General features: G+C 41.3%; 3 protein-coding genes and 1 long non-coding RNA gene across 6 annotated transcripts in view; all 4 read left to right on the forward strand.

Annotated features, from left to right (window-relative positions):
* Positions 1-15,911, forward strand: part of KIAA1551 (KIAA1551 ortholog) — a 22,361-nt gene extending 6,450 nt beyond the window's left edge. The window contains exons 2-6 of one of the 3 annotated variants that reach the window (XM_026040332.1): positions 5,724-5,808; positions 7,032-11,706; positions 11,878-12,556; positions 13,460-13,534; positions 14,681-15,911. In XM_026040332.1, coding sequence (XP_025896117.1) covers positions 7,072-11,706; positions 11,878-12,556; positions 13,460-13,534; positions 14,681-14,841 — 5,550 coding nt within the window. In that variant the 5' untranslated portion in view covers positions 5,724-5,808; positions 7,032-7,071 and the 3' untranslated portion in view covers positions 14,842-15,911. Of the gene's footprint in view, positions 1-5,723; positions 5,809-7,031; positions 12,557-13,459; positions 13,535-14,680 lie in introns of all 3 variants that reach the window. The other 2 variants (XM_026040330.1, XM_026040331.1) reach the window with 2 other exon arrangements.
* Positions 15,912-40,737: 24,826 nt separating this feature from the next.
* On the forward strand, positions 40,738-207,785 carry BICD1 (BICD cargo adaptor 1). Its single transcript, XM_026040336.1, has 10 exons — positions 40,738-40,950; positions 126,935-127,147; positions 159,800-159,952; positions 163,389-163,826; positions 169,026-170,120; positions 176,981-177,132; positions 183,757-184,074; positions 185,058-185,255; positions 197,731-197,808; positions 203,740-207,785. Exons 1-10 carry the CDS (start codon positions 40,738-40,740, stop codon positions 203,825-203,827), a joined length of 2,946 nt encoding a protein of 981 aa, XP_025896121.1. The 3' UTR covers positions 203,828-207,785.
* Positions 207,786-218,628: 10,843 nt separating this feature from the next.
* Positions 218,629-220,066, forward strand: LOC112948135. Its single transcript, XR_003249546.1, has 2 exons — positions 218,629-218,659; positions 219,938-220,066. It is a non-coding gene; the product is annotated as an uncharacterized LOC112948135 (long non-coding RNA).
* A 67,627-nt stretch (positions 220,067-287,693) lies between these two features.
* FGD4 (FYVE, RhoGEF and PH domain containing 4) overlaps positions 287,694-288,358 on the forward strand; it is a 34,543-nt gene continuing 33,878 nt past the window's right edge. The window contains exon 1 of the mRNA XM_026040334.1: positions 287,694-287,839. The gene's annotated coding sequence lies outside the window, so the exon portion shown is untranslated. The remainder of the gene's footprint in view (positions 287,840-288,358) is intronic.

The raw sequence follows: 288,358 nt of genomic DNA on the forward strand, positions 1-288,358 counted from the left end.
GTCGGTGGTTGTGCTGCCCTGGCTGGAATTACCTTTCCCTTCCTTTCCTCCCACTTGTTTCCAATGTTTAGAGCTGGTTCCTCAAGGTTTGCTGATATGGCAGATGTTCCCTTCTTGGATGTTCCTGTTTGTAACAGATAATTCCTGTTTCAAGGTCCCTTGTGACCATTTTGACGGTCTAGTTTACATTCCTCCTGACTTCCTGGCATTTGGTTTCAGTAACGTTCAGGGTCTCGAGACAGCAGCCCAGYAGGAAGGCAGACCCTAAGTCACCTTAGCCCCATCTGCACTGAGCTAGTGCTCCTCCTCCTGAAGGTTTTGCACAGCTCCCACCTTGCTGGAAGGGCCACACAACAGATGAAACAAGGTGGCCCCTGCAATCAGACATGGGCCATTTGCCCTCTTGCGTCCTAGCTGTGTCCCCTGGTAGGTARCCAGCAAGGCCAAACTGTGGAGGGGTGACTCAGCACTGGGGTTTAACACTGGTCTGCTCTGGTACGAATCTCAGCTGGAAATGCTCCTGTCTACCTGGTTTGCCTGGAAGATGGGGATAATTCACCTGCTTCCACTTCTGTGGAACAACTGCCTTGTGCAGAAGACAGCCCGGAGGAGCAGCAGGAACGTCTGTTTACCGTAAGGGCCATGATGAGGGAAGAATGTTTATTCCTGGCAAACAGTAAAAGTCCAATTTGGTGTGTGCTTGAATGTGGGCAGCATTAACTTGGTTGGCCTTTAAAGTCGTAATGACCTACGTTTTAGAATGGAGAAGTGAGGACCTATCGGAAAAACATTGCAGCGATATTTTTTAGGGAGCAACAGTTGAGTTTGTTTGCTTTTTAAATTCATGCTTCACTTWGCACTTAGATGCATCTGTTATCCTTACTGTGTATACTTGCTAGAAGATCTTTAAATAAACTGTTGTAGTGTGTTGAGAGGATYGAGGGTAATTGGAAAAATATGGCCATGGTTGTTAATTCTGAAGATCCTGTTTGGATTAGTTTGGATGTTTCTACAAGACATTTTAATAGGATATGTGTCGGCGATGGTTACTGCATCAACAATTTACTGTTACACTTGTCTGTTAAAGACATGTGGTTTAGAGCTTTAAGGAAATGTGGACYTTTCTTTCACTGGCAAAATAAATGGAATTGATGATGAACAGTTTCTGCCACGCACTGTTCTGTATCTGTAAAATGAGATTATGTGGAGTYCTGAAGAGGACAGGTAAAAAAAGTCTGTAGTTTCTACTTGCTCAAGTAGCAGACATCAACTGTTAATGATCTTTCTTTGTGGTTATTATTTGCTATTGTCATATTTGAAGGCACAACTGCTAACTTAATTTTGTCTGGGAATTTGTGATGAGCCTCAAAATACAGCCTGTATTTTTCCAGTAAATAAATGATGTGGCACTTAAGTATTTCTTTTATTAGACAACTTTTTCTGAAGGTGAGAGGGTTCATGTCYGTTTCTTGGTAGTGCTTCATGAAAGGTTAGGTTTTTTGTGCCTTTCGAATCTTTTTTTTCTTTGATATGTTATTATTCTGTTCTATTCAGAAACTGAGGCTTCAAATGACTGAAACAGAAAGACCAAAGGCTTGGAATGAGTGTTTATAGGGCTAGCTGGATGTTCCCCCGAGATTTAAATTTCTCTCCTGATTCTGCTACAGAGTTACTATGGTCTGATAAGAAAATAATCATAGATGATCGTTCTGTGTGTTTTGTGTATACGCATCTAGGACTTCTTTAGCTGAAGCCCTCGCAGGCACTGCTTTGAGTAGATGTATTGCTAGCAAATCTGAAAATCCCGTCCCGTTTCTCTCCCTATCATGGCACTTAAGGAGCATCTGTTGTAGGTCCTTGCGGTCTGGTGAGAAAGTCTCCCTACAGCTTCAGACAAGTTTGCATGTGTCCAATAGTTTTTTTTCTACCTGACCKAATAAAACCTAATGATGCTGAACTAAGTATGACTCACTTCTGATATACAAATACTTTGTAATGCATTTCTTGTTTCTTGCCTCTACCTACGTGCTCAGGAAATCAAAACTTTGTTCAACTGTTAGTTTGTTATATGGTCAAGAAAGACATCGTGCTTTGTACAGGTATCTTACAAATAATACTTCATCACGCTGCACAAATTGTATTAAGTGTGCAGCTTTATCAGTCTTAATTATTAGGCTAGCTTTTGTCATTTCCACTGTTGAGGCCGCTTAACACCCAATATCTGTAACTGGTATAATGCCTTAGTCATATCTCCACTTTCCTAAACACAACTTCTTGTTTTCATCAGGTTTTGAGCCTTAAATCACTGTTGTCAACAGACAGCTTCACATCAGGGTACAACTCCTAGTACTTCATTCAAGTTTGCTGATAAGGCCCAAGCTTCAGTGCTCAGTCAGTGAGCAGCAGTCAGTCTCCTGATGGCTGTTCTTCCTGGGATATTGATGGCAACTCCCCAAAGCTGTGTGCCCTGGCATTCTTACCTTATCAGGTGTAGATATTCGGGCCATTTGTCAGTGGTGGACTATAAAAGCTCCCAAAGAATAAGGAAGCTAAGAATCAGTTAAGGTCTGCAGTGCCCCTCTCTTGACACTTAAATCAACCTTCACAGCATGGAGGTGGGTCCAAAAGTTGTCCCATCTTGCATATTGAGGTAGCCTGGAGAAGGACGGTTGCCTCCATGGCAGTTTTAAGATGGTGGATTCTTCACTGTTGTTCCTCTACTGCTGGTCCCATTTCATAATTTGTGGGCTTTTTATCCCCTTTACCTACTGTGACCTGCTATCAGTGCTTGCTCCCTTCAGCGTGGTTGTCCATGTTCCCTGGKGAATTATGGCAAGTGGCTGGGGGTTGGCCAGTTTTCTTAATGTTCCCTTCCTTATCACACAGCTCTCAACTGTTATGTTGTTGTATTTACCATAAGGACAAAATGCCAAATACGCTGCTTTCTAAATCAACAGTTTGTTTACTTCCCAGTCTTGCTACAGAAATGGTAAATATTTGTCTGGGGTTGGAATTTCACCTACAGTCCTAGCTTAATGCAACCATTCCCACACTATAGGTCTGTGGCCTCCTGCTCTCCTTGCTTTACCTTCCTCCTACAGCAACACATAGGATGAAGGACATTATTTCCTGAGCTTCCACTACGTGTCCTAATATCCTGGTGATTGACTGATGGCAACAAACTGGCTTTGGAAATGTGTGTATGTGTGTGTGTTTAGTACCTGCTACGAGTCTGTAGGTACTGTGATCTCTTGTTTCTCTCCTCATAGCCTTAGGCCACGTTTCTGAGTCACCTACTACCCTTTGATTTTTACTGTATTTAGGTAACATTTGATTCCAATCCTCTTCTGCTYCTTTAAAAAAGAAATTATATTGTATTTGTTGCATTAAACCCAGAACTAATTTAACACCTACACACCTGCAACAGTTTGGTGTGRTCAGCAGGATGACAACCTACTCACGGAGGCAGGAGCTGAGCACCAAATGGGATCACAGTCATTGATAGGATTGGAGGAACTTGGAAAGGCAACCGGTTTGAGTTGAGATAAAAGTAAGGAAGGGTGGCTGAAATAAAGGTGTAGTTATTAAAAATGCTGGGAGCCTGTTTGGAGGTAGCTTATGCTTATASGGCACAGCAAGATAAAGAACTAGCTGCCCTGCAGGTCCTGTAGCAGCACTGACTGCTACTGCAGATAGGAAGTGAACACACCAAAGAACAGTTGGAGATTGAACCTCTAAAGGAGGGCAGTAGAAGAGAAGATGGAAGTTATGCTGATGAGACAGTCTAAAACATCTGACCTTATCAAAATACACCAGCTTGGGTGTATTCTGGGTGAATCCCAGAAACTTGGGATGTGGCCTCTGGTTTGATAGAGATAATGCTCAATGCCTCCCCCGTCCCCCAGTGGAGAATGGAGAGGGAGATATGGAAAATGATTTGTTGATTAAAAAGGACAACCGCCACAGTAAAACATGAAATCACTTCGAGACCCCCCAGGGAGGCAACCAGCAGGAGGCTACTTGGACCACGCCATTTGCACCCTTGCAGCTAGTAGATCTTCAGGAAAAATTCTTTTGGAAGCCTGGAGAAATGGAAACAGAATGGGTAATAAAAATAAACAAACTGGGAGAAGATGGAATAAAACAGAGGCCAAAGGATGCYGGGGACCACAAGGTTTCCTCACACAAGGCTCTCCTGTCAACCCTGCTTTGCCAGGGTGTCACCTTTACTTTCTGACTTTGCAGCTGTCCTCTGAGCAGGAGAAATCAATCCCTGTGCACACAGGGAGCTGTTAGTGATCCATGTCCACAGTCAGGTAAAAGGGATGACTAGGCCACTTGCCTATGTTGTACCCAGTGGACTTGGCATTCCTGAAGCCATTGATAGAAGATCACATMATTCCTTGAAGGAATTCCTTATTCCACACTATAATAGGGCAATCCACAGTAGATATATTGTAAAGAAATTGTAATGTGCAGATTGCATTGGCCTTTTGGCCATCAGAAAGGCCTTCATAAACAACTRCAAGTATTAATACAAAGATGTAATGAAAAGTAAAGGAAGTAGTGTGCAAGAATAGGTCAATGTAGTAGTTGTGATGGTTTTTGAGACTGCAGTGCCCAAGCAGAGAAAACAGCAGGTGAAGGACGAATGACACAGGCATGTAGGAATGTATTTAGAAGAGAGTGGCCATTACGAGTGGGCACACTGAACCAGCCATATAYGAAACAGCCAGGCACATGGATCTGTAAAAAAGGCTGTCGGGAGCTGCGGCGAGTCCGTGGGTGCCTTGTCCTTCACTGACTGTATCAACCTTGACCTGCTCAGAGCCTGTCCCTGAGATAAGGAAGGTGGATGAAGAAGTTTCGAACTAGAAGTGCCAGGAAGACAAAGGGAGCAGAAGCTACGTGGGAGTTGGCGCAGGCCAGTGGCCAGCCAATGGCATCAATGTTGCTAGGCAGGTCAGCGTTAGCCAGCCAATGGCATCCATGTTGCTAGCTGGGTCAGTGTTAATCAGCCAATGGCATCCATGTTGCTAGCTGGGTCAGTGTTAATTAGCCAGTGGCATCCATGTTGCTAGCCGGGTCAGCAACCTTGTGATGAGCGAAGTGTCAATAGAATAASGATATGATGTACARGGTGGGGGGGTGTTAAATATGGGAGTTTGGGTAATAAAGGGGTTTCAGCTTGATTCACATMGAATCCKGTGGAGTTCATGGGTTCTTCTCCTCACAGGCATTTATCAAGTATAGCGCTTTTGCCTTCTAGAGGCTCATTCGGATAGTCATCTTAAACGTTCTTCCAGGAGAAGTGCTTTCTGCTGAACATCACTTYATTTGTACTTTGCTGTATTACAGTTATATATAGTATTTTTTAGGTTGCGAACGCAATTGCAAAATAAACAATGTCTTAATCAAACTAATAATGATAAACTAAGCTTGTGTTCCTCATCTATAAATTTTGATAGTGACAAGAATTTAATTTCACTCTTAACTGATTTATTTAGACCTTATAGACTAAATTGTCTTAGCATGTGCTTGAAGTGAGTTTTTTGAGTGTATGTGTGTTTAATGAGGATTTTATAATTACTATTAGCTGATATTTTGTCTGTTTTGGTTTATACATTCCAGAAACATAATTTAGATGTTTTGAGTATTTTAAATTGCCTCAACAACTACCTAAATCAGTGAGGTGTTTATTATGTACTCTGATTATTTTTCAGAAAATATCCAGTGTAATATTGGCAGTCTGAAGTCTCAGGCTTGGATACAAAAGACAGTCTTCTCGTCTAAGATTCATATGTCAYTGTAAGTATTGCTTCAGTGTTGTTGAAATTGGATGATTTGTGCTGTTGCATGAGGAGTGTTGTTGGGCTTTCTGTTGTTATTGTTTGTTTTCTCGTTTTTTTACAGTTTCATTTGTAACTTCAGTTCTCTATTTTGTTTTTTTACTGATGTAATTTTAGAGTAGAGAAAGTAAAGGAGAGAATGAAAGGCAACACAGCTCTCCCTGAAGGAATCTCTATGCCTCTTGGAGTAGCCCCTAAGTGTCTGGGGTTGGCTGCTAATGTTGAGTTTAAAATCAGGAGGCACTTAAAATCTATCTTAGAATGGATCTATGTTAAAATCTATTGGGTTCAATTGTACTGAGAGGAACTTACGGAGGTATAAATGATATTACTGCTTCTAGGTAAAGCTRTGTTTGTTTGTTGTAATGATTTCTGATTTGCAATCCTGAAATAATGATTGGCCTGAAGAAGCTGGCTCAARTAATTTTCAAAGATCATTTGGAGGTATCATGCTCATCCAGCTGGGCTTGCTAGTAATCAATATCCTAGGTCTGAATTCATGAGTTATGGAGTATAACTCCTCAAGAGATATGCCTTTGGCCTGCTGAATGACTAAATATATAATGCAGTGTTCCCAAAGTAGGGAAGGTTTGTTGTAGTTAACYGTAGAGTCTGACTTGGGAGTCTCAAATTAGCCAAGAGCTGAGCTCAAAAAACTGCTTAAATATCAGGGAGGAGAAAGTGACATGTAAAATAAAAATGAGCAGCATTAAGTATTATGAAAGATGTTTACTAAGCCCACATTCATTTTCGCCATTCTTTTGTTATATTTTGTTGTATTTCGAGGCATACTTGTGTTACATTATCTTAATGCTTTTGCTCAGAGTTTAAGCATTGCTTCTTGTATCATCTCATATAGGAATGCATTGTTTTTCCCTCATTTTGTGATGAGAAGGTTAACATAGCACTGTTAAATGAAGAAGCTGAATGGCARTAGGATGAGGGGAATAACTGGAGGGATTGTCTGGTTATTTACCAGACAATCAACTGCATGCTTGTTGCCATTCTGCTTTGTTGTGTTCCAGTTTACTCAACTTTACATCCCTGATAGCCGTGGGATGGGCCAACGAGGTTGCTGTTACATCTAGCAGTTTCAGTTGAACACTTCTGCTCATAATGCACAATAAATTACCTGTCACTAAGTGAAATAGAAATAGATCTAAGTTTCACTTTATTTTTTAGAGCTTTGGTTTCGGCCTGAAGAAAAAGAAACCTAGGAAAGATGGACTGGAATGTGGGAGCACTCCAGAATGCTGATGCGCAGAATAACTTGCAAAGTCAAGAAGCGTGTTACACTCAGGTGCTTTCCAATGCACATGTTACCGGATGCAATTATACTGGAAATAACCAAATGATGTTTCTGCCAACTAGCAATATGAATGTTGCCTTCACTCCTGTAAACGCCGAAGGATACAAAAATCCAGAGCAGACCTTTTCAGGAGCATCTGTAGCCGGCAGTAGCTTTGCTACCTCAGAATATTCAGTTGATCAGTGTCCCCCTTCCCATGTACCATTAGCAACAAGACCTCCTAGCCACGCACCCCGCGTGCAGGCACAGATAGTTCAGAATCCGTGGCAGAGCTCTAAGGCACAGGTTTATTCCCGGAGGAAGTTAGCCCCATTTCCGCGGATGAACTCTGGAAATAACGTACAGACCATTCCTCGGGAGCCCCAGAGTCAGTATGTTGCCACGAATGGTTATGCTACACGGCCACCAGTCCCACAGCTGAACCCTGTGAGAACCACAATGTTGTATCAAAGCGGTCGCGAATACCCTAATGCTCCCAAGCCGGGGAGGSCCCTGTCCTATAACATGAATGGCCCTGCTGCTTCTCAAGACATTTCAGGACCCATCAATCAGTCATCCGCTCAGTACGTGCGTTCCCAGAGTAATTCTTTGCCCCATAGTACACCTGGACAACATGTCCAAAACCAAAAATATCATCCAAGTCATCACTTCCAAGTTCCGCACTCGCAGAGTCAAAATAATACTGTAAATGCAGCACTGCAGCAACATGTACCAAGCCAGATGGCGTCAGAAACTCGTGGTGGATGTTCTGCACCACCTTTGCTGCCTGCCAGCTGTGATTCGAGAGTTGCAGCACAGCCCTTGCTAGGCATTCAACAGGCAATACAAAATGTGCCCGCTGGATATACCCATAACCAGCAGACGCACCYATCAGACCAAACCAGTGCTGCTTGTTTTAACAGTGGTCAGCAATACTGGCAGAAACAGCAGTCTGGAGAAGTTAGCCAATCGGGTAGAAATGTCTGTAATTTGAGTGGAAATGTGACAGCAAACCAACCTTTTAATGAAATGTCCGCATCATCTCCTGGCATTTCCGAAATATTCTATAATATTGTGCAAGAAGCAGCAAATCCACCAAATAATACTGCTTCAGTTCAGGAAAGCCAGCCTCCTAATTTAATGAATGCACCTATTAATACTCAAATGCCTTCACTGACAAACAGTGGAACAAAAGTTACAAAGGAGAGACTGGTTTGGGAAGCGCAAAAACTGCTTTCTATTAARAAGAAGTGTCTCCTGCTCGAAAGGTTGTTTCAGTACAAAAAAAACCTGCTAGCAGCTTCAGAATCTGACAAGAGTACTTCCACACTTGCTCCATGTTTTCAAAATACTGTTACGAATTTTCTTTCCCAAGTGCCCAATCAAAATGTAGCACCGTCCCTGTCTGAAATGGTGACGACAGGGAATCAGAAACACCCCATTCTAAACTCTCCTCCTGGAGAAAGAAGTGACAGAAGCATGACCAATGTTGACAACGTAGGATTAGAGATGACTCCAAGTAATCATCCAGTGGACCAGGGAAGCTTTTCATCAAACTTCCTTCCCCTTCCTGCTCAGAATGAACTCCCCACTCAGTTAAATAATCCCGAGAGAGCTCCCATCTCGGAACCAAAGGATGTGCCATCCTTGACCTCTTCTCAGAAGACACCGACATCCTCTGACGGCACTTCACGCTGTGGTCAAGCTGATAACCCTTTCAAAATGGTAGGAAAGAACATACCGCTTAAAGCTGGGAGCTCATCATTCCTTCAGTTTGTGTTGAGCAGCACAAATATTTTGAAAGAGAAGAAAGCTGGAGCTACTGCAGATAAAATACTGACAAGTCTCCTTTGCAATGAGAAGCCTCCGCTAGGTGTAATGGGCTCGGATGGAAGCTTATTACAAGACACTACTGAGAGGAACGTAGAAAATTTGAGAGATGAGCAGGCATTTTTAGTTCATACAAACTCTCCTGTTGCAATGGGGTCTGATGAAACTAATTTCCAGAAAGAGGTAGCCCAGAAAAAAGCACTGTTTGTTGAAAATTCACCTTCTGAACAAAACAACTGCACGTACTCTGTGGAAGAGCTAACTGCGTGCCTTGGCTTGTGGAGAAAACACGCTTCAGAACCTGCGAATGCTCAAAATGGTCCAGCAAACGAAAGCCCCGTGGCAAATCCAACGTTACTGTTACCTTGCACTCAAAACACAACAAATAATAGAGAACAAATTAATGTTTCTGCTAGTACAAACGAGGCAGTTCTGCCTTCAACACCTGTTCCTGTAGGGCAAAAACATGAAATGTTGTGTTCCAATTTGATAAAAAGTTTTGAGCTCCAAGTTGCAGTTGTCTCTCCTTTGGTGCTTTCTAATCAGAGAACACAGAGTGAAGAGGCAGACGTATTTCCAACGTCAACAGGTGTAACCTACCCAGTGATTGAAGCGGGAAGCATATGTAGCTTGCTAAAAGAAGGGGAAAATGTTTTAACTCTGGTAAATACTGAAAAAGAAACGATAGAAACTGTTCCTTCATCACCTGATGACTGTGTTCTGGTAGAGAAAGTGAACTTGGATTTGCAACAGATCAAATCAGCTGATGGAAATGAAGTCATTGAAAAGAGTGTCAGTGCAAGGGATGCATGTGATACAAAGCAAAGGCAAGTCAGCAGATCCGTGCAAGAGGTCAGGGAGAGTCTGCGGCTTGGATTGCCAGGCGAGTCTTCACTTCCAGAATTGGGTATGGATCCTTCTAGTCAAATCTTTCAGGAGAATATAAGTGACAATAAAGATAAGCAAGCTGTGTTAGAGCAAGGAAATGCTTCCACGGCAGTGTTGAAAGACGTGATTCATATTTCTAGTGTCTGCTCTCTTGTTGAAGGTGATATATTCTATAATCCGCAAATAGCAAGTATCTTCAACTCGGCTCCTGTGACAAATACATTAAATAGCAGTAGCTCATTAGAAGATAATGCAGGTGACACAAAGCAAAAGGAGCAACAGCTGCACTTGAATAAAGATGATGTAGGCCTGAAAGAAAATGTTCTCCTAGGGGAGGGCTTTCTGCAGATGACATGGGAAGAGTTGCCAGGCTGTATGAGCAAAGCAGATAAGATTTTGGATGGTAGTACAATTAGCAGTGCAGAGAAAGCAAGCAGCGGGGATTCTCCTGAAACACTTTCTACCTCAGAGCAGAACATGTCCATAGATGCATCTTGCAAGTATCCCAAAAATGATCTTGAAAATCTTGCTAGTACAAACCTGGAGCTAACTCAAAACTCACAAGATCCATCACTTGGTGTAAGTGCTGAAACAGCCGTGCTCACTGTTACAGGAGACAGCAGCAAGCAAGATTACGCATCTGGTAAAACCAGTGTAGATGAGGATTTTGAGGATTCAAATCTTTTTGGAGGAGAACCTTTCAAATGTCTAAATGATCAGCTGGCTGAACTTGTGAAAGAGTTTCCATATGGCATTGAAGGTGCTGATACGCAAACAAAAGAGCGAGTACAAAGTGATTCTGTGGTTGAGTGCACCACGAATCAGCCTCAAAAAGAAACTCGGACTTGTAACAAAAGTTTTGATGCAGTAAATCAGGTACAGACTACACTCTTAAGGTCTGAACAGAAGCAAGAACTGCTTCCTGAACCCAACCAGCATTCCTCCAGTGAAAGCCATAAAGCAACAAGCCAAGAGGCAGAAAAAGATTCAAGAGAGAAAGAGAACCTTGAAAGCAATATTCAGTCTGGTCAGAGCCTATGCAAAGAGAGAGAAAAAMCAGACAAAACCTCAAACCCTGAAAGGGAAAAAAAAACTTATTGTTGTCTAATGAGTTGGCTATCTGCAGAGTATGCAATGCCAAAGTGCTCCTGTACATGTAACATATCTGCTTCGGAGAAAAATCAGAGTGATCATCAAATTTCAGAAGCTGGAAGTGCTATTTCTAAAGAGATAGAGGAAAGCAATAATAAATCTGATTCCAAAACAACGATGATCAGTGCAATGGGGAACCAGCCGACTGCAACATGTCAAAACGATGTTGGCAAAAATAAGAAAGGTGTGAGCAAGTTCACCTCTGTAATGAACAAAGAAGCGAGGACGAAGGTGAATAATGAGTTCACACCCCTTGCAGCACAACAGGACAATATTAAACCACTTAATTCTTCTGAAAAACAAGACTCTGATAAATTGAGCAGAAGCAACAGCAAGGAAGAGCTGCAGATCAATAGAAAAAGCCCCTCATTAGGGAAGGAGTCTCATTCTGCCAAAAAAGATTATCAGAATGTGTCTAAGGAGGAACAGTCATCAGGAAAAGGTGGTTGTACAGACGCAGATACTACAGTGTTGCTCCAAAAGAAAGAGAGAGTTGGCAAGATTGAGGCTCTTTCAAACGATAAAACTGAAATAGGTGCAGCTGTGAAACGCAAGAYGGACATTCAGAAATCTAAAACCTCAGAAACTGTAGAAAGTCAGCATTCTGAGGTCTGTCAGGAACATAAGAATAAAATCTGTGAAGAGAACACCGGCAAAGAAGAGAACTGCAGGAAACAAAAGGACAAACTTGGAAAAGAGGTAGGAGTTGGCATCAGAGGGAAGGTAAAATTACCAGTGGAAATAAAACATAGAAAGCTGAATAGCTATCGTTCTGATGCTGTTAAGTTCCCAAATTTTAGCAATGTAGATTTAAAGTCAAGAAATCATATATATTCTCAGCATAAGTCTATAAAAATTCTTCCTTCACAGGAGAGTTCATACAAACGGAAGTGGAAAGAAAATATTGTTGGAAAAAAAGACCCTAAGAGAACAAAGTTGGATGATGAAAAACTAAAACAGTCTGAAGCAAAGAATTCTGAGCAACTTTTGCATAATCAAATAGTAAATCCTGACAAGACTGAAAAATCCATTGGAGAAAATGTCAGGAAACGTAAGAGCTCCTTAACAGATCACTCTGTCCTTAAACTACAGAAGAAAATGGGACAATCTTCAACCATCTCTAAAAACTACTTTTGCAACAAAGAGAGACACCTTGATGGTCAGAATAAAGACAAGTCTTCGGAGAAAATGTTTTCTGATAAAAACCTGCTATATTTAAATAGAAGAAATAACAGATTAAAAATGTACCTTCAAAAGGAACCAAAAAAGCACTATCTGAACAGAGTTGCATTTAAACGTACTGCTCAGGAAAGCATTTATCTGACCAAATTGGAGACATCACCTGTCAGACCTGTCTGGCACATGAAGCCCAAAGCATCACAGAAAACCCCAGATCGAAAAAGAGAGGCTTCTCTCTCAGAAAGTGAAAAATCACACAAAGTACTTGAATTTAAACTCTGTCCAGAGATCCTGTTCAGAAATCCAGCTCCTGATGAAGAAAGCTCAGCTACAAAGAATACCCTGGAGAGGGATAAACCTCTCGTGGCAGGTATGATGTGTATATGATTTTCCTCCCACTTTCCAAACAGTGTAGGCACTGAATAGTTAAGAGTAGGCTGAGTCCTGGATAGTGATAGGTAAAGTGTCATTTGTTAGTGTTTTTATCTATCTTGATTATTAATTTGTTTCCCTACATCATTAAGAGACCAATGCAAGCAAAAAAGGAAATATTTCTTTCTGGGTTGATGTTACACAAATCTACAGATAATGCAAATGTGGGGTTGTAGAAGCTGAAGGTTGACCTTGTTTAGGTACCTTTCCTTCTCCAGCTGTTTGTTAAGMTGGTAAAGAATTCAAAATCCTTCTCCTTTTGTATTATTCCTTTTCCTTAAATTTTACAGAATAAAGTTAGGGAAGTTTAGGACACCGTAGTCTCAAATAACTTCACAGAAGGCTCCCTAGTCTACTTGTAGAAGATATCCAGGCTTGTTTGCATTGGACACTTTCCCTTGGCCTGTCGCAGGAGGTGATCTGGTCCGTATTCAATATAAGCCTGGCTATGGGTAGGTCTGCCTGGGTAGACAGACGAGGAGATACTGAGGTATTGAGGAGAGGAGAGGGCTGCTTTCTAACTGTTGTAGCGCTTTCTTGACCTGTTGTGACATTTGCCATCTTTGCTTAAAGCCTTCCCCTTCCTCCTCTTCCTCCCTCTGTCTTTAAAAGTTTTAACAAGTGCTTTGGTGCTTTGTGAGGCATAAAGATGCCCCATGCTCTTTGATTAAAAACAAAAAAAAATCTTAGGCTGAACATACAAACTTTTGCAGTCACTTTCACACCCAGAGATGACTTGCTGTGTGCTAACGTATACATGATTTTTTTATACTAAGTAGAGACTAATACTTTTCCTATAGGAACCTCCAAAAAAAACCAAACTTTAAAATTCTATTTTTAGGTGTCAAGAGTAAAAAAGAAGATTGGTTAAAATATGATCCAGTGAAGCAAAGAAAGCTGGAAGGGACCTCTGCAGGTGAAATGACTCATGATTATCCATTTCAAAATAAAAGTTAAATGTTCTTTACCTAAGTGTTCCTTTATACCAGCAAGTATTAATGAAATATTTCAATTTGTTCTTTGCTGGTTCTGTTGCCCAAAAGGACAACATCAGCTAGTTGTGTATGGATTTCAAAGATCTGTGGAGAGTTTTATTTCCATAAGCGTGTGTTAATATGTTCTCCCACCTACACGTGTGCAGTTGAATCCAAGGTTGTACTAGTGGTACTATTTGACTGCAGCTTAAAGATGTAGATAAAGCCCAAGCTTCTTACTTCCTACCTTAAAATATAGGAAGTCCTATAATAAAGCTGAGACTTTAAAGACAAAATGATTTTTGTTTTATTTGGCCCTGTCAATAAGTGGACACTGTCTGCTCATGCACCCGTGCTGGAACATGTGCCTGGACAGAATTATTTCTATGTGATGAAGGAAAAGGAGTGCCAGCTGCTCCATCCTCTGGGTTCCTCTTGGTTGGCAATGGCAAATTCTCTGTGGATGGGTCTTTTTTATATCCTGCATCCTGTCCTGCCAACAGTCACGATGGTGTCACCTCAGCCTTCTTCCTTTGCAAATTCAGGGCAGGATGGCTGCTCACTCTCTTTGCTTCTTTGCTTTAAGTGCCTTCCTAATCTTTCATAGTCTGTTTTCTTGTTGGTTTARCAGTAAGAGATGGTGTTTTCAGTGCTCTGACCTTCTTGCCATTCTCATTACCAGTTGTCAGCAGTTGCCAACAAGTCTATACCGTGACCTTGATGCAAGCAGCATTTCTYGGTGTTTACCACTCTTCTGTTGCTGTTACTTGTGTCCTTGGCTATCAGCGTTTGCWTTTTTTTTATCTGTTCCTCTTTTGTTTCATCTCTCAACTCGTCAAATGTGTGTTTCCATTTGTCTCCTCCTCAGTGTTCTTTGGAAATCTCTCATACAAAGACAGCTGGCATTACTGGTTAGCGTTGTAAAGATGCGTTGGAGATGCAGTTAAATTTGACGAGACTGCTGCTTTACTGAGTTTGTGGCATCCTTTCTGATAGCAGGGAGAAGGCTTAAATACCACAAACGTAAGCACTGAGCGTTGTAAGGAACTACCAGACTTTTGGATTAACCAGCTTTATCTGTCTTTCAGTTGAGGACAGTATTCCACTTGATACAGCTATACAAATCCTGGAAGGAGATGATGAGGCACTTCACTTCCCAGTCAAAGACTCAAAAGGCATGTTTCAGACCTACAGGAAAATGTATCTGGAAAAAAAATGCAAAAGCCTGGATAGCGTTCCTGTCTCATAGGTCTGTCTAGAAATCCTTGGGAAAAAAACTGCCAATACCGAAATATATTTTCCCTATTTGCTTCATGTTTGTGAATGACTTTACATTTTATATATTCTTGATGTTGGCAGTTTTTTTTTTTTTTAAATCAGCCTCATATTTTGAATGACTGAGATTTCACTTACACGTTCTGTATTTGTTGCACAAATAGAGTTTGGTGCTGGAGATGTCACTCTCAATTGTATTAGCCTTTTTTTGGCATATTTGCATCCTTTTTTTTGGTTCTAAGTCTAGGAGTTAGCTCACTTTATTAAAAAAAAAAAAAAAAAAAAAGGCACGTTAACAAACCTCAAGTTCATGTCAATTGTCGTAAACTGTTTCTTTCCTGCTTCTGGAAAACTACTTGTGATGCTTTCCATTGCTGGCAGTGGAAAAATATTCCTCGTGGAAAGGGATTGCAGTGGATCCTCAAGCATTATACCTTTGTTTTCTCCTTGGAGTCTGATTGTCGTAATTCTACCAAGGCTATTTTTTCTTTTTTTTAAACATCTTAAGAGTACAAAATTAAAACACACAGAGCAGGGGATACCGTGAAGTATTTATGCTGCTACCAAGTTTTGTTGTGTTTGTTTTCATAAAGCCTGCAGAAACTGAGCTCTGAATTCTTCATTTAAATAGCAGGCTGTTTACTGATGTTTACCCAAAGTGTTTTTTCCCTCAATTTTTGTCTCTCTCTCAGCTGTCTTTGCACTGAAAGAAAAGCGCAATTGTTGAGGTCGAGGGAGTTTGAACTTAGTTTTGTCTAAACTGTGTTGCTCACTTTAACCAGGCTGTAATTAATTTCTTTGTTTATAAACAATGTTAAATAATATTTTACTACACTTTGACTGTGACATAAGAGTTATATTTGTTGCTCRATTTTCTTTAAAGTGCCTTTTCATTATTGTTCAGAATTTTAAATTGAATAGTATTTTTTTCAGAATTGTGGTATTTGATTCTTTTTGTCTGTTTAAACCTTTATACTGAAAGTAAAAACTGTAGATACTTTACTGACTGATTTTTATACCTGGAATAAAATTTTGAGGGCTTGCCTTGCCTTTTTTAATATAAATAATAACTAATTGTTTATTGCAGTTAGTTAAATGGAGATTGAAGATATTCCTAGAAATGAAAAGCAATTTTAAAATAGTTCAATGACATATCTTCTTCTCTGAAAGGTTTTRTAGTAAAACGGAGGACACCACTTCAGTTCAAGCGTTTGTCAAAGAGTAGTTATTATGTAGTTATTACTTTCGAAATTGCATCAGGAATGTTTTTCTCTTCAGCATCTTTTGTTACTGCTTTGAATTGGTGAATTAGGATCAGAGCTCAAAAAGCCTTCGCTATTACTSCATTCCTGAGGAAAAATGCTTGCAGGAATCTGTCACAGCTTATGGGGATTTACTGGAAGAAGAGAACTGTAACTATATAGAAAACTGGATAACTYGAGGATCGCTGGGCCTTACCATGAGCGGGATCTGTGCAGCATGTTGTGCTCCCAACAGAGGTCTGTCAGGTGCTCGTAAGATCTTGGGGTTTCAGGCACCTGAATGAACGTGAGCAGAATCTTCTGCTTTCACCTACGGAAAGAGGACGACCACACTCTGCTAGGATGTTCTGGCAGCAAAGAAGGGTGAAWCTTGGAAATACTGGTTTGCTTTCCGAAGTCTGAAGAGGAAAGCAGTAGATTCAAGTCTTTCTGATAATTTCCTCCATACAGGCACTTCTGTAAGAAGCTGATTCATGGCCTTGGCATAAATTACATGCATTTTGTCTCCTATCGTAAGAAAACTCATGCATATYTCTTAGCATGTACTTGAAAGTGATGTGCAAGCAGGTCAGTAGAGTGGGAGTCCATGTTAACAGCAGGGTAACAACTTGGACCTGCTTAACCCCAACACTGGTACTTCCTTTGACCACATATGAACAAACATGCTCTAATTTCCACAGCCACTTGCTTAACACAAATGTCATGATCATGTCACGTCGTACACTTGTATTGCCATGTGTCCAGACATGTTGTGACCCAATTTCGAGAACCTGGAGCAGAACAAGGATCAAGAGCAACACGTGCAGGAAAGGACGCTGCCAGGTGCTGGGCTTGGGAGCTTGGAAGAGTTTTGCCAAATTAAGAAATTTGGAGTGGACTGTACTTTCCTTCCCAGCTATTTTAAGTACCTTTTTTTTCCTTAGTGTCACCTCATTACCTGAATGCTGCTGGGCAGCCTGCACAGAGGTATATGTGCCGAYGTATGCCCCTGCATCTAGTTATTTAATAGTTTAACTGCAGTGAGTAAAGAAAATGCATGTTTCTTTTGCTTGAAAAGTACAGAGAAGTGWGTCCTGACTCCTTGCAGAAGCAAGATTCACTGTTGACAGAAGCAATAGAAATAGTCGAGGAGATTTTGTTGCACGAATCACCTTTAAACTGCATCAGAATTAGTTTGGCACAGAGAGCTGCTTGTTCATGCTAAAAAAAATAAGGTAAGGCTTACTGCCTAAGCTAGGCAGTACCAGCACAAACCCGAGAGGCTGGTTATATTTAAGTGCATAGTGTGTTCTCAGGAGGACTTCAAGCAACAGACAATAATGTAGCTTAAAAATGACAGGCTATACATGCAGAAGGACTAGCATAAAAGCTCTACCTCGTGTAAAATTATTCTGCAGGTAACGAGAAATAGGAGGCTGTTCTTAGGCCCCAGTGGCCAATAGACTGTGGCCTACCCTGGAAACACATCTTGTAGGACAGTCAAAGAAGAGTCAAAAATATGTGACAAGTACAGGGGCCTTAACTCGCTAACTGGATGCCAGTTTTCATGTGACACGACCACCACAATAGTGGAATAGATATTTACTCCCACAGACCTATCTGSAAGATTAGAACTGGATCAGGGAGCACAGGTATAGGTAACTTCTATGAAAATGTCAATAAATGTTACGGGTAAGAGATTCATGTTCCTTTGCCACCCTTAATGCAGGAGGAAAAGACGAATGGAACCCTAGTACCAGTATGGAGCTTGTCTTTCTCATGAATACAGACAAGATTGGCTGCTTTCAAATATGAGCAAATATCAAAGCACTAAAACAAAAGACAATAGCTGGGCAGATCACAGAGGCAGGAAAATGCAGGCTTTTTTGGTTAACTGGGATCCCTTTGCCAAGGGATATTGACAGAAAGAAAATGATCTGGTCTTACTGATGTGGAATCATTCGTGTAGTGGTAGATATCCTCAGGTTATGTCAGAGGCTGTAAGACATTGTTAATTTGTCAAGATCTATAAACAAATGTCCCTTAATGAAGTTTGCCATTTGTGTTCAGTGGTGCCCCATCCAGCACMGTTACCGTTAAAGTGCTCTGTGCAGTCTCCAGTGTATTAACTGCGTAGCATTTTTGCCAATATTGGAATTGCTTTGATAAATTGCAGTAACTGATAAATTGGCCACTGTCCATTCCGACAGCTGCTGGGAGGAAAAGACAAGCAAGGAGCAGCGTTGTGGCTGCAAGGAGTAGCTACAGGGAGCAGAATAGAAAGCCTGAAGACCATCTGCTCTGTAGAAGCAGCCTTGATATACACATAAATGTCACAAGTTAATATCAGATCTCTTGCTGTGGTCAGTCTGGCTTGACACTGCCCTGCATGACAGAGGGCTGACCACACTCCAGCGCTGTCTGCTTCACCTGGGGGCATCTTCAGTGGCTACAGTATAAAAAGCAGCTTCACCAACAAGAAAAACTTTCCATTGAGAAACCTGATGTTGCCCCTCTGCGTTTCTGTTCTGCATCCCATGCATGTAACTGTGTTGGAACAACTTCTGAGCTGCAGGCACATCTAAAGTGRAATTCCTCTCTGGTATGAGCTTAGATCTCTTCCTTCAAGATTTAGGCATGCATATGAGTCCCCTCTATTTTAAATTTTGAAGTGATATTGCGAAAAAAAAAAATTTTCCTTACAGAAATAAGGAATTGCATGAATAAAACACAAAATTCCGATGGGCTTTAATATACGGAGGTAACTTAGGAGTATGCATTTCAATATATAACTACAGGTCAGTACTGAGGATTTAATGGTTTTCTAAATGCTTTTGATTTCCTGGTGTTAATGTCAAATGACATTTATCTGTGTGTATTCTGGGTAAAGCACTGTCATCTGCTGCCTAAATGAACTGAGAAAAAGCTTGATCTGTTGTAACGAGCAGGRCAATAAGAAAGAGATATTTAGTAAATGACTGTATCTTGCAGATACTTGAACTAGATTTACTTGTGAGCGCTAGTCCTAAAATGCTTTTAAGTAGCATTATTTTGGCATTGGGATAACGGATTTGCACACACAATGTAAAGGAAGCCTCTCGGGGGAAAAACAGGGAGTAAAGTGATGAGTSCTACTGCCATGTGGCAGGGATGCACCTTTTCCTGGGTGAATACACATGGCTTTAAGCTTTACTGGGCTTCTGGGATACTTTACTCCATCTGAGCTATGAAACTCCAGGGATTTTTCTATTCTCAATGTTTATTCTCAATTCTGGTTTGAATGCAGTTTGTTGAAAGGAAAATGTGCACTGAAAATGTGCTGCTTTACTGCTGCTTGAAAAATCAGCATGAGTCCTTGACTTAATCAGGCTGAGATGTCCCTTTAGTTCTGACTATATTCAGCATTTTAATGGGATAGAGTCTGGTAAAATATCCTGAGGGCAGAACATGCTAACAGCCAGCTAATGCTTTCTTATTTATTTAATAACCTGGAAGTATGAATTTTGTTCTGGTAGCATAGATAATTGGAAGTGGAAAATCACTTCACCCCGAGGGAGCAGAAAGCCTTTCTGCATGAGCAGCGCAGGAGGAGGTGAGGAACATGCCAAATCCCTGCTAGCCCGGGGCCAGGATGTTACATTGCCACGTAGTCCGTGTCCTCACAACAGGCACGCTTTATCTCCTCGGAAGTCCGCAGGAATATGTGATGTCAGTAACATATCTAAACCCCAGGAAAGACTCTCTTTTTTTCTTTCCCAAGACATAGAAATGACAGAAGTACAGTAAGAAAACTCATCATGTGACAGTATTTATTTGCTCAAGGGTTGCTGAGACTGTTTCACGAGCAGAGCACAGGAGGCTCCCAGTAACCCCTGACTGTAGTTCCCGCACCGTGAGCTCATGTGTGGTTTTCATGCTCTTGAAGGTTATTTTTTTTATCATTAAACAACAGAACAGCCTCTAGCGGGAGAACGCAAAGGCAGTTTCTAGCCCTACAGTCCGTTCTTCCAACAAATAATGTGTCCAAAAGAAACTTTAGGTTTGGTTTCCTCACAGAGATGGTTTTACCACTTCTTGTGTTTCTCGCTGATTTTCTTGCTCATATTTTCTATTGACTTTCAGGGTTGGCTATGCCAGACTCCATCCACTCGGTCCCATGGCTCCTGCTTTGTAACTAGTGTTAAGAAAACCCATCACCCTGACTAGATTAGCCCATATCATGTCAATAGGAAATAGCACAGCAGAACCCAGCTCCAAAAGGGACCATAGCAGAAGTGAAGAGTGTGTGAATGCTGCTCAATAAAATGTGCTTACCTATGAACAGCTAAGTATTTCCAGATGCCTACTTGGGATACATGGATTATATATTCATGTTAAGACATGAATTAGAAGACATTGAGAAGTAATTTTCCTCCTGTGCTGAATTCTGTTCCTCCATGGGTCCCTTCAACATGTAACAGGGTTTCTATTAAGAGCTCTATGATAGATTGAGTAATAGTCATCTCTGTGAGATTCACCACCAAATGGCAAATCAGTAACACAGACAACCTCCAGCTGTCATTTGTATGTCCTAAGTTGTATGTCCTAAGTTGTATCTAGCATTTGTACGTCCAGTTGTATGTCCTAAGTTGTATCTAGCACATCCAAAGGGCCTCCAAAGGGGAGAGCAGCAGCCGTGTCCATCGTGTTGGGGAGGACAGACCCCCCAAATCTCCAGGTTGGGCTCCTGTGGCTGGGCAGGAGGGATCCCTGTGTCCTAGAGGCCACTAGAGGCAGCAGTCTTTGTGATGTCCCTTATCATATGCACATTCCTGTGTATCATATATTATTTATGTGCTGTAACTCAAGTCARTTAAAATTCTGGAAGATTAAGGGCTGCAAACACCAGGTTTCTGTAGTGTGGTCTGACTGAACTCTGCACTCCCAGCTTGTGTGTCGGAGTCAACCACGAATGTGGCAGCTGTTCTCTTTTCCAGCTAGGTGAATGCTGTAGCCTGTGGAACTGTCTTTTTTCCTCTGAATTTCTGCAGAGGGTCATTCAATTGGTTATTAAAGTGGAGATTTCTGTTAGAAGCCACCTTGCAATGCAATCTTACAAAAGCTTCTTGATAGAGCCTTTGATGTGAAAGCAGAAGCATGGATAGTGAAGAAAAGGTGGCCTGCAGAGCCCACTGGTTATTTGCAACCTAAACAATCTTTAAGGCCTCACTCACCCTTTTGTTTGTTTATCAAGGGGCTCATATTCTTTCTTTATGTGCAGTGGTAAGTCATTTTTCCTTCTTACTCAGTTTTTGCAACAGAAAATCTGAAGGTAGTGGGAGCTCAAAAACCTGTGGTAGGGAAAGGGGGCCACTGAGCCAAGGTGGACCAGTAACCAAATTGCCAACCTAATACAAACATGTTTAGCATTTCTTGTCATGAGACATAAGTTAATCAGATCACTGAGGCAGTATTATTATAACTGCAAAGCAGTTACCTAATTACTGGTCTAACATTAATATAGTTAGTGAATCGCTGATTGAACAACTTGTAGGCCGCAGGGAAGACACTGTGATAACGCTGTGGTTAAAACAGCTGTGGAGCAAGGATGACGTGACCAGTTATCCCTGGGTCACTCTCGGGAGCTGATACCTGGGAAAGCAGCTGTGGGATGCAGGTGGAGCGACCGTTTGTCTTTCAGGCAGGATTTGGAGCTTAGTCGCCAGGGATCATAACCGATATGGCTGCAAAAATAAGGAAGTACAGGAGATCATGGGTCACAGAAACAGAGGCGATAAAAAAGAAAATCAAAAGCTAAAAGATAGGCCCAGCAGACTAGGGTTGAAGACTCCACTGGCTGGGAATCAACGGATGTGGAAGCAAACATTTCCAGACCACCTCCACACCTGAGGTGGGACATCCCTGGGCCTGCTGAGCCACGGGCATGGGCCCTAAGGACCCACAAATGCATCTTGCAGACCTTAATGGACAGGGAGAATTCAGGATTTTGAGATTTCCGTTTCTCATGATTTTAACMTCATTCTGCCACTATTCTTTACACTCATATGCTGCTAAGTTTATTATTGTTACGTACTGTTAAGATTAGGTGAGCATAACTGATACAATTGCATGTCATAATTTCCTTAATCTTGTAGTGCTTGAGTTTATGGGACAATTTCTCAGCGTAGGAAGCCCCAAACAATTTGGGGCCTGAGCTGAAGGGGCAGAGATGTTATGTGGAATGTGAGTTATCAGCCAGGCTGCTTAGCCTGTTAGGTCTGTCTTTAAAAACTGGAGGAGTGTCAGAGGGCACCTGCATCCCATAGAGCAGACCCTTAAGGATATTCATTCTGCACCTGCCATAGACAAGGAACTTACCTCTTTTTTAAAAAAAGTAAAATAGAAGCGTTTCCCCAAAAGACAGGGCAGGAGGCATCCTGCTGTCACTGGCTGACTGAACTAGCCTTGTTGGGAGTCCCACTAGCCTGACAAAAAAAAGGGATTATTGGACTGGAGGTTTAAAATGAAGAAAATGGTGCTATTAAAAAATATGAAGGAGCCCAAAAGGAGCAATCTCAAGAGAACTGATGGAAAAGGCAGAAAGTGTCCTGAAAGAAATGCTTTAGCTGTGTTATGTTCACAGCATTAGGCCGAGTGCTGGATATCACTGTCAACTCCACTAGATGACAGTGTGGAGGCTGCCTGCTGCGCTGCAGCTCCATCCCTCCYGTCTTTCACCAGCCCTTGTCTGGCTACACTGCCTTAAAATTGAAGCTTGAAATGTGGCCCTGCTCATTCCTGGGTTTGTAGCATCTTCCATGGAGAAGAGAGGAACCTGGTCGGTGATGATAACAAATATATGGAGCATCGGAGAAAGGACTGCTGCTTCTCCAGCAGCAGCAGCTGCTTTTCCTTTGCCTAGGGATTTGGGAGTTTGGATTACAATGATGCTGGCAAGTAAGTGAAGGGACAGCACCACCTCCCTGTGGTGCCTTGGAGCTTTGGGGCCCATCCTAGCCTGCCCTTGCCATCAAACTACGAGCTCTGCCCCTCGCTCCCTTAGCGCACCAGGCTGACAGRGACCCCTGACAGATGCAGCAAAGAAGAAGCTGGAAGAAGGAAGGCTCTAGAAGGCAGTCAGGCCACAAGGACTACGGTTTAGGCTTCAATTCTGCAGGAGGTGATGAGAAAAACAGCTGAGAGCACCCAGGGAACAGCAGGTTTCCTTTCCCAGGCCTCACGGCATCTTTCTACTGGTAACCTTGTGCGCAGATACTGCAGTGTGAGAGACCACTAAAAGTTACTGATAAATATTTAATAGCCAACCAAGATTTACAAGAAAAAGARAATAGAAACAAAGACCGTATGTAGATTGAAATCAGTACAAGGTAGGTTAATGTAAATAACTATATATATATATACACACACACATACATACATATATATATATGTATATATATACGTAAAATGTAACTACTATGGGTTGTGTGCCCCTTGAGAAATGTGAAAGGAGTGAAGAGATTTCAAAAGAAGCTGCTGAAATCCAATGGGGACCAGAGGTTAGTTGTCCCCTTCCTCTTCCCTTCCCTTCCCTTCCCTTCCCTTCCCTTCCCTTCCCTTCCCTTCCCTTCCCTTCCCTTCCCTTCCCTTCCCCATGAAAAAATGGGTTCACCTGAGAGACATGAAATATTAATCTGTTTATGCCGTTTATTGTAGCACAGCTTATCATCCTCTGGAATCCCAAAGTGCCCTCAATTCTCCCTCAGCCACAGCAGTGCCGGGTATGTATGTCTCGCAATTGGCATTTGGCGCTTGTCCCAGTGATTTTATAACACCCAGGATCTCACGATTTCTTTTTCATGTGCTGGAGAAGCAAGGCCTTATACGGGATAATGTGAAATTCCACAAGTRAGAACAAACGGACTTTCTTTTGCTCTGCGTTTTCTTACCATTTAGGGAAGATTTGTCAGACTAATTTTCCTTACCACACTTTCTGTGAGGAGATGGAGGAAAAGAAAAACAGTGAGTGACCTCACTTAATAATCACCAGTCTGAGTCTTTCATGGCCTCTGGATCCAGCAGCTGTGTGAAGAAAAAATTAAAGTCAGGACCTTTGTGATCGTCTTTTACCTCCAAATTAGCCTTATATTGCAATTTCATGAACAATTATCTCAGCCCTTACTCCGCAGCTCAGCATTATTTATCATTAAAGGTTGCTTTGAATGTAAAACTATTAGGATGCCCTTTATTAGGCTGGCTTACTGCAGCTCTCTTTCTAATGAATTTTTTTGCTTTATGACTTGTTCATTGAGTTTGGCTCTTACTTTAAATCACACAATTGATTCAGTGTTCAAAGCCAGTTTATCAGACCGTATCTTCACGAAATTGCCTGCCAGCAGAGAGGCCTAAGCAATGAAAAATTAGGATGGAAAACAAAGTAACCTTGTTATTTCTGAAACTGTCAAGTATTTGGGGACTGCTCCTGCAACCTCTGCCCTGCGGGAGGGAACTGAGCAAGGTTTTTCTGATGGGTCATGTCTTAGGCTGGTCCCTCAGTGGACCAGCACTGTCTCCACAGCAGTGCAATTTGGGGACTTGGCTGCACTTATTGCTGGGCCAGCATGGGGCACATCCACCTTGCAGCTGGTACAGAGCTGCCTGGGAGAACCCTGATCCATCCAGACACCCACGTGGTGCAAAGCAGAGCAGTGTGGAGGGGGGAGCCAGGCGCCCGAAAGTGCAGCCCTCAAACACAGCGGATCTGCCATCAGTCCTCCCAGCCACTCATCCTGTGGAGACAGTCTATTTCCTACTGGGAATATGTCAACAGGACCTCCTCTTCCATAGTCTCAGGACATCCCTTCATCCCGTGCCTTCCAGAAGGAGGAAAGGAGCCAAGGGGCCGTTGTGGGAATGGCCTGGAGCTGTGCAGCGTTCCTGCACAGTTCATGATGTGTCAATCTCCTCCTCATTTTTGCGGTGTGATATCTGTAAATGCCGGCACTGCATATTTGTTTTGTTGGTGGAGTGCACGGGGAGTGTTCTGGAATTCGTCCCACGGAGCTCGAGATATCACCGTCTGTCAACTCAAAGAATTTATTACACATAGGGCAGACGCTGGATAACACTAAACAATTAACACCAGACAGTCTACARGTGCAACAGAGCTAGGTAGTACAGTAAAGGTAGAAACACAATGTGTGTTTATATATATATTTATATACAAATGTAATATTATATACATATATACATACATATGTGTGTATATATATAGAGACGTATGCATATACATATATACATATTCAAAGATCTGTCTATCATGGATGGATGGCATAATGACCATGGTCCTTATGGACCACCCCTTTGATATAGTTTTCCCCAGATACCCCATTTCCCCTTGCTCAAGCTGCACTGCGATGATCCCTGTTCTTCCTGGCATCGGAGACAGCCCCAGTGAGAGGTGGATTGTCAGGTCCACAGGCCARCTGAAGGTGAGAGTGAGTCCACCCAGAGGTATGTGACTTACTTTATCTTTCCTGACCTTACTTCATTATCCATTTGAACAATGCTAGGCCACGATTACACACCATTTTTTTTTCCAGTATTGTGCATTGCATCTTGGATATTGGATATTGGATATTTGAGGAACCTCATATTTGCCATTGGCAGAGTTTTCTCATCAGATAAATTCCCCACAGCACACTGAGAGTCTACACTAAATTATGTAGCATACACTGTGGCATAGGAACCAAACCATTAAGAAAGAATGGAGACTTACACTACTTTTTTTTTTTATGATATAAATACTCTACAGTCAGCATTGGAAACTTATGGTACAGTGCTGCAGAATGAAACATTTTGGACTATTTGGAAGAATATTGAAGTTTACTTCAACTTAAGTATATTCCATCTTGAGTGCAACCTACGAAGCTTTTAATTTCAGTGATTCCAACTATAAAATGATTTTTTTCTCTTAGAGAGGAATTTTAATTCTACAAAAGTTGGAAATGAACAAGCTATTCAATGCACAAAAGACTTTTCAATTGACTGCTTCTCTCATGTTGCAGGAGAAAATCACAGAATCACAGGGTCTTGAAGATTGGAAGGGACCTCTAGAGATCATCTAGTCCAACCTTCAAAATATGACCCTTTGGGTTAGATCTTATTTGGGTTTCATAAGAAAGAAGGAATCATATGACCAAGTCTACTCTAAACTGCAAACAAACTCTGTCCTCCCATTAACCCAGTTATCAATAGGTACTTTTCCATGTGAACTGAAAAAAAATCAATCAAGCTGGTGTGACAAGTCATGTAGACAAGTTGAGGAGCTAGCATGTAGTAGCTATACTATTCTAATAGACTAAAAAATCAGAGGTATATTACTTGCAAATTGGTCTGCTTGGTGAATAATGTATACCAACAAAACAGAGGGCAACATAATACAGCTTATTTCTCAGTAGACTCRTAGATCCTTAAGTCTTAGGACTTTCTTAAAAGGAAATAAGCAACAGCTACATCAAGTAATCAGAAAAATTCTGGCTCCTAGGTGAGGAACCTATTCAATTATTTGATCTGACACAAGCATTGAGTCATCTGGCAAGGGGTGGAAGTCCCTGAGGAAAGATATCTGCTATGAGCTGAGAGGAAATATCTAAAGGAGAATTCTTTGATGATTTCTAGAGAATGGAAGAGGTCTCACCTGCATGGAAGAGGTCTCATCTGCAATCAGTGAATGTGAAGGAGAAAAAGGCTGTTTGGAAAGGCAAAGAGTGGGTGAGTGGAATGTTAGGGTAAACTGAGGAAATAAATTATGTGCAGGGTTTGTTGAGAGCAGAGTTTGTTGTGCGGAGTGCAGGGGTTTTATATGCAGGGTTTGTTGTGCAGAGGTAGATAATCCTCTGTACACTCTACCAGTTGTTGCTCTATCACATTGTCCATGGACAGGGAATCCAGGCAGGTCACATCAAGTTGTGGATAGGTGTGTCAGGTAAAGATTATTTATTGGAATGGGAATAAATGGGTCCTGGATGTGAAGCAAACCACGCAGAGGAAGGACTAGCCCCCATTGCACAAGAGGCACAAAAATCAAAATTTGGGATCAGCATTGCAGCTTATGCAGCTGAAGCTTATCTAGGCTTCTGACAGTTGGGTTAAAGTTTATTTAATCTAGTACGAAGCTGTGGGAGTAGATGACATATGGAAGAGCAGACAGGAGATGACAAACTATTAAAATCTGCAAATCATGCCATGTTTGCCTGTTCTGGGTTCAAATGCGTTAATATAAATTAATTATGAACTTGCCATCAAAATGTAAAGATGGAGTATTTATGGAAAGGATACAAAATGGCATAATGTTAAGTAACTTCTCAGAATTCTAAAAATAAAGCAGTTTGGGCTGAATAAAAGGAAAAGTGGGGACAAAACATGCAGTATTCTATATCCAGCTTCCATGTTTTGAAGATAACTTGACAGAGTTTGTTCTGCAGTGCTGCAAAATATTATGGGATGAGAAAGGTTGACCCATATGGAAATTTCTGTTGAAAATCAAAGTTGATCACACTGTGTTTCTGACAGCAATGAGGTTTGGAAACAATGCAAATCACAGAAGCATAGAAAAATACAGCTGAAAAGAACTCTCTGCGGTGATGCTCTTCCTTTCCCAGCTCTCTTCTGAGCTTAGCTACCCTGGCTCTGGGCAGGCACTGCACTAGAGCTGCAGGTCTGTGAGGGAAGGAGAATCTCATGAAAAGGTGCTCGTAGCTTCTATTAGAATTACCTCTAAAGAAACTTCTAAACAGTCCCACTCCCAAGAAAATATACAGAAATTTTTGGTCTTGTTTATAAGCCCAATTAAAATTACTCTTGCCTGATCCTAAGTTTTAGGCTCTGAAAGAAACTAAGGAAATATAGAAAAAGGAAGGAAGGAAGGAAGGAAGGAAGGAAGGAAGGAAGGAAGGAAGGAAGGAAGGAAGGAAGGAAGGNGAAGGAAGGAAGGAAGGAAGGAAGGAAGGAAGGAAGGAAGGAAGGAAGGAAGGAAGGAAGGAAGGAAGGAAGGAAGGAAGGAAGGAAGGAAGGAGTAAAACTTTCCTCTGAATCGAGACTAATTAAGCTGACTTGGCAGTGTATCAAGAAGCTGCTTAGATCTTCATACATAGTAATTTGATTTAAGCTTCAAAAATAAGAAGAAAAATGATAAAGACACTCTCTCCAAACTACGGAATAAATTGCAAAACCTGGTGGGAGTATAAGGAATCACAATTATGTACCTGAATAATTAAAAAAAAATAGATTGAAATAATTAATCCTAGGTGTCCTGTGAAGGGATATGAATATTAACATCTTTCCTAGGCATTTATTATTTGAAGATGCTAGGGAGTCAATGATGTAGAACAGTTTATTATTTGAGCTGAGGAAATGTATTTCTCTTCTGGTAATACTAATTTCTTACAGTACCAATATGTCAAGATAGTTCTAATAATTCTCTTATTAGAATGCAACTTCTATTCTGAAAGATTGATTTCCTAATATTTCTTTGGGGCTGGCTGATATGTGACCTAGGAAGTTAGTTAAATAATGATGCTTATAGCTGTACTTTGGTTTAGGTATCCCTTGGCATGGCATTAACAAATGATGTGAAAGAAGAATTTTTAAGCACAGGAGCTCCAGATTTTAACTACCTTTATCCTTTCAATTTCTTTCCACAGAGGATACTCCTTCTGTGCTCATTTTCTTGGTTACAGCTTTCTGACATCCTTCCTCCAACCCTCCAACTTTAATATTTTCATTCTTTTGTTATTTGAGAGATGTAGGTTTTCTTTAAGGGAAATATAGTTCGTTTCTGTATGTTTGATGGACTATGTGAAACATTAGACATAATGTATTTTAATATGATTGCTCATTTCTAACTATTTAGAATCAAAAACAGTCATGCTGACTAAATAGCAGATAAAATATCAGATCAAACTTCTATATGTCCTGTCTGATAATTACATCTCTATTGCATCTGGTAGTAGATAGTGAAGAAAAAGGGATAAAACAAGGGAATTTTTTTCCCAACACATTTTCCTCGTTTACACCAATTTCTGATTTAGTGACTTTCCCATCTACAAATTGCCTCTCCATCATCTTGTCTAGCTGCCCTTTGCAGACCTTTCTTCTATGAACTCTTCTTTCTCTTTTTTTTTTTTGTACTTTGAGCATCCCAACAAAACAAGATGATGTGTCCTGCCGTAAATGTAGATACTGTAAGAAGTGCTTTCTTTTGTCTTTTACCTGCTGCCTGATAATTTCATTTAGTAACCCCTAGCTCTAACATTTTTTTCACATGAGTAATAAAGTAATAAATAATCATTTGCTCTTTGCCAGCACCATGTGGTTTATGATTTTATAGACCCCTATTACATCTTCAGTCATCTCTTTACTGCCTCAGCTAGGAGAAATACTTCTAAGCATTCTGATCATCCTTCCTTGTGTATTTTCTGATTGTAAAAAATCCTTTCAGAAGTAATCACAGCTTCACACAAGATTGGGAAGATTGGGTACAGCATAGCTTTATGAAATACCAGATTTTTTTTTCCCTATTCCTTTTCTGTTTTTTTTTTTTTTTTTTTTTTGATGGTCAAGGAGCAGGAAGCTTCAACTTCTCACTACTACTCACAATTATATACAACAACTCTTCCCTTGGTGATAAAAGCTAACATGAGAGCTTGTTACTGTGAACATATAGTTACTGTCAGTCTTCCTGTAGTTAGTGGCACTTTTCCTCACATACACAGCTTTGTGCTTATCACTGCTGAGTATCTCCTACCTCTTTGTTAGCCCCTCAGTATGGGAACATCCTTCTGTAATTCCTGGTTGGCAATTGCATCTCTGTCTCTCTAAAGCACTGTCTCAAAAATTATAGTTTGCTGTCAAATTGTAAAAAAAAGTCATGTCTTGTACTTGTTCCCAGTTGTTCAAACATTGGGATAAAAAAGGTAAAAAAACCTACTTTTTTCCCAACTTTTTTTTTTTTTTTTTTCTCACAAATTATCAGGCAAGTCATTTCCTCCACTTACAAGCTTAAGGCAAGGACTATAAACAGGTTTCCTTTTTGTGTAATCTTCATCAGTGGAATATTCAAGAAAGGGCCAGGCAAAGAGCTGTAAAGAATGGCAGAACAACTGCTGTCCTGGGCAAATGAACTTGACGTCTGCATGAGATCTCCTCTAAAGTGATGACTCTAGAAGAGCCGTAGACTTGGGATCAATACACTCACAATGAGACCTTGCTGGGTTTGGCACATTTCATTAAACTGAGTGAAAAATAATCGGTCTCGTTGGCTTATTGTTCTTTTATATGTGCTTTTAAGGACGGAGTATATATCACAATTATGTGATGTATGTACCAGTGTCACATCAGCATATAACAGCCGAGTTCAGCAGTGATGACAGTATTATTTAGATTGCTTATATATAGAAATGCATTGAAATCTCACTTTATTAAGCTCAGATGCCCTTAATCGAGCAGATGCTCTCACACGGCACATACCATTACAGCCTGAGGAAAGCTTGGAGTGTGAAGGGAACAGAGAAAGGACAAAAAGAGGAGGCATGAACAGAGGAGTGCTACACAGCATTGAAGGGGAATTTAAGAAAAATGAAACTGCTCAAAGACCAAATAAACAGATTTTTCTTTTGTCTGTCAGGGAACAAACTGAAGTGTTCAGGAATGGTTGACGTATAAACCCACAAGGAGGGAGAAAGAGCAGAAATGTAAAGAACTAGTGCCTATGGCAAATAATTCTTTTAATGGCTGTGAGGTGTCCCTGCCTGTTTCTTGTTGCTGTTAAGAAAAGTATGCAGAAATGAAGCAGTGGGAAGCAAAGAAACATGTCTGGAATTTCCCATTATAAGTTCACCAGAAGCCTCCCTTCTTCATTTGAAGGAATAAGCACTGACAGGAGGTGTTTTGCAGTTCTACTGTCCCTCTGCACGGGCATGGAGTGAGTTTAAAGGCTTTAGATGATGGGATGTCATGCTGGCTTGTAGGACAAGTAAATGTGACTTTCATGTATATAAGCAGGACTGCAAAATTCAGCAGTAAGTACTGTTTAGAGAAGTGCTGTTTTATTTCAGACGCAATTCTTAAGGACTGGAGGGCATCAATACAGAGTCATTCAACATCATCAGGTTTGTGTGATGCAGGAGACACAGAAGAAAAGAGACCTTTAGGGGCTTTTTCTGTGTTCGTGCTGCCAGGCAGTGCTTCACATTCCTAAGATATTTAGCGGTGCAGAGACTCATTCCGGTGAGGGCGAGCAGGTTTAATGGTGCTGAAATACTCCAGAATTGCAGCCGCCTGTCGGGTTGGAGTGGGTGCTSTTTGGTGCCCAGGGTCTCAGCTCCGTCTGCTCCTCCTTGCTGGGCTGCTCCCTGCGCCAGCTGGGCGACGTGCGATGCTCTGCACCAGGCCAGCAGCCCCCTGGGCCATTCGGGCCACCTGTAATATTTTGGGCTTTTCTCCTTATGCAGATCTCTGCTTAAAGAAGAAATTGAGAGTCTCAGAGCAGCTAATGTGCTCTCTGCCTACATTTATAACACCCAGTCAKTGCAACCACAGCTGATTAATAGCAGCAGTTTACGAGAAACTGTGCTTAATAGTGGGGTTGCTTTTCCCCTTAGGGTGCAAATAACTTTGCAGTATATAATGTCATTTTTCAACAACAGGTTTCATCTACCAGGCTGGCTGTAATATGCCTCTCTTTCCAACTTTTTTAACCTTTAGACACCTAAGAAACTTTTTGCTTGACATTTTTATACAATTCTCTCTATCAAGACAGCAGAGACTGGAGTGACAGCAACATAGTGGAGAAGGCTGCAGGATGGAGCTGTCAAGCTGTTTGTCTCCTGTGAGAATGGCAGCAGCAATGTCCTTCTGGCCACATTTCCTCAAAGGCCATTTCCCTGCCTTGGTCACAAYCCAAGACACAGGTGACAAGGATCAGAATGGCAGGTTGCCCTCTCTGAAGATTACCGCAGACAGGCTAATCCCTTCTGCATTCAGTTCTGCCTCTGCTCCCCAAGTACCTGACCTTTACTCCCTTCTCTGCTAGGGATATTTCACTTTCTTTTCCCCATACATTTTTTTTTTCCTTCTTCTCCTCATATGACCAATTGCCAAAGTCCAACACTCATTTAYTCCTTTTTTTTTCCAGGTTCCTGTTTGTCAAGGGTGGAAAGAGAACACGAGATAAAGTGACACTGCCCGGCTCAACTTACAAAACAAGCCTATTTGTCAGCCAAGTCAGGTGTTGTTCTCCTCTCCTTGTCCATGCACAGCCCGTCCCACAACTCACTATAGCTACTGAGCCCTTCATAAAGGCAAGATCATGGGGCACCAATGACATCATTATAAAAAATAAACAGATCTGTGTTTGAGTCTTGTTTCCTATTTGCTTAGCAACAAACCCCAACAGCTTGGTGTATGAAAAACACGGTAAAAGAGAATGGAGGAAAAAAAAAATCCATTTGCCCTCTTCTCCGGGTAACCCTGCAGCATGTGTGTGAGCTTGYGACCTCTCCAGCTGTCCATGGCTTGGAGTCAAAGATGTCAGATAACTGTCATGCCAGGCCAGCCAAGTGATACATCTCCTCTGACCATTCCTGCTAGGAGCCCCCTGTTCAAAACAAGCCTTTCGTCCTGCTAATTCATTTTCAAAACATGTTTCTGCTCTGACAGATCCCTTGCAGAGAGAATCTGTGAMAAGTTTGCAAATCAACCTTCCCTTCTGCATCTAACATCAGGGAAGTGCCAAATCTTTTAAAATGTAGCAGCTGTCATTTTCTCACTGTATTACGGAGAGGTAATTCACTTACAGGAAAATTGAGAGCAGAGGGGCTTAATATTTGGGCTTCTCCTGTTATCTGGGTTGTGCTGTTTGTATCATGCTTCTACTTTTTCTCCATTGTAGCCAATTTCTTCCTTGAAGGATGTTTCCTACTTTTTCAGCTGCTTGTGAAGCACAGCCTGAATGCCTGGCAGCAGGCAGCAGAGCAGCTGGACGTTGGGCAGAAGGAAGGGCACGATCAGGTGCCCTCATCTCTTTCCCCGTGGTTATATTTTACACTCCAGAACATCATCTCTCTTTGAGAGATGGTTGTCTAGCTTTGAGTTTGCAGAGATGCTCCCTCCATGTCATGTAAATGAATGAGGAGAGGATAGCTTTTTTTCAGAYAGCCTGAAAGAACAGAGAGATTCATGAACTATCCTTATTCATCATAAAAGGAATAATAAACTGTAATCATTAAGCATTAAATTTAAATAATATCAAGCTCTGTTTCTCTTTGCTCCTCAAGCCAGACCAAAATAGAGATCAGATAGTATGCTGATGGAACTTAGATGTTCTGCAGGACTGTGTAGTCTGCTATCACAGCCATGGTATGGTATTTGTGTGGACTTTGGAATATATTATCACTCAAAATAGTTATATGTATGCTCTCCTATATAGGATTAGTTATTTCTGATCTGACAAACCTGTCTAGGGACTTGCAAAGAACTGAGCTAGGCGTAGCTCAGGGTATAGCAACCCTTCCTGTTGGGCCTCTTCCAAGAGCTGAATTACACTCTTTCCGCCATTTTCTGCTAAGCACCTCACATTTACATTTGCCATTSACAAGATGTCTCTGAAGCTTTACCATGCAGCAGCTCATGGGGGATGTGGTAGCAGACAGATGGGTAACTTGCATCAAAGGAATTACCATCTGTTATTTCAGCTCCCGATTCTGTGCAAGGCTGGCATGAACGGGATTGCTTCCCCTAGTTTCCTTGAGCCTTTGCTGCCCTGTTGGGCAAAAAAAAAAAAAAAAAGAAAAAACTGGGAGGCAAATATAGTATCTCTTACCTTTTCCCCTACTTACAATGGGAACTCCCATAAGGAGCTGTAACATTTGGCACATAAAGGTCCACGGCCTCCCCACACCAAGCTTCGTCCGCTGTCCTTTTGGAGACTCCTCATCATCCAAGATGTAAAAATCTCAGCAGACAACCTCATAGAAACAACACATTGACTTCAGCCCCCTCCAACAAGGTGTTACATGTCAGGAGGGGTTCAGGCACTGGGGTATCGTTTCACTGTACTCTGACACCATATGATTGTTCCCCAGCTGCAAGCATATAGATAGCTCCTGTTAAACTATAACACAGTACTTCCTACATCTGCTTGTTGATGGYACTTGCTCTAGATACAAAAATGTTATACCTCAAATCCTTACTGCCTCTCCTACCAGGATGGTACTAAAAAATCAGGCATGTTTTGTGTTCTGTAAGGTTARGATTGTTAATGTGTCTGGCTAATTTGCACGTTTTGTTACTCTCGGTTGTAAGGAAAAGCTGGAATCAAATGCCAGTTTGTTTTGACCTGGCTCAGAAAGCTAACAGCAAAAGAAGAAAATATTGCACTGCCTTCCCCAAACAAACCAAACCAGAAGAAAAATCCTTACTATTTTAAATGAGTTTCATAATTTTCAAATGGTCAGATTTGACCATACAGAACACTTGTGAAATAGCATTCTGTAAAATGCATGAYAGCCATTCCAGTCCTTTTCTGTGTGTTAAATAACAAAATGATTAAGGGAGAAAAAGAGTTTTATAATATAATTACAGTTATAATGGGGGAAAACATTCTAAAGATGTTTTAAAGTAGTTGTGCATGTGATATCCTGATATGTGGCAGATCTATCTGATGTATAATCAATGGTCTATCATTTATTTGATCCAAGACCTGCAAAGTATGACTGGGATTATTCACACTGAAGTCATGTCCAGTCCACATCTAGGTCTTAATTTCTTAAGTTCTTAACTGTGCTTGACTTCTTTGTTGCCCAAGGAAACTAAATTCAGAATCAGACTTCGTTTTTGTGTTTTAAATATATCCACATGTTCTCTATCAGATGTTTTGACAAGTATCTATAAATGCCAAGTTTACAGGATGGTGTCATAAATCTGGCACCTTTCCCAAAAACTACACTCAATTAATGTAAACTTAATGTCATTTTCTTGGTGCTGTGCATTCTTCATCCATTGTAATGCGTGTTTAGCAGCTGCTATTGTTATCTCACCAGAGAGATGGTTGAGCCACTGTCAACCCTTTCTTGAGAGCTCAAATACTAACCTACACCCCTCTGCAAAATAAGTTGTGTGCCTTATTTAGTATCTAATCATGTTTTCCTAATATCATCAACAGATCACTCTAATCAAATTCTTCATAAAAATTTCCAGTTCTCTCTCAGCTGACATTGTCTATGAACATTGTCAGCAAACATGTTGCATGCCAGTCTGGTCCCCTTCCCACACTAATCACTCATGAGGGTAAAAATCAATTAAAAGGGGATCACAAGCTGTACTTTGCTTCTTTTTTTTCAGGGTCAACTCCCATGGGAAATGTGGGGCCTGACTTAGCCTGCCACTTTCGCCTATTGCAGAACAAGTCAAGTATAAGCWGGAGGGGAACAGTCTTCACACTTTAGAAAGACTTAAGACACTCTTCAGGGCCTGCAGTTTACCAGAAGATTAAAATAGAGGATGCCAATGTGTAGCGGAAAAGTTAAAAGTTAGAAAGGTTTCCATTTGTGATGCTGGTGAAATACYGCAGTGGGGTTCATAGGGCTGCTGTAGGAGCTCTGTCCTGGGAGTTTTAAGAAGATATTAGATAAATCTCTGAAACAAATGGTCCACATAGGTTTCATCCCCTCCTACATGTGGGATTGGACCAGATGACCCTTTAAGGCACCTTCTGCCCCTCCATTTCCCTGATTAAGGAGTTTCAGGATATGGTTATTTTGCTCTTGCCTGCCTTGCATCTTGCCTGAGCTGTTAAGTGCAGCGGTTCTCCGAGCAATGGGTGCTCCATCTGTCACAGACTGCAYGCTCCCTTCTCCTCCTGGTTTGAAACCTGTCCACTAAAAAGCAGTACCATGACACTAACTTGTCTAGATTGAATTGCTTAGATTTATCTAGATTAAATTGTTTAGACAACGTCTTCACGTGGACAGGTTCTTCTGCTGTCACAGGGTAGTACTAGTGGTTTAAACATAAATAATAATCCTTTCTGTGCTTCTTTAGGGCATTTTTTGTGCTATAAAACTCTCCATAGAATGGAAGAGTTGTGTCCCAGGTCCTGAGTCTAAGGAGCAGGCTGTTTACTAAAAGAATAAGGTGAATGCAGACCCATGTACAATGCTGGCTGAAAGCAATATCCTGAGTTGCTATTATTTGGTTTAAGGGAACAATATCACATTCTTTACTATGGACTATAGTTCTTCTATACGGCAGGAATTGCTTTGTTGTTTAGCTGTGTTCTGCCATGATGCTTTATTTTTTTTGGCATTATTTGATAAAAATCTTCTTTGTTGTCAGACTCCTTCCTCGTTRTATACAAAACTTCCTGACAACCATGTTTGTCTGCTCCTTTGTTGTTGTTTCCTTGCTGAAGTGTTTTGTTTTATTCTCTTCTCCTTGTTGGCTACTGTGTATTTTATATAGACTGTTTTCAACATTTTTCTGGTTTGCAGCAACCAGAATTGTTCTGGTTCTTCTGTTCCAGAACTGGAAATATAGGTTCCTGAATTCTGGCTTACTTGAATACAGCCTTGTCTTTCTATTTACCTTTGCAGATCTTTTAGCGGTAGCTTATGCAGAACTCAGAAGAGGACAACAGTGTTCAAAAACCTTTCTTCTGAATACTGACACTCATGTCAATCAGTAAAATAACATTACTTTTATTGCTTATTAACTTTTGTGTTTTCTTAAGTTTCTCTTCATGTTCTCTATAAACTAATTGTCTTAAAACCTATTACCATTTCTAGTGCACTGTGAGCTTTAAATTTCTTCTCAAATTGCGTTTTCTTCTGAGTGCCTCCCTTTTATCTCTAGGCTGATCATTTGCTACAAATGTGTTGTGTATRTGCAGAGCTCAAGAAAGATGAAGATTTGGCAACGTGACAGCTACTTGTTTATTTCCCAAACCGATGCAGCACAGTCCCTGCACTCGCTTCCCTCTTCTGCTTTCTCTCTCTCTTTTGCTTTCAGGAAATCAATCCCATTGCTACTAGCAGGGACAGATTGGTCCTCATGCCCCTCATCCTCACAGACACTACTAATGAGCAGTTGTTGGATTTGGGCTCYGGACCTGTGTGAGATGCTCCATATAAAGGGACTCAAAGTGATTTCTGTGTCCCCTGTGGGTGCAGTGATTCAGCGACCCAGTGATGGATGGGTTTACAGATGCATTTTCTATGAGAATAGAAATATCTGTGATATCTACATCTACATATCTATATCTGTACATATCTGTGATATGTAGAACCAGCAGTTTGTTTCATATAGACCATTAAATACCTCTTAAATGTTTGAGAATGTTGATAGCATCATCCTGAGCAAGATAGGAACTACAGCTTCTTGCMTGTTGTTGAATATCTGCTTGTATCAAAAAAATGTGTAATTGGAACAGCATTTTTTGGTACTGGAACCTGGTATTCTCAGTTTAGAGTCTAGGTGGGTCACACACCAGGAATTCAAATGGCAATTTCTGTTCATAAAATGGATGCAATTGTAACAAGGTTTGCTTTACAGGGGTGTTTTAAATGTCGCTAARTGATGATAAACTGTTTTGAAATATTCATGTGCAAGAAAAACAACAAGGAAAAAAGAAGGAGGAATAGCAATGCAGTATGATATACTAACTTTTAATAAGATGGAAACATGGGTTTTGAGCTCGGAAAGGCATAAAACCAAAGAGCACTGCAGGGCTTCAACCAGATGATGGATATTTGTAGAATGAAATTATTTAAAATAGCCATGTCATTGGTTTGGATTATATGCACTAATAAGTATGGTCCTAGAGACATTCGCTAGGGAAAGGCTACTTTTGGGTTATGCTACAATACTCCCTTCTTTAATAATGTCGTTTTCTATGACTAATATGTTACAGCATTCGTAGGCTCATCCAACCTTTCTCATATTCCCAGAGTCAGCMACGAGGTGAATCAGAGATCCCTATACTTGTGAAAGGGGCTTGAATACTCTTGAGCTTTATCGGAGACCTTAGAAGTCCATTAAAATACAGTTAGTTTGGGGAAAATAGAGTATGGGATTCAGTTTCAAGCTCAGAGAAATGGTATAWAGGTACAATAGGTGGGGTTCATTTCATTAAACAGAGAAGTCTGGACCTAGACATCCATGACTGAGCTGGTTCCCCTAACTCCAGGTCACTGCAAAGGCATGATTTGCTTCACTGTAAGGTAGGCGTCTAAAATAGTAGACTTCTAAAATGAGTTATTGAAAGGTAGTCAGGATGAATCTCAGCAAAAGAGCCAGATTTTATACTGGATGTGTATATAAGGCATAGGGGAAAAAAAAGTGGTAATGATGGCAAATCACAAGCACATTCAGTGTGACATAGCTACAGGACTTCCAGTTTAGGATAACTTTCCCATAGTTACTGTGAACTTCTGCACAGTCTGCAGAGCTGGAGTTCATTCCTCCTCCCCCGTTTAAAAAGGGAGATTCTTCTAAGTGTCTGTGTGAAGTATTGCAGGAAAAGGCTGCATTTTAATGAGCTGGATTTCYTCACTAAGGCACAGATGTTCAGACATGTGGTGAGGCTGCCCTTGGGTTAGGAGTGAGATTATCAACCAAAGGATGAAGTGGAGTTACACCCAGGCTAGATCACGTATAAGAAACCAGTTGCTTTAGAGACTTTCCACATCGTCCTTGAAACACCTGCTCATTTTCAATACTGGTCTTAAACTGTTTTCCAATCCGTTCTTGAATGGCTGTTCACAGAAGACTKGCTTTCACAGTGGTCTGGGTGGAAAGCTGAAGAAGACAGAGCACTTCCTAGAAGCTGCAAAAACTCTTCTGCTAACAGAACATCTAACAGAGCGCTTGGCTGCGTGCTCATCCTCTTTCTATCTTCCAGCAACAAGAAGTAATGTTTGTGTGGAGTCTAGATTACAATGATGTGTTAGAGCTATACGTGCATRTATATTTGGAGTGTGTGTTATAGGCATATATTGCATGATTCGTGTCTATGCTTTTACTTGCAGATCTCAGAACACCTTATTGAGCTCTCTAAATGTTATTACCTCTTAAAAGATGGGGCGGGTGAGGTAGAAAAATCATGGGACTTGCCTGAAACTGCCTAACAAATCAGCAAAAAGAGGAGATCATGTCTTTGATTTCCAATGTGGTGCACAGCGATATCCATTCTCTGCATGTAGCACCTTCTTTTTTTAAAGTCTTCTTTTTCCTGAAAATGATATCCCAATTGTTAAACATTATAGTGCAAAGACCCAGTTTGGTTAGTATTCTTAAAAAGATGCTTGCCAAGAGTGAAAACTTAATTCTATTAGTATTTATGGCAAAACTCAGTCAGTATTGCWTTGATTAGGGCTTTGTTTCCAAGCCGCGTTGGAAGAAAGAGGCAATTTGGGGTCCAGGTGCCTAGTACCAAACCTGTGACACCGGCACGTTAAGACCTTGCTCCAGCACGGCCTCSCGCCTCCAGCTCAGTGCACACAGCCCCTAGTTTGATGCCTCAGCTTTCAGACCCTGCACAAGATGAGTTACTGCCCGTCTGCACCACTCCAGTTCTATGCTGGACAAGAATCACCTGCCTTCCTGCAGCCAGCACGAAAGGGACACAGTCTATGCACCAGGTTCACTGCTTAACACGACACAAAACAACGCTGTGACCGCGCCTGACGGGCATCGCCTTCACACTGCAGCCTCATCAGCGCAGAGCTCTTGCATTAACAGTCACGGGAATGCGGCCTTGGCTTAATGCACAGCTCCGGGGGCTGTCCCACACGCGGGTTCCCTGCCCGCGGGCATTCCCTGGGGCCCGAGCCCGTGGGTATTCCCTGGGGACAGGGAGAGGGGCAGCCGCTTGTTCCTTTGCAGCTTGCTGGGCTGGCAGGTGAGCGCTCCAGGCCGCGCGCCCGCCCCTGCAGCTCGCTCGCTGCGTCTCCGCTGCTATTTTTAACGGCAGCGCCAGCGCCGCGGGCCTCGCTGCAACACGCTCGGAAAACCCGGCGGTGCCCAGGCTGCGCCACGGCTGCCCCGCTGCCAAGGAGCGCGCTGCACCGCGCACGGGGAAGGCACAGGGCAAGGCACAGGGATCAGGCTGCTGCGCGGCGAGTGTGCAGCAGCGTGGGTCGCGAGCTGCGGCGCGCGGGGGAGCATCTCGCGGGGCGCCCCCATCGCGTGGGGAGCCTCCATCATGCGGGGCACGTGTGCGCTTTAGTATTTCCCCTCGTGCCCCCCACCCCGCTGTCAATTAGCGGAGCCCTCAGGACCCCGTCAGAGGGAAGGAGGCAGGGARGGAGGGAGGGAGGGAGGGGGGGGAGGAGGGAGGGCCCGGCGGCGCGCCGGGGGGCGGAGGTGCCCGGCAGAGGCAGCATCGCCCGCTCCGCGCCGCTGCGCTCCGCTCCGCGCCCGCCGCAGCCGCAGCCTGCGGGGCCGGCGCCGCGGCGGGGCCGCGCAGCGCCCATTGCGGCGGGCTGCGCTGCGCGGCGCTGCGCTGCGCTGCGCGGGGCGGCGCCGCCCCCGGTCCGCCCCGGTGCGCGCGGCGCTGCGCGGCTCGGCTCGGCGCGGCGCGGCTCGGCGCGGCGATGGCTGCGGAGGAGGTGCTGCCGGGCGCCGAGCACTACAAGAGCGAGATCGAGCGCCTCACCCGCGAGCTCTCCGAGACGACGCACGAGAAGATCCAGGCGGCCGAGTACGGGCTCGTGGTGCTGGAGGAGAAGCTCACGCTCAAGCAGCAGTACGACGAGCTCGAGGCGGAGTATGACGGCCTCAAGCAGGAGCTCGAGCAGCTCAAGGAGGTGAGCGGCCGCTTTGGGGTGGGCCCGGGGGGCGCGCGGGGCTCCCCTGCAGCCCCCGGGCGCTGCTGCGGGTGCCCGGGGCGCTGCGCGGGGGATGGAGCAGCGCGGCCGCGGGAGCGCGGCGAGCCCGGCGCGCGAGCGTGCGCGCGGGTGGGATGTGCCCGGGAATGCGGGCTGCGCACGGGATCCTTGGGCACGCATGGAAGGAGAGGCAGCTCCTCCGGGAGTTATTTATAGAGCTGTTTTGTTGTGCTAGTCAGGCAGCGGAACAGCCGCCCGTGGCGTAGTCCTGAGGTCACCCCAGCGGCTGGAAATGCAACTTCTGCGTCATGCTGAAACGTTAAAAAGGGGGGAAAAAAATAAAAATCGATCTTAGAGGTGTTTGGGAATTAGCTTTTAAACGAGCTTTYCTAACACAAAAAGAGCAAACCCAACCTTTTGGCTAAAACGTGACCCTGGAATATCATCACTGAGCCTATGCTCATCATGAAGGGAAGTAACTTGCAATGGATACAGTGCAYGTATGCACGACCTATGGAAGGCATGTGTGTACACATAGGTGCAGTACTCTTCCTGTCTCCCCATTTTATAGTATTTTTTCTACACTACATCACAGTGTAAACTGCTACATATTTGGCAAAGAGATGGTAAAGGATGAAAACAGATGTTTTCCAAAAATTTAAAGATGTCTTCTTGTTTTGACTACAACATTATATTGCTGTGTATAATCTGCAGAAATTCTATGGAGTCAGAAATCATGCGCATGTTCTAGACTGAAGGAAGTCACTTAATACTTAAACTTAAATTATATATAAATCTATTCTTTAGAATACTAGCATTGAGGGACTTTTAAAAATATTTATTGTAAAGATAAAGATTTAATTTAGCTGCAGGTAAATGTGTTTTGCCATAGACTTGGTTCAGTGACCAGATGACGTTTATTTTATTTTTTGAATGAGRAAGAGAGCTAATTTTCATTTAAAAAAAGCCCTATTGATCAACTTGATATCTGCCTCCCCACTCCCTGTTTAGACTGTGCAGTAGGCTCCAGGTTTCTGACACCCCTAATCACAGGTGCAGGGCTGGGGACATTCAGCTTGCACTGGCATGAGGGCAGTGCGGTTTGAAATGAGCCAGCAGTAATAGAGGGCAAGAATCAAGAGAGAATTGTGCCGTGCAATTTCCATTAAAAAAAAAAACAAAAGGCAGAGAGGGCTTATCACATCATAATGTGCAAAAGAGGACTGGTCTGTAAGTAGGGAGAACATATGCATGTGCATGCCCCTACAATGGATAGCATGAGGAATTGAGTTCAAATTATTAAACTAGAGGGATTAGGCAGCATAATTAACGGGAATCAAAGATGGGCACAAATTTTCTTCCTGTCTGTGTCCCTTGAAGTCAATGGGACTGCATGCTTCACAGCCCAGATTGAGTCCCGTGAGGCCATCCCTTCCCGCTGTGCCAGCCACAGCCATGGGGAGAGGAAGAGGAAAATCYTGTGGCTTGTCCAACTCCAGGCAACAGTGCAGCCACTCTGGTTTCCAGTTCAGGCCCAGGGCTCTCAATTCCAGAATGCTCCATAGTTATGGCTGGGATGTCTCCATCCCTGTGTAGTCTGTGAGGAGATTTTTTTTTCTCTTTTCCCATCTTTACTGGGAAAGCTGCACTGATTTTCATGGCCCGTGCGGCTCTTCGAGGGAGAATTTGATCATATCCTTTCTTGTAACTGTGATCTATTTTATGATTTTTATCCATGAACACTTCCATTCCTTACACATAAAGCAGATGCATAATKGTGAAAAGTGAGCAAATGGTGCCTCTCACGACACTATCTAGGTAGAATTTAGTCCSAGGTGGCTGGGGCAAGCTGCATGGTGGTAATTTGGGGGTTAAGGCTTTGGAGTGGGGAAAGCTTTCAGAAAAAGTGGCAGTGTAAGCCCAGAGCAGCTGTTTCATTGAGGGTCCCTCCAGCAGGTCTGTGTCTCCAGCATGGTCTCTGTGTGTCCTCTCCAGCAGGCACTGCAGGGCATGTTCTGGGCTGTGGGCTATGTGCTTCTCGGGTGGACTGCAAACCTGGATAGCAAAACACCATGGCTAAAAASCTAGGATTTGGGAAAACCCCTAGTTTGTCAGTGAACATCTGTGCTGCTCTCTGTACCCATTCGGAAGTCATGATGGAGTAAAATTTAGGCCTTAGGTTTGTAGTGGCATGAGTAGTTTATCCATTCATAAGGAGCAGCAGGCGAGAGTGTGTGGGTGGGATTATGCTCAGGATTATTACCTCTCCGCATGCACCTTCTTTGCACAGATTAATTGCTAGGAGTTGAATCTCACCTGTGTTTGTATTAAGACTAGCCTTCATTTCTGAGCTAGTTCACTGTTACATTCTGATGCTTTGCTGTTAGGAACTCACTGTGCTCATTGCTCAGCAGATGGCTTAGTGATCTAGCATCTGATACCTTATCCTGTGCACCGTGGCAATTCAAAACCCCCGTGAACATCAAATCTGGATTGCAATGCAGAGGCTCAGCTGTACTGTAGCTGACCCTTGTTGGTCAGTGAGATGGGCAGGTAAGCCTATTATGTAGAAGGAATAGCAAGTTGCAGTACATTGCATTAAATATTAGTGCTTGTGCATAGAATATGTGCCATCTGCCATGCAATACGAATTGTTTTAGTAACCTATGGTGTTTCTTGTGCTTTAAATTAAATTTTCTCTACTTTAAACTGAGACTTTGATGTTTTGGATATGAGATTGATCTACATTACAAAAACCTTGACATTTTAACCAGTGACCTAGTATGGGCTTCTGTCTTCCAAACAGAACAGTAATTACACGTAGTAGCTGTCCAGGAAAGACTTGAGGCACCTGTCAACTTCAACCTTATGTTTTCAAAAACTGGACTGACTAGTAGGAATGTGAGATTGTCTATTCTGTGGGGTTAATTTTTTAAGCAAAATTTTTTTGCTTTTGGTGCTGCAAAAGGGAGTAGCGATAGTCCTCATGGTAGATAGGACTGTAGGAATAGAGTTACAAACAGAACATTATTGCTTTAAAACTGTTATTTTTCATTATATATATAAAAAAAAATTTGATTCTGTAAATAATGTGTCTGTGCCTCATGCAATTACATCTCAAACCAGAGGAATTTTACCCCGTGGGACCTCTGTTCAGAAAGTTGCCTTAGCTCATGTACCTTTTGGTCTGCAGTGAATAGGAAGGCAGTCAATAAGACTCATCGCTATTAGCATTACATGTAGGGGTAGCCTGTTTCCATTGTCTTACTGAGATGGGAATTTAATTACCAGCACTTTTATAGAAACCATTTTCCAGTGGTCTTAGTATTGTGGTCTGACATTGCATTTTCTGTAAGGATAATATTTGTTCTAGATTTCCTTCTTCTAATGAAGTATAAAAATAGCCTCATGTTGACGAGTTCCTGTGGAGGGGTAGCATGTCATGGTTTTAGAGGGGAGAAATATCATTCACCTCCAGTCATAAAAATATGTGAAGAAGGCTGAGGCAGCTTTGGTGACAAGCTCCTGCCAGACATTATGGGTTGGCAATCCCAGGTAGGCAGATTTATCTTTATTTTTGAGAATCAGATCATGAACATAGCGGCTGATGATGAAGTGATCTCCTTGGCTCCTTCTCCAACTGACTAATTCAAGCAATTTCTCACTTGGCTTCTCGGCTTTTGTGTAGTACATTCTATGGGGACAGATTCTTCTGGATTGCACGTAGACCTGGAGACCTGATTTTCAGATTGAAGATTTCCTTTATATTTCTTTTATTTTAAATCCAATTGTACTTGGAATCCAATTGTTGGAAATATTGATGAACAACCCTATCCTTGCCAGGTGGAAAATTAATGTTTCTTTTGCTTGTGGAGATGTTGTATCAATGAAGTGCTTAGTTTAGTAAAGGGACTCTCACAAATACTTCTTGGTTTCTGACAAAAAAAAAAAGTTATTTTGAGGAATAAAGCTCAAGTGAAGTTCTGTGCAGTAGCTTCTTTTCTGTTCTGCTCTTCCCTGTGTTGCTTTGATCTAGGTCACTCAAAATCCAGCTCCCCACCCTTCTGACCTATTGTCAGCCCCTCTGGCTCCCCACAGCTCTCTGAAGTTGTACATTTGTAGTTTCCTCCTCTTGCATACATGCCTGCTGCTGGAATCACTGCAGCAGTGTCCTGCCTCTTCCATCTTTGAAGTGTATGCTTGGTGGGACCTGCCTGGGTCCAAAAAGAGCGTGGAAGGCTGGAGACACCCTATCCCAAATACAGGCTTGCTAAATGGGAAGTTGCTTTACACAACTGTCTGCAGCACAGAATGCTCAGGAAAGTGTGAAGTGGCACATGCATTCTCAAAGAGATTTTTTGAATATTCCCCAGAGAGGAATGTGTCCCAAATACATAATTCTTGAGAGCTGTGAACTGCTGCCATATCAGTATGTGTTTTCACCTCCTTTTGGTGACAGGATTTGTGAGCTTGGGCCAGATGAGGCTGAACATTTTCAGCACCTCATCCTGGCCCCAGCACTTGGCTCTTGGTGGATATTCATGTTGTGTCACTCAGAGAAGCAGCATTGCCTACCATCCAGCTCAGAGATGAGGACCGAGAAAGGGTGATGAGGCTGTGGGCCTGCTGGAGCAGGAGTCAGGCACGCCCTGCAGGGCTGTCTCCCCAGCAGCCCAGCCAGTCTTGGTCTCTAAGACACGTGCTGCTCATGGAAGGCATTTTACCCTGTTCCCTTTCAGTGTGCCTGGTTAAGCCCAGGCACAGGCCCAGGGCAATATAGGAACTGATTACCTGTGAAAAGAAGAGCGTGGAAGACAGTATTTAAGGACTGAAAAACGTCAGTGATAAAGCCATAATCTAGAGGCAGATGGATCCAGAATAGCCTTAATTGTGAAAGAGTGACCAACCCTCCAGTTCTTCATTTCTCTGTGCTTTCCTTCATAAGCAGAGGTTTGCAACAATAAAATCTGAAGATGCTCTGAGCAGTTTGTTTTAGGAGCTGTGCTTATAAGGACTGCCTTAACAAAATTAAGGAGCAGCTTAGAAWACTTATGGGCTGGGGGCTGACTGGCTGCGGAGCAACTTTGTGGAAAAGGATTTGGGGATCCTGGTGGGCAGCAGGCTGATCAGCAGTGAGCTCCGGCAGCAAAGGGTTAACAGCATACTGGTAGGTATTGACAGGAGCAGAGCCAGTAGGTTGAGAGAAGTGATTATGCCCTAAAACCGGCACTTCTTAAACCATGGCTAGATTACTGCATCCAGTTCTAGGCTCCCAGTACAAGAAAGACATGGACAGACTGGCCTGTTTTTGGCCGAGGGCCACCAAGACGGTCTGCAGGTGAAGAACTTGCCCTGTGAGGAGCGATTGAGAGAACTGAGCTTGTTTGGTCTGTAGGAGAGGAYGCATTGGGAGGACCTAGCAGCTGCTTGCCTGCACCTACAAGGAAGTTATTGAGAAGGGAGAGCTGGGCTGGTCCCAGCAGTGCATGGTGGGAGGACAAGGGGCCTAATTTGACACAGGCTAGGTTTGTGGCTTTAAGGAAGACCTGTTTCACCATGAGTTCAGCGTGACAGTGGAAGAGCTTGACCAGAGGGGTGCTGCAGTCTCCTTTTAGGGAGGATTTCAAGCTGCAGGTGGATAAAACCCTGAGCAACCAGGTCTGAGCTCAGAGCTGCCACTGCTTTGAGCAGGAGTTGGACAGCAAGGGACACSGACTGGTACCGGCAGGGTCCCTAGAGCACTCGCTGAACCGTGTAGCTGAATTCTGGTAGCACCGGAGCTACCGGTGCTGCCAGTAGCTSAACTCTGGTAGCACCTTGCTGAGAGTTACCCATCTCAGAGCTGCACGTGGCCTAGAAACAGCCTTCGGTAGCAGGGCCATGGCCTCACTTCATGCTGCAGYTTCACTTTCTTCTGCAGATCATTGAGCTTGCATGGACCTAGAGACACACAGGGTGTAGGCTGATGTGCTTCTCTCCCTGCAAGACCAGCCTGCAGCTCCCTTTGCCATTCCTGTTGTTCTTCCTGCTGTGCCAGGGTAGAGAGCTGACCTCGGATAAAAATAACCGAGGCGGGAGCGTACTATCCATAACCCGGTCTGGCATGCGATCTGGTTCGCAGTGTGCTTCCCACAGGCTGCATTGCTGAAAGGTCAGCGTGAGGAGAGGAAGGAGAGCCCGGGAAGGGCATGAACTGCTTAAACAGATACCTTTGGTACAGGAGACACTCATCACGTTATGGCAAGACGTCTTTCCCTAAAGGGAAATGGATGCTGTGCATTAGCCTACAGAAAACCTAGCCACCTGAGAGTATCTTGAGCATCTTGGGGGAAATATGGGCTGTAGGTAGAGCCTAGAGTTGGCCATCCTTTAGCAACTGGGGTTCACATCCTCCTAAACTAAATCTAAATAGAGATCAGTTTCTTTTCACTCCTTAGTTAAATTATTTCCTTTCACTCTTCCTCCTAAGAAATCTTCTATGAAATCCCTCTTTAATCTGAGGGGTTCTGGTTGAACCGATCACCTGTGTTGGACTCCTCTGAGATAACTAGGAGCTGCAACTGGATTTAATATAGGGAAAAGATAATTTTCCATAGACTTGCTATAAATTTTGGATTAGGATCAAATCTAAAATGACCAATTGAAGTGTTAATGGGTGACCAAACATTATTATTGTGAAGTACTTCCTGTTTAAGATAYGAGAATGTAAAAGGGAATGGTTCACTGAACAGATTTTAATCTAAAGGTCTGCATCTGTTTGGAATTAGGCCTTTTGAATTGGATTAAAAAATTAATTAGCTACCCTCTTTTCATCTTCCTTTATATGAAATATATTTCCTTCCCTTTGGTACTGTGTTGTTGCATTTTGTCTTCTAGGATGTGGTGCATGCTGCAGGTAGTATGTACAATAGCAGTAAAACCAACCCCCCAGGCTTTGTTGAAAGTGCACCTGGGTGCAAAACTCTGGTGGAGGAAAATAAGATTTAGCATAATTTATGAACATTCATCAAGGTAAAATAAGAAGGATTCTCAAAGTCAGAAGCATAGACCGAATCTTGCATTTTATGCAAGCTTTTGCTCATGATCCTGTTTTATGCAAATGGCTCTGGGAGAAAAAAACATGCAATATCATTATACATTTATTTTCTTCTGTATTGAGGGCCTCTAGGAAAAAAAAAAGTGCTTTTCTTCTTGAACAACYTCTCATTTTTTTGGAACAAACTCAAACATGGTCCTTTTGCAGGACCTCATCTTCTGGCATGTTTGTACACTGGTTTCTTTTATGGACAATGGGAATAAAATCTGACTTGCCACTTGTTTTTGATTTTTGATGCATCCCTCGCAGCTCTGTTGCATTGTAGGTCTCTATTTCAAAGTTGTTTTTTGCTCAGTATTTTCCTTCCATACGTGTCTGATAGTTGATGTAATGCTGTTTAACTCATTATAGCCCTGCATGATACCTTTCTTCTTTTAGATGGCTTTAGATGGCAGAGCATAAAAAGCAAACATTCATTTTTATTGTGCTGTCATATTTGTGTCATAATTTCCATTTTCCTCTTTCTTCTTTTCCACGTGAAGCCAAGAACACTATGCTTCATGGAGAAGGAGAAGGTATATTCCTAATTTAAAGGAACTGGTATGTTATGTAAAGACATTAATGTCTGTTTGTCCCCTTGTCCAGGAGTGCTTGCATCACTTGCAGCAGATGACTATGCATCAAATAGAGCAATTCCTTCATACTGTACTGTGAAAATGGTTTGTGAGCACAGAGCAGCCAGAGATGGAAATAGTTAGAACTATTCACAAGGTGAAAAATGCACCTCAGCAAGGGGAGGTGTCTCAGACTGAAGGGAAAAGTTAGAAATTAAGCTGGACTGTGGATTAGTGCTTTAATAGGAACCTAGCCTCCCTGTGGAGGGTAAGATTAAAAATCATCTCAGGATTCTAATATTTGGGTTTCCGAATTTCTTTCACTATCAGAGCTAATAAAACATAATAGCTAAAAAGAAAAGCAAAGAACTTTGTCCTAAATCTATGGTTTTGGGACAGGCCTGTGAAGTCTATTTAAATATCGAAAGGCTTTCACAAGACTGAATTTGGCCCATTCCCGTTTTCTGCCTGTCTCTTGTGGTTCCTTCCTCTCTGTCTGCAGCATCTCATTCTCTGCATCTCATTCTTGTACAGCACTCCTCTCCTATCCATGAGGATGTATGCACTCTTTTATCTTCCTTTTTGCCAGTTTCTGCCCTACATCTCAATTAGTGTTGGCTTGCCACTTCATAAGCTGAATATCTTATATTAGAGATCCTCTTTGTCATTGTCTGCAAGTTTAAAAAAAAAAAAAAAATCTGGCCATTTAGGACAGACTAGACCTTCTATGCAGTGCCTGGATAGTGCAGTGACGGGGGATCACGGAAATTCTTCGTAATGCGGTTTTAACAAGGGCTGCAAAGGGAACAGCAGAGGATTTGTCAGCTGTGCTTTGCAGCAGCCACACCATTCTGATCCGCCTTAGAAAGATCATCTTTTAAGGGAGTTTTAAAATTGGATTGGCTCAGCCCTGCACAAGGAGATACCTTTTCATGAAGTTTTGCAAAAAAAATAATGTTTTCTGTGAACAGGAGGATTTTATCGCTCTGTTTCAGGGGCTGTTTACCTGTTTGACCTCCCCCAGTAGGGAAACATGCGTAATGCGGTTAAATGGTGCAGTCAAGTCCTTGTGATCTGAGCCAGGCCTGGAGTCCCTCAGCCGCACGGTCATGCCATGCACTTCCCTTTTCCTGTGAATCACACTCAGTTTGCCTCTGTGCTCTGGATCTGTGTTAAGCCCATGTATATGCAGCAAGTAGTGCTAGCAGCAGTATGCACAACACTATCATCCTGCAGAATTAAAGACATCCCAGATACCACAGGGTGGTCCCCTCTTACTTCAGTCAGTCAATTGTGGGGATATTTCAGCTAAATTTTTAAACCGCGTTTTTCCTTCTTATTCTTTTTGGTCTCTGCTTATTTTTTGTACACCTCGATTGCAGGTGACACACAGTTATCAGGATAATGACATGCATTTATGCATGCTGGGAAGTTTATCAGTGCAAAAAAACCTTGCATTGGCTTCCCTAGTTACTCTGTATAGATTTAAATGCCAGTGTGATGAGAACAAGCTGTGAAATGCTGCTYGTCATCCCCGACTGCTGGGCACATCCATGGAGGGAAGCTGGAACTTGTTAACAGTTGCCACTGTAACTTCTATTTTGAATASTGAGAGGAGAAAAAGGCAGTTCTTATTAAAGCTCAGCGAGGAGTATCTRAAAACTGGCAAACCTCTAGGAATGAAGGTAGGGATTTGGGTCAGTTATGAGGTCAGGCAAAGGGAATAGGTGGCTTAGTGAAATAATTCATTTGTAAAAGTTTGGCTATTGGCCAGGCGTGAGCACAGCATTTATTCGAATTTAGTTTTACTCACTGGCCTGGAGTACTGTCTACTTCCCACATCCGCATGGCAAGATGCAGGATGCCAAACCTGCAGAGTCCTGGCCCTGTATTTTCCAACCTTTGGCACTCACAGCCTAAGAGAGCTAGAGAATTACGTCTGAGGATGCATGCAGAGTTCACCATTGGGTTAAACTGTGTGATTTCTAATTTTATGCGTAATCCAGGATACTTTACAATTATTGCCCATTTGAATCTATGATTCACATGTTATTAAAAGGTATTTTCTATAGCTTGTAGTTTTATAGTTTCTTGTTTTAATAAAGACTTTTATATGTATATATATTTATCTTTTAATTGRGTGGGAAAAGCTTTTCTCATATACAAAATACATCATAGATTTTATACAGTGCATTAAGAGTTTGCACATGTGCACTAGGCATGTGCCCAGGAATCACAAGTATGTTAGTCTAAGTCCAGGTAATGGGCATATTTGTGTTCATACTTTATTTGACAGCTTAATGTAATTTTCACCTATGGATGGAGAGGAAAGCTTTTATTTAAGCATTTTGTGTGAATAAAGCTGTCTCTAACAATTTATCCTAGATGTAGGAGTGTGCCTCAAGGTTGTTTATAGTAGGTAGGATTTGAAGATTTTCATTTAAGTCCCAGCTGCGTGGGTAAGTCAAGGGTAAAATTACCAATGGTGAAAAAATTATCAATTGATATGGAAAATGTCAGTTAWCAGTGGTTTAATTGTTGAGTTTGTGCCCATCACCTGCTGAAAAACAGCACTGTCATCAAGATGCAAATGATAAAATGTTATAAGCTTGAGGATTCAGCCTTCTTCTCTTCAATGGAAGATGAACTAAAATAAGCATAATTTCCAAGTCTCAAACATGTCGTATGATTATTGCAGCTAAATGGATTAAATGAGTAACTCGCRTGAACTTCAATAACTGACCGTGTGTATACACTTGGCATGCTGCAAATGGGGACAAGTAAGGTAAATAAAAAAAAATAAAAGCAGAAACTTTAAGGAAAGAGCTTTCAGCCAACACATTTATTCTGATATCTGCAGTGAGCTGAAATATACAGAAGATCAATTACTTATAATCTGTAAACCTTAGTTATAAATCTAGGTCCTTACAGACTATTTTTAAAGTCAGATTTAAGGAGATGGTCACCAAGACTCCTTTGTGATGTTAAAGTGTGATTATATTACTGTGTGTAAGAGGAACCTMCTTATACTAATATGGAAGTTGGAAGCAAATGGCAACTGTTAGGAGTTCAGTACTTTGTCATTAGGTAATTCCATTTCTCGGGCATTAGGTAATTTTTTTTTTTTTTTTCCTGACAGCTAGGGACTGATGGTTGCGATATGATAATAACAAAACCTTCATTTAACATGAGCTCAGCTGTGTAAAAATAGGAGCATATCTGGAGTAATGCAATGGAGAAATAGCATTTTTCCCAATTTGTAGAAATTGAAGTTATAATGATGCTTTAAATTAGATCCTAAAATAAGGTTCCTGTTGAAGTTATACAATTGAATTATCAGATTCTGACACTTGAAAGTTCATGTCCTAAATCTTTATAATCTTTATTTTAGTTGTCTCATGAAAAGCTTTTTGTTTGGTTTTTTTTTTTTTTTTTTTTTTTTTTTTTGTTTTGTTTTGTTTTAATAAGCAGTCTTGAGTAACCTCATTTGGGGACTTACATGACTTCCTTTTGCTCACATACTTTAAAATTGCACATATTTAGTTGAGTGACTATTTGTAGATTTCAGGGTACAGATTTAGGCTGACATCTATAAACTTTTTTTGTTGTAATCAATATTGCTTCATGATTTGTGATCTTAAGCATTTTCTATATTTTTAGTTCTAGAAGTGTGGAACAATATACCCACGATGAGRAAATGAAACGACACCTTGACAGCTTGAGTATAGGTTTGGCACTTGGTGTTYGAAAAGTACTTCATGTTCCATTCATTGGGCTAAGATTACATACATTCAGAGTCATTCCTATGTTTTATTGTTGCTGAATTTGCTTTTCTAGCAGTTTGATGCAAAGAATCTAAATTGACTATTCAAGCCTTGTTTGAGTATAAACAATCCTTTCTTTGTGTATAACAAGAAGATTTAGTAGTTAAATAACAAGAAGATTTAGTAGTTAAATAACTGGTTTTATATGCTTTTGTTCTGTAAAGTTTCCTGTTTTCAAGATTCTTCTCAAAAGGGGGCCTCTGGCTTCTCATCTGCTAAGAACATCTGTTAGAGACCCATAACTCATGAGGAGTTCCTACTCTGCATGTAGACATTTGTGACTGTCTTCCCATTACTCAAGGATCAGCTTATTGTGAGAAACTAATATATTAATTATTCCACTCTGCAGAAGTAGGTTTGGAAAAGGGGAACCCAATTTCTCCCCCCCAAACCTGTGGCAGAGATTCTTCTCCTATTTGCTGCTGCAACTCAGCTCTTTCTTTARGATTATTGTCTGGTGTAGAGCAAGAAGCCTCTATTTCAAGTGTTTTATTTGTTCTTTAGGTAGAAAGTAATCAGCTGACTGAAAAGGAGTCAGAAATCTGATAAGCGAAATTTTTAGGAGCCTGCAATTCAATGCTTTGTGCTGTCTGTAGAGAAGGGAATTGCAGCTTTGCAAGTGACAGCGCTAAGAACAGTCAAGCACTTACCGGAGCACTGGCGATGGAGGCAGGGGAAAAGCCAAGGAGAGTGAGTCAGCACGACCTTGGCTGCCACCAGCGAKGGGCAGTGCATCTAGCCGAAGCAGTGCTTGATGTTGGTTGGGGTCTTGAGTAGGAAGAGCCTATTGTGCAATGAAAACCAGGAGATTAACCACTGATGGGACACATCTGACGGGGGAAAGGGACAAAATGCATATAATGGTAAGGAGAATATACATCAAGGCAAAGGAATCTATACTTTAAAAGAAGTAGCTTTATTGCTAAACATGTGGAATTGTTTTATACACTGTGAAAGAACACAGACCGCTCTCTGTAAAGCTGAAACATTGTGAAAAATCAGAATCCTGCTCATTTCATGAGCTTCTCTTTTGCCAACTGGTTCTCAGCAGGATAGCATAAATTGTTCCCAACTGCGTGAGAATAGTACCTGGGGATTCCCAGATGCCAAGCCCAATGACTTTCAAGCATATAAATAATACAAACTCAGAGATTTTACAATGGAAACAGACAGCATTGTCAGGGATTTGGCCGTAAGGAATAATAAGGGGAATTTGCAGATGAGGACTGAGAGTCCAGAAGGAGAGATAAGTTGCTCAACTATAATTTCATTGGAAATCTCTTGTTAAATCATGAAGGAAGTGTAGATTTTCTCCGCTCTGGTCCATCAATATATCTTTGAAAGATCTCGCTGTATTAAAAAGCCAATCTACCAAAAAGATRAAACAATCAGTTGGCCTCTGCTCACCAGATGTGAAGTTCCTCAGTGTTCACTGACCAGCATGTACTTTGGCAAYAGCACTCTCTGATAATGGTGAGACCAGTGAGGCTAGTTAGGAATGGTTTYAATCATTGTTTTGCTACCATAACACAATCAAAACTTGATGAAAAATGACAATGAAAAAATTATGGAAGCCTCTTTGGTTTCTAAATTCATTATTTGGCCATGTTTCAGGGGTGAAGTCCTTTCCATTAAAGACTTTCTATAACTTCCSACCTGTATCTCTACCTCCTGTAGAATTGCCCTCTTCACCTTGCCAGCCTTTTATGGTCCTTCTGCCATGTACTCCAGTGATCTCATCCCCTCTCTCACTTTCCTAGTTGCCATTTCTCTTCTGCCACCTCTAGCTTCTGCTTTGCCCTTGCTGCCTCTGGCAGTTGACCATTTTCTGGCTGCCATTCCAGTATTTGTAACAGTCTTCCCACTCCTTCCCACTGCTTCCTTTACAAGACATGACTCTTCCCTGCTATGACTTAAGATTTTCACATCAGCATTTGCTAATCTCTAGAATCTCTAGAAGATTTCATTTTTTCCCCCTTTCTTAAAAGCTTAAATGTTCACTGCAAATCCAGCCCCCTCTCCCTCTAAAGAGTGCCTCATGCCTCTCCTCATGCACGAGCACCATGTGGCCTCCTCTAGCTCCACCACAACGTGTCCAGTATTCGTTCTGCTGTGTGTGAAAAAGTGAAATGACGCTGTTCACTGCGTTGGGTCTCGAGCGTGGCATGCCCTCTGCAACAGCAGCACGGRACAAGTGTCCATTTAACCCTGCAAGGCAAGACTTTTGCCGTTTCCTTTGGAGCTCACGCTGGCCCAAACCTCAGAGGGTCCTTTGAGCACCAGTTCAGGCTCCTGGCAGAGCTGGCAAGAGTTAATGGGGAACTTGGATGGAGAATCTGCAGGCAGCGAGGTCTGTGGGGCAAGGCCTGTGCTTGCCCATCTGTCTGGGTTGAATGTAATAATACAGTGMGGCTCTATTCTTGGTTGGGGCAATTAAGTTCCGTGGCAATATGAGTAATTAATAATAATAACGGTCCCTTCTGTGGAGAGACTGTTAGAAATAATTTCCTTCTGCCAGTTGCATCGCTAGAATGTGCTTTTGAACTTGGAGAAATCAAAGCGGTAATGAAAACACCAGCAGCTGTCACGAATCTTTAGCGTTGTTTATGTTGGCAGTGATGGAAATTCTTTAAACTACATTACCTAATGGCTCACTGGTTTGTGTTTGTTTTGCTACGGCATTGAGCTGTTATACAATGCACCCTCCTTTGATTAAAGCCCACTCTCAGTAAGAGTGGGCTTCAGCGATCACCATTCCTTCCAAGGGCAGAAGCAGTAAAATGAGGCAAAGCAAACCACAGATCCTCTATTGCTCTGCATCTGTTTCACTCCCAGGAGCAGCCGGTATCACCCTGTGGATTTAGCTGTGTTAAGTACTGACTTTGCACCACTCGGGGTGATCCATCTGCTGGAGCTGCAGGAGTTGGCTCTTCTTTCCAGATTTACGGTAGTGGTGACCCTGAATCCCTCTGTCCACCCGTGCAGCAGCTTGGGCCTGAAGGCAGGCTGAAGCATTTGGTTGCTTTGGCAGGTCACAGGCCTTCAACAGCCATTCCTCATCCCCTTCACAGCGGWGTCGGAGCCATCTGTCCCACGGGCTGCTGTCTAGATGAGCTGCTGAATGATGCTACAACAAGAAGTAGTCTAACATCAGTCTTCCTGTCCTCAGGGCCCATCAACAGTCTGAGGGCTCCTCTGTCTGTCATCTTCCCCGTTTCTGAGGGGAACTGGGACACACAGGCCTTGAGGAGGCTCTTCCACAGCCTCCTTTGTAGCCTTTGTCAGGACATTTCCCGGAAAGGTATTAGTGGCCCCTCCCTTGAAAGTTAAGTATCCAAACTGYATTCCAAAATCCTACAAATTATTAATGCTTTTTAAAAAATTTTTTTTTTTAAGTCCTCCAGTGAGTATAAGCCTGGCTTTTTCTCAGGAAGCTGACAGCTGGTAACATGTCAGTGAAGATGAGCATGACTGAGAATGTCRTGTTGTGATTCAGAGTTTTATATTGGTTTCTCAGCAAGCAATGTAAGCACAACTTGAGCGAACTAATGAAGAAGTGAGTTGCTAATGAAGAAGTTAGTCATTTCTAAAATGTGGTCATTTATTCTAACCTTTTTCCCTCCCATCCCATTTCCACTCAGGTAAGCACAGTAATTATACAACGATTTTGTTGTCCTAATCCTTCCATGACCAGAATCACTCTGGTGACCAGATCTSGCCTCCAGTCAAAGACATTAGTACCAATATAGAATATATATGATTTCACTACTCTATAAGCTACATATAGTCAAGTACAGTAGGTATTTTGTTCATTTATTTTTTATAAAAATAGTGGACTTGATGACAACACTGTGTGAATTATGATCTGAATTCTCTGCTGCTGCACCTTTCCTGAAATCAAGAGAATTATTACTAGTAAAGATTTTGGTTCTTTGTAGTGTTAAATCACACAACTGTCATGACAATATTCCCAGAACTGTAGGGTATTTTGATGGGAGGATTTCGGTGGCAGGACCCAAGCATTGGTGGGCAATGTGCTGACTTCTGAGTTAATAATGAACCAGTGCTCTGGCAGTGCAGTCTGTAGTTTGGTTTTTGTTTCCTTCTTTTGTTCTAGAAATGTTGCATATTGCRTTTGTAAGAGGAGCATTACTCTTCTTGGTGCTTATTTATTTTTTATTTGTAAGTTGCTATTGAGAAAGCTACTTTTATGGAGGAGTTTGCTCTTTGTAATATTAAACYGCATGAGTTATTCTTCATCAATTTCCACCTTCGGAAAAATAAACAAATCTAAAATATAGGAGTGAATTAATTTGTGAAAATAACCACCCTTTTTCCATTCAATATTGTCTGCATTTTGCTGGGGCWAAGTGGTTTCTGTTTTGAAGGAAGTGATTTTCATAGACAACTGCAGGCCCCTGTAAGTTAGTGGGTGCAACAGATACAGGACAGCAACAGATACTGGACATGTTTCAAAATCAAACTTGTAATCACTCTGGAAGCCTTTGGGAAGAATGAAAATTTTTCTGTGCCTAGTTCCCTACTGTTTGTGTTACTTGGTTGAGAGCCCTGAATTTTCTACTTTCACCTTTAAAATTTCTTCCCTGTGCTTTTTCTGAGAGGATGTCAAATGTRACATCCAATATTATGCATTTGATTATAAAAATAAAAGAGTAAATGTGTGATTTCAAACCCATAAACTCCGTCTCTTCTATGCCCTAGATGTCTATTTTAAAGGTGTGGTATAAAATGAATCATTTTTAGACTACTTTTTCCAATGGCAAGTTTGGTTGCAATTAGCCAATGGATTCAAAAATCGTTGGAGAAGTTGAAACTTTCAAAGCCCATAGGGAAAGGTCTGGGAAATGCTGTCTGTTGCTAGCTAGAGTTGGATAGTGTGGTCTAAACTTGCACTACTGAACTTGGCCTGGGCACCTTCCTGGGCTGACATCCATCCTAACAAGGATCAAAGCCAAGTTCTTTTCTCAGCTACACTGCTGCAGGTCCTCAGATATCCCATTGACATAACAATTGTGCGTGTACAAGAATCCATTTTTTTTTTTTAAAGGATTTTTCCACATTTAGAGCTTGTCTTTGGAAAGGAGGTTTTCTTTTATGCTAGTTACAGCACAAATGAGTTAGAAGGCCTTCGCAGTGATGTGGCGTGGAAGAAAAAGGGCAGCAGTACAGCATTGGCTTTTATAACTGAGGCAGCCTCTTTCACTGGAATAAGTAAGAGCACAATCTGTTCCTTTTGGGTAGTGTAGAAGTTGTTCCTCTTTGCAAATATTTGTGAAGAACTTCCATAAAAACAAAGCAAACCAAATAGACTATAACTAAAGAAAGAGATCAGAATTCCAGAAGGAGCATCTCACCAGGGCMGGCTTCACATTAGATTGTCCCTTAACAGAATTAGCTTTGTAATCCTGTAGAAGACTTCCTGAACTAGCTAGACCTGTCAGGTACCTGACCTTGGCCTGTAATTTTTCTTTTAGCATTATCTAATAGCAAGTACACTCTATGTAGGAAACTTTTACATTTGCAGCCCACTTATCTCACAAGGTCAGACAATATTAAGGGGTTAGATACTTATGAAACAGCAGTTCCCCTGAAATGGGTTGGAAATTAGGACTTATCCTTTCCACCAAGTTGCAAAGAGTTGCATGCACCATGTCTGCAAACTGAGATCTTCTGCAGCATATTGAACTAAGATCACTCTAGCTAACAACAGAAGGAGGGAAAATTGGGAAAGTTAGTGCTTGTAATACCAGGAGACCCATCAAAGAGGTCATGCCTCCAAACCACCCACTAATTGGCCAATGGATAATAGGACTCGCAAAAACAAAAAAAAATGAAGTATGTTTTTTACCCATTTATAGTTGCAGAATTTAAGCWTATGTTATCAACCCCTTCTCTCTCAACCCCTCTTCTTCCTCTCACCCCCAATGAGCAGCAACTCTCCTTGTCCAGGGACAAATGTATGTGGGTGCATGTGTGTAGATATATCTTTATGCCTCTATGCTTATCCRTCTATTCATACATGTAAATATATATAATTCTTTAGCACTTGTGAACATATTTATATAAACCATTATATAAATCATTAAAGATGAGAATAGATGACTTCATGTACAATCATTCATGTACAAATCTTACTAATTATGATCACAGTAATTTTGTTGTGATGTAGAAATTAAACTCACATCTGTAACTGGCTGAAATGAAACATGTTCTAAATTTAGCTTAAAACAATAAAAATAACTCAAGATATTTCCTTTCAGTTCCAACTGGAAGTCTATTTTATTTCCCAGACATTCTCTCAATCTTATCTTCATTTGTGCATCATTTGGAGAAGGCAGCTTGCTACCGTCTTTGTACCACTGATACAAACTAGTTGGACAGTCTGCAGAGAGACATCTTATGTCTCCATAAGATGTGCAGATAATTCTGCTTTGTGATGCATGCAACAGGGGACTAGTTAGTAGCATAACAAGAAGTATCATTTACATTTGACCGCCTCACCATGGTTGTGTGCCACAGCTGCTGACGTTCTCGTCCAAAGTCATGTAATMAGTTTTTGTAGACTCTACTATTGACATTTTCGTAAGGAATTTCTATGCAAATATTGCATTTCTGCGTAGTGCTATATACCTATAGTAATTACAATAGTTTAAGGAAGTCTTGTGCATGATTTATGAGTCACACTCCTATTCCTACAAGTTCTGAATACAAGAGCAGTTTAGTACAGGTATACCCAGGCAGTCATGAGGAAGCTCATTTTTAATTCATATGAGTTCGTGTGAATCCATAGCCAGTACTGCCTGAAGTGACAACTTTTAAGTGCCAAACATAAAACGCGATCATCTGGGGGTTATGCCCCCATGCTGTATATGAAATAGGGTAGTGGCTGTGAAATTGCAGCACTGCTGTGCGCCTCACGGGAAGGCAAGTCATTCGCGTGCTGCTAGGACTGGATCACCCATCCTACCGATGGAGGAATGTCTAGGGAGCYGTTGAATTTTGATGACTTCTTTTTTTTTTTCCTAGAGAGAGAGCGCCTCAGATAAGAGCCTAGTCTGATGAATTTTAAGAACACCAGGCTGACCCAGTTTTTCTGCATGATTGGGGTTTGCGGGAATGAATTTATAGCAGTGCGGAGAGACCAGGGACTCGCACTGTCCCTGAAATCCCACTGTGCGAGCACAGGGAAGATGAAGCTTGCAGTCACATCAGCTGGGCTGCTTGTTGCTTTGCCAGAGTGAAGGATTGCTGCCTTAAGGGGCACATCCCCTCTCCTTCCTCAGTGCTCCCTGCTCCCTAGGGGAGCTCTGGAAGATGCCCGTGAAAAGGAAGGTGGTCTTTCGTATGGCTTACAAATTTTTAGGAATATTCTGTGGAAAAGAGAAATGAAAGGAATTTCTTTTTATGGYAGGATCAGTGGGGAATTGAAGAAATAGGCTGAAAAGGAGAAAGCAAAAAGTGAGACTCGAGGGCTAGGAACATCCTGTCTCCTGAAGGCATGGATGAAGGCCTGTGGATCCTGAATTGATTTAGAAGCTTCACATTGAGCCTAAGCAATGTTCAAGAAGCTATTTTCCCATCCCTGTTTTCACACCAGAGTTGATAACTACTCCTTTGCCTGGATCTGTATGTCTCTGATGCGATGCAATATTAATAAATAAATAAATAAGACTGTTTTTGAAACCTTCACATGACCCATCTGCTTCACCTGTGTGTCCCTTAACGTAGACCAGCTGAGAGGGGAGGTGCTGAAATGAGAGGGTGTGCTTTGGCTCTGTGTCTTTTGATGTTTATTCAGGAGGTGTTTGCTGCCCATAAGGACATGTTCAGCTGGGGAGGGAGTTTTGCCATTTCATCAGTGTGCAGAGGGTTTTCTGGACACGTGGCCCTTCCAGGGGAGTTAGAAGCAGTCCATGGGCAAACTGCAGGAGCATGGCAACTGCCTTGCTGTATGGAGCCCTTCACTTTGTTCTGTACTCGTGTGAACTCTGCTGCTAAGTCCTGAAATACATCAGAATCTTCTTAGTCRTGTTTGGGTAAGTCATGTTTTATAAAGTGCTTTCCCCACTCCCTGCCTCTTCCCAACCTCCACMCATTCCCCCCCACCCCCTTTGTTTTTTTCTCTTTTTTAGGGTTTAGCTGTAGAAATGTGACTGAGTCTGTAATTGAGCTTGTGGAGTCCCTTCTCCTGAAGGTATATAGGAAAGTGTGAACTCAGCATGCCTTTCCTGTTCAACAGGGAGTATTTCAAAGAGACATTTAGGAAAGTCTTAGGCTTTTTTTTTTCTTTTATTCCTAACTTGAGGATATTTGTTGTGGCTCTACCATAAAACTAMTAAGCATGGAGTGCTAAAATTTACCTTTTTCCTATTCTCCTTTCAGAGGAAAGGAGAGGARGAGGGGAACGGTTGAAAAGAATAGAAAGACTTGATGCTTCATCACAAAATAGGACCTTTATTTGTCAGCTGCAGTGCTGATGGATTGCACTGGCTAGCAAAGTGTCAAATGTTATAGAGCTGAGACTTCCTTACTTGGTAGCTCATAATTTAATGGGTGATACTTGCTGTCAGAGAGTGCATTGATTTGAACATTCATGGCCTTTTTCAGGAGGCTAAACATATGCAGCCAGATATTTTGATGGATGCATGTTTTCTGTTCACTTTCTTTCTGCATGGTGTGTCAATTTTTTTGTCTTGATCCCATAGATGACTCTTGTATTCCATCAGGTGCTTAATGAACTGATCAAAGAGACTCTGTAATAGGTTTAATTTCATGCCCCTGTTGGTGAAAATGCATACTTTGGGATGAAAATCCTCCAAAATCATAAAATAGTTTTGTTGTTTGTAATGTTTTAATTTTTTTTTTCATAATTTTATTACACTTTTCCCTCCTCACTGCATTTAATGGATCTGTGGGGCTTGCTTCAAGAGCAGTGTAGGCTGTTGGGGTTGTGGTGGTTCCTGCAGAGAGAGAAAGGGATGGGTGCTCACAAACGCTTTGTGAGTGCCCAGCTGTGGAACTGGTGGCTGCCATTAAGGGGAGAACTTGGTTAACAGGCTTTCGTACAGACATCTCAACACAAAAATTAATTGTCGATAAAACAGGGTGTTTTTCACAGGAGTGATACTACGAGGCTGTGCCTGGGTTTCAATGAAAGCTATGGTTTGGACCAGTTTATAGCTTAGCTGGAAAGCTGGCTCCTGCTCTTACTACTGCTCTTTTTTGTGTGTTTTTTCTTGCTTTTTTATTTTCTTTTTTTGTTATTGTTGCATAAGTTATTTAGCTTGTCCTCTTTCAAACTTGCAATGCCTCATGTCTGACAAGAAAGTTCTCTAAAGCCCGTGTTTTTCATGTTTAGATTTAAACGACAGATAATTGCTGGTGTGTATGTGCTGTCTGTCCTTATTTCCTGCTGTGTTGCTTTTCTCCATTTCTTGTTCATCAGTGGCTCCATCTTCTTTTGTGGTTGCTTAGCTCTTCTCTCTTAAGTATACAGGGTTTACTTCTGGAAAACTGCATCATGCACTGCTGTCTAGACTGTAAAATTATTTTGGCTTACATGCAGAGACTATTTTTTTCTTTTGGCAGATAGGTTTGTGGGATTACTTGAGAAAACACTTATTCACTAGCTATTTCTATGAAGATAAAGAAAAAAAATTAGGATTGTTTTAATTTTTTTAAGGTCTTATGCCAATGAGTTAGTTCAGTAAGGAGAGGGGGAATGAAAATTATCAGCATTTCCTGTAGTTCTATCTTGTTGTTTTCCTTGGTTGCTTTAAGGGATGTGGGGGGAAAAGCCCTGTCTGGTAGTGAAGCTAGAAATGTAAACTACAGAAATCTAAACATATAAGAAGATGGGCTGTCACACTGCAATATTATTATAGATTACTGCTATGATATTTTTCTCATAAGAAAGCACTTCCTTTTCATTCTACCCTGCTACACATGTTAATTATTTAAATCTGTCATTGCAAAAGAGTCAAGAGTATGACAGTGAAGTAATTTTTTTTTTGCTTTAAAGAGTAAGATGAATTCACCTTGCACATTTGAGAGACATTTTGTGAACCTCAGTGAAGAACCGCATTGCCTTTCTTCTCGCTCTTTTCAAGGAACGTTTTTTGACTTAAAGAGACTACGATGCTGTTTGAACAGTGTGTCTAAGATGTTCTAAGATGTCCATCAGTTCTTGGACCAAGGGACTGTCCTTCCCTTCTGAACAACACCCAGTCCAGGGGGATCTTGCTCATTGACTAAAAGGCTTATAAGGACTACTACCGTACAAGCAATTAATAACGGGGAGGAGAGACCAAGGTTCACTAAAGTCAAAGGCCAAGATCCAATTGGCTTAAATTGGACTAGGGTTTTGCTCTCAGCCTCTGAGAGAAACTGAGTATTGATTCTTATTTTTGCATGTAGAAGCCTTATATACTGCAATGAAAGTTGGGATTACCTTGCTGACCTCCTGCCACCTGAGTGTTGAGCAGCCAGGTTCGCTCTGTGCTTTGTGGAGGCAGCAGGACGGACGGGCTGACAGCAGAATAGTGGATAGTTGAGATTTGACACCAAAGTGTTAGCTAGATTAATGCTTGGGAGGGCTTATCGCATCCAAAATGCTTACTGCTGTGCTCTTCAGATTTGCTTTAGGCTKGGAGAATAAATTCAGTTTAGTGATTTTTCAGCCTTAAAGCTTTCTCTCATCTTGACCTCGGAAGTACAAACTGGCTTCTGACCATCCATCCCACTAGCTCTGCACTGGACACTACAGTCGGTGTTTAGCTTATGGGCATCCTCTGAAAAAGGTATTTAGTTTGGGTGTAAAGATGTGAAGAGATGGACTCTGCTATTTCCTTGGCAATAGGCTTTAGTGGTAATTTTTCAGGTACCTAAATTAAATGATTTTAAATCCCATYTGAGGATGGGGTGGGGAGTGGCATTTTTTTTTTCCCCTCTCAGCCTGTGGTGAGGGGAATAGTCCTGAAAGTCTGGAAACTTGATTAGGATACCTAAAAGTATCACCTGGCACCTAAAAGTGCCAGGTGATTTGATTAGGATACCTAAAAATCAAATAAAACAGAAATCACCTGGCACTTGCCTGTCATGTGCTGAACTAAGTGAGATCGACACTTTCAGCTTTATTTCAGAGTGAAATGCAAACTCCATGTGGTAATTCTCTGCATCCTATTTTTCACTTTCCTCTAAAAGAAACTGTCCATTGGAACTCTTGAGTTGAGTATCTGTAGAGCTAATGCCTTACTCTGAAAGAAAAAATGTTTCTTTGCCCCTTGACTCCTTTTAGTGCATTTGAGGATTGCATTTGCTCTTTTCTGACATAGAATCATTCTGGGAATTGTATCGAATTACTCATCCTCTGTGATGCCTGTTTTTTTCTGAGGGTTCCTGTAGTTGTCAACATTATTGATTGAAAATACTGAATAGCATCAGACCTGGACTTCACCAAATTTAAAAAAAAAAAAAAAAAAAAAAAAGCTTTTGAGTTACATTTCCTCAGTCCCTGGTCTTTTACAGAATTTAATTTGGTGGCAGAAGTTTAACTAAAATACAGATTTCACTCTATGTTTTGTCATCTCTTGTATTTCATAATGTCTACCTTCAGATACACAACTTTATCTTTCCTTAATTTTACASTTTTATCCAGATAAAGACTCTAAGAAATTGTTTGTATTTTAAATTGTTCTTTCAAAGAGGTAGGAAAAAAAATAAATGCAAAATAATTTGAACTATTACCTTATCTGTTGAGAATGAAGTTAAGAAAACATGGTACTTACATGTGCAATTTAAGCATTTCTGTATAATAWAAAATGGCTCTTTTGCACATTAGGGAAGCAGAGGAGAAGTATATGACAGTAAGACTTGCATTATATTTGCATTGATTTACTTCACCGTGAGGCTTTGACATTTGACTGCTCATGTCTTAGGAGATGCAGTGCAGCTTTCACTCTTCGTTAACCTCATCTGAACAGCCTAGAGTGGCCAGCTTCAAATAGAAATTAAACTTAAGATACCTATGGTCAGCAACAGGATATTATGAGAGTCTTGAGAGAAGAGCATTTATGAATGTTACTGCTAGATAATAACCCATCATTATGCCTTTTGTCATCTCTGAGAAAAGCCTGAGAACCTCTTCTGCAGATAGATATCATGATGTGCTRACAGAAAAAGCAAGCTAACTGATGGGGAAAATGGACCCTTCTGCTCATGACAACCAAGCCTGCGTGGTGGCATCTTTCTTGGCCACACGTGTTTAYGGACCCCTGCTCCCCAAGTGATTGTGGCTCAGATGCTGTGCTGTGTCCTGCTGGACTAACATCACTTCCATGGCATGTGTCAGCTGCTGAGTGATGTGAWCTGCAATTACATCCCCTCAGATAAATATATTTGACAAGACCACGGTGGTGAGGATGATGCAGCTGCTCTGGCCACTGCATTAGCTAAGTGATTGGAAGCTCAGTGTGGCCAATAATGCAGCTTTTCTGAGACCAGGCACATTACTGATATAATGTTGTGTAATCATCTTGTGGAGGAGATGCGCTTGCTGCTCTGCACTTCACCTAGAGTATGTGAGCAGGAATTCAGCAGCATGACACGGCTCTTTGACTGCTTTCTGCCTAGAGATTATCTGTCATGGTTTGTAWGATAGGGAGCTCACCCATCTCTGCCACAGTTCATCACATTTCCTTTTCTTCCCCACATACCAGTTTCTCCTTGAAGGGGTTTATGTGGTCACCACTGTCATTTGCTCTCTGCATTACTGTGGACCTTGTGAGTCTCAGTAGCAGAGTAGGACCTCATGATCTAGACGTTGTGCAGGTCTGGAACCACATGGCATCTGAGCACTTCTCAGGGAATGAGCTGAGTGAAAACTGTTTAGGTAATTGGACTCTTGTTTTTCTCTTTTTTTTTAATGAAAACAATTATTTTGTTGAAATGGAGTTCTTATTTCAGTCTCATGATATTACAAAACTTATGGTTTTAAAGATAAGTGATATTTATTTGGGAACAAATTCAAATATACATTTGACTTCAGTAGCAGAATAAATATGCTTGTATAGCACACAGATTCTGTATCTGTAAACAGACACTAGATTTGGATTTTTTTGAAAAAGCCTTTTCACTTATTCAAAATGACATTTTCATTAAAATTTTGCCACTTTCTCCTGCCACTGTCTAGTTCTAGCTGTGCTGTTTGCTCCCAAGATATACAAAAAGGTTTCTAAAGGTATTGCACTTCATTGCAAGTTATGAGAAGGAAGCTTTTAATGTTGTTTTAAGGACTTCCATTGAAGTGTGCTTCCTGTTTAAGGAAGTTTGGATGGTGAACGATGTGTTGAATTTGTGATCTCTGCCTATACCAGAGCTGATAAAAGGCTCACAAACAAAACCCCTCAATACCATACTTGCTGAAGTATGTCCCTAAGTGCCTCATCTACCCATTTCTTGAACACTGCCAGGGATGGCAATTCCACCACTTCCCTGGGCAGCCTGTTCCAGTGATTGACTACTCTTTCCATGTAGAAATTCTTCCTGGTGCAACGTGAGGCCATTTCATCTGCAGTTATTTTGGAGAAGAGATCAAACCCCGCCTCACTACAGCCTCCTGTCAGGTAGTTGTAGAGAGTGCTAAGGTCTCCCCTGAGCCTCCTCTTCTCCCGATGCAATAACTCCAGCTCCCTCAGCTGCTCCTCATAAGGTCTGTGCTCCAGCCCCTTCACCAGCTTCACTGCCCTTCTTTGGACATGCTCCAGCACCTCCATGTCTTTCTTGGAGCGAGGGTCCAAAACTGAACATGGTGTCAGGGACATGATCACATCCCTGTTCCTGGTGGCTACACTGTTCCTGATACAAGCCAGGATACTCTTGGCCACCTGGGCACACTGCTGGCTCATGTTCAGCTGGCTGTTGACAACACTCCCAGATCCTTTTCTGCCGTGCAGCTGTCCAGCCACTCTGCCCTAAGCCTGTAGCACTGCGTGGGGTTGTTGTGACCAAAGTGCAGGACCCAGMACTTGGCCTTGTTGAACCTCATATGGCTGATCCAGCCTGTCTGGATCCCTCTGCAGCGCCTTCCTACCCTCAAGCAGATCAACTCTTCCAGTGTCCGATACCTATCTTGGTGTCGTCGGCGAAGTTCCTGAGGGTACRTTCAATCCCCTCATCCAGGTCATGGATAAAGATATTAAAGAGGACCAGCCCCAACACTGCCCTCTGGGGAACACCACTCGTGACCGGTCTCCAGCTGGGTTTAACTCCATTCACCACCACTCTGGGCCTGGCCATCTAGACAGTTCTTCACCCAGTGAAGAGTACATTTGTCGAAGCCATGAGCCGCCAGCTTCTTCAGGGGAAGGCAGTGAGAGACTCTGTCAAAAGCCTTACTGAAGTCTAAGTAGACCATGCTCACAGCCTCATCCACTAGGCGAGTCATCTGGTTGTAGGAAGGGATGAGGTTGGTGAGGCAGGACCATCCTTTCATGAACCCATGTTGGCTGGGCTTGATCCCCTGGTTGTCGCACACATGCTGTATGATCACCCTCCAGATGATCTGCTCCATAACGTTTCCTGATGTCAAGGTTGGGCTGACAGGCCTGCAGTTCCTCGGATCCTCTATCTGACTCTTTTTGTAGATGGATGTTACATTGACAAGTCTCTGGTCGTCTGGGACCTCCCCTGTTCACCAGAMATGCTGATAGATGATGGAGAGCAGCTTGTTGAGCACTCCTGCCAGCTCCYTCAGAACCCTCGGTTGGATCCCATCTGGCCCCATAGACCTTGTCCAAGTGGAGTAACTGACAGTTACTGTCACTGACGGTTTCCTCCTGGATTATGGGGGGTTTATTCTGCCCTCTATCCGTGTCTTCCAGCTCAGGGAGACAAGTGCGTTGAGGATAATTGATCTGAGTGTTGAAGACAGATAAAGAAGGAATTAAGTACCTCTGTCTTATCCTCATCCTTGGTGACAATATTCCCAATTGCTTCCAATAAAGGGTGGAGATTCTCCTTGGCCCTCCTCTTCTTATTAATGTGTTTGTAGAAGCACTTTTTTGTTGTCTTCTACAGCAGTGGCCAGATTGAGTTCTGCCCGAGTTTTCATCTTTCTAATTTCCTCTTACGTATCCTAGTGACCTCCTTGTATCCCTCCTGAGTTACCTGTTCCTTCTTCCAAAGGTGGCAAAATCTCCTTTTTTTCCTGGAGCCTCACCAATAAGGCTCCAGGTGCTCTTTTCCCCTCCAGATCACCTTTCAGCACATGGAGACAGCCTGCTCCTGTGTCTTTAACATTTCTTTCTTGAGAAAAGTCCAGCCTTCCTGGACCCCTCTTCAGGCCTGTCTCCCAAGGGACTCTTCAAAGTCTGCCTTCCTTAGGTTCAACGTATGGAACTTTGTCCAGTCATCACTGGGTGAAGTGCAGGTGCACCTAGACAAGTGGACAATAAATTTGTTTTTTTGCTTTAGGAAATTCCCTTTCAGCAKTATTGAAGGTGTAACAGCACTGTTGTGCTCTCCAGGAGACTGGCATAGGAAGCAAGAAATAATAAAGCTAAGGTCTGTAGTTTGGCTCCAGGGGTTTTGTTGGGGGCAGAACAATTAATTGGAAAGTATTAAGAGCCCTTTGGGAAGATTTCTCCAAGTAACTGTTTGTACGTGAGCAAACACTACACTACCTGAATTGCAAAAAGGAGTGGAAGCAGAGCTATATCTGTWTAACTCCTAGCCTTTCACTGCTTTATTTATTGCTGTGCATACTGGTGGTTGTAGGCTCAGCCTAGGGAAGGAGTTTAGCTGGCAGCTTGTTGTCTCACTACACTAAATCTTTTCTTCCTTTCTTGCTCATCCTTACTCCCACCCCTTCAAGGAAAGATACTGGAACTAGCAGTCTGTTATGTCCTACCAATGCCATGGAATTCATAATCCACTGAAAGCAGGTGCCACYGGTGCGCCTGTATGCCACTGCGCATCACTCAGCGCTGATGTGAGCAGGGAGACCAACAATCAATCTCCCCAAGAAGTAACCTGCTTTTATTAAGTACATCTGACATAGCTCTGCAGTGCCCAACCTTGCCAGTTTTAACAGCACAGTAAATTCACACAGCAATGTTGTTTGAATGTTATTCCCTGAACAAGGGTAGTGTTTAGTCCGTGGGTTTAAGATGATACCTGCCTAATTTGATAACATACGGTGTGGAAATCCTGCAGCGCTGTGATCTGTGAAGCTAATGAGCTTTGCAGTCAGGCTAGGGCAGTTTAAATCGCACAAACAGGATGTTTTGTATTTTTTTAATCTCAAATCTGTCATGGAATTAAACTTGCAGTGTAACTATAATGTCTCTTATTGCTTGGTGATGGTTATTTCTGCCAAAACAAGATAAAAAACAACTGTTTTGCTTCAGAAAGGATGTAAGGAGCTTAATTGAAAGCTAATTAGTTATTAGTTTCTGGGGTCATGCGCTGTTCATTGGTTAGAAACCTAATCGCTATTGTTTCCTTGCATTCCGGTCCCTTACTTCCCGGAGGTTGACTGTAGGTCATGCAGAAAGGAAACGTTTTAGTACTAGTAATTCCAAATCTCTTCCCCAGAATACTGCATTGTTTTCTGGGGAAACTGTTTGTTTATTTATCTTTTTACAAGTGGTCATCGCTTGTATTTAGTTAAAATTTTAAAAATATTAATGCTTTTAAATGCACTTTGAGTATGGGTTTTCACGAAGCAGTTTGCCTAACAAAGCATCAAAATTTTTCTCTGATAACATAAGCATCTTGATGGAAATCCATCTGTTTTGTTGCGACATAAAGGTGGCATCTTGAATGGATAAGCCAAGTTTATTGCCAGTGGAAGTACTGCCTTTCCAGTTTGGTTCAGCACACTTTTAAGTTCTTTTCACCTCTCTGTTGAAGTTCTACAAAACTTGAAWAATCTGGTTTGATTTTCTGTTGTGCAGATGTAACTGTTCTCCAATACTAATAAGCAATTTCCTGTAATGTTCTTCAAATAATATAGTTATTTCAGTGGCTGACAGCACTGCACAATATATATTAGAGCAATTGCAGTGTATTTTTTTCTTTTTTCAGCTTCAGTATTTTTTTGGAAGAAAAGAGATAGTCTGGGAGCAACACTTCACTTCTGCAGAATATGAATTTTTCTTTTTTTTTTTTAAATTCTTTCATAAAAGCCCTACAAGTGCCCTAAATACAGCAGTAATCAGACTRTGATCTGCATAAATACCCACTGTGTTTTACTGATAGCATGAAGTAATTCATTGGATTGATGAGGTGCACGTCCTTCTAGACTCCTGCAGAAACCAACCTGTCCTAAGTTGAGTAAATTTAGGAAATATAGCACAGACATTGCCTGTGGTCCAGAACATTGATAGGCTGCTCTGAGGGGTTAAGGTCTAACCTCAGCTGAGGGTGAGGAAGCCAAAAACATTGGCTTCATGTGCCTTCTCTTCCCATTCCCACTCCCTGAGTCCAGTTCCCAAATGTTCTTAGGCATTTRTCTCGTGGGCTGACCACAAACAAAAGCGAAATAAACCTCTGAAATCATAGTTGCAGGTATTTATGTAGTAAAGAAATGATTTTCTCTGAATCTTTTTTTGATGATGATAAAGGACCTGTTTCACAGTTAGTATTATTATCATTAATATTATTTAAGCTAATACCTCAGAAATGGCTATTCAGCAGTCAGTATTGTAATAGATAGTTGATGATTTGGGAAGAGCAGTTGATTGAATCTCTATTACCTGAATTTCTAGATCATTAGCTCAGGTCAAGTAAGAGGACATCTAGAACATACTGCTTCCACAAGCAGTAATTAATTCCTTTCCAGCAGCTCTTGGGTATTTGTTTATTCTGTATGATGTGCAGACATTGATTTTTACATTTACTGTCCCATCAATTTAAATGCAGAAGTCAAGCAGAAAGTGGCAATGGAACATGTTTCATTACTACTTTATAAAGTAAACTTGGTGGTTATTTTGGGGCAAGGAGAGTATGGAAAAAAATGTTACTTATCCAATATCATATTAAGTAATGAATTTAATTATTAGCCAGACTTTCTCGTTTGTGRCTAATGTTACTATTACTAGTTGCTAAACACAATTGCAATGAGCTTAATGTTACTACTGTGCTGTGAGAAAGTGCATTCAATGGTATTTCCAAAATGTCCATGGAGTTTTGTAATCTGTTTTAGTAAGTTCTGTTGGGATTACATATTTGCTTAAAGGTTTACTTTGATTTAAATAAATGTTAAATTTCCTGGAGGCAGAATAAAAACAAATAGGGAAATAAAGTATTACAGCAACTGCATGTGAAAAAAGCATACTATAAATTATTCAAAACATTCTGTGGAGCAGTTGACTCAAAAACGGATCAAGCACAGATATTTGGGAATGAGGGCTACCAAGTATGCCTAGAACTCAAGGCCCAACCATCCTTCGTTCAGGCTTCAATCAAAATCAACCTTATTATTATTATAATATTAACCCGTGAGGACTGGACACTTGTGATCATGCTGGTTGAAGCATGATCACGACATACTCTGTCAATATTAGAAATAGTGTGTTTGGGGACTCTAGGCACTGGTTCCATTTTGAGTGGTGGCTCGAATCAAGTCGAATGGAAGACAACAAGGCTGAATGAGGAATGCTTAGACTGGTTTATAGGCTTTTCCTTAATCAGAACAGGTCATAAAGATGAGACTCTCTGTTAGTCTTGTTGTATTACTGCTAGCCTGAAAGTCCACACACATCTATGTGAAGGAGAATTGTAATAATGGTGTTAAGAAGACATGAAGGGAATCTGAATGCTTGAGACTCCAGTTCAGATTTGTTACGGGGAGGCCAGAATCTGTAACACCTGTTCTTGAAATGCAGTTTCTTCTACCAGGATATGGAAAAGATGAGAAAAAAGATAATATAGMGCTGCAACCCCCTTTAGTTTAGGTCTCACTTCTCTGACGGTTTATCCTGTGTTTGGCACCTATGGAAGTGTGGATGCTTCATTTCTGTAGCTAAAGAAAACAGGACAGAACTACTTTTTGACTACTCAGCATGGTTTCTTAATTAACCGGCATGCTGATGATAATTGCTTTGCATGAGGAAACCCCTCTCCTGAGGCAAAGAAAATAATGCCCTCAGCAGTTCTGCTTCTGTCTGTGTAGGATGCTCATCTACCTTTGAGGTGCGTGACTTGCTGTGCTTCAGCTAAGGGCTGCATGCCCCTTAGTTCTGACTAGGGTTTACAGACACTTCCCAGGGAAGGTGTTTTCTCTAGGACAGGCTAGGACACAGCCATCCGAATGGTCGAAGTGGAGCAATGCTGGCAGCAGTAGGAGCTGCAGAGGGCACAGCTGCAGGTGGTGGCAGAGGCTTGTCCTGTCGGTGATAGAAGCACAGAGATGTGGAGATACAACCTTGTATTCTGTCCACCTGGGACAATAACCTCACTCTTTTCCCCCCTTTTCACTTCTTCCCTATGATACCGTTGCTCTGATGTCAGCTGGAATAATATATCCTGCGTGATCCAGCTCCCGTAGACTTCATCACCTCTGTGACAAGCGCACTCACATATATGCTTGCCTGCATAAATGGGATAAGAGGGATAAAATAGGAAGGAAATGGCAGCCTGAAATCATAGGATGGGTAAATCTGCTTACTGCTCTTCTTATGAAGCAGTGGATGTTTGTCCTGATATCAGTGGTTTTGTGCATCCATATGAGACCATCATATGGGTGAAGGACCGTCTCTTTCCTTAATGCAGATCACAGGCTGCAGTCCRTGGCTGTAGTCCAGCTAAGCAGGTGGAGAGTGGCAGGGGCAGGATTACATGCACAAGGAACTCAGCCTCTGTTTCGTAGCAACAGCTTCTTCCACGAAGCATGCGCCTCCCTCTTCCTTACACACCGGCCTTGTGTGCAGAGGAGGAGGAGGATGCGTGGATTACCCTGTGGCTGCTATTGCCAACACAAAGTATTTCGTGAGCCTGGCACTTAAGCTCCTTAGGAACAATGTGTTAAGTGCATTGTTTAAAGGAGGGTGCTTAATTTATGCTGGTCACGTTGTCCAGCTGAAACTTGTTTACCACTCTAAAATGTCAATATTATTATCTGCTATTATCCTGAAACATTCAGTATATCCGTCTCCCAACAAAAGAGCATTTTGGAATACCAACAAGGCAGAGGACTGATAAAACACACAGYGAAGTCTTATGTAAACCTCTGCAACACTTTTAAAATATATATATATTTACACCCATTATTTTGATTAAAAAAATGAATGAGGTTCTGATGCATGCTTCACAAAGTATGGATGTTTTTCTTTTCATCATTTAAAAAGTCTCTATATCACTTGAGCAGGAATCAAAAACCTGTGGAAGTTGAAAATGCAACAGATACTGTGATGTGATTTACAATCACCATGTAGGAGATAAAACAGTTTGTTAAACTTACTGAAAGTACTTCCAGTATATAGGGGGTTGAAGTACGTGGGTGTTTTGTTTAATTTGGTCCTTGCTCTAGTTTTAGTGACAAAGTGTTGCTTCCTTTTTCTATGCCTAAGCACTGAATATATCTTAGAAAAAAGGTTGTGCAAATGTTTGTGCTCACGCATTGGGTAGCTGGATATCTGGATACTTGGTACTTTAAGGGCAAATTATTTAAAGCTAATCACTTGTCTACCTTGACAGCACTTCCATACTTTTAAAACAATAGCCTAGCAAAAATTAACCATTTTGACAGAAGACGCAGCTGAAGGCAGAAAATCACCTTTAGGCACTGAGCCTTTTGAAAACATGTAGAGTCTCTGTATATTGCTGTGTTTCATCCTCATATGCCAATTCAGCTACCTGATTTTTGCTGGGGCTATGGAACAAACTGTGGGAACAGATTTGGGTAAGCTGCTCCACGTGAGCTGCAGATAGGGTCTTTTTAGTAAGAGATGATTTTGCTGTAATGGAAGTGGCTGTCAAAAATGAGCTGAAGCCTTAGTTATAGCTGTTGTGATTTTTAACTTGCTGTCAGAATCTGAATATTTGCAACATTTGGGAATATTTGAATCTAAAGTCCAGCCCAAGATTTTAAACTAAATCATGAAAGGAAAAAAAAAAAAAAAAAAAAAAAAAAAAAGGAAATAGAGGGAAATCTAATTGTGGGTTCAATCTGAAGCATGGCAGTGTGACTAATCTATCCAAGGTCTACATGATTGGATTATTTCCCAGTGACCTTTATTATCTTTAGGTCAGTTTAAGAGCAGTAAGTATTTGAAAACAAAAAAGTAATCTTTTATGTCCTAGGCTGATACAGCTAATACGCTTTCGCTTGGACATTGATTATTCTGAATGAGCCGCCTTTTGTGTTATAAGCAAAAACACCACCTGCTGTAAAATTTCCATTGTACTTCATCTTCCATTTCTTTCATTTCTGACCTTTTCTGAATTAGACAGGTAATTCTGAGTCAGTAGCAAATGGCTTGGTCCAAAGAAATTAAGGGCTGTTGGTTTTTATTCAGCCAAATTATGTGTGTGTCAAACCAGATGTTTGGCTTAATGAATATTTGCTGCTTTTTCTGATCCATTTGTCTGCATATTCAGTTATTTATTAGAAATTGTAATAAACCGGATGAAATTCTCTTGAATTGGGCTGGTTTTCAGGAAGCATTGCTGGAGAATTCTTCAAGAGAGCCACAAAAAGCATTGCTTGTGTTTCCTGGATTGCACAGCTATGCACTCAACAGCGCAGCCGCCCCCATATAATTGTGTTTGGAAGCTGCTTTGTAGCAGGAAAGGACTTGGGACTTTCAGTAAGGTTGCAGAGGAGGTCAGCGCCATTACAGTAATATTAATAAAGCTCTCCTAAGAGAGGCTTGGAAGGAAGTGTGATAGCTTTTGTTTAGACTGAATGAACAACCAGAACCTAAGCCTTTCCTTCAGTCGGAAACAGCAACCAAGTTGGGGCAAACTCCCAGCTGAGAACAGTTGCCTTCTGTTTAATTAAAGCATCATCTCTCAGCATCCCGTCGTGTTGCAGTAGGAGCTAACAGCGTGTGCTTCCTACCTACAAGAAGGGAATCAGTGTGTAACATCTGGCCATAATTCGTGCTGGCCTGGCAAAACAGGCTGCACACTACGTTGTGGAGTGCCTTCGTGTGGCATCAAGTTTGTTGACAACAGCAGCTGAATACCCACCCAGCAATTTTTATTTTTTTACTAAGAACATGTAGACTTAACAAAATTGAAGCATTTCATGGGTACGTTGTCATGATTTTCCTGGGAAGCTGTTGGTAGAGGTTGTTTTGATTTGTCATGTTTTTGTCACTGAGCAGGGTAATCTGTCATCTCTAGGCCTGTAACAAAATGGCGATCCCCAAGATTGCTCTGCACTGGTGTTTTTTAAGTGTAATTTTGGCACTGAGCACAAAAGATTTCTCATTTACAAGTGTGATAAATCATGGATAGAGAGCAGGCTATAATTTCTATGAAAAAATCAAGCCACAAGTGACTTCTAGTATTTCTAGGTGTTAGTGGTTTAACAACTCTGGCAGAAGTAAATGTTATTTATGAAAATGAAAAATTGCCAACGAGACCATTCCTGGGTTATTAGTTAGTCATGTAACACAAATCTTNAAAAAAAAAAAAAAAAAAAAAAACTTTAGAAGAAATAGATTTTGACTAACACTGAAGTATCTCACCAAGACATTCTGGCAGTTTAATGAAGAAAAAAAAACCCTGTCTGGTACAGTGTCTGAAAAAGTGTGTAGTTACAGTTTTCTTCTTTTGCAGGTGCAGACCAATCTCTCTCTTTTCTAAGGAAATGAGAGAGAAAGAGGTTGTGCAGAACCCCCGTGGAAAATGTGGTTTATTCCCTTTATAACCTCCATGTTTGACACATTATGTTAAGTGTATTTGTTACTGTCCATATGGTAGTGATAAATGGTTTACAGGATCAAAGGTCTGGGATAAATCAATAAAGAAACTTCTGCTCCAGTATACTTGTATCTTTTTGATAGCAGGGGGGATATTAAATACTGGAGATGAAAGGAACAACTGTCTAAACTGTCAAACTATGCTACATTTATTGCATAGGCAGGCAGAGTCTTGGAGGAACTCAAAAAATTAATTCTAAGCAATTTAGATGTAAAGTAGATCAGTAAGCACTTCACTGAATGTAACACATATCAGAGAAACCTTTTGCAGATTTTTAAAAGCATGAATTCAGTGCAGGTAGCTGAAGACCGGGAAATTCCTCATCCAAACAGTTCCAACGTCAGCACCTTTTTCCGCGCTCGGTGATATGAATAATTTAGTTCCTTGGTAATGTCAGAAGTATTTTCAAAGCTTGCTTTACTTTAACTTTCTAGCCTTCATATGGGCTTGTCTTTATCTCTCTCTTCCTCCAAATAGCATTATGAGCTGCTCTTACATTATTTTTGCAGGAGCATACATAGCTAGCTGAAGTCCTTCCTCTGTGATAGCAACATTGCATTGCACAGGGTTGCAAAGAAGGAAATGTAGTGGTGGTGAAATGTAGTACAGCTCCCATGTTTGTTTTCTGAAGTGTTTATGCCATTTTGGACACTGCGATTTCTCTCAGCAGCTCAACTCTTTAGTATATTGCTGCTCTGAATTACATGTACAATATATATGTTTTCTTATATATTTTTGAGGTGGCTTTCTTTCATTCCCATGATGGAATAGGACTATAATTTTTGTGGAAGATTCAGCATGGAGAGTTAAGAATTTCAGTGTATCAGTTTCCAGACAGAAGTAGGGCTCTCTTTCTTGTTTGTACTTTCCAACTTCTCTTGAAACAGCAAGAAATCTTCCATGAGCTAATAACTTGTCTGGGTAAAATATGCAATGCCTGTCTTGGTGCAGAAAATAAAGGAGAGAGAGGGATCAGCTACACGTTAAAGGAGGAAAATCTTGCTCGAAATTAAGTAAGTGAATCTTGCTCAAGGGAGCCAACATAGTGACAATGAATCTTTCTGTGGTCCTACTGCTGTGCATCTTTGTTGCAGTCCCTGAACTGCAGGATACATGTGACATGTTTCTAACAGTGACCATATTATTGTATGTGACCATAACTGTAGGAAACCTGGGGGGATGTTACCATTTTTCCACCTAGAAAACGTGTGGAATCTGATTATATAGCATGAGCCAGTAAGTATTCCCTCCCTAGCATTGTCAATGAATCACAAAAGAAAACTTAAAAGGACTATCTGGATGTAGATGCAACAATAGAATAGCAATGAAGCCTTAAAATAAATGTAAGAAGTTGTTCAGCAAGGGAGAAGCAGATTCTCAAGTTACTGCTCTTAGTATCCTAGATATGCTTTTTTTGAACCTGGTATTGGAACAGCTCAGCGTTCTCAGAACTTTGAAGCCTTCTTGCTGAACTTGCTCACCTCTGGTGGAACCACTCTGGTACTGTTGAGAAAGAGGCAATGAGGTGGAGAAAAAGCACTGAAGAGCATGACAGGGACTAAGACAGTCTTATCTCAAAATGAGCAGCCCTACTTGCAGGACAGGAGAGCTTGCTATGTGTCCCTTGCACTGAAAATGTATTTTGGCTTCTGAAAGAGTAGGGCAAGTTATTGAATTATGAGGGATATCTAAAAACTGGTTCTGTTGGTCAAAGGACAGCCCGGTGCCTTGCCTCTTGGCTGTAGAGGTGGTGCTCATCACCAAATGTTTGGGTAGGTTCGTAGGGAATGGGACAGACGACCCGGTGGTCAAGGCCTCTTGCCTCTATCCTTCTTACAGTGAATCCTGATGTTCCAGAAACAAAGCTCAAGCTAACTCCTTGGCTGTGTCCCCGTAAGTGACAAAAGAGGTCTCATCTGTACCTACGTGGGGTATGGAAAAGAAAAATGGGAATAAATGGACTGTCACTGAAATATGCACAGAGGAACAAAAACCAGAACATGATATACTTCTTTCTGCACTAATGCTAAAAATACCTGAGAAACAGGAACTGAATGCTTATCTTTAAAAGAGATTATTGACGGAATATATATCTTAAACTTGGTAGGAGAAAGACAATTGGTGGGTTAATGTAATACTAAAATACGGAGAAAGACGGAACAGGCTGGAGCTGACAGAGAAGTTGTGCTGTATGTTAAAACTTAAAGTCAGATTAGCAGCCTGTCATGGGTAATGTGAAATCCCTGTGGGTTCAGATTTTAGGTACAAGAAAGAAAAATATTGGTGGTAGGACTGTACTATAATGACCAGCATTGTTATAAGAACAGTAGCCCACTGAGGAAGATGGGAAAGACCAGAGAGGGATGAGGTCAGTAGTAACGGGTGATGTCTTCTGTCTCTACTTAGCTTTGGTACCTGTGGTTTTAGGGTTGTGGTGTTGTGAGGAGGCGCAGTCTTGTGGACCTGCTAGCAAGGGGGATTCACAAAAGGAAAGGCAATATTTAGTTCCAGAGCTGTGCGTGCAGGACCAGTTTAAGAATGCTGCCTTGTAAAATCAGCTGCCGCGTGTTTAAATTTGATGTCTCTGCAGGAGCAACAAAAGTCTGAAAACTCCCTTTTGGGAGATAAGTAAAACACCATTCAAACAAGAGAAAAGCAAATACTTCATGTTTGTTTATCAAACAAACATTAAAACTAAAGCCTCCTTTGAAAAGCTGAGGTTACATCCAAATGAGTGGCATAGGAAGTATCAGAAACCTAGCAAGTTAAGCAGAAAAACATTGGCAAAAAATAGTTAGAGAAAGGACTGGTAAAAAGTGTAAAAACAAACAAAAGAACTCCACAGAAAGCTGTCTAAAAACAAACAAACAAAAAATCCAAAACTTTGTTTTTCCAGAGAGAAAGGCCTGGGGAGGCTCATGCCCCCAAAGCCTTCTTTATGTGAGGGGGAGCAGGGAGGGAGGTAATCAAAGGACTTGTCTCTCTGTCAATGCAAGAGATGAATAGAGGAACAACTGAACAGAATGGCAAAGAGCAAGTGATCGTAATAATACGCTGCGCATCCGAGAGCTGAACAGTTAATTGCGGTAACCTCTCGCTTCAGTGTCATTAAGAAACAGAATATTGAAAGAATGAAAGGGGGAGGGAGGAAGAGAGGGTGGATGTTTCAAAATCTTACAGGGAAGAAGACCAGAATCCCACTGTGTGTATGTGGGGGATTAATTAACACAACTTTCAAGAACGTAATTAAACTATGGATAAGTGTGGCAGAGAGGAATAGTCAGTATGGCTTTTGCACCAAGAAGTTATGTTTAAGTAAATTGTGGGCATTCTTTGATGCATACAATGAACATGTGAACAAAGATAATCCAGGTCATGTGATGTGCTCAGATATTTTGCAAAGGTAAATTTGACGAAATTCCTCATCAGTCTTAATACAGAGAGGAGGAGGGAATCCAATGATCTTCTGTGCTGAAAGAAATGGAAAAAATACATTTTGATACGGTTTAATAATGGTTGAAAAGTTGTGACCTGCAGATGTGAGTAAAATGGACCAGGCTCATGGTTGTGGGAAATCACCATGAAAAGTCTGCAATAATCTCTGCCGGAGCATATGGTGCTTAATATATTGACAAAAAGCTTGGAAAAGGGGGTAAGCAGTCTGATGGAGCCTGTGCTGCTCGATATATTGATGAATACCTTGGAAATGGGGGTTAGATACTGAGGTGATCAAGCTGCAGATGATACTTGGGTATTCAGAGTAGTCAGCTGAAATCTAGCAAAAAATTGCAGTCAGGCTTTGTAAAATTGAGCAACTGGGAAATAGAAGGGCAAATAAAATCTGTGAGGTAAGTGTAAGATAATAAATATAAGTAAAATGCCCTAATGGGGTATACACATGGCAGGATTTGAGCTGCCTGCTCCGTTTCAGGAGTCATGACTGAAAGTTATGAAAAAGGAGGGAATAAAGATCCAGCAGAAAAGTTCATAAGGCTCCTGTTTAGGTTGATGCCCCACCTGCCTCTTGAATGCAGCGTCAAATTCTGGCTTCCTCTTTCTACCTGCCATTTCAAAAATGTTTTAGTCAAACTGGGATAGATCCAAGAATGACCAGGATGATCAAAGGCATGGAGTGACTCCTGAATAAGGAATAATTTGACTACGGCGAGATTATATATGCACGTACACATACACACGTGCGCGCACACACACACACACACACATATATATATATAAAGATATATAGATAGATAGAGAGAAAGAGAGTGTTAATTCCTAGGGAACTATTGTGTCTTCCACTACCAGAACTAGGGGTCTTGGGCTGTAGGATTGAAGCTAATAGGAGGAGTCCTTCTCTGTATGGTGTAGTTAAAGAACCGAAGGTGTCACGGTGTATTTTGTTGCATTGTTTCACAAAACATGTGAACATGTTTTAGAAAAGTCTGTTGAGGATATATAAAATACAAGGATGCCAGTTCTGTCTCAGCAAGTCCCAAATGTGCAGGCTTGTGCATATTCTGCACTTGGCCCCATCCTCAGGAGCTTCTCTAGAACTCCAGGATGAAACTGGTGGGCCTTGACTTGACTGGTACAGTTTATCCTACGTCACTGAAAATATAAAGATTTATAGATTTCTATATAAATATGTATCTATAGATTTATTTAAAAAAAATAACCTGGGACCTGGACAGACTGGAGGACTGGGCGGHGAGAAACCTCATGAGGTTCAACAGGGGCAAGTGCAGGGTCCTGCACTTGGGGAGGAATAACCCTGGACACCAGTACAGATTAGGGGTGGGCCTGCTGGGGAGCAGTCCCGCAGAGAGGGACCTGGGTGTCATGGTGGACGACAAGTTGACCATGAGGCAGCAGTGTGCCCTGGTGGCCAAGAAGGCCAACGGGATCCTGGGGTGCATTAAGAARAGCRTCTCCAGCAGGTCGAGGGAAGTGATCATCCCCCTCTACTCAGCCCTGGTGAGGCCACATCTGGAGACTGCGTCCAGTTCTGGGCTCCCCAGKACAAGAGTGATGTGGAGCTGCTGGAGAGAGTCCAGCGCAGGGCTACCAGGATGATCAGGGGCCTGGAACATCTGCCCTGTGAGCAAAGGCTGAGGGAGCTGGGCCTGTTCAGCCTGGAGAAGAGGAGGCTGAGGGGGGACCTGATCAGCGTGTATAAATACCTCAAGGGAGGCAGTCAGGAGGAGGGGGCGGCCTCTTTTCAGTGGTGGACAGCGATAGGACTAGAGGAAATGGCTTCAAACTGAAGCATCGGAAGTTCCACAGGAACTTACAGAAGCATTTCTTCACTGTGAGGGTGCCAGAGCCCTGGAACAGGCTGCCCAGAGAGGTTGTGGAGTCTCCTTCTTTGGAGATCTTTAAAACCCGCTTGGACGCAGCCCTGTGCCACGTGCTCTAGGTGACCCTGCGTGAGCAGGGGGGTTGGACTCGATGACCTCTGAGGTCCCTTCCAACCTTCGGCATTCTATAATTCTATGATCCCTTGCATTTCCATGACCATGTATTCCCATACTGCAGTGAAAGGAGCAAGGGAGAATTCTGCTTTATGTGCTTATGGACCTAGAGGGTGCTCACTGTGGGGAGCATCACCGGGGAGCATGACCAGGCAGCATCACTGGCAAGTGAAAAGCAAAGTAAGTGTCATTTGGGTTCTCTCTAGAGTTGTTTAATGGTTGACTTTGAACATGTTGTCTCCCTGCTTTGGGTGCCAATGCAGTTGCACAGATACAGGAGTGTGCAAGTGGGCATGCACGGTCAGGAGTCAGAGGAACAGGCAGGGGAAGGAGCTCTGTCTGTGGAAACAGCCCATGCAGGGTTCAGACTGTCAAGCTGGGCACCCTGGTCTGCTCGTGTAAGTGTAGCATGGCTAGTCTTGGTGCAGTCGTTGCGTTGGGTTAATTAAAATTGCTTGTCAAATAAATACTTAAAACTAGTATCAAGTCCTATATAGAGTCCTGCTGATTAGTAAATTAACCTGCATTATCAAAAAATGATAATCATTTAAATTTTAAATTACATTATCGCTAGCTAGATTGTAACTATTGAAAATGTTTTTTATGACAGTTTCATAATAGCAGTTTTTTTTTTCTTTTTTTTTTTAAAAAAAGGTAAGCTGCAGTTTTTTTACTGTATTACAGCTGCACTCAGAAATATCAGGAAGTCTGTAGAAATCTTTCTTTTTTTTTTTTCCTACTGGTAATGTGACCCAGAAGGCACCAAAGTTAGATGGATGCTTTAAATGGCTTCTGTACTGGATAGTTTTAGAGTATAGCAGAAGGATAAGGCAGGCACCATAAAATACATGAAGCGACAGGCATTTCATGCAAGTAGGTCAGTGTTCCCCACAGCCAGGTGTTCCTCGTGGCACTGCAGCTTTCACATCAGCTACAGATGGGATGTAGAGTGTGAACTCGACATGTCCCTCTTGGCTGGGGATGACTGGGAAATAGGAGATCCATCTGAGGATGAAGAGTGGATGTTGGAGGTTGGTCAGCTAAAAGAGATTATTCTAGGAAGAAGTATGATGTGCTGAACCCTATAGCAGCTTTAAAAAAGTGAAGTTTGCTCAGTCAACATTCACATAAGCAGTGTGAGAAGCAACTTTGAATCAGGCAGTTTTGGCAGTAACTAACTGGATATGTTGAATTCTGAATTTGGGTTGTTATAGCAAAACTTTTTCCAGTTTGGCCTAGAAAATCCTCCTGTCTTCCTTCACACTTCAAATGTCTTAAAATCAATTCATGTTGTTTTCTCTCTTTTTTTTGACCCTTGACAATACCTTTGCTTCCTCCTGTTCTCTTACTGTGGCACATGGGAGCTGGAGCTTTGTGGTCCCTCGTGCTATAGGGCACTGGAAAGTGGATGGTGAGAGATGTATATATTTAAAATATGTGACTTAAAATCCTATTGTTAAGCACATCTAAACTAGCACAACATCTTTTAAAATAAATAAAGCAATTCAAAATAGTACTTCTTTCTTCAAAGGGCCTTGTTTTTGTTTTACTATAAAAAGTGAAAATGCTGGCAACTTATCTATGAAGGTGATAACTAATAACTAACACCTACAGACCAAAATAAATGATAAATTGTCCAGGTTTAAAATACTCATTAAAGTATTTCATGAAAGTAACATTCTTAGTTAATGCATGACAAAAATCAGCTCTATAGCTTTCCTATAGCTTTTCCTATAGCTTTGTGTATGTTTAATTCAGCAAACATAGGTAGCTTAGTTTATCAAATATACTCATGGTAAAGATTGATGAAGTGCTTTACATTTTTGAGCTTCAATATGAGAGAGCTCATTCCCTTTTCATAAGGGAAGGTTGCAAGGTGCCCTGGAATCTGTTTGAAACGCAAAGTACATCTTGACTGAATAACATTACTTACAGTTCTGTCTATGCAAGAATTTTATTTTCCTTTTTAATTGTCCTGTAAGGTTACTAGAAATGTTTTCAGCTTTTGTTGTTTTATAATTAGATTTTTTTTTTTAATATCCCTGTGATCTCTGGTAGAAGGGAAAAATGTAAGGGCTGTGGAAGGGAAAAATGTAATGGCAGGAGCTACCCGATTCCTGCATATCATGTTCATCGTGCATGGAAGGATGGAAGTCTCCTGTATTAACTCTCTGCATGACAACAGTTGGATAGTCCTAGCTTGAACTATTACCATCATGTAGCAAGTTGAGGGGATACTGCCATATGAGGGATGCGGTAGCAGAATTGTGGATGATACTGTAGGATGTTGTGAGCCAAAAAGGCTAGAGAAACTTTCCATCTTGCAACTGTATGTTGGCATTAAAATCCTGGTTTCCTGGGTTGTATTCTTGGGGCTTTAGGAATGACAACTTTCCCCTTGTTTGCTTAGTTTCTGTAGCATCACGAATGGTTATAGCAGAGGGGAGTTTACTTATTTTACACATAATGTAAGCCTGGAAGATGACGGAAAGATTGTAAAGAGTCAAATCTCCAAGGAATTAAAGAGCAAGAGTGAAGGCGATGATGCTGCCCTACTCAAATTCCTCGTCATTACCTTTTGTGAAGCAATAAGCTTCATTTACCATCGATGTGCTTTGACCTAGCATTGTGAATCCAAAGACAAACAACTTACGGTATTTTCTTGAGCTAAGATTCTTATTTTATGGTGCATAAATTCATCTTCCTAGCTGTGTTTGGGTTCTGTGATGACCCAGGCAAAGTTCTGTGCAAAAGATTTTGTTTTCTCATCTCTTGCTATATTCTCTTCAGTGAAAAAGGAATGAGAAATCTAACTGTGACTTCTGTGCTTATATGTCCTGCTCTGTTTTTGGGGCTACTGGGGTCGGGACCTCCTAAACAAGCCCTAATTCACTTTAAGATCACCTCGTATTTCAAGTACTTGGCAGAAGTGATGTTGTTCTGCAAATTTTACTGAAAAAAATTAATTGCTCCGTGAAACAGCTCCGTAAAATAAGTTATTCTGACTGAACATCTTGAGAAAATTCTTGAACTTCTTACCTAGGATGGCTTTCTTATGCTTACAATTCATCATTTTTTTCATATGAATCTTCCCTAAAATATGTTCACGTTGATTATGTAGTTATTCATATAGTGTTTAGACAGCAAAAATATGGTTTGATTTCTTTAACAGCATGGACATCACTTTGACATTGAGTGCCTTGTAAGCTCTCAGTAAAAAATCCTGATATCTGTGAAGATCTCATGTCTACAAGTTCTTCTTTAATTGAAAATATTTGCCATATTAAAAAATGTTCCCCTATGATACTAGAGCTTGACTGTGTTTGACTAGTCATAATAGAAATGAATTTTCTGCATGAGTTTATCTTTAGAAAATATGAACATGAATGATTTTTTTTAATGGATATATAATTTCCTCTAAATCTCCCCAGGTTTACTGTGCACACTTAACTTTCATCAGAGATGAAATATGTTTAACCTAAAACATTCTTCCTTTTAACTATCTGGCAGAGATTCTTATATTGAAAAATCATGATTTTTTTTTTTCCCCAGCGTTTTTACTGTTTGCATCTGGCCACTGCAACTTGCTGCATCCATCCTCATGTGTAGTGTATCATCCAAACTTTCCAAAAATGGAACATTCTCAGCATGAGAACAAGGTAGACTACTATTAGAAAGGATGCAGTCTTGGCAGGAAGATTGTCTCTGAAAGTAAGTTGTCTGGTTTCTATATAAAGTTCCTGGCTTTGCAATTCTGACAGATGGGGGTGTAGTTTTTCAGGAATATGATTCATCTCAGATATTCTAACTATAGTTATAACATTTAGAAAGGCTATCCATAATTTATTCACTGACACAAGCTCTCCCAGCTGTCTGAATTTGCAAATTGCAGGATGAACACTATTGCAACTAGTTCTTCAAGCAGCATCCTGCTCGGAAACAACCCTGGATGGATAAAAGGAGTAGATAGACCAAAGATGGGTTTTTCATCATGTTACTTTGCTAAACTTGCTGAGTTTAGCTGCTGTTTGCATAGAAATCTTCCATGTTAGCATATAGGGGAGGAAAAGTGCTATCCTCAAATGTATCATGCTGTGATACATGCTAGAACATTGCTAGGCTGAAGCAGCATCTAAAAGCATGTCCTTGCATTGCCTAATTCTGCTGCTTCTGTCAGAATAAGAGGCATTATTTTAACATATGATAAAATCTTATTTTTTATTATCAATTAAAATGATGGTGGGTTAAATTCAAAAGTAGTTACATTCTCCATATTTGTTATCCTCCATGGAGTGTAATGTGGTTATCCCATTGTAAGATACATCTGGGTAGGTTCTTAAATGTTCATACATGATTGATCCCTTTATTTTCAATTTTTTTAGCCCTTGTGCCTTCAGTTTTGGTATAGACCAGGCAAAAGATGGTGAATAAGCATCTAGGAATATTATGGTTTTCAAAGCCTGGACAAAACTTAATTTTTTAGACACCTGGTAGGGATGCACCCAAAAAAATAAAGACATCTGGTGTTTCTTGTTCCATTGTCAGAAATGTGGTTCCATTATTCATTCATGGCAATACAAGATAGTGTGACACAGTGGATTGGAGCTGTTTGTGATTTTTAGGAGGGAAGGAATCTGGGCTTCTCAGTGTCTTACAGGAGATGAGAGAGAATAAAAGACCAAAAAAGAAAAGTCAAGATTCACCAGAGAAGTCCAGTAGCAAAGGCTTTTGTTGGAGGAGATCCTTACCATTCCAGTAAGTGCTGAGCATCTATAGCTGAGTAATAGAGACAGTATAGCTTCAGTATAGCTCTACTGGAGTCGGTGCGAGTGGATGCCTCTTCAGCATTTGATTTTAAAATGGTCAATCTTGGCACTTAAACAGAATGTGCTGTTAGAAAGCTATTTTGGAAAAAAAAATATGTGTGGCTTGTCCAGTAAGAGTAGAAGGAGGTCAGGGAGGGAATACTAACCACAAAAGCCTTCCCACTAAGCATTAAAAAGTTGTGTGAGTGCAGTAGCTCTTAGTTTGGTAAGTGTCCCAGAAGTGCCAGCCATGACTGTTTTTGCTCAAGACGTTCCTGCTACCTTCAGATGTATTCTTCACAGAAGATGCAAAGCATAATGTCTAGAATTAGGTATGGCTTGCTTTCCTCTTAGTGCAAATAATGTTAGCGAGTGCCTTTTGAATACAAAACTTTAAAGACATCTTGTTGGTTTAAAAGAAGGGTGGAGGGGAAGCCGACAGCTTCATAATGATGTTGGCTGTTGTCCTATGTGAACTTGAGTATAGTTTGCTGTAGAGCAAATAGATATTTTTCCTCTAGATGCCAACATGGAAGAGCATTAGCAGAATCAATATTGCCTTAAATGATTCAGGCTCCATTAAGTTGATAGGAGAGATTATTTTCGGTGAATGCTGATGTCATTCCCGGGTTGCGTGCGCTCCTGGATCCTCACGAGGGAGCGCTGCTGCTTGCTCAGCATGACTGAGACCACCTGCCTCTCCGGAGACCTTTGCTCGCGCTGGTGCGGCGCCATCCCTCCGGAGTGGTCTCCGGTAACTGTGGTGGAGGCTGCAGCCCGCCTTGCGGCCGGCGGGATGTCCTAGCGCTGCCGTCGGTCTCTGGGCTTCGTACGGGCTGGGATGCTTGAGGTGGTCCGTATGGGCCTGTCCGTGGGGACGCGTTATCCAAGAGGTGAAGCAGGTAGGTTGGTGGTGGTCATCAGAAAGCCTCCAAAGGAGTGGTGGTGGTGGGGAAGTCAACAGGAGAGTGAGTTCCTTCACTGAAGTTTTTTTGGGTTTGTTTTGCATGGTAATAGATGGTGTGATAGCAGGATACTGGAGTGGGGCAAAAAAGCTCTACTTCTCCGTCACTTATATCCTTATCTTAATTCATGGCCTTGAGCATTTTTCCTTCCATTTTCTCTGTGTAGATCTGGATAATAACGTTTATTTATATTTTTATAGCGCTTAGAGATGCCCAATGGAAAGGTGGTACGTATTATTATTCATGGAGTTATTACTTGGCTTGTTTTTCATTTTCCTTAGTAATTTTTATATGTTGAAATTAAATATTTACAGATCTTATTCTGGGAAGATTAATTTCTCACTTAAAGCAGATGTTATTTCATGCTTGCCACATTATCGCCTTAATGATAATTATACCAATGCTCTGCTGGGGAGGATGCATCAAAGAAAACTGACAAAATGGTCTTAATTTCCAAGCCATCATCTTTAGTGTAGTGGGTGCAGTGGTTGGTAGTGAGCGACTTCCTTTATTGAGTACTCAGCTGTAATTTTAAGAAACTGTTGATCTCCATTAACATAATTCCCTCAAAGCCCAGGAGTAAAAACTTGTAGAGCTGTATGTTCAGTTTAAGACTTTTGTAATTACAGTAGCAGCTCCTGTAAAGCTTTATCATCAAACAGTGTGTGATAGTTAAGTAGTGAAGATACTAGAAGATAGTGAAGTAATGTGGTAGTTTGTAAACGCAGGTATGTAACTTCTTCATCTACAAATAAGATCAGCGGTTTAAGCCTAGCTATTGATTTAGATTATTTAACTCTGTCATACTTGGCTCTAATTCTGGACACATCCTTTTAAAATTTCATTTTCAAATGTGATTTTGAAAATGTCTAACCAGCTACTCCTTGTTTAATCTCATTCTCCATGAATGCAGAATTTCATCTTCCCCTCAGTAATGAAGTAAATAAATCAATAGAAATGGCTTGCAGTCACAAAATTTACTGAGTTATAAGCTTACGCAACACTACTGAGTCTGTAGACATGTTATTTCATTGCTCCAGTTCTGACTTATGAAGCAGCAAGTTTGCTAAGGAAATTATCAAGGCTGGAGTCAAATTCACTGCTGTTAAAGTCAACTTTGAGCAACATTCCAGCAGGATCAGAGCGGCAGGAGGAGCAGAAGGCTGAGACTTGCAGCAAGCAGCTGGCTGCAAGGAAGCCACGTGCTGAGGAGGCACCAAAAGCAGCCCCCAGCCCATAGGGATCTTGCACGGGTGGAAAAAGAGCCTTTTCCTTCTGGAGTGGTCCACTCTGAACTTCTTGTGTTCTCCGAGAAAGCATTCCCTGGGTGTCCCACCCAGGCCAGTCCTCAGTATGGAGGTGCAAGTGCTGCAGTTTTTAATGGTAGTAGCATTTTCCGTGCTGGTGCATCCTAGGAACATCCCATAGGGTGTTCTGCTTCAGGCCTCCTCTCCCTCTTTCCAACAGCTAATGCTATTGGAAAGCGGAATCAGCATTGCTGTTTCCTTTCTGTTCTTCAGGGCTTTCTCCTGACCTAGTTCTGCTACCTTCTATCTTGGAAAGCGATTGCTGCTTTACAAAGGGATGGCTTTGACAGTCAGAAAGCAAGCAGGTGACAGGTCAAAATTGCCCCTGCATCTCTGCAAAGAACCCAGCACTCATTTATCTTCATGTTCCTCCTGTTTAGCATGGGATATATGGGCCAAGTATGTGTGTATATGTAGGTATTTCATTTGCAACTATATAGATAGTTTTAATTCTCTCATGAAAAAGGTTAAAAAAATCCTCTGATGAAGACACATTATGAATCTGATATAACTTTTTGTTAATATTGATGGGTTTATTTTTCAGTGGAACCTGGAGACACTGTATTTAAAAAAAAATCTCTTTGACAAGACCTGAATAAAAATAAATAAGGTAAACTGAAGGTAAAGGGGAAACAGGTATGAAAAAGCTGGCAGCTTTCCCTGATTCTGCTGGATTTTACTTTTAGCTATGTTATAACTTGATTTTTTGCAACCAAAAATGCATAAATACAAATAACTCTATATTGTTATGCTGCAAGTTAACAGCCACACCAAGGTGCAACGTTTTATCAAACTTCAGGTGATCTTCAGTTGATTCTTGCGGTGAAGTTTAGCAAATCATCTGTTGTACCAAAAATGATGATTGGAAATTAATATTTTGGTTTGCTAGTACTTCTGATTTTTGAAGATAAACCAATGGGAATTATACTATGCTTTTGCAAACTTACAGGTGATTGTAAGCTCTGTGTCCAGAAAAAGTTGTGCACTTGCATTAGAAATGGGGCCAGTGCTGGCATTGGAATCCATTGGTGTGATTGTGGGAATATATAGTTGTATTGGGAATTTATAGTTGCATTGTGGACTAGTGGTGGCCTGGCTGAGCTTAGATTTATTTCAAACTATATCGAAATTATATTGGGGCAGAGTTGGGGAGGAATTTGAAATTGCGGTGTCATTCACTTCATAAATTTCAACTTGACTCATCCTAGAAATTCACATAACTAATAGCAGGGAGCTCAGTTTTCCTCCAGGTGCTGTGGCTTGAAAAACTATTTAATTGCCTCAAGGCAATTTTTCATTGTATTTTAATACCATGTGTGCCCAACTGAGTCTGCTTTGACCTTTGAGCAGCAGCTACCCTGCTCAGTCTTACCCTGTAAGCAGTTAACTTCTCTAATTTAAACTGCAGATATTGCTTCCTTGAGCTTGCTCCCTATTTTCCTGTGGCATGGCTCTGTTTTTTGAGGGAATTAAGAGACAATCATGTTCTCCTGCCCTTTGAGGTTTTTCCTCAGCGCAGTGCACTGATGCAGAGAAAGGCTTCCACTGCTTTCTGTATCCCCAGCAGAAACAAAATAGTGGTTTTGCAAATAAACAATAAACCCCATCTCTTTTCCATCAAATCTAAACACGATATAGAGACTGAATCGAAGGGCCATGAGGATGTACAGATTTCGAGAATGCTGATAAGGTTGATGATCATGACACTGAATCATATAATCATTAAGGCTACAGTTCAGTCATATCTGTGATTGGCAGATGATGACTGTCCCAAAAATCTCTGTACTGGTTTCTGACCGCTTCTGTTGATATTTGTTTCAGATTTTCTTGTAAATGCACTGCACTTGAGATGAGGTTCAACAAGGACAAGTGCAGCGTCCTGCACCTGAGGAGGAATAACCCCTGGCACCAATGCAGATTAGGGGTTGACCTGCTGGAGAGCAGCTCTGTGGAGAGGAACCTGGGAGTCCTGGTTGACACTAAGTTAACCATGAGTGAGCAGTGTGCCCTCGTGGCCAAGAAGGCCCATGGGATCCTGGCCTGCATCAGGAGGAGTGTTGCCAGCAGGTCAAGGGAGGTGATTCTGCCCCTCTGCTCAGCTCTGGTGGGGCCGCACCTGGAGTACTGGGTGCAGTTCTGGGCTCCTCAGAACTTGTGCAGGGGGGTTGGACTAGATGATCTCCAGAGAACCCTTCAGCCTCAAGCATTTGGTGATTCTGTGTCTCACAGGTTATCATTTTCTCAAGACTGCCGAAGTTCTACATGTGGCAATTTTCATCAATTTTCTTAGATACTGTCTGAGGACGTAGTTTGTCAATTTCTTGTCTCAGAAATGGATATTTTCTACGATTTTAGTCTAGAATGTTACAAGAGTTAAATTGACTTTTCTGCTTCTACTCAATCCGACACTGAGGTAATGGATGGCATGTTGTGAAATGGATTTTAAATGGTAGTCCTAAATTTATTTATAACCTCAGCATTTGGATGCCAGCTTTTGCTTTTCAAGCAATGACTGGAATTCATCTGGTCCTTTGTCTTCAGTGAAGCATAATTGGCTTTATGGTACTGGGCAGTGCCAGACTGGACCCAGTACTTGGATACAGCCACACCAGTACTGACTAGAGGGGCACTCTCTTCTGGTCAGTAACAACATACGAACTTTTTTTTTTGGCCACAGTCTGACATTGGGTTGCCTATGATTTCCTGCTTTCCATGATGGAATTACTTGGAAGATACAGACTGCGTCAGCTAATATTTAAAAGCTAATAATTATTTGAAGGGAACTTCTAGCATAATCCAATTAAAATCAAATTCTTCTTTTTTTTTTTTTTTTTAACATAATTATGGGCAGTAGGCGGAAATTAAATTGTTTGCTATCTGGAAGAGTTAGTACAGACAACATAAAAAGCAATAGAGAGACATAAAGATTCCTTTTGGGAAAAGTGAACTTAAACTTTTAATTTGCCAAGCACGAAACTTTCATAGCAGAAATACTTTTCTCTTATTACTGTCTTAAGTGCTCTTTTAATGACAGGTTGTTCATTATGAGAACAAAAATATCCGTATGCAGCACATGTAACAGGGATAAATTTGGTGCTTTATAAATTAGTATGTAAAACGTCAGAGGAAGGAGCCCTGTGACAGTTCCTGTAGCACCAAATTCATAATCAGTATGTGAGTTTTAACTTCTTCAGTGAAGAAGTCACACTGCTGTGGTTTTGGCCTGTTTCACTGAGTAGCCATTTAAGAAGAAAACTGCAGTTTGATGCAAAAGGGAGTGCTGTTTTCAGGAGCAGTTTGGAGAACTGAAGATAATCTTTTCTAAAAGAGGCTGTTATCTTTTTCTCCTTTTTTTTGTCCTTGCTTCCAGTGCAGTTGGGAAAGGGAGTCTGCCAAGGATTTCAAAGACATAACTTAGTTCAGAATTTATGAAGTGAGAGGTAATTCATAAGGTAGAACTACTCTCTTTTGCAAACCTTGCTTTTGATCTGTCCTCCTTAGCTGATTTTAAATTTGCCACCACTATGTCAAAGGAAACTGTCCATGCTATCAGCATCTCTGACTGCTAATGTGTGTGTTTGTGTGTGTATATATTTCTGTTTAGCCATGTCCTTTCAAGCTGCACCAAGCAGCCTGGGTAGTTTTATTTGTCAGCAACTGATTTAAGCTCTTGAAGAGAAGGCTGTTACCTGGGAACCAGCTGAAGGGGAGGAAGTTATATGGAGACCCAGATACCTTTCCCTGGGATTCACTGCCTTGCCTTGTTGGAGGTGCAGAGCATGTTGACACTTTGGGTGCTAGGACCTGCTTTCCACATCTGTTCCAGCTCTGCCTAATCCTTCTTTCTATAACTCCCCTTATATGGTTTTCTAGCTAGGTGATGGGAGGACTTCCTAGCACTCCATCCCGATATACATTCTGGAAGAAGAGTGGTATCAGCTGGATATTTGTTGCTATATCCTGAGTCCTTTACCTAGTACTTGAGCCACAGTGGAACACAGGGAGGCATGTTCACGTGTTTCCTGGGAAAGATAACATGAGAAAGTGAGCCCATTTAGTTATCTGTATAGGGCTTACTAGGGAGCTGCTCATTTTTGTTTATTTACCATGATGTCCTTATTGCATTTTAACCCTGTGGTCAGTGGAGGCTGCCTCTTGTTATTTATTCCATCTCTACTTCAAACTCAGTATCGTTGATGAAACACGAGCTGTTCTTCCTGCACTTATAAGCTTTTAAAATGTTCATCTTTTGCATTTTCCCCTTCTTTCCTCTATGGGCAAGTTCATCAACATCATTCTTGGCAATTAACTGTTTTACTAGCATGCCTTCCTAAGAAGCAGAGTTCCCTGACTTAAAGAGGCACTGGCAAATAATAGACTCAATGGGAAGTCATCTGTCTAAACAAACATGTATGGTAGGTTTGCTTGAATTGACATGCAGCGTGGCATCACTTATCTTTTGGTACAGCCAGCAATACTGCTGAGGGCTTCAAGTGAGTTTGAAGCTGTCGAGTAAGGAAACATCTAGAACAATCCCGCCTGCCTTCCTCTGATGCTGTGGGGATATTGGGCTAGGCTTGAATAACGCCCCACTGATGTAGCTCTGAGGACAGTTTCAGAAGATGTGGACGAGGTCAAGCCAGGCTTCCTGACTTCAGTCACTTCTCAGTTATTTTAGGTTGCAAATGCAAATTGTTTTTTTTTTTTTTTTTTTTTTTTTTTGCTTGCATATGTCACAATATTGTCATGCTGAAAGATTTAATCAAGCCAGCCTTTGATCTCAGAAACTGTTAAAGCAGATGGAAATGATTTCTTCAGCGAACATAGAAGAGAAAATGAAGGGAAAGCTGGAAATTACTGGAGACTGTAATTGAAGGTGAATCTATGTTTTTTCAGGTTCTTAGTATTTATTATGCTTAAAGCATATATAGCATCAGTCTTCAGTATATCCTGAATGGATACAAAAGCAAACAGAAAACAAAATGCACACTCTGCCATTTGATATGCAGAATTCTCCATTATGTGCTGACCTGCTGGCTGGAGCCACAAGACGTGGACATTTATAAGGGACAGTTATACTGTTCCTTATAAATGGACAGTTTATGTGGACAGTTATGGTCCATAACTGACATGGACAGTTATGCTGTCAGCCCAGGTAAAGAGCCACTGAAGTCAATCAAGGGTCTCCAACTGGCATCTGCCCTCAAGGGGTGCACAAGTGCTGGTGATGTTGGATGTGCCCCAGATTTAAGCAGAATCAGCATTTGACTTCAGAGGCTGTTTGATCTATGCCTTATTCCATATGGCTGAAGAGTTTTTGTTGGTTGGTTTTCCTTGTTTGTGTGTATATTACTGTATGTTTAAACAGGTACTGCTGTAGGTGTAAATATCTCTGAACTGAACCATCTTCAAGTGATTAAAAATGTTTTTATATTGAGTAAGTAGGTCCTTGGGCCCTGATACCCTGCTCTATTTCAGATTTCAGCACTGGTTTCTTGATAGTTAAAAGAAAGAAGAACACTCATTACCCTGACCTTGAAGGACACAAGTGAACTTGTAAATCTAGAAAAAAGGCAAAGTGATTTTCATCAGAGTCCCTGTATCAGGCTGAAGCACGTTTGAGCAAGCACAAATTGCAGATACCATCTCTCCTGCCCTTTCTAATCAAAGTTATTTTTCACTCTGTTCGAGGTTATTTTTCCTTGTGTTCTGTGACAGACGCTCCTATAAAGGGAAAGACAGGGTGACAGGGCTGAAGCTACTGTGGAGAGCACGAATGGGAATGGTGGAAGTGGTTGAGATGTCACTGTCACAAGAAGAAATCCTTAAAGTTGACTATCCCAGGCAAGGTTTGGGGCAAGGTTCACCCAGATGCAGGTGAACCCAGGTACACGTTAGCTAATGTGTGCATCCACGGTCAAAGCAAACAGCAAATATTGGCAGTACTGGACAGGATGGAATTGAGGAAAGGCCAGAGTAGTGTATGGCCAGAGGGATGGCAGAGCTCAGGTTGTTCAGGACTGCCAGCTCAAATCTAACAACTGGAGAGATACCATGCCTGGATTACCTTGTCACAAGCCATCACTGCAGAGTCTCAGGATCTAAAATTGGATTGGCATTTTGTCTTTTGAGGATGTTGCAGCATTGCCTTTGCTTTGCGTAGCAGCATCTCAAAAAAGAGAGAGGATGCCTGGTATTTTGGGTGCAGAGGGCTGTTGTTTGAGAAATCTGAAAAGAATCCTTCCTAAATAATTAAATTTTTGAATTTTATCCTAGTCTGAGATGTTTTTCCATGATAGTGTTAGTAACTAATTAACCTCGTTAGCTGAGGGATCAGGAAAGACTGTCAACTAAGAGCCAGGTGGAAACCTGCCCATGCCCTTGAACAATCCTTAGCAAGGCATTTCGACTTGTCTTAGCCTGATATTAGCCTTTAGAGGAACAATTGCCAGTGCATTATGAATCTGTGAGAAGGAACAAGTAATTTGAAAGGAAGAGGAAAGGGGGAGAAAAAAAAAAAAAAGCAACTGAGTGCCAAGTCCATCATTTGCTTTATTAATGTTCATTATATTTACTGAAAATTGTAGTCATGCTGGGAGTTACCCATTTGCTAGATGGAAAATCTTTAAGTTGTACTAAAGGTTCTGTTTTGAAAGAAAGAAATTTAAGGTAGACACTTGGAATTTGAGTTCTTGAAAGATCCCCAGGATGGGAAGGAAATTTACAATTTACATTTCCTCTTCTGAGCAAGAGGAATTTCGGAGCTGTAGTTAGTAAAAACTCATGCATTTCTGTTAGATAAATTAAATGAGAAAGATTAAACACATGAGAACAACAGTAAGAGAAAGGAACAGAAAGAGCAGATGTTAATAGAGCAGGAAAGGAGGATCGTTTTAAGAGAGAAGCAGGAGTAACTCCATTGCCATGAACTTCTGAAGTGTTTGACAGAAGAGAGAATTAAACAGCCAGCTCCTCACCCCTAAACTAACCGATCTACACGAGCAACTAAGGAGGAACGTTTCAGCAAGAAAGCCTTAGCAGTGTGTTCTGTTTTCTTGCCTTCCTTAGCACGAGCTTAAGCATTCCAGTAGAACCTTTCAACCTGAAGTCACACCAGACTGCAACCTGCTTAAGGCAGAAGTTAATTCCAGAGAATATGCATGAGCTCTGGCTGTCAGCACCATGATTGCAGAAATGAGTCCCCTATTGATCGGCCTTTTCCTTGGTCAGGGCACCATTCTGTCCTTGCAGCAAAGACTGCAGGGTTTTTCTTCCACACTCACTGTTGGAGCAGCTTGGGCTATGCTGAGGAACATAGCTCATGCCATGTAACCCTTGCTGTATTGTTTCCTTCTTGTTCCTTCCATGTGAATCTATTTGCAATTGGTTTAAGTTTGTTAAATATAAAATAAGTAGCATTCCAGTAACTGGAGTGATTGCCAAAACCTGGTGAACAGGCTTATAATTCAGTGTCTTGTTTTGTGTTCTTGCAGGTAAAAGCAATGCCTGTTTCATATCTGACAATTATGCTAAGTAAATCAAAGTTTATACCTATATATCCATTTTAAGAGATTTAGATGCTGTAATAAAAAGCATTTTTATTTGCAAGAAATAATCGTTTCCTTGATTATTTCTCCATTCTTTTTTTTTTTTTTTTGTCTCGGGATCAGGTAGATCACAGAAAAATCTGATGGGCAAAGGGTGCCTAGTTCCTCTTCCACCCCCAGAAGAGTCACAAAGTTAAACAGAGATGTGGCTAACCTCATCATATGCGCCATCCAACACAGGTCTTGGAAGTCCAAGGATTTTCAGCATGTTTCCAGGCCATGCCTATTTTCACAAACTTTAAGGATCACTTTAGGTATTAGTACTGGATCAGTAGTAAGAAGTCTGCCCTTAGAGCTCTAGAAAAGTCAAGAAATGATGTATTACTATAGGTGGACCCATGGGCTTTGTAGTAAACCTAGTGCAATGAGCCAAGTCAGATGCAGGTGTCTCAGCCACATATTTCTTTGGATATTTTTCTCTGCTTACACACCGTTTATTTATTTATTTATTTATTTATTTATCCAGTGATGAGCCAGTAGTCCTGGATCATCACTGTGCTTGTGAAGCAAAGCAGCATTCAGGGCGCTTGGTCAGGTTAGCTGGGGTTTCTCACATGTCTCGCACAAAACTCAGCTAATGGCAGCCCCTGCTCTAGACTTTATTCACTTAGCCAAAATAAATAAAAAAAAAGTTGGCTAAAACATACTCTGGAATGCAATGTCACCTGTGCAGTGCTGCATCTGGACGGCCTTGTAGGGGAGGGCTCCAACCAGGTGCAGGTTATGAAGCCACTTCTGCTGATCATCAGTCTGTGCCAGCTCTTGTAATTAGGTCAGTAAAATGGACTTAAAGACCAGCTGTCTCTTGGTTTTTGTTTATGACACTGCTACAGGTGGCATTTGGCAGCTGCTGTTCAGGTTGGGGCTGAGGTGTCCTCAGAGCATCCTGAGAACATTGAAGTTTCTCTGAGGCTTCAGACAGCCACAGAACATCTGATATCTCAAAAAAAGTAGTAGTTAGTGCTAGTACAGTTTAAAGTTAGCAGGTAGTATGTGCTTGGCTCAAAGTTGTGGAAATTCAGTTGTATGAATATTTTACTCTAGACAGAATTCTGAATAATACTTATGCTCAGATTTTTCTTTCTGGACGACTTTATTTTCTGATTGCAGAAGAAAGAATCTGTGAGGGACAGTGTGAGGAGTATGAATTCCACTTACTATTCTTTCTGGCTTGATCTTCTTGCAAAAGCAGGACAACATCTTAGTAATTGTTCTGATTAACTTTTGAGGAAATAGATAAAACACAGATGTTTAGCCTCAGCTTTAGCATATGGGTAAAATGGATTTAGCTATTTTTTCCTACTCCATTAAATTCTAGTTCCCATTTCCAAAGTGATTGCTCTTGTTTATGTCTGTAATAGCATTCTGTCATCATGAAGTAACTGTGATAGAAAGGAATTTTTGCACCATTCAATGAGCAGAGACCATATTGATGCATATTATTTACATAAACAGAACATAATCATTTTCTTATTTAACCTCATATGTTCCTGTCATCTTGAAAAATTAACTTATAAGGGTGTCCCTTACTTTCTAAACTAGATGTTAATACAAATGTGGCTCAGATACAGACGACTAATTTTTTAAAAGCACATAGTACACTTCAATTGATAAGAGATTAGCCTTTTGTCTTTAAAGATAGATTTTTTATAATAAAAGTTTCGATTCTGTTTAGGAGCAGAAGATTTAAGGTGCTCCTGCTTTATCTCAGGAATGTTTTCTAATCCCACGGTTTTTATTTGTGACCAGTCTGGTTGCAGTAGGGTATGTGTGGGTGAGTGGTATTTGGGGTTGTTTTGTTTTGTTAGGACTTGAGGCTGGGGTTTGTGTTTTTCTTGTTGTTGGGTTTTTTTGTTTTTTTCTTTTTGTTTAGGTTTCTGAATCAAATTCAAAAATTCAGAAGCATTCTTGTGTTTTTTCTAAGAAATAGAGGGAGAATTAAATGAATAGTTCCACTTCACAGGATAGATCAGAGACAGGTCAAAGGAGAAGCTGACTGACAGCTTGTTCATAAGCTATCATTTAAATTACCTAAAATAGCACACTGATGGTACACAGGAATAACACTGTTTTGTATTCAGAAGGAGCTGGATGCGTGTTAGAGGAGGTATTTTAATGCAGGACCCCAGAAGGACTTTGGACTTTTGGTTATAACTTGGCTTTTTCCTCCTCGTTCACCTTTTCCTCTTATTTATTTACTTTTGCACTTTGAGTGCAAAAACTCACTCTGAGTGTTTTCCTGTAAAGTAGATTATTCAGTGTTTGAACTTGGGCTTTGATGAGGTTCATATTTAATTGTATAATAAGTAACAGGTAAATAAAACATAAGTAACAGTTTATTCAGTGAGATGGTGATGCAGTATTAGACATGTGAGCCAGAATGGGGCACTCTTTCTGGGTAGGTACCTGGCAAATTCTCCCTGGTTGACATGCAAACCCCTTGCGTGTGCTGGAGTTTGAGTGTAATGTTAGGTTAGAATTGAAAAGATGAGCTAAACATCTTGATATAGCTTTTGATTCCCCACCACAGTCTATAGCATTAATATTAAATAGAATATTAGTTGTACTATTAATGACTGAATAAAAAAGATTTTTCAATTTTCTGTGAATCAGAATAGTGAAGCATAGAGGAATATGTAAAATATAATTGGATACTCTTATAGAGCGTGTTACTTCCAAACAGGCAGAATATATGCCTAGGCAGCAGCTGCAGCTCTCTTGTTTCTTGTTCTTGACTCTAGAATTAATTAAACATGCCAAAGTAATTTGCACATGCCTCCTTGGAAATACCGGGGGACACTGATTCATTAAGTGGCTTCTGAAGAGAAAGCTTTTCAGATTAGGCCACTGCCAAAAGCATTACTTCTTTCCTCAAAGAATTTACAAGAATTTGCTTTTATTTATTTTATTTTATTTTATTTTGCATTTTTAATGAAAGAATAGAAAGATCAAATCTAGAGATGTGCCAAATGTATGGGAGAGTTAGATGAGACATTTTCTGCCAGGTGCCTGAAGTCAGCTCTCATTGAATATAGGTTGGTAAAAATCAATGCAAATATTTCTTGTGTAATTCTGTCTTTAAGCCTCAAGTTCTGTAATTCAGCTACTCTAACAGCAGTGAAACTGCAACAGAATAAACTAGCCTGCAATTTGGCACAACACTGCTCATTACAGAGTATAATGTGGAGGAGTGGAAGAAAGACGTATGTAGGTGACTGAGTGGTGCAGTAGAAAGAGTCCTTGGATTGTGTTAGGAAGACTGTAGTTTCTTTTATGCCATTCTTCATGTTTTTGAATGCCCTTTTTTATTCAAAGAGCTATTGCATTTTCTACATTCCTCATTTTAAATCTGAGCTTTGATCTGTATGAGAACTATAAGGATCATTGTTCAAAACTGGAAGCTTGATGCTATTCTGGATCTTATGACATGAGGAGGAAAATTTGACATTTCAGGATATGTACAGAAAACAGCAGGAAGTTTCAGTGAAATAAACAAGCTTGGATTACATTAGAAATATAAAGTATGAGAAATATAAGAAATGATCAGCTATATTGATATTGCTTTTATTCTAGGAAATTGTTCAGGATCAGCCCAGTAAAGGCATAATGGAAATACTTAGTTATTTTTCTTCTTTTAAGCATAATACGGTGTTAGTGGTTGTTTGTTAAATATTCTGCTTCAGATTTAATTCATCTATATTTAAAAAGTCTTTATTTCCTTTTTCTTGTAATTATCACTGGAAGAAGGTTAAGGGCCTAGATGCTACCTACTCTGAAGCTTATAGAGGTTACAGAGAATAATGCAACTTTTTATGCATTTGAAGAACCAAGCTGTTCTAGAGTCTGTAGTTAAAGACAACCTCTTGTCAGGGGAAAAAAAATCTACAAGTTTATTTTCCTGGATTAAGTGAACAGCAATAGAAGCATTGTAACAGCCTGGAACTGTTCCTTGACTCTGAGAAATAAGTAGTTGTGAGGAAGGTGTGGAGAGCTGCTGTGTCCTACCGGACAAAGTTGTTGATTGGAGTATCCTTGCTTGAAGTCCTGTAGCCAGGTTGGCCTAGTGTGTCTCCATGTGACTTCTGTTGGGTAAGATGGCTGATCTGTTGTGGGTGTCCCACTATTTAGTTTTTGTTTCTGCCCTCCTTTTCTAGTCTTGTAGAGTTTGTGGAAGAAGACTGCATGGAGTCTACAGTAGTGTCTGGTCATGGCTGTAATGATATAGTAGTATAGATTGGGTAGATACTTAAATACATGTTTTGCTCAGAACACATTGTTCTCAAAATGTGATGCTCTTCCCTCAGAACAAAAGTTGATTTGGATTTTTAACTTTACATAATTATATATTATATAGACTTTTTTCTCAATTAGGCCAGTAAGATACTATAATTTTTATGAGATCTAGAAATTCAATGAGATTTTATTAAACTTGATTCTACTGAGCAGCAGAAGCAGAACTACAAAAATGAAGTTATTGGGCAAGTGTAGCGTTCTGAATATATTGCCATGTGATGCCAGTTAGCTGGTGCATCTTTAAAAAGGGACATGATAGTGGTAGAAGAGTACGCAAACTGCAGCTTCTGAAAAATAAATTAAACAATTATGTAGTACTTTTAAAACACTTCCTAGCAATGGGAATCTAAATATTATTAAAGTATCTCAAAGTTGTGGTATATTATCTTTTATTTAACTATGTAAAAGGTATATTTAAGATACGTATTTATAGATGATACTGTATTATTGAGTATTTGAAGTTATGAAACTTTCCCAGAGAACTTAATAACTAGGAAATCTTCACAGGACTAAGTGTGCTCCCCCCTGCACATTTTGTTTTATTTATCTGATGTGTGTATTCTGGGGCAAGAAGGGGAGGGGCTGTATGGGGGCGGGGGGAGTTGTTTGTTTGCTTTTCTTACTGCATTTAACATTGAATCAGTTGTGGATATCCTGGACCTTATTAAGCCTGAAATAATTATCTGAGTAGCTGCAAAGAGGAAGTAAGGAGTATATTGTCCTAATCCAGTGAAACATCTTCTTTGCTATTAATTCCATAGAAACCAGGAGACCTATTTACTGCTTAAGGTTATCATATGCTTAAGTGCTTTGCTTCCTTGAGGCCTCTTTTACGTCTTTATTAAAACTCCAGTTACAGAGCATCCAGCTCAATCTTGTTGCCATTTCACCTCCTGATTAAGCAATCAAGGCTTGCTTAATGTTGAATCTCTTTGTGGTTGTTCTTCCCTGCTTGAAATGAATACTTCTCCTGTTTTCCATCTCTTAATACCTGAGGGTGAAATCCTCTCTCTGATTTAAAGGATGAGGATTTTGATGACATCAAACATGGGTATTTGACGTCAAACTTCAAGGTGGATAGCGACATTTTGCTCACTAGCCCTAAGAAAGGACCAGTAGTGAACCAATGAGTTGAACTGATATCTTGTCCAGTTAGCTCTTAGATACAGATAGCTTTGAATTTTTTCATTTACCTTGCATGCTGAATAAAAACTGAATCAGCAGCATGTTGTATGGCCATTAAGTTTATTTATTTTATGACTTAAGAGAGCAGAATTGTGTCTTGAAACATGTGCCGATGTGACTCAAGCTTCCTTTTCTGTTTGGTAGTTTGAGTATTATCTACTTCAGAGTAGCTGGAGTTCTCCATGTCCAGCTTAAGATAGCTTAATCATGTTTGACAAAAACATTACTTCTAAAAAAAGGTGCTGGGGGAAGGTGAGAAGAGATAATCATGTTGTTTTCTGATGTATAAAACAATACCACAAAGAAGCAAAGGAGGTCCTGGTTTCATGTTGTATATGTACTAGGCCCTAATACTTGCACCTTGAACCACTGTGAACTTTAAGCTAAGCAGCTGCATCACTGTGAAAATGCAAAGCCTAAGCAGAGTTACTAGTCATGGTTGCCAAAAGTGTATTTGACCTGGATTAATGCTAGATACAAGTCAGTGGGATGAATCTAGCTCCCACTAAAGACTTTCAGCAGTGTGGTGGTGATGGTGATGATGATGTCGTGTTGAGCGTAGTACTTGTTACTTTTGACTTTTAGAATGAGCTCCTATCTCTGGGGAAAAAGTGTTTCCAAACGTCATGGCTACAGAGTGGAAAAAAAAAATGATGTACCTGTTTCCCCTGTGGAAATTAACCATCTTTAATGAAAAGTTATCTAATAACTGTTTGGGGTTTTTTTTATAACATATGTCAGCAAAAGTATTAATCATACCTGATGTTGGGTTATTTGGTCTTGTGATTATTTGGAATTGACCTTTATTGCATGATCCAAAAGAAAACATAGGAAGAGAAATCTGAAGATGAGTAACTTTTTTTAAAAAAAAAGATATGCATGTTAATGTTTTGGGTAATCCAGCTGCGTAGGTGGGAGCCTGTGAGTGGCTTTCAGTGTGTGATCCAGTGATGTCTGGCACCTCTGAAATGACTCCTCTCAAGGGATGCATGAGAGCTACCGAAGAGGCAAGTCTGTTTTCAAAAGACTTAACTTCATTTTACATCAAAGTTCCAGGCATCTGGAAAAGCCACGAAATAGCTTAGATTGATACTCAGAAATCTGTGAACCCGATGGATCAATCTCCTCTTGTAGGATGTTAACATACAGAGGATAATAAAAATAGCTCTGAATGAGCAACAAAGATACTTAGAGCATAAACAGATATTTCTTCTGTTATATAAGTTTGTACATGACTATGAAATCCATCATTAATCAAGGATGTTTTCCCATACAGGGACAACAAGTGCCCAGTAGGCTTAATTCTTTTCATCTAGCTTTAATGCAAATAGTTGGAAAACATATGTTTGAAATGTAACTACACCATCTAAAATATTCATTTTCTCCTTTTTTTTTTTCTTTTGTCACTGCTTTTTGCTCTCCTGTGACACCAATTGTCCAATGTATTTTCTAAGGTTTGTCTTCTTGTAGTCTGCATCTCCCTTACCCTTGTAAGATGGTAGGTTGTAGATGGTCAAGACTGTTCAAGTTGGAATGTCTTTTAAAACTACTTTATCCAGGAACCTGTATTTTGTCTGCATTGTGACAACACTGAGGAGGCGAAACTATTCTTCACTGCACCACACAAACACACTTAAGTAGTTGCTCCTAAGCTATTAGGTTCAAGGCAGTTGCTTTGATTGCTTAGGCCGTACAGAGTTCCTTCTATTAAACTGACTCATTCACTCATGTGGCAGGTTGTCTTTGTCTCCATATTTTATAGAAGAGAATAAATAAACCCATTATTTTCCCTCCTATGCACTTTACTATAATTCAGCAGGGGAGCATTTGGTCAGATTTAGTGCTGACGGCAGCCACAATTCAGCAGCACAGACCAGCTACAGGGAAAGAAGCAGAAAAAGCCATGAACAGAAGGCTGACAAACTCCCTGCTGAATTTCCAGGACCGTTCAATGAATAAAATGTGTGTGGGAGTGAGTGGGAAGCAAAACGTTGCTGCTAAATGTTTCTTCTCCCTTTTTTTTCCCCCCCATCTTTAATGAAAATTGCTTTCTCTAAAATAGAAAGTGAAGAAAATCAACTCTAAAAGTGGGCAGCATCAACTGTATAATCAGTCTATAATGTGCAATTGTATAAATTCTGAATAAAGTTGTTTTGCAGATAAGTTATACATTTTTTCCAAAGAGATTAAAAGAAATCCATAATATATGCATGAAAAATGATCTTCCGTATTTTCTTATTCCGTCCTTTTCTTAGGCTACTCTGTATTGCAGGCTGTCAACTTGGACAAAACCCAGCCCAGAGAAGGCAGCGATTCCTAAAAACAGTCCCTGTGTCAGTCTATCCTACACCCCCACCACCCTTAACCCTCCACAAACACTCAGTACAGTGCAAGCGATGCCTATAACAATATCAATATTTCCATGCTTCATGCCTATAACAATATCAGTATTTTCATTCATTCCCCTAAGTATTCCTGTTTTTTATTTCACATACAGATATGCTTGGATATATTAGGTTTCTAAAGTTTTAAAAACATTCCTTACCATTGTCATAAAACAGCTACCTCTGACGGTCTTGCTAGGAGAAAGTAGGTGTATACAAGGAAAAGCAAATAATGCAGTATTTGATACTGTTAGGAAAATACAGGCTGAGCAGGCACAAAAACCTCTCTGGAATAATAGCACTGATTTTGTGAAGTAATATGTAGAAAATTATAGGTGATGGAAAATAGCTTGTTTATTTGGAGAAGGTGAATTCTATTTCAGATCTTTATAGAACGTGTTGTGAGTAAAACTATAGGGCACCTGTGAAAAGAAAAGAGATGTTTTCTACCTCATGGAGTAAGTAGCGTAATTAGGTGTGGATGTACTGTAAAGCATCCTGAAACATAATTGATGACTATCTAATTAGTTCTTAGGTAAGAAAGGCCAGTAAATAGCTGAGTTACTGAAACTTTTTCAGCAATTAGAGATTTGCTAATGTGAAACAGACAGATTGCAGGCGCCTTTGCCCACTCTACAGACATTGCGAGCATATGTTCTATGTGATGGATTTTCAGCTGACCCAGATACCTAATGAAGTTTTCATGTAGGAAAGGATCATCTTCTGTAGCTTCTTTTCATTTCATATAGTACGTTTTGAGAATCTAAATGTAGGTTGTAGCTACAAAACAAACAAAAAAACCCCTGAATTATAGGCAGTTAGTGCCATTTCAAAACTGAAAGCAAATAATAACTCTATGGTTGCAAGAACTGCACCTAATATTGTGTGTATGTGTGTTTTTGTTAGTGGTGGTGTTTTTTTTTTTTTCTTTTTCCCTCCATCTGCTTTTCCTTTCACATATTGTTAGGAATGTGGCTCTTGAGTTCTTTTAAGTAGGCTTTAAGTTAAAATCTTACTGGCCTTGAAAGTGAATTTGCTTCTATAATTGCCTGTGTCATTATCTCAAATCTTTCTAAGAAGCTGCCTAACTCTTTGTCTTAAAAGCCAACCATGTTTTAGTGAATGAAGCTAAACATTTAAGCTTCACCCCTTTTTTCCCCACTTCAAAGATAATGAAAAATCTGTTCCGAAGAGGATTCTGACATTATTCAATGTTGATTGAACTTATGTAAAAGAAGTGATAAAGGATGTTTCTTATAGAGGCTTTTGGAGTGGTAGCAGCCTTGGATCAAGCAGTTAAAGATGCACAAATACGCTGCTGTTTGTCATGTTGGATGAATTACAATTGCAGCATTAAAACCCATAGCTTCTGAATAGGCAGTTTTGTCCTCTCATTAAATAAGTATTAGGTTCCCCATTAGTGAGCGGTGGGATAGGAGATGGAAGGAGCTCTGCTGAACCTGTCTTACCATGCTAATATTTTTTTCCTCTCTCGCATCACCCATACGACTTCTTACCTTTTTGTCTTGACATCTTTGTGGTATCTGTCCAACCACTAGATCTAACCATACCACTAGATCTTTTCATTAGGACCAGGAGACGTGTGCATGTGTTTGTTTGTATTCCATACTGTATATCCATTACAAGAAATTTTGGCCAGTGCTGTTGATCTTGGCTATCAAGAGTTAGATACCAACAGTTAAAGTGTATATGAATAAGCTACTTTTTAGTTACCTACAGTCCTAGTGAAAAAAGTGATCCTGAATATAAGGTTGGCACCTCTGGAACTCAATCTTCCTGATGGATTTAGGCTTTTAATCTTCTTGTGACTTAGCTTCTGCTTCTGTAAATGTAGCTTACGTAGTTTTCTATATATGATTCAGAATAAGCTAATTTTTAAATGTGTTTTTAAATATGTTGTTTAGACTATGATTTTATGATCTCTTAGAATAGTGGCTATGGCCTGTGGTGACATACTCAAATGTAAGCTGCAATTTGTTTGTCTTGATTCTGCCTTCCTAATGACTGCTATGTCCTATCCTTTTCTGGGTGACATAGTTGAAATTTTTCAAAACAGTTTTATCTTGGAGAATATCTTCTCCAAGAATCTCTCCTGTAACTTGCAGAATAATGCCCAATGTTTCAGTGTTAGGGAAACTCCCTGATAAATAGAGAACTGCCCGATCTTTGCACAGTGTTTTTTTTTTTTTTTTTTTTTTTTTTTTTTTTTTGGCTTAAAAACACCACCACCACCAAAAACCTACATGGTGTAAGCCACTCCTGCTAAGTGCTTTAGTCTAAATTTTAAGGAAACTATCTGAACCTTCGATATCAGATTTCTGTGGTAAGTATTTATCTGTGAGTAATAGTTGTGTAAAAGCAGGTAGGACCATCATGAAAAAGAGGAACAGATACATGTCCAATCTAGCCCTTTTCAAGCATGTGTTTGTTTCATATTTGGACTTTTGTGCCAATAACATTGGTTGTGATTGAACATATTTTTATATTTAAAAGAGAAGCGTTGTAACTTTAAGAGCGTCCTCCACAGTAAACCTGATCTTGAATGTCACCGGTAGTGGTTTTTAGTGCACCCCTGTCCACTGATCTGTCAGTGATCGTTGTAAAGTGCTTTCAGATTGTGCTAATGCATGTTCCTTCTCATAGGTAATGTTTTATCTTAAAATGCTTCTAGTAATGTACGGTTATTAATGTAAGGGTTTCTTTCTGGTTCAGCAGAAATAATGAGGCAGGCAGCCAGGCAATCACTCATTGTCAATGCTTTAACAGCTCAAAACCAAATTAGTTTATCTCAAAACTACTCTTTATAATAGGAATTTGCCAATTTAAATTCTGTGTACAGAAATGCACTAACCTTTATGATCTGAGTAATAGCCACATTTGACATCCATGCTACCTAGGGTGAAAAATGTGGATATTTTCTTCAAATTAGGAGGAGGTTATTTCACCAGTACTAAAATTGGCTCAGTAATTTCAGTGTTATGGTTTTGTTTACTTGGACCACAATTGTTTTAAATAGCAGAAATGTGGTACCATTTCTAACCCTTCTGCTACAGGATTTGCCTTAAACAATTGCATGTGTTTTCTGAAACAGCCTGACTAGTCTGTAAAAATATGCATGTGCAGTATCACCCAGTGATTTATATATAGTAAGCAGAGTTCAGACTAAATTCAGACATATGTAAGAAACATTATTGGCCATTAGTCAAGTATTTGTCTATATGGAACTGTTCCACATATCTAGGGCAATGATCATCTGTATTAGTTGATAAGTGATTAGCGGAGCCAGATAATGAAGAAAGGAGGATGATGCACAGAGAGGCAATGTGACATGACCATGGTCACATAGGAAGTGGTTCTGGGTTTAGCAGGTTGTTCTTTTTTATGCTGAACTTGTAACTCCTTTCCAATGTAACTCCTTTCCAACAGGTTTCTGTGAAACCTGTTGATGATTCCTAACTTCTACTCCTGGATATTCACAACACTCATCAAGTAGAGAGTACTTCACGTTAAAATGTAAGCTGTTGAGGATGTTTGTCATAGCTGTGATACTAAACACTTTCCAGTTAACTGAGGTCAGTAGTTACTAGTGCAGTATTTTCCATGTTAATTTTATGACGAGGAAGGCTAAAAAGCTTCTTTCAGATGTGTTCTAGAGAGAGTGAGACTATTAAGAATAAATCCAAAGACCCAAAAAGACCATTATAATAACTAACTTAATTTGCTGTTTAAAAAGGCTATAAATTTTCATAGTTATTTTTCTATTGAGACCAGGAGCTTGTGTTCCATGAATGCAGTTGCATCCAAACTCATCCAAACTCTGCAGCTAGTCCTCATAGGCAAATGTAGGCTAAATACCTGAAATTTATTTTCCCTTTGTGATTTTAGGACAATGCTTGCATATTTAGTTAGTTATACAGACTACAATATCAAGAGATCAAATGCACATACCCAGTTCTGATGAAGAAGGGCAACATTGAGGTGGTCCATTTTAGTTTTGTAGTCTCATACTGATGGTCTAGTGGCAGCTTTGCCTCTGCTGTCAGAATGGTTGAGATGTGTTTCCTAGAGTGGCCAGAAATTCATATTGCATAACCTTGAGCAAAGAAAATAATTTCCCTCTCTTGGTTTGTTATTAACACCTATCCAATTACAGTAATGTTGCTGGCATTGGATTAAGCTTGCTTCTTTTCAAGTTAAATCAAGCTTCTCTTTGAAGGAGACCCATTCGGTTATATAACCATTGGTTATATATGCCTCTTGAACATATGCCTCTTGATAGGACAGTCTATTTCGAATGCACTGGCCTTGCCCAGATGATCAGTTACAAATAACCTTGCTCTAATGCACAAATATATTCCGTAAACATTAATTCATTATTTATAGGATGAGGCCATGGCCCTTCTCCTGCCACTTGCTCCTTCAGACCTCTACACCTAGACATGCCTGTTCTTGAGCTTCTCTTCAGAAAATGAATCTTCCTTCTAGAGCAACCAGAAGGAAATTCCTGTAGCTTCAACTGATATTGTGAGTAGTTGTGGTTCTCACCAGAGTTGCTACCCTTGATCTACTGTAACAGAGTGATAAAAGGTGTCCTTGGAGTTGTTACTTACATTACTACTTCATCTTCAATTTGTTTGAAAAGGTTTTAGCAGGTAACACCATAATTATTGTTTTATAACACCAACAGTGGGGATTGTTAACTATCCAGATTTTGTTTTCTACATTCAGATTGAACCAGAATTTGCAAGGTTTTCTTATCAATTCCTATGGTCCAATTTAATTTGCTGATACTTATGTTTTTTTAACCAACTCGGCATTTTTCCAGCCGGTGTTATGGACAGGAATCACTTAAACAGAAAGCTGTCGGCAGGAGTATAATGGCTGCACAGTAGATAGATGAGGAGCAGGTGCTTTATGGAGCCCCTGGGGCATGTTAGTAAAAGCTGCACTGCTTCTCTTGGAACATAAAAGTAAACTTAAAGCAGCATTATTCTGCTGAAGAGACTGCAAAAATATAAACACTAAATATATTGCTGAATACCATTTTGCCCCTCCAACTGTTAGTGCAGACACCTGGCCTTGTGACTACAGCAAAAGATTTAGGGCTTATCCTGTTGGGTTCAGGACTTTTTGCTGTTTTAGGATACTGTTTGTCTGCTTGTCAGCACTGGCCGAACTGAAGAGCTGTGTATGCTGTAGGGTTGCTGTAACATGATATAGCATATATACATACTATATGCATACCTGGTACTCATCTAAATCACCAGTGATAGGCTGATCCCCCTTCAGCTTCCGAGAGCTATTTGTTCTAGTTCTGAGGTGTTGGACTGAACCAGTACTTTAATTCAGCTGTCCCTGGGTTTATTTTCTTCTGGGCTAGGCATTCTTGCTGGCTAATGCAAGTGAACCACGGAAATACGATTATCACTGGCTCCATTCAAGCCGCTCCATAGACATGCATTAGCTGAATCTAACACCAAACTTCTTTCTTTATAAACAAGCTGCCTACTTTAGCTTGCTCTGCTGCTTTGGGTCCATCTTCATTTGAACACAAAATAGTTATTTTCCTTGCTAATTACTTTTTTACTTTTTAGAAATCTTTTACATTTGTCCCCACACATTGTACTAAAAATACTCTCCATGCAGTCCCTCTGATACCGCCTGGTGCCAAAGCTTGTTTAAATGCTATTTACTCTGGTTCTGGAAGCAGTTAACATATTGGGGGTGCTTTTGACTACGATGAGTTCCTATCCTCTCAACCTGGTCGAGTACTTTTCCCAGGGAGGCCAAGGAAATCAGGTTCCCCTAATCTGATCGTGAGGGGGCATTTATCAATTAAATGGACTAATCTATTTCATTTTCCTCATAGTTTTCAGCAAGCACTTGCTTCGTATCTCAGAGAGATGTATCTTCTCCCCAGATATGCTCCCCCATAGCATATGACCCCATTCTCTTCCTGCTTTTTGTACTTCATGCCGTTTATCTTCACATCTCTTTAAGGACAGGGTCAGTGTTTAACCCAAGCTACCAGGTACCCATCAATCTTGTTTGACCCCTCTAGTCCTTAATACACTGCCACTTAAATGGGCTTTTCTTTATTCTCTTTATAAAAGAGCATAATACATCCTCTTTTTAAAAAAAACTTCAATTTTTTCATCCCTTCAGATATTATCTACACGCTCACCCAACCTAATTTCTGCTAGGTTTCCTAGGCCTATAATCACCTTTAAGAGGTAACTTAATCCTTCATGTACTTCTGGTTTGAAAATTCAGTCATTTATAATTATACTTGCTCTTGTCCTTGAGCACAAACTGGGCTGCAGCCTCCAGTAGTCGCTTCACTGTGAAGAGCAAAAAGAAAATGAGAGCTCTGAAGGATGCACATAAAAGCAATCTTGATAACACAGCAAAGCTTTTGAAGTACTGCAAGGCATCAAGTCTATCTTCTTAGCTCATTTTTAGTTATTGGATTAGTCTGCATTCCTGAATTGAGCACAACTCTGTCGACAATCTGGTATTGTGGTTGCTTGAGCAATTTGATTTTCATCTATATTTAACCCCTGCATTGCAAATCATTCATGTATCCCTATTTAAAAAACTAGCATCTTTTCCTCAAGTTCTGACTTGACTGGCATGTAATTTCACTTGAGTAATAACTTGCTCAATTCTGCTTTGCCCATGATCATCTGCTGTCTCTTTTAGTAATGGACTTGGTAGGCTTTGGTTATAAAGTTTTTTTGCTACTGTAGCTGTTTGTGCTTCTAGCTTGCTTTTTGAGATGCTTTTGCTTTATTGCCTAGTATGAAGTCAACATTCTTCCTTAGATTGCTCTTCATTTCCAACTCAAGTCAAGCAGCCACCTCTGCTTTACTTCATTTTCTATTTAATTTTTGTCCTCCCTTTAAAAAAGATGGTTACCTCTTTTTTCACTTCTTTTTGTAGATATCTTTTAGCGTAGCCATTTTTCATAATCTTTCTGCTATTGTATTACATTTCTGACATGTATTCTATTACCTTCTGTTTCAACATCCACAGTTCCGCGTACAGGGCTTGTGTCCTATTTTTGCTGCCTCTTATGCTGCTTCAGCCTTTTTTTATCCTATTTTCTTAGCTCCTTCTATTTTTGTCTCTCCCTCTCTCTGTTATGCACCACAGTGTGCAACGACATGGTCTTAGGCTCTTCCTATGCTCCTGGCTTAATTCCCCACTTGATGTTAACATCAAAAATCCACCCTGCGTTTCCTAGCTGCTCTTAGACAATATCATCTGTCCCTGACCTGGGACCCTTCTAAGAGTCCTGTGCTTCTGTGTGAAAATTTGTTTTTACCCCATCTGAAAGATGACAAGACAAAGGTGGTGTCCCTTTCAGTCAGTTTCCCTCTATTACTATTCCCTGCCCCTTGGGTAATACAGTAATTCTCACTCATGTAGGTTATTCAGATATTTGAAACTGCCTTGCAGATAAAAGGTGAAAGGGAAACAACTTCCCTCCTGTTAAATGCTTAGGCTGTTGACACCACAGGAGTGAGATTGTGATAACAATATAAGCATCTTCTTCCTGCCCTCAGGTTTTCAGCAGCCCCTATTGTGCAGACTGCATGTGTTCTCTATCAGTGTTACATCCAGACTTCACAGTTCTTATTTTTCTGAAACTGGCATACTGTTTTTCTGTACACTGTCCACCAGGAGCTTGCTGTAACAAAACTGCTCTGTGGACTTTATGGAAGGGAAAGGTGATATTATGTCACAAAATTAGTGTAATTGACTTGACCCACTTGGACTCACTCATTCATAGATTTCATTTATTCATACTTGGTTGGACTAGATGATCTCTAAAGTTCCCTTCCAACGTCAACCATTCTATGATTCTGCACACATGATGGGTACACCCAAGTGGTACAGCTTGTGTGTGATGTGGTAGATGAGATTGATTGAGCCTTCATAGTATCTATTGGATTCTGTGATTGGCATCTGCAAGCTATTTTTTAGTCAGGTGTTTCATACCAGATAGAGATCAATAGCTGCTATGGCACAATCCACTTGCTTCAGCCTTCTGCTTGCTGCAGCCTGCATAACCTTTAGGTGCATTCACTGCTTCTTGTTTGTTCTCTCCTCTTGCACTAGAGTCTCTCTTCTGGTTGGCCTCAGGAGAAAAGGATGGCCCAGGTGATGACTGCAGCCTTGCTGCCCTCATTGTGTTACCCGGGTTTTCCCCAGACAAGTCGTCTGTGCTGTGGTCCTATGAGAAAACAAGTCTTCTGGGCCTAGTGAAAACATGTTCCTCCATTTTCATGCTGTGATCTGAGTTTCTACTTATCAGTGCAGGCAATTCTTCTAATTCTTTTTCCACTTATGGTGCTTACACACATACTTTTGTTCATACCTCATTCATACCAGTCTTAGTATTTGTATTAGAGATCTGTAAAGGCAACTATTTCTGTTCTCTTCAGATGTATTTGCTAATCAAGATAACATAACTAAGATAACATAGCTAACTTGGCTCAGAACCAGATTAGCATTGCTTTGAGGGGTGGTACTGCATGATGTTTTTCTATGCTTAGTTCAAGATATCTTTTTGGTCACGTATACATACTTCCTTCTGGATTCCCAGATTTCTCAGGTGTCTCTGGAAATGTGTTACACAGCAGTATAAAGATATATATAAGTAGAGATACATATACCTATAGAAAGAAATTCTTTCTAACAGTTTGTTGATGACTTCTATCCATGCACTGGCATAGGTTTACATGGCTTGTGTTTTGTTATTTTTAGATTATAATTCAGTGATTTCTTGCTTTGGGGGAGAGGAGAGGATTCAAATAACGTCTCTTAGTAATCAGTTGGTAATAGTGATGAAACTATTACTGTTTTTGCTCATGACTTGTTCTACCATTGTTTCCTAAAATATGCACTGCATTTCTCATTTATACATGTCTAGCCTTTGCTTAGATTTTTCTTTTGAATTAAATTGTTTTTACTGCATGGCATTTTCTACCCTTGAAATGGGACTTCAACTTTTGTGAAATGATATCTCTTTTTTGATAGACAAACCAGGCTCTTTAAAATAAAATGGAACTAGGTTATGAGTGGTCATTCCTACAAACAGAAATGAAAGGGCTGAAATGTGTTCCCCTCATGCAATTTGACGGGTATTTTTAGTTCAGTTTTACTTAATGCAACAGAAAAGTGTGTTTGGGCTTCCCCGCTACTTAAGACAGTGTTGTGATGACAACATAACCAAGAGGAGTCCACAGCATTGAAGTGTGGATTTCTTCCAGAAGGTGGCTGGCCAAGGAGAGGGCAGTCAGTGGATCTGAGTGATCCTCAGTGCCAGGCTGGGCACTAACGTGCAGTGCTGCTTCTGCAGAAAGGTGTCAGCAGGATAATGTGCTTCTCAGTCCTTAACTGATGTTTTTCACAGCAAGAAATCAACGTTCTTCAAATTAAGCTGTCAGTCATAGGTGACTTCTCTACAAGGTAGCTAAAAAGTGATTGTTTCATGAAAAGCATTTGTTAGAACTATATGCCTCTCTGGTACCATTTAAAATATTTTCTGTTTCTATTACTTCATGTTATAACTAATCCACCAATTTTAATACTTTTGCAACAATTTGATCGTATTTCCCAGGCCTTGAGTTTTGTTGAACACCTAATATTTGCCGTTGTTCAGATTGAGGTTATGATGGTGTCTTGAGAGTAAGTATGGACCCTTTCTTCTTAGTTATTATCATTGCTTTTTGTCTCAAGAAACCTGACTTATCAGTAGTTTCATCAAATATTGCTATTTTTTTTTCCTGTGGTTTACGGGTTATCTTTGTACTCTGAGCTTTTCAAAACCTTGTTACTGTGAGCTGTCATTCTAATATTATTGGTATTCTGCATTGTTTAGGCAAGGTCAGCAGTGAAACATCATTATCTTGGGATCTAATGAATTAGTTTTCTGCCTTCTGTAATTCTCCCCGTGGTTCAGACATTTAACCTTTTGACCGATTCGGACTTGCTTCCTGATAAGTACTCTGCTGTGACAGCAGGTCTGTCTCAATTGTTGAAATATTTTCAAACAGCCAAATATCTTAAACATTTAACGTTTTGCACTTCACTTGCTTCTCCCCCATGATCTCTTGTTACGCCGTTCTGAAAACCTAAGTATGTGTTAGACTTTTGAGTCTAGCATGACATCTATGCAGATATTACATTATTGAATTATGGCATGCTAGCTCATTTCTGGAAGAACTGTTCAACGGCACAGATTCAAATATATTCTGTTAGACTGCATCATTAGTTATTTTATTCAATTTTTATTTACCTTTATCACCTCTGTATATTAGCACAGGTGAATAGTCAGGAGTCACTGCTGTCTTCAAAAGACTGGTTGCTAGATTACCAGCAAAAATAATAATTAGAGTCATAAATGTCCGTATTCTGTCAGAAGGCTATATCTGAACTCCCTGCTGAAGAAATGTGTTTTTCCCTGATGCAGTGCATTTATCGCCTTGTGCATCCTCTTCCATGGGTGTGTTTTTCCAACAGATACAGCTGTAGATGTGTTGTAGTTCAGAAGATCAGGTTATTCGAGATGTTTCATATGCGTGTTGGTTTAGAAAAAGGAACCGCTAGCCCTTTGAGGAGTTGGCTAAAAGAGGGAGTGAAGAGGGAGTCATCTTTGTCTCCTTCTGATGTTACAAATGGCTCAATTGACTTAGAACTCTTCCCAACGTGGATTTGCCTGATAGCCTTCAAAGGCTCTCTGTCCATAAAATAATGAATGGAGAACAAGCATCCCTGTAATTCTGCTTCAACTCTTTCCGAAACCATGCTCTGATAGGATTTCTTCATTTAACGAATTAAGTATGAAATGCTCTTCATATACTCTGCTAAGAAATTTCCATTATAAGAGGCTAACAATAAATGGCATTTGCCTGCAAATGATGAAGGATGGATTGACACTGGCTAATTGTGGTATGTGCCTCTAGAGCAAATTAGCAGATATGTTAGCTTCACTGGGCAAACTAGAGACAGTTGTAGTTGCAGGTAGCATGAAGAAGTATTGCAGTGAGATTTAATTTTGAGAGACTTACTCCAAAAAGTGCCGTCTCAAAGCCAGGCAAACTGCTGGTGTCTTCTGGAAGGTAGTATTTATTTTACAAAATCTCTAAATTGGCCAATTTCTTTACTCATTCTCTCACCACTTTGTTACAAGGGCTGAGATGTACATGTGTGCCCAAGTAGTCAGGCTAGGATCATCTGCATGTGACGAGAGACAGGGGACACCAGGTACTGAGCCACATCATGTGTCTTGGGTTCCTCTTGACTGATGGTGACAAACTGTTGTTTGCCTGTATGTCTTAGGAGTAGATGCTAGTTTTAATACTGTGTCTCACTATTTTGTTTTGCCCTGTATACATTCTAAACGCAAAATCTTACAGTTCTCTTGTTTTCCTTATCTGGATATTTTATGGCCCTAGTTCTGTTCTTCATCACTTGACACGTTACCTTCAGGTCAGTTTGTTCTTCTTTTTCTTTTGCATGAAATCACACATACGATGCTCTGTAGCAAGTAATCACTGTCTTGCCTTTTAACCCATAGTCTCCTGTTACTGACAGTGTGCTCACGCATACACAAACACATTTTTGTTTAGACTTAATTCACGCCAATCTCAGTATTTCTGTTGCATATTGTTCTGCCATAAGGTAGAAAGAGAATTCACCTGAAAAATTTGTGGAAGTCATTGAAACTTTCATTCTGATTTGGCCTGGAAATGTTACTGCTGCTATTTTTGAAGTATTGAGTTTGGAGACAAGTGAAAGCTTCCTTTCTGAAAGAGAAAAGGAAAGCTCTAATGTCCGGTATCACAGCGGATTTATCTTGCAAGCTAAGCACTCTCTTGCAAGCTGCTGATGATAGTGTTTTGCTGTCTGTGTTGCTGATCTGCTGTTCAGCAGGAGTGTGGGCATCGCTCCCCAGGGCATGGGGTAAGCGAGGAAAGGGGACTTCACATTCCACGAAAACAGCTGTTGGGAGAAGGAAGGATCTGAAAGAAAAAATCTGGTGCCCGTGAAGCTGATTTTGTTATTTTTAAAGACATTACAGTTGCTTAAGCTACTTATGGATTCTGCTTTGGCTTTTGCATGATCAAATAGAGTAAATCATGAGCCAGAATGTTGTATGCTATCCAAAAATAAATACCTAGGGGTGAAATCTTGGCTCTGTTGACACCAGTGAAAGCTCCGGTATTTTCTCAGTAGAAGGGGATAAGTCATGGGTGCTTGGTTTGCATATTCTAATGCAATTATTTTACAATCTGAAAGACAGGTCACCTTGAACAAAGCTGCTGACAAAGCAGAAGAATATGATCCTTTTAAATTTGTTATCCTTTGCAAATTGCTTACTGGGAGACAATTCATTTCACAAATGGGAATTTTTATCACTAGGCAGTATTACAACTAGGCAGTATCATACATCTAACTCTGTGTCAGAGAATAAGGCTGAAAAATATTTCAGATTCTGCTTTTAGCTGATGCAAGATGGGTACATACTATAGATGTGCTTGTAACCCAAGAAGCCAGCTGCTGAATTGTGATCATCCCATGAAGATCTTCTTTATTGTTTTAAAACACATCATCACTACAGCCACCTTTTTCCTTGTTCATACAGTAAAAAGAAACTAATACTTGGGACAACTGAGTCTCTAAGCAAAATCACGGGGTCAGCTACACCAGGACAAATGGCTTAGATGGCAGATTTTTCTTGCCTTTTGCTCATGAAGCTTGGCCAAACTTCTATCTCTTGCTCATGTTGAGTGACTGGTTGAAGCCTGGTCGATCTCAAACACACGGATATGCCAATGGAGAGTATGGGACATGGTCTGTCTTCATCAGTTTAGCATTAGGTTAGTTTTAGACAGGAACATCCAGTGCAAATATACTGAGAGGAGTCCAGGCTCCCTGTCTTCTTCTGCAATCTCATATGTCAGATGAATCCCTTTCCTTTTCCTCCTTAGTAGATCCTCTGATCAGCAGTGTATACGAAACTGCTTTCCTCACTATCTTCACTTTGGGCAACTAAAATGGCAAACTTGCTCTTTTTGTAGTAAGTAGGCAAGTTGTTGTGCTGAAACATGGTTAGCAAAACCACCACGTGCCTTAAAACCTCCTTGGCTTTAGAGGCATGAGATTTAGAGCCATTGCAGTAAGCCCCCAGCTGCAATAGGACTTTGTAATACACACAGATGTGTGTGTGTGTGGTGGCAGGCACCGAGTTCCCCCCAGCAAATCTGTACTTGGCAGCACTCTGATTACACCTTGCCCTGGAAATAAATAACAAAGTCTATCATTTTGGTCTCTGGTTTCCAAGGCATGCTTTTATATAGATTTTTTTTCCTAACTTAGATTTTTAAAAAGATTTTACAATCCCCTGATGCAGCAGAAATGCCTGAAAGATCTGTCTTTCTCCTTCTAAACTTCTGCTTTAAATATTACTACTCCAGAAGTTATTGTGTGCCCCCTACAACAACTTAAATGCTACAGCTTAAAAAACTAGATGGTGTAGCTTTTTCCTTGTCCTCTGTTATACAGACCACTTGTGCTTAAGCCTGGCTCCAGTTGCCCGTGCTGGCATTAAGCATGTTGTGAGTGGTCACAAGGAGAAAGTGCGTTCCTATAGATCACCCTTGGAGCAGGCAGAATTGCTGTGCCAACAATTAGGAGGAAGAATTAGAGGCAATAGGAACGCGAATGGCAACACTTAAATTAAGACTTTAACTGAAGTACTCGTGTCTGCTAAATTTGTAAAAGATGCATGCATTATAAGTACAGCTATACTTAGGATGTTTTAACGGTTTGTAAGATCATTGTTTGCTACTTTAGTTGCTATCAACTGGATCTAAGTTTTGCTTGGTTACTGGGAGTTTGGCTCGGATCGAGTCTCCTTCTTGGGGACTCATTTTTTGATTGCTGCAATAAAACTGTTTCGTAATGTTGGTACTCTGAGTTAAAACAAAATAAAACAAAGGCCCATTTATGCTTGAAATCAACTTTCCCAATGCTGGCATTCCCTGTCTTTATACACTCCGTTTTATTCAAAATGGTCAGATTTGTTATACAACAAAATCACAACAGTTTGGATCTTCATTCTTAGATAGGTGTTGAGAATATTTTAAAACATGACTTATGTTTTAAATGACCTTTGTTTTAAAACATGACCAGTTATGAGTCACAGCTCTTTCAAGTGTATGACCCATGAGAAGGGCATTGCTTGTCAGTCCAACATATGAAATTGCTCAGTTAATCATAATGTAGTTTAGAAGAGGTTTCTGAAGTTCATCTTGACCACCTCCTTGCTTGAATTAGGGCTGATTTCAGAGGTAGCTGTTGCTCAGAGTCTGAAAGACTTTCAACACTCAGCTTGGCTTTGAGCCTAAAATTGGGTTAGGTCTGTTCTCCACTCCTCCAGTGTGCTGCTTTGCATTGATCAGTGTTCCTTTTAATTTTCTATTTTATCATTTGAGCTGCAGAAGTCTTCTGCAACCTTTCACAGTCAGTTTAAATCTTTAGCTTCCTGAGCAATATGCTACCGGACAGCTCTATAGTGTAAGGCCTTACGTATGCTGAGGGAGGTATCTCCTGAGAGCTCCCTCTGAACACAGGTAGCTCTGCAGATCTGTAGTGCAAAAATACTCTTTCCCTCAAAATCCGAGTCCAAATGGCAGAATCCCCCCTGGAGTGAGGCTCAGCTGATTTAAATGGTTCAGGTGATTCAGTAAGCAGGTAGGCTCCTGGTGTGCAAGTAGTTCTGTCCTCTAGAGAGGATGCATTAGAAAGTAATTATAGTTATTTAATTTCTATGAATACAATGGATAGATAGCACAGACATAATATTATGATAATAAAACTGCAGTTTTCTTCTTACCACCTTTTGCATATGCGTTGAGGCATATTCTTCACATCTGCAGTGGACTTTGGAATAGGATTCGTCTGTTCCTAGCAGCTTTCTGCTTCCTTGCTGCATCCAGTTTTTGCTTCTCTGCCTTTGTTGGAAATTATCTTTCCCTATGTAAGTGTGTCCCTAAAATTCTCTCCAGGAGAAGAAATACTGCAACATGAGCAGCAACCATGTGGAATGCAATTACTGTTCTTTGCAGATCGCTCTCGCTATTTCCTAGCAACATGGCTTAGTACACATCCAAAATGGATGAAAAGAAAAAAGCTTTTAATATAGAGTACGACTTTACGTGTGGGGAGCTAGCGTGAAATAACTAGTGTTTCCATAACTCGAAAGGATTTGAACTTCAGCACACTTTCCTTGAAACCATATTCAAACAAATGAGGGAAGGAAGTGCGATTATCGTGGCCATTCCGTACTTAGGAACAAAGTAGAAAAATAGTAAGCTTCAATTAAAGTTTTTACTTTGTCGTTTATAACAAAGGTAACAGGGCTTCCATGAAAGTCATGTTCCATCTCATATTTCAGGCACATTTTGTTAAAAAAGGAAGCTTGTTTTATTCTGACAATGCTTCTGCTGGTTTAAATTGTCCTGTTTTTTATAGCTGGGGATGGAGAAGTTGGCAGGATGATGGTGTGAACTATAAGTACCAGCCTAGACATTGGTTCAAATTTTCAAATCATTTATGGTTTATTAATGTGTGAATTATGCTGTTTATAGAAATAGCTTTATTATTGACTGTATTCATTTTAAATTGAGATACCTTAAAATAACAATCATAAACCTAATTAGTTGTGCTGTAGATAAGTGGCTTTCTTTGTTGCAGGCTTTCCCTTTTTGTGTTTTCTGTGCCTAGAGGGATTTTTCAGAAAGAGAATTTATATCCTCATCTTGAGTGCCGTTAAAAGCAATTAAATGGGGATTCTTATTCACTCCCCATTTATGGGATTGCTGATGAATGATGAAGATACTATGAAAACGAACATTCAGATGCTAGTGCTTTCCTTTTGTTGTCTGTAAATGTTTTCTGACTGACACTTTTAGGAATATCTTTTGTTCTTTATTTAAAAAAAAAAGAAGCTGGAGATTCTGCCTGGGTGCCTAGAGCCTCACAGCATGACATATTGATTGAAATCAGCACAATGTATACCCGGGCTGCAGAAGCATGGCAGTGTCTGTAGCTGAGTTGCATGTAAATGGCCATTTCCCCAGTCCTTTCCAAAGGCTTTGTTGATGAGCATCTGATGTATGAATTTTGACAGGCTTATAGGCACCGTAGGGATCTATTGAGAACAAACAGAAGATGTCCACGCTGCGCACGGTTTTATCCAAAGCTTCCTTGGGGAAAATACTATGACTTGTTTGCATTTTGTGCCATACTTCTGTGTCTGTAAACAGTCTGCACGTTATGTATATTTTCCATGGATATCCTCAGTATTTCTAGCATAGATAAAACCTCTTGCACATTGGTATGCAAGTCTTTTTAGCAAGTTAAATACTTCATATGCAGATACTAAATTATATGACCTTAGTGTTGTACCAACTCCATTACTAGTGGTGTAGATTAAGTATGCAGGTATTTGGAAATGAGCTTAATTAATTATTTTTGTCTTTGTAAGGTATTAAAACCACATATCCAGATAATGTTTACAGCTTTATTGCACTTATTTGTACTGTTCTTATAACCACAGTATCTTGGATCATGACTGCCTGTATCATAACAGCCCTGGTTTGTGTAGTTGCTCGTCATCTACATTCTCAAATAGGAAATTGAGGAATAATTTGCTTAAGGTCATATCGAATGCCCGAAGCAAAAAACAGATTGAAACCATCCTTCAAAGTTTAGTTTTTGCTCTTTTCCTAAAGCTGTCCAATCTTACAAGAACAAAGAACAAATAAGGAAACACCACTTTATTTCAGTTTATTTCTGACTTTTTTTTTTTTTTTTGCAATACTTGTAGCAACTTTCTCCAACAATTGGGGTAAATAAAGGAAAATATATATTTTTAAATTAAACAAAACCAAGAAAAGCTTTATGGAAGTTGTGTGCCTTAAAAGCAAAATTGGTCATCTTCTTCAGTCTGGAAATTATGAAATGACCTGTGCTTAGACATTTGCTTGGGCATAACTGAATTTTGATCATTTCTCTTAGTATTTCTGTTGATCAGTGACTAGTTAAGTCTAGAAATTGTGTTCGCTGCTCTGAGTTGAAAGAGAAATTTGAGATAGGGTTCAGCATCTTTTGTCTCCTATCCATCTGTAGGAATGTTCAGCATCCTGCTCTCTTGAATGCGAGAGGAACTGGACAAATGGGACACTCCTGTAGCTACCACACCAAGCTAGCCTGAAACCCCCAAAGTCTATTGTCAGGTTTTCTTGTATGTCTGCACATGCTGATTCACTTTGTATTCTCAATCTGTTTCTGAGTTTTCAATCTGTTTCTCTGCATGGGTTGTCTGTCTCACATGCACTATCTAGTCAGTACCTAATAAATCTCTTTCTTCCTGCCCCATTCCGACTAAACATACATCTGTCTTTGTTTTCAGGGCAATATGCTGATGATCTGTATTTGGAGCCTCCTATTTGTTAATATCAGCTTCCAAAAGAAAGTCTCTTCACCTCTCCCAGTCATCTTAAATGAACAACAGCAGGACATGCCAGTTGCATGAAGGTGTAATCTGAGTCTTTTAGAGTCTTAAGTTTTCCCATCTTTTAAGAAAAAAAAAAAACCCTCAAAACCCCATATGATACAATTTTAAACCACTAATCATTTTTGCAAGGGTATTACTATTTGCTTTGCAGTAATGTCAAGAAACACTAGTCAGATTTGGAGGCCTTTGGGTTACTTACTCTATTCTTCAGGAATAAATCACAATCCTTGGACGGTCAAAGTCTCTAAAGGATGAGGGCACAGGGAGAACAACCAGGTGAACAAAAGCAAGTGCCTGGGCACAAGTTGGTGTTCAAGATGTGCCACAAAATAAGGCTTGCACCAGTGATGAACTCCAGTGAGGCATCTCTGGCAAAGATTTCCATATTGGTGAGTTACTGGAGTGTGCCTAGGATATATGCTGCTGTCTTGGATAATCCCAGCCTGCTTCTTCCCTTCCTCTGTGCTAGCTGTGTGGAGGTAACTAATGCATAATGCATGCTGCCTTGCAGCGAGTTCACAGCTGAAACAGGTAATCAAGTGAACAAGCTGGGTGCTGCTGCATTATGCATTGGGGGAAACTACAGTAAATGTCATGAAGGTAAACTAATTGTTTGCCTGCTCATCTTGGTAGCAGTCAAGTGATGTTGTATTGCTCATTAATCATCCCAGTCTGGAGGGGTACGTTTCTATGCAAGTGCTTGAGAAGTCCTGCCCCAGCAGGTGGCTAGTAAAATAAAATTGAAACTCAGAAATAACATCCTTCATTACTTGTTTCTGTTTTTAGATGATCTTTTGTGTATGTGCTGCTTTCTATACCCAAATTAGGCTTTTTGCTTCTTTTCTCTTTTTTTTTTGTGTTAAATATAATTTTCACTTCACAAAGATCACTCATGTCACTCACTGCACACTAGATTTTCATTGCAGTTTATATTTCATGTATAAATATTCATGCAGATATTATTTGTTTGTATCAGTCATATCTTTCAACTGCACTTTCAAAAATCTGTATCACTTTTATCCATTATTTATTTCATGCCAGTTTTATTCTCAAGTTAAAATTTCCCTCAGGGGTTATTCTGAGTTCAGTGACGAAGGGCCTTTACCTGAAACTTTTACCCCTTCCTGTCTGATCAAATTGGCCCATTTTCTTGTACCTGGCACTATATATATCCTTTGTGATGTGCTCAAACTAATATTTAATAATAATAATATCAAACTAATATTTAATCATTGTTTAAGGCTTGTTGTTTCTTCATTTTCCAACTTGAAGTTTTAAGATATAAAAAGTCATCATACTATTATGAGTTCCTCAATTCTCAATATATGTGTGTGTATATATATATATGTATATGTATATCTATATATATAAAATACTTGGTAGCATCATGTAACTCTTTCAAGCCGACTTGAGGTATCATAGTGTGAAGTTCGGATTGGTCTCTGTTATGATAGTCTCTGTCAAAATGATTAAAATATCTCGGTGTTCATGGCTGATAGAAGTCATACAGCCATGTCTGAGTCTAGATTTGAATTTGGAAGATGATGCACTTGTCAAAAATACTCTGCAATCTGACTGCTGAAACTAAAGGCCACCATGGGACCAAGAGAGAATTCTAAGAGGCTTCCATGAGTAATCACAAGTGACAGTGTATATCTACAGCAAGGCAGCATCATACTGAAGATAACTGAGGTAATTAAGTAATATATCTCCAAGGGACAGTACAGTGCCAATTGGAGATACCATCACAGAAACAATACAAACCATTTAGTCTGGGAACCATTCCTGTGGTTACCACAGAGTGCTTTGCTTCTGCAGGTAACTTCTTCAGCAGTAACAGAGAGCTCTGTGGCATACGTTAACACACTTGTTCTGATCCACCTGAAATGTTGGAAAGGCATGGAAGAGTGTGGCCCCACTCTTGCTACCCTGGCAATTCCTGGAATTTGGTTTAGGAAGAAGCCCATATGGACAGCTGTGGTAGCAATGCAGATGACATGGTACTTCTAGGCAGAAACAGCAGCATCTCATTAGGAGCCAACCTGGTTGTGAAGGTATCCCTTCACTGTAAATATCTGACAAAAATATTGACATTTTATTCGATGATGAGAACAGGGAACGTCTGATATATGTTTGCATGGTGCTTCAGCCTTGCCTGCAGCAAGGAAATCCAGTCAGATTTCCATAACATGGTGGTATGTTCCCGTATTGAATAGACTCAGATATGTTCAACAAGCTAGTTTGTATGCCACACTTGAGTTAAACTCAAATAAGCTTTTCATTAGTCTGTAGGCCTGGTTGCAACCTTATGAAATTTTGAAAGAGCTTCGTCTGCTTGGTCTTGCTTCCATGCCTGATGCAGGTGCCATTTGCATCCAGGTCACCACAGTAAATGCTTCTGTTGATGCCAAATTCCCCCAAGTTCAGATCTTATCCATTACTGGTCCTCTTTGCAATATGAACGTCCTTGCTTCTGGTCACCTTTTGGCTCTTTGCTGGCTGACATATGTATGAGGTACTTGTGGAGACTGCACAGAGTGGCCCTTGGTCATTTGAGGCTGCAGCCTGCATATGTTTTTGATCGTGTGAGATGTATAAAATGCTGATTTGAGTTAGATTGTCACATTCAGGCTGGAAATGGCTGAATATTGGGAGACAGTTGTGTCAGTTGCAAGGTTGGTTGATGTGGACAGATTTGAAGGTGGCTGGCTTGTCCCATTACAGGGATGACTTCAGTGAAGTAGGTGTACGCAGTTATTTGCAACATACAGCAATGTCCATGCCTATATCCATACCTATATCATACCAAGGTTTTGTAGATTGGAAAACATATTACTCTAAGTATTAACTTAGAGTAGAACAAATACCTGGTTACAACCTTAAAAGTATTGCTGTATAGCTCAATAAAAGTGAGTAGTTCCAGGGAAGTCCTTAAATGTGTATTTCTGGAAAGTGGTAACTCTTTGGCATTCCTGTGGAGCTTTTGCTTACATTTCAATTAGAAGACAGCATGCCGTGTGTTTCTCCCCTTGAGGCATGGAGTTGCATAATTTCCCTTTCATTCTTTTCTTCTTCAAATGTTAACATATTGATAGGAGTTTAAGAAAGAAGTCAAATAATACACAATAGTATTAAAATTCAGTTTCCTAGGAAATAAATCCTGAATGATTTTCAGCTACTTTCTGCAGTGCAAAGAAATGTTAAGAATGTACACAGTAATTTGATGTCCAACCTTGTAGGGTAAAATTTCTATTTAAAAACTTGTCATTGTGATTATGCTTTTATGCACTGTATGTGTGTTACATTTGCCTTTTCCTTCCTATGTAGGGCTCATATATGTCAAATATTAGGATTTAAACCATGGTGTGAAGTTGTATTGTGCAAGAGCAAGTATATAGCATGACATGTATATTAGAATATTGACGATTAGCACAAAAATCCAAACGAGAATCAACACAATTCATAATTGCTTTTAAAAATATATTTCGCAAAATAGCTAGCGAATTAAATGATTTAACTTAAATAAAAGACTATATGGACTGCTCTGGTATGGTGCAACTAGAACTCAGTGACTTCACTCATCTTCTAAGAAGTCGAGATGTCTTTAGCAATCCATTGTCCTACTCTCATTTTAGAAATACATATTTGTTTCTGAGATTGGAGGAGGAGCGAAATGGAGAGCAATGTTCGATTCAATAATGAGGCTTCCTTTTTACTTAGGTGCCATATGCTGGCTGTTGCAGTGATTCTAGAAAACATTCTCAGTGCTATTGAGCTAAACAAAGAAACAGATTTTATGTATAAATAATAATTACAGATTTGTTTGGATGAATTGTTTTGTTAAATTATGTTCATAGGGCAGTTTGATAAACACAGGATTTTTATTTGCTTGCCTTTTTTGCGGATTGAAAGGGAGCAGAGCTCTAAGTAAAGAGAAATTATTTCAGGAAAACATAGTATGTTCCTAGAAACCCATCATTGCTATGTGCTTGGGCTTCTACGGGGTTTCTGTGGGGTTTCTATCTATAGGATTTTAACTGTCCAGTCCTGTGAAAGAGGGGGTTCCAGGTCCCATTTCTTCAAGGATGATGAGATGCTCTAGCCATTTGTCACACATGCTGTTTGGTTCTGTATTTTGATTTCCCCCTGGATATGTGGCCCATTATTTTTATCTTGGATATCTATCTTCATCTTTAATAGGTTGGTGCTTTTTGCTTAGAGCTCAAATTAGGCACAATACGACTTTAATGTAAGAATAAATTGTGAGATGTAATTTATTAGCAATGTTTCTGAAACACTTGTCTTAGATTCATAGGTGTAGTGACTGAATCAGTGGAAAAGAGTTTCGTTAAATTGAATTTCTTGTTATTTGGAAAATCCTATCCAGCAAGTTGCTGATGCTTGCTATTTCGGTAATTTGCAGTCTTTCAAGAAGACAGCTGGGTTAATACATTATTGAATATTTTTAGAATCCTTTAATGCTGAGTTCACAGAATTCTCCAAGTAGAGTAGACTTAAAAGCTGCAAAGTTCTGAGCAGGGTTGTGCTTTGAAGTTTTTAAGGGACTGTTTCAGTTCTGGTGCCAGTAAAACTTTGAATGTGTTCTGAAAGGCTATAAATACCGCCAGTAAAACAAAGAATTCCATTTGGCAAGTGGTTCTTCTTGGTGGCGAGGCAAAGGAGACCAGCGTCACCAGTGAGAACAAATGTATTACGTGCTGTGTGGTTGGTAGGTACGGGCAGAAATCAATTCCTGCTGAAAGAAAAGCTACTACCATATCTACATCTCTTTCCTAAGTAGGAAAAATAAAATCACAGTCTTTCAGTGGATGTATGGGATGTATGGGATGTATGTTCTCTCAGTTAAGATATGAGAGTTTTTCCTACTTTAGATGTTCTTAATATTGGCTTACTTCTTTAGGTTTTCTCCTGAGTTAGGCTGTATGATTTGTGACCAGGTATCTGTTTTTAAAGATTAAAAATTCAGACAAAAAGATTTTGCTTTTCTGTACTTACATTTTTTTTCTTCTGTCTTTGATAGCCAAATGATATCTCCATCATTTCTACTGTCATGGCTTGTACTTTGCTCTCTTTCAAGTTGATTCTGAGCTATGCAGAATAACATCCCTTCAGACACTGTCCCTGAGAATTGCTGCCTTATTAAGCTAATCACTGTAAGCCAGTAGCAAGAAAAGTAAGAAAATGACTGAGAATTACCTACTTACTCAGGAACTTCCTGAACACTTAAATATTTTGGTAATTTCCCCAAAGGAAAGAGGAACAAAAGAGTAAGCAGAGAACATTAAGTACAAATGAAAGGAATGAAAGAAAAGAACTGTCAAACTCCATGTTTAGGCTAACAGTAATGTAGGTGGCCACTGCTTGGTACATTTATCTTTCTTTCAGCTTATGAGAAGCCTTTTTTGCACTGTCTCCTCTTACTATGAAGCCTGTTCTCAGCATAAAGTAACATTGAATAAGAAAAGCAATTTAGAGAGATTTGCAAACTATACTTTATGCTTTAAAAGAAAGGCAAAATGGGGCACAGTTTGTGGATCTAGAGAATAAAGGAATTGATGAATATCACTTTGCCTCGTTCAGGAGAGTTAACCACAGGCACTAATTAATGGCTAGTTAGCAATACACCATCTTGATCTCAGTGGAGGCTGCCTGGATAGGAGCCATATTTCAGTACTGCAAATGAGAATAGCTTCAAGATGCCTCATTGCAGCTAAGTGAGATGGTGACCCCCTGCTGCTAGGAAGATGTGAAGACCATGTTTATTAGGTCAGAGTTTGGGACTGCCAGATTTAGTCCATTCCCTCTAGTTACTCAGGTGCTCATTCCTACTAATGTTTTTCTAGGGCTTCAGTGGTTTTATAATGTGCCTTTTTTTCTGTTGCAGGCATTTGGACAGTCCTTCTCCATTCACCGCAAAGTGGCTGAAGATGGTGAAACACGTGAGGAGACTCTGCTCCAGGAGTCTGCATCAAAGGAAGCTTATTACCTAGGGAAGATTCTGGAGATGCAGAATGAGCTGAAACAGAGCAGAGCAGTGGTCACCAACGTGCAGGCAGAGAATGAGAGACTCACTGCTATCGTGCAGGATTTGAAAGAGGTAATGGGGCTTGTGGGTGGAGTAGTGGGGTCATTGTCTTGGACTGTGGCTGGTAGCATGGCAATTATGAAATACCTGTGAGTTGGTGATCATCCTGGAGATATTATGGTCTGAGAGGCTTGGGATTTAGAAAGGAAAAAAGATCTAAAAAGATCTAAAAGATCAAAAAAAAAAAAAAAAGAGTAAATCTCCACTTAAAACCAAATTAAATCTCCACTTAAAACCAAAAATTGCTTCAAAAAAGCGATTTTTGAATACTTCAAAATACAAGTTTCAAAGTGCTGTTGGGCTTTGTATTTTATTGTACAGTGCCTACAGGTAGGTGCATTTTATGGAAATACCTTTTAATACCTTTTTTTACATTCTTCTCAATGCTGCAGATCCTTCTCACTTCACCTCATTTCTCAGGTATTTTGGATTAGCTAGGGTTAACTAAAGTTTTCACCAGTTTTCTCCTACAATGTAGTAAAGTTTGAAGGCAGCCACTTATTTAGCTCTTGTTTCAAATGTACGTTAGAAAATGTACAATAGTGAAGAAGCTCAACATGGCTGACAACAGTCATTGATTATTTTCAATTAAAATATTAGGAAAGTTTAATAATTTTTGGAATTTTGGAATATTTATGGAATAAATATTTATGGAATAAATATTTATGGAATAAAGATTTATGGAATAAATATTTATGGAATAAATTTTTCCATAAATTTGGAAATTTAGACAGAACTTTGCTTATTACTGCATCCATATAACAGTGAAAGGAGGAAAACTGATTTGTTTTTACTAATTTAATCTTTTTCTATTGATGATTCAATCATACGGCTTACATAGCAGTGCTCAATGGGAGAACATGCAAGAAAGAAAGGCAGATTGGCCCCAGCTTTCATTCTTATATTTAACATTTAGATAATTTTGTGAGTGTCCAGTCAATCTGGTCAGCATTAATTGTGATGACATGGAGAATAAGGGATGTTGGGCATCGAGTCCTCATCAGATATCCTAGGTTCCTGGGTGACCATGTCCTCATTTTGGATATACTTTTTAAGAGCTGATGTGTATTGAGATCTTTTACTCTTCATCTCGTCCCAGTTCTGTGAGTTGTTATGTGACACTGCTGATTTAATCTTTGTTCTTTAGTCTGAGACAGTCAGGTTAGAAAAAGAGCCTTCCTGAGGGTGGGAGAAGTTGCGCATCAATGTCCTATGATCTTAATGGGATGCTCATAGAGGATGGGGTACTCAACGCATCCTGTTCTTCTACTAACCTTATCTTTCTTCAAATAGTTATACATACACATACTTCTATTCATGCTTCATTCCCCAGGCTTGCTTGGACTCCCTGCTGTCCAGCTGCTGGCAAAGCAAAAATCTTTTTCTTTCTTTCTTTTTTTTTTTTTTTCTTTTTTCTTTCCTGTAGCTGAGTGGAATGGCATCCTCTTAATTTATAGAAATGCCTGAGAATTCTCTCAGATCGCCAGGCTCCATGGACATGGTCCTTTACTTTGGGTTTAATGATTGCTGTATACAAAAGGATGGGACGTTCTTGTGTAGTGGTTGTGCTGAACTTGACCTTAATGCAAGTCAGATTTGAATGAGAATATACATTATTTACATGATCCAAATCTAAATTATGTGGTTATAAATACTGATGAGATGGTTAACAGGAATAAAAACAAGTTTGTATCCACATACCCTAGAACCATATCCCGGTCTTCGCTATGCGGTCAATAAGCTGCTGGAACACCTACCTAACTGGGTGGTTAAAGCTTGTCCGGGAACAAAAATCCCTATGACTGGGACTTCAATCACAGAAGAACTGAGTTAGAGGATACTCGTTTTGTCTTTGTACTCAGTTCTGTCCTCAGGGGCCTCCTTGGGATTCCTTCAAATGCAAATCTCCCTTCCATTTTCTGTCATGATTATTGATCTCTAAGTTACTCAGGAGGCAATTTCAATACCCGTCCCCCCTGGAATATTGATTGTCCTCACTTCTAGGGAGATAATAGTAGCCCTGAGTGTGAGGCCAGCTGCAGTTATTTCTTGTTGTAATGCTAAACAGAAACACGCCCTAGCAGTTAATTAAAGAATGATAAAGGAATTTGCCTGAATAAAAAACGGACTGATGAAGTATTCTTTATTCCTAAGGTGATGTTGGAACCTGAGTATAAAGTCCTCCGGTGTGTTGCACTTTATATAACCACAGTTGGTGTATTTAATCATAAATGGAATTAGGGTATTCAATTCATTATTGAGCTGACACCAGACACTCTTATGATTAATTACTTGAAAATAATAATAGGGATAGGATGATTGACACTTACCAAGGTTCTTAGGGATCTTGTCACACTCAATTTTACAGACATTTCACCTTTTGTATAAACAAGTCTCATCCTTGTGCCCAGCTTAATATTGGACCAAGCATATCAGTCGCAAGACAGTGATACCTGAGTGTCTGCAGAAATAAGGTGCTCCTCTACTGTGTGTGCAAACTTTGCTTCATGCTGTCTCCTGCTCATAGGAAAAGACAGACTTACCTTACTCCAAATCTTAAACTACTGAGAAGGTTTTTTGGGGGGGAAAGTGCTTTTTGGTTGATTGTGTACAAAATGTGTAGCGTATTTTGGGGGTGAAGACAGTCATTACAGCCTGCCACAGGTGAATTGCTGAAATGGGAAACTCTTTTGGCTCTTCAACCAATGATATTTGACAATCTAATTAAAGAAAAAGTTGGAAGAAGAAAGGATGATCTTTAAGTGAGCAACCATACTGAGCGATGTAAAGGTGGATTCTGGTCTTAAGTGATTGTTCTCTGTTTCTCCTTGACCCTCTCCAAACAGTGGGCATTTTATAGCAGTTTTTTGAACACGACATCTAACTAAACCCAAAGCAAATCACTTCTTTCACCTTCACACTCGATTTAAAGGACATTAAAACTGTGAATCTGGAAATAGTGTTTTTGCATAGAGAACAGAAAATGATGATATTTTAGTCATGCACTCAGCTATGCCCCTATACTATAATGGTATCAATATAAAAATAATATACATATATTATTATACCTATAATATATTATAATTACATATAAAATATATAAATATATAATTATATAATTATATAATTATAATAGATTTATTAAATAATATATTATATATATTTACATTATATAATTATAAATAATTATAACTATGATATAATTATATATCATATATGCTATAATATATAAATATATAAATATATGTATTTATAATAATAGTATATAATAGTGTATATATAATATAATAATAGCTATACCCTATGATAATGAAGGCAATCTGTGAGGTTTTCAAAATATTGCCCGTGTTATAGGTACCACATCCCTAAATAACACAGTCAGTGCTGCTCTGTTCTCTAAATCTTCTCTGAGAGATCATTTCTGAATAGATTCTGCCTTCTGGATTTGCACAGAAGCCAATGGTCATATCAGTGCATGTGAACATTTTGTGAACCGTCAGAATACACTTGACTGCATGCTGATGATTTTCTTAAACCCTAGGAATTCAGTAGCCTTGGGAGTTTAAAAATTGATGTCTTTTTGCAAGCATGTGGCGTGTTATCGCAGCTGAGGTCTGCAGAGCAGCTTGACCTGTATCTCTCTGGTTACGAAAGAGAATGTATCAGGCTCAGGTCTCTCGAGATTATGCATCTCAATTTGGGAAAGCAAACAAACTGATTTCAATGCTTGCAAGAAAATAAATATTTTTGAAGTATTTTGAGCATTTCCTTAGCCCTGATGGTGAAAAATGGAGCAGGGATATCTGTAAGTGGGTGGTTTTCTAGGTTCATGTTAAAATAAATGATTGAAGCAGCAGAACTATTATTTATGATGCGATAAGAGGCTCTGGAACTTTTAATAGGAATATTCCTTTTAATAGGAATATTCCTTTTAATAGGAATATTTTAATAGGAATTATCATTTAACTGGGTAAAACATATATTTTGGAAAGTGGGTAGATGCCCACCAAGATGCTTCCCATAGGACATGGAACATTATTTTTAAGACAGCTGTAATATGAACCAGAAATTGTAGTGGTTTCATAAATTAGGCCAAAGAGGTCATTTTAAATAGTAAGAGGTCACATTCATATATTTTGCAAATCAGAGAGCTTATGGTAGCTGGGCCTTTGCATCTGAAGAGACCGTTATGGTTATCAGCTCATTTCATTTTTTGTAAGTGCTTATGAACTGCCTACTTTCATTATTTGTGTTAAAGAGAGAAACTCTTTGAAATTCATATTTTAAAATGTGTAATACTGTTTTTTTTTTTCTAATTCTCCAATGATTATATTGTGCTCCTATTTAAAACACCGTATTTATTTATAATGGGAAATTAAGTGTTTCTTCCATTTGGCCATTGAAATATCTTTCTGTATGGTAACCATAACCATAATTTATAGAAAGGGGATGAAATCACTGTCCTGAGAAGTGCGATTGAGTGCCTTGGTAATGGAAGCACAAATAAATCAGGTCAATAGTCGGACCAAAAGATCTTGTGATGGGATCATCTTCAAAAGTAAGCTGAATGCCTTGGCTCTGTGCATCTACCTCAAAATGTGTGGCACCTAAAGAGAAAAAAGCCTGAAAAATAGGAAGCTGCTTTAGAAAGTGGAGCTGAAATATGTCAGTATGGTTTGAGTAATGTAGATTTTTCAAGACTGGGATTAGAGGTTGGTACAGGGCAGGTAAATGATGCTGCAGCCAAAAAAGCTGGCAGATTTGGTCAACTCTTTATTCCCAGCCTTCTTGCTGGGAAACAGGACTGGTGAAAAGATGAATAAATTCTCAGTGTTGGGAAGCAAAGGGTTAAAACGCATGATCTGGTGCAACTGGGTGTTACTGCAGCAGCTGCTGGTCTTGCAGAAAGAAACTGGCATCTGAGTACCTGCAGCCCGGGAGATAACAGATGAGTAGTGAGGTTTATGTGATGCTAATGTTAATGAGCCATAGCCCCACTGCACACCTGGGCATCTGGATGGCAGAAGAAAGGAAGGCAAAAGAAGGGATGCAAGTAAGAAAAAAAATGCTTGAAGAAAAAAGAACAAATAATTGAGGGAATATGTACAGAAATCATGTGAAGGGAATTTCGGGACTGAATCATGCAACTCTCTCCCACGCACACCCTGGAAATTCAAACTTTTATTCTCTTCCATAGTATGAAGATCTTGTACTTCATGCTGATCAGGAAAATGTGACAGCAATAGTTTAGACTCCTTTCTATAGAGAATATGTGCGATTGCAAAGCCTGAGCAGTTTAGCTTGGTAAAGAGCTAGGACACAAACTTTAATTACTAGTTATGGCCATTTCAGAAAGAAGCTTGATGCTAAGTGGCTATACCTGCATTCTGAAGACACATCAGAAGAGGGAGAAAAAAAATATTGACATTGCATTTGAGTTGAATTTTTGTCCAAATTTTTTTTATTATTATTTTTTATATTTCAAATGTATTTCAAATATACCTTTTAAACATACTGGTGGGCTATTTCCTATTTAGAAATCATAGCTTTTCAGTTTGAAAAGTAAAAAGAATTAACTCTCATTTGTGACAAAGCAAAATAAAACCTAAAATTCTTTAAAAGCAAGCACACCTCTAGGAAACCTGTCTCAGTTTCAGGTTCTTGTTTGCCTGCCTTGGGGTTAGACCTATAAAAGGATTTCAGTGCTTCCTAACTAATGGAGGACGTAGTTAGATCCAAAACTATGATGCCTAAAAGATGCATTCAATTGCTGCCTATTCCTGAAAGTTACTACACTGAGGAAGTCTTCAGCTGTGAGGTTTTTCTCCCATCCAGTGGTCTGTTCCTAGGCATGCCCGGGAACACCTTTTGCTTGGGCTGTGTTCTGCTGCTGCTGTCAGTGTACATGGAGCGCTGATGTCAGTGCCACTGGGATGCTCCAAGGAGCTATTTCCCCAGCTGATCTTACTAGGGATGTTTCCCCAGCTGAACTCGTCTGTGAGTGTTTTCTGAGCAATAGAAAACCTTGCTCCTCCTCTTGCTGGAGGAGGAGTGGGTGCTAGTGACTTCCCTTTGGTTCTGTGGTCATGACAAGGGACTTGGGCCTCAGGTTTCTTGTCTTCCTGAGCAAATCCTAATCCCATTCTTCCTCTGAGGAAAGTGCCCTGAGAGTCATCCAGGAGGCTGTTCTGGGGTGAGGGTCCTTCATTCTGGAGCAGTTCCACTTTGCTGGGGGATCTTTGGGTGTTTGTGGGTCAGGGAGAGGCGAGAGCAAGTAAGCCCATAAGAAAGGCTCTGTAGCCTAAGGGCTGAGATACTCAGCTGGGAATAAGGAACTAGTTCTAGTCCTTATTTCAATTAATGTTTAATAAGAAGTACTTAAATATTAATTGGAGCAGAGACTTGAACCCCAGCCTCTCCTCTGCAAGGTGACAGCCCTCTGCAGAGGCTTCTTGCCTCAAACCTCAGGCAGAGCAAGACCTTGGATCCAGACCCCCATGCTCACCACTAGTGGTGTAACTTCTGAGCCATTGGGATAAGGTAAGTCCATGTTACTAAGTGAAGTAACTTCCTCGACTCTGTGATGAAGGAAGAACTGAATGCAGTGGATGAGTCTAGGAGGCTGAGTGCTGTCACAGACTGAATGCTGCAAGAAGCAGCCTGGATATCATCATGTACCTCTCATGGGTGGAAAACCCACTCTGTTTTCAATGGCCCTGGCTTGCTCCTGCTCTTAGATGCCTAGCATTCCGGATAGGTACCCTGGGAATGTGACAGTGCACTGGTTCAAGTTACTCCAGCAGTGACAACAGAGGTGATTTCAAGGCGAATGGTCCATCTGTGATCTCTCCTTGCTCCCTGATGTCCTGTGTGGTCACTTCAACGAGCCATCCTGCTCAGTCTGCTGACAGAGAGCAGTTTATTTTGGCCTTGGAACTGCTGAAATCAAGGCTGCGATGTAAATGTATTTGTCTTATTACTGCCATGGTGCACCTGCTTGCAGGAATGGGTTCGTTTCTGGAGGGACAGAAAGAAAGGAAATGTGGCAAAGTATTCAGGCTCTCAGTAATGGTTTCTCCATCTTAATGTGCCTTTCTGCAGACACTGCTTTTTGTGTCTGCAAAAAGGCGCATCTCTTTATGAAAAAGAAAAAGAAGCTGTATTAATGTTATGCCAGGGCAGCCCATGGAGATTACAGTAGAGATCCCAGCTGCCTGAGAAAGGAGGTGCAGCTGAGGAGCAGTAGAGAGACAGCAGAACTGTGTTTGTTCATGTTAAGAGCTTTCCCATCATAATATAGGGTGTTATTAGTATAGTCACTCTGACTGTGTTTACATTCCTTTGTTTGGAGGTTTTCTTTGACTTGAATTTAAAACGAACTCTAAATTAGGGTTAGAATATAAATGCATTCCTTTGCCCACTGGGAGGTGTTTTCCTTTTTTCTCCACTGTTCTTAGAAAAGCCTGCTCAGGGGATATCTCCCAGCTTGAAGATTTCTAGCTACTCTCATAAATTTTCTTTTTGATAATAATGCTAATGTTTTTCCGTTTTAAATGAGATTGAAAAATTTGCTAAAAATGTGTTGTTTCCTTCTGCTTCAGGAAACACTTTCTCATCAACCTTAATATAAATTCCTAATTACTACAGGGTAGCAGAGTGTAATGCAACACTGACAATGTTATTAGATGTTGTAGATAAGTTTAAAATAAAAGTCCAGTGGATACTTGTGCCTTGTCTGGACCTCTTTAAAAATATAACATCTTCTGTATGTAGTCAAGTGTTTAAAAAAAAAAAGTCCTGTTAATGGCACTTGCTTGTCTGCAGTCTGCCTAGATGTGAGAGCTCCGTGGCCTTTCAAGGTGTTAGGCTGAACAGGACTGGCATCGAGCCTGTGCTTGCTCTAAATTCCTGTCCTCTGGAAAATGAGCAGCGTATGTTTGTGAGTTAGCAGCAGCAGCAGGCGTGGAGTGAAATCCAGGTCAGTACCTTTGCCAGTGTTATGCCTTGCTGCATGAGCCCTGAAGTTGGTCATGAAACCCAGTGCAAATTGCCATAGGAGCCTCCCCATTTGCCTGAAGTCTGAAGCCTTCCAGCAAGGAGGGACTTTTCCAGGATTGTCCTTGCTTCAGGGAAGGTGAGAACAGCCTCACATTGTGGGCATGTAAGGTAATGAATCAGAGAATCACAAGGGCAGGTATTGTTTCATCTTCATGTCTCTTGGTTCTTGACTGGTGACAGCCAACCAGACTAGTTTGTGGATAGATCTTTATGCCTTTTTGGAGTAAACAGTTGCTTTAAGTGTGTAAGTAAGTTGCTTTAAGCACCTTTGATACGGTGTGTATTCTTGATGAACTAATAAAAAAGGAAATAGCTCATCTAATGTGCTGTGATGTTGTTGCCGTCCCTCTGTATGTCAATGACTTCTCCTGCTGGATTGAAGCTGTCTGCGTTGTGTCTTGCTGGAGCGCAGGTCTTCAGGGCTGGACAGAAATTGCATGTTCCTAGGTTTGACTGTGAATCCGGTCCTTCACTGTCAGTGCAGACTACTACTTTAACCCTTGTTCTGCTTCACCTTTCTGATACTGTTCTGTTGCTGTTCTTTCATACCACTCCCAATCTCTGGGTAAGTCTCTACATCTGCTCAATTCAGACTGATGTTCACCGAAATGTATTCCCTCTAAAAGAAAGAGATGTGCTGTAATGTTTCTGTTGTAGGCAGTAAATGGAGGTCCGCAAGATCGCTGTAGCCACAGGCTTCAGTGGGAGAAGATGGTAGTGGGCCATGCTGAAGCATAAGACCAGCCTATGCTGTGCAAGGCAGCCTGGAAGGTATAAAACTAGAGGTCTTTTTCAATAGTGTTTGATGATGAAGCCTTTTTGGCCAACTTTGACCAGGTTTGTATGGAGGTTTTGCGCAGGCCTTATTTTCTAAAGTTAAATATTGATGCCTGTTAAAGGTATGTTTGGTTCTGTGCATTTACACAGCTGTTCACACAGCTTTATTTGTGAAAAGAAACAGTTATATTGCTGAAATATCGTTTGTAATCCTACAGTTGCTCATAAAATTATTTTGCTTCCAAACACATATTCCTCATAAGCAACCAGTGAAGTAGGATAAGAACAACAACAGTGCAGGATAAATATACTTTGTTGTGACATCCTTATTTCACTAAGGGTGATGTTTAGCTGATATTTTGGCTGTTGCAGTGCTCAGATACACCTGCCAGCTCTCCAAAAAAGATTTCGCCAGCCTTATTTCCTGTTAATGAACCTGTAACAATGACTTGAGTTGCAAACTTAGATCTGGCATATCTATGGCAATGTTCAGGCATTAGCTCTGCTGTGTATAAAAGTCCGACAATGGACAGTAGGGAGGTCAAAAAAAGGCCAGGCAGGATAATGGAGCATGACCAAAAGACCGTTGCATAAGTGCAGATTGCCTTATTATAAACACTCAAATTCACAGCTTCTTTTTTTCAGAATGGGTCATTTGCAGGGCTTCAAATTCAGAATGAAAGAGTGTGTGCTTTCAGCTTTGCAAATATTAGTGGTTTAGAAAAAGTTGGACAAACTTCATGTATGGGCCCATCAGTGCTTATTAAACCTGAAGATCCAGAGCCAGCATCCAGCTTGGAGAATTCCTCGCTTTGTGCTGCAGGAGCTGGGAGGGGGCACCAGGGAAAGGATCCTGGCATTAACAGTCCTGTGTCTCGTGGCTTGCACATGTGTGAGTGGCCACTGTCAGAGGCGGCAGATTGAACTAGCAACTCTCTGAACTGTGAAAATGTTAGTTTTGCGCCTCCTCTGTTTTCTTTCTTAATGTGTAAGTTTGCTGACATGTTTTTATTTCTAGATGAGAAAGCCCTCATAACAACTGCTTGTGCTGATTCGTTCTTTTCACTAGTAATTTGCTGGTTAAGAATAACTTGGGCTTTTGTCTATTCAAGTGGTGTGGAATAAGGCAGTTGGCAGTGCTTGGGTTAGCCGTGCTGCCAGTTTTTAAAGAATCCTTGCAATACGATCTGGACTCTTCATAAGCTGTAGCCCAGCCCATGCAGCCATGCTGACTTGTGCCTCGTGACTTCATTCATTTGCCTGGGATTAATTGGGGAAGGAAGAATTATCCTGATTGCCAGAAATTCTGAAGCTCCAGTCCAAAAGCTTAAGCGCTGCTTGAGATAAAGCAGAAGAGTAACAGGAGGAGGAGAAATATTCACCCTGAGTGCCTGAGTGCATAAGCAGATGGAGTCTCTATGACATGTGCCACTGCTAAAGAATATCAAACGGAGAAGGAATGAGAGTTTGTTTTCCCTGGTCCAATAAATCCTCTTTGATTGGCACTCATAATATCCTGAGAGTTTCCAATTAAAAAAAAAAAAAAAAACTTCTATGAGACTGATGCTGTTCCGAGGTCGTTCAATATCAGAATGTGCCTGGCAATTATCCCCTTTGGGGTTACAGAACAGTAAACTTGATGTATTCCCAATAGTCAGTACACAAACCATGTAGTCGTATTTCTTTCCTCCTGGGAGTCTGCATATGCACTATAGCTCTGCCTAACTTTGCCTTCTGTTGCTGGTGGTCTTATGTCGCTATGTGCATCATTGCCTGCTTTCCTCTCCTGCTGCCTCCTCAGCTTTTGACATTGCTCATGATTAAGCAGTGGAGAAGTGACTGCACTGAGGAGTTATTGATTTGGTGATGAGATCCTCCTAGGAAAACCAAAAAAACACAGACAACTCTGATTACCACTTGGAACCTTCAGAGAAACTTGTGCACGTTGATCACATATAACTAAAAACTGTCAGTCAGGGTGCTTGAGCTTCAGATTAGATGCTCTGCATCTGCTCTAATCTATTTTTTTTTAAATCAATCAAATACAAAATAATTTAAATGTATTTTTTTTCTTGTCCTTTAATCAATGCTGATTTATTTGCAAGGGTCTCTCCTGGGATTTAGCAGCTGAGTTTCAGGGAAATGTCTTGGATACCAGGGAAATGTCTTAGATACGAGAGTATGGAGCATCACTGGTGACCTGACCCCAGGATGGGTTGATATGTTAGATGCAATAAGAGAGAGACAGAACATGGCAAACCTTATCTTTTGGATAGTGAATAGCTACTAATAATATCCTTGGCCAAAAAAAAAATAAAACAAAACAAAAACGTAAAGTAAAACTCCCAAACTGCTCGTCTCCCTCCCCAAAATATGAAAAATAGGAAACATATTTGGGGCTTATTTTTTGTGCTGTATGTGGTGGTGTCCTCTCTTTTGGATTCACGCAGTGTGCAGCTTACAAAAGTGAAGCCTACTCCAGGTGGCAACGCAATGCCCCTCATGTGCATGGTCCTCTATAGACCAGGTTCTGCTGCTCAATTCTGTCTTCTGCCTGAAAACCCAAAGCTCATTACCAGTTTGGCACTGCTGTGAAATTGTTAATAAGTTCCTGGCTCTCATAATCCATTCTCATTGCGCTTTCTGTGACAAACTCTGTTCTCAAGGGGAAAAATACAAGAGGAACATGACGGGGGGGTGAACGGCAAGAAACTCAAGTACGCAACTAATTTTTCTCCCTTTGCCCTTATTGCAGTGTTTGAGACAAGCTGGTTATTTTTAGTCATTCTCAGCAGCCATTGCCAGTCAGCATGCAGGAGGAGGGCAGCGAGTCAGGCAGAGGTCAGACAGTGTCATCACCCTTTCATTGTGATGGTCAAATCCACTTCTAAGCTTCAGGATTGAGACGAATGCACTTCTGTTGGCAAATGCTTTAGATGTGTACGTGCAGATGCTCATACATAATTGTAGCTTGTCTGCTTCTGTAATGTTATTGTTTCAAAGTAGGTAGAAATGGATATAAATGCAGTTTTTATCTTTGGCACCCATTCATTTGCTTTCTTGAGCCTTTCTGCTCCTTTTGAAGCATAGTACACGAGCCCTTTCAGACAAAATGTCTTGAAGGCATTTGTGAGAGGTATTCTTTTTTTTCTCTCTGCAGAGAAGCAGTCGGGATGTCTGTGCTGATCCAGGCTGTGAGTTGCATGCACAAAATCACTGTGGCATTACGGTGTCAGTTTAGACTCAGGTCAGTTAAAAATGGGCCACTTCCCAGCAGTCTTGCAGGCCTAGCTGTGAAAACGGGACTCAAAGGCTCTGGAGTCCTGTTAAAAATATTGTTTGATGGTGCAGTACCGTGAGTTTTGGCATAATAATCCGGAGTAGTTAACGTTTGTTTCTCTTATTCCTTTGTATCTCACTTGAGTGCTGTTTTGTTTCTTTCCTTGTGAGGGACACCAGGTTCTAGAAGGGTCTGTGAGAAGACGTCAGGTGTTTGATCGGTGGTAAATAGCTGCATTTCTTTAATCAGGCATGCACAGGTTTGAGTGGAGATAAGAAAAGCCAGGAGGTAAAAGGAAAATATTTAAAGAATAGCTGTAGACAGGGTTGGTTGTCAATTTAGGAAGAAAGAACTCCAGTCTTTTGGCTTGTTTCAAGTCAACATCAAGGTTCCGCAACTCATTCTGATTTGCTTGGCTCTGATGACCTGACAGAAAAAGCTTTGTCTATTTAACTGCAATTTTACAAATATCCATGCTCAGGAAGAAGAACCGCATCTGCAGACCTTGTTAAGACGTTAAAAGTTCCAGTACATAAAGACATCTAAGCAGACTTTAAACAAAAGCATGAAAAAAGTCTAAGAAAGCATATGGATGGGCTTACTGATACCTGCAGCCAGGCAGTAGGCACCTTGTGGAACTGGTGCCTGCCTTGTTTGGCAGCAATTCAAATAGGCATTTTACTGAACAGTAAACTGCTAGTCAAGTAAGAAAAAGAGATACAGATTTACCAGGTTAGGATCTTTTTGGAATACACTTTATTTGCAGATCTCTGAGGTATCATCAAAATATTTTTGTTTTGGAGGCTAGAAGGTACAGCAGTTATTTTTACAGAGTTTAATTTGCCCTTGGAATATATATCTTTGTGATAATCTGAGCAGTCAGTTTCTTGACAGTTTTTGTGTATTAGCTTTTCATTTTGTTTTATGTTTTTATCTCCTGCAAACACTTAAAAAAAACCTATGAATTTTCTATTAACACTTCTCTTGCTCTCTAGAAATTTTGAATGACTCTGCTAACCTGACTACACTCTATATGGTATAAATGAAATTGAATGCAAAATTGCTGAAAGGACTGAAAAATACCATTTTATTGTTATTCTACTTGAAATTTTATTAACATCTTCAAGGGAAAGATAATGTGTTCTGAATTTTAAAAAGGCTTTAGACTAATGGGAAGGGGAGGACATAAAACAGTGGAAACATAAAATAAGAAGACCCTGCTGGTGTTTCTGTTAAGGAAATCCTTTGCCAGTTAGCATGGTAGCAATAAATTCTCCATGTATCGTAGATTCTAATATTGGGCAACTAAACCACCTGCCTCTTCCTGATCCAAGCTGCAAATTGCATGGGTGACCTGAGGACTAGTTTGCAGGAATTCAATGAATACTATTACCTGGCTTCACGTGGCAGCAATTAGAAAGAAATAATGATGCAGCTGCCAGCTCCGCTTCAGCAACACTTTTGAATATAGATTAATCATGGCTTTGAATTTGGGGGCCCTGTTTTCTTTTCACTCTCGATGCAGATTTGCCAAAAACCCAAGCTTTTGAGTTCCCCTAACATAGTCTGTGGTGGTGGTGGTGGGGTTAGTTGCATTCTGAAGTGTCAGAGATGCAGGTTATTTGTATTTTCATAATGACAGTGCTGCAGACGGGGTGCCTTGGGCCAGGAAGAGCTGTGATCATCTATTTAAAGGCAGAATTTGTTCTTTGACTAAAACGCTCCTTGCTTCTATGGGGAGCAACTTAATTAGGTGTTATTTTCAGCCCTGTTGTCATTTCATTAAAAACCATGGCAAAAACTTAGGGAGATGTTGAATTCAAAAGCTTGGGAGTTAACCTTTTTTTCCTTCAAGACTGGATTACCTTTGTGTTTTCCATATCGTATTGCATGGACCTTTTCCCAGGGGGTTGTTAGCAAGCCCGAGAGAGTAAAACCCAAATTCTCTGGTTTCTTCTCCATTGCATCTCAGGGCTTCAGGGAACTTGGCCATGGCTGCTACTTCCCTGGACACCAGTGTAGCAAAATTCTAATGAGTCTTTCAGTGTTTGAAGCATCAAAGCTTGCATGCTACCGAAATGGTGAAAATCTCCGTTAGTTTTTGTTAAAGGCACTTAAGCAGTTCTCTTTAATAGTTTTATATGATGCAGGCTCCCTCTAAAGAACACTACCCTTTAATGGTGCCTTGAAGTGGAAGCAGCACCAAGCATCATTCCCATCTGAGTTTTGAAAGGTCACACATTTTAAAGCTACTGCTGCAGCTGAAAAACAGTTCAGGCCCTACAATGGGGCCTGATAATTCAGTGGTGTGGTAAAATGGGTTGTGAAAACCATAGTAAAGTAAAATAAACACATAACACTTCCTCCAGTGAAGCACATAATTCAGGTCCTGTTGGGGTCACTGTTTGGAGGCTTGTGCTCTCCCTCTGGCTTTCTGCATTGCATCTCCTTTTGTAAGCCCTTAAAAATAGTATTATTTCAGTGTGAGCAAGGCTAACTTTTAAACTGATTTATCATGGACTGCTCATGAGTGCTGAAATGTTTTCAGCTGTTCTGCAGCAAGATTCTGACTTTATTTTGTTACTCTAAATTTGGCTTTGTAGTGTGGGTTTTTATTGCAGAAAGTCAATAGCCTATTATTGTTCAGCGAACATTGAGGAAAATAATTTGGTCTGAGAGAGATTTTTAATGGAACTGACATTTTTCCGTCAATTGGTTGGAAAACAAAATCTTTATAAATTTTATAGCTTTTTTTTAAAGTATTTTTTCTAGAGATTTCCCTTTTATTAAAAAGAAAAACAGAGAGGGTGAAAAGAGAAGAAATAAACAACAAGCACTAGTGTTAAACTGGCTTTCAGCAAAACCCATCTGTAACATGAAGGCGCTTTCTCCCAGCTTTCCTCAATGATGCAGCTTCTGCTACATGGACTACCTCTGTGTATACCTTGTGTAGAGCTCTCAGGTAGGCAGCTGAGTGGCAAGTGCTGTCACACTTGGAAGTGAAAAGCTCTGAAAAGAAGTAAACTGCTTATTCTGAAGTAATTTAAAGAACTTCTGGTATTGCATGTAAAATAGGCAGACTTTCTCCTAACAGCAGAGAGAGTTTAACCAAAGTGAAGAACCCAAAGAAGAACCGAAGTCTTCTTCTGTATTTATTTACTGTATTCTTTCGTATAGGCATCTTACTCCTCTTTTAAAAGGAAGTACTTATCACATATTGCTTCCACATATTGTGGAATACTGTGAGTCAGGTCTTCTGTGGGTGGATTTAAGATATAATTGTATTGCAGAGTTTTAAAGTGATGATGGAGACTTGCCTGGTTTTGATGGCCAGTGGGTCATCTTTAGCTTAATGTAAGATAACATGATTCCTCACTAAAATGTTTTAAATTAGTTTGACCTAGCGGAAGTGAGTGCTCTTCCGTGGGCGTTGAGCTCTCTTTTGTCTTGATGGGGTTTCAGCCTGTGCCAACCACAATCCAGGGGTCTTTGGAGGTTTTCCATATTGTCAGGTGTTTGGCTGGAAGCTAGGTTTAGTACTCGCTGTTTGTTTGAAGAGGATTTTTTTTTCTCATAATGGAAATGATGGATTTCCTCTGTCTGCAGTGTGGCTTTTCTAGGAGCAGAGAAATGGGACAGCAGTGAGGTTACTCAGGGATACATATGTATGTATGAAAGAACAATAGAGGTACTGGAAGTTTAAATTCCCTCTCCAATATAATGAGCATCACCGAGTTGCATCCGAGTCTTCTGTAGATGTACTTGTGTAGATACTAATGCATCATTTGCATAGTCTCATTTGTTTCCCAGTATCACCATCTGCTATATAAGATAAGCAGAACTGATGTTTGCTTTCTAAGTAACAGTGAATAATGAGAAAGAAAAAACATAGAGCTAAAACAACCTTTTTTTTTTTCCCTTTTTTTTTTTTTTTTTTTTTTCCAACAGGAAAACGTCTTTCTTTTTGAGAAAAAGCAATCCTGGTATCTTCTCCTCAGGTGCACTCAGGCATTTTTTGCTTGCATTTCCTCCCAGGAAGAATATTTTCTTTCCTTACCTTTCCTTTCCTTACCTTTCCTTATTGTTTTCTTCCAGTGTATTTGGATATTTTTTTTTCTACCTTAATCAGCCTGGACACCCATGATTGAATTATCCTCAATGTCAAAAATAGGCTGACAACAGGCCACAGCCTATATTGTGCATGATGTTATTATTCCCTCTGTTCAGGATCCTACACTTGCGTTTACTGGACTTTATGAGATTTCTCTCTGCCCAGCATGTCCAGATCCCTCTAAATGGCAGAACAACCATTTGGTGTATCGTATATGTATATAAATACATATATTCCTTCTTCAATTAAATTAAGGAATCCCTTGTCAGATTAAGGAAGTGTGGTATTCCCACTCTCCAACACTGTGGCCTTTTGAAAGGTCATGATCTCTCAGCTTTGTGCACTTTTGTCCCTGGATCAGCAAAATAAACTGTACAGTTACTGTGAAAAATTAAGGCAGAATCCACGTTGGAACAAAGTTTTGTGGCACACAATGTTTTGTACCTTCTAACCCTGTTTCTGCAAGAAAGTTCCCCTAGGAGACTTTGTTTTTAATAGGACACAGACAGCTGGATGCAAGAAGCATCTTTCTTGGTGATGCTGTGAAGCTTTGCATCTTTGTTCTAATCTGTGGCTTAATTTGCTTTACTCTCTTCAGTTCCTTACATGATGGACAGATTGAAACCTTCAATGCTTTCCCTCTCCCCAAAGCCTTTTTTTGGAAACCAGTTTCTTCTAGGTACCAAGATGCATCAGACCTGTTTATCTACATAGTATATTTATAGATCTTGTCCAGAGTTAGTTCCTGTTGCATCCCTGTAGACCTCAGCTGAACTGCAGCTAGTATATATTTGCCTCTTTATCTTCAAATTATTATTAAAAATTATCAAATGTTTTCATATGTTTTGGCAGTGCATGCTTCCTAAGTCTTCTTTAAGTGCAAGATAAAGGTGCGTATTCAGTATCTGTTTCTCTCCTTTGCATTCAAGGTAATCTTAGCACAACAAAGAAACAAAAAAAAGAGATAGCTACCATTTTATTGAGAGGCTGCTTACTTAGAAGGTATCTAATAACTAATTAAAAAAAGGACAACCACTAATTAACAGGGAAAAAAAGATACCTCTCTCTGTAATTTGCTTTTACAAATTGTGATGATTTAATGCAGATGGCTAAACATTCCAAAAACTTCCAGGGAAAAAAAACAGTCATTTTTTCTGCCTCATCCGTAGAATGTTCTATTTCATAGCTGAATCATTGTCCCATCTTATGGAAGTGCTAAAGAATATATGGATAAGCAAAGACTAGATTACTGCTGCAACCTCAGTGTTGCTGCCATCTGTTCAGCTTCCTGTGTACTAGGAGAGATCATTTAACCAGTCTGTTTTTATAGCACACATTTGTCTTATTCATATGAGAGAGAAGTTACCACGGAAATAACTTCTATCTGAAGTAAGATATTTTTTAAAACAAGATGTGTTTTAAAAATTTAATGCCTCTTTATATAGAATTACTTACAGTTTACCTGATAATCAAAATTGTGTGCTGTTCTAACTGGGCTCATATTCAAGTACTTAAGCTGTATAATTTGCACAAATCTACTGTCCTTGGATTAATTTTCTTATTCCCCAAATGGAGAAGTGGAGGCACAGAATCTAATAGTCCCATTTTAAAAAACTGAGGCATATTGAATTTTAGATGCCTTTGGTGTTTAGTGATTCATCTGAGATGATGGAGGAAGTTTGTGTTGGATCCTAAAGCTCAAATCCTAAAGCTCAACTCCTAAAGCTTTTTCTCTTTTTTCAAGAGGGTTTAGTTTCATTTTAAGAAAATCTCGTCTCCTGCATCACCCGTTTCCCACTTCCTGGTTACTCTCAGTGCTGTCAACAGTTGCCACATCCAAGTTCCTAATTCTCTAATTGAGATTCTAAGCAGGCAGAATTGCATCACTGGCTTTTGTTCGCCTGTGAAAGGCCAAGTTAGTGGGGCCTGCCTGGTACAAAGCAGTCCCCTTTCCCCATTGAGAACAAAGCAGAGTTCCTGTATGAAGCAAAATACTGTGGTGTTTCACTGGTTTCAGAGAGCCGCAGCGAGCCCACAGATGCTTTACCGAGACCTTAGTGGTGCTTCTGGACAGAGAAATGCACTTTCAGCACCCACAGTGACATGACATATCCCAGGGCTGGGACAAATGGAGCCACTGGCCTTGCTGAAGCTTAACCTCCAAAATCACTGCTAGCAAACAGCCGTACCTGGTGCTCTGCTGCTGCTCCATCCCAGTGCTGTGACTGCCCGAAATGTATTGGAAGCTCAAAGTTTTAGCCTGTCTCTTCCACGCTCTTTCACTGATTGTGTTGGATCTGGATGAGATCTAGGGTTTCTCTAGAGCAGATGAGTTGCTATTAGGGCTTGTGGCAGGTGAACTAAGAAAGACCTAAAGACCTTAAAGAGAAAAAAAAAAAAAAAAAAAAAAAAAAGGAAATTTTCACACATGGGAGCAATCCTGAGTCAACAGATATCTGAGATAACTGAGAAAGATTGCCATTACCTTTCTCCTAGCTCACATGAGAGCTGACACCTCTTAGCTGGATCTGTTGCATCTAAGTAAAACAAGTGAACGTGATCCTCTAGTAGGAGGAAATGCAGATTCAGGTAGGAATAGTCAAAATGCTAATAACTGTGACTACTCAATTTTAAGCAAACATTTACCGTTTTGTCAACTTTTCCAAAAAGGTTTTTACCATCCGTATGCAATCACACTACTTGTTAATACCTGATAAGTCCTAGCTTACACAAGTAACATGCAGGAATACTGTGGCTTGCTTGCTGCCCTGAATGGTTTAAATGAAGACCATTAAGTGTTACTTTGGCAAACATTTGTTAAAGTACATGTTTTCACCCAGGTAAGTCATATTCCTAGGCTTTCAGAGCTGTTGAGACAAAAATGTTGTCCATAACATTCCCTCAACTTCTCTTTTGGGCAAGCAGAGAACCAAGAATATTACAACTATTTTATGGATGCTCAGTTTTTTTTTTTTTTTTTTTTTTTTTTTTTTTTTTTAAATGTTGCTTTTGTTTTCCTTTCTTAAGCTTTTTTCCCCAACCTGACCTCAAGATGAAGGGGAAACTTGGGAGGAAATTTTTTAAAGAAAGTGAAGAACTTCCATTTCCACAAGGTATCTTCAGTTTTGTAAAGCTTCTGGGGAAAATGTCACCCAGAGAGTCCAGCCTGTCCCCTTGTCCACAAGGGATGGACAGCACATTAGGGTAGACTGTTGGTGCAGATTTCTGTTTCTGTTTGTTGTCACTAGGATATCTATTTTATGTGTGTGTGTGCGCACACACACACACACACACACACACACATATATATACACACATATGCACACATATACATATTTCTTTTTTTTTCCCCCCCACAAATAAACAACTTGAGACATTTGTCATTTGGATACTACTGGTCTCTGAAGTTTGGCAGATACACAGTCTGTGAGATTTTTTTTCTTGTACCTTCAAATTTAACTCTTACACATGTTATTTTTATGTCTTTCATTAGCCCCTATATAAAATCAAGTGACAAATATTCAACAAAGTAATCTTTGTTCCATGCTGAGCACCCTTGTGTTCTTGATTGAAGAAGTGGACAAAAAGTAGATGGGTTTGGAGTAGAGAAAAGATTTTCCCGTGAGATTTTCCATGAGTCTCCAATGCCACTTTTCTGAGGGCATACAAAGAAAGGAAATCAGTCAGTTGCTGATTTTCTCAGGAACAAGCCAGGTATGGGTTTACACCTTTAACTTAGGCCTTTGGATTGTGCCTAGAAAGAAACTCACACATTATGGAAAGCTGGAGATTTTGACTTAATGCCCTCATGCACCAGTAAGATCTCCAACTCGTAAGTAGGACTGTTTTTCTCCTAAACTAGATCAGCTGTCTTCCCTGTGTGTGCTGGAGTTTAGCAGATGCCAAATTGCTAGAGATTGATGCCCGATGTCTTACAGAATGCCAAAATGTGTACATTGGCCTCATATAGTGGCAGTTTGGCCTCTCCATTAAAAGAAAAGTAAGATATTTCCACAGTGGAGGTGTGTTTGGAGCAGCTAATCTTCCAGGATTGTTTTTTTCCTGTTTGTCATTATGGTAGTTCATAGCAGGTACCCTCCACACTCTACAAGCTGCAGCAAAATTCTTGTGCCACAGAAATTTGTATTTGATCAAAAGTGAAAGGCATAGGCTGTGAAAGAGATGTGCAGTCTCCATGAGGGGTAGCCTTGACACCTTGATTTCTGTTTGGAGGGCTTTACTCTTAATGCCGTTGTTTTTGGAGGTGTCACACTTTACATTGCACAAAGAGCATGGCACAAGTATGTAGATCTGTGTATTCCATACTATATATATTTTAGGTAGGTATAGAATGTTAATATGCAATGGTCAGGAAGATAAAAAGCTAATTCTCTGTTCAAGTTGCTAAGTTAACCAAACCTCTGTAATAATAAAAAATCCAAGGGATTGTCAGCAGGTTGGATTGTCTTTCCTATTGGCACTGTAGCAATATTTCAACAATGCCGGGGAGGAAAGGCAGTGATCCATAGCTCTGAAACTTTATGAAAGGGAGTATGTATTGATCAGTATTGATCAGTAAAGAAATGGAAGTTTGTAAGTCTCATCTTCTTCCCATTTCTTGTCTGAATCACGACGTAGTTCGAGCATGATGATGTTCTTTTTCTCCTGATGAAGTTGGTCACTTTAGATTGATTATTCTGCCTTTTTTTTTTTTTGATTGAATTCAGTTGAGCTGTATCCATCCATAGAGCATATAAAATGAGAGTTAAAAAATCTAATTTAAAATAGCTATTTGCTATATCATTGGAATTAATCAGTAATATTTTTACCTTAAGGTGGCATGCAGTCCTTTGCCACGGGCTTTGCTTCTCTATCTCTGGAGCTGTAGTGCTCGGTGCTTTGATAACTCGCTGTCCAGCTTTACTCATCTTTGTGTGTGGTGGGGAGCCTCTGCTGTCTGCTGTGCCAAGTTTTCCTGTCTGTTTCTCATCTATTTCTCATCATTCTTCTCATTCTTTCTCTATAATGATACAGAAATCTTTCTGGATTTCCATAAATCTGGAAAAAAATAAGTTTCTCATTTGTTAAGGTTCTTGAGCCCCATTTCAGCAAACTTCTCTGCTCTCTTGTTCAACGTGTGGTTTCACTGTCCAAGAGCTACTGTGTCTCTTTGCTCACAGGTGCTTTCATGATCATAGAGATCACTCAGTATTTGCCGTACGGTTTCTCCTCTTCATGCCATAAAGAGTTTATACAAAATAATCAGTGAGGTAGTAAATAATATATATAATTAAAGGGCTGTCTTAAGCTTTGGGGAGAATTCCCAGTTGACTTCTTTTGACTATATCTTCTGATCCTATTCATCAGAAGTCTCCTGTTATCAGACAAACACCCATAATAAATTTGTATGAAAGTCCAGCAAAAGACAAAGCTGCAATGTTTTCAAAGTGATATAAATGGGGGAAAAAAAAAGAAGAATTTAAGAATCTACAGTTCAGAATAGCTTGACTGATATTTTGCTCCTCAAACAAATCCAGTGTTTTGTTTTGTCTTGATGCATTGCAGGCACTGAATAATATTCAGTGTTTATTGAATTTCCAAGAGGATAATTTAATCCTAAGGTTGTGCTGCCATGAACAACATGTTTGAATATCTCGCACAGAGATTATATCATTAGTATTCAGTCCTTACATTGTGTTGCTAAGAAATGCTTTACATTCGTATTTCTCTCCTGTGTGCCAAGAAAAAGCAGGAGTCTTGTTCCATCAGCGTTTAAAGGATGAAGTAGTTACTAAAATTGACTTTAATAGATATAAAGTAAATCCATGAAATGTGATCCATATTAATATAAATAAAGGAAAGGGCAGATTATAGTAGCTAAGATAAGGTTTATAACTATTTCCTGTTGAGCTGTCAAGAATAATACAATGTTACAGAGACACTTGAATGCAGGTATTTTTACCATCTGCTATTAAGAAAAACAAGAAGCCGTTAGTGTAGTTTATCGAAGTAGGCATTTGCATTCATGAATTACCATGTGTGCTGTAATGAATAAAAATTATGCATAAAATTCAGTCCTGAAAAATATAGTTTGCAGACAGTAATATATTTTTGCTATATATTTACCACCTAAGTCATTCAAATATATTACCTAAAATAAAAATGCCAAGTCTGTGAGGAAAAGGTATTAGTCATCAAATCATTTTCATCTTTTTAATATTAATCAAGAGATATTTCTGAATTGATGTTTCTGATCATGTCATAGAAAAATAAGTGTGGGTGAATGGCTGTTCTGCACACAAGGTCAAATAAATTGCGGAATGCTATGCTTTATTCCTGCAGCAGATGGATAAAATTTCATGGATTTTAATTACTGAAATTACTCCTGACTTTGAGGAAATATACTGCCTTAATCATGACAGAATTGACCACAAGGTAACGTTTGGATTTTGTAGCACAGGTGTGTTTGCTTAAAGATGCTGTGCCTCTGTGTCCTTCTGGAGAAGAATTACTGAAATTTTACTTCCATGTTGTTCTTCCTTTCCTAGCAACCTTTTATACCTCACCGAGAGTTTTCAAGGAGAGCTTTCTATAGACTGTTGTCAATGAGAGGGTAGTATGAGCAGATTTCCAAAGAGTTAAAAACATCTCTGCACCTGGCAATCTGCAAGAATAATTAACAAGAGAAGCTTGGTATGAGCATGTGCTCTTACAGAGTTCCTTTGATGTTGAGCTCTTGCAGCTTCCCTGCGGTATGAGAGACTCTCCCATTAGATGACGACTGCAATATATTTTTACTGGTGAATAGATGGTATCCTTAATTATTTATTCACAGTACTTTCTAATATGTAGTAAGAGTTGCATTTTTAAGTATATTTCTCCTCTCTGTTCATTGTGAGGAACCAGGTATTAGAAGGAATGGAGAGTGTAAACTGGAATCTTCTACTTATCTTTCTAATCAAGCTGGCATCATCAGCCAGCTCCCTACTTATCCACTGCATCTCCTGCACGTTTTCTCTATGGTAGAAACTATCTGGAGTACTCACTTCTCCCGTGCTTCTCTTTTCTTTAAGAAAGAGATGATGGATAAGTAGCAGACTCCTGCGAGGAGGAAAAGATGCATTTGCTTTAGTGTCTTTTGTGGGTAGAAGAAGAATACTGGTTTCCAACTGCAGCACGAAAGGCTAAGGTTCAGATTAGACATGCAAAAGTGGTTTCTGACAAAGGCAGAAGTGAAGCTGGGAAACAAGCTTAGGGGAAAGGTGATGAAAATCTGTCATTAGAAGTGGTCAAGAAGGCAAATACCAAGGAATGACATAGATATAGTAGTTTCTCTCTTGGGAAAGAGCAATGATATGGATGCTCCTCTAGTGCCCCTTTGAGGTCTTTCTGTAGTCCTTGTGGTCTAATGTGACCTGAGGATCAGGGTTAATTACCTCTCTGATTAACTTGAGCTCGGCCCCCTGCTATTTCAGCTGTGCTGTCCTGAGGACCACCCTAGGGCTGCTGCACAGCCTGCATCTGTGTTAGTGTCTTCCCAGCTAGTTTCTTGAGCACTAACACAGCTCTGTAGTGATGTCCTTCCACTGCAAGCGGTTCTGCTGAACTGGAGAAGACAGAAGTTCTTGTTCGCAGACATTGCAACTTTTAGCTGATATTTATGAGCTTGTACTTATGGCTGGAGATTGGTCAGCATGCAAATTGAAAGCTGCAGGGCTTGGACAGTATTGCCAGCTATGGCAGGATGGTGAGGCCAAGCTGGAAGCCCCCGTACTCTTCCTTGCATCCCTTGGCAGTAAAGCCTACAGGATGTAGTATCGAGCTAGCACAGAGATGTAATTAAAATAGCTTTGAGTCCTAAGGAGAGACCTAGTTGCTGGGAGCTCCACCTCTGGAGCTTAGAGTACGTCATGGATTTTGTGCTGAGCAGCAAGAATATCCAAAAGAGAAAAGACGTGTTGCCATTACCTCCTTTCCAGTATTGCCAGTGTCCACCTCATCAGCAGTATCAGAAAGTACCACTGAAAACTAACTTCATTTTTTAAAAGCTGACTTTTGCCTTTGCTGTTCTTTTTCTTCTGAGATGGACTGCAGCCCTGTGGTCTTGCTGATGATGTGAAGAAAGCTGGTGCTGGCCCAGGGGAGGGCCGGGGACCTGGGAGCAGCAGCTGTCGTACCGCTGAGCTTAAACTGATTGCAAAAGCCACGCACTGTCAGCACAACTTTCCTTTTGTTAGCTACCCGATGCCCCTGCGGGTCTAGGAAGAAATTTGGCACTTTGCACCAGACAGATGGCCTTTCAAAGAGATACATAGCGCTGGCAGATGTCTCCCCCAAGTGATCGGTTAGACCTTAAAAGCAGATTCTGGTTTCTTGATGAGCTTGAAAAGGCCTGCATGACTCCTCTATCGGAAAAAAAAGCCTGCCTTGAGGCATTGTCATGTAGAATCACTGCTGTGAGCTTGTTAAATAGTGGTTAGGCATTGACACCATTCAGAATGGAGGTTGTAATTGGACGAAGAGGAAAAAAAAAAAAAGCAGTTCAGTTCAAAAATGCTCCAAAAGCTCCTTTTTTCCCCTGAGCTAATTTGCTTAGGGTAGTTTGTTTTTAACATCTTTATAATAGGACTTAGGAGTCACAGCCAGGCCCGGAATAGTACGAGATGTACAGAGGGGCAACAGTCTCCCAGCAAGTAGCTTGTGTCTTCAGTACTTGTTACTCGAGTGCTGCCACCTGTGTTTAATGTCACCTGCCTGAATTCAATGTCACCAGAATGGGCCAGCCACCTCCAAGCAGGAGGGACAGCAAGGATGTGCCTAGGTGGTTTGACCTGAGTGTGATGGACATCTTCATCTGCCCATGAGCTGGGTGAAGCAGTGGTGACACTGGCCTTGGGGCTGGTGGCCAGCTGCCATGGGGATGTAGCTTTGTCCGTCTGCACCTGCAGAAAGGTTAAGAACAGGGTGGGCCTGGAAGCCCCTGTGGGACAGGGCACGGGGGATCATGCAGGTGAGCTGAGGTGGCAGCCATTCCACAGATGCTGTGACAGGCCTACATATTGGGGCTGTGTGTTTTGCAAAAGGGCAAAAAGGAGAAGTAAATGGAATATTTGAGGATGCAGAGAAAGGAAATTCCTGGAGGGAAATGGAGCAAAAACACTGCAAGAAAGGATAATGTTAAAGAAAAAGGCCTTTCATGTAATTTAGGCTTGATTGGCATGTGGGTCTAGCAGCTACAGGAGAAGAGAGAAAATGATCAAAGTTGAAAATGTGGGCCTGGATGAATGGGTGTTGGTGTCCGGCAGCGTCTGATGGTTTCCATACTGACGATTTTAGTATGATATCCATGAGTGGTGTTGTGGTGAAATCTCGAGCAAAGAGCACAATGTGGTCTCTTCCATGACCGCAGCATTCCCCTCAAGACTGTTAGTGAGGGGTGCTACATTTTCTACTCTTCTTTTGCCATATGGTGGTATCAACCTGCCCCCTTCATTATCCTTCTTTTACCCAGTCACAGTGGCATCTTGGAATAAGTCTTCCCACTTAGAAATGTGTAATGCCACTGGAGCTGCAAGAGGCAGATGAGCAGCAGAGTTTTAAGCTTAAACAAAATGACTCCTACAATGCCGTCCTTTGGGTAAAACTTTTTCCAGCCAGTTGATACAGAATATTTTACCCTTTTGCATGACTGTACTGTAATGTGGGACTTGATTCGAAATGTGCAAATATGCCCAAAGGATCCATTAACTGAATGCTGCTACATGGCTTAAGTCTCAATTTCTTCTCATGCCAATTTAGTACAGCCTAGTTCAGAGTAGTTTCTCTGTCTTGGAAGAGAATATGTGAGGAATATTACAGCAATATTTGTTACGGGCATCTAGTATGAAATATGCTTTGCTATTAATGCAATCAAGACCAAACCATTATTTTACACGTGTTCCCCTGACAGTTGCATATAAATATGGCATTAAAGGCTAATACTTCCTAGTCACTTAATAAAAAGAAACAATGTTCATAATATTATATGACTGTGATACTCTGCAGAAAAAATAAATGAAATAACCAGAACAATTCTTAATCCTGTCTTTTTATGTATTCTTATATATAAATTGAACAATGAAAACTTTAATAAAATTTATATTAGATAAAAGTACATGTAGCAAGATTTACAGCATTATATGCTATGAGTTTTAAACTTGGTTTAAAAAAGCCAATCTTGGTTTGTCTTTTATATACTGTAGCTAAAAAACATGTGGCTCTTTTCAACCTTATCTGTGATAGTGCTATCATTTTCTAAGTAAATCTACGTAAGGGAAAGTTTTTAGGTATTTACATTATTTTACAGCTATATTTTCAAAAATCTGAATACCTTGTGCACTCACTGCATGTCTGCCTTTTTTTTTTTTTCTCCTGTTGTTGAGTTGTAGTGAATGATATATCAAAAGCTAGGGAGTTTTTTTTAATTTTGTTTTTGTTTTGATGTCAGAATCAAATTTCAAAAGTTTGTGATTTCTGTTTTTGGACAATATGAGCACCATTCTTGCTTCTAAGGTAGTACATCCACTAACCTTGACCGTAATGATACCATCTGGATAAAAATTTTTTCAAGATGAAATCAGATAAATTCAGATTAAAAAGAAGGATGCAAACTTAATAGTGAAGAAAATAAATCTTTGAAATACTGTCTTTTGGGAAGCAGAGAGATTTGTGAGAGATTTCTCAATCACTGCTTGTTCCAGATGAAACTTTGTCTGTCTCGTCCCCCAGGTTTTCAGCTTGGCTAGGTGTACTTCTATTGTGGTGGAGGCTCAAGCTGCTCACAGTTGCAGATGGGGTTAGAAATGAGTCAGGAGGAGGAAAAAAAACCTTTTGAACCTTGTGACCTTGTGGTTGGGAAGGTTTAAGAGAAAGGATGAGGACAACTTTTCCCAATGAGCCATGGGATCTTCACGAGGTTTCCAAGTCATGGGGCTATGGAGGTGGGTATCTCTGTGCTCTCCTTCCCTGCAGAAGCAGCTGTACATTGCCATGGATCTTCCAAGATATCCCTGGCCTCTTCTTCCTCCCAGATAATGGAGAGCTGTGTTTGCTCTCTTGCTTCTTGGAAGCCTCTTGGACTTAGACGCCATGGAGCTCTGTGCTCTCTGTTCTCTTCCTTCTTGTTCTAGATGGATAGGGAAGAGGAGCGGAAGGAAGAGACTGCAGGTCTTTTCATTGTAGTTTTTCCACATTTCCATCAGTAGGAAGGCAGAAGGATGCTTTTTCAGTGCTATCATACTACTTCCTACCTTGTGTTGGCGAGAAATTCTCTATATAATGCAAGAATAGTTCTTCTTTTATGGAAAACAAAAACATACCCACAACTACCATTGAGACCTCTAAAGAGGAGCTATATTTTGTTACAGGAGGTACTGGTTCTTATCAAGTCCTAGCAAGACAGGCACAAACATTTTCAAGACAGACAACTCTTTATTGTTATCCCAGCAAAGGTGATTCAGCTCTTCTGACACTGGGAACTCTGGGATGATACAATATGGATGATACAGCACCATACACAGATCCCCTCAGTTTGGGGGATCACCAATCCACTTGTGCTGTTTTCAAGCCTTATTCATGATGCAAAATCATCAGATGCTGGTAGCAGAGCAGGTCTGGACTGTGGCTTTAGCTTAAAAACATCCCTTGGGCAGTATGCCCTATTGCCCCTATCACATTAATAAACCTGCAAGGCCTGGGAATGGTATGTATAGTGGACAAGGTTGCATAATATTTCAAGTAGAATAACATATAGCACAGGTGCTTAAAAAAAATCACATACGTATCAGCATACAGCCTTCATAATAGGCATATATTGGGCCAGCCATTATGTGGATCACTAATTCCTTATACAATAGTCCTCCGGGCTAGTCCTACAACCTATAATTAGGCTATAAATTTTGTAAGCATATACCTTTATTTTCTAAAGCCAATGAATTAAAGATGCTTTAGGGTTTTGTTATTTCTTCCTCATTAATTTTTCAGGATTTTTTTTTATACTGTCATGAAGCCAAGCAGATATAGCCCATAAATTTAAAAAGGAACCAGAATTATTTATGATTACGGTTAATTCTGTTTTGGGATGGTCCTAAAGGAGGAATTAGATTTGCTTTTGACCAAAGGTATTAGTGTGATAGCAGTGCTCTAGGACCTCTCACATGCAAAATTAGCCTGTTTGTAATTAAATTTGTATCCACCTTTAATTTTATATCATTTGCTCATTATTGTTATTAATAAAAGATAGACCTTGCATTTTTCTCTGTAGAGTGAAGTAAGGCACACGAATTTTGCGGAAAGATGTGTCTGCAAACACATAAGATCATGGATATTAGTCTAAGCATAAATTTTCGATTACATTCAATTTACTACGACTGCAATAAAACTGTCACCAGATCAAATAGGGTTTTGTACTCCATCAGCCATAATATAGTGCCATTAAATCCGAAGTGTATAATTTTTCCACTGTTCTCTTTATTCATGAATTATAAAGATTATAAAATCACACACAGCATCATGATGTTGTGTGCATTTTCTAGAAGATATCTTGTAATTAAACCAGGGCTGTTTGAAGCATCTAATTAGTTTCTGATTGCAAGATTGTTCTGCAGTGGAAAATGGTATGTTTTACTGCAGTAAGGACTGAAAGTCTTTTCATTAAAATTTACATGAGAAAAAAAAGTAGGAAAAAAAAAAACCCCAATCACTAGTTTAATAGTTTTGGGTTTTTTTGAGGGGAGAAGAACCAAGAGAGAAAAACCAGAACTAAACTGAAAACTTTCCTTCCCATAATCTGAGGGAGATGGAGAACCAGGTGACAGAAGGGCGTTCACTTTGGAAAGAAAGCTTCAAAGCAGCACCAGTTTCAAAGAAGTTCATAGGTCTTGGTCTGTGGGTTCATAGTTCAAGAAATCAAAGGCAGCTGAGCTGACTTCTCATCTTGGAATGGAGAATACCCAGCACTGCACTGCTGTCCCTTGGCTGCTCTGCACTCCTTAGGTTTAGTGACATACCACAAGGCAATCTGTTTGCTTGGGCGAGAGCACTCCAAATTTAAAATGGACATGGGGAAATTGTGTTTCTTTTGCTAGTTCTTTCTTATCATTTGTAAGATGAAATGCTTCTGTTGTTTTCACTTTGAATTCTTTGAGCCATCGCAGTACCCTACAGTGTGCCTCCACACACAGTTAATACAGCGTGCTCTGTAAGCATTGTGAAAGTCTGAATTGAATCAGAAATGATCTCAAATATATTGTATTAAGTTCTGTGAGAACTCAAAAGCTTATCACTTTATGTTTTTGTTCTCCTGAGAGGATTGAAGTGCTGAATGTACGGTAAAGATACCCCTGTAAAGGGGTAAAGATTTACCCCTGTAAATCCTGGAGATGTCTGTCTTCATGGACAACAATTTTGAAAACGTGTCGAAGTATCTCTGGATAGGCGACCTAAACAAACTTGATCACGACTGGGGCCTTCTGTTTTTCATTTCTCATGATCTGTTCTGTTGTGTATAGGTTCATTAGAAGTGCATTGAACCACATGACTGACATCTTCCACAATTAGTGCTCGTGTATAATTAGATGCAATGCTGACAAGGACTCTCTTGTCCGTGATAGTTTCACCAGAAAGGCCTTTTCCATCTTGGCACAAATCCATTAAAACTGTGGCACCATGTTTTTCTAGTGACTGGGACTGAAAGTTACTTCTAGGCATTAAAATATTTTTCATGTATCATTAGCTCCACCTCTTGGATTAAGCTGATCTTTACAGATGAAATAGTCCGTAGGGGAGTCCTCTCTGGAGATGCAAAATAATATTGATGCCCTAATAAAAGTATCTGGACCAGTTGCGGTATCCTGGAAGTTTAATGTTCAATACCCAACTGCCAGTACAGTTTAATGATGAATGATTTTGCTGATTGGATAATGATCGGGGTTGCATTGTCCTCTAGTGGCTCTGGTAGACAGCTGCCCTGCTGGCAGGCTCCTTTTGCCTTGCTTTTTTTTTTTTTTTTTTTTTTTAATCATCTTGTTTGGTTTTCATACAGGTCACCTCCAGAGAGGACTGGTACAATAGCCAAATACAAAGTTTGCAGCATACTGCCACTATATCAATACAGTCTCCATACTATAGGTATATAGTGTCTTGCACGTATATGTATATATATATGTATATATGTACATATAGTCTCTCTATCCGTATGATTTCTGCTGAAGAAATGTGTATTTAAAAAAAATTCCAATTAACAACAGACATTTTTGAGAAGGTACTATCTTTAAAAAGAGCATCTGATGGGAATATTCTGATGGGATATATTGTGCTTGCTGAAAGCAACAAACGTTGCATGAAATTTTTTGTACTGTAGTTTCCTTCCATGAAAGAAAACAGAGACCTCACATGAATGGAAGGACAGTAGCAGTCAGGCACGTCCTGTGGCTCCTCACTTGTAAGGCTGGATAATCCTAAGGTTTTGCATTGCTTTTAAAGCCCTGCCTTTCATAGAAAGCCATGAAAGCAAGAGAGCCTGGTATGGCTTAGTATTAGCCAGCATAATGCAGATTTTTATAAAAATGAGAGCCCAGAGCATGGAGAATAAAGCTATGGCATTTTCAGTGAAGAAATGCACATTTTACATGAAGGAAATATTGTGTCATCTTTTCATGCTGCCGAGCTGTGTTTGTCCTGCTGTTGTGGTAGGACAGTGGGATTGCTTCCAGCTGCGCTAGGCCCTTTGGGGGCAGGCAGAGGGACCACTTCAGACAGAGCTTTGCAGGCTCCTCAGATAGGATGCTTAGATAGAATAGAATAGAATTCAGTAAAAGTTTTTTGGCCAGGTCATCCATTCTGCCCCTCTGGTGTTTGTTTCCTCCCTTTTCCTACAGGGTCTTCCTGGTGAGGGAAGAGCCTGTTTGGCAGACGAGCAGAGGCTCGGGGCACCTCGGCAGGTCACTCGCACCGCTGGGCAGCAGGGTCATCCCTCAGCCCACGGATGTGTTTTCTGCTAAGAAACCCTTTAGTCTTCATTAGCTTGGGGCAGGGACGGATTCTTCTTCAACAAGCTTCATTTAAAAAACGCCTTGTTTACCACCCTTCCTAACTGCTATATGAAAGTATATATGTATTCTTCATGTTCTGCAGTATCATTTTCCAGGATCATTGCTTAACCTGACACTGAGCACCGCTCTGTGTATCCTCAGGTCAGAAACATCGTTTTAGCTCTCGCGCACTAGAAGGCAAGTTTTACAGGTGGAGCTGTTTAAAACTCACTGACTACAGTTTCAGCAGTACTGCTGCCTTTAGTAGGTGCCTTTTTAGGTAGATATGGGGCTCTTTTTCCTCACAGAAGTCCCCTGCAGCAGTCTGTGGCAGCTCTTCAGACACGCTGGCGGTGCTGAGGGCCTGCCCTTCACTGAAGGCACGGGAACTCATCTCTCCGTGTTACACTGGGTCATCTCCCCGTCAGTGGGGCTGCTGCAATGCTCATCTTATTCCTGGAAGCCAGAGGGACATATGACCGATTACACCTCTTCCTTTTGATCCAGAAAATCTGGGCTTCTGTTTAAAGCAGGGATGGGGACACTCATTGACCCTGGCAGCCAGCGGTTTGTGTTTTAATTCCTTGCTCATGTTGAGTGTTTTAGTTCAGTTTTTAGAGCTTCTGGGAAGACTTAGGTCTTTCTGGAATGGCCAGAATCTTCCTGTAAAAAAAATCAGACACACCAGGAATTTGATGGTAGTGATTTTGGGTGAAATTCATCCCTCGTGACCTGTCTCAAAGGTTGTACAGGAACTGCTTTTGCTAATGGAGAAACTGAAACAACAACCATGTGTGTTCTCAGGCATTATGGGTTTAAATATTGTGTCTTTAGCAGCTGGTGAGCTCCAGAGAGCTGTGAGTTTTTTAGGTTTTTGGAGGGTGCTTCATGACAGACTGCATGGCAAGGTCCCCCCCGCAACGCACACCCCTATATTTGTCTTTAAGGTCAGGTCCAAACATGTCAGTGTGCCCTGCTCAGTAATAGATGTCGTTGCAGAATAGATGCTATTAGTCACTCCTCTTTGGAGTGAATGTAGATAGTGTGGAAAACAGGAGGTAGCTCTATTTGGATGCAACTATGTCATATAGCAAGTAAACTAACTGGATGACAAAGCCTTGCCAAGCTTTCCCTTTTGATAAGCACCAAATCTTGGAACTGAAACTTTATCATATATTCTCATTTGGACATTGCCAATGTACACCTAAAGTTACAGTTTTGCCTGAAATAAAGAGATGATGTCGTTTCATCATGCACTGTTAAGTCATTTCAAGTTAAGGATTCATTTTTTGTGGCCTTTTCTATAGGAAGTGCTTATTGCTGAAGTGGCCCTTGTTGAACGGTAACATATTTGTGTTTTCTGTCCTCAGAATAACGAAATGGTGGAACTACAGAGGATACGAATGAAAGATGAAATTCGAGAGTACAAGTTTCGGGAGGCAAGACTTCTACAGGACTATACTGAACTTGAAGAAGAAAATATCACTTTACAGAAACTGGTGTCCACGCTGAAACAGAATCAAGTAAGTATCAAAAGAGTCTAGGGGCTGTGCTGACAAATGACACCATTTTCTCAAATTTCCATAGTATAATCTAGCAGAGCACTTCAATAAAAGTTTGTATGTTTTCTTTTTTTCTTCTTTTTATAAACACTTACTCTTTAACAGTGTTACTGTTTTTTTTTTTTTTTTTAGAAAAGGAGAGGCATTTCCTCATTTTTAGGAAAATCCTGATGGCATATATCTATGCAGAAATCTGTAAGAGCAGAATAATTATTGAAAATGGGTAGAACTGTAGCTTTTTGCTTTGTGCTTTTCCTCTCCTTGCACAGGAAACTCAATGCCTAACCCCAGAGTTTAGCTGGTGAGTTTTGTTTCCTGCACTGTTTCCTCTCCTCCCGCTATTGCTCGCTGCTCAGAAGTGCTAACCTGCAAGCTTGGCAAGCTTTGAAAACAGAAGAAGGAGTGCTCCTGGGTTATCTCTTTAACTTTCCCCTGCTGCAGCAGTTTGGAGCTGGGAGCAAGCCCTGTCCTGTGCCCTGTGGTGCACAATGTGCCCTGAGGAGCCCCGAGGTAGTCGCTGGCTCTGTGCAATCCCCCTTTACAAAAGCATGGCTTCCTTTGCCCCCAGATGTAAATGCTGCCAAGGAAGTCGGCAAGAGCACAGTTGCCCTTTGAACTGAACAGAAGGGATTTGTTCTCATGTCAGAAAAGTTAATTTGCCAGGATAAAGAAGTGAGTATCCTGGCTGGATGACAAAACTGGCTTTATCTTTCTAGATGTCTCCATGAGATTATCCTGCATAACCCCAGTTCCTGCACTTCCAACAGATGATAGCACTGCTTTGTAGTCCCCGTCTTATGTCCTGAGCCTCTGAATGGTTCAGTTAGGGCTTTTATCAAAAATAAATACAATAAATATTTATAGCATAAAAATAAATATCTGAGATGGTTGCTGTTTCTAATGGGAACCTCCTAACAAAACGTATCTTACTCCTGTAGGAATATGTGGTACTATTTTATCTTTCTTTACTTATATTTTATGTTTCTAGCCCAAATGAGATTGAACTATTTAGAACCATGAAGCAGTGCAGTAGGGGAATATATATATATAGTAGAAACTAGCTTATTTATTTGCTTATAAAGATTTCAAGGCTTTTGCATCACAGAAAGTGAATTTCTAGCAGATCACTTTGTGTCAGAGCTATTTATCAAGCCAGCAAATTCTCCCTTTGAGGTATGTATTTTTTATCTCACCAGCCTCACAGCGGGCATTTTCACATCATCAGGAAAAAAAATAAAGGCTCCTTTTTGGACTGCCCTAGTTTCTACCTGGAGAAAATCTGTTGCAAGTGTTTGCACCGCTGTCTGTCATAGTATTTCATTTATAATGCATCTGAAAACCAGCTGTGTGTGGAAAAAGAAGCATTGCCACATTTTGAATCACCTAAAAAAACCCAAACATTTTCTATCACATTTCCATGTTTTTGTAATTCCTAAAAAAGTGTTGGTCTACAATAGAAGATTTAAAGAGCATTTTATTTTCTAATACTTTAAATAATAAAACTATGATTTTTATTAATTATATATTGTATATATACATACAAGTCTTAATGATGAACTATGATTGTCTGTGTTGGACTTTTCTGTAACATTTTTCCTTGAAACTTGTAGAAACAAGAATTCATGAGATGGTTACCATATGGGTGATACTAACCTCTTGTTTTCATGAAGAATTTAAATGGAAGATGTTAGGTGTTTTTTATGTCCTCAAGTTATAAATGCAGCTCAAGGTTGAGCTCAAACAAGGTTGAGTTTTGTAATGTTTTAGATAGACATCTCCAGACAAAAGAGATTTCAAGTTTCTAAACAAAGATTTTAAAATACTATTTATTTTACTTTTCTTTTTCTAAGATTTTTTAAGATTTCCCAGTATGACTTACATTCTTTCTTTCTTTCTTTTGTTGCTTAATTGTTTTCAGTTCTCTGAATTTGAAGATTAGTCCTTCAGTTTTCAAGTTTGCTTTCCAAAGACTAACAAGTGCAAGACTTTTGACAAGTTGATAAACATTCTACTCCAAAAGGAATAGTTAATGTTTCTGTTTTTACCAGAATCTTATTATAGTTCATTTAAAATATACGTAAATATATAAATATCAATATCAACTGAAAAATACATGAGACCATGCTTTAAAATTGCAGATAGTAATGCATTTGAATTTATTACAAGTGTAGAATTAGAAGGTTTTTATAAAAGCATGAAAAATCAGCATTCCATTTTCTCTTTTACCAAACTGCTGCAAAATTTCTTCTGATAGTGGAAATTTTTCCATTTAGAAATGATAATATGGATAAATTACATGGACAGAATTAAAAATCAAAAACCCATTTCTCCTGGTGAGGAATGGACATGCAACCACGTAGGCAAAGATCTTTTGTGGGGGATAGCTGTGGGATTTTCTAGCAGGGGAAAAGGAGGGCAGTAAGCTGACATGTTCTGCAGCAGGGTCTCTTGCAACCTCTGGATATTGCTGAGCAACTGGCTTATAGCTAGACTGGTTTCCCTGAGTGTTGTTTTGTGTTGGGTGCAACACAGAGGTTTCCATGTATCTCCTATAAAAATGGGAGCTGCTTTCACACAGTAGAAGCAGTTGTTTTCTTCCATGCACGCTGCCAATAAATATATTGATAAAATACTACCCGGTTGGACACCTGGAAAGACAAGAGACCATTTAGTCCCACTAAACCTGACCAGTTCACTGGGGAAAGCATTTCAGCAAGTGCTCGAAAATGGCATCCCACCATTCTAGCAGTGGGTGCTAAACGACCTGTTTATTATATTTCCCTGGTAGTTTTAAATTCTCTGAGAATTTGGAGCATCCTGTAGTATAAATTGGTTGTGATTCCACAACCAGCAGATTGCTCTGCTGTTTCCTTTTTCCAATTAAATGTTTCTCGAATGATGGAGAAGGTTATGTGATATGTACAGAGAAGTTGGACTCTTCAAAGACTTTTGTACTTTCCATCTATAGATTTTAACACTACTAAGACACCAAGATACTTGAGAGTATCCCTATGTGAGTGACTTATGTCCGGTAAGAGTAACTATGTGAAGATTAGAGTCATCTTCAGAATACTGGCCCAAGCTGTGTTAAGATCAATGCATGTAATGATGTAACAACACTGCATATGACAACTCACAGTTAATCTCTGATTACCAGGATACCTGCTTCTAAATAACCTTCTTTCCATGAAATGCATTGTTTATTATGATAAACTAAGTGGAAAGGGAGATTATTACAAACCACTTGAATTTTCTGTTTGGCATTTTTTTTGCAGCTACAGGTCTAGTATTTCATTTTTTTTTTCTAATAGCACCTATTTCAATAAGGCTAGTGAATGGCAGGTTTTCATGACTCAAGTTTTAGTATTATGAATGTTCTTTGTCTTGTCTAATTCAGGTTGAATATGAAGGCTTAAAGCATGAGATTAAACGCTTTGAGGAGGAGACAGTGTTGCTTAATAGTCAGCTAGAAGATGCCATCCGGTTGAAGGAGATTGCTGAGCATCAGCTGGAGGAAGCCCTGGAAACTTTAAAAAATGAGAGGGAGCAAAAGAACAATCTGAGGAAGGAACTCTCCCAGTATATCAACCTCAATGATAGTATGTATAATAACCATATTAATATATCAGTAGATGGATTAAAATTTGCAGAGGATGGGAGTGAGCCCAACAACGACGACAAAATGAACGGACATATCCACGGGCCTCTTGTGAAACTCAACGGTGACTTCCGAGCTCCCGCGGTTAGGAAAGGGGAATCTCTGCACCCAGTGTCAGACCTCTTCAGTGAGCTCAACATATCAGAGATACAGAAGCTGAAGCAGCAGCTCATGCAGGTAAGAGCTTAATTTAACGTCCTGATTAGACATACATCTCATGGAGTCTAATCCCAGCTTTTGGCATGACTTTGATTTCCTCCAGGGACATGCTTGACTGTATATTCTCTGTCCTCTGCTTTGATGTTTCTTTATGTCTTGATTGTGCTTGAAATACCTCTAGAAAGAGAATATTTGTATGTGAAAATAGTGTGGTCTGAACTGGTATTTAGTGGAAAGAGAGAGAGGAACTGAGATAATGTAGTTGCCAGTGATGGGATTTTGGTGTCATTTTCCTGGTATAATAACAGAAAATGCTCCTGAGATTGCAAATGGAGCAGAGCACTCTTCAGTATATACAGATTCAGTATATATTCAGTATAGACAGATTCAGTTATGACCTCCCTGCAAATCAGAGGAAATTTTTGCCCTTAGCTTCAGTTGCAACAGGATCTGACCAACAAAAAGACCCTCCAAAAGAGAACAAAAGGAGAGGGACATTTTTAGTAAATACTAACAGAGAACATTTTAAAAGGCACCTGCCACAAACTGATAGTCATAGGACTGTGACACCCTAGAAAAGGAATAAAGATGTTCCTCGGTCTCATGGCTTTGCGAGAACAGGACAACATCGCACAAACAGCCGCTACCATTGCTTAGCGTGCAAGTCATGGTAAAAAGTCTAACGAAGAAATAATAGACCCAAGTGAGAAATATTAGTTTAGATACTGAAAAACAGTTTGATACTGCAAAACACTGATGTGCAGCTTTTTTAAGTGGGCATCTCTATTTAGTCGTATCAGCTCCCATGGGGTCACATAGATTTAATGCAAAAATTTCCTCGAAAATTTCTCTGCGGAGTAGATTTGGGGATTTAATTATGTTCAAGCTGACAGAAAGTAATTCTTCAGCAAATTTGGATATTCACAGAATCACAGAATGGTTGAGGCTGGAAGGGACCTCTAGAGATCATCTAGTTCAACCTCCCTGCTCAAGCAGGGACACCCAGAGCACCGGGCACAGCGCGACATCCAGGCTGGTTTTGAAGACCTCCAGAGAAGGACACTCCACAACCTCTGTTGTAGAACAAGCCTGTTCCAGGGCTCTGTCACCCTTACTGCCATGAGGTTCTTCCTCACATGGAGCTGGAACTTCCTGTGCTTCAACTTGTACCCATTACCCCTTGTCCTATCACTTGCCACCACCGAGAAGAGTTTGGCCCCATCTTCCCTACATTGTCCCCTCAGGTACTTAGATATATTGATCAGATCTCCATTCAGTCTTCTCTAGGCTAAAGAGGCCCAGCTAGTTTAGTGTTTGCTTATAAGATAGGTGCTCCCATTCCTTAATGATCTTTGTTGCTCTCCACTGGACCCTCTCTAGAAGCTCCCCATCCCTCTTCACCTGGGGAGCCCAGAACTGCCCCCAATACTCCAGATGCGGCCTCACCAGAGCTGAGCAGAGGGGCAGGATCCCTTCCCTTGACCTGCTGGCAACACTCCTCCTGATGCAGGCCAGGATCCCATTGGCCTTCTTGGCCACGAGGGCACTGCTGGCTCATGGTTAACTTGGTGTCAACCAGGACTCCCAGGTCCCTCTCCACAGAGCTTCTTTCCAGCAGGTCAACCGCTAATCTGTACTGGTTATTCCTCCCCAGATGCAGGACGCTGCACTTGTCCGTGTTGAACCTCATGAGGTTCCTCTCTGCCCAACTCACCAGCCTGTCCAGATCCCTCTGGATGGCAGCACAGCCCTCCGGAGGGTCGGCCACTCCACCCAGCTTGGTGTCATCTGCAAACTTGCTCAGGGTGCACTCCGTGCCCTCACCCAGGTCGTTGATGAACAAGGTGAACAGCACTGGACCCAGTATTGACCCCTGGGGGACGTGACTGGCCACAAGCCTCCAACTGGACTCGGCCCCATTTTATTATCACCCTCTGAACTCTGCCATCCAGTCAGTTCTTGATCCATCTCAGTGTGCACTTGTCCAAACCACACTCCCCAAGCTTCCCCATGAGAATGTTATGGGAGACTGTGTCGAAAGCCTTGCTGAAGTCAAGGTAGACAACATCCACGGCTCTCTCATCGTCCATCCAGCCAGTCATCCCATCGTAGAACGCTATAAGGCTTGTCAGGCATGAATTCCGCTTGGTGAATCCGTACTGACTACTTTTGATCACCTTCTTTTCCTTGACATGCCTAGAGATGGTCTCTCAGATGAGCTGCTCCATCCCCTTTCCAGAGACGGAGGTGAGGTTAATCGGCCTGTAGTTTCCTGGGTCCTCTTTAGTGGTGTTTTTGCCATGTATTCCTTACCTCTCCACAGCTGGTATATATCCTCCAGTTTTCTTTGCAGAGACTGTAGCAGAATTACTGAAGAAACTATGTATCTCTCAGGAAATATTTTTATGTTTATAGACACCTTTTTTTTGAGAGAAGAAAACTTTGCTATTTTGTACAGGCGTGTCTGTTCAGTGGGAAGACATGGTCAGCTAATTTTTACAGCCTTCTTTCCCTTTCATGGTGTTTTCCTTATTCTTCAAGCCAACATCCTCACTGTCCTATTTGGAAAAGTTAGATTAATTATTTTTTTTTTTTAAAGTAGTGCAGATTCTTTTCTGCAGTATTCTCTGACACATAAAAATTGAGGCTGAAATTCAGGGTCCTTGAAGTGAATTTCCTGTTCACATCAAGTATTCCTCATCAGGAACTGTTTGCTGATCTATTAATAAAAGTGGCATGGAGGGGTGTGATAAATAGCAATGGTTAAATTGTTTCCCATAATTGCAAACTATAGAACAAAACTAGAAGGATATCTCCCCAAACTGAAATCCTTGAAGGATATACCAAAAATAACAGCTTATTCCCCAAAGTTTGCTATGGGTAAAAATATTGTCTAGGGCAAGAAATATAATTACTGTACTAAAACCCAGTAGAGAATCATTAGTATTCAGATGGTGTCTTCAGGGCTCAGTTTGATCTTTCTCTTTTTCCCCTTCTTGAAAGTAGAAGCACATATCTTCAAACAGAAGTAGATTAGCTTCATCCATTGTTACTGGACTGTGATCGGTGAAAGTCAGTATGTACATATATTTCATTTTTTCATTTTACCTACTGTCCAAGTTGTTGTATGAGTTATAGCTGTCAGACCTTTTCTCTGGAACAGTCGTTTGTTTTTAAGCTCTTTTTCTATTACACCAGTCTAAATCACTGAAAATAAATATTTGTTCCAGAGCCCATATATGTGTGTATATATATATATATGTGTATATATATATGTATAGCTGAGATAATAATCTGACAGAGTTCTGTGAGAGCAGTCACCTTTTGACAAGATGGTCTTGGCAGAGAGAAAGGTTAAGCTAGTTTGGACTTTCTGTTAATAAACAAAATTCAGAAAGAGCAGACTGATGCTGCAAATGAGAAATAATTGGGATGAGAGGGAAACTAGGACAGCAACCAGGGAATAGCGTCAGAGGAAGATACCACTCTGCTCATGGCCCTTGGCTTTGCTCTCCTACATTGCAGCACGGGTTATGTAGCACATAAAGTAGAGCATTCTGTATCTAAAGAGTCAGACTTTCCTTAATCTTTAAATAATGATAAAGTTTGGCCCTGTTTATTCTTCTTAAGTCATCAGTCACCTGTACGTAAGAAAACTAGGGCAGATTTTTTAAAGGTTTTTAACATGATTTCTATTTTTGCTCCTAGGATTTGGTGGCTGCGAGTGATAAAGGTTCTAATAAAAGCCATGTTTTGAAAGCCTGTCTGTAAAATGAGGGGATCAGCGTATGCGTTAGTGCTGTAATACGTTTCAGCAGCAGCCACTGGATTTCTAGCTATGAGATAAGAGGAGTTTGAACTACTGCTGGAAGATTTTCTGAGACGCATTAATATTCCCTTACCTCTCTAAAAGGCTTTTTTCTTTTTTCCCCCCCTCTGGCAAGTTTCACGATGGCCAATTTGAGTCTTCCAAGCACTACCTGGGGAGATGCTGATAGCAAAGGAAATCCTTTTTTAAAGGATTTTTCTCAACTGACAGCTTCGATTTCTGTGAATTAGTAATTCACTTGCCCATAAAGGGAATGTGGAACTGCCAGTTTCACTGCATGTATGAACACAGGGCTGAGCTATTGCAACTGTAGGAGAAAGAGAGAGCAATGAACCTGGGCTCAGGATTTCCACAGACAGCCTGATCCTGCTGCAAAAGCCATGAAAACAAGAAGGATCCTGTGTTTTTTTTGTTTTTTGCCCTCCTCTGGTTCCCAGTTCAGAACTGGTCAAAAGCACAAAAAAAAAAAAAAAAAAAGCATATTGCTTTAAATTTTTCAGGGGTGTTGCCTGCAAGTAGTAAGTATCTGAACAGACCAAACTTAAAACAGTTATTCTTGATCACTTGATTTAAGACGCTGTTTATTAAACAGCTAGAGGAGTTCTCAGTGACATCTGCTGTGCAAAACTGAGTTTTCAGCGGGGATTTATCAGATCAGAGGCAGTGATTTGTTAGTTTGTTGGTTATACCCCAAATGCACAGCTTTTTCTCTCATGCCCTTAAAGGGATGGATTTTTCTTATAGTTAAAGGCTGGAGGAGGGGAGTCCTAGGAGGTGCATATGCTCAGTGTCCCAGTCTGTGTGTTTGCATGTGGTGGCAATTTAATCTCATCTGTGGAAAAGTAGACAGACATTTGTTTACTGCATTTGCATTCAGTAAGTAAGCACTCCTTTATGAGTGTTTGCAACACTCCAAATATATAAATAAAGTTTTTAAATGAGTGGAAAATGTAAATTCAAAGTCTGTTGACAAATGTGTATGTTTCAGTGTAATATGAGATAGTTGATATCATTGCAATTTCTGCCTACTAAATTAGCTGATCTAATAAATTCTAATAAATTCAATATTATTACTCTGTTTTAGGGGAATGGGCAGAATTGCTTGGTTGTCAAATAATTGTTTACTTGTCAATGTGTAGAAGAATAACAACTTTGTGACATTGCAGATGGTAGCAGGGGGCAAGACTGTATAACTCCCTACAAGATCAACATATCTCTGGGACTTAATTTTATGATTGAGAAGTACAGGTACTTCAAAATCTCCTTGAAGACTTTGAAGCCCTCAAACTGTGTATGCAAAGAGGGGGAGTAGAAGAGATGGATGTGAGGTTGGAGTTCAGCAGAGAAGCACAGGCGGGATGAAATCTCTTACTTTGACTCTGTTGCAGGTGGAAAGGGAGAAGGCCATTCTCCTGGCCAACCTTCAGGAGTCTCAGACGCAGCTGGAGCACACCAAGGGAGCCCTAACCGAGCAGCACGAGCGAGTCCACAGGCTCACGGAGCACGTCAATGCCATGAGGGGGCTGCAGAACAACAAGGAGCTGAAAGTGGATCTTGACTGCGAGAAGGGCCGAGAGCCTGGGGAGGAAGCACATGACTACGAAGTGGACATCAATGGCTTGGAGATCCTAGAATGTAAATACAAAGTAGCAGTTACTGAGGTGATTGACCTTAAAGCTGAAATCAAAGCCTTAAAGGAGAAATATAATAATTATGTGGAAAACTACACTGAAGAGAAGGCCAAGTATGAGAGCAGGATCCAGACATACAACGAGCAGGTGACAAACCTGGAGAAATCAACCAAGGAAAGCCAGGAAAAAATGGTCCACATGGAGAACGAATTGCAGAGGATGACGAGCATAGCAAATGAAAACCATAACACCCTCAACACCGCCCAGGACGAGCTGGTGACCTTTAGCGAGGAGCTGGCTCAGCTCTACCATCACGTCTGCCTGTGCAACAACGAGACACCAAACAGGGTCATGTTGGACTATTACAGGCAAAGCAGAGTCACCCGCAGCGGAAGCCTAAAGGGACCGGATGACCCTCGAGGTCTCCTTTCCCCACGGCTCGCCAGGAGGGGAATGGCATCGCCAGTAGAAGCCAGGACCCCGACCGAGCAGGTGACAAAAGAGGGCACAGAGCCTGGCAAGGAACAGAGCCCAACAAAAACACCTACAATTTCTCCTGTCATCACGGCCCCTCCTTCCTCCCCAGTCTCCGACACTAGTGACATTCGCAAAGAGCCGATGAACATCTACAACCTCAATGCCATAATAAGGGACCAAATCAAGCACTTGCAGAAGGCTGTCGATCGGTCGCTGCAGCTGTCCCGCCAGCGTGCGGCAGCTCGGGAGCTGGCGCCCATGATCGACAAAGACAAGGAGGCCTTAATGGAGGAAATACTGAAACTGAAGTCACTCCTGAGTACAAAGCGGGAGCAGATAGCAACCCTGAGGGCAGTGCTGAAAGCCAACAAGCAGGTAAGGTGCTAATGAAATAGCTGGTCAAGAATTAACTCTTATTTCTACTGATTACTTACATGCATTCCTAGAAGAATATGGGGAATTATTTATCCTCTCACTCAATCATGATGGGCCTAGACCTTTCTTCCCCCACACCCCAGTTGCTCTTTGAGTGCTTGACCCAACATTCCCCAAAGGAACAGGCAGAAGAACTTTTCCTGTAGTACAAGATGAGAAGAAGGGCAGGAAAGGGGTCATCCAATCTACCTTGGTGTGAGGGGCTTTGGTGGGAATGTGAGGTTCCAGAGGGTACACAGGTGTCAAGTGCCAACTATTGAAATGCGACATGCTAGATTTATAAGGCGTTGCTTAACCTGGACACTTCAAAACAATCCACAAAAGCAGCTCTTTGACCATTTTAGAATTGATTTTCAATTGTTCATCTAAAATTAAGTGATTTGTCCAAAGTTGCAGTGTTATCACTAACACTTGAGATTAGATCTCAGTTCTGTACAGCTTCATAACCAGACTGATACTCAGTACCTCACTGTCCTTTCAATGGCAAGAGCTTTCTGCTAAGCAGATTAAACGATTTACTTCTAGAGGGTCAACAGCATTGAAATAGCTGGATTTATCAGCACATTCTAAAAGGGGCACAAAACTTTTTTACTGCAAAATGGAAAGATTACCAAAATTGGAAAATGAAATGGGTTACCTCTGGAGAGGCTCTTTGGGGTGCACTGAACCCAAGGTGCAGTGGTCAGGGTTAGGAACACAAGCACAGAAGAGATCACCTGGGCCAGCACGCCAGCACCTCAGCAGCTGCAGGCAGCCCTGCTTGTGGGGCGTAGTTGCAGAGACTACGTTTATTTGCACACTATGTCCTCTCAAGCCCTTTGTATCCATTAGATTCCAGCTCGGCAAACACTTTAAAAAGTTAAATTTAAGTGTGTAAATGTTTCTATTTACATCTGTTACATCTCTTTATGTTCTGAATTAAGTACAGGTGTAAGAAGCTGCCGGGGAAGAGTCATAAACCAGATTACCCAGGATTTTTCTTGTCTGAAAAAGTGCAGTAATCACCACATGGGGGCACGAATCTTGATTAACAGCTTAGGCTACTGTCATCTGATGGCAATGATGCTGTTTCGGTGTTAAAATTCCCGATAGTCATGTAATCTGAAGTCTTAAATTTGAAATTAAAATTCATTGTTGGATCTTCAGCTGGATTTCTAGACCAGGGATTTAAAAATTGGAGCAATATTTCAACACATGTTGGAATATATTATAGCATTTTTCCCTCCAACTGTAATATGCATTCATTATTAATTTGATTAAATGCTATCTCTCACTGTATTAGCTACTAAGCAATATAGTTCCGAGTAAATATGTGTATATTTGCCATATAATTACAATGTATTTGAAGCATATGACTTTAGATTCCATGTTAAAGATTTTTTTCATTAGCATAGAACCATTTTGTAGTATTAAAAGAGAATCTAGCTCACTCTTGCTCTTTCTATATTTCTTTTTATTACAGACAGATATAAAACATATTCTAAAACATGTTCACTCAAATGGGAAAGAAAGATTTGTTGCATGAGAAGGTGATAATAACTAAACTTTTTATCTATTGGATAAAAGCATTGAAATGTATAACTCTGTACAGACTCTTGCAAGCCAAATTCCTATCTTGCAAACCTATTCCTGCAAATAAAATACCAACATTGAGAAGCTTTCAAGTTAAGAAGTGTAATAATATAAATGGAAAAGAAAAATTAAAAGTTACAGAGGCACAGGGTGGGTGCATTTTTATTACACTAACACCAGTACTGCCAACCCAAACTGATGGGTGTATCCTAACCACACTTGGTGTTCAAAAAAATATGAGTCAAGCATGAATCACCCCTCTAATTCTTCCCTTCCAAAATAATGACATTTAAGCAACCATAGGCTGGTAGTTTTTTTTTCTCTGTGGGTTTTAGTTTAGGAGATGAGGCTATAGAGGGCAAATGGTTTGGTTTTACACATTTTCTGTAAAACCACAATACCTGGGATTTTGATTCATTAAAAACCTTCCTCAAGTCCTAACAAGGCTGATACTAGTGTGAAACAAGAACTTTTCTTCATTAATACATTAATTCAAGTTAGTGTACCTTCGCTGCCAGGTGGGAAACATTCCTGCCTTTGGGAAATTTTATACTTTGATCTGGCAAGTGATCAGGAGGGGCTCTTTGTTCTTGTCAAGTTCCCCTCCATATTTTAAATCCTGTGCTTTGCAGAAATATGGAAAGGAATGGAGAGAGGGAGGAATGGAGAGAGGGAGGCAGGAAATGCTGTGAGGAGAACCAGTCTGTCTACGGGATCTCAGTGCTCAACTCTAAAGGGGAAGAACAGATTCAATTCCAGGGCCTGGGCTTTGAGGCTCTATTTCAGGCAAGGAAGTCACGCCAGGAACACGCCAGGGCTATCTAATTACCACACAAAGTATTGCAGAATTGTGTTTAAAACACATTTTTTTTACACTGTTTCTGGTCGGTCACTTCATTTCCTGTGCTGACATCCTCAGTTATCCAGGTACAGAGGCAAATGATTCACTGCGAGAAGAAAAGCAGACTGAATTTCTACCCCAAGTTGTGTTTATTTCTCTTCACCCTAAGTTGCCCGCCAGCAGAAGGCACTGGAGGAGTCTGTGTTTCATCTGTTGCAGCAGGCCTGTCAGTCTGGCAGTTCACTTAGACCTTTTAAACCTTTAACAGCACACAGTATATTTCTGTTGAAGCTGACAGGCCTTTGCCTGTTTGCCTATTTTAATGCATTTGACTTTTTTTGATGATGATGATTGCAATTCTTTTCTGAAGTAATATTTTTAAATAAGCACTTTGGTGCTAAGCTGAGCCAGAAGGAAAATACACAGAACATTATAATGCAGGAAGAAAGGCCAAGGTTTGCTTTAAGAAGCTGCAAACCTAAACACAGGGAATTGAACCAGTGCTCAAGATATATAAGTGCACATATATCTTGCTGCCTTGCTTGCTTTCTTTTTTCTTGATTAGTGTGCCCGTGTATTCATAGTTTTAACTACTGTGCCAACACTATTTTTATGGAGCAAAAGCAAGCAGCAGTTTTACATTATAGAGTAATATTAAATTAATTTTAAAATAAACTTTAGGATCAGTTCATTAATAATTTCACTCCAGCTTACACCTTTGAGATGCCTATAAAAATCTTCAGAGAAGTCACCAGTCATACAGTGCGTGGTCTATGAGCAAAAGCCTGATGTTACACAAACCCTAGGCAGCAGAATCAGTCCTTGGAAAATGAAGTTGGGTGGAAGAATTCAGTACCATGTACACTTTCTGCACAAAAGTAATGGGTTTCTGTTCTCCTTTTATTTCATGCAAAATTGAAGTACTTAGGATTATATATTTTTTCATCAACAGCATTTTACTTGGTCTGCTTCTCACACTGTTATTGTAAAGCAAATATGATGCAAAGTCATCTTAAAACATGAAGTCTCTGTTGAGGAGGTTTGTACCTGGGTTTCAGAATTAAGGTGGCAACCTTTAAGACACTGGATTGGATACAGGTCTCCTCTGTAAGGACAAAGAGGATGATGCCAAGAGTGTCGTCGGTTCTGGCAGTGTCTCTGGTCCTCTTTGGCTGGGTCCATGTGGCTGGAGGTGCTGAGCTCCATACACCTCAGCTCTCTCCTCCTCTCGAGCACTTCGTGCCCCTCAGATATCCAAGGCTTGGGAGTTCTTGACATAGTAAATACTAGTCACGATGTGAGTGATAAATTTTGTCTCTGAGCATCTCAGCAAGTGGCTGGGTAGGCTTTTTTTCCAGTTCCTTGGCATGACCTGGTCTTCTCTCAGGAAGGCTTTATTTGCCTCTCTGCAGAGCGTTCACACATTTTAATGTGTTTCCTTCTTTTTTTTATTCTCTCCATTTCAATGCCTGTTGCTCAGATGTTGCATTTTCATTTGGAGCAGTGTTCTCTAGTGCCTCTGATACAGTTTTGTAGCTGGCTACAGCTTAAAATCAAACGCTTCAGTAAAAGCAGTAAAAGAAATGGATTGATGTTGCTCCAGTATAAACCAAATCTCTGAAATTACCTGAAATAAAACAAACACTTTTTTTTTATTAGTATTATTTTTGAGAGAGGGGAAAGGAAGGTTTTCCCAAGGGTTAAGCTAGGTTATTCCCTGGCATTGCAATGGGACAAAGCCAATGAGATGGTTTGGTGGGCACAATTTTGGAGATTGGCTGAAAGAAGGAAAAAATATGAATAATTTAAACCAAAGCTGTTCCTGCAAAAAAAGAGCAACATAAAACTGTAGCTTTGGTTCATTTGGTCACAGCTCACCGTGAGCCTAGTCCAAAGGGTGCCAAGGATGGGAACAAGGCAGTGCTGGGTAGTTATGTTTTGGTGGCAACCAGCCAGTATGGACTGATTGAACTGTAAACTGGTAAACTGGCCTCAAGCAGCCTCTCGGTCCTAAAATGATAGACACTGAGTAACTTCAGTGTGGTAACACCAAAGTCTCAAGGCTGTACTGTATTTAGACGGTAATTTTCAGCACTGGTTATCAGTACCTATGGAAAATAGATGTAATGAACTATTTTCATCTTTTCTTACTTAAGAATACCAAGAGCAGGTTTTGATTCGTTCTCCAGGAAAACAACAACAACAAAAAAGCAGTGCTAAAACATTTCCAAGTTCTTAATCTGCTGCTCACAATTTCCAGGACTCTTCTCTGGTACTGCAAAGCAGCCAGAGCAAACAAGTCACTTCACATGGGTCACTGATGTTTTGTTTTAGTTGATCACCCTACCTAGCCAAAGCACAAAGAAGAGTTTCTGCAAAATAGATATAATTCATGAAATTCTCCAGAACAGGATATTGTGCCTTTCACTTCCTCTTGAGACAGGGAGAGAATTTCTGTTACAAAGAATGACTGGAGGGACAAAGAGAAAACAAATTAACTAGTTCCATCTAGTCCCTGCATGCAGTTTTAGCAATATGTACCTTACTGGGTTTACAAGGAATGTGTGATCCCACTGCTGAAAAAAACAAACTTAGGTAGTACATGTATTTAACTTATTCTAATGCTTAAACCAAGGAAAAACTTCACATGAGTTTATCTGCCTTTGATTTTAAGAAAAATGCTCAAATAATCAAAAACTAAGCATGATAAGATTAGGGACTGTAGGCTGTATTTTCCTTAATAATAATAATAATAATAATAATAATAAAAGACATCTGGATTTTTTCTTTGGAGCCAAAACAGAATTTAGCTGGAACTATAAAATCCAGTGGTGCTTTGATAAATCACCTTTGCCTGGCAGCGACCTGAAGATTCTCAAATCTTATTTAATCATATTTGTTGAAAGAATTTTGTCCCTCGGCTTGCTATTTCCTTAAAAAAAGTTGTTTTATTAAACATGATTAATCCTGTTTTTCTATGGTATTTTAGGAGTGTAGCCCTTCGTTCCTGCCTGGAAACCGATAGCAAGCTAATGATTTCTTCTTCTTCTTTTATGCAGGTCAAAGTGTAGGATGGTGTTTCCTATCCTACATTATATTAAGGCATATGCCATTAAGACTGATAAAAGCTGCATTTATTGGAGTATGTTGCTAAGTGCTTTTTTACCACGTGTTGCTGATGAATTCAAATTTGACATAGAAATTCGCATATTTATGATTACAGAGAGTGCTGAATTTTAAAATCACTTTATGTAAAATAGTGTGAAAGTAGGAAAAACATTGCTGATGAGTGTACAGTTGAAGACAATTTTGATACCATTTGTTTTAGTACTGCAATTTGTTACTATACTGTTTTGCCAGATACAAATTAATGAAGTTATATTTTAGCAGATGTTAATATGTATTTTATTATGAGTCATTTTAGGGTGAAATCTAGTGAGTTTCAGAAAACTGAGTTTAAAATAGACTTCCTGCTGTTTGTCATTATTCTCTTTAGTCATGTCCCCTTGCTGTCTGTGTTAATTTCATGTTTTTCTACAGTTCTCTCCCCTACTGATGGCTCAAGAATGTGCAAAATCAACAGGGCAAAATCATCATTTATATGAAATGCTGCAACTTCTTGTGCAGCATTTGTGCAGCAAAAAAGCAATAAAGCCCTCCGAGAAAATGAAAAAGGAGGCATTTTTTTTCTTAATGTCTTTCCATGGTAATAATTTTAAGTCTCATAGCAGCAGTAGGTATAAAACCTCTATAAAATGTGTATTTTGAATAAATTCAAAAGAATAGTATACTTCATAAGTAAAACATACACGATTCAAGTCTTTTTTATTTATTTCTTTTTCTTTCTTTTTCTATAGTAGATAAACCTGTCAGAGTAATTCCGTACAGAGGCAGGTATCCCCGGCGCGCAGAGCCAGCAGGACGGAGTCAGGTCCTAGCCTGCCCCTCGCCCAAGGTCACCCTCAGTAAGCCAAGGCGAAGGGTTTCTCAGCTGGCAGCAAGCCCGGCTCACGCTGAGCTGCAGAAGCTGAGCCTGGCCTGCTGTATATCCCGTTTGTAATGGGCTAAGGGTTCCCGTGTGGCAGTTTGGATGCTCTTAAGCAGCAGGAAATTACTCACCTGCCTGAGCCCTCGGTGTAGGGCTGCCCTGTTTTGTAGAGAGATTGAAAGTTTCCATTTGTTGCCCAAGGTATTGAAACAGGCGTTGTGTTTTCACTTGCTTTCTGCTCTCCCTGGCTTTGTGGAGTGTAATTCAAAAGTCAGTGGAGCTCAGATATGATGTTCTTCTCCCGTGTGAACGAAGAAGGAAACCAGAAGCAAAACCCGACATGGCATCTTAGCCGCTATCAAATACCTCTCTCATAAGTATGTATCTTTGTGTTTGCAGACAGCTGAAGTGGCATTAGCCAATTTGAAGAATAAATATGAAAATGAAAAAGCAATGGTTACTGAAACCATGACCAAACTACGAAATGAACTGAAGGCTTTGAAGGAAGATGCAGCAACCTTCTCATCCTTGCGAGCAATGTTTGCCACCAGGTAAGGGAAGTGGTTTCGCAGTCTGGCTCACGTTTGTAAAAGGAAGTATGTGAGCTAAGGGGAGAACAGAGGTAGCTGTGTATGTTGGGTGCTTCGGAGGAGATAAGGAAATCATTTTCTGCAAAGGCAGAGCCTCACTGGATGAAGCTGAAATGAGTCTTGTGCAAAACATGTGCAAAAGTTGCAAGCTTTGAAGTGCTACTGAGATTCATGCCCTTGGAAGATAAAGCTGGAGGATGATAATGTCGATACAACCATGAGAAAAGTGTTATAAAGACGAATATCAACTTCCAGTTTATTTGCATTTATAGGTTTTTTTAAAGTGGAAAGTAAATACTAGATTTATTTGGCTGATACATTCAGAAGTGCACCGTGATTCCCTCACATAAAGCTATTATATTGTTAATGATAATCTTTAAAACCCTGTGTTATCATTATTGCAAGATTTATTACTTGCCACTGGAAAAATCTATTTCATCAACTATTCCATGCTGTAATGCAACACAAATAATTGTGAGACCATTGCAATTTCCCACTCCACCGTGAATTCTTATTTTCTACAGTTGTGGTATTTGACTTATTATCTACTCGTTATATTTACAAGTGTCATATATCTTCTGCAGCATAGTTTTTCCTGTCAGGATAGTAATTAATCATATCTCTCCCATACATTCATATCATCATATTCCTTCTCTCATACATTCCTCAGAAGATCTTTAGATTTTAGCAGCTTTTTCAAAGGTCACCTATGTATATGTTTTTAAGACCCAACACTTTGACCAGTAAATTCTTTACTCGCAAATAACCAAAGAAAGTAGGAGCCTCAGGAAATTTCCCTAGTATGTCTTTTGTTTATTTTTTTTCCTCTTTTGGTCAAACATAATGCAGATTGCTTGCCTGTGCTTTAGTGTGTAAGTGATGAGCCTTCTCCAAGCCTCATGCCAACACCTCTCCAGTCCTCCCTTTAGTGTGCAGGTGCCATCTCCCTCTTCCAGCCTCCTGGAGGTCCTGGGTGCTTAGTGACAGTGGCTGTGGCACCTGAGAGAAGTAGGAGGAAAGGAGAAGGGTCATTTACATACCATGACATAGGAGCTGTAAACAAATACATTACAGCATCATCCTCAGAAAACAATGAGTAGGATCCTAACAGAAATAAAGAACCAGCTCATCAGATGATGTGAACCAAGGTAACTGCATTGATTTCAGTTATGCTTAGAAAGCTAAGCACATATTTTGGAAATGCATGTGTGTGGAAATGCGTTTTTACAGGATTTTTACTCTAGGGGATACATAAATGAGATAATTTTATACAGATACCAGCTAACTGCTGAGGAGAGGGGTGGCATCATGAGCATGAAGCAAAGGATCTTTGACTATGAAACAGAACACTTTGGAAAAGCTTTAAAAGTTGTTATTTAAGGGTCATATTGGCATATTGAATGCTCCTTACCCAACTGAGGCATCCTGAGTGAACAGTTCTCGTGGATTTGAGGCATCTGCTAAAGCTGCTGGGAAACGGCAGTATCTTTTTTTGAAAATTAGGTTTAAAGGCAATCAGTCATCTCACCTGAGATGTTAGGAATAAGGTAGGATAAAATTTTTGTTTCTTTTCTATGAACTATAAGGGGAATCTGTGCGTCTTGCAGACTACAGATGTCTATCTTGTAAATGTCTAGTGTTTATAGAGATAAATTTCACATATAGCATCTGCTGCTGCTGGTTAACATGATGCAATAGTGATTAAAAACATACCGCATAGCCATAGATACAAAAAATATTCCATAGGAAATTTGCCCAGTATTTTCTTTACAAAAAGTCTCTGCAAGTTCGTGCATCTTAGTGTGTTCCCATTGATTTTCCTGTTGTGAAAAATTCCTTTTCTTTCTCTACTCCAGAAGCTAATGGCCTTTATAATTAAATCAATTTTCCTAAATGTTCAAATGGTTGACTCATTCCGAGTACTCCATTTGGAATAGCATTTGTCTAAATGACAGATAGTTGATATACTATAATTGTCTGTTCAAGAAGAGAAATCTGTTTGAAAATGGAAGAATGTTAAGATTCTCCATGCAATAACAGTTCGATGGAATAGCACTGGAAAACAATTATTTAGTCTTCTGTTAAATAAAACAGTGGTTTCCGTGGCAAGCCTGCATCGCATAGTGCTTACTACTGAATTTGTTTTATAGGAAGAACATATCGCTGATATTAGAATTATATTATAGATCTGAAAAGATTTCATATATTGTTTGATAGGGTAATGTACTTTCTCTTTCATAAACCATTCTTTTCTGTTCATTTAGTTAATAAATGGATGTTCATTCTGATGTTGAACTGTATGTTTTTCTTTACTGACCATTACACTGGATAAGGGTAGTGCCACATTATAAGAGCAGCACAGCAGACCTAATTCTGATCTGAACAGCAAACATGAAAGATTTCCCCAAAGATCATTTTATACAAAAAGCAAGAACAAGCAAGCCTTTTTTTGTTGTTTTTTACCTGTGTTTTCCCCTGATACTTGTGTATCTCTCCTTTCCTTAAGTTCTTCATTCAGTTCTTCTATCCTTCCCTCAAATAGCATTGTACAAACTCTTTCCAGATTGTACCTCTACTTTTGCTTTTTTTCTTTCCTGTCCTTTTTCTGATCTAAAATCTCTGTGCTTCTGATCTCTACAGCTTTTTCTTACCATCTTTCCGTTCTCAGTGTACTTAAAAAAGTACTCAAGAACGTGTCCTCATTATAGTTTGTAGGAAGAATAAAAAGAGTATAATAGAGTATAAAACCTTATTTTCTGCGAACAAAGCCTTGTTATGCTATAAAAGCAATACAGAAAAAATGAAAGTTTCTCCATTCTCACACCAATCCTCTTTGGTGGTCCAAACTGCCAAAAAATCCTTTCTGGTCCACTTTCTGCTCAAAGGAGGATCCATTTTCTAGGCTCCCCTCATCATATCAGTTATTTGTAAAGTTGAGAAAGCAGCAGAAGGTTGGCCAGGAGCACTTGGTTGGGTTAATCATACTTACCTGGCAATAGAGAAGAGCTGAGTGCATTGACTGTTCATTTACAAGCATTCTCAGTTTTCTGCTTTTTAAAAACATTGCCTTTTATGGCTGATGATGTTTTGGGGCACTACATGGTCTCCACCAACAGTTATTGCAGAGCTTGCAGAGCTCTTCCATAAAGGCACTTTTGTTGGTGCATTTTAAGGAGGTGTAAACTCTGCTGCTGCAGCTTTGGCAAGGAGGTGTACACATGGGGGAGGTTCAATTCTCAGCTCCTGTCATAATTCTCCTCATTCTGTCTTGTGTGGCTTCTTGTAGTCCCACATCAGGAAAATGGTATGAGCCTTTTGAGCTCCCTGCTCATGTCCCCTCATGCCAACCCCACGTCACCGATGCAGTCTCTGAGGTGTGTGAAGCAGTGATGCTGAGGGCCAGGACACATCTGGAGGAAAAATTAAAAACATATTATTTAAAATGTTAGCTTTCCCATCCACTGTAGGGGCTGGGATAGAAGTCTTAATGTCAAAGGAGAGAAGGAACCACTTTTAAAATAGGATCATAAGGTACTTAGAAAGCTAACTTCACTGAGCCCCTGAATATATTTGCTTTCCCAGTAGTAAAAAGGAGAGAGCAAGAAGTATGACTCATGATACTGCCACAGTCCTGACACGGCTGTGCACTGATTTTATTCTCTATCAATCAAAATGTTTTCTTACGTTTAATACCTGAAAAAAAATGCAGTGAAGAGATGGATTAGGAAGTGAAAGAAGATCCTGGAGGTATCTTAGATGAGAAAGAATTGCTGGAGCAGAAGAGAATTATGGCTAGAGCAGGGATCTGTCCATGTCACTGCAGGGATCTGTCTGTGTCACTGTCTTTGGGTTTTAGTTCATGCTCTGCTACTGATTTATGTGACCTAAATTATGCCCAGACCCGATTTAGCATTTGTTTTGCATGCCTAAACAAGAGAGTAAGATGGAACCAGAAATCCCTTAAACTCCTATATAAGCTTCTTGGATCAGCTTATTCAAAATGAGTGGGGTTATTTGTCTTTCTGCTTCCTTTCCAAGACAAGAGAAATGAGAAATAGGTGAAACCTTGGCTCCTGCTCTGGCAGTCAGTAGGTAGACCAGCAGACAGCAGAGTGACAGTGATGTTTATGGGCAGGTTGGGAAGGAGCTCTGGCTCGGGGACAGAGCAGGCCAATTTTGTTATTTGGTATTTGAGCACTTCCGAACCTCTCGTTTGGAGCCCTGGTGTGCGATGCAGTCCAGCCTCCCCAGTCTCCTGCCAGACATCCTCTCTCCCAAGGGCTCTTATCCTTTTTGTTCCTCAATAAGCTGTGAGACTTCCCGAACGTTTATAAAGCGTGTGGGCAAAAGGCAATATGGATATGTGTTCTGCTTTTTTTTCATTTTAATTGGAAAACTTCTCTTTTCATCCCACATTTGCACATAATAGGGAATGTTTCATTGAAGGGAAATGCCATGGCTGCAGTAGCTACCTGTCAGTAAACAGAATAACCTTCACTGCTGCAGACTTCAAGGAGCTTTGGTGCTGTTGATTCAGCAGTTTTGAAAGTTAGTTATGGCCTTTACTGGACAGATTCAGGCTTAACCTTTCTGAACAGTTTCTCAGAAAATACATATGCTTGAACAACAAAACATAGACACAATGGGCTGTGTGTCTGTGGAAAATATTAGGAAACTGAATCATGGTGGAGGTCAGATGCCCTGGAACCACCCAAACACTGCAATGAACTGCCAAGAATGTTTTATTGCTGTTAGAGGGAGACCTCTAGGAAGGGCATATAATTAATCAGAGTAATTGGAAGATGCTGCATGAACTAGCTTATTTTTATCTTGAGTATGAAGCCAGTCTGAGAGCATCCAGATCCACATTATAGGGCCAGTGCTCAATTGCTCTGGTTTACAAATAGATGTCTAATTGCCTACATATCCTAAGGCCTCAGGAAAACCTGTATTTTTTCCAGGAAGAAAATTGACTCATTGCCTTAGTAAAGCAAGGTAGCCACTTCCTTCAGAGGCACTCTGCTGCAGGTGTTGCTGCAGATGTTACTTGTTTTTGATTTAATTTTCAATTAAAAAATGTTTTTGGAGAAAAAAGAAAGGTGTTTCTGTTTCTTCTAGATAAAGTAAAGGGGAAAATGGGAAAGAACAGGAGAGAGAAATTAGCAGATACAGTACATGTGGTTGCAAGAAAGAAAATTTTAGACTTTGCTAATACAGATCTTAGTCATTTCTGTTTCAAACAGATTGAATAAATTTAATCACCAGGATACTGGTTTCGTCCTAGGGTTTTTGGCTAAAACTGACTAGAATATCCATAAACATCATAAAACTTGGAGTAGAAAGAGGTGTACTTTACAGCCAACGAACGTTTCAGAAAGATCTCTAATCCTCACAGCTTAAGTAGAGAGTCATGCTTGTTAATGTTCTGCTTAAAGTCCTTACTGAAACTGTAGCTAAACCTATGGCTGGCTTAGTCATTTTTATGTCATTTTACTTCCAATTAAAATACTTAAATATATTGCACTCTTTAATAATTTATGAGAATTATGTGTGAAGAATGATTAAGCATAAGTTTATTTCAGCTTCCTAAGAAGAAGATTAAAATTAAACACAAATTTCATCACTCGGTATTTTAATGTCAAGGGTTTAGCGAGTCATATATTTCAAGAAAGAAAAGTGAAACAGTTTTTTGATGTTTGTTTTCTGTGAATAATACTGATTAAGCTAAATCGTTGTTTAATACGCTATTGTGGTTACAGTGAAAAATTATTTAAATCTGTACATATCGCATGTGAAAGCAATTTTGGCAAAAGCTGCATTATCCCAAGTGAAAACATTTTACGCAGAGCATCTGATGTGGCTACAAATGCCTGATGGTCACACAGTACCACTACCTGTGAATGATTTCACTACTGGTGCACTTCAGTGACTGAGTTGGGCCTGTTTTCTCTGGAGAAGTGAAGGCTGAGAGGGGATCTGATTAACATGTACAAGTACATGAAGGAGGAATGTACATGAAGGAGGACATCTCCAAGAGACTTGTCATTGTGAAATCATTGCCTGAACACGATGCCTTTAGCCAGTGAACAATGGCAAATAGCTAAGGGCTTCGCATTTCACAAAGTCTAAACTGCTAAGTGTTCAGAGTAGTCTTTTTTTAAAAAAAAATTATGTAATACTTCACTTAAGTTGATTTTATTGTTTATGGTAAATAACATTATCTAATTAGTAGATATTGTTATCATGGTGAGTTATTAGATTAACCTGTCCCTAAAATTGTTGCTCGTGGTCTGATGTAGAGACAGTCTGAAACCTACCCTCCAGTTGCTCATTATGTGCTTTAGAAACACAGGCATAGGCTACTCGGGTATTCCAGGTACAGATTCTCTTACTGAATGGGAAGCCTGAACAGTCCAAGTTTGTTCAAAATGGGAATAGAAGAACTAAGGCTGTCTGCTTCCAGGATTAGGTTCAAGAAGGGTTTGACCCAAACCTGTCTCTGTAACAGAGGCCCTGAAACGCTTTCCCTGCTACGGTTGCTTCTTGGACCAGTTCCCCAGATTTCTGCTTTGTTTATTTTCCCAGGTGTGATGAGTACGTCACGCAGCTGGATGAGATGCAAAGGCAGCTGGCAGCTGCAGAGGATGAGAAGAAGACCCTAAACTCTCTGTTGCGCATGGCTATCCAACAAAAACTTGCCCTCACCCAGCGCCTGGAGGATTTAGAGTTCGACCACGAGCAGTCCCGACGCAGCAAAGGCAAGCTGGGAAAGAGCAAGATCGGCAGCCCTAAAGTAAGTGAGGAGGCATCAGCCACCGTGCCAACCATAGACACTTTCCTCCTGCATAGTCAGGGCCCACAGCAACCAAACTTACTGGTCAGCAGTGGCACTCAGAGGAAAAGGTATGCATGCAGTGATCTTTACAGTACAGTGCAGTGGCCAGACTTTCATTAAAGTCTTTCACTGAATTGTAAACATTATATATATATAATATATATATCTTTTCTTTTTTTTTCTTTTTTTTTTCTATTTTGACTGGGGAGAAGGAGGTGGGGAGGATATGACTACGGATTTCAAAGCCTGGCAACGTGTGGTTCTGATCCACTTACTCACATTGTTATTTCTTCCTCCTTAATGCAGTTTTTTGAACTATGTTCTGTCAGTGCGTCAGTGCATCTCGTATGTCTTTAATATTAGTGTGAATGTATTTTCCATAACAAGTTAAGGTATTGCAAATCATAAAATGAGCATCTGAAATAAGAAAAAGGGATTGTGTCCTATAAGCATTTCAGTGCTTAACGCAAAAGAAATAATCTCTTTTTGTTAAGCTCTGATACTCATTTTTTCTTCGTCAGTGCAAAAAATATATGGATGTGTTCACTCAGATGAATTTTTCTATGCAAATAACTTTTTGAAGGGGGATGGCTGCCATTCATAACATAATGCAAATATTTTGCTGTCCAAGCAGTGAGTTCTCATCTTGTCTTGTGACTGTCCTGCCAAAGCTCTATGGCTGGGGGAATCTCCATGGTTCTGATGACTTCTCTCCTAAGGAAGTCCTAGCCCATCATTCCCTTTTCCTGTATACTCTAGTCACAATGCAAAAGCTAAGAGAACATCCCAGAAGCCTTATATATGTCGACTGCAGAACGCTGAGGTATAAGTCAACCTCATCTCCTCCTCCCCTCATATGAACAAGAGTTTCCTAGGCAGGCAAGATATCCTGCTGTGGGAGTGACAAGAGGTGGCAACACTAGTTGTTTTTCTTTTTTTTTTTTTTTTTACCTGTTAAATTAACGTGATGTTGTCATACATGAGGCTTTGAAAGGTAATTAAAGTAAAACTCTTTTGTTTCCATATGTATTTTTCTTGGATCTCCTGCAAGACTATTCTCACCTTCCCTTTGTGATCAGAGCCATCCCAGGACTTCAGGGACCTACCTACAGAAATTATTAAGAGCCCCCCCTCATCCCGCCTCCACAGAATCATATCTTCTGAGGGGCCCCCCTTCCATGAGTGAATTCATCCATGGGCACCGTCTCAGCAAGGAAAAAAGGTTAACCGTGGCCACACCAGGTAAACATTTTTTCCTTGGGTGCATGTGGTGCTGAGTGGTTAGCAGAGCAGGGAACCTTCCCCACGCTGCACATGCAATCTAATTTGGGCACCTTATTGTGACACGGAAAGCAAAATGCCTCCTCCTGTGGCACATGTGGCAGGAGGTGACATTGTGCCAGCAATGACCCAAACTGGTTCCAGATGCAGTGGGGAAAGTCCGTGCATGGAGTAGGTGGGTGCACTGCCATCCCCAGAGGCTGCACCACTGCGCCCCAGGCAGTTCTTGGTGTGGTGGTTGTGCTGGTAGTCCCTACTGAAAACACAACTCATACCATAAGGGAGGAGGCAGACGTGCGAAGACCGTGACAGAACAACCAGCAATTGGCACAAACCATCACTTTGTAATACTCTTCTGCTCATGCCTGAATATTCAGTCCAGGTTTTTTGAAGTGCAATATTAAGCTCACAAAAGTTTGGGTTCAAATAAGTTGAGCCATGAAGTTTGTCTTGTCAGGAAGCTTTTGTTCTTCCATTCCTGCCAAACTTTAGTATCTGCTCAGAACAATCTGTAAAAAGGAAATACAAACTGGAATGCCATTTCAAAGGTGGTTACATCTTTCTTCTCCTGACAGACAAACTAATAATTTCCTTTCCCTTTTTTTTTTTTTTTTTCTTTAGAAATGACTGTAGGGGAGGATCTGTTTTTGAGCAGAACTTTTATCTTTTACACGTGCACACATTTGTCTGGTGGTAATTTTTTTTTTCATTCTTTGTTTGGGAATTTGTTAAACACAAAAGGCATAAGTAGAAAGTATAAAAGTTAAACCCCAGAAAGCAGTTTCTGATGAAGTAAATATCTAATCTGGAAAACTGAGTAATACCCCGTAATGTGTTATATCCTAGTTAGTGCCAGCAATATCATCAAAGCAGTCTTTAAGTAATGCCGTGCAAGTAACACCTACACAGATGAAGAAATGACAGACAAATGTAACACTGCAGAGAGGTTCAACGAGACATTCCTATTAGTAATTCTTCAATCAGAAAACCAAATGGCAGCTCCTGAGGGAAGAGAAAAAAAAAAAAAAAGAAAGAAAGGCGGGGAAGCAAAGACTGTAACGTTTATAAAGCAAATAATAATTATTTTCTAGCAATTCCTTTCTTTTCTTCTGCAAACTCTCTAAAATATTCTGGCAATATCCCCTTGACTTCAGAAGAAGCCTCTGTGAGCAGTAATGGCAGTACTTTTTTGCGATTTGGAGAAGGCAGAATTGTGCTAAGAAAAGGAAGGCCATTTCTACTCTGTAGAGAAGAGTCTGTTCCCTAAATATTGGCAGTGTCTCTTGGATTTTTTCTTCCTCATCCTATCAGTTTCTTTCTGATGGACACTTAGCGTGACCAAACATGGCAACCTTCCAACATACAATTTACTAAACTCTTCTGACTGTAATTGTACTGGTAATGTACATTTCCCAAGAGAGCATCAGGCCGAAGAGAATTTATCTTTAGTCCAAGGACTTGCTCATCTCTTTCTGAAGAACCCTGACTGTGTGTTGTAGCTGCAGGTTGATGGTTGGAAAGAAGTCATGGTTTAAAAAAGAAGAGTGCTTAACAAATAGATAAATACTAATTTACTGCATTGCAAAATTGTTAGTTCTAAAGATGTGATAGTAATGTGACAAATAAGCAAGAGATGTAGCAACCACCTCTTCTTCATGATATAAGCCACAAAAGAAGAGCATCCAAACTTTTAACACTAATGAGCAAAGGACTACTTGATGTGAAACTGTGTCTTCAGTACTGGAGGAAGAATGATGAAAGCTTGTTTTAAAAGCATTTGTTTTTTTTTTTTTTTTTTAATCCTTAAATTTTTCCCCTGATGTGAAAACTTCACCCATGTGATGTGCGGATTTCTCCATGGTTTCATTAGCTCCCTGTGCTTGGAGGCTACAAGGCAGTAGGCTAGTTCTGCCGTTCTTCTTGCTACACCTTCTTCTGGACTTCCAGCTTGTAGGAAGCTGCCCTAGCCCCTCTCTGGCCTCGGCTTTGGCTGCTACTGACTCCTGCTAGATGGAAAACTGGGATTGCTGTTTACTGCTGTTTGCAGAGAAGGATCCCACCAGGAAAGCTTAGTAGTGAAGGTCAAGAATTAAAGACCACTCAAGAAAGAGATTGTTCCTTCTTTCTTGATTTCCTCTTGAAATCAAGTTGCTTGACTGTCACCCAGCCTCAGATCACCATGTGTGTCCCTTTGACATCAAGCTGCAGCAGTATAGCACTCTAATTGAACTTAAAGCTTCTAGGCACAGCCAGATAATGCTGTGCATTCAGTTTTGCTGTGGTATTGCTGTGCACTAAGCTGGAATGGTTGATTATGGATCATGTTTAGGCCTATGATTTTAGTCCTTTGTGTTTCTCACATCCTTTTGTTATTAATGCACATTTTTATGGTATCTTGATTCTTCTGATAGACAGGACTAGCCAGTACATGTCCAGCACACTTCCATGTGGCTGTTTCCATAAATACTTGAGGAAGTCAGGGCGTATATAAAGCGTGCGGCTGAGCTGGGCCTAACACCGCATTAGGATTGACCTTTCCTTTGCAGTTGCATTTGAACTCCTTCCAGAGTTTCATATACAAGGCCCGAAAATTAAGTGACCAGATGCTTCTTAATATCCCACGGTCCCACATACAAAATGTTTTTCTCCTGACTTGTTCAAGGAGAGAATGAGTTAGAAACAATCTTCTGTAGCTGAGCTGGTTCTATCTCTTGCCCCCTATGATGGAAATTCTCAGTGTGGAATACCTAATTCTAGCTTAAAATTAACTGAAATAAGGTCCTTGTGTGTGTGATGCAGCTGAAGTTAGAGGCTTTTGAGGAGAATTATGTCTGCAATGTTCACCCTTAAATAGGTGAGTAAAGAGTAAACCACAATTAGCTTTATATTCCCTCCGTGATTGACTTGACACCTAAACAATCTCTTGCAGGCCCTTCTTTTCTGCATTGCTTTCGTTTGCATGCACCGCTGGCCAGTCTTCAAAGTTTAAAATTCCATACAAGAACACACTTTGAAAATAAAACATTCCCAGTTTCTCATAGTGGATAATTCCTTTCTTCTAAAGAAATCAGTCATATTTTACTTCATTAAAAAAAGAAAAAGAGAAGTAGCTATAGCAAGTGACATATTTCTCTCAAATTCAAAGCCTAGTTGAGGTCAGATTTGTAATTGATATAACCCAGGCTAGCTCAAATAAGTTCTATAGAGCTAGACTGGTTGTGTAGTTTTTTGATTTTATTGTTACTAGACCTTTTCATAAAGTGATACCTCTTAAACTTGTGAAAAAAACTACAAAAATAGGTTATTTGAGGTAGTTACTCATTTCTGAAAGCCCATTAAACCTGAAAGTTTGCTTGCTTTCCAAGTGTCTTTCAAGCTTGATTTGCAGAATAGCATTTAACTCTCAGAAGAAGAGACTAATGTGGAAGATAAAGACAGTGTAAGGAAAGCCATTTAGTAATACAGCAGCTGCTTGAGCACTAAGCTTACCACCTATGCATACATAATTAAGAGTAAATACAGTATATCCATAATGTAAAATCATCCAAGATTAATTTCTGCAGTAGCTCTATTCTTGTATGCAAATCAAATTTGAATCAAAGTTTGATACAAACAGAAATGTTTTTTCTTTTTAGGAAAGGTCCACAAACAAAAAAAAAATCCTATTTTTTTGTTTGTTTTTTCACTTACATCCTTACCATAAAATTTGTAGAAATTCTGTCTGAAAAGACATCCCTATAGACCATTCCTAATAGAGTCTCTGAGATAGCATCTGTAGGTTGAAATTAATTCTTTAGGCTGACAGGAAACATGATAATGACGTACTCAATCTCCCCAGTTAATGCTTTAAGTTGGGACTCTGAGGGAATTACTTCAGAATAAATGGCTAATTGCTGTTTAAATCGGAGGAGGTGTCATCTGTGAAGTCTACTTAGCTGGGAATGCCTTCATCAGCTTGGCGAAGCTCAATCACAGTTTAATATGACATGGAAGAAGAGAGTCTGCTGAGCAGGGTGCTTCTTTGTGTCAGGGGACATTGATTTAAGGGTCATTGGTGGGAGCTGCTGGATGCTTAGTCACCTCCAGGACAAGGTGCCTATGATGAGAAATATGCACTGTGGCCGTTTTCGTTTTGTTGTTTTGCATGTTGTGCTTATTGCACGATAAAGCAGTGGTTATGGTGAGATTTTTTTTTCAAAAATACTGTCTAGAATGTTTTTTTCCTTGTAGTTGAAACTTCGTGTGCATTTTTCCTTAGAATTATGTTAAAACAAAAATGTTCTGCCTGGGCTTACAGCATGACACTAGGTCCTTGGTTTCTGCTTTGTCTTCTTCACATTGTTGAGGTAGTGGAAGGATATGGGAAAGCATCTTCAGAGTCAAAGTTATGGGTAGGAAGTCTTGCAACTGAGAAGTGAAGAGGCTGGGAAAATGAGGGAGGCTTGAACTGATGCTGCTGTCCACACTGGAGCCTGATCCCAGGGATGAGTCTGAGCACTTTACAACACTGGAAAGGTAGGAGAAAACATTTGAGATAGCGGGCTTGTCTTCCTTTTTTTGTAGGATCAATTTGTTTTATGCCAAAGGTCTGTAGATGTGCACAATTTTTGTTAGTTGAGGAGCATTTTGCATAAAAAGGTCCCAGCTTTACGTTTGAACTTCAATGCTCATGTCATAGAGCTGCTTGAAGGTTTCTAAATCCTGAAGCTATGAACATTACTCCAGTGCCTAAACCTTGTTTTTTTTTATGCACAACTTCTTGTGCTTTTGAAAGAGCAGGCCTGTTAGAAATCTGAACACTGAAGGAAGCACAGCTTCTTTTAAAAAGAATCATGGTATAAGGCCTTTGAGGAAAATCATCAGCAAATTTTGCAGAGAGGGTGCTTTGTAGATCTTTATCATCACTGAGTCATCCAGCCTCTATTACTATAACAGTAATGCAGTTATCTACTGGAATAAATTTAATAGCAGGCATGAACAGGTTTTAACGTTTTTACTTCTTTGTTAAAAAATATTGCAGATTGTTGGAAAAAAATGATGTGGCTAAGAACTGATAATTCTTTTTGTAGTGATTTCATGTTAACAAGTAATTTTGTCCTGGGATTCAGGATTCCAGTTCATTTACAGTATGGATTTATCTGCACATTAAAGCATTCATTCTTGAAAAGCAGGGCAGGTGGTTGGCTCGGTCAACACTGCTAAACACTATGGATGTGCAGCCAAATCATTTTAATAAGCTTTAAGCACACGCTGTCAGTCTATCTGATTGTCGAGGTGAATAAACTTGACTTGCTTCATCCAAGCAGTACAAAACAGTCAGAGCATGAAAGATCTCCATGCCTGCTATTTAAATAAATAAATGAATAAATAAGCTTTCTTTTGATAATTCTATATTTTTATAAAATAGGGACAACAAATTCACGGTCTGATGCAAATTACTACTTGCCTAATTAGAGAACTGTGGATTAGGTTTTTTTTGAGCCCTCAGCTCTGACTATGTTGTATGTCAATATACAGAGAATGTAACTGTGTTGATGGTGAACCTATATGAAAGTGGCCTCTGAGCTTGTATAGCCAGGCAGGTTATTGGGGATTGAAAGATGTGTGCAGTATTGGCACAATTTGTCTTGTACTACTTATGAAAAATGGGTTTTATTGTGTTTTTAGCAGGGTTTTTAAAATCTGGTGTTTTAACTGAATGTGATGCTCTTCCCAAAAAGGGTAATTCAGTCATTATTAATTTATTATGTGTGTTCACTTTTTTTTTTCCTGCATAGTTGTGTTTTCTGTGTTTTCTTGTAACATGCCATATCTGTGCATATAAATGTTCATTGTTTAATGAGTGATCTCAATGCATATATATGGATATGTGTATCTATCTTCCTGCCCTTGGGGCCATTTCCTGCATCTGATATGCTCATTTAACTAAGCTTAATGAGCATTACATATTTACACCATCTCAGGCATGGTACATTGTCCTTGTGGAGGCCGTTTTGAATCTGAAGAACAGTTATCCTTGCCAAGGACATTAGTTGGCTGTAACTGATTCAGAGGTCAGCTGGCTAAATGTACTTTTACCTCTTGGTGCCACTGTGAATAGGACCTTTCCACTCTATGCTTTTCCTCTCTTACATTTAGTTTTCCAGTTACCACAGATGAGGCTAAAAACATACATTTCATGCTGATCAATATAATTTGCCTCCTATGATATAACTTAGCTGTTAATGGCATGAATTCACTGCAGTGCTGGAGGGATCATTTAATTTCTATTTGTACTTTTAATTTTGTAAAAAAAAAAACAGTTCCAAAATAAAACTTCCTTCTAGTGAAAGCCACAAACGGCTTATTTAAATAAATAAATAAATAAATAAATAAATAAATAAATAAATAGATAAATAGATAAATAAATAAATAAATGCCTGCCGTGCAATGCATGCCTTACTGTTGGGTATATTCATCAAAAGGTTACTGACATCTTTTTCTGCATAACCCAAGTTATTACCTCATTGTTGGGTAGAATGGCAAAGCATCATCTTTTGAAGTTCTCCAGTAAAATCCATTAGCCTTCTGGTTGTTGCTCAGTGCAGGTGACACATAACATCGTTAAACTGTGTTGCCAGACATTTGTTGCAGTCTAAAAAAACTTTGGGCTTTGGACTCCACTATTTTCAGTTAACTAAAACAACTATTTAAATCTCTTTAAAATCTTGATACCAAATGTTTTTATCTTCTTTTATGACAAGGTTTAATATCTTTTTGTGACTTACTGATTTTACCATCAAATATACAGGAATATTTAATATCATGCTTCTCATCTCATAAAACAGGCAAAGCAGAAGTGAGTCCTTCTTTAAATTAGGTATTTTAGCTCTGTAATAGAGCAGCTCCTTGGAATATTGTTATCTATGGAGTAATCTCGTCAGCAGTTCTTTAATCCCTAATTGTAAGTATCTCTCTGCTTGCACTTTATAGGGCCACATGTGAAGTGTTATAGTGGTACCTTATGGTGGTTGTTCCAAAGCCTGCTAAAGTGCCATTCGCTCTGACTTCAGGTTTTGGATCAGGCCCTTCTTTATCCAAGAAATAGTGCAAGTATTTTTGGTTTGGCTCAAATACAAAAGTACACCTAAAGTGGCCCAAAATACACCTAAAGTGTAACCTAGGCACTTACCTTTCCTTCAGTTGGATAAGACAGAAGTATGATGATTTCTGTGTTTGTAAAATCTTTCTTTTTTCTTTTGAAATGCTTAAAATGTGTGTTTCTTTTAATGAATAAGTACTTCATGAATCATCAGACCTTTCTAAGTGATTTTTTTGTGAAATGTATAATGAAGAGAAATGAATGTGTGTGTGCGCGCATATATGTATATATTTTCTGCTTTTACCATTCCCATTTCTGCTCTTCTACTAACCCATTGTTTAGCTTTCAAATGGATTTAATGAGGAATTATTTAAAGCATTCACAGAAACCATTTGAGAAAATAACATAAATGCATCATGACATAAAAAGTGTGAAAAAGCCTACAGAGCTGGTGAGAAGTCACTTTATTTTCTAGTCCATAATGGAATAAAAATGTATTTCACTGATTTTATTAATGACTAGGATATTTTTTTTTAATCCTTACAGCAAAGGACAAGGTTGACATATAGCATTGTTGCAATACTTGGAACTATCAGTCACATTATCACTGAAGCACAGGGACTGATGAGGGAGACAGCCCTTTAGGTTGAGGACTATTCAGGTATAAAAAGAAATGCACAAATCAAGTCAACTAAAATAAAGCAAAATTAGTCTCTTGCTCCATTGCAGGGCAGTAGGTTAAAAAGGGAGAAAAGTTGGTGGGGGCATAAAAATGGGACATAAAAATGACTTATTGACACAGATTTGAAAGGGGAAATGAGGGTGACACTAGTAATTTCTGTGGAGGTAGATCATTCACAGTGTTTCTATGGGCAAGGTTTTATGAGAACAGTGCAAAGAAGGTGGTCCAGTTAGAAGTGAAGCTTTTCATACAAAAGAGAGGGAGAAGTACAATTTAAAGGCATGTCTAAAAAAATTCTCTCATTTCAGCAGAATGGGCAAGTATTTTAGTGTCACCTGCCCTGCTGTTCTTGACATATCATGTTTGAGTTTAAAAGCTTTCTTCATTTTCTGATGTTCTAGTAGAGAGAATTTGATCGATTAATTGTCTTTATAGGACTTGCAGAGTGTGATTCCACATGCTTCTTCACAACCAGAAGACTACTGATTTGGTTTTTGCCCAGTACTTTTGAATCATCTTATTAGCCATTCATTCTTTCCCATTAAACGTTTGTTGTTTTTGGCCTTGTCATCTCGAGGAAAAAAGCATTTCATTACCATGAATAGTTACTCTTTTGAGTAACCTTATCAAGTTTTCTAAACTTTATTTGGCAAATTCAGTTGACACTAGATAGCGTGACACAAAATGTCATTGCTGTAGATACTCTAGAACTTATAGCTAGGACAGAGGCCTTTCTGTCAGCCTGGACTGCTCAGTTGGTTATGGAGGAAAGTTTCATTTAATAGACTTGAAAAAAACCTTAATCTTGCCCCCTTTTTTTTATAAGCATTTATTGAGACTTTTTTTAAGAAAATAACATAAAATAATTGGTTCAATAACCAATTTTCAATATTTATCATCAACAATATCAAATATATAAAAATCCTTCTAAAAATCATGTTTAGCGTGTTGTTTGACAATTTTACCATTTCATATAAAAAAGAGAAAATGCTCTGTACTGAGTGTAACTAGACAGAGTTAGAAGTGTGTTAAATACCAGTTGTTCACCTACAGCATCCCCTCTGCTTTGCCTTGGCCTCCATACTACTCTTGGACTTCGACAGGAGTGTAAGTGCCAAGGCATACTGAAAGGTTCCAGTGTATTATGCTGGGTCGAGCAGGTGGGACTAAAAATGCTTGTACGTAGGATTTTCACCGGGGACATTGCTGATGCCAACAGCAGGCACGCTCATCTCTCCAACACCAGCAAGGCCATGTTGACCGGAGTCGCCCAGTTCCTAGACTGGAGGGCAGAGCACACCTTGTGACATGAGGAAAGTGCCTTGTTCTGGGGGCTGAGCCAAAGGGAGGAACAGGAAAAACTGTAGTAGTGCATTCAGTCCTCATATGACTTCAATAATGAGTCTGGTATTTTTAATGGTCTTACACTAGGAGCTGATTAACTGAATTAGGACAGGGCACAAAATACCTAAGCAAAATCAGCATGGGCTAATCTATGAGAGAGGGAATCTCTGAGCCCTTTACGTGTCTCTAACTAGCTAAATGGTGAATTGGAAAGAACTGAATAAATAATATGAGCAGGCTGAATAGTGAGAGTTAGGTCCCAAGAGATGGTACGCTGAGAGTTTTCGTAGGCCTCTGCTGCCTGACTCGGCCCAGTTTCAAGTCCTACTGAATTCAGTGAAGCCTGGGATATGGCACTTCTGTACAGAATGGCTCCTCTTGACCTTTGTGGTTGCAATAGTCATGGAATTTCTTGTCTCTCTCATAGGTTCACAGAATCATAAAAGGCTTCTTTATGAGATCTGTTGCACCATCCCCTGCCTTGTGGTCGTTTATTTCCTCACAGCAGCTGGAGATGAGAGAAAAGAGATAGTCTCTTCTTAAAAACTTAATTGACTATTTTGTTGATGTTCATCTCTGCAGACTTTCAAGAAATTACAGTCTGCATTTGCTCCCCGGATGTCTTCTACACAGATGACAAACTGTCCTTTCACTCATAGCTTGACTGGCACTCCCTCAATTGAAAAATAATGGCAACAGGCCTGTTCCAATGTAATCGTTTTCTTTTCTTTTTCTTCTAGTACAAGAGAATGTGTCTTTTCTTCTTCATACTATATGACATTGATCACAGACTCAGAAAAGACATCTTTGAAACTCTTGACCTTTAGCAGAACATTTCAGATAGAAACCGTCATTTACTTGATAGAAGCAAGGGCTCCTTAGCAGAACAAGAGGACCAAATGCAGTTTTCACCTTTAAATAAAATACAACAAGAAATCATTTTATGACTGTCATGTCATTAGAGAAGATAGGAACAAATCCTCCAAACTTTGAAAGGATTAAATATAAAAGGAATAAATTTAGTTCTAGCACGTCTGCCTGAATATGAGTAGAACTGAGCTTCTGAGTCTCTTTGAATTTGTAATGTATATGTTTAAGCCATGTGTGTTGTGCTTAGCTCTTCCTAGCATAATCCTCAGACTTCACTCCTGGAGGATGTAGGAGAAAAATTCAGCTATTTAAAGCCATGTAGATCATTAAATTTCATACTTATGTAACTCACTGTGAGCCAAATTGTTAGTATTCCTAATGCTAAGTAGAGCTGTTTCATGTGAAGTACAGGGAATTTGCTCACATCGAATAGTAATTATTCAGGTTGCATAATGTTTGCAGGGTCTGCTTCCCTATTCATGCGTTCTGATAAATCTGGCAGATGAAGACCTATCATAGAATGTTTGCAGGATGGCTGAGATATTAGAATAGGATCATAAATCAGGCCTTTGCATTGTTTCTGGCAAAGGCTGTCAGAACAATTTCCTCTACATTTATGAAACCTGTCCACCCCGCTTCATCACCCATCTTCTGTCTTCCTTTTCTCACTGACTGCTTTCTATACTTCGTGAGGGACAACTTTGCTTTGAATTACTACAAGGTAGTTAATTTAGAATTTAGAATAGGAAACTAAAAAGAAAAAAAATAACTTTTAAGTTCCTTTCCGCAGTTAGCTGGCTCAGTCCCTATCAGACACCTTTGCTTTTAATGAACATTTATCTAAAGTGATAGACCTCTCTATTTGTGGCCTAGGAACATTGCAAACTGTGGTATTTCTCTGCTAGAAGACCAAGAGTGAGCATCGTAAGATATGTAAGAATGGCAGTGTCCTTCCTTATTCCATTTCTGCCTCCTGCCACAATGGCATAAGCTGAAATTGTGCCTGTATTTTTTTTATAATGTAAATAACTATGCACTTGGAAAGGGGTCCAAAATCATCACATACCAGCTGAGGCAGAAAGTAGGGAGTGATTTGGGTGCACTTGCTTCCACCCACAGGAGGTCAGCATAGATCTTCCTGGGAAGTAGCACTCTAGGCCTGGCTCAGTGTCACTATGAAGGTCTTTTGCTCTGTGTTGCACCTTATGTTATCTCAAAAACCTTTATGAGCATTGCTACCAGCCTCTTCAGCTGAGTTATGCAAAGAAGAAAAGTGAGTTTTGGAAGGCTGATGTACTTGAAAGAGAAAAGGTGGTGGTCACTGGCGGTGAACTTCAAGTAGCAGCCAATTAAAAAAAAACAGAACAACCTATTACCTTCCTGGTTGGTCAGGTCTAGTCAGTTCAGTTTTAAGAACAGTAAGTTCCTTCCCCTGAAGAGTTAGATTGAAAGTCAAGCCACAGCAGTCAGAGAGGTCACCAGCTCTGCAAACGCTGCTGGAGCCCAAAACTGATGTCCACGTGATTTCCAGCTAGTTAGATTTTCATCTATAAGCTTTAATAGACATTAAAGGCTCCTGACGACTGTGCTTTCTGACAGGCTGAGTCTTGCAGGCCATTGGAAGTGCATGTAATTTCTATCGTGGAGGACTGGACTGAGGTGGGGGAAGTCAGGCAAATGTTGAGATCTGGAAATATGGCTAGAACTAGTGAGTTAGGAGTCAGAGTTGTGTCTCATTCAAATATTTTTCTCAAGTTCCTCAAATAATGTAGAGTTTAAAACTTTTTTTAAAAAATATATTTGAAATATCATGGTAAAAACACAGCAACAAAGGATTCATTTGCTTTACTTCTGTTAAATTAAGGACTTCAATATAGCTTTGCAAGTGCTCTGTGTGAAAACTACTGTGGCAGAGAACTGATAAAATAGTCTAGACAAAACAGTGAAAACCAACTGCATCAGTCCCTGTCTTTTTTCTATACAAAATAATCTCATGTGCACTGTTTAGAAGATGTAAACTTCTTGCAAACTTTTCCCCAAGGATTATGAGATGACATCTGTAATTATAAGATCCCTGAATAAATTTGGAGTAGCTTTGTTGACACTTTTTATATTAGGTATAATGCAAACAGTTGTATTCCCCATTTGCAGAAGAATGATGGATATAAAGGTTGAAGCCAGATTCTGAATATGATCTGTTATTGTTGTCAGTTTAATCAAAACATTTGCCAGCCTTCAGGAAAGACAAGAATGATTTTGCTGCTATTTGCAGAGAAAAAGAAGCCAACAGCTATTGTTGTTATTATCAGGAGGGAAAAAAAAAAAAAAGGTATTTCTGTCAGATAAGGAACCAAGCAAACATTCCTCACTAAATCTCTCCATCAGATGCATAGCCTGTGTTCTACTGTTACTAACCCCTTGCTCTGTAATCTCTCTGTATATATGTCTAATTTATCAGTTTCTTGTAGATTGTCAGCAGCCTGCTGCCTCCATACCGCCACACGGCTCACAACTAGCCAGGGGGCCAGATTGCCAGACTGTCAGGTAAACTCAACTAACTCTTCTTCTCTTTGCACATAGCTGCATGTTCTAGCGAGCCTGCAACTCCTCTTGCCTGCCTTGTAGAAAAGCCCTTCCCGTCTGTGCAAGTCTTCACTACTGGACAACTTTTAACAACTTGAGGAGCAGTGGTAATTTCTGCAGTGACAGTATAAACATGAATCACAAAATTCAGGCACCTACAAACATGTAAAAATACATGAATGCAAAATAGAATCTTGCAATTCTTATGTTTTTTTTTGTATTCAGTCATTTCTCAGTGATACCAAAATAGTAGTGATTTTATTTTCATGCTAGATAAATTTACTAAGTAGAGGCGCTTTGGATTTAGCTGCAGGTTCTCATTTTGTAAGATACTGGTTTAAAGGCACTGGTGAGATTTTAGCAGGCAGGTTGCTCTCCTGGCGCAGGGAGCTCTCTCCTACTGCAGTGGACTCTTAGTCTTGTTAATAGTAAACTACTGAAGTCCTTGCTCCTGGGCAGTGCAAAGGCCAAATTGTGCTTCTGAGACAGTTGAATAAATCACAGTGGAAGGGAAAAAAAAAAAGAAAGAAAAGACAGAAAAACAACAATACTTCACAAAACTTATTTTTAATCAGTTCTCTACACTGCACATGTATTGATCTACGAGCATACCTTCTCGTTTGAAATAACTTGTGTTGTTTTTAGCTTGATATATATAGGTCAAGGTTATCTAAAGCCCTTTAAAACCCAAAAAACTCCCCCCTCTCTCCAGGAATAAACCTGTGGTTTATATGAGTCTGCAAGAAGCAGGTTGGGTAGTGACTGTGGTATTGCTTTTGGTCACACACTGCTGGGCACAAATTCTGCTAGGTCATAGGTAGCCCCTCAGTCACCTTGAGACAGCACCTTAATGTATGCCTCTCTTTTATTGCCTGTGTGTGGAAGTATCATTAAATTATTTACTACATGCAGGCATTATGAATATTCAATAATATTTGTAATAAAAACATTGTGAAAGTTCCTTGAAAACAGTAAGTACCGCTTACCAGTTTGGAGTATTGTAGCACAATGAAAGAAATTACTAGTTCCATTTAAAATCCCTTTAATGTGTTTTCTGCTGTATTTTAGATGCAGCAATGTTTGATATTGGTAATAGCATTAGATAGGTGCTTTGAGTGTATGAAGATTCAATATATCTTCAATGTCACTATCAAGAATTCAGGGACAAGAGAGCCGTGGTCAAGAAGCTTTTCTTGCCACATTTCCAAACCAAAAAGAATGGCGTAGAAAATAGTAATCATAATTAAATGTATGGTTCAATACTTTAGAAATGCAGATCACTTATCCTACACACGATATGTACCATAGGCTTAGTTTAACTGTTTGCCTTTAAATGGCGATCGGTTTTATCACTAGATTGATACTCCTCTGGTTAAGCGAAAACAGCCGCTGCTTTTTGATGAATTACCTATGACACCTTGCTTGTCTCAGCCCCATAGCTGTGCAGCCTCCTAAAGCAGTGAAGCACAGCAGCAGATGTTACAGAAGTCAGCATGGTGGCGTGAGTTTGTGAGTGCTTTCAATGAAATCTGAAGTAAAATCTAAAGGCTGTTAAAGAAGCACTTAGATTTACTGAGGTTTAGATTTACCAAATCTCAGAGTAGGAAGAAGGCGGGAGACTGTAATGCCCTTCTGGCTCTTCTAATCATCCCTGAAAGTGTAATACACACTTTCTCAGTTGTGCGATGAGGCCAAATAAGACAAATTAAAACTGCCAAGCCCTGAAGTCACCCATTTTAAGAGAGAGATACATTTATTTTTTAAGTCCCTATTATCACTCTTGCAGTAATGTGACCTCTGAATATATATGTCTCTCTCACATATGGAGAGTTTTTCCTAATTCTTTATCTATACTCAGTTTTAAATGGGACGTGTCTATCTCTGTGAGTTAACCAGTCTTTGTGAAAATGCAGTGATTCCTGTCTATAAGTTTTGGTGAGTCACACTGGATAAGCTAGGAACAGATTCAGGCCAAATCAGATCTCAATGCTGGTGCTAGAGGAACATCAACTTACTTCAGTCTTTTCACTTGTGTCTGAATAATTATTTTAGAATTTGATCTGGAGATTCTAGATAGCTATTCTGAAGACAAAAGCTTTTCTAAATAAGCTGATTAAACACTGCATGAAAATCTCACTGTGCCTCCCATGCATCACATCCATTTCTTGTTCCAAGATCATGTGGCAAGCAACCAAACGTAGGCGTATCCAGAAGACTGCTGGGTGGTGTCATCATGTTCCACTTGCCCTGCCATCACCCATAGTTTCCTGTCTGATATACTACATTGAACAAGATTAAAATATTAACCATGATCCCAAATTTAAAAGGCTATGTCTTTGGACCATATTCAGGCTCTATTGAATTTAGTGAAAACCTGCTGTTAATTATCAGAAGTCAAAAGATAGTAGCAAGTTAACTATAAGAAATACAAATAGTGTAGATAAAATGAATGTCCATCATTTTATAAGAAATAATACCTTCGTTTCATATAAAAAGGAAATAAACTACAAATAAGGTAAAATATTACTGCATCCAAAGTGGTTCCATTCTGAAAGTATCACTAATTTGTTTATTTTTCCCTACCCTGACTTGTTATGGCTACAATCTATACTAGAAAATACTGCATGTGAATGGCACTTTTGAGAGAGAAAAGCCCACTTACTAACACCTGTGTACTTTGCATGATTCTGTCAAAATGATTTTAAAAATATGTGTTTGCATTTTGAATGCTGAGAGGGAAAACTGCTTGGAAAACAGACAATAACTAACAAAAAAATGACACTTCATCAACTGAATGACCAGATTCCCAAATGCTACCAGCCATTAAACAAAGGTTTGCAAAAATGTTTGTTAAAGGAAGTGCTTTAAGAGCAGCACACGTTCTATGTGTGGAAGGTAATATTATTCTCATTCATTCCCAGTTAATAGCCAGCAGTTGCAGGTTCCTCCCTACCTTTCCTTGTTTCGTGTTCTTACTCCACCTGCCATCCCCTACGACCTGCAGCCTTTGGTGTGTGCCCCATAGCTGAGCTCCAGGACCTGCTCCCACCTCACCATAACACGCACTCGTGCTGCTTGCTGCGTGTCACTTGCTCATTCTGCCTAATGGATGACCCATTTTCTGCTCTTACGCTGCTGTAGCACTCTCTCTTACTGAACTGGATATATTGTTTTCCTGGTGAGAGGATGGTTTAACAATGGAGTGTTAGCATAAGTACTCCATGAAGCGTATATTTTTATATATATATATATATATATATTGCTGCAAAAGTGCCTGTACCGATAACCTTGTGATTTTTTTTTTGTCTTCCTAATGCCCCTGATCTTTATTATTGGTTGAAAAGGGAACGGTGAGACCAAATTTTATATTTATTCTGTCCTGTAGAAATGTGCTTGTATTTCAAAATGAGAAGCAGTGCAGAATTACTGAGAAAATGAATGGGATGATAAGCAGAGTGTTTCCTAATCTCAGCATATTGTGGAACAGTTTGTCTTACAGTATCTTCAGTCAGCACTGATTTTATATTGAAGGTGAAGCCGAGACATTAATATGAGTAGGCATAAATATATACAGGTGAATTTTACCTTTCAAAGAAGCCCTGTTTCAGGCCATTCCTGCACATAATTAGTCCTAATGATGGCGATTTCCTGACCAGTCCTCTCACCTGAAGCATGAACATTTTGTGTTTTTTATTTTTGAAGTCGGGATGGAAGCCCTGGAAGGCAAATGAAAGATGTATGTTGCGTTTTCCATTCCTTTTTGATAATCACAGAAGTCTTTGAAGGAAGAGGTGGGCGAGCAAGGAGGAGAAAAGGCAGGCTTTGTAGGATAACACAAGCACCACCTTGCTCATCCTCCTCAAAGGCCACGTTCAAGTTGCAGTTCACTTTATTTCTCTTAAGGACTTTAGTGCTTGCCCTAAACCTATCTTGAAAACCTAAGAGGTGCTGAAGCCTGAAGTTGGCTCTTGAAGGGTGGAAAATTTTTAAGAGTAAATGGAGATCTTCGGGTCCTTCTCCAATGACTTTTGACACACTCATTTGAGTGTGTTAGGCAAAAATTTCACTCAGATCCCCCTTTGGGTGCTGTTTCTGCATCTGTATGTTGTTCAGTGAAGCAGAACAAAAGAAAGATTACACCATGCAAAGAAATGCCAACAGAAGACAGGTTTGTTCAATATTCTCTTGGGATTTTTGGTTGTCAGTCCAGCTACTAAAATTCAAGAAAATATTCTGTGTTAAATATTTGTATCTAGGTGCTTAGACTTAGTCTCACACCTATATGTAAGTGCTCTAAATCTATATTGAAACTGAGGAGTCATAGTCCTAAAAAGCAGTAAGTACTTTGGGAACAATATAGAGAGCCGAGAATAAAGCCAAACTTGAGAGGAGCAGAGCACCTGCAATCCACACTGACCAGGCCTTTTGCAGTTGGCCATGTACTCTCTGGGAGCGTAAATGTGAACCAGAGTCTAACTTAAAGTATGTAAGTTCATGATCTTCAAATAAGTCAGTGATGCAAAGACTCTTAACCCCTGTTGAGTTATAAATGCCTGTCTATTTGTCATCATGATCTATTAAGCTCCTCTGATTTGAAAAAAAAAAAAAAAAAAAAGATATTCCAATCTGGTTTCTTAACACTGATGGTAGACAGTTGTTTTTCTCCTCAAAAAATGCAATGTCATTTCTTTGTTTTCCTTATTTTAAATGCTATATGTATAACTACAGGCGTTTGCAGTACCTCTGCCGTTTCCAATTGCAGATTTTCAAATCTCTCTGGCATTTCAAATCAATTCATTTTTAGCAGTGGACTAATTGCTTTCCTTTCAACATCCTCCTAGTCTGTACTAGAGAGATAATATGCAAAGGAATGTTTTCTAAAGGATGGAAAATGGAAAAAAGCAGTTTTCTGGAGGACAGGAACATATGTGCTTCACCATATACACACTGCTGAGGCTGGAAAAACTCCAAGATTGTAATATATATGAGACATTAAAAAAATAAAAAATCTTCCCAGACACATTTAAGCAACTGCAGTTGTTTTAAAATTGGATTTATTTGCATTCTGTTTTGGCATTTTGGTTTGCCCCGTGCTTTCCTCGAAAGATTAGCTCCACATCAGCTCCATGAGCTGACATTCACCCTTGTAAAAGTGAGCAGTCCATGGCTGAGGAATCACAGCAGGGATGAACTTAAGCTTGGCCTACGTTGCACATCATAGTGCAGTACAGCTAACTGAGCTATAGAGGTTTAAGGCCTCGATGCTGTTTTTAGAGCAGTCATTTATGGGAAAACAATCAAATCATGTTATAGAATTGAAGAGGATTCAAGGAGCACATTGGGGGAAAAAAAAGGAACATTTAGAAGTGGTGAATTATAAGCTGTATAATGCTTATGTTACCTGCTGAGGATGATTGTCCTGTGGACAGTGGACATAATAATAGATTGCATTCAGTAAGAGATCATGTTTTCACAAAGTGATGAAACCTGATTGCCCAACTGTGACTTTTCTTCATTTAGAACAGTTAACTGGTTGCATATGTAAAATGTTTAATACTCAGTATTAAAAATGGCACTTGTACTTTGCCCTTTAAATTCACTTTCTCATTTCGCACGTGCATTCATTTCTCCATTGTTCATCAAGGCATGCAGAAAGCAGTTATATACATGAACTGAAGCAGGATAGCTGCAGCTTTTCATGTATACGTCTGGGTGTCACTGAACACTTGTGCACTGAGGATTTTCCCTATCTGTACTTTGAGGATGCTGATGCAGAGATGAGGTTTCCTCACCTTTGGGAGTTTATTTCCCTTAGTGTACTGTTTACATGCACATATGAAACGTTTGCTCTGTTTTTTTAAGCCCCTTTTCTCTTTTCTTTTTAATTTTCAGTCCTAATGCTCTTCCAGAAGAGCAGCCACATTCCAGCTCTCAGTGTGCCCCTCTCAACTGTCTCTCCAAGCCTCCTCCCTACCCCTAATCTTCATATGCAACGTAAGAGAAAATACAAACAGAGCGGAGTTGATGCAACAAGGGGTCGGGTTGTTCCCAGTGAGCCGGCACACAATCCCGCCTTGTTGCTGCGTTGACAAGCCTGGATTCAAATCCACTCTTCTGGCATTGGAGGGAAGGTTGAGAAGAAGAACACAAAGCACAGAGCCCAACCTATCAAGAAGACTTTTTATGGTTCCTCTGATTGTATCCAAAATTTGCTATCACGATTACAGTGTAGCGAAATTTAACATCCCGACAAAATGTTCCTTCCAGCTGCTTGGCTTTGCCTCTGGAATCCTGAGAGACTTAAGCCAGTATTTAACAAAGTATGTTACAAAAATTCCACCCTCTCATCCTGAAAGTTCAGCCATAGGAACCAGTTCAGAATTCCTTTTGTCATTAAGGGTGTGGTATTTATTTCTTACTTTGTTTGCACCATAATTTTGTGTTTATAAAATACAGTCTTTTTTTGAGAGAGTTGTATTTAATTCATTTTATTTTTTAAAAAACAAGCAGAAATAGCTTAAGTGAAGAATGGCTGAGTTAATATTAAAAAAAGAAGCGTGTTGTGTTGGCCAGTATATGGCCAACTTGTATTGCACAAACATGTTGGAAATGGGTTGAATTGGAAAGTTAACATGACTGTATATTTTGCTGCTGCACTGATATTGTTTATGCACTTATTTTCTAATTCTTATTACGCTAGCTTCTGGTTTTGTTGTAGCTCTTCACTGAAAGATAATTATTAAGCCTAAGAAGGAGATGAAAGGATGGTGTATTGTTTTGTTTTCGACTGTTTGCTTGCATCGTAATTATATTTTTGCATTTCAGACAAGTAGATGAATTGGTGCTGTTTTTTGGAGTTACTTCCTATTTGGTATCTGAGAAAGAATATCTAAAACAAGTTAAATGTCATGTGCTAATTTAAAGCATTCTTTCCTCCTGCTCCCATATTCAGGACTCTAGCTCGAGGCCTTACCGTGAAAGGCTAGTATGAATGGCGAAGTTGTGTGCATTTGGGGTGAAGTATTCCAGGGTGGAATAACTCCCGCAGGTGAGGTTAACGGCGTGGATCGACGTTAGTAGGGTTTTACTGTAGTGCATTTTTTTCCTTGCCAAAAATCGACAGATGCAGAACCTTAGCTCATGTCAGTTTATGACAAATACTCAGGTGATCTACGCTACACAGATCCTACCGCAACAGTGCACAGTGTTCCTAGTTAAAGATTCTTTCCTGCAAAAGCTGTTTTTTTGGTTTTTTTTTTTTTTAATAGTGGTTTTCAGAACAAAATCAAGGACCGCAGAATTTATTTTGCACAATACCTGACAGCAAGGCAAGTGGCTAAGCAGGGTCTAGTGCTTTAGCAGCTGTGGGCTTCCCATGTGGCTTTCCAGTAGAAAAGAAGTCCTCAATACTGCCCTCCTGTTGGTAATTAGCAGACTCCTTGCTCTTTTGTCAGGTGGCCTTAATTTCTTTACAGATGAAAGGCTTAGGTTTTTCCACATCACTCTCTCCCTTCTCTGCAGCATAAGTCTGATCTACAAGCGCCAAAGACAGTGCAGCCTACAGGGCAGAGCAGTTGACAAAAACTGCTGCAGAGACACTTGGAATAATTCCTTCATATTTTTGCCTCTGTCTGAGAAAACAAACTCAGTTGTGTGTTACTAACAGTGCTAACCAAATGTTGTGGTACATCAGCAGAGGAAAGAATCAGTGACCAATCAGTGTGCCTAAGAATCACTATCACCATAGTACCGTAATGAAGGTGCTGTAAACAGAAATACTCTATGTACTCAACAGTGTATGTCATGTAACCTTGGCAAAGCAGCCGAGCTATTGTAACGAAGCATTCGGAGTCAGAGGTGGAGAAAAGAGCAGCAAACTGATAGCAAATTCTGATCAGATCCAACTGATAACACTTGGCATTGGTTCTGCTTAGGATTCCGTGCGGTTCACATGATTCTTGTGTACATTTACATAACTATTTAGTATCATACTTAATCTACATGTTGTATTGTCATAGGAAAGTCAAGTAAAACTTGTTTAGCTCTATCATATTTTGGGCACTTAAATTAGCTGCTATTTTGATTTTTACTAAAGAAACGTTTTGCCTGAGGCAAATGTTGCCTTTAAAAAGCGTCTCCAAATTCCTGACCTTATCAGACTGCTGCATTAATACTCTACAGTGGTGATGTCTATGTCCAACAAAGACAGCTACTGTGTATTGTTCAGTGGGGAAAGAATTTGCATTGCACATTGAATACAGTTACTGCAAGCTTTACTTGGAATATTTTTACCTATTTTCATATCCAAACCAAACATTTTTCCCTCAATATAACAGTTAAAATTCACCAGAAATTCAGTGAAATACATATCTTTTCAATGTATAAATTTATTGGGGGAAAAAAATCCTTGTACTAGAACATTTGTTTAGTAATATATTTGTTTCCAATTGTGATTTGCAAAATAACTGGGAAATTGAAATATTGTGCTGGTATGTCCATGTGATCAAGAGTTACAGAGCAGCATCCAGTGGTTTAGAGATTGTGGCCATGTTTTATAGAAATCATTGGGTTTATTATTACATTTTTTATTCTCTTAAGCTTTAAACTCTTCATTTCTAATTTTTCAATTTATATTTTTAATATAATAAGACATAAGTGTTGGAAAATTAAGATAACTAAGCAGCTTCAATGTACAGATGACTATCATTATTGCATTGTAAGTTATAAAACTGTGTAGGTCCCCAGGACAGCTTTTGTCAGTTAATCGGTACAAAATAAAATATATATCTTGAACTTGAGATGATAAACTCTTCTTTATTGTTTTATGACTGGTAAGTTACAACTCTGTGAGAGATTTCATAGGAAGTATTCACATTCACATACAGAGAAAAATGAACAAGAGCATGTTTTTTTAAGGCTTGCAAATACTGTATTTCACCCGTTTAGTAATAATTTCCAATATGTTGATAACTGTTTTGATTTTTAACGCTTAAAAAATAAATAAAAAGATGCATCTATTTTCTAAGGGTCAGATTTATTTAAGAATGCTAAAGTGTGTCCTACACAGCAAAAGTGATTTTCATATCCCGCTCTGGCTTTCATGTCTGAAATGCAGCTTTTGTTCTCTAACAGGGCCTAGAAATGTCTTTGGGTTTGGATTAGGCTGTTCTGATCTGGAGCATTCTGTTTTGGGCTTTATTTTCTCACACAGGGGAGAATGAGTATTCCGTGTTCATTTAAATGATCCCCTTGGGGAAATCAAGTTTATAGGAAATGTGTGAGATAACAAGCGGATAGATTGAAGTATAAGGGGAGAAGAGGATGAACAAGAAATTTTAAAATGTCATAGTATGGAAAATATATTTTTTATCAATTGGAAAGTAAATGGAAGCTTTCCAGAAAGAGGAAATATTGTCATTTCCCATGCTAACCATACAGAGGTTTCTGCCTTCTAGATGGAGGCAATAGTTTGATTATTTCTGTTTGATCTGATGGCATCTCTGCGCTTGCCCCATCCAGATTTTTCCCAGTAAATTAATGCCGTAATAGCTATACCGCAGACGTCATAGAATGAAGCTGTCATTAAGGTAACTCTTCAAGTTTTAATGTGCAAGGTGACTTTCAGTTTCTTTTTGATGAAAAAGGATCTGAAATCATTTTAGCCATTTGCCATATTTAAGTGTAAACAAAAAGGAGATGGTATTATGAAATACAATCCGGACCTCATGTATGAAGGCTGCTTGTGGTAATCATGTTGGAAATGCTTACATACAATTGTCAGGAAAGGAGGACCCACAGGGGCTGACCCCCAAGCGTGGGGGCTGTATGATGCCAACCATCACACACAAATCAGCAGGGGCTGTGCTGCCCCTTCCAGTATAGCAGTGTGGAGGTGGTCCCGAGATGGAGATCAGCCCCTTGGAGATCTGTTTCTTTCCTACATGGAAAATGCACGTCCACAGCGGCTGTAGTGAACTTGTTCCAGTGCTTCACAAGTCTTTGTTTGAAAATAGCAGGGACTGATGTTTTCCGTTTGAAGCACGATCACTGCTGTAGTTACCTCTTAAACAATTACAGTGATCGGTTCCTTTTCCTTGTGTACACAGTGCATCTGAAAGGGATATACAAAATTCAGACTTTTTTTAACCATTGGGAGTTTTTTTTTTGTTTTTTAATAGAGTTAAGTACCCGTGGGAGACAAACAAAAAAGCAGTTGCCTTTCGCCTTAAGGCACGAATGCATCTAAATATGCAATGTAAAATGCGTGCATGAGATTCTTAACATCATGTAGCTTTTCCATATCCATGATTAAGCTAGAAAATTCTTATTTATTGTGTGATATGCATATTCCTCATGTTAGAAAGGCAAGAAGACTATCACACAGAGTCTGTATCTTTCATTCTGAGATGCAGGGCTTAAATCCATGTTGGATTTTAATCTGTTTCCTGTGGAGTTCTTGAAAATCCCCTCTAACCAATCTAACATCACCCAAGTGACAGACTGACAAGGGGTTAGGGAAAAATCCTTTGTTCCATGACTGGAGTTAATGTGCAGGAAGACTCTGGGTGATAGGGCCTTGTGTTTCAAAAAGTGTCTTTTTATGAAGGTCTGTGTTGGTTTTGCTCATCATTATTAGCTGTAGCTGGAACAGTGGAGAAGAGTGTATGTTTTTTTGCTCAGCATTAGTAAACTGAATTAAATAGATTTTTTTTATATATATATATATAAAAGCTACAGTTGTTTTGATTTCAAGGGCATTTTGGAAAATAATGAATACCAGAGGTTGAAACAAGTTTCCAGTAGACGGGTTTGCTAGCTGAGTTGTTATTTCATCAGCTATGAAGAAGAAATAAGAATAATCCAGCCTTTCATTTTCCTATTCACAGGTATGGCCATTTGTGTGCCATGCCAGTGGATAAATTAAGTCCATTTTATTAGTTATTGCCCTTTTGACAAGCCCTGTGGTTTGACTGTTAAAGGGTTAATTAACTTGATCCTTTGTAAACAATTTAAAACAACAGAAACTGATGTTTTGTGACTTTTGTAATCTATTGAATGTTTCCATTTGCATGATGTTCTGTACCTAATGAACCATACAGATTGCTGTGTTCCTTTCAGAGGAGTTTTCACATTGGTGGTGTTTGTGGAAGAACACTAATTTGTATCCTGTATGTTTACTGCTGTAAGAACTCAGCTACTCCTATGTTGAATTGACATTATGTTGTTCTGCCTTCTTGGGGTTAAATGATGGAGTGTTTCTAGGTGGTGAGGAATATGAAAGTATATGTGTTCATTTGCTAAAGAGTGAATATTGGAAACTCTTCTTGTTGCTGCTTTATGCTAGAAGCAAAAAAAAAAAAAGTTAAATAACTCTTGTTTCCAAAAAATGCATCATTTGTTTTTGAAATTGAAGTAATTCCCATGTTAATTCTTCCTTGTCCTTGTAGGCAATCCTAGGTTAATGCCTTGTGAGGGATTCATAAAGTCTGTGCTTGTAAATGTGTAATATGATCATGCAGTCAAATGGTTGGGAAAAACACTCTAGTGCTGAAGAAAATAATTAAAAGAAGCCAATATACTGATTCTTACATCTTTATGTTCAAATTAAAATTACAGTGTAATGCATAACTGTTCCAGTGAATAAACTGGCCATTTTTGTTCATTTAATTCTGGGCTCTCTGGTCTACTTCTAGTTCTGGTTCTACTGCAGTCAGTTTGCATTGTATTGACTTGGCCTATGCATTTACATCTGTTTATTTGTTTAAAGACGCATAATAGCAAGTTTAGAAGCTATCAGAATTAAAGGAAAGAAAATGAGAAAGACAATCCAATTTAGGAAATTCTGATTTCCCTAAGAAAAAGGAAGATGCTTCCTCTCTTTTCTCAGGTTGAAGTGCATAATAAAATACAGGCTGGTTCCCACATACCATTTCCAGCAGATTTGAGTAATCTCTGAAATGCTCCAGTGTCTAAGGACGGTCTCTGTGCAAGACTGCTGCGGAAGATGCACATCTGCAGCCTCGGGGGATGTGGAAGCAAGGGAAGAGCCAGCTTTGATGAACAGCTGGGTTAGGAGTTATTAAGGAGTTAGGAGAACGCTCCGTACAGTGCAGCGTGCCCTACCTGCTCCTCAGAGCAGGAAGCATCTGCTCCCTGGCCCAAGTGACAGCAGGGGCCTGCCCGTCCCGCAGGTGTGTGGACCCGGACCCTGCGGATGGCTGCGGGAGACGTGCGCGGGGAGCGGGAATTGCCTAGACCAGGGCAGTGCCTCCCGTGCCTGTGAGACCTGGTAGGGAATACTGGAGGCAGTAGGGTTGTCTTTGGCTTGGACTAGCTGGTGAGCAAGGGTTTTGGATAGTAGCAGGATTTGTACCTAAACGTGGAAACGCAGTCCACAAACTGTTTCTTGTCTTCCCATTTCTCTATTTTCTTCCTTTTTCTTGTCAAGCATGGAGAGCTGTCTCAGCCCACCGTGTTTTCATCACAGGAAACAGCGATGGGAAAAGCTTTACATGGTCTTCTATTTTCTTTTTCTGCAAAAGTGGAACTGCTTGAGTTAGCATTTTCTTGCACTCTGTTTTCTTCCCTTTACATTTTTAATTAAAAGCATTTCTGAGGCTGAGGGGCAAGCAGGCTTTTCTTCCTCACCACGTTTGTCCTGACAGCTGCTTCAGGGAGAGTTACTGCTTGCATGAACAGGCTCATGGCAAAGCTGGCCCAAGAGACTTCTTACCCTTATTGCTCCTGCCACTTTCTCTGTGTCATCCCATTAGCCTGTCCTGCGCAGCTCTCTGAGAGGCAACGTTACAAGTAAGGTCACTGAAGTCACCTGGGCTAAAACAAAAAAAAATGTACCCAGTGTCAGCGTAATGTCTCCTCTGAGAAGCACCATTACCCCTTGTCCTGCAATAGGGGTTATTTTCTGACAAAGGAAACTCTTGTTCTTCCTACAAAAATATGCCAGAAAGATCCTGGAGCTCAAAGTTTCAGATGGCCACCATTACATTACATGCATTCGTTTTTGGGTACCTCCCTTGATAAAGCCCACAGCTAAATGTAGACAGGTGCAGAGCACTCCCAGATGCTCCCAGAGGTAGCAATCAAAAGGAAAATTAAGGTAGCCTTATTTTGATTGTCTAAATACAAAACCGTACTGTTAGCACCTCGAGCATGCAGAGATGCTGCTGAATTTTGGTCAATGTTGGAACCCAGGTTTCATGAGAGTATTGGCAAGGGCAGAAGCCCTAATTATAAAAAGGACCTTATTAAAACACTCTACATTGACATTTTTTAACAGACTGTGACTGAGAAACATAAATAAGATTTTATATATGGAACAACAAGAAAAAGAGAGAAAATAAACTAAAATAGATAATAATAATTACATGAATTTTGGTGGGGGGATAGGAAGAGGGGGATATGAATATACTGGAATAAGAGCAGATCTTATCTCTTTGTGCATGGTAATGGCACAAATAAAGCAGCCTTCCGCTCAGTGGACGGTTTGAGTGATTGCCTGAATGAAAAGAGAAAGTACTAACTTCGCACAAAAGTACAGCTCAGTACTGTAGATGACAACTCAGCAGAAACATAATAGCCCAGTAACAAAAAAATGACCTTTGTAAGAGTGATTCCTTTTTGACTACAGCAGTAAATTAGAAAACATGAACTTCACTCATTGCTATTTATAAATTCCCTTTTATCATCTTGGAGGCACTTAGCTCCAGGCATAAGGTTTCATGGCTGGCAGCAAGACACAAAAATAACTTTAAAGTTACTGTTATAGCAATGCACTGTGGAGAAATTGTTATTTGTGAATTGTGATTTTTTCTCCTCCATAAGAGGAGAAAAGAAGCCCCTTGATCTCCTACAAATGCTTTGTAGGAAACTTTGAGGAGGAGGAGGCAGACAGTTGTGTCCAGTTAAATGAATTCACAGGGTTGTGAATTCACAGGCTTTTGCTGTGTAAGGCCACCGTATCGGTTAGGATAGGAAGACTGGGGCTGTGTAATCAGATTAGGAGTGCAATATGGAAAGATTCATGAGTGCAGAGCTCCCTTGGGGTTTAATTTGTGAGTGCAGGAGATGTGCTCTGCATCCCCCCAAATGGGGGAAAGAGACAGTGGGAGAAAAATGGGCACAACTTGTCAGTGCTCCGCTTGTCCAAGCTGACGTGACAGCCCTTCCTCCTTGGCGACATGGATTCTCCCTTTGGGAACTAGGACAGAGGGCTGCTTTAGAAACCAGATGAGTTCTGCCCCATGACTTGCACAGTATCTGATGCCAGGTTGGTTTGGAAGCTGGAGTGAATGTTGGACCTGGCATCCACCTCCTCCTTTTGTAATATGATGCAGAGAGGTGCCTGAGTTGGACCAAAAAGGGCTCCATGGGGATGCTGGGCATCTCCACTGCAGAGGCAGTTACAGCACTGTGAGCACAGCATGGACTATCCAGCTATCCAGTATTTTTGAGGAAGTGACTGGTGGCTCCTTTTGTAACCAACTTGTGACTCAACTGCCACCGTGCAAAATGTAAAACTGCAACTTAGGTAAATTCACTGCATACAAATTACCAGCAATCCTAATGAGCTCCTACATTACTGAAAATGGGAATGTCTCTATAAAGACGCCACTGCTTTCAAAGGTTCTTGTTATCTAAGCAAAATGCAGATTAACTTTTTTTTCTTTTAATCTTCAGAGCTCTCTATGCATATTAATTCCATCCTGAAACATCTCTGCAAAGTGTGTGCTGTTATCTCTCACCTACAGATAGACAACTTGAGACTGAGAGCCTGGAAAACATCCTCAGCAGTCAATAAAATGAACCAAGTTGCATTATGTGTAATCATCTGTCTCTTTACGTATGTCCACACTGCGCACACTGGAATACCAAGGAGGTTTTAGATGCAGTAGCAAGGTACCCTCAGCAAGGTGAGTCCAGAGCTAGTTCTGTATCTGCAGTGCTTGTTATTAACAGATCCTCACTGTAAGTAGCTGAGGTTTAGCATCCACTTTCTGATTTTAGTTTCTTTAGTCCTGTGCCCTGCTGCTCGCTGTGCATCAACCTGCCAAATTAGAAGGCAGATTGACCGATTAGGCTGAAATGAAAACACTGCCCAAACATGGGAAATTGTTTCTTCCACTGAAAGTGTCAGCTCAGTAATATTCAACATATACATATACATATATATATATATATATATAGGTAGAGAATTTGATGCTCCTTAAAGCTGATCATGTCTCTCTGAAAAACTATCACATTCATGAATATAAATCCATGTTAGAGCCCGAATTACGATTTTGGGGCTTCTGAAATCTCAGCCTATACTAAGAGCACCTTTTCCCCTCTGCAATTATGTTTGAATATAGAAACATGGAACATTTCAGTAATAAAGGCATACTTATTTGCAGTGCATGGAGGCTTGGATGGATACAGTAACTTCAGTTAGCCTGAAGTACTGACTTCCAAAAATAGACAGTATTGGATCTGTGGAGGTAAGGTCTATTGGTGCCACAGCCAAAAACACATTTTCAAAATTAAAAATATAAATGGAGTTCAATTTTTGAGTTTCAGGATGTGAGAGAATCTAGTGGAAGAGGAACATTTGTTTTCACAGCCTTTGCTCCAAATAAATAATGAAATTTCAGGTCAGAAATATCCAAGAGAGACTGCGGAGTGGGGACTAGAATGGATGAGAACAAGAACAGATGAAGTTCACTGAGAGGAGTCTGAAAATACAGCAACTTCTTTGAAGTCTCCCTGTTTTAAGTCATTATAAATTATTAATCAGTGTGCTAAAACTCCTGTGCATGCAGCATATGTCTCATTAGAAGAAACGCTAAATACCTGACAGCTTGGGTTTTACAGTAAGGAAGTGAAACAGAGTTCATGGAGAACGGCTGGCAGACTGTATAAGTTACCAGCAATATTGAGACTGGTATATTCTGTTCTAGAGCTGGGGCTAAAAAATATGCCTTTCTTTTCACAAGCTGTTTGATCATCCTGTTGCACTTTAAGTGGTGTTTTCTTAAGGAGAGAACCACAACATTTTGCTTTGCTGTTTTGCTAAGCATTCATGAAGGGAGAACAGATAATATCCAATGTGTGCAGCACCTGAGCAGGCTGCAGCCCTTCCCAGGTGTCCTGGGCCCCACCAGAGTAACAGCTCAGAGCAGCCAGCAGCTCCTGTCATCTTTTCCCCAGGGGCCACTGCCAGCTTTCCTGTCATACAGAGGGGACGTGGATCCCCCCGAGGAAAGGGAGATGCTGCAGGATGCAGAAGAGGTGCCAGTGAGGAGCTGCCGGCTGCCCCTCACAGAACACCTACCCCACCAGCACCTGATCCCAGGTGATCCCAAGAAAGCTCTCCCAGAATCTCGTGGGCATGTATTTTCCAAGAAGACCTCAAGCGACTTGTGAGACTAGCAGCTTTGCCCAATGGAGTCTTTCCAACAGTGAATTTAACTTGAGCTGATGGATTTTGGATGGATTTGCAGATTTTGGATGGGGGGGGGGCACACCTTAAAAGCTGATTGCTCCTTCCCTACGATCAGGCCGACTAAAATATCTCAAATGGGGAGCTTCAAAACTGCTTTTTAACCTGGCTTTCTGTGTGGCTGTCAGCTCTCCCAGCAGGAGGAGTCCGGCAGCTCTCGGCTCTGGAAGGGACGACCAGCTGAACAGCCCCACAGAAACACAGGCCCTGAGCAGTGTGCAGGCTTGTACCCAACTTATTCAGACAAGCCTCTCATCCTTACACTCCTCCTAGCTGCACATAGGGTCACCTGAGATGAGCAGTGTTCAAACTGTACTGTTTATCCCGGAAAACGGGTTAAAATGGCCACAGGAGCAACTTGAAACAAGACAGCCTTCTATCTTACAAATACAATGAAGAAGGAAAAAACAGGAAATCTGTGTTGGAATCATTATTGCTTGGGCTACAGGTAGCAGCCGTGGATTTTCTTCTGATGACTATCTGCCCATCTATTCATAGTCCAACAGTAAGTAAGTTAATGCTAGGATTTGTCCAGCCACCCTGTGGAATGCTTATCATGTTTTCTCTCTCTCATTTTCCACTTGGAAGTCATGCTACTGACTCTGCAGCTCCTTGGTAAATCCATTCCCAGCATCATGTGTGCAGTGCAGTTTGTGGTGGGGAGTAAGTATCAAAAAGTTGGGTGCGTTTTTTGGTGGAAGTGACCTGTTCTGCCATAACCACGGGTGCTGCGCAGGGAAGAAGCGTGAGGAATGAGGAGTCTTGACTCCCTGTGACCTCTGTAAACCATTCCCCAGACTAAGAAGCCTGAGTCTGCAGCCTCAGGCTGAAATTCCGATAATGTCCTTGAATGCTGGATTGTGTGTTTGCCTGCTGATTAAACTGAGGTTAAATCTCTCTCTCTTGCCTTTGCTTGCTTGCTCTGTGTATCTCTGTTGCACACACTGCAGTTGCTTTGTGCATTGTACTGAGGCTGCCATCGGAGAGACTTTGCATCTGGAATGTGCATGGGTGCCTGAGATGAGAGAGATTCTTCTCTAATTAGTATCCTACTTTTTCTTTTGATATATGATGTCTTCTTCTTCATTATACTTCCCTGCTGGCGGAAGCAGTGTGTGGGTTACATGGTATTCTGTTCATAGAAGATTCAAAAAGTATGATGTACCCTAACTTAAGCAGGATGTGGCCGGCTATGTAGTTACGTATGGGTTTTGTATATGGTAAATTGCATTTTTATTTTAGACTTTATGTGAAGCTTTGTATCCAACAGAGAATGTCATTTTTCCATTGGGCCTCAATGAAGGTACTGTCCAAATCAGCTCTCAATAAGCTACTCTGAATCTTTGAAACATTATACTTGCTTTTGTGCTGGGCATGATCATGTTTCATGTATGTTCTTTCTCAGGGTCTTGTAGATTAATTCTCTAAAAAGATACAAAAAGTTGCCTCATCCAAGTTTATTGTGGGGTACAGCGCAGCAAAGCAATCCAGGACACCAAAGCTTGAGCCTATGAATTGAATCTAAAAGTAAAGTCAAGCCCCAGCAGAACTAAAGCTTGACCAAAGACAGCAACGGAAACCATCTTACTCAAGCAGTTAGTCAAACTCAAGGCTTCTAAAGATTGTTGCCATTAGGAGAAGTGATGGTTAATACAAAGAAATTTATAGAGGGAACGATCTGTTTTACACACAAAGTGAAACACTTGTTTTCTTATGAGTAACGGAGTAAACAAAGCTTGATGATAAAGCCTTGCTTCCCTGAACGCTCTGGGGATCCAAGAGCACGAGATGAGACGAGCGGCTTCCAGGCTGTCCCTTGCTAGAGATGCGGTTTCAGTTTCTTCTTGGGGCCATACCTTGCTGGCTGCCCTTGACTTTCTTCTGCACCCCTGCCTGTCCCCATGGGGTTCCCGCCGCTCCCGCGGCACACAGACGGGTATGATTGAAGGGGGGCTCCACTGCTGCCCTTCCCACCAGCCCCACGAGAAGCCTTCGAGCCAGATGGGCCCCCTTGACCGTGGGCTCGTTGCTGCTGCGCATGAGAACGGAGGAAGGGCGACGCGGGAGGGGAGGCTGTGACTGCGCTAGGCGGCCGCTCAGAGCCGGCTTAGAGCGCTCAGAGCCCAGCTCTGCCCTGTACCTGCCTCAAAGGGAGCGGGACAAACAGCTGCGCTGAGGAGCCTGCTCCGCACTGACGTGTGCCAATGCAATGACATTTCCATAAATTCATCGACTGCCTGACTTTCTGCTGCAGAATGTCCTCACTGCTTTAAATACATCAACACGCTTCGGAAGGATTTTTCTCAAGGAAATGAGCTTTTCTGTGCTAGTCTCCTGATGCCACAGCAGAGACGTTGCAATTCTCTTTTCTAAGGTGACATCTATTTTTCAGAATCGCATTGTAATACATTATTATTGACTGAAAATCATCGTGCCATAGAAAACAACATTAACATAGTGCATAGCCCTTTTGCTTGGTTAGAATCCGTGGGATAAATGCACTGTCCTTGCTTTCTTGTTTTATCTCCAGGAACAGAACTCCAAGTTTAAAGAAGCAAGTACAAAGTTTAAAAATAAGTGATAAATAGGCCCAGCTGAGGATTTGTGGTTGAGCAAATAAGCTTTCTAGTTGGTTTGATCTCATTTAAGTTATTATACATAAGAGAGACGGGTCCTCTATTTTCAAACTTACTTTTATTAAGTTTAATATTTTGTATTCTTTCACTGGTTGTCAGGCATCTGGAGCAAACTTTGAGTGAAGCTCTCCTCTCTCTCTAATTCCTCATTTTCCTTCTCTGTCAGATGAGACTAATACTTGTCTCTTTGGTAAAGTACTTGGGAATTAATAAAACATTCCCTGCCTATCTTGCTCTTTCCACATTTAAATCAGTAATACTTAAGACAATATAGTACTGTCAGGTCTTCAAACAAGAACCAGAACGAGTTCAGGTGAAGATTTAAATACACACCAGTGATCTGGAAGAAGATCTTTATCTGAACAGGTTAATGATTGTACGTGCTCTGCGAGCTAACCTTCGAGCACACCCATTAACTGTTTGCAAGCTGAGCTTACAAGGACTTGTGACTGTCCTGTTGCAATACAGTCAGCAGGTACTCGTGCTCTTCATAACGTAAGGATATTCATCTTCACAAGCCAAGTCAGATCAGTCAGCTAACAGCAGTCGGGAAATAAATATATGTGTATTTTATCTCTGAGTCACAGCCTTTTTATTAGCTTGCAGAAGTAACTGTTACTGTTTGAAAGAACACAAAATAAAGGACGTGAGTGCTTCATTTTTAATGGGACATGAAATGAAATGGGATCAGTAAGACTTTGACCTTCTCCTGGAAAAGAACAATATCCCAAAAAACAATAGCCAAATTACCACCTGACCAACCCTTGGGGTGGGAAAGTGATGCCCCACTGCGTGACTGTGGCTGAAGCCCATGCAGGGCTCTGTGTACATTGATGGAAGCTGCAACGCAACCAAAGAGCTGCAAAGTCGGCAGCCTGCCTGGTCCATCCTTAAGCCCCAGCTAGTGAAGATGTGAGCGAATAAGAATGGCTTGGGTCAGTGGGCACAGGTCACATCAGAGGTTTCCCTTGCCACCTGTGACAGGATCTAAGAGCAGAGTGACAGTTCCCGAGTCCTGTCCTGTCCCTGCAGTGTGTCCTTCACCCAGGGCTGCTGTGCTTGGCCACTTCGGCTTCCTCACACACTTGAACGCTCCCGTCCGCTCTCAGTGTGCCACACGGCTGACACCCTGCCCCACACACCAGGTAGGCAGGTGCCTTCAGAAGCTGTGCGGCACAAGCCTCCCTGCCGCCCTCCTCGGCCAACACGTGCGCACGTCCCAGCATAGGGATGCCTCTGCGAGCTTCCCTTAGGGCCACTTCCACCAGTTCCCTTGGCACGGGCAAACAGACGCTCGGGGAAGGGGGAAGCCGGCCGGGAGCGGGGCCAGGAGCTGCAGCGCCGGCAGCGCCAGCCGCTCCCTCCTTCCCGCCCTCCCTCCGTGGCGACCGGTCCCGGTCCCGGGGAGGCGCCGCCGGGGGAGGAAGGGGCGGGCCGGGGCCGGGCCGGGCCGGGCCGGGCGGGCAGGTGAGGGGCCGCCCGAGCCCGAGGCGGCCGCAGCGGCAGCGGGAGCCGCGCCGGGCCGAGCGCGGAGGCGCCCTCGTGGCGGCGGCGCGGAGCATGAGCGGCGCCGAGGGCATCCCGTGCAGGCGGGCGGCCATCCGCAGGAAGTCCAACCCCGGCCTGCCCGGCCCGGCCCGCCGAGCGGCGCGGCCCTGGCCCCCGCCGCCCAGCCCCGCAGGTAACGGCGCGGCCGCGGGGGGGCTTTCTCCAGGCCTTTCCCGCTTTTCCCAGTGGGAAACTGGGAAGCAGCCGGGCTCCTTTTTCCGCAGGGCGCCGGGCATGGCTGGGCACACGCCGTCCTCCCCGGCGCCCGCCGTGGCACCTGCGCGCCCGGGGCCGTCGAGCCCCGTGCGCCCCATGGAGCAGCCGGCCGGGCGGGAGGCGCTGCCCCGAAACCGGCTGCCCGCGAGCTTCCCACCGCGCTCCAGCGGCTCCGCAGCGCGCGGCGGGGCAGCCTGCCCGCTGCGGCAGCCGCCCCTGCGCCCCGCGGCCCGGGCCCGGGTGCGGGACCGGTGTGACGGGTCGTGACAGGTCGCGACGGGTCGTGACAGGTCGTGGCGGGTCATGGCGGGCTGCCATGAGGGGAGCCGCGCGCGAAACGGCGCGGCCCGGTCAGACCGGTTGCGTTCGCTGCCGTGGCTGCCCTGAGCAATAAACTGCACAAATTCCAGGCTCGCTTTGGTGCCCTGGAGTTGCAGAGAGTGGCTGCTGCTGAGCGGGTTAGCTCCCTGCACGCCCACGTATACACAACATATACACAATGTATATTGACGATACATATGTTGATACCCCCTCCCCAGCACGATTCTGTGTCATGAGAGCAGTGAAAGCTCCAGCAAGGAGGACGTGTCACGCTCATGGTTGTGCCATCGCAGCAGCTTGGCTTAGTGACTGGGGAAGGAGAAAACGGTAGAGATAAAGCCTGCAATCTCTGAGGTGCTCTTGTTATGTTGCTGGCAATTAGTCCATGCCAAACGTGCTCTGGGATTGTCTCTTTGTGAATTTCCTAGCAGGAGGCTTAATTTAAAGCTGGGTACGCACAAATAGGTGCACGTCCGTGTGATGCTGTCTACACCATGCTTCATTTCAGTGTTAACATGTAGAGTGCCTTTGGTTCTGTGCCTGCATCCACAATCCTTTATTAATGTGTTTTGGGTTTTTTTTTTCCCTCCCTGAAGGCTTCACATTCATATATACAGCTGGAAAGAGGAATATACAGCTGTTCTTATAGTAGGTGGGCTTAACATGTCATCCCTGCCTGCCAGAGCAGCGCTTGGAACCGGGACCCTATGTTCCTGCTTTCCTCTCATTAGGTTTCTGCAGTCATTCTGGGTAGTAGCTTCATGCCCATCCATGTAAAATGCATGCACCAACCCCCCAGGGAAATTAGTATTAATAAGCAGCGCTTTTGCATGTGAGCGTTCACTTGCTGTGAACTTGCTGTGCTTTCTCGTAGCCAGAAGATAACAGGGACCATGGCAGGAGCAACGTGCTGCTCATCACATGGCTCTGTCCTGCAGTAGCCGCCTTCACTGTGCACTTTGTGTGCTGGTTCCTAAAGAGGATTGTAATACAAGAAACTCGTGAAGTCAAGAAACTCACATTCAGGAAGAAATGAAGTCAAGAGTTGTCATAAAATAAATAAAAGAGAGAGATTCTGGCTTTTCGCTTGTAGGCACTTTTTCTCGTCTCCCATTCATTATCCTTTTCTCACAGAAAATCCTTTTCTCAAAGAAAAGGAACCTTGTGTGTGTACAAGCGCTCATAGTAGGGCTCTAGCTGCCCACCTGCTCCTTCTGGGAGTGGTGGCTGCTGTGACATGTACTTCTGCATCCATGGTATGAAGAAAACTTCACAGCTTTGCTCCCTTCCCGCTGTAGTCAGCACTGGCTTCTGCTGCTGATAAGAAGTGATTTATGATTCAGGCTGCCTCGATTCTGCAAGCGTTAACTAAATCCCCAGGTGCAAGCTTGGGTGTGCTGTTTCTCCTTTCAGGTTAAAAAAAAAAAAAAAAGAAAAATACTATTTTTCCAGGTGGTTTATGTTTCCGTTTTTGGCTAATAAAATGCTAACTCAGACTTCTAAGGGCGGAGTATGCCTTTGACCTGTTTGAATTTACTTCTGGGGGAAGAAAAAGGGCATTAACATAGCCTGTACATCTGAAATGTGTTGGGAAATGTGGTTATTTACATTACTGTTTGAGGACACAGCAACTCTTGTGGTGGTCTCAGATCTGTATCTGGCAAGTGACTGAAGAAACCAGAATTTATTGAGCATATTGACATTTCTTTAAACACTAAATTAGAAAAAAGTTCTGGATTTTGTACATGGCAAGTATATCAGAATTCTTCTTAGACTAGTACTTTGTGTGTCACTTCAGAGAAAACTTAATAAGACCTACTGTAATTTCTGTTCATTCAGTAGTTCCTTCACAACATTTGACAGCAGCCTGTTGAACTAGGGATTACAGCAGGTTTTGTCTGTGCTGCCAGATACAACAGAAGGTCGCTGAGGGATGCCTGGCAGCCCGGGAGGGCTCAGGCTTGTGCTGCTTGTCATACACTTCTGATACTGAAACGGGCCACTGGAGAAATGAGGTACAGTATCAATATTTGTTGTGTAGTGGAAAACAGAAGTGTGCCTCTTAATGGAACAATATTTCTGCTGTTAAACGTATTGTAGTCCAAATCATCAGTCATTTTCATGTGCAAAATTGCAGTCACATTCTGTAAATTCTTAGGACTGAAAAAGCATGCTGTGTTTAGCTACCGACAGGAACACGTGGAAATAACCGCTTGTTACAAGCTGACATTGCCTTGGAGGCTTGGACAAAAGAGTACTTCAGTCTTTAGGGATGCTTTGAAATGGCTGGAAAACATCAGAGCAGGGGACAATTTAGAGAAGAGATTTCAGTGGAGCAGCAGGATTAATCAGTTTAATGAATGGAATCAGTGATGGGGACTTGCTTTTCCTGCTGTTAAGTTACAATTCAGTGTTAATACCAACTCGAGCCCTGTCCACATGTGCAGATCCTTTATCCCGATACAGGCGTGCTCTTTAACTCCAAATGAGTGTGCGTGCTGAGCAGGCAGGAGGGCAGCAGCACCTTCCCCTCCTTCCTCCTGAGCCCTGCCAGGAGTCCGGGCCCTCCGACTGCTCCCTGGGTTAGCTCCGCACTGGACACACAGGCTCAGTAACCTGCTTTCGTAGCCATCAATGAATCGCTTCCTTCTGCCCTCCCTCACTGCCCAGGGAGATGAGGTTAACCCTTTGGGAAAACATCAAACCTTGCAGAGATTCCTTCATGCTGCTCCTTTCAAGGCAAGTTGCAGCCTTTCCTGACCGTTTCCCTTCCATCCCTTTTCCCAAATACGTGGTCTTCTGCCCTTGTCCTTTATATTGGCAGCCTCAGACATTGCAGTGGGGCTTGTCGAGAGCCGAGGTAATTTGCATTCAAAGCAGCGTTCACTGCAGCAAGGTACCTGCAAACACTAACAGCGAGAAAAGGCCCCTCTGCTGCTGCTCCTGGTATCTGTGCCTGGTAAATGAATACCCTTTCATGGGTTTAGGCAAGCACTAGCCTTTTGGATTTGCTTCTTGCAGTGGGGGATAAATTAGACTTTAATACCAAGCCACTGTGCTCTTTGAAAAATGTAAATGTCTTTATCATCCAGATTTTTTTTTTTTAACCTTTAACGAGAACTGTGTCCTGCCTGTTTTTCATTTTTGGTGACCTTTTTTTTTTTTTTTCTTACCCATTTGTGTGATTTACTTTTGGGAATCAATTAAGCAGTTCCTTTCAAGGTGTAGCTCTCCTTGCTCCTGGCTTTGTTTCGCCAGCTGCATTTTGCTGACTGCACCATAGAGACTGAATATCTGATCCCTATATAGTGTATTAGGGGAAAACCTGTATGACCATTAGGACTCATATAAGCAGCAACAGGAACCTTGAGGTGCCATAGAGACCACTGTGAAAGAAAACTGGTTGGTTGTGGATTTTCCTAGTTAATGCAGGGATTTGATTTATTGTCTGAAGCTGCTGTTTATTTAAGAGAGATGATACTTGAAAATATTGAGGGAGAAGGGTGAGAATATAGGAAATAACTTCTAAACATTCCTCTCACTTCAAAAATGAAGGAAGATATAAACACTTGCTTTATGAGGATCTTCCATGGTAAATATTAGCTCTTAAATTTCCCTGTTTTTATTAGACAGTTTACAGTTTCTGTGAGCTGAATTGATTGCATGTAGTTTCTATTGAAGCAAATAATGCTATATGGAAAATGCCAGGAAACAAAACTTAGCTTTTTTTTTTTTTTTTTTTTTTTTTTTCCTCCCTCTTCTCCTTTACATGTTTAGGATCAAAACAATATCCTTGAAGCCAGGAAGAAGGTACTGTTTGGTTCATGGATTATCTAGGAAAGTCCCTTGCATGTGTCTATCTTGGGTTGTCTTTGCTATTTAGCCCTTGTCACACAACATCTCCTTTACCCAGTAATTGTCTTTGGTCTTGGAACATTGACTTCATGGAGGTCGGGATGGTAATTTCCTTAAAGAAATGGGAATTTGTATTTGTAACTGCTTGTCTTGGTAACGATGGTACATAGAGGGTTATGAAGAAAGGTTATGACTGGACACAGATGTGCTAAAATAGTATATTCTCCCTGCTGGAGAGGCTTCTTTAGCATGCACCACGAGGAAGCAGAAATGTGGAGGTGCTCGTAACTGCCATTCCTGAAGTGTTTTTAGACACAGCTGAAATTAGACTCCATGTGCAAGCTATTGCTTTTCTAATTAGCTGTTATGCAGAAGTCACAGGAGCAGGCTGCTTTTGTAGATAAATAGGCTTTTGGAGGGGAGAAAGAAATGTGCTCAGGGAATGTGTCACTTGTGGCAACTAATAAAACACAAATATTGAAAACAAGCGGTTCATACAAAAAAAAAAGAAAACTATTTTCACTTGGACCCTTGTTTTGTCCTTTGCCACATGTCCATCAGTATCTATGTTTCTGAAAGTTGCTATCATCAGAGTTTGCCCCTTCTTAAGTCCTGATGATGTATGACCTCATGTCACACCATTTCAGTCAAAATCTTTTTTATACCTGGGCAGTGTTTTTTATCTGATCCTCTTTTCACTGTTTCTTGAGTACAGTATGATCTGTGAATATAGCAGTTAAAGTACCTTATGTCTTTAAGTAATTATATGTATCTGGTTGAGAAGGTGAATGTAAGGTGAAATCTCCCCAAGAGAAAAGATCGGTCAGGGGAAGCAAAAATAAGAAGTAGATTTTAAAATGAGATGTTTGAGTTTTGTTCTCTATTAGCTCGGGATAGATTTTCTTCTGGTCTTTGACATAAGAGAAAAACAGCATCGTTATGGTATTGTCAATGAATTTGATTCAATTAGTTAAATTATTGACTGCAAATCTTCTGTGTGACATTCCTACGAGAAGAAAAAGTCATCCTATTCCGTCACTGGACACTTTGTGTAGTATTTCCCCTACAGGTCAATATTGGAGGTATAGTTACACTTAGACGATCGTGTAAAGTCTATAAATAAGTTTTTGCCTCTGGCTCTTGAAGGTAGAATCCTTCTGATCACCGGTGTGTCTGTGGCCAACTCTATGTACTTGACAAATGTAGGTACTTTGGGAAGCTGGAGATTGAGTTCTGTTTTGAGAGGTCATCCCCAGCACTCTGCTTTTTGTCAAGAACCCAAGGGAGCGGAGGAAGTTGAAAGAGGAAATGCCAGTTGTTTCTTGATCTAGTTGCCTTGGAAGTGATATTTTTTACAGAAATAGCTTTAGCAGAAGAAAATTCTCGTGTGGATGGGGAGGATAGGGCTGTTGAGATGTTGATAAGCCAAATAAGTAAATCTTAAAATCAGAGATGGCTTCTCTGATACAAGTAATACAAGGCAGTATCAGAAGAAAATGGAATATCTGTAAAAGCAGAAAAAGGAAGAAAAACAAAATTATACAGTAGTTTGCAAAGTGAGATCTATAAATAAAGAGTAAAAAAAGTTTCAAAGCAATTTGGTTGATGCTTTTGATTGCACTGAGTGCAATAGGATTGAGCATAAAATGGATTAAAACTGGTGGCAAGAGTAGAGCTATCAAGTGGTGTGAATTACTAAGTGTTAATGCTAAGTGTGTCACACATATTGATGTTAAATAGCTGGGAGGGAAGGAAGGAAGGGAGAGAGGGAGGGAGGAAGCAAGGAAGGAAAAATGGGGTGGAACTCAACATTTCATCTGAGACATGAATCCTGGGATTTACTCTTGATTTCTGAACAGAACAGATACTAGTGTGTCAGACTGGCAGGTCTGGCCTTCCCCTCATAAGGAAAAATTGTGGGCATGTACATCACTTTCAGATTGATGCCAGGGGGCCCAGATATAGGAGAAATAGCAGGGAGAACAAATGTTGGCGGTTGCTAAAGGAGGTCTGACCAAGTCTGCTGGATTTGCCCTGGCATTTTTGAAAATTCGGCTTTTTGTTAGTTGGACAAGTGGTATTTTGCTGCCTGCAGTTGTGAGCAGGTCCAGGGAGGAAGAGTGAGTGCTCCGCGACTCCTCCTGCTCCTTCCTGCCGGCCGCTCTTCCTGCTGGGATCTGTCTTCTCCTCAAGCTGTGGCTCTTGTGGCAGGGGAAGGGTGGCTTTTCTACTCGTTTACCTAAGTTAATGGTTACACAGGTAGCCTTTATTTGCCCACGAGGCTGAGGCAGTGTTTCAGACTCATAGGCTCACTTCCTCTATAAAACAGGTATTTGAAATCCAAAACCAAAGTTAAGCTAAAATAGCCTTTAAAAAAGTGTATAAATGCCCCGAATTGTCATATTTTCAGAGCAGATCATATTGCTGTAAGGAAAAATTCTGTTTAAATGCTTTGTATTGATAGTATCCTCTTGAAGTGAGTAATCAGAATTTTTTTCCTTTGTGCCTCATGTACTTCAGTTCACTGTCTGGTTGGTGATACTTCAGTTTATTAATTGAATATTAAGATCCTCTTTATTTGTATTAATATATATAAATAATTAGGAAGTAAAACTACTTATCTAATTATATTCTTCAGAATTTGAGAATCAAAGCAAAACCACTAATACAGAGAAGTAAATTGTTTTGGATTGAGTTGAAACCTTTTGTAATGTTGTGGAATTACGCTTTTAGACTTCTTCAGCTGAGTCTTGCCAAAGCTTCCCTATCTTCATATAAACACACTTTACATTCCTCTTTTTCAGTCTGACATCCCGACACTAAGAAATTCCTTTTTTGTCTATGAGGGAACAATCCTTCATTATGTCAGCCCTTCTCTGTGGACTAGCTGCACTGTGGTATGCCAGGAACATATGTAGGATGGCTGATACCTGAGAAGGATTTTCAGGATTTGTTGGGGATCCTTTTTGTTTGCTATTTGAATATCTGTAACTTTTTAATTCTAATAAAGAAAAAAGCTTTCCCCCCCCCCCTTTTTTTTTTCTATTTAAAATAAAAGCTCAGGAATTCTCTGGTATAGACATCATTCTAGGGGAATATTTGGAATAGACCAGATTTTGTGGTGTATACAATAAAAAGAGTTGTTACCAGTGTGCAAGGTCATTCCGCATTTGTGTTTTAGTTTAAACTTAAACAGAACTATGTGAGTGTTACTAAAATGTGGTTAGAAATGAAAATAATTGTCGTTAGTAGAAAATAAAGTAGTCATTGATACAGAGGGTTTTTAGGTTGACTTTCATAAGGTTCTCCTTGTGCTCCAAGTCAGCTGCTGCTCTTTAATTACCTTTGCACCCTCTTGAGTAATGAATGATAATGCAGTAAACTGTGTTCTTGTAATTTATTAATCTCTATCAGATCCTGTGAACAAATAGGCTCACGAGGCCTACAAGTGAAGGGCATGCTAACGACCGAGCTCCTTGTTAACCTGCTGTTCGGAGCGAGGTCAGGCAGCAGAAGCTGGTTAGAGTAGGGTCTGCAGTGGTTTTGTGGTCGGGTTGTGTGGAAATCACCTAGGCAAGACCAAGTTCAACAGTCCAAGCTTAGCGGTCGGCTGTGCAGCCTGTTCCTGAACTTCCTCACGTTACGTTCTGTGTGAAGTATAGAAGTTACCCTCAGAAGAACAGTGCTGAAGAACACAGTCAAATGGAAGGGGAAAGAAAAAAGTCACATTGCACCTGCAGTGTATGGCTAGCAAGAGACCTGGCCAGTTTTGGTGCGAGCTGCTGTCAGTATTCAACGGCAGTGCTGAGAATGCCCCTTTTGGTGCTTATCTTAGGTTAGTTTCTGTATAAGGACTTTACTGCTATTGTGTAGGGAGTATTAAAAGCCCTTTTTTTTCATGGAAGTAAGAACAATATTAGTATTGTGCACGTTTATAACAAATTGCAGGGAACTTCAGAACCCAAATGAACTAGTTACCTTTTCCAAAGACTTTTATGTAACTGAAAAAAACCCACTTTATTTAGGTCAAGTATCTGTTTGCCTTAATTGTGGAGAATTATAATTTCCTCATTTTAACAACTGGTAACTTTTAGCAGTGATCGTATAATCTCTGATTTTTTTTTTAAACGTGGCCAATTATGTGGTTAGCTGGCATTATCTGCTTTTCTATTTTCTGCAAATGTAGTCAAGTTGCAACAGAAAAGTAGCCTTGTTTAAAACTTTGATGCTCAGTTATATGGTGGAATATGTTACATAGCATGTGAATGTTATCTGCGTTAGTATTTTATTTTCTTTCTTATTTCCTAAATACTGTTCATCAATTGTGTTGGATTGAATATTGATGGAAACTTTTTTCTTTTAAATGTCTGACATAAAGGAATGTTGAGGCAAGAAGGTTTCTAGGTCCTAAATGAGAGATAAGCTTCTGTTTTCTAAGTGAGGTAAAAATTTAAGCCAGCAAATCATAAAACCTATACAATGGCATTGCTTAAGCCCTTTTCCATTTTTTTTCCATGTGTCTGAAGTTCTCAGATTACTTTTTGGGTCCCATGCAGGTAAATAGTGATGCTAAAAGGCATTTGCCAAGCCCATATTCAGTGCTTCTGTTCTGGCGGCTTGGGTAAGGATGCGTGCAACCCCCTTGACATGAGACACCTGAGAGTCACCGTGGGCTTCTAGAATTTCTTTCATACAAATACTTCAGGCTCTCATTTTGTAAAAATCACAACTTTCCAGTGAAAGTTGCTTTTTAAAAGAATATTGAAGCGGTCTTTTCAAAATGGCAGATCATTTTAAAACCACCACTGAGAAAAATTGCCAGTGTGAGAGCATGACTGGTGTGACAATGCTGCCGCAGTATCTACAGGCAGGGAGGGGACCTGGGATACAGCAGTTCAGCATAAGTCAGCATTTTTTTTTCTTTTTTTCCCCCAAATAATGTGTCTAGGCCTAATGTCATGAATAGTTACGTATGGTAAAATTACAGAATCCAGCCTCTCACCTGTAGAGAACTGTACTGACTTTGCTCCCTGTTGGCCACTAAGCTCTTGTGTTTCGTAGTCTTCTGTCTTGCACGCCGCTCTGTTCACTTCTGCTAGGTAAAAGTGCCTCCCCTCAGAAGGGCGAAACATGCCTGCTCCTATGTATGCTTCCCATACTTTCATCTTTAGATACCTTTTCAAGGCACCTGGGCTGTCTTTATGCCATCCTGCTGCCCTGAATATACAGCATGGTGTGGAAAGCAGGGGGGGTTCCCATTGCATTTCTCTAAGCACCTTTCCCCTTGAAAATAACAAATAAGGTAGCTGTTTACTGTCAAGTGTTACCTTCAGCACAGGGAAGGAAAAATCCTTAACTATCAAAAGTGCCATCCTTGCCCGGATTGACTAGTAAACTTCTTATTATTGGTCATTGGAGAAGACAAGTGCCACTAAATGTGGGTAATGCAGTAGAAATGGGCATCAGAAAACACTGATCTGTACTCTCTGAGGTATCACATTTGGATTTTTTTTTTTTTGTAAGTGTGGAAAAGCAGCTTGTTTGAAGTTAAAACATAACATTGTTTGCTGTGCCTGTGGGTGTAGAAGCAGGATCAGCTTTCTGATAAGAGGATTTTTCCAGGTATTTCTCTACAGGGATTAGAAAGCAGCAGCAACACAGTGACTGGAAGAGAGAGGACTGCAGGCTGGCTGCATGGTGCAGAAAGAACTGGTGCTATACTGAGAATTGTTTCGTGTGTGGGTTCACACTTGAATATATTTTGGAGAGGAGGCAGGAGACATCTGGTAACTGGTAAGCGTGTTAAGCTTCAAGTGTAAATTGTCAGAGAGGTTTGCATCAGCTGCTAGCAAGCCAGGCAGAATAAAAGTGGGTGATCCAGTGCTAGGGAAGAGCAGTCTCCATTTTTACCATAAACTTTTACATGATGCATATGAGCAAACAGTCTGTTTACGAGGGGATGTATACCCTCAAATCTGTGTACCAACTTTTAAGCTTTTTAACTGCTATATTCTTCCCTTACATGGATGTCAGAACACAGAATGATCTGCTGTTTAGATTATATTTGAGTGTGATCTTTAACTGTAGTATGGTTCCTGTTCATGTAAAAAGAATAATTATTCCTGTATGTAAAATAAAATTTTTTAAGTTAAAATCTTTGAGCAAGTGGACCTTGAAGTAGCAGAGAATATGCAGCATAGATGTGGATTTTAAAAGCAGGGTAGATTTTATATATATTTATATATATAAATATATACAGAATACTGTTCTGTAAACACCATGGATATAACTGTGTAGCTTGAAACGAAACCTATTTTAGATATTCTTGTACTATGTGAAATGAAAGCTCCTGCTTTTTTAAAAATACATTGCTGAAGTATGAGAGTCTACAACACTTTCAGTATATCAGATAAGGCAGTATTATGTCTGTATTTTCCCTCAAAAGATTGGAAGCCACTTTGCACTAACATAAAGCTACTCTAGAAAAGAAATAGTGTTTTTGTGTTTGCTTGCTTTTAAAATGTATTTTTAATAGCATTGAGCCAGTGTTTAACAATTCGTGGCATATTAGCAATGGTCACAGATGTACCTAACAACTGTTCCTGGGCAATGAGAAGCACTTTTAAAACCTGACATAGAAAATAAAGAAGAGGGGAAGGGAGGGCAAAACCTTTGGAGGAGGAGGATCCTAGAAAATAAAGAACAAGGGATGGGAAGGCAAACCCCTCGGGGGAGGAGGTTTCTGTAAAATAAAGAAGAGGGGAAGGGAGAGCAAACCCCCTCGGAGGAAGAGGCTTCTAGAAAATAAAAAAGGGAAGGCAAACCCCTCGGGGGAGGAAGGTTCTAGAAAATAAAGAGTAGATGAAGGGAGGGCAAACCCCTTGGAGGAGGAAGGTTCTAGAAAATAAAGAGTAGATGAAGGGAGGGCAAACCCCTTGGGGGAGCAGGTTTCTAGAAAATAAAGAGAGGAAGGGAGGGCAAACCCCTCGGAGAAGGAGGTTTCTAGAAAATAAAGAATAGTTGACGGGAGGGCAAGCCCCTGGGGGAGGCGGTTCGGAGCGCCAGGCCCGAGGCCGCACTCGGCCCTCCTGGCTGCCTCTGCTCCTGCCCGAAGCCTTGAGTCGGCCCCACGCTGCCTTCACTGGCAGTCTGGAAAACATGCTCTGTGCTTAAAAGAGCAGGGGGCCAACCTAATCCCTGCCGTAATTTGGTAGGCGTGGCATTTGGATGTGGTTGGATGCGGCTACAGTTCAGATTTATTCATTTGGATATGGTTAATGCCTTCAGGCATTAACGTTTGAGTGTATGGCATGCGATTTTCATACATTAATCATGGCTTACTCTTCTTCATATTAACAAGCCGAGGTCAGGAGCAAGGCCTCTTAGCCACATTTAACACCATCTTAGCTTCACATAACCCAGAGGCTTTCAGCGAATGCTTTTGCCTTGTTTTGGTTTCTAAAATTAACGTTAAATATAATCACGTCTGCCATATGTTTATAGAGTAACAGGGAAAAGGGCTACAAGGACCGATTGATTTTCAGGATTGTCTACACTCCTGTATGTTTAAGTACTGTTTTCTGCCCAGCCTGCTGGCAATGTGGCTTTGTAAGCGCTGGGCCAAAAGTAACAGCAGTGTCACAGTGAACTGGGTTCTGTCCTAATTCACTCATCAGCTTTTTTACTGCGGGCTTTCAGATATTTTCTGTTGATGACAACGTGAAAGACTGACTTTTCTTTCAGGTACCATATTGAATTTGACAAGAAAATGTGTGTGCTTGTCTATGAAATGTAAACAGAATGAATGCTGAAGTTAATGGATGATGCGTATCTGATACTGTATGATAATTTAATAGCATAATTAGGAGCATTTGATGCTGTCCAAAGCCAAAACTTTCCCATTTTCACATGATAATTCTAACAGCGCTTTTATGAGAGTAGTGCAGTAGCCAGTATACACCCTTGCCTGGCTTTCTTTGTGTGTCCTGAGCTGCTGCATCTGCGAGTCCTGAGGCAGCAGCACCCGAGGCAGCAGCTCGTGTTGCACTGGAGCCTTGTGCCCCAACACCGGCTTTCTGCCCATCCTTCTGCCCTGGCTCCTCGGCACTACGTAGAAAGAAAGAAAGCTCTTTCTACCCCCAGCAAATGGAGTAAACAATGAAAACATGATTCTCTCTGCACAGTGATTGCCTGTTACTTTGTGTGTTGTACAGCAGGATGAGATCCAAATCCATACGGGCATAATAGGAAATGATCAAAGAATTCACTCCTAGGCATTTACTTCAGCAGCAAACTCCTACCAGCTCCCAATATTGCTCCTGCTACAGTGATCGCCATGCAAGAGAAAGCAGTTGTAGATCTGTACAGAACATCAAATCAGGGAGAAATCTCCTTGAGGTTACCTTGCACTAGGTTGTTTATTCTTTAGCTACTCACTCCATGTGGTTTTCCTTACCAAAAAGTACCATGTGTAGAGTAAAGGCAACTCTTCTGCTGTTTTCTCCTTACTAACTTGGAAGGTGTTTTTTTTTTCCCCCTCTCTCATCCTGTTCTCTAGGAGATTAGTGTTCCCTTATCAGAGACACTTAGGAATGCACAGACAAAATAATTTTCAGAAAAGATGCATAATGTTTGTTTCCAGATTAATGGACTGTGGGCAGCGTATGTGTGTCCTTGCAGGTTCTCTTCTCTGATGCTAAATAGCAGGCAGGCAAGTCCCTGTTCTACTTAGTCCAATTTAGCTGTTTATAAAAACAAAACTGCGTTTTGTTTGAATTGTCACAGCTGAAAATTAAGGTACGTTTTGTATTCTAACCTTATGACAAAAAAAAAAAAAAATACGATTTTCAAATCTGAAGCAGAGTTTTATTCAACTTAAGATTCCTTCAGAACGTTAACTCTTTTGGTAACACATAAAACTCTATATTGCCATGTTGAAAATGAGAAAAATTCATGTTAGTGTGTAATGTCTGTGGAGAGTTAAAATACAAGCAACTGCATGTTGTTTCTTGCTAAGCATCAATATATCATTGCGTGAGGTCCAGTATTATGAAAGCACGTTTTGACAGATATTTACCTTGGATGCAGCGCATGGGCTTGGGTAGGGAGCCTGCCCTGTTAGAACAGGCAGGCCAAGCTGATACAGTAGTTTGTCCCACGTTCAAAAGCGGAGTGTTTTTCCACAGGAAAAGCAGGAAGGTGAGCTTGGGAAGTCCTGTAGCTGCGCAGGGTGTGGGGCAGCGGTGTCGCCGCCGGGAGAGCTCCACTCCGTGTCACCACCAGGGGCTACTGCTGCATTTGCAGCTGCCTCTGCTGCAGCAGCGGGCTCTGCTCTGGCCTTTGCCTGCCATGCCCAGCGTGTTCCTGGACTGCAGCTAGCGTTTTTGCAAGCAGGGCCCGTAGCTTTTGGTTTAGCCAATGCTAGGGGGTTAGCTTTGAAAGCCAGCGGAGCTCCTCGGAGGCGAGAAGTTTTCATCGCCGATGGCGAAGGGCGCTGACGAGGGCACCATCGGTCCCGTGCAGAGTGCCTGGGATCACCGGAGGAGCACGGGGAGCTGTGGGAGCGCACTGCACAGTGTGTCCCGGAGGAGCCCCCTGCTCATCCCGCCTGTGTTAGCCAAGGAGGCTCCTCGGCACGCTCTCCCGCACCTCCCTTTCTCACCCATTTCAGCCAAGCTCCTAACTAAGTGCAGTTTTAACAAATCTGAAACTTTCCTGGTGTAGACAAGAGCCACGTCCAAGACATATTCATACGTCCAAGACATATTCATACATTAAACTGCTTTTGAACTCTGAGGCTTTCGAGTAGGGTTCCACGGTGAGTAAATCGGGCTTAGTTTCTCTGCGGTTTGGTTTAACTGTGACTCACTTGCAAATATTGTGTGCCTGGTAATGCTGTCATTTGACAGAAATGATTGTGTCGAGGATATGAGCCATGTGATGTGAAAGGCAAGGGGATTTCTACTTAATTTGCTGTATGTTTATATCTAAACAAACCTGGTGTTTCTTCAGGGTGAAAGGAGTGAACACAGGTCCATTTCCTAAGGGCTTTTTTTCTCCCTCTTTTTTTTTTTTTCCTTGCCTTCAAAAGATTTCCCTTTCTCAAGGAATCTGTTCGACTGCATTTTTGTTAAAGATTGCAGATGCATCATAAAATGGTTATACTCAGTGGTTGCTTAGCAGGTAGTTTTCTGCCCTTATTTCAAGGGATGGGATAGCAACAAAACAATGGAATTGAAAATTCTGGTTTTCAATTTCTAGAATTGAAAACTGGTTAAAGCTAATGACATGCTTGTGAAACATGCTTCACCTTTTAAAATTCAGCATTACTGTACTGTCCTTTTCATGTGTGCATTGCAGATACAGATTTTGGAAGTAAAACTTTTCCAAAACTTAGTTTTGCTTTCTGCTTCCACGGCAATAGAAAAAAAATAAAGAAAAAAAGTCCAGCATATTACACATAATTAGAATTTTGACCAGAAATTGGATCTGTTTTAAAGACTCAAAACCTGTATTAATAATACAACTTCTAATCCTTGAATGGGTTTTGAAGCAGCTCTGTGTAGAAGATAATACAACTTTTAAAAGATTGAGACTCCTTAGAACTTAATCTTCAAAAATAGGGTCATATCCATTTTGAATGTTCTTGTTTGTGTGCATATTTTTTCATTTCAGAAGCAAGTTATCAGCCTTCAAAGGTTTTCCAAGTATTTCTTTTTTTTTTAATGAAATACTCTGACCCATTTATTCTTTTATGTATGTATGAAGGGTATTGTTTACATGCAGAGCTGTCTTTGAGTAAATGATATATGAAAGCATCAGAGGCCAAGTCTGTTTGCTGAAAGAAAAAGCTAACCCTCCCTCTACTCTCAAAAAACAAAACAAAACAACAACAAAGAAAGAGAATTATGTACCTCTGCTCCATTTAATTGATGCATCCGTTTAATTGAACAAATAGGCATTGTAGCTGAGTGTTGGCTGCTAAACTCGGGTGGTGTCTCTAGCTGCATGTGTGGGCTGTGTTTACATCACTGACTATAGGTCAGAGAAGACCAGAGCTCCCAGCAGGTTCCTGAGCTGGGACTGCCGCAGGAGGTCAGGACGCTTGGGTGCCGCTTTGGCCACGCTGTCCTTGAAGAGCAGCAGCAACCTGTAACGTAAATACACAACGGTGCAGGTGTAGGGCTCCACCAGAAGGGCCTTCTCCACCATCTGGGAAGCTGAGCAGGAGCTCCTGTTTGAAGCCCTGGTGTCTTTTACTAGGAGGATCCTGTGGGATCTCCTACAGGAATGATGTCTCCCTCCAGATTTGAGTAAGCTAGAGGGTACTTACACCAAACTTGTATATAACATCAGTGCAGACACCTTGCTTTAAAGATAAGCTGGCTATGTTTGCTACCTTCCTAGCATGCTGGTTGGCATTTCACTTCTCAGCCCTAATTTTATATACCTGCAGGGATGTTGCCATTCAGAAAATGTCTTTTAAGAGATACAACAGCTCTCAGGCATGGGTGACAAAAATCCACTGTTGCTATCAATGTTGAGTCGGGCTTTCCTATAGAAATAATAGGCAGTGCTCAGTAGGCAACACCGTTACTCTGCAAGGATTGAAGTGCAGTATAACAATGCGTTCTTCTGGTAGCTGCAATGATGTGTTTCCTGTGCATTCTAGACAGACTTTTAGTATTCACTTAAGTGAATATTTCGGAATAACTACTTTCTTAACTGCAAGGTGAACGAGCAGTTTGCAGTTAAGCAAGCAGTGTGCAACAGGGAGGATGCAGGGGAAGTGATCTCATCTTGTCTTAAACCCTGCAGTCCCTGCTGCTTTCCCTGGACAGGAACAAGTGAGTCAGAGACCACTGGGAGTCTAGATCACTGTCAATCAGCTTAACTGATAACTGCAGGTTAATAAATAGTCGTTCCCTAAACGTGTTCTTTAAAATTAGATGGCCACTTTACTGTTGAAGAGACAAGAAAGTAGAAAGGAAGCCCCTATTTTACTTGGCTGTTGTGCAAATGTGTTTGGTCAGTTATTTTATAAATATGCTGGCTTTTTATAACTGTGGTGTGCTGGTATACAACAGCACTCCCTGTTTTCTTTCTTTCTTTTTGTTTTTTTTTTTTTTCTTGGTCTTAAAAGCCTCAAAAGGAAGTGAAAGACACAGCCAGCCCTTCAGAACTGCACAGCCTTTTTGGGGGTCGATACTGAGGATTTGAACAGAAAGTGAACTTATTTAAGAAATAAATATAAATAATTATATTACTAAATATAACTATTTAGTAATATCTTAATAATATTTAGTATTTAGCAATTTAGTAATAAAATTTAGTAATAAAAATTTAGTAATATCTTAATAATAATATTTAAATATTTAAGAAATAAATATATTTTGGCTTTAAGCAGGAGAAATGTATCCATACATTTCTTAGCAAATGCTTTAGATGCCTTCCCTGATAAGTTAATAAATTATTTCAGCCTGACAAAAAATTGCTTCAGAACAATAAAGGAATGGAGGATCACAGTTTTCTGTAGAGCTTTCATTTTAAGGCAGATAATGTGGTAAAAAAGTAAGTGAAAATTAAGTCAGGGATTGTCCACCTGGGGACATCTATGGGGAGAAACAGGAAAAAAAAATGCTTAAAACTGTGTTCTGTCCAGCCAGCGATGCTATTCAGAATTAAAGCCATTAAATTCCCACCTGTAGTTAATTAGGATTGCATGTCTGTTTCTAAGTCAGTCATGCATATGGAAAGCAAAAGTATTACTTGGTGTGATTAATTAGAGAGTTGTGAGAACAAGGCTGAAAATGTTCACTTCTGTGGGCAGGTTTTTCTGTACAGCGTTAATAGCTCAATAGTCTGGTTTTGCAAGGCACTGAGTTTATGCACTCTTCTGAAAACCTGTTTGCTAATCTGAAAGTCTAAACACTGAATTTGTGTTTTCTAACTTTAGACTTGCAAAACAACAGATTCTGGGAACGTCATTCAATGATGGGTATCAGCAGCGACATTCTCGTATGTCTTACATAGTCCTTTGCTATTTTGGGAACTTAGACAAATATGTATCTTCTAGAAGAAAAGTTTACCCGCTCCTTTTTGGAGTATAAAACTGTCAGTAAGAGCCAGATGTAACCCAGGCAAGTGGCACGTGCAGCCTGCTGAGTTCGATGTTCCAGTAAAATGGTAAGGTCTTGCGTGCAGTGATGAGAGTGGGGATCCTTTTAGCAAAGCCAGTGCTCATGGTCTGTCTGCAAGGGGAGCAAGGCAAGGCTGCCCTTCCCTTGCTCGTGTCAGCCTGCACGGCTCGGCCGTGAAAGCCTTGGCACGCTTCCTTTGGGAAGAAATAGCCTGCTTTCCAAGAGAGCTGTAAGTAATTTAGGAAAAACGGAACACTTCTGGGCCTGTGTGGGCTTTTTCTGGGTGTTATTCTGCGGGCACAATTAGGAGGGTCCACTACAGACTCCAATTAATGTCTTTTTTAAAGTAATTTTTAGCTTCTTTTTAGATGTAGTGTTGTTCTCTGTTCAACAGATCAGACTAATACAGGGTTTCATACCTTATGATGTTAAAGAGGGACACAGTCTGTGAACCACTTGCTGCTGCTTAACACTGAACGACAGGTGAGGCCCTTGTCAGACAAAGTTTAGATTCCTCTCTGACTTGAACACTCTCTCTGCCTCCGGAAGCTTCCATAATTCCATTAAATGTTTGGGATGCCCCTGCAGCAGCGGGCATGTTATTGCACTTTAATTTGCCTTGTGTCCATGTCTTTGTCCGTGTGGTTTCCACGGGCTTTCACTTGGGATGCCAGTTGTTAGGAGGTGATCAGAATGGTCAGATGATGGAAGCAACCTCTTCATTACTGCACTTGCCAGAGCAGGTTTGCCAGGATCAAAGCTGGTCAGTAGTTAAGGAAACGAGTCTTTGCCTGGTGTTTCTGTTAAAAACTCTTCTAAATCGTGAGGAACATGTCATTGAGGTCTCTGCTAACCTACTTAATCATACAATTATAAGAGAAAGTACAGGAGAAAAATAGTCCTTCCTTTGTTTCCTAAGAGGAAAGCTATTACTTTCCCCTTTTGGAACAAGGTGATGAAATAGATCACTTTTGGGAATTCCTGTGTGAGACACTAATAGCTCATTTTAATCAGTTTTATTCAAGGTAAGTGCACTGCCATGAGCAAGAAAAACTAGTTCGAAAAGCTAATTCTGCTGCTTCAGTTTATCGTGCTTGTTGTGCTCATTAGCACGGCTTGGAAATACCGAGGGCTGTTCCCAGCTGCCCTCGTGGCAGCTGCTGCTGAGCAAGCTCCTCGCGCCCCGCGCTATTCCCAAAGCGCCCATGTGGGGAGGAAAATGCTCCTTGCCCCTGACTCCTGGGCTTGCTGCGTTCCTGGTTCTGATCAGGGGCCTGGAACATCTGCCCTGTGAGCAAAGGCTGAGAGAGCTGGGCCTGTTCAGCCTGGAGAAGAGGACGCTGAGGGGGGACCTGATCAGTGTCTATAAATACCTCAAGGGAGGCAGTGAGGAGGAGGGGGCGGCCTCTTTTCGGTGGTGGCCAGCGACAGGACTAGAGGAAACGGCCACGAAATGAGGCACCAAAAGTTCCACAGGAACTTAAGGAAACACTTCTTGACTGTGACGGTGACAGAGCCCTGGAACAGGCTGCCCAGAGAGGTTGTGGAGTCTCCTTCTCTTGAGATCTTCCAAACTTGTTTGGATGCAGCCCTGTGCCACGTGCTCTAGGTGACCCTGCGTGTGCAGGGGGTTGGACTTTATGATCTCCAGAGGTCTCTTCCAACCTTAAGGAATCTGTGATTCTGGATGCTGCCCTCCATTGAGGCTGATGCTGGGAGGCTGAAGCGTTGCTTTGTACCCTGCCTTCCTGCCACGGGGCGTTGAGTAGAGGGGACGTTAGCAACCGTACAGTGCCAGTTGATACAGCGGGTGTGTGTCCCTGTGCACGGGTTTGTATGGGACTGACTCATGCGGGCCCGTAGTGACGGTTATTGGAGTAGACTGGCGTGAAAGGAGAGGTTGTGAGAGGTGATAAGGTAAGCAGAATGGGAAGGGAGGTGCATGGTGTGCCAGAGGAAAACATGGGGAAATACCTTTGCGGGACAGTAATAGGAAGAGAAAGACAAGACATTGCAAAAGCCAAGGAAGAGAGGACATATTTGTGAAAGGGCTTTTCTTTTGTTCTGAATTGATTGTTCTTTATAAAATAAGTTTTCTCCTTAGAAGTTTGGTGTGGATGTGAACATGTCCACGGTGTTCTCACTAAATCCAGCAGCTTAATGTGTTTGCCCCCAGCTACCAGAGTTCATTGTCATGTGGCACTGAAAAATTGTTGTATTTCCAGAAAGTTTGCACTCGATGATCAACAGACTGGGTTTGTTTGGTAATATGAAGTACTGAAGAATTTTGTTTCTAGATGTGCTTACAGCACGAAGATATGACAACTGTATGCAGCACAAGTATATGACAACTTCAGTGGCCATATCCCCCTCAGTGTTCCCCAAGCTTTTCCCCAAGTGGCTGTACAATTCATTAAGGCAGCTGGATTATTCTTCTGTGCAGCTGAATCACCTGCATAGAGCCAGGCCTGGGATCCTGTCGATTGCATCTTGTTCCAAAAGGTTGTATCCATTTACAGTTAGTGTATTACAGTGAAGAGCTTTAAGCCTAAAATATCAGCCATTCCTCAGTATGAAAGGACATGAGAAATCAAAATGCTTGAATCGACTCTGACTTGTGAGAGTAATGCCATGTTGAGTGTCCTTCTGATCTTCCAGATATTTTTTCTTTTCCTTTCTTTAAGGATGTGGTTCGAGGCTGGCCAGGCGTTGCTTCGTGTAGGGCACTAGCTCAGGTAGATTACTGTTCTCTCCTCACTTCTTCATGGTATTAGAAGATATATACCCCAGTTGTCTGCCACTGTTTGCAAAGTCCCAGCCCTCTCCTCTTTTGCCTGTTCCCATGTTATATGAGCCTCCTGTGAATTTTATTCCTTGCTTTTAGGATCTTGTTTGCCTTGAAATAGCTTTTCTATATATAGCTTTTTTATATATGCATATACATATATTTTTTTTTTCTATCAGCCTGCGCTGTAATAGTGATGTTTGGGGAGCAGGAGCACAACATTATGTGTGGAATGCAGAATGTTTCTGATGAATCATAGAATCACAGAATCACAGAATGCTTAAGGTTGGAAGGGACCTCAGAGGTCATCTAGTCCAACCCCCCTGCTCACGCAGGGTCACCCAGAGCACGTGGCACAGGGCTGCGTCCAAGCGGGTTTTGAAGATCTCCAAAGAAGGAGACTCCACAACCTCTCTGGGCAGCCTGTTCCAGTGCTCTGTCACCCTCACTGTCAAAAAGTGTTTCCTTAAGTTCTTGTGGAACTTTTGTTGCTTCAGTTTGTGGCCGTTTCCTCTAGTCCTGTCGCTGGCCACCACTGCAAAGAGGCCGCCCCCTCCTCCTCACTGCCTCCCTTGAGGTATTTATAGACACTGATCAGGTCCCCCCTCAGCCTCCTCTTCTCCAGGCTGAACAGGCCCAGCTCTCTCAGCCTTTGCTCACAGGGCAGATGTTCCAGGCCTCTGATMATCCTGGTAGCCCTGCGCTGGATTCTCTCCAGCAGCTCCACATCCCTCTTGTACTGGGGAGCCCAGAACTGGACATAGTCTCCAGATGTGGCCTCACCAGGGCTGTGTATAGGGGGACGATCACCTCCCTCGACCTGCTGGAGACGCTCTTCTTAATGCACCCCAGGATCCCGTTGGCCTTCTTGGCCACCAGGGCACACTGCTGCCTCATGGTCAACTTGTCATCCACCATGATGGTCCCTCTCTGCGGGGCTGCTCTCCAGCAGGTCCACCCCTAATCYGTACTGGTGTCCAGGGTTATTCCTCCCCAAGTGCAGGACCTGCACTTGCCCTTGTTGAATCTCATGAGATTTCTCACTGCCCAGTCCTCCAGTCTGTCCAGGTCCCTCTGGATGGCAGCACAGCCCTCAGGGCTATCAGCTACTCCWCCCAGTTTGGTATCRTYRGCAAACTTGCTGAGGGAGCACTCCAGCCCTTCATCCAGGTCGTTAATGAATAAGTTGAACAGGATCGGACCGAGAACTGACCCCTGGGGGACACCACTAAGTACAGGCCTCCAGCTGGACTCTGCGCCACTGACTACCACTCTCTGCACCCTGCCACTGAGCCAATTCCTAATCCACCTCCCCGTCCACACATCTATCCCACACCTTCGGAGCTTGCCCAGGAGGATGCTGTGAGGGACGGTGTCAAAAGCCTTGCTGAAGTCAACCATATGAAGTCAACCATATGAACCATAATCTTCATGTGGTCTAGGTTCCTCATGACCCTCTCTGTATCTAAGAGAACGGCTGGATTCTTTATTAAGCTTAACTTGTGTCTAGGAAAAAAAAAGTAAATGTAAGTGTTCCCAGTCATACTTTGTATATTAGTCAAAGTGAAACTGGTGAGCCAATGACACTGTGTGCGGTTAGGTTTATTTTTGAAACTTCCTTTTTTCTTTTTTTTTTAATTGTATTCCAGATACACATTTTTGTCTTAAGATACTATCTTGTAAGATGCTGATTATTTTGTTTATTTACTATATACCTTTCAACTTGATAAAACTTTCTTTGAGCTTTCGAGACCTGGTCTTTAAGCATCATTGTTGTATGTATAGGTATGTAAACCAAAGGGCAGGACTGACTTGGAAACTTCTCCTTTGTGAAGAAGGCAGCTTTGCACTGACTTGTGCAGTGTGAGTGTTGAAAGCTTTTGAAAGCACTGTTGAATTCAGTGCAGTGCCTCCACGCTTCTCAAAACCTTCGTGACAAACCTCCTTGGTCTCGTGTTCACAGCTGACGTTTTCCTCCCTCCTACCAAACGTGCTGCATCCCTCGATGAGATTCATGAGACTCTAGAAGAATTCTGCAGTTCCTGTTCTGCAGGCCGGTTTGTTCTGTAAGCTGCGATAAATGGCTGCTTTTTCAGCAGGAAATATCAGCAACACCGCTTCTGTCTCACCACTGCTGGAAGTAGCAGCCAGGTTGATCGGTCCTAGAAGGTGGTGAAATCCAAAAACTGGTTCAATTGCTTCAGCGGTGGTAGCGGCCAAGAAGAGTCCTGTAGAGCAGTGGAGCTGTGGGTAGCAGTACAAGTCTCCTGCCTTTTGCTTTTAAATAAGGCCATGTGGTTCTAAGCATCTTCGACTTGTTGTCATACATGTTACACGGATACTGAAGTTTTTAGAATAATAACTCCTGGTCATCATATAGTCTTCCTGGCACCTTGTTACTGTCAGTGTGGAATCAGATTCCTCCTTCCCACACTTTTACGTCCTAACCTTGCACAGTGGTGTGTTCATCAGCAAGGTTTCCAAAAAAATTTCCAGGGATGAATTGCAGGGAGCCCTGAGCTCCTATCCTTAATGGAAGGCTTTGTCACTTCCCAAATGTCATGTGGTGTCTTAACATGCTAATTACAGCATCTGCCTGAAAAAGCTGTCATTGCTGTTACTTCACTGAAAAGGAAACGGCAACGAATAAGGTTAAAATGTTGAGAGGAAAATTATTACCCACTCCCTTCCCAGCAGCACCATGCATTTCTCAGTAAGAAGATCAGTGCTGATACAGTTATAGCAACATTCTCAGTCTAGAAGCTGTTTCCTTTGGAGCAGGATGTGCAGAAGTGAAGTTAGATGGCCATGTGGGGGACTGGCAACCCCTTGGGCAGGGATGTGAGCAAAATAAAGCAACAGCGCTTGGATTTTTGGAATAGCTGTTTTGATGTTGAACCTGGGAAATCTCAAGATGACTCTTAACCGAATTCCCAGTATCCTGGAAATGCAGTCTTCTCCATGGAACTTTTCCTTACAAGGTCAGTGCGTCGCTCCCTCGTGGCCTCTTTCTAGGGCCGTTTTGGAAGAGCAGACTCTGTGAGCTTGGCAGACACGAGCAGCCGCGGCCCCCGAGGGGTCCTGGCCGCTTGCTGACGACCTTCCCAGCTGGCAAGTTTTCCTGTTGTTTTCCTTTCCGGCTTTGTGTCAGCTCCTTAGTGGTATTTGTTTGTTCTGTATTGGGGAAGCAGTTTCCTCCATCCCATATTAGAACAAAGTCTAATTTTATTTTGATTTCTAGGTCACTTTTTTTTTTTTTCCTTTTTTGTATGTAGCCACTTATTAATACCATCTCCTTCTCTGGAGGTCTTCAAAACCCGCCTGGATGCCGCCCCGTGCCACATGCTCTAGGTGTGCCTGCGTGAGCAGATAGGTTGGACTAGATGATCTCTAGAGGTCCCTTCCAACCTTGAATATTCTGTGATTCTCCTTCTCCTATGGGTATTAATAATATTAATACCATGGGTATTAATAATATCATGGGTATGCATCCAGAACTGCACATTTGCATTCCCTACTTTAAAATATCTGCATAACCTCAAGTAATTAGTGATTGTAACCTTCTAATACCTGTGCAGAAGTCTACGGTGGAGAATTAAGGAATGAGTGGAGGCCAAAAGACCGTGTAGAGTAGAGTCCGTGAATTTGAACTGAAGTTTCTTAAAGTGATTCAGTTGTTTATCATGAGGCTATTTACCTTTGCCATGCCATTTTGGTTTGTTAAATCCATTATTAAGGAGATAATATAGTAACTCCTTCAGTACTTGCTGTTTCATTGCAGTGTTACTTTGTTTTGTAATGGATGACTTTGTATTTTCTTGAGCTAAAGCATCTCTAGCACAAATGCACATTTTCATATGCTGCTCGTGCTCTTGAATAGGACAAAGACACAGCATTGTGGTAAGCTTTCTTCTTAAACAGTAAGGTATCTTATGTTTCCCTTTAGTTTTTAATGGAGTTCATCTGGAGAAGGTGAAGCCACTTTTCTGAATTGGTAAGTTCACTAAACTAACTTCTTTTTATTAATATATGAACACAGATTCACAGATTCACAGAATATTTAAGGTTGGAAGGGACCTCTACAGATCATCTAGTCCAACCTTCCTGCTCAAGCAGGCACACCTAGAGCATGTGGCACAGGGTGGCATCCAGGCGGGTTTTGAAGACCTCCAGAGTAGGAGACTCCACAACCTCCCTGGGCAGCCTGTTCCACTGCTCTGTCACCCTAACAGTAAAGAAGTTGCTCCTCACCTGGAGACGGAACTTCTTATGCTTTAGCTTGTGGCCATTACCCCTCGTCCTATCGCTGGCCACCAGTGAGAAGAGCTTGTCCCCTTCCTCCCTGCATTCTCCCTTCCTGAACTTATACATATTAATCATATCCCCTCTGAGCCGTCTCTTCTCCAGAGAAAACAGGCCCGGCTCACTCAGCCTCTCTTCATACGAGAGATGTTCCATTCCCTTAATCATCCTGGTTGCCCTTCTCTGGACCCTCTCCAGAAGCTCCACGTCCTTCCTATACTGGGGTGCCCAGAACTGAACACAGTACTCCAGGTGCGGCCTCACCAGAGCTGAGTAGAGGGGCAGAATCACCTCCCTTGACCTGCTGGCAACGCTCCTCCTGATGCAGGCCAGGATGCCATTGGCCTTCTTGGCCACGAGGGCACACTGCTCACTCATGGTTAACTTAGTGTCAACCAGGACTCCTAGGTCCCTCTCCATGGAGGTGCTTTCCAGCAGGTCAACCCCTAATCTGTACTGATGCCTGGGGTTATTCCTCCCCAGGTGCAGCCTTGATGAACAGCCTTGATCATCTATGATCTCTTGTTTTTGCTTTAGCTCTATTGCCCCATATTGCTCCTATTGTTCTAGTCATTGATATTTAGACATAGGGAAAATTCTAGAAGTGAGGAAATGTACGCAAAATTATTATTATTATTATTTTTTTCCCTGAGATATGAACTGTTTGGGATATTTTAGCATATATGGATATTATTAGTTTCAGAACCGATGTCACGTGTATCCTGGAGAATTTGCTAGTGATTTTAGTTATGGAGTCTAGTGCTGGGCTCTCTGGTGCTGGGAAAACACTGGCAAACTGGAACAAGGGCCACTCTTATAACTGTAAGTAGAAGAGCCCGGAGACTCCAGACTGTCCACAAGGGACACTAAGGGAGACTTCTTTGGACAAGCAGGAGAAGCCTTGCTGCTACTTTCTGTTAGCTAATGGAAGGGTTTCGGGAGAAGGAGCCAGGAGAGTTGCACAGTGAAAGCGCAAGAGGCAACAGGCATGACTTGCCCCACTATGAGGAAGAAAGTTCCCGCCATGAGTGTGGGCAGACACTGGCAGCGGTGTCCACAGAGGCAGGGCAGCCCCCATCCTTGCGGCTATCAGAGCTCACCTGGTCAAGGCCCTGAGCAGCGTGGTCTGGTTTGGACCAGATGGCCTCCAGAAGGCTCTTCAAGCCTGAATTGCTCTAGGAACAGAGAGGTGTGGGGTGGGTGTGCATGTGCTTGAATGCTTCAATGGAAATGCAGGTGGCCCTACGTGTACAGGGAGTTGCCACCTCTTTCCCTTTCCTTTCTATGTACATTACACAATAAAACGTTCAGCAGTCACTGGCTTACAGCAGTAAGAGAGTAAGAGCATGCAATGCAATAGGGGCTGGGCTGAAATAAAGCTGATCCCGAGAGAGTCTTTGTCATTTGGCTGCTCTTTTAGGTTAGATGGATAAAGTAGCTCTATTCATCTCCTACCAAACAGGAAAGAAGGGCAGACTCCTCTGTATTGGGTCACAAAGGAATGTTGGAAAAGGATGTGGTCATGGATGAAGGCCCATTTCAGCGGCACCTTAGCATTTCTTCTGTGGACAGTGATTGTTTTTCCTTCTACATCTTTGTTTTAAATAAAGATATTCAGTGATTAAATTTTAAGATGTTCCTTTGCTTTTTAGTTGATGTGATTTTCCCTCCTGAATGGAACCTAAGATTTTTCTTGAAAGATCAGTTTTTCCTTCTGCCTCTTAGATGTCCAGGTACACAGTAAAATGCAAGACAAGATGACAAGAGACCTCTTCTATGAGCCAAAATTTGTAAAAGAGGGTTCCTCAGTGGGGAGCAGCACATACTTATGTCTGCTAAAACCTTCCTGCAGAATGCCCAGTTATGACTTGATTGCCCAACTCCAAGCATCTGCTTTAGGAATCTTTTATGTGTTTCATCATACAGGCAAATAATAGAAGTTCTGGAAGAGCTTAAAAGTCATCATCTTTTTTTATCCCTGGGCTCCAGTGAGTCATGGTAGCTTGCAGAAAAGATCTACAATCTGTTCTGACCAATGCCTAGGACATAATGCATTGCCATCACATAGTTCCATACAGAAAAAGAAATTCTTGGGGAGACAAAGCTGTCGTGTTTTTGTGCCTTCTTTTTTTTTTTGACATTAGCATAAAAGGTGGAGCTCTTCTAGACAGCAGTATTTCTTTGTCAATTTAAGTGGTTTCAAAGTCATGATGAGATATCTTAAACCAACTAGATGTGGTAGGAAGAACATGCTAGGAAGAAAAGTAATCATGTTTGTGCTCTAATGCAGTGAGTCAGAGTCATGGGTGTATGTGGCTAAGTACTTGAAAGAAACAAGGCTTCTGTTAAGAATTTGGAGTAGAGAGGGACCTGAATTAAAGTTTTCTTGTCATTTTGGGGGCTTTGTATGGTATTGATCACCTAGACACTTCTGTGTTTAAAAATAAATTTAAAAAAATCCCCCCTAAATATATTTGCTGAACAGTGGCGTGGAGAGCATGAAGATTTTGGCACAGAATAAACCTTGACAAAGTGAAGAGCCTTTGTGCTTGTTCAGCTCTGCAAGCTGCTTTCCAGTTTCCTGAGCTCTTGTCACATGAAGAAGCTGTCTTGTGTGGTGCCACTGCTGATTAATATAATGTGCCCTTTTAATTCAGAGGGACATGTACAGGAGGGAAAAGTCTAAGGACAGATGTTGGCAACCTGATGTGATTTGCATGTGATTAATGGCGCCATGCAGGCTTGGCTTGCTTTCAGGTTTGGTGGGGTGCACGAAAGAGAGGAGAAAAATGACCCTCTGAAACAAAAGCAAACTTGTGTGCTTCCAAGTATGGCAGGGTACCTGCACACCAGCTGCTCTTTTCTTTTGTCTGCCTTTCTTACAGATCTGTTACTGAACTCGTAGACGAGGTGAATGTCACTTTTTCTATTACCAAAATTTTCTGTTTCACAGAGTTGTTATTTTCTTCCTATGCCTCTTAAATGGGTTGTTGGAGAGATGAGTCTAAAATTCTGCAAAGCCACTGTTTCCTGAATACCTGAGGCTTTGTCTTCTGGCTGCAGGATAATGTCTGAACATCAGAAGCTGAAAAAGGAAATGCTCTTTTTTCTTCTTTTTTTTTCTTTCTTAATTTTTTTTTTTCCAAAATATCTTTATTAAGTATGCTAGTTACATATACTATGGCTTTTTTTTAATCTCTGGAAATGGAAAAGTCTGTGGTATGAACAGGGAAAAATTCTGCTGAACATTCATCACTTTGTTTGTTTTGTGTTAGAGGTCAGCAGCCTTTCTAAAAATTAGTGCCTTGGCACACTGCAGTTTCAGTGGTCACTGTAGACGCATGCTGTCAGAAGGGAGAGGAAAAAGGCAAAGATATTTACTATTCTGTACTGTGTTTCTGGCATGTCCCAAGAGATTTACTATTCTGTACTGTGTTTCTGGCATGTCCCAAGAGATCTGTCCCTTCCCAGATCTCTGTGCTCCCAAATGTAAACAGTGGGATCTAAAATCAAATCCCTCGATCTCCTGAGAGATTGTGGAGGAAGACTGTAAGGCTTCTTGCAGCTTACAGTGGCTTCAAAGTTTGAATAATTCTGACTAGGGTGCCTTTCAACCCTTTCTTTAACGTTTCTTGCGTTTTTGATGAAAAGAAAATGGTTGAATTCCCCTCTGTAGAAAAAAATACTGTGCAGTCTCTCCCTCTGTTCATCAAGCCACAGAGACATGGCCAGCTACTTGTTTGTAGGGATGTAGTAAAACATATATGTATATTGTGTATTGATGTATATTGTGTTCAGGGAAATAAACTGATGATCAATTTGACAGTACCTCCCATTGCTTTTTTATTGTGTCAAGCCAACCGAAGCATTTATGGCCATTTTTGGCATTATTCTGACCAATCTCAAACATTGAGGTTTTGGGTTTGACAACTGAGTGTCTTAAATTTTGATGTTCTACTTTGTTGAATTGAGGAGTGAATGCATTTTGGAGACTAGTTTGTTTTGGATCATGTGGGATTGAATAAAAATATAGTTGGGGTGCTCTGCCTCAGATTTAGCTTTCAGGTGTAAATGCCATAGCTTTAATAAAGTCTCCATGTGCTACAGGAGAAACTCACCAAGTAAATGTTCAATCTGAAGCCTCTAAGACTAGAATTAAAGATTTTGCCTTATTATGTCTCATCATAGCATGGGGGGATGCCGTAAATGTTAGATTATTACTTAGAGAAGTATTAAAAATGGACTACTTCAAGAGACAGAAAAGTTACCATCTTACAGTGCAGTCTTAATTATTTAACTGTCATAAAAGGTTTAATATAAGTTTAAATAAAATGTACTCGTGGTGAATAGCTCATGTATTGGTACTCTGTTCTAGACAGTTGTGGTCCAGATGAATGAGTGCTCTGTAGATTGTCAGATAGAGTATTTCTTCCTGTTATTGATGGCAGCAATCGCTCCTAATGGTTACAGTGCTGAAACCAGCACTGCTTTGCAAAATGAAAAAAAAAAATGAGCTTTTTATGTGGATTCCTTCATCTCTCTTTAGATGTCTCTTCTTTCCAGAACTTGAAATTGTAGAAGGAATAGAGTGTAAACATTCATTGTCTCTGCTCTGTAGCGGGCAGGAGGTTGGCAGAACTAACACGACCAAAACAGTAGTTATAGTGACACAGAATCCGTCACAGAATCACAGGATGGTTGAGGTTGGAAGGGACCTCTAGAGAACATCTAGTCCAACCCTCCAGCTCACACAGGGTCACCTAGAGCACAGGGCACAGGGTCACATCCAGGCAGGCTTTGAAGCTCTCCAGAGAAGGAGAATCCGCAAGAGTTTTCAAGTTCTGGCCTTGGGGCTTGAGGGAAAGAGTGGGGAGTCTTTCTGGGTGAGATAGTGGAATTTCAACACCATTTTCCCTATTGCTGTCCATTTCTACTAGGAGTGCTGTGGACATTAGCCCAACTAGCAGTGGAGAAAACAAGTAAGTGGGTGACTTAGGTTAGCAGCATCAAATGGCTTTCTTGGTGAGGAAGCATTAAAAACAACTTGCAAGTTCATCAGCTGGACTGGGTGGTTTTACTGTTTTTTCTCTTCTGTTAGTCTGAGGAAACTATGGTGCATGTATGTGGATTTCACCTTGTCCTGGCCATCTTCCAGCATGGATTAGGCATACTGCTGATGCTTCAGGGCTGACCTTTGAATTATGCACTCTCCTATGTTTTCCTCCAGCCATTTATTTCTGGTTTGTTTGCCATATTGATTGTGAAATTTCAGTTTTCAAAGGTCCAAATTTTCACACTACACAGAGCAGTTAACGCACTCAACTTTCCGTTGAGTGTTAGAGTGTTAGCTGCACCCATGGTGCTGCCTGTTCTCAAAAAAACCTGAAAAACAAAAACAAGCAAACAAAAACCTTGAGGAGGAGGTAATGACAGTGGGAATCACAGGAGTCTTCATAGGTCAGCTTTTCCTGAAGTATACCATTTTGCAGAGATCCTTAGCAGATTTGGAGCAATTCACCTACAGTTTGCAAAATTTTTTAGATTTTTTTTTCTGCTATGCAAGTTGGGTGTTTCTTACTATTGCTAAAATCAATTGCTTTGGTAGTTTCTCCAAAACAAAAACAAAACGATTTCTTCATATTTGCTTCATTTTGTTACCATTTATGATTCCAAACTGTTCCCAACTGTGGTGACTGAGAGGGAAGATCACTGCCTGACAGAGGCAGTTGATGACACACAGTGTAATTACACACAGTGTTTATATGACATACCTTTATCCTTATTTATTAAGAAGTCTGTTGAAATAGACTTTCCTTTCTACATGTCATGTACCTAAAAAGAGCTGCACAGTATTTAATAGACTTCTAAATAAGCTGTGTACAATGGATAGTGAGACAGATGACTACTTGACTGCCTAAAACAATTTCTAAAGAAAGCTACTGGCATCATCTCTGTCCAAGTCTACAGAATTTTATAAAGATTTGCTCGTTTGGCATGTCAGAGAGATGCCAAGTCATTCAGTCTGGTTGAAAATTCCCTGGTACAACTTCAGTATTGTCCTTGCCTAGATGGAAAAGAGTCAGAAGGTCACAGCTGACTTGTTTCTGTGCTCATTTCCCTGTGACTGGAACAGGTAGCAGTAGAGGGTTCAGGTGGCTACTGCTGATGGGTGCAGCTCTCACACGAATGAAGAGTAGTGATACAGGGGCACAAAATGCAGATTATAGCATTGTTGTTTGTACAAGCCTGTTGGTATTGAAAAATAATACTTATTAGAGGAGAGTTGAATGCTAAGAAAGAGTAGTAAGACTGCAGGTGGAAATGACTTGCACAAGTTCTTTCTCTGAATTCTTTCAGCCGTTTCGTACACTTCACAAACTAAACACAAACTATTTGGTAAGTTTTGCCACTTTGGTAAGTATTGCCACTGTTTGGTAAGTGGCGATCACGCTGCATTGAGTTGCCCATCATTTTCTTTAAAAAAGAGGCTTGTAAAGGACTCTAATGTTAAACAACGGGAATCATAATGCGGAATGGAACATAGTTATCGCATTCTGATTATTGGTGCTACTGAATCCACTGCATCTTATCCCACAATGGTGTGTTTTCTCTTTTTAAAGAAACATTTATTTCCATTTCGATGTCCAGCCATGCAGTCGTCTTTTAGTATGTGTTGAAATGTTTCTTGTTGCGTTTTTCCTGAGGTACATCAGAGAGTTATGAAATTCAGAACTTCCTGTTTTATCTGCTGAGTTAATAGTGTTCATTATGTGCCCGGTATAAGGACTACCTAGATGCACAGAGTTACTCCCCTGGAAACATTTGTATGCAAAGAATTCTGCTCGCTGGAATGGCATTCTGGTATAAGGCATGGGTGGTTGTAAGTAGACATTTCTTTTTTCTTTTTTTCCCCTTTATTAATAGTTCACTATTTCTCAAGTAAATTCATGGCCTGTAGAAGAGTCTCCTAATGATTTGAAAATAAAGACAGAAATAGTTTTCTCCTCCTGGTCTGTAGCTGATATGTTTACACATACCAGAATTAGAAGAAAGCAAAAGTCAACAAAAGTCAAATAAGTTTATTAGCCTGTGGTCAAACTGGTTTATGCAGGAGTGCATTCTGTAGTCTGGATTTAGTTCCTCGGCTGTGTCAACAAGAAAAAACAAGTTCTTATTGCAGCTGAAGAAGCAGAAGTCGCCTGTCAGCCCCCGAGGGCTCCAAATATCGAGGTAGTTGCACTGAATTGCTTCTTGTTGCTTGGATGACCAGCAGAGGAGGTAGAACGGAGGGAGGTTTGTTGATCAAAGGTGCTAGCCCTGCAAAGAGGGGTAGAATCTTGAGACCCTTTCACAGCACACTGGGGATTTGTGTTCAAATTTGAGCCAGTTCTCTGTCATTTTCCTGCTTTTGCTTCCTATTTTTCTGTTGCATGCTGCCTAAGAATAGTGCTGCCTCATTAGACTGTGCAGTGTGGTAGTGGTGCATGTCACTAGAGCTAAAATGTTACACATTTTAAGTTAGCAGTGCCTCCTCAAATATTCTCTGTTTTCTTGAAAGTAAAGTTTAGACTATTTGTTTCTACCAGCGGGCCTCTATTCTGGCTGTTTAAGATAGAAGTACAGGAGACTGGATGGAGAATATAACCCTACTGTGTATGTGGTCTACGTCCTCAACACTAGCACCGTGTTTTATTACCTGAAGGTCATAGAAATAGTGTTAATGCATCCCTGTTCATAGTGCATGGTCTTGTGATTCACAGAACTCACCAGTTTTGCAGCAAAGCAAATTAACACTTAAGAACTGTTTCCAAAAGTGTTTTTAGTGAGTGAAGTCAGATTTTTTTTAATGTGCTTCATATGTACCCATATTAGTCACTACCTGATTTCTCTGAATGCATGTGTGCGTACGTGTAGTAACTACTTCTGCTATTGAAGGCAAGCCATAAAAAGTCTAGATCATTAACATAAGGGCCATTCCGATATTCCATTTATCCTTTTTTTCATTTTGTACCAAATAATATCCTTGGCTAATACCAAATAATATCTTTGGATATTATTTGAATAATCCTTGAAAGCCTTGTCTTCTTTTTTGTTGCACTAGCATATTAATAGCAATATAAACCTCCACAATATCCTTTCAAGTAAGCAAAATGCTGTGCTGTAATAGGCTGTAGTGAGCCTACTACTTGTATTGAAAATAGTTTGAAAAAGAGATGACCTGTGTTTTCATGCTCTACGTCTCTAATGCTGATTAGAGACGTAACGTGTAACATGGATCCTCCTCGAAGCTCCATTTGTGATTGCCCTGAGGACTGTGCTGCCATCCAGAGGGACCTGGACAGACTGGAGGACTGGGCGGCGAGAAACCTCATGAGGTTCAACAAGGGCAAGTGCAGGGTCCTGCACTTGGGGAGGAATAACCCCGGACACCAGTACAGATTAGGGGTGGACCTGCTGGAGAGCAGTCCCGCAGAGAGGGACCTGGGTGTCATGGTGGACGACAAGTTGACCATGAGGCAGCAGTGTGCCCTGGTGGCCAAGAAGGCCAACGGGATCCTGGGGTGCATTAAGAAAAGCGTCTCCAGCAGGTCGAGGGAAGTGATCACAGCAGGTCGAGGGAAGTGATCATCCCCCTCTACTCAGCCCTGGTGAGGCCACATCTGGAGACTGTGTCCAGTTCTGGGCTCCCCAGGACAAGAGTGATGTGGAGCTGCTGGAGAGAGTCCAGCGCAGGGCTACCAGGATGATCAGAGGCCTGGAACATCTGCCCTATGAGCAAAGGCTGAGGGAGCTGGGCCAGTTCAGCCTGGAGAAGAGGAGGCTGAGGGGGGACCTGATCAGCGTGTATAAATACCTCAAGGGAGGCAGTGAGGAGGAGTGGGGCGGCCTCTTTTCAGTGGTGGGCAGGGATAGGACTAGAGGAAATGGCTTCAAACTGAAGCATCGGAAGTTCCACAGGAACTTAAGGAATCATTTCTTCACTGTGAGGGTGACAAAGCACTGGAACAGGCTGCCCAGAGAGGTTGTGGAGTCTCCTTCTTTGGAGATCTTTAAAACCCCCTTGGACGCAGCCCTGTGCCACGTGCTCTGGGTGACCCTGCATGAGCAGGGGGGTTGGACTCGATGACCTCTGAGGTCCCTTCCAACCTTCGGCATTCTATAATTCTATGATCAAGACCCCAGATACTTATCAGACTTGTCTAATAGTCTTTGGTAAAACCTCAATTTTTTCCAGCTGTAGATTTGCTTCCTCTTCTTTTTGGGAGGAGGTACACTGTAAAGGGAACTTTGAACCATTGAAATAAACATAAAATAAAAACATGGAAGGATTTTGGGTAAGTCCAAAGTAGCACCTAGTTACTGTATGTATAAACAACACTCTTAAGTGAGGTTTTAGAAAAGCTAGCTCACTTGCATAAGCTGGCACAGGATGTAAGTGGAATTTGGAGCATTCATTCATTGGTGTGGCCTTGGCAGCTCCCAGTAAAACTTGTGGTGCTGCTTTTCCTTCTGCTCTGCTCAGCAGCAGAGATAATATCTTTATGGGCATGGATGGGGCACACTCTATGAGTGCATGATGCAGTGTGAGAACCTTGTTTCTTGCTTGTGGCTGATCTGTGGACCTGTCGAAGGAGCATCAGGCAAAAGGAAGATGTTTTGCAAATCTATCACTTTGGAAGAGAGCTGTAGCAGACTGCTCAGAGAGGCGTTTGTGTTGGATGCAACACAGGGCTTTATAAATCTCAGAAATCTGTGGCAAAATCTGAGTTTGGAGAGGAATGTGAGTTGAATCAGTTTATAATCTGAGCGAATCTGCAAAATGCATTTTAAGTGTTTTTCTGGGTTCCTTGCCACTAATACATCAGCCACCTGTAATGGCCTTAAGTGCAAGGATGCTGAGGTAATACTTAGTGCAACTCGAAACAGCACCACTTGTGCTGTACCTTAGGTTACCTCTGTGAAATATCAGCCAAAAGTTCCTGAGTTTTAACAATCTTTCTCTTCCGAGGTATAAGTTTTAAAGAACAAGAATTCCTGTATCTGCCCTGAGGCAACCAGCACACTTAGTATTCATAACATCTTCAATTATTTTAGGGTAGCATAATTTCTAGGGTTTCTTTTATAGACCATGATTTTAACTGAAGGATATAGAAAATATATAGAGAGAGAATGGCTGTGCTGCTTCCAGTTTATCTTTCTGTTTATGTCTTTGCCTACAAATTTTGACTGGAGTCCTCAAGGCAGGAGTAGAACAGCAGGCCCCTGGTTGCCATCCAGACTTCTCAATCCCTTCTGTGAAGGCTGGAGAGAGAGGAAAGCTCCATGACCATGGTTCCCACCCACATACTACTTTGATGTCTGCTCTGCTCTCGTTGGGATTTTAAGTGGGAAATAAAGAGCGCAGGGCCGAGCCCTTGGGGTCCATCCTTCCCGCAGACCTTGTTTTCCTCCCGCCTTGCTCAGAACAATGTCCGAGAGCTGCCTGTGATCCCTGTCCCTGTCGGAGCAGCGCACCGGGCGGCCCAGCTGTCAGGCGCCAAGCGCGTCCGGCCTCGGAGGCTGCCCCCTTTCCATGGAAACGCTCCGTGCGACCGCACAAATAATGGAGCGTGGCCACTGCTCGCCAGGCCCTATTGTTGCACACTCCCAGGCACGGGATTGAATTGTCTCCTTTTCATAAGCAGAGGTGTCCATTAAAATCCAGCTCTGCTTTCGTCATCCCTCTTGCCTTTTTTTTTTTTTTTTCCTCCAACTTGGATCTAAGTGGGTTAACAAATGTATTAGTGCCACAGTTTGCCTTGCTATTGGAGCGTAACCCCCTCAGTGTTTACAGTGCCCTTCTCTGTTCATGTGCGCCTTGCAAAGGCAGACCCAGGCCCCTTCTGGGGCTACCCCTATGTCTTCTGTCATACATTACGGCTGTTTGTGCAAGGCCTCAGCTTTGGTGTCCGCTTCAGGAAAGCTGTGCTCTCATGAATCCTCCTTAACACTTCTACTTTGAACCACTTCCTGTTGACCAAGAAAAAACTCAGTGTTTAAATATATATAAATATCTCCTATTAAAAGGACTCTTTTTTTGTGGCTGATATTTCCAAGAGGTTTTCCTTTGCCGTGGAAAGGAGTTGCAATCTAGAGCCTTGGACTCGTGGATTTTCTTCTAATTGAATTGTACTTAATCCACTTTCCATAATATTTTGAAATGGCATTAATCAGTGCTGTTGGCCAGCTCTGCAGATTTGCTCTGCTGTTGGCTTTAAGCAGAAAGCGCTGTCTGTCCCTACAGGCGCTACTGAACGGATGATACGGCTGATACAGCTCAGCAGGCAGGATGCAAGAAAGCATTTGGAAAGTCAAGTAATTCCAGTTTATGAAAAAATGTTTCAGTGTTTTGGGCTGTGCTGCTCCAAATTTGGAAATGACTGTTTTTGGAGACATAACAGTGGAAGTCTTATTTTTCTGCATCTGTAATGTATTGAATTCCACTTGAAAGGGGAATTAAGGAAGGAGTACAGCCTGAGGAAGAAGGGTAACTTTCAGAATTCTGTACCAAATATTTGTAAGTTTTTAAGACACCCTAGTATGAAATCTGTCTGTATTTCGTTGTCAGCTATCATTAAAGGGTAACAAAAATGGACATATACAGAGAGCTGTTGGAATCATTGGAAGAATGATTTGGTCCTTAGAATGTCCATGTCATTAAACATGTCATTGTCATATTGTGAATCATAATTTTACAAACGGTAAGACTTTGGAGGGGAGGGTTGCACGTAATTTTAATATCACTTAATCAAAGAGTGTCCTTAGGAACAACCCTTCTCTCTACCCCTTCTGCCACACACACCATGCATACACTCCTGCCCGACAGAAGCAAAGTATGAAGAAAAAGTAACAACTCAGTCTTGTCTCTTATGGAGGAGGACATCCCCATGAGGTGTTGGCCAGTTGAAGGTCGCTGGCTCTGAAACCATGTGGCAAGTGCATGTACCTCAAACCTGCAAGTGCATGTACCTCAAACCTGCAGAGCTGCTGCTCAGGAGGCTCTTCCTGGATGCAGATTTAGCTCACTGCTCTCTCTCTGTGAATTTCAGTGTCCTTTAATCTGGGGGAAAAAGGTGGATAGGATGGAAAAGCACGTCTGTCATACATGGGGTCTTTGTATGGGGATGAGTGTGGAAGCCTTAACCCCTCAAGGGTCATCATGGAAAACTTAAATTCTTGGGAATGTTTATGTTCTAGACAAGTACAAGGAAATTTGGTGAGTTTCAGCCCTTGCAGTTGCATCCGGAATGTTATTTTCTCTATTAAAAAGATTAATATCGTGTTTCTCTTGAAGTGAACTTCCTCAATACCAGATGCTGTTAAGTTAAAAGAAATACACACATACTATATTTAAACTGTTTCTGATAATAAATTAAAAGTCTGCTTCACCTTTTTTTTTCTGAAACTCTGGAGAAATATATTTCCCCTTTTGAAACAAACATTGAAGTTTAAGGCACCCCCATGTATTGTAAAATCCTAGGTCACATTCTGTTTTGTTTTGTTTTGTGGGTCCTTTGGCCAGTGATACAAATGTTAGTGAGATGCAGACTTTTAACTCCTGATGAGAAAATTTAACTGAAGACCTAGGCTCATGGTGAAAAGTTAATGATGCTTCTCTTTTAGAGAAATCAAGGTGATACCATAATAGAACAAATCAATTGTATATTTTATTGCTAGATCTCTGGTAGTAACATATACCTGGTCCAACTTTCATGAATCACTAGGCTGTTCTAGTAAAACTATGAAAGCAGATCTGAGAAATGGACAGAAGTTCAAAACTGTGTGTATGTGAGGCCTGTTGTTGGTTACATTTAGATGCTGTTACTGGCTTCGTAAATGAAACTTTAAATCCTGTTGAGAAGATGGAGACTAACTTCTTTGTCTGTTTTTTTGCAGACTAGTGATATGTATTGTCCTAAACTCATGTGGATGCTTTTGGATGACTAGATTTTAACAAGTCACTACAAAGAAGACTACTATAAATGATGTATCCTGAAGTCCAGTTTGATAGTAGGCATCAACATGAGCAAAATACCAGGGTTTTGTTTATCATATAGCAGCTGAGGCTGATAAAGCTGAACTATACGGTATCATCTTTAAAAAAGACATTCACTTAACTCTTGTAGGGGAATTAAGTCAGGAGATAGGATGCCAAGGTGCTGTTTATTTTCTGTTTATATATTCCAACTAAAACTGGTTTAGTACTACATTTCCATCTTGGTCAGACTGGACCAAAGAATAAGGGGAGATGGCTAAGTTTTCTTTCCCTTTACCATTCCTCTTCAAAGTGTTTTGGATATGCTGTTTTCCTTTCCTTCCTTCAAGTAGGACTACTAAAACATTTGTGTAACTTACCTACATGTATCTTACCTACTACCTCAGCCAAAATTTGTAGTGCATCCTGTTCTCCTTTTGTATAATAGGTGCTGCATGTAGTTTATTAAAAACTCTATGTATGCATGTAAAAATATATATAAAATCAGACTTGAAATTACTTAAAGTAGGAAAGTGAAATGGATGCTAACTACCATTGCCCTTTATTCTGCTAGCAGTCTTTTTGTAATGAGCACAACTAGTACATGCAGAAAAAACAGATGGTCTAGGATTTTTGTCAGCATTTGGAACAGGTTTTCTCATGCTAACGTGCTTTTTAATATTTCACTAAAGTACATAATTTTTATACAAAGTCAGAGTTAACATAAATCTAGAAAATTGCTCTGTAGGAGGTTTCTTTCCAGAAAGAAAAAGACTAAAACTGAACTTGAGTCCCTCTAATATTGAAGTCACTCTGTCAAGAATTATGACTGTAATACCTAACTTATATAAAACTTGCTTTTGAGCTGTTATCTTTGTTTTTTAGAGACAAAACAAGAAATGCTATATGTGCATCTGTCATAATGCTTAAATGCTGAACTGCGTTTTGGGGGGGGATCAGTTGATAAGAGTGATGACTCTTATCAGTGTAAGATAGACTTGACCGTGCTTGCTGTGGAACAGAGCTGACTTGCTCATGTCCTGAGGATGAGGGAAGCTGGACATCCGGGAGGGATGCCAAGTCACTGAATTCCACACAAAAGTCACCTGGGGGAAGCGCCGGGCACTTCTGTGCGGTTGGGCTCCAGAACACGGTGTTTATTCTTCCCTTGCTTCAGGGAGCACGTGCTGCCCTGCAGGAGCAGCCACAAGGAGATCAAAGGTGTCATCAAGGGGAAAGGAGAACGTTTCCCTACCACACACACACACAAAATTTCCCCAGACTTAAGCAGCATGTTGGAACTTAGCTCCCAGCTTGGCTCAGCTTTAAATGAAATTACCCACAGTTTTTTTGATATAGTGTTAGACATAAATGTTGCACGGTGTTTTGAGCGTGCGGGGGAGAGAGAGGCTGAATGTGTCAACAGATTTAGGGCATGAAATACTAGGCTTAGTACTGTGGGGTATTTGGGGGGGGAGGTTGTTTGCTTTTTCCCCTCCACACCCTCAGTTAGTAGGTGTTTTGAGAAGGGGTCCTGTGCATCTCGGGAGCGCTTGAAGCCTCTCCTTTCCCGGCGGGCTTGCCCACCCGGCTGTTTGAACGGCGCCTTCCTCCTCGCCATCCCCGGGAGCTGCCGGCGGGATCCCGCTCCGCGCGGGACTCTGCGGGTGCGCTCGGCGGCGCGTCCCGGCGAGGAGCCTTTCCCGACACGCCTCCCCCTGCTCCACGGGAGTGTTTCAGCCCCTTCCTCCCCGTCGGTGACGCGGGCAGCGTGGGGAGGAAGGTGCCCGCGGCGCCATCCAGGCACCTGCTGCAGACGAGCGCAGCGCGGCGCGCGCGACGGGCGCCCGCCGCCAGGCCCCGGCACAAAGAGCGCTTGTTGCCCGCGCCCGCATCGCTTCCCAGGGCCGCCGGTGGCCGCCGCGGAGCGGTTTCCATGGAGCCTGCCATCTGTCCGCTCCCCGCCGGAATGTGATTATCCCTCTTCCCTTGGCGGCGGCGCGCGGAGGCAGCGAGGGCCGGCGAGCGGGTGCTGCCCGCAGGCGTCTGCGATGGAGGGCGGCCACGGCGGGTGGGCGCTCGCCGGCTGCCGCAGCGCCTGAGACGCGGCCCGCGCGTGGGGCCGAGGGCAGCGAGCGCGAGGTGAGCGCGGCCGGGCCCTGTGCGAGGCGGCGGCCTTGGCGTGTGGCGCCGCCGTGACCCACCGGCGTGGCCGAGCGTGGGGCCGGCGTCCGCATCCGAGGGGGTTTGTATCGTTCCGGCTGGGAAGCGGAACGGGGCCGCTCGTGGAGCGAGTCAGAACAATGAGCGGCCGAAGCGACGCGGATGGAGCAGGTGGCGTCTCTGGGCTCGGCAGAATCCCGCTCGCTTTATTGGAGCAGGTTTGGGATGTGGTTCATGGTCCGTGCTCGTCTCTCCTGCTGGGGTGACGGCTGAGGAGGGTGCTGGAGCCGACCCGGCGGCACAATGGACGTGCGAGGGCTTTAGTTTTTCTGTGTGCAGTTAGTTCAGGGAAGGCGATGCGGGGCAGGCAGAATGCAGTGCCAGGGTTTTCACTCTTCTTGCTCACCCTGTGCCTCCAGCTCGTTCGCTGGCTGCGCGTTTTGCAGCCTTTATCCTACATGGCTGGATCGTGTAGGGACTTCACACAAGTTTTCTGGATGCTTTGTGAATACTGCGTTTTGATGGCAGGTTTCATTTGGAGAGAAGGAGGAAATTAGGACCATGTACTTGCAAGGTTTTTGTGTCCTGTGAAAGACATCTGTTGTACCAAGGTAGGATTGTTTAGAAAAGATTTCATTAGCAATGCATGGCTAATGCTTGTGTGCAATTCGAATTACAGCTGGCTTAATGGAAGGGCACTAAAATGCATTTCCTAGAGCACTGCTATACCTCAGATACTAGACTAAAATGCTGCTTGTGCAGGTGTGGGCTTTTCCTTTCAAATAAAGCTCTTCTGCTGCATCTCTCTTTGCCTGGACTGCCATTTTTATTCGGTACAGGGGAAGCTCCTGCTAGAGGCTTTTAATTAAAGCTCTGTCAGTCCTGTTTGCACCGCATCTGCCTTCTGCTTTTATGCACTACAGTGTCAGTACATTGGAGCCAGGGAGGAAAGTTTGCAAATGTGGTTAGTCAGTAGGTCGTTATTGCGACATATGTGATGGTGGTAAATTTTTAATCCACGAGATGCTTTATAAGTGTTAGTGTCTAACAAAAGTGTGCAAGTGGGCTGAGGGGCTTGCTCTCTTTAAGCACTGTAAAGGGCATAGGAGCTTTTCTTGTGCTTGTGGGAGCCCAGTCTATATGTGTGGAGTCCTTTCAGATGTCGTGTTGCGCTCGCACACTGTGGGAGAGCCAGGCACGTATTCTTAACAGAAGCTTGTATCATCTTTGTAATTAAATGCCTTTTTTTTTTTTTTTTAATGCTTCCTCCCTCTCCCAAATGCAAATATTCTGTTGCTGTTGAAACGGGTGGAGTTTGTTCTTAATGGGCTGCCGTGGGCTTGCTCACCCATGCAGGCTGCAGGGCTGTAATGGTGCCGCTGGAAGTGCGGCAAACAGATTGGCTTTTGTCCTTGAAGCGCAATGAGGCCGTGTCCCTTGCCGTGCCGCCGCGGGCCGAGCGGCGCCGGAGCAGGGGCACGGCGATGGGGTCGCTGGGCAGCGCGCGGGCTGATGCTGCTCCCCGACCTGCGCCTCTCCGGTGGCTCCTGACCGCAGCGTTCGGTCCCTGTGGATACGGAGCGCTGTCTCACTGGCAAGTCTTGACACGCAGCAGCCGTCGCACTGATATGAAGGTAGCGCCCGGCGTCCTCCTCCGAGCAGGGGTGGTCTCTGCAGCCGGGAGGCTCGCTTTGCCACCTCCCCCCCAGACCCTGCCAAGGGTAAATAGGGGACTCCGCGTCGGGCATTCTCCAGCCCTGCTCGGTATCTCCCTGAGGGGCTCTGTATGTCCAAACCGGCTTGGCACAAACGGTTTTTATCGCTTTTTGGAATGATCTATATGCCTCTGTTAAGTACTGCTTTATTATTAAATTTTACTCTGGGTCACTAGGTCAGTCTTGATTTACAGATGCGGGATTTAAAGGCTAAACACTGTTTAATCAATTTGAGCATCTGGGCATTGATAGTAGACATTTCATTACCATGTAATGGAAGAACTGTTAAATGTCTGTTTGAAATTAATGATTTTTTGAAGATATTCTTTATCTGTGGTAGATTATTACAAGTGGCCGTGGGCTTTATGCTTAATGCAGACAAATGCGAGTCAGTTTAATCTCCCACATGTTCTCATGAAGGTGATTTATTCTAGAATACTGTGTTTTGGGGTCCAGCAGATGTGATTGTTTGTACTGACTGGTGGTTTTCTGTATTGTCTTTATAAGAGGTAAGCTCAGTTTTGGTACCTCCTCTCTCACTCTGAATGAACTCCCAGCTAACCAGTGTCCAGAAATGCAGCCTGGCATGCAGAGGACTCCTCGTGGTCCTATTTGGAATATCTGTGCATTCCAAGCCTTCAAGGGGGCTTGTCATTAAATGGTAAAATCCTGAGCTGATGTATAGGAGACTGGCTTGCATATCAAGTGAACACAATTGTTCCCTTCAAACAGACCCGTCTTTCTGCTTCTCATTTGACACATTACTGTGGAATGCTGTTTGACATGGCCCGGATTTATTTATACACTGCGTTCAGGCTACTAGCTGGCAGAGCTTATAAACTTGCTAAGTTGCAGCTCCCTTTTTTTCCCTTTCCTTGCGATCTGCTATCGCCTGTTGAATTCAAAGCACCAAAGGAAACCAGAAACAAGCCCGGCCTCTGTGCTGTCTCCTCCGACAAGCACGACTGCTTTGAAGCTGCAAGTTCCCTGTGCACAGCTAAGTGGTTTGGAGAGCCCGGGTGCCTGTTTACAAACTGTTCCGCTTGCAAGTCGCAGGGAAGAACGGAGTCCTCGGGACACTGCGTGGGAGGGAAAACCAGCTGACACAGGCCCTGCTGCTGCTGCCCTGGGTCTGCTCGCAGGGCCCCGGCAGTGCAAAACCGCTTGGGTCTTTCCTGGGCGGCACAAATGCAGGCAGTAACGCTGTCCTGGAGGGTGCTGGAAGTGGCTGTGCCGGGTTTTGGAGAACCCACAAGGGTTTAATGCATTTGGAAGCACATCGCCGTTTTGAACCCGTGCGGTGAGATTATGTGTAATTAAATGTGAGAAGGTGGCAGGCTAAATGAATGATGAATTGTGCCAGGTTTTTTTTTTAGTCTTTTCCAGAGGGGGTTACGTTTAGTAGAGAAGTGCTTTTGTCCTTGGGTATTGCAGTGACCAGCTGAGAAGGCTGGAGGCTCAGAGCTGTTGTGCCAATGAATTCAGCAAACATTCCTCCGAGGTACTCATTGCTCAGGCTTCAGAGTTGGCAGAAGGGATTGGTGGGGGGAAAGGACCTAAAGGAGCTAGCAAGAGGCTGTCTTGAAGTGCAGTTATTTTTAATTTTTTTGTTTTTCACTTACTGTTTGCAGTGATTAGCTGTTGAACTGTAGGAGCATGATTTGGACTGGCAGAGGTGTGGGAATTGTTTACTTGTTTATGAATAGCTGAGCAAAGCAAGAGCTTGAGAACATTTGGGGATGTGGAACTCAGGGCTCGAAGGAGCTGTTTGGTCACTGAGTTGCCTTCACCACCGCCGCAACAAAGAGACTTGAGTCGCATTGAGACGTTCAGTGGACTTGATGTTTGGGGCACTTAGAAGCAGGTTGTTACGGGCTGTTGGAAAGGAGCTTCAAACTGTGGTAAATGACCAAAAGCCAGTGCTCCAACGTGTTTCGTGGAATGAGTAACAGAGACTGAAAAAAGAGAGAGACAAATTTGGGTTCAGAGGGAAGGAAAGTCCCCAGGTCCTGACAGATGGGTAGTAGAAGACCTGAGGCCCGGGCCCTTGTGACTTTCGCCAGCCCCTGTGCAACACATACCCATTGCATGGTCCCTGCATGGTCCTGCTGCTGCTGGGGAGGAGGGAGCGGGGAATTTGCAGGCCGAGGATGCTTCATGGCTTTGTATCAAGGTTAAGGAATGCCTTTATAAGCCACTAGCACCTCAAATACTGCTTGTGAGGTGATTGCTTTCCTATCGATCAGTGCTGTGTGTTATGAATCACTGATGTCTTCTGATTAGATCTGGTTAACGTGTAACAGAAGAACTGAAATTACAAAGGAATTCAGTAAAAAAAAAATGCTTCCTCATAGTGAAATTGTTAAATATTTGAGATCCATTTAGGTAAGTTGCTTGTGAATATTTCTGCGGGTGCTGTGCAGTTCTCCCTTGGTCTTGCTGCTGACTGCCTGCATGGCCCAAGTCCTTTGTAAAGCTGAAGAAAGACCTGCAGAGAGTCGCCCCAGTGGTTGGAGGGGCCACAGCACGTGCTGTCCTCAAAGACAGAATGGGAAGTGTGCTCGTTTACCCAACACAGGGCTCTGGGGACATCTAATTACTAATCTAATCTTCAGTTATCTGTTGGGGACTTTAAAGAAGGCAGAGAGTCTTCTTGGAGTCACACCTAGGAAGGACAAGAAGCAATGGGAACAAGTTGCAATGGGGGAAATTTCATTTGGAGGAAAAATAAAGTCTTCCCTCTAAGATTGATGCAATATTTTGTGCCCAGTGAGGCTGAGGAATTTCCAGCTATGGAGATATTTAGCACTTGACGAGATCCTGATCCAGCTTTGAAGTTAGATCCTCTTTGAGTAAAGGCTTCAAGCAGATAACCCTCCGAGCTTCCAAACTTAATTTTCATGTGTATTTTTTTAAATCAGTGGGGATTCTCTGGATTGTAAAAAATGAGGGAAGGGAGAATGTTCCTGTGAAGTCTTGGTATTTATCTTAATATTTTTGAATAATTAATACTATAACTCCACACACAGCAGGAAATATAATTGAGTTAGTTCACAAATCTGTGTCCATTATTGAACATGCATACTTTATGGCCGTTTTGCTAGAGGGTAATTTTATTAAATAGAGCGATAAAGTGCAAGACAATTTTTTCATTCCACATTTGATTAAAGTTACCATCTTGTGTGTTACCAATTAATAACAAGGAGTAAAGGAGTAGTTCTTTGTATTAAGCACCCAGTTTTACAAAGAAATTCTTGTGGAACATTTTTTCAGGACATGGCTTTGCTTTCAGACAAGAAATTTGTACTTCAATTGTAAAAATGCCTTTTCCAGCTATTGCTCTCCTGAGAATCCTTTGCAGCGATTTTTTAATGCTTGTTGTTTATGCAGCCCATGCCTGCTGCATGATGATGACTAGTGCACTGATTGTGTGGCTTCCTAGGAAACAGCACTCACCTTCATGAGATCTTCATATAGAAGCAGCTAACCTTGGTGTTGAAGTATTCCAGCTTGTCAATTCCATTTGTACTTCTAATAACACTTCTTGAAGAATATCCACATTGTGCTGCCCAAATAAGTAGAAATTGTGGCTGTAGTTCTGAAGATCTGGTCTACTTGGACTTCATATATTTGGTAGCTGAGATTGTGCCTTCCCAACAAAGGCTCATGAATCCTGCCTAATTTTGGGATGGGACTTCGGAGGACCTGAATTCCCATCTCTTCTCCAGCTCGGGTTTTTGCTTTGCATGCCTAAAGCAGTGTGGTGTCCGCAGGAGTGCTGTAGATCACTGCTGCTGCTTGAGTGGTAGAGCACATAGACTCCAGACCTTCTGATGCTCCTTCAGAGAACAAGCTGATCTCGTAATGAGGTATTCCTGCCGGGCAGAACTTGAACTTGTTACCTTGAGTTTTGCTTTTCTAATGTTTCTTTCTCAGTCCCTGCATCTCTGGTGTTCTCCACTCCCATCTCCTACAGATAAGTTAACATTTTTCTCATCTTATAAAGGTCACTCATGCTAAAGAAGACAAGTGAAAGCATGAAACATCTTGTCTATAATTCAGCGTGGTGGGTGAAGGCCTCCCATGTCACGCTTGCATCGGTTGCATTGAGACTGAGGCAAATGTATTACCCGAAAGAAGTAGATTGATGCTGCTCTAACCTGCATTCAACATGGTGAACAAATGCGTAGCTGTTGTTAAGGTAGCTAAAATACCTGAAGGCTTCACAGGTTAGATGAGATTACCCTTTTTTTTTGTTTTACTTTAAACACCCTGTGCCAATTTTCTTTGCTGCCCTTGTAGTTCTTTGGCAGCTGTAGGTGCTAGATAAATTTCAATGAGTCTTTTCCATGAGTATATTTGATGTCATTTCTCTTCAGTAGCTCTTACTCATGCCATTGCTTGGAGCCATGTTTTGCTGCTGTGACTTGGACGCCCACTGCAAGGCAGCTGGCAGGTCTTTCTGTCCTTTGGCTTGTCAAGATTCCTCTGTAAGTCAGTTTTAAATGTGGAGCTGCTACAAACAAGCTCTTACAGCTAAGGCTGCTTACTAAGTCAAAATAAAATAGAAGACTTGGTGGTGAATTGAAACCAAGCCAATTCTTATAAGGATGAAATATTCGCATTTACCAGTGTGACCATAGTCTGCACTCATTAATAATACTCTGTGCTGCTCTGCTGTCTATTAGCATCTTCTTCCTTTGGTAAGTCAATTTGTTTTAAAACCTGGTCTAGAACATTATATATAGCTAAAAAAACCTGCTTCCCCTTTTCCCCCATTTAGCTGCTTGTTCTGCAGAGTGCTCTGGCTTCTGGCATAATAGGATGATTGCTTGATTTGATTTCTTTTTTTTGTATGTTTGTCCACAAAGGTGCTTTTATCAAGTATAAAACCTAGTCCATCTTGAAAATAGACCTAACTTTTCCAAACTTGTCTTACTGTTGATGTTATATTGGCGTGACTTAGAATATTTGAAAATTTTCCTGTTGGAAAATTCTGGAAACTATCTAATGCTTCTTGCTTGCTGATTAATACAAGATTAAAACTTCCTTTGGTAGCTGGGATTTTGCTGGGTGTGTGTGTAGGTATCTTCTGCTTAATGCACTCTGCTCATGTGATCATCCATGAAGGCAAAAGAAAGGTGATATTATTGCAATTGAGTATTAGATCTCTTGCAGTGCAAAGGTTAATGTTAAAAATAAGCAGCCAGAAACCAATTCTGAATAATACAGAAAAACAATACACAGGATACAGCAGTTATCAAAAGGAAAAGCTGTTCAATTTAGCTGTTCAATTTTTTGAACAGCTGTTCAAACAGGAAAGCTGTTTCAGTGTTTCACCTATAGTACCTAAATAAGGTAGTCTATTCATTGTGTTTCAATGTATGAAGATCGTTTCTTTGTAGGTTACTGCAAGTGTTTTAATGTAGCTTGTCTTAAAGTTGGGTGGAATTTAAAAATCTTTTTCCATAGGAAAAACCAAGAATGAAATTTAACTCTGTGTCTTGTTGCTGGCACCTTCTCTAATTCAAGGCTTTTAGGGTTCATAGATAGCAGTAAAATAACTGTAGGGAAAAGCTTATTGATTGCTTTCATATTAAAAAAAAAAAAAAGATGAAAAGCTATTACTGTCTGGCTGGTGAGGTGTGCATAGCAGTAGTTTAAAGGAAATTATAGTTTTATTAGTGCTGATGGTCTCCACAAAGAATGTTTAACATCAGTGCAACTTTGTCTGTATCAAAGTAGAAAGGCAGAACTTTGCCTGATCTTGCACCCCTGTTGCACCTAGATGTAAAATAGTGGCTTAGCAAGGTTAGATGGACTGGAAGAAAGCAATAAAATATTAAGCTAAAAGGCTAAACCTGTTTGTGTATTTGAGATAAGACAAAATAAGCACAAACAGTATTTTTTTTTTTCCTGTTATGAGACATTTTTAGGGACCAATGTGCTTTGGAGAAAGTCTGAGACTTCTTACAAAGTGATGGGGACAGTGGTGAAGGATAGAAGGACAACAGCATCAGGCCATCAAATTTCTCTTCCCTAAGAAGCATACAGTCAGAGTTAAGGTAGAATAGGTTAAAAAATGATTACGTTGTCACGTATTATTTACCAGAAATATGAATGGGTTTCGGGAAGAGATTAAAGAAATTCATGGAGAATTTATCAGCAGCTGGTAGACACTGGCATCTCCTGACTCAGGTGATCCTTAAAGAACTGATACTGGAAGCTGTAGAAATGAGGGAAGGATCTTGGTGTATTTGCTGCCTTCTGCCATACATTATCTCAGCATTTGCTGTTGGTTCCCTTCAGACACAGAATATTTGACTGGATGGTCATTTTTCTAACCCTGTTTAATGTGCTCTGTAAGTGTACTGCTATGTGCTACTGGTGTGGGATGTTCTTTCATGCTGCCTTTTTTATTAGCTCAAAGCAAGAATAATTTGCACCTTATTTTTAATAATCTCTGCACAAATTTGTTTTTCCATTAATAGTTGTATATGGAAACAAAATCATTGTCACTGTGTCCTGGCCTCTCTCACGTCTTTCTGCTGCCTTTGATTTCTAGCAAGGCACAGCTGGTTTTTAAGATGTGGATGCAGACATTTGCTAAGCTGCTAAATTTAAGTAAAATCCTAATTCCTTGTGGTGGCTAGATCACCTGGAAAATGGCAGTCTGTGTTTCAAGCTGCTCTATGAAGATGTTAATGAGCAATATATATTGAATCTGTGAAGGTGAGTAAAGATGGGTGACATGACACTGTTGGAATTGTATTAGGGAGTTACGGCTTTCCTTTTTTTGCATTTTTTTTCTTTTTTTCTTTCTTTCCCCCCTTGTTCTCTGTTTCTCTCTCCCCCCCCCCCAGCCCTCTTTAAAATGTCCAGGTGGTGACAACCGGGGAGACGAGGCAGCGCCCCTGGGTCACGGGGCCTTCTACTGGACCTTGTTGGCTGAATATGTGTTAGTGCCATAGGCTGGTATTCATATTCCTATGAAGAGTGATTTCCCTCCTGGTAAATCATGACAGCATGGAGCTTTTCTCTCAATGCTGTAAAAAAAACTAAAAAAAAAAAAGGAAAAAAAGAAAAAGGAGAAGGATAAGAAATGTTGAACTGTTAAGGTTTTTTTTTCTTTAAATGGAGGAAATTGGCAAGTCAAGCTGATAGAGGCAAAGCCTGTGGCCACCTCCCATGTTAAAAATAAAAATCCTTTAACAATTGATTATTTTTCATTGTTAGAGAAGATTAGTTAACAAATGAACCACGAAATATCCTCCAGGGTATATTTTTTTAAAGCATTGGAAATAGTTTAAGCTACAAAAAAAACAGCTTTATGAAGTTAGACCAAATTGTACAGTTGAAATTCCCAGTGCATCCCCTTCTGCAAATGGTACTAGATGTCAGTGACTTGGCACACATAGGTGTTTTGTAGAGTTGTTTGGTTTTGTAGAGCGATGACCATTGAGTTACTTGTTTGGAGGGTTTTTTCTTTAATTGCTTGTACTGCTGTAACACTTGGAGCAGGTTACAGAGCCAGATGGTGCCGTGCGCCACACACCCGGGACAAGAAGGAGGACGCTTCCTCAGGGGACTTTGGTTCCCGGTCTTTGGGGCTTAGTGCGGGTTTCTCTTTAGGGTATGTGGTGCAGCCTTTAGCAGCCGAGCTGGGAAGAAACGAACAAACAGAAGTGATGCAAAAATGCTGCTGTTTGCTTCGTAGTTGCGGCACGGTGATTGTAGATCACACCTACTTGGGGCCGTCATGCCTCACATCCTTGCACGTGAGGCAGCCGAGCTGGCGGGGTGCGCTCGAGGGCCACGTTTCTCAGCAGGATGGGCACTCGGAGCCCCTTTTGACAGGCTTGCCCTGCCGCCCAGCGGGACCCACGGTGAGGAGCAGGGCGGCAGGGAGCTCCTGCCCCATGGGCTCGGGACACGGCGCTGCTGACCCACGCGCGGACCCGCACGCCTCACCTCCCCACAGGATGTGGGGCAGCCCAGTGTGGCCATCACCCACTAGGGACCCAAAAGTCCCACAGGAACTTAAGGAAAAAATTCTTAACAGTGAGGGGGACAAAGCCCTGGCACAGGCTGCCCACGGAGGTTGTGGAGTCTCCTCTGGAGATCTTCAAAACCCGCCTGGATGCCGCCCTGTGCCCTGTGCTCTGGGTGTCCCTGTGTGTGCAGGAGGGTTGGACTGGATGATCTCTAGAGGTCCCTTCCAACCCTAAGGATTCTGTGACTCTGTGACCCCCACGCGGGCCCTTGTGAAGGCCCCGTGGCTACCACGGCCGGTCGCCTCAGCCCTGTGGCCGTTGGGAGCGCCCGTTGCCACCCCGTGGCGGTCGGGGTCGCCCGTTGCCACGCCATGGCGGTCAGGGGCGCCCGTTGCCGCCTCCGGCCGTGGTGTTTCTGTGAGGGAAGGTGCCCACAGGTGGCGGCAGGAAACCCAGGAGAGCAGCCGGGCGCCTTTCCCTAGAGGAGACATTAAACTGATAGGCAGCTATAGCATTAACCACTTCCTTGGTGGTGTCACCTGCTTCCTTTCCTTGGCAGAAAGGGAAACTACCGAATACGCATGTGGTTTTCTTCATTTGTCGCTCTTGGTGGTTGGCTGCCCAATCCCTTTTTCATTACTATATATTTTTGTATTATTTTTTTAAGCCATTTGCTTTGTTGCCATGTTTAGGTGCTGCAGTTTTGCTCGCTGGGGATCTTTGGTGATCGCAGGCAGGAACGGCCCATCAGGTCCTCCTTTGCTATCAAAGAAACCATGAGCACCGGTGGGAGGACTTGCTTGGGTCCTTGCCCGTAATGGAGCCCTCAGTATCCTTGTACGGGTACTAAAGGCGGTCACCACATCAGTACAGCCGGAATATACAGCTGGGGGGACAGTGACAGCGAGGCCGCTGGCCCTCCTCACCCGGCCTGCCTGGACCCCTGTGACCCTCTCCCATGTTTTGAAGGCTTGTAGCTCATCTTAGGTTATCCCAGGACTTGAACAAAGGGCAGGATGTAGGAGGTCATACAGAAGGGGGCTCAGAGTGGGATGAGGTGAGTGAGGCAATCTCACCAGTTGATCCCAAACTGAACCCCTCTGTATACTGGTGTGCGGCCCTTGGGTCAGGTTTTAACAGCACCTTGAAATCTGTTTGGGCGCGGGCACAAAGCTTGCTTTTGTTTCTGCTCAGGACCAAACTAGTGCGTTTTTTTTTGACATATTGGGGTGTAAAGTTAAAGGCAGAGGGATAGGTTATGATATGAGCCAGCTACATCTGCCTTACAGAAGCCTTTTAGTTGTTGCTTTTTGCCTTTTTCACACTATTGGAGCTGCTTGGAGGGTGTCACAGGGGACAAAAAAGGCGGCAGTGGGGATTGCTTTCAGTGCAGAGCACTGACATGTTGATGCTCACAAGTGCTCCAGCTGCGACCCATCTGCCAGAGTGACATTTGGGGCTACCCACCCTGTGCATGGGACAAAAAAGTCCTGTGGAAGGCAGAGGTGCTGAATGTCAGTTTGTGATTCACTGTCACGTGGGCTGATTTATTTTCGGGGGTGTGTGTCAGTGTGGGAGATTGTCCAAGCTCTTGGACACTTTGTTCAGTCCTTTTAAGTTTCATAACAGCTCTCACAGTCCGTGGCTTCTCTCTCACCCCCAGCTTCATCAGGTTAGCAGATAGGAATATTCAAAAGATTCAGGCAAATAATTTGAGTTCCCTTACTTGCGAAATGGGGAAGCTCTCTGTGGGAGAGGGCTTGTGAAATGGGTTGTGAGAGTGCTTGGAGGTGGAAAGCAGAGCAAGTGCTGTGTCTTTACTGTGAAACACTTATATAAACTCCTAATTGCCAGAACAATTGAGTCATACAGTGAGCCAATAATTTCAGCTTGAGGTAAATCAATTTTGAAGAATTTAAATCTGCTACGGGCCAAAAACAGCTTTAGTAATTTTATTCATACTATATGCCAGCAAGTACTTAATAGTATATTAATAGTATTATTAATAGGTATTAATAGGTAATAATAGGTATTGAATTGCCCACAAATGAGAACATTTGATTTAAAATCGTTAGTCACTGTCTTCATCTTTCACTTCATCTGCTTGTAGGGAGATCTTGTGGAAGTGCCTTTGCTCTTTAATGGCCTTTGCTGTAAGGTTTGCAGGTAGGCTGTGGAGGCAGGGGCAGGAGCAGCCCATAGCTGCTTGTCCCATCAGCGGGGGTCTGGCCGTGCAGCCTTGCTCTGCCGTGGCTGCTCTCTGCCCTTTCTGCCCCTACCCAGAGTAAGCAGAGCTGGGTGTAAAACTCGCGGGTGACCAGGGGGAGGAGGTTAAGGGGAGGTCCCCACTGTAGCTTTTCTAATTTCCCCCACACTCCCTTATCTGCTAGCTCATCAGATAGAGATCATTTTTTCTTCAACCTTTTTTGAAGAGGAGTTGAATACAAGTTTTACAGTTGGGGCCTGGAAGCTGATTTGTGCCAGTTGGCGCTTTTGAAAGTGAAATAAAGTTCCCAGCTGCCTTCGTATTTGCAAGATTCCCTCTCTTTGCTCGAGTGGGAGTCCAGGCAGCTCTCTCGGTGCTGCTGCAAGTTATGGAAGTGCCTGAGAGGGGGGAAAACGCGGGTCTGTGGGGCTGCCCGGAGGGTCTGTGGGAGTGCCTGGAGGGTCTGTGGGGCAGCCCGGAGCCCTGTGTGGTGCCTCATCCTGGCCTCGTGCCTGCCGGGAATGTCAGTGGCCGCCGAGAGCAGCACTCAAATGTCATCCCTCCCACATGAACCTGTTACCCTGTCTGCAACACGCCAGAGATGCTTCCCAAAAAGGGAGTCTCAGGAGCTGCTTTTCATTCCCTTCGTCTTCGTCCTGCCTTTCTGTGCATGGCCTTGCGGGCCCCCTTTTCCTCTTTGTGCTTATGGAGGTTGGTAACCACATTTACGTGACTGCTTATGGGAACCGATTGCTTTTATGATTATTTTGCGGCCATTTCTGTTGCAGTTTGGTAGCCTATTGTGTTACCCACTAGAAAACTGAAAATTTAAATTCGAGTGGCCTCACCAATAAATATCTGTCAAGTGCGTGCTATGACTTGCATTTTCTGTGTGAATTCCGTGTGGTCCTTTAGGTCCCTGCCCAGGTCAGCTGTTCCGTGTAGGGCGGCTCTGCTCTGACCCAGCTCGCAGTCCTTGCGTGTCCGTGCTCCGCCTTGGGAAAGGCCTGGAAAGCTCCTGGCAGGACAGGGCAGCAGCCAAGTGGCTTCCTGCCCACAGAGCCCTCTGCTCCGGAGGGCAGCACCTGGCATGGAGCTAGTGGGGTGCTCTGGGGTCGGGTCAAGCACATTGGGCTCTCCAGAATGAAAGAATGGAGTGTTTCTTCTCCCTTCCTTCCCATCCCTTATGTGTGGTCTTTGGAGAGGGCATGTGGCAAGGAGTTCGGATCTTATGCACAGGTACTTTTTTATTTTCCCCTCCCATTTCTGTGTAGAGAAGTGACTGGAATTTAGAAAATTGTAGCCATTTGTTTTTTTTCTGATTGTGAGTTATAGGGCATTGGACTGATGGAAGACTGACAAAGTCTCACCAGCAGGTGGACAAAGCAGGGCACTGAGAAAGCAGCTTGTCTGAAATGCGGGATATTGGGAATAAAATCTATCTTCTATGCATGCAGAGGCTCCTTAGGAGAGCAGAAGGATTCTGCTGTGCATTTACTCCATCGAGCTCAAGTGAGAGGCAGCATTTGCTTTCTTGGAGGTGAACCTCAAAGTGGAAATGCAACCTGTGCATTGGAGTCCTCTTAGTACAGTTGTAACACACACCTAGTTTAATCATTTTCTCAATTAGTGCTACTTTTTGCCCTCATTTCCAGCATTGATCAGCTGGATGAATGGAATTTGTGCATGCCTTTAAGAAGGTGGGAGTTGCTTGCAAGTACCATTAAGGATGGGGAATTGCAACAACTTCATTTCATAGGAGTTTAAAAATAAAAACCCAAAGCAAAAACAAGAAACACTAAATTGGGTCTTAAGTGCTAAAAGTGGGTTCCGCCTAGATTTCAAATCCATATGTACGGAATTCACATGTGTTCAGCCCAGGGAGAGTATGCACTAGGTTTTTAAAATAACAGGCGGATAACATTGTATTTACTCTAATTTGCAAAAAACCTTTAGTTGGATGTGGATCAGATGTGGGTGACCTCAGCCGCAGTGAATTGCTACATTCTGATTCATGTTGTCTGCTTTGACAGGGCTGGACTTAAATCCCATTTTCTCTCCCTTTTTGGTTTGGAGGTATGTCAGCTAGGCATCTTTGGGATCCCTTTCACACATAAACAGGAAAAAAAGTTCTTGCAGTAACTTCTCCTTTCAGTTACTCCTTTCACTTTTGAAAAAATCTTCGTTTTCACAATTCAGAATTCATTCTCATCAATGTCTTTGTATTCCTGCCTTGAACACAGCATCTAACTGGTGCTATTTTAAAATGGATTTTAAATGTTTCTAATTAATTTGGAATTTTCTGCCAAATAAGCTAATATTTTCAGGAAGGAAACTTAATGTAGTCTTTTCTTGCTCTAGTATCCTACTGTCGTGTTTACTTCATTCTAAGAACCTTAAATACACATGATGCAATGGAAAAGATGATAGAAGTGAGCATCATGAAAGGAAAACTTATCTAGCGACCAGAGAAATTGAGTAATCTGGCAGATAAACTCGATGCTGCTCTCTTTTCTGAGAGGAATGCAGTTGGTAGTGACCAAAAGCATTAGACAAAACAATTTACAGTATTCTCTCCTCCTCCTCTCTCCAGAGTTTGTAGGTTACATAAGCTGATTTTTTTGTTTTTCCTGTCTAATAGTGAACAGGCTTCTCTCTCTTCTCTAAGCTGACTGGGCTGCAGGCTTACGCTTTTCCTCTGAAAACAGGCTTGCCTTCAAAGAGGAGGAGCGTGTTAGAATTGAAAGACCCAGCACGTAAACTGCCGGCATATACTGAACATCTGGTGAGGAGCCTTTCCTGGCAGTTTGCAGCTCTTGTGAATAGGATACGCACGAGTCTGTCATGGGGTTGTTACCGATGTGACATCAGTTCCTGGTGCAGTGGAATACATTTTAAAAATGTCTTCTGAAGCAGGTAAGACTGAGTGGGACGCTTCTGTGAAATCTTAATCTGTTCAGGACTTGTGGGTGTTTGTATCCAGAGATGCACAGGGTTAAACTTCGTAGTACGGTGACCTGAAGCAAATAAACACATTAAAAATCCAGCTGCTTCCTGATGTAATGCAGTCGGAATGCTGTGGCGTCTCTTCGCTCCTACTCTAAGTAAATTAGCTTGCAGTTGCTCAAGCTACTTGCCTGCTAAATCTGCCATACAAAGGACTGTGTTACTTTTGGCTCGTTTGGCTGCTCCTTGCACTGGCTCGAGACTTTCTAAGGCAAATCAGTTTTGTGATTTTTACAAGTGTTTTCTATTTCTGGCTTCTTTGCAGTGCTCATTGAGCTCAGTTTATAGCTGCAAGGTTCCTCTAGCACACCTCTGTAAATCACCTCTGGCTCCAAGAAGTGTTGTCATCTCGTACAGTTTTAGGAAATAGATGCAGACTTCTGACTTACGCTCAACTTTTCTCATGTAGTCTTGCAGTAATCCATTTAGCTTGAATTTACACAACCTTTAAGTCCAGATTTGTCTTTCAGAATAAAGGACTAGCATCTCCCTTTTGTTCACTGAAAGGCTTGCATTTTTTGCCTTGCAAATATGTTTCTCAGTTTTTAGAAACAATACTGAGAATATTACTTTACTAATAAGTGTCTGCATTCTTCAGTTTGAAAGAACCTCAACTTAAGGAAATTAAAAGGCTTACCCAGCTCAAGCAACTTATGATAAGAAAATTAATATTTTGATTTTTTTTCCATAGAGTTGGAGATGAAATAGGTCTGTGAAGGGTTTGGTTTCTGAAAGCCCACTGAGCCTAAGTAGAGTGAAGGGAGTTACAGTATGAGTGAGTCCAAGAGACTTCACAGAGGAGCTCGAAGTAGATGCATGTAGCTCTTCTGGCACTCAGAATTTGTGGGCATCTACTTTGTCTTGGGTAGAAAGAATATTGGCTTTGAAATCATTCCAGTGGTGGCATGTCTGCTTTACGATTCTTGCATGCTTTATGGTGAAATTGCTCCTCTAGATTTTGTTATTTAACCTCTAGAATGGGAAGCTGGCTCTTTCTCCAACACTTCATGTAGCGTTTTCTGTATCCTGAGAAGATGTGTGTGTGGAAGTAGGAAACTTTAATTCCTCAGTCTTGCTCTTTGAAGCTGTTTTCTGGGATCTGTAATGCATCTCTTCTTCTGGCAATTGCATAAGCCCCTCCTGGATTTTCAGGAAGCTCAGTGTGATGCTGTAGCTGCTGTTTCCATATTACTGTTTCTATTCCCTCTGAGTTTTTTGGCTTCCTTGTGGTTCTTTCCCTTTGCAGAGGTCTACAGGGCACGCTTGCAGAACAGTGGCCCTCTGATTGTCATATTTATGTTACAGCTGCGAGCTCTGACTTTGAGGGAGAAGCACGAGATACAAATGTCTCTGTAGGTGCCACAGGATGGTATGGGTCACACTTCCATAGTGTTTTCCAGGCAGTCAGTTTGTTCAGGCTGCAGTTAGCAGCTGTATTAATGCAGTTAGAGCAGTAGTGCCCTAGCAGACAGCCAAAAACCCGAGCTGCTGTCTGCCTATAGAGGCATGATATGACTCATAATGTGACCTCTTCACAGAGGCACCGGGAGACCCCAGCGTACAGACAGTGTTTGCACAGAAAAGCAGTTCTGGAGTGGACAGATGTCCCTTAACACTCCTGTGCAGGAGCTGAAAGAAACCAAGTTACTGTTTTCTCTATCCCTTGCCTCAGTGCTGGCTGCTTACGGTCAGAAACAGGAGGAATTGCTTTCAGGAACTGCACAACTGAAGGGACCAGCTCAGGGCACCTGTACAGAGATGTAAGTTCACATGTCTGTTTATTCCTTGTTCAGCCATGCAGTTGGGGCTGTGTCCAGATGCCTGAGCCCAGCAGTTTTTCGAGTGTCAGAGGCTCATAACAGATAAGGAACATACTTGACACATGTATGTTTTCTGTGGCTTTACTCACTCTTGAAGACAGGAACTTTACAGATTTTTTTTTTTTGATTCCCTATACAAAGCATCACTGAGACATTAGTTTCAAGCAATGTTCAATGATGGCAATGGTCAATAAAAGGTTCAATGATACTTTGACCCAGAAGTCACCCAGGAAGTCAGAGAGAGAGCTGTTCTCCTTCGGCCCATCGCTCCTCTTGGCCAGGTCTGCAGCACTCGAGCGTCTTCCACTACAGTTAGTCTCTTAGGGACAGAGAGAGATGAGAGTCTCTTTAGGGACAGAGAGAGATGGTCAAATAGCTCAGGCCAGTGCTTCTAAATCTAGAGCAGTTGTTGAGGCTTTACTCAAAATTCAGAGCAGTTACAGAATCTCATTTTTTCCCTCTTCTCCTCGTTTATGCTTGTTATAAAAGAACAGGTCAAATCCCTTGATGTTACACATTAGGAAATGTGGTGCCTGTGCGTATCCGTACAGTTTGACAACTGCCAAGGCAGCGCTTGACCTTCAGAAGGACAGAAAGGGTAGGTAGTTAGGAAATGTAATCTTTGTTTTTAGATAGTCATAAAATATTCAGCATATTGTCGCTGCTCCTGCTTGCTTGCAAAGAAACCACTACAGTCATGACCTGCTCACTTAAAAACCCCAAAAACAAAAAAAAAAAAAAAAAAAAAAAAAAAAAGAAAAAGAAGAGAAACCAAACCCACCTGGGTTAGATGGTATCAGGTGGAGAGGAATCACTGCCAAACCTTGCCTCAAACCAATGGAATTCTATTTATTCATTCATTTATTTATTAAGAGTAATTTCACAGATTTTATTTGCGCCCTGTTTTGGAAGACTTTACTCCCCAATATGAAAGCTGTCAGCTTTTTAAATGAATGTTTTGATTCTGTCGCTACTGATGCCAGAAGCAGAGTCTTGAAGAACAGCAGTAAATGCTGCGCAGGAGTCAGCGACGCCGTGCTGGGCTCCGCGTCCATGAAGGGCTTCCATGAAGCGCTCAGATCGGGGCCGCCAAGCGGCCCCCAGGCTCTCCCTGGGGCTTTCCCAGACCTTTGCTCTCTCCCACAGGCCAACAAGGCTTTCACATAGCAGAAAAGTCCTGCAGTAAAAGCAAGGCACCGTTTTCCGCAGCGTGCAGGAGTAGCGTTGGCCTGGAGACAAATCCCGCGGGCCTTAGAGCTGGTGAGAAGCAAGCGGTGGGAATTAGGGGAGTGAAGGGGAGGAGGGGAGAAGCCCCTTGTTCTTGGGGGGTGCTCTGTCGCCCTGTCGCCTCTGTCCCAGCGCTCTGGTTTTGAGCACACTCTGTGCCCAAGAGCCCTAAACATTTTCATTTTCAAATTGCTGGTTGCAGAGTGGAAGACTGCAGATGTCAAGAGGCTCCTTCAGACATGCTGGACTACAATAAAATTGTTTCTCTTCATGAAATATTAGTGATTCTAACCAATTTCTACACTGTGGCTAAATTTTAAAAGAATTTCCTATCCATTTGCACCCTCAGAGACAGAGAAGCCTTTGAAATACTCACATGACTGTTAAGCTTTGTGGAAGAGTATGGCAAATTTCCATTCAAGAATTATTTTAATTCCCCAAATTAGAAAGTTGTATGAAATAACTTTTTAAATTTATCATTTTTTTTCTTTAGGTTTTTTGTTTTCTTTTGTATTCTTTTGTATTCTTTTTTTTTGTATTCTTTTGAAAGAATCATTTTTAAATGGGTTTTGGAAAAGTGGGAAGAGAACTTTGTAAAACTGTTAAGAACTTGTCTCTCTCCCTTGGTTCATAGGATAAAACATAAAGCTGCATCAGCCCATATAATCTTCAAGGGCTGAGTGCCCTGAACATGCATCGCTGTTAATCTAATATTTGAATTCCTTTTATGAGGTTAGTTATAGACTGATGAGTGGCGTGAAGTGGTTCTCGTGTGCTCTGTATAGGCCAGAGAGCAGCAGAGACTGGCACCACAGCGGTAGGTTTTGAAGCCACTGGCTAAGGAAGGTCCTTCTGGAACACTTTCACAGGAAGGCCCCTAATGTGCTTAAGCCGGGCTTTTTGTGGCCGTTATCACGTGTTTTGGTGGCGTTGCTGGCTGTTTTTTCTCTTCCAAGCGGGTCAAAAGCAGGAAGCTCGCGAATTCTTGTGCTGGCTCCAGCCCTAGGCTGCTTTATACGGCTGCCTTGGTGCGGTGGCGTTCCCAGGGAGCCGCTGCTTTTCCTGTGCTCCGAGGCCGACGGCTGTTCCCTGCTTGGCAGCGCGCGCGGGACTTAGTTACCCTTAGTTAAGGCTCCGGGAACCACGCGCGTCTCTCCGCTCGCTCTTCCTCCTCCGTCGGCCTCCTCAGGTTACCCTCATGGTTCGAGCAGCAGGGAGCAGCGCCTGGTGTCCTGCTGCTGCGCCGCAACGGCCCCGCGGCTCAGGCTTTAATTAGAGCACGTTATTTTAAATCTCCGTTCACCTTTCTTAGACCAGAAGGGTTTTTTTTTCCCCCTGCTGTTTGCAGCAGCCCTGGCTGCCGGCGCTGCTGGGTTGTGAAACGAACGTGATGCAGCGGCCACTTGCTGCAAGGCGCACGCGGCTTGGCGCCTTCGCCTGAGCCTGCTGGTAAAAGCAGGGAATGGGTGAAACGGGGAGAGAGCTCCGCGCTCCTTTGTGCTGCGGTTATGTTTCCAGGGGCTGGGCCTGTCCGGGATACCTGGCTGGGACACCTGCCGACACCACTGCCAGGGACACGGTGGGAGCAGGACAGAGGGCAGCGGGTGCCCGTGCCGTTGACGGCCGCATCTTGGATGGCCCCACGGTCCTGCCTGAGCAGCTGGGCCTCRGGGAGCGTTTCCGTCCATCACTGATGCTTTTATTGGCTCGTGCTGGATGCTTCCTTTGGATCTTGGATGTTCTGCATTTCAGATATGTTATCTCCTATTTATATCTTTAATTTACTTGGATGCTTCCAGTATGTGTTTGCATACATGCATGTACATATAAATCACATATATATAAAACTTGTGTTCACATCTTCTGAAATAATAGTAAACGAATTACAGTCCAAGCCCTCTGTAATTAGATCATTATTTCCATGTGTTTTCTTTTTTTTTTTTTCTTTGAGTCCTGTTTCTGAACATACTTTCTCTTTGTAATCAGTCTGCCATCAATAGATGTAGCTGAATTCAAAGTGGCTGCAGAAACTCGGAGCATCTGTGGGTTTTCTGAAGCAGCATGAGGTGAGGCGAGAGGAACCCAAAATAGCTGCATAGATAACTGGTCAGAAATGAAAGTCAAAATGTCAGCGACCATCCTGTTAGAGAAGTTAGCTTATGCACTTGCGGTGTGGAGTGAGCAAAGGAGTGGAACTCATATTTACTTCATATTTTTCAAGTGTTTTGAAAACTTCAATCAAGTTACGCAGTACTTGTTTAAAATTGAAATATAATGTTGTTTCCTAAGAAGCTCTGAAGCTTCTTTCATGCACTTACACAGTAATTATGTTTTAGTATGTCAGTTTGAGTAACTGCATTTGTTTTGGACATGTTGTGATTATCGGCACTTCTTTGCATAGCAGGACCCGAGCGCTGGAGGTGCTCACCTTAATGCAGAAAGTCTGGCTGTGTCCATGGGTAGAGTGTCATGCTAGTTACCTTTTTATCATGGGAAAAAGTGCAAAAGTGACAGAAACAGGGCTGAGTACCATAACCGTGGGTCAGAGTCTGCGTATGTGAGTGGGGTGTCTTTATACATAGGAGCTCAAGGTGGTTAGAAAACAGGGGTTGTTCTCTGTGCAAAAGATGCTGCAGTCCATTGAAAACTCATGAGCTCAGTGAAAATAAAAGCAGTGTTAAAGAAGAATATGGAAGAGGCGTTTTGTACCTCACGCAGCTTTACGGGATGAGCTGAAAGGATCAATTGCTTTAGGGAGGGCTCTGCAGAGGCGCTTGCAGCTCATCCCTTCTCATGGTGTTGGGCTGCCTCATCAAAATAGCTGTCAATGCGGCGGGAGCTCGAGCAAGCGGCACCAACTGCTCATGCTGGGGCCTGAGCCTTCCTTCAGCAAACGCACAGGAAGCCAGAGCGGCTCGCAGGGAGCGGGAGGGAGGAAATGACCCTCGGAGCAGCTCTCAGCGAGCTGGCCACGCCGGAGGAGCCTCGAGGAGGCGGTCGGTGTGTGCCGGGGCTTCGCAGGACGCGCGCGTCGGGGAACTGCCCTGGGCAGGAAGGCGGCTCTCGGGTGCGATGGGACTGGCAAAGGGCCGCATGGACACGGATGGAGCGGAATTACCTGAGCGGGGTGGAGAAGACATGTTAAGATCGGGGTATTTGTCTTTGTTGGGTTACTTTTCCTGCAGTGAGCAAAGTGCTGCTGTTTCCTGTAACTATTTTCTCTTCTGGTAAGTTTTTGAGGGAAGTTGGTGGTTCTTGGCTTGTATCTGTAGGGTCAGAAACCTTGGTCACCCCTAAGTTGTGGAAGCTGGTTTGATAAAAAGGAAGTCGAGTACTGGCTAAAAAATATACTGATTGTATTTATGGCAAGCAAACCATGAAAAGTTTCCCCAGGTAGAGGAACACTGTTATGTGTATTTGCTTTTAGATCTCAGGCTTACTAGTTCACAGACCAAAGTGTAAACAGGAGCTTGAGGGAATGTTTTGTGAAAAAGGAACTAACATGTGGAAGAACAGTCCTTGACTCCCACAAGCAGAACTGCTTTGCCTGGAGCTCTCTCTTTAATTGCATGTGTTCTGCAGTCGTGGCTTGAAAGCTCCTTGTCCCTGTTCCCACAAGAAACCGCCACGTTCAATAAATCGCTGATTAACCACTGTCCTCAGCACGGGGCTGCACGTTCCTGGCGGGGGACCTCCACTATCCGCTGCTCCTCATGGAGCAGGAGCGGAGCATTGGCTTCACAGAGCGGGATTGGAGCCCTGGCCTCGCAGAGCAGGAGCAGAGCCCTGGCCTCCCGGAACGGGAGCAGGAGCAGAGCCCTGGCCTCGTGGAGCGGGAGCGGAGCCCTGGCAGCAATGGGAGCGATGGGAGGCTCCAGGCCCCAGGAGGTGCTGGCGTGGTCCAGCCGCTCTGCTGCTGAGCTGGCTGGTGCCACCGCTCCCGCCCTTCCCCGGGCCATCCCCTGGAGCCGGCAGCATCTCCTGAGGTCCAGCAGAGATTCCCACCGGAGGCTCAGGCAGTAGCAAGCCCAGAAGCTGTGTCCATCCTCATGGCCATCGCTGGCCCCTGGCTGTCACCAGGAATGTCCTGATCCAGCATCATCTCCCAGCCATGTCCCCCAAGAACGGACCTGCCAGACCCTGGAGAGAAGCTGTGGTCCAGCGGGACGAGGCTGTAGAAGATGGTGCCAGCAGGGAGGCTCCGTCCCAGAAGGCTCAGAAGACTGTGGCCTTAGTCCAGTTTTAAAATTCTGTTTGCTCTCTCATTTTCTGTTTGATTTTTATACGACTAGTTAGCACTGACTGTATATACCACTTGAACTTCTGTTTCTTATCAAATTAGCTTTGTTTTTAAAGATTGCATGTTTATGATGCTGATTTTCAACCTGCTTTGCATTCTTTTTCCCTCTTGCTGCATTCTCATACTTTGGAGTCCAGAATGTGTCCCTTCTGGTGAGGAGTATGTTGTAACCCATTCACGTTTGCATGGACAAACTGTGAATGCTGCTGAGGAAATTGTTTTGTGATCAGTCTGGCAAAGAGCCTTTTGAAGCCTTGTACAGTGCTTTTCCTTAATTGAAACAGCACCCACGACACATGTTATGTTGTTGTGCTAATCCAAAATTGAGAGAAATCTTGGAAAATAAACCCGTGGATTCTTTAGTGATGATTTACTCGTTTTACCAAGTGTAAGAGGAGACCCAGAGGATGAGAACCAAGAGAACAAAGATGACAGCGAGGCAGGAAACGGGTCGAGATGCACCGGGTCTCCTGCTGCTTTTGAGTTCACTAGGACTCAATGATAGGAATTGACAGGACACTGGTAGCAAATCTGAAATTCACAATTCAGTTCTTACTTGCGTGATGTGCAAGTATATTGAGACTGAGATCTGAGATGACTAGCATGAAATCTTAATATTTCAGTGCTTCCTGAGACTCTGTGTCCTGGCAGCCCGTTACAATGCGGTGGCATCAACAGCAGATAACTCGGCAAATTGCAGCTCTTTAGTGGCAGCTACTGCGAGGGCTATTTCAGTCAAAGGGTAAATGGTTTCCTCTAGCCAGAGCAACCATAAGGCTTGATGAAACAGAGGACAGGCAGCATTTGACACTCACTTCTCGTGAATGCCCACAAACCAAACCGATGCAGTGGTGCCTCGTCGGAAGCCGAGCAGAGGTGGCTGTAGCACATACAGTGGATTCAGTTCTCATGCTCCTGTGCAGAGCTCTTAGGCTCTGCATAAGCTGCTGGAGTTTAGTAGAAGTGAAATTGTTTCAGAAGTCAAAGCTGCTTCACTTTTGCCCATCTTGCACAGCTAAATTTGCTGAACTTCGTTTTAGTTCTGCTTTTGTCTCGTCCCTGAATTTGCAGGCAGTGGCTCGTGGGCTCAGTGTTATGCAGACCTCCGTGTGGGAACCTCTCTTACCCATTACTGCATGAACCAACTTACCTAGGCAGGAGGTGGATTTTTCTCCTATTCCCAAGAGAGATCCCACTCCAGGATTGTGTCATCTATTTAACTCCTTATTTAACTTCTGCTTAACTTAAGACTGAAGCGTGGTCTTTGCACAAAGAGGGAGTAGTATCCCCACACTTTTTGCTGTCTACAATTAATATGCTCTGTGTCTACATGAAGATGATTTACTGCTTGCAGTAAATCCTATGGGACTTACTGGTAATACTAGAAATGTTACCTTATCATGATATTAGAAATAGCAGCCTTTTATGTACTGCACCTGTGTCATGCCTAGCAAGTTTTCTGCCTCCTTCTATTGAACTTTTTTTTTTTTTTTTTAATATATGTATATGTATTTATATATATATTTGGCCTGTGTCTGGAGAATAGCTTTGAAAGAGGAAACCTATATTTTGCATTTTGCTTGCCTGTGCATCTGAACTAATCCCTTACCAGATGTTGATCTGTATCCCAAGTTTTGCCAGGTTCCATTCTTTGAACGTAATTCTAAACCTCTGTATATTTGCCTTTACTTTTTTGGCCAGTGACTTCTTGTCCAGAAATAAACAGGTTTCTTCTTCAGCAAAGCATCCCTCCTGACTTTAGTGAAAGTTGTTTTTTTCTCTTTTTACAGCATTGCTGTATCAACTGTTTTTAGCAGTATTTTAGCAGCAGTTCTCCACAATAAACACTGGTCTAACATACACTCTTTAGAGCTCATCTGCACAGAGCAGAGTAATAGTGTGAAATACTTGTGCTATTCTGGTGCTCCAAACCGTTCACAACTCTTGTCACGACCATGATGACAGAGGGGAAAATATGTCAAAATATGTCAAAACACAGACTTAATCAGAGTATAGAGGAATATTTTTATTTTTCACAAGAGAATTTTGGACCTCCATCCAAACTTCCCACCCCCTAATTTCCAAGATACTTTCTGAAACTAAGCCAAAGTTTGATTTTGCATTGGTAGCATGACGTACCATTATGTTTCCTTATAGTACCATAGTACCATATGGTTTCCTTGCAAAAACAGGACAGTCCCTAAATCACTGGAAACTTAGTTTTGAGGGGCAGATTTGGACACAGATGTGGACAGAATCAGTGACCTACTGTGCTTTGTGCTGAGGGAACTGCTCGTCCTCGCCCTGGCCTTGCTGCAGTTCTTGTGGTGTCTAGGGAGCGAGTGGGTGAGTTAATCCCTGTGCGTGTGAGCAGCACTTTGTGCTGGTTTGAGCTGATCGGGACGTTTTACTGGGAGATGACTTAGCTACAGGCTTTAAGAGATGGGAAACCAGCTGCGCCTTTGTTATAGGGTGAGTAGAAAGGGTGAATTTTGCATTGATGGAGAGTTATATGCAATGGTCTAGCAATGTAATAGCAAGACCACGATCATTGTGGCAGTTGTTCTTGGGACTTAATGTTGTGGGTGGCTACAGTTACGTGATTTTAACAGAAGTAAAGCTGGTTTAAAGATTTAAATTTTGCTTCCTGGAGCCAGAGAACAACCTTTTTCTCTTGGGCTTTGGTGACATCCAGAAATACTGCATGGCTTTTGTTCAGTACATATAACCAAGAGTACAGTCACCATTGCAGTAAAAATTAAACACTCTTGGAACAACACAGGTACACTATGTGCTACCTACAGGACTCGAAGTACATATGACAGCAAACCTAACGCTGTTGAGAGTGGCATTTTCAAGCTCATGGAGCTGCTGATGGAGGATGTGTCCCATACTAAAAAAAAAAAAAAAAAAAATTACTTTTGTGAATGTAAACAAGTCCTTTTTTTTGTGCTATTGGCAATCTGTTTCCCACTGATTGTTGTCTAAATCTTCATGGTTCCAAGTTATTCTTAATTAAAATGTTCTGAAAAATTAGATAATACATCTCAGCTTTTACCATCTGCTAGTTTCAAATATCTCCTAATTTTCTTGAAGATAATCAAAATAACTAAGTGCTTACTACATTTATAGTGTTTATTTTCTTTTCTCCTGTTGCCTCCTCTTTCTTTCTTACATTCTTACATGCCCTAGCTTATTTTTTTAAAATACCTTTATCATCCTTTCTCTCCTTTTCGGTGAATTTTAGTCGTCCTCAATTATAAGAAGTGATGTCAATCATAGACTAGTGAGCACAGCTGGCTAGTACTATTTTGTAGCTCTTTGCAGTTCTGCATTCAAGTAGAATCAGTTTTATAATGCATAAGAAAAGAATTGCAGTAATAAACAAGTGTTTCTTTTTGTTTAATTACATCAAAAACAACTACAATGGGAATCTATTTCAGCCCAGTAAAAGCTGCAGGCTTTTGCAGCCTGCCTGGCTTTTTGCATATGCAATAAGATTTCAAGTGGTGCTTAACTGGGCAATATTTGAATTTCTACAAAGTAGGCTGTGTTACTGATTACTTAAATGGATAGCATTAAGCAGCCCTATTGAAATGCATGTCACGGAGTGCGGAGCAAGATTCTGGCTTCTTGTAATGTACTGGCAATCAGGTGTACTAGACTTCATAATCTGCTTGCAACTTGGTGTGTTACTAGATACAAATCTACGGTGAAAAATCTTGCATCACTGCCACAATTTTCTTGTCTGCATCAGCTAGAAGGTCATATCTTTCACTGGCTAGAAGTCAAGGCTGGCATTTCCAGGGCTGCTAATATATGCCTTTTATCAAGTGAACTTGACTACTCGATGTTATATATGAGTCTGTAGTATGGCTAGATGCCCTTTGCCTCTTGCCATTCCAGCTTTATAGCTGATGAAAGCTGAGCATAACTTGCTCATCTGGATGTGCCTCTGTTACTCGTCATAACTGGTGGCTGGAGGATATAGCATGATTAATGCAATTACTAGTTTGAAATATAGATTAAATGTCTGTAATGTTTTCAGTCTCCAGCAAATGGCGCTTCCAGATGGGAGGGGTAATTTGTATCATGGCTTGTACTGAAATAACAAATTTGAAAACCTCTCTCCTCCCATTTTGTTGAATTGTTGTATGCGTTGAATTCCCAGTACAGGTTAGGCCAGACTGCCCCTTGGCACTTGGGTTTTACAGAAGCAGTTGCAAAAGATCCCACTGCAAAGAAGCATTTTTTGTTGCTTTTATTGCAGTGGGGACACTACATGGCTTTTGCCCACTGGTGCAACTGGTACTCTGTGCATCTAGCAGAGGGGGAACAAAGAAAACAAAACCTATTCCTAAAGCAGCCTTATGTTTTGCATTAAATATTTGTTCCCAGAAGGTCTTGTCCTGGCCAACTTTTGTAGTACAGATGGATATTTTTTTGGTGTGTTAACCAGGTAGAACCTGAGCTCAAAGAGTTTGTTAAACTGACCGCATTAAAATCTAATTTGGCTTGAAAACAAGATTTCCAGAGGTATCGTTTCTGCTGCTCAGCTCACCGCGTGTTTGATCAAGTGTTAGCACTAGCATAAAGAGACGAGTAGGGGGAGGATGAAGCTGGGATAGGCAGAGGAAGGGAGCGAGGAGGAACGGCAGGTCATAGGCTTGCCCTGTCCAGCAACAGCCCCAAATCTGTGTTGGCTTGAAGCAATCGTGGGTTGTAACCTTAAGCAGGAGAAAGTGTGTTGAGAAAGTTGTGTGTGTAAAATACTTTCCTGTGTCAACCCCATCTGCTGCTTATTTTCTTAGCAAATCCTATCACTTTAATGGAGATTTCCAGGCTCAGTGTGAACAGTTGGCAGAAGTGACATCCCTCACCGGGCTGCGACTGTAGAGCTGGAGATCTTTAAGATGTGCATTAACTGTCAAATCTGCAGGAGACATAGGTTCCACAAAGCTCCAGAAAGAGCTTTGCAGTGGAGGTGGAGGTAGAAGTGTGAGCTGAGTGTGGATTTGTAATCTATATTTAAATTCTGGCTTGTGTGACCTTCTGATCCCACTGGCAGTTGTTGTTTCCTCAAATTGCTTCTGAGCTGGAAATGAAATGTAAACTGTGAGCACACGGCATGGGAGAGGGGGATGTCTCCGTGGTTTGAGGGAGACGGGGACGATGTCTCCCATCGCCTCGGCTTGGCCGGGAGCCTTCACTGCTCCTGGCTCCAAGGAAGGGCAGAGCTGGTGTTTCAGGCTCCCTCCTGCTTCCCTGGGAGCAGTCTGGGACAGAGCTTCCACTGCCGTGATGGGAGCCACAAACACACGTCATTGCCCAGGGCCCCGCCACCTTTGCATCCTTGGAAGCTCCCCTGTTGCGAGCTTCAGGACTCTGGTGGGCCTCCAGTTGCACCAGGGTAGGTTCAGGTTAGATATCAGGAAAAAAATCTACACAGCAAGAGCAGTGAAGCCTTGGAACAGGCTGCCCATGGAAGTGGAGGAGTCACCGTTCCTGGCAGCATTCAGGAAACGTGTAGATGAGGCACTTAGGGACACGGCCTAGCAGGCATCGGGGACATGGTGGTGATGGATTTACGGTTGAACTCGATGACCGTGAAGGTCTTTTCCAACCGTAATGACTGTAGGGCTGAGGGAGAGGGAAGAGGGGACCGCGGTGTCCTTTAAGGGCGCTGCGTGTGCGAGGGGAGCTGGCACCTCAGGAGGGGACGCTGACCACGCGTGGAGCAGAGCAAGGCCCCGCGCCGGCTCAGGCGGCTTCCTGGGCCCGGGCTCCTCCGGCATGTGAAGGAAAGAAAGAAAGAACCTCAAATGAAGAAGGAAAAGCCTACCTAGCTGAAAATATTGTTGGAAGCCACACGATGTTGGAGGGTTTTGAAACACCGTTGAGCAGTAGCTTCCTCTCGCTCTTTGTCCTCACTGCTGTTTCAGGAATGAGCTGCGCTGTCATCAGGAATGGCTTGATATAATGGATTTTGCCTTGGGATAGGAGGATGGATTAGATTAGAGCTGTCAAGCTGTGCGGCCCAGTTACTGTTCAGAAGACATCGGGGCATCGTCCTGGGAGATGGCTGGCCGGGTTTTGGATTTGTTTTTTGAAAACAGCCAAAAAAGGCCCCCGTGTGTTTGCATTGCTACTGGTGGAAGCAAAAAGCAGGAAAAAATGATGGCAAATAAAAATAACAACTTGAAGGATACTCAGTTTTGTTTGTTTTACTATAAATCCTGAGGACAACACTGCGATAGGGACAGGTGGATAGGCTCCCTTTCCCTTGTTCCTTCCTGCAGAAAAAGTTGTAGGAATTTTTGATTCAGAAATGGAAAAAAAACTCCTTCATGGCATTATTTTCTTTAAGTCTTTGACCATATTCACAGAACTGATTACTTCTACACCCCAAAAGCAGCTGCGTACAAATTAACTTTTTGTGACCACATTGTAATGATAGATGATTTTAAAGCAGTTTCTTTCTTGGAGTGTATATTTTGCTTTATCTTCTTCATTAAAGTTTCTTAAGGAGAAAAAAAAAAAGCAACATATTGATCTCTTAAGTAGACTATATTGCATTCTGCCAGGAGGAAATGTAATAGAAGTGTCAGCTTGATTTGCATTTCCCTCTCTTTTTTTCTAATAGAATAGGAACTCTTTCCTCGGAGATTGAAATACATTCAGCTAATTTTTGAATGCTACTTTCCATAATAAAAGAAACATTTTTTGAATGTGTAGTATTTTTGTGAACACTTTGTATGCAGAAATGAAATGGCTGAACAAGAATATTCTTTTTTTTACAGTGCTGAACACATTGACAGTCCAGATAGAAAAAATGTCTAATAGAGATCTTCCTGTGGGATAGCCTAGGCTAAGCATAGAGGAATTTTTTTGTTATATCAAGCTCTTCACAATTTTAGCAATGCAATAAATTCTAATGAAAGGCAAAGCATATTTTAGCAGAAGAAGTTAAAGGTGAAGGCAAGCATTCCAGTTCACTCTGAGGTGTTAGCAGGTGTGGTATCATTCTACCTTGTATTTGGTCTGTTTGTAACTTGTTTTTTTCCTTTATATGCTTGTTTTTCAGGCAGCAGCACCTGTCCAAAGGTCCTAGTAGCGTCTCAGTCCTGCCCAGCGAGTGCCACAGCCAGGCTCATTGAGCAGAGCGTGCACCATGAAGCAGCTCAGGGAATAAATGGCAGCGTGCCAGTCAAACAGTCCCCACGTACAGCTTCAAGTCCAAAGCCACAAGGTAAATAGTCTCCAATGCATCAGTCATGTTGAGTGGCTCTTCTGCTCATCCTTCAAGGCAATTGCTAAAGCAAGGTAGAGCACCTTGAAAGAACTGTACTTCTCAGAGGGAAAAGGTAAAAGATAAGTAGGTTTCTCACCTATGGGTTAACAGTATTTATCTAGATCTCAAACCATCTTTTTGTGTGGGCTGCCAAAGTGGGACAAAAGCACAAGTCAAGGAAAACCTGTGTTTGTCCATCCAAGAACCTGCTGTTCGGAATAAATAGCATCTTTGCTCATCTCAAAAACAAAAAAAAAGGAAAGTTTTGAAGACTAATATCATCATCCTAGTCAGTAATGTAGATTATGAGACATACTGGTGATACGATAGAAACTAGAATCACTGTTGTCTGTAGTGAATTAAATGATCTGTATATCAGCCCATGGAAAGTTGCATCCTAAAGAATTTTGCATTACTGTTGAATTCATCTTAGAATTAAGGGGGAAAAAAAATTGGTGCCAAGAAAGCTTAGTTTAC

The sequence above is a fragment of the Nothoprocta perdicaria genome, unplaced genomic scaffold (assembly GCF_003342845.1).
Source record: "Nothoprocta perdicaria isolate Ctin4 unplaced genomic scaffold, notPer1 scaffold_253, whole genome shotgun sequence".
NCBI classification, from domain to species: Eukaryota; Metazoa; Chordata; class Aves; order Tinamiformes; family Tinamidae; genus Nothoprocta; species Nothoprocta perdicaria.

Bases quoted from the DNA above. Each gene is read 5' to 3' on its own strand.
- BICD1 (XM_026040336.1), top strand. From the start codon at position 40,738: ATGGCTGCGGAGGAGGTGCTGCCGGGCGCCGAGCACTACAAGAGCGAG. The intron at 184,075-185,057 runs GTATGCATGCAG...ATCTCCTGCAAG, and splicing joins AGTGGCACTCAGAGGAAAAG to ACTATTCTCACCTTCCCTTT. The intron at 197,809-203,739 runs GTAAACTCAACT...TTTAATTTTCAG, and splicing joins CCAGATTGCCAGACTGTCAG to TCCTAATGCTCTTCCAGAAG.